This window comes from Ranitomeya imitator, chromosome 5 (assembly GCF_032444005.1).
Source record: "Ranitomeya imitator isolate aRanImi1 chromosome 5, aRanImi1.pri, whole genome shotgun sequence".
NCBI lineage: Eukaryota > Metazoa > Chordata > Amphibia > Anura > Dendrobatidae > Ranitomeya > Ranitomeya imitator.
The window spans coordinates 406,188,286-406,424,820 of NC_091286.1; the positions used below are offsets into that span (position 1 = coordinate 406,188,286).

General features: G+C 44.7%; 2 protein-coding genes, 1 long non-coding RNA gene and 1 pseudogene across 3 annotated transcripts in view; 2 read left to right on the forward strand and 2 right to left on the reverse strand.

Annotated features, from left to right (window-relative positions):
- Positions 1–5,315, forward strand: part of RNPEPL1 (arginyl aminopeptidase like 1) — a 68,110-nt gene extending 62,795 nt beyond the window's left edge. Inside the window, exons 10-11 of the mRNA XM_069726985.1 lie at positions 922–1,064; positions 4,101–5,315. Of these exons, the coding sequence (XP_069583086.1) occupies positions 922–1,064; positions 4,101–4,343 (386 nt within the window). The 3' untranslated portion in view covers positions 4,344–5,315. The remainder of the gene's footprint in view (positions 1–921; positions 1,065–4,100) is intronic.
- A 19,174-nt stretch (positions 5,316–24,489) lies between these two features.
- Positions 24,490–64,431, forward strand: CAPN10 (calpain 10). Its single transcript, XM_069726987.1, has 12 exons — positions 24,490–24,742; positions 24,814–24,945; positions 38,219–38,415; positions 39,836–40,026; positions 43,561–43,702; positions 46,559–46,725; positions 48,343–48,605; positions 59,177–59,379; positions 59,653–59,902; positions 60,351–60,538; positions 60,659–60,704; positions 64,103–64,431. Exons 1-12 carry the CDS (start codon positions 24,617–24,619, stop codon positions 64,127–64,129), a joined length of 1,932 nt encoding a protein of 643 aa, XP_069583088.1. The 5' UTR covers positions 24,490–24,616; the 3' UTR covers positions 64,130–64,431.
- A 19,925-nt stretch (positions 64,432–84,356) lies between these two features.
- On the reverse strand, positions 84,357–236,251 carry LOC138638021 (cytochrome P450 2J2-like; annotated as a pseudogene).
- LOC138680775 (uncharacterized) lies at positions 191,046–192,811 on the reverse strand. Its single transcript, XR_011321767.1, has 4 exons — positions 192,725–192,811; positions 192,168–192,360; positions 191,843–192,003; positions 191,046–191,722 (listed from the first exon to the last, which is right to left on the reverse strand). It is a non-coding gene; the product is annotated as an uncharacterized lncRNA (long non-coding RNA).
- Positions 236,252–236,535: the final 284 nt, after the last annotated feature.

Consider the following 236,535-nt stretch of genomic DNA (forward strand, 5'->3'; position numbering starts at 1 on the left):
ACTGTAACTGACAGTCCTTTTAGTGGACTATAACCTGCAAACGTCTGATAACTTATGCTATATACGGCAATACGGTATTGCTGCATGTAGTAAAAATCACTATTTCCTTTGAAGACCGGCTGTAGGGTGGGTTTCAAGAGAGCTCTTTAATGTCGAGCACTATGGTTTTCAAAATACCCCCAGCTGTCAAAGCAACCCATCGGCAACCCACAGGCATATAGAATGGCACATCTCCCTGCCGGCGCTTTGTTAATGCCGCTTTGCACGACCTGCAATTTATATAGGCAGGTCCTGGCTGTAACACAAAACCTTTACTTGCCGAGTATGGGGTGAGCTCACCCCGTGAGCATTCTCCATACAACTGCTTCCGACTTGCGCCGTACGTGTAGAGAGGAATTTGTGAAGGGTTTAATGGTTTTTTATGATCCCAGATTCTGTGGCTAGGCTTTACAGGAGGACCACCAATACGGCGATTGGGCCTTCAGCAGTATAAGACTTCCACCTGTTCGGAGCAGGCACCAGGTGCTGAGCCTGCTCTATTTGACCTCACCCACTCCTTGTCAAATATATGTATTGGAAAGGGAATGGTTTAATTCTGATTTGACATTCTAGATACTAGTTACAGTGCAGCTTTCTCTCCGCAGACCAGTTTGAAAATGGAAGTTGATGTTTTATTGGTTACTATAGGAAATAGTCAAATTTATTTTTATCTTCATTAGGTAAATCTGCCTTAAAGTGTCAAGTATAAGTGGTATAAATGAGTCCAGCTTAAAGGCATTTGTTGTTTACAACCTTCACCAATTTGATAACTTTGAAGTGATACTTCCACAAACACCTTCCTCTGTCACTTTGTAATGTTGAGTTTTTTTGTTACACTTTTTGGTTTCTTGCTTAATGTGTTTTGTTGAATTCTTTCTCCAGAAGTTATGCTTCAGCTGTCACTTTGCTATTCTGCTGATATAGCTACCATGAACACAGAAATACGCATCCGATGGCTGCAAATTGTGGTGCGGAACAACTTCCAACCAGACTTGCCTAGAGTGCGCCACTTCCTTCTATGCCAAGTTAGTAACATCATCTTCTTTCATAAAGTGAAAAACTGATACCGCTCCGTTTTTTCTGGTACAATTAACACTTTTAGTTCAAAGGCCTTTAGATGCCTGAATCTCCTCGGCTCCATTTTAACGTTTCTATTTTTTTTTTTTCATTGTTCATGGTTCGATCACCAGTTTTTTACAATACAAACTCTATACATTATTAACCAGATATCTTATTAAACCTGACAAGGCTGGTGCATTTACTCTGAAAATCCATGTCAGAATGGCTGTGTAATAATTTTTGAAAGATTATATTGAATTTTGAGATCACGTAGATTCTGGAGATCTCAACCAGTCTATTCTTGAGCTAAACGCATAGTTCGCCTTCCTGACCGAATTGACCCTTCTGCTGTAACCTTACTGCTTTTTATGAGCTGCAGCTTGTCAATGAGGCTGGAAAAAGAATCTAGCATATGAATACACTGAATTGGAGCTTTCTCACTCTTTAGCTGTACACATAATATGTAAAACTCAACATCAATATAACACATTTTCAAGCATTATGGTAACTGGTACACCTCAATAAATGGCTAGTAAGTTTACAACTACTAACACTGTTGGATCATAACATATAAGGGGCTGGGATATACTGTATGTTAAAGGAGCATAGTTTTATTAATAAAACTTCACTTTTAATAAATATACTCTAAAATTCCACCTCCTATACGGTGCACTGTCACCTTGTAGGGTAGTCTTCATAAATAGCAGTGCAGTCAATATTACTGCTATGTGGCCATAAGGTTATCATCCAGGAGGTTGGTCTACAATATAATAGTAAGTCATGTTCTAGTTCTTGGGCAACGTATTCTGTGCTGTATAAACATACAACTATTTACTGTGCATGTGTACAGGTGTATTTATTGTGGTGTTCTGTCATATTTTTTGTGTGAAATCTTTCTTGAGAATCTGCCTACTGTTAGGTTCCACGATGAACCTGGCAGATGGTGGAGAAGATGCAGTGGAACCCATGAAATGCAATATATAAAACTATTTGATTCTCCTGGAGGCATGCACAACACTTTAGTTCAGAAGAAAATTACTGTTGACTGATGGTCTTTAAGTGGTATTGTAGTATTGTAGAGAAATAGGCCAGTGCCAGGAACTGTTGGCGACAGCTTTTCTCAGGTGAGAACTAATTATTGGGCCTACTAAAGTCTAACAAGCCAAATAGGTCTTTACTTCTGCATCTGAAATCGGGAATACCATCATGCACATTAGATGGCCAATTCTACTGAAATCAATGAGATGGACAGACTGACCTTAAAAATGCACTTTTTCAACAAAATGAAACAAGCAGGGCGGCACAGTCTCTAGTACGGAGATTATGACCAGACTGCTACCTCAAACTAGGTGCTTGGCAGTGGTTACAACAGCCATGACATTTCTGACCTGGGTGCTCCTCAAAGACAGGAAAAAAGCCAACTGTGTAATCCAAGTGTGAAAAAGAAGATGAGGGCACTCACCGGTCTTCTTGAAATGCAAAAACTTTTATTAACAACACATCCAGATAAAATTCATGGCCGGGAATGACGGAGCCGAAGCTCTTGTGAGCAGGGGAGAACGGAGACGACGGCCGTTTCGCGCTGTGCTTGCGCTTCTATGGGTCTGTGTATGTGTTGTTAATAAGTTTTTGCATTTCAAGAAGACCGGTGAGTGCCCTCATCTTCTTTTTTACACTTGGATTAAAAATGCATTTGACCAGGCTATTCTATGAATGTGGCCCTGGTTTGTACTGTGTAATGACTGTGCCTGACCATGCAGAAACATGGTCTGATCATACCACATCTCCTGGGCAGGGGAGGAAGCAAATGACTATACTGACATTACAAGGATAGAAGGTGCTGATTACTGTAAGGAAAAACAATTCCTTGCCTGTTTAAAACTTGTCTTACCTCCCAAAAAGAATCAGCTGTGATCCCATACTGTAATGTAAGGTCTCCTGTATATGTGTTGAGTAGGCATGGCTGGCCATGCTATCCCCATATTTGGCATAGCTGGCTGCTACTGGTGAATAAATCACAAAAGCTGCAATATTTTGGAGCCACTTCCAAGTTGCGGAAAAATACGGTACAACTCATTAAGATTTTTTTTCTGAATTATGCACTTTAATGAATCTAGGCCCCAGTGTACCTACATCTTAAGATGTTGTGGGTTTTTTTTTTTTTTAAAGATCTGTAGTAGGTGCTGAAATGACATGCTGATAATGCAAATCCAGATTTTGATGCCCCACCAATTGCTTAAAAAACTCTTTAGATGTACGCTGCCCAGCAGTCAGAAGTGATCCTCCACTGTGTAAGTGTGCCCACAGAACTGTGTACAGTCTGATAGATTTGCCAATAAGCCCAAATACCCCTCTATGCTTGCACTCATGCAGGATCTTATGGATTCTGCCATTTGAGCGTGCATGTTTAACAAGCGACTGGTGGAGTTTCTGGACCCAGATCACCATTGATCTACTGGGATTTTACGAGCCTACCACATATTAAAAAGCATCTTAAAGTGTAGATAATTTACTCACACGGCATCTGCATCCTCTGGTACAAAATCTGTAGTGTGGATATGCTGCGTCTGTAAATCCTGGCCTTTCTAGTCCATCTAATGGGCTGTCTCAAATCGACCAGCCTCCTTCTCAATTGACTGGCAGAATGTTTAGCTAGCCAGAATGAATATAGATACATGGAGGCGTATGTAATCTTACTGGCTAAGTACATATATAATTAGTGGCATTCATGATGCTAACTTTCATAGAAAGGATATTCTGACCCATAATCCAGGCGCCTCTTGCGGAATTCTTGGTAGTAGCCTTCTTTCTGATGTAAGATTAATTTTAGATATTTTGTAGCTTGTGAATTCAATCATTATTTACATTTTAGTTTGTTATTTGACTTAGGACACATCCTTTCATATTTATGTATTTCTTGATGATCTTGTAATCGTTCTATTAAGCCTTATTTCGCACTGTTAAGTATCTAGTGCTATTTGTTTTTTTTCTTCTTTTTTTAGACATCTAGGATGTATACCATCCCTCTTTATGAAGACCTCACTGCTGGACCACTAAAATCCTGTGCCCTAGAGATCTTCTATCAGACACATGGACGTTTACATCCGAACCTCCGCAAAACGATCCAGCAGATCTTGGCTCAGGGAGGTTCTGTGGTGCAGTCAGACACTGCCTTATCTGTCCTGTCTACTGAGCTCTGTACACAAGGCTCCTCTTCTCTCAGGGATGTGAATGTGACAGCCTGACAGCGCTCACTTTGCAACAATGTATTCATTAAGCAGCTTCTCATTCATTCGTTCTGGCTGTGCCTTGCTCAGACCCAACCGAGGAGGAAGCGCTGATATTCTTTGCACTGGGGTGGTTGAAGCAAAATGCTGTACCACCCAAGAATGCTCAGGTGGGGAAACCACTCAGCCCAATGACAGAATGTTCTACAATAAGCCTTCAGTGGGCAACGAGGTGCCAAGTGGTAGTTATACAGTACTGTGCAAAACTTTTAGACAGGTGTAGAAAAAATGCTGTAAACTACGAATGCTTTAAAAAAATAGAAGTGTTAGTCATTTACTTTTAGCATAGAAGTGTTAGTCATTTACTTTTAGCAATTAACAAAATGCAAAGTGAATAAACAAAGGGGAAATCTAAATCAAATCAGTATTTTGTGTGACTACCCTTTAGGCCAAATCCGTATTGCATTTATTCCTCTTGTTGGGTTTTTAGTGTCTTGCTCCACCTCCAACTTCCATGAAACCCATTTTTTATTATGCTTGCTCCACATTTATCTTGCCATTTACCCTTTTTTTAAAATCTATTTCTTATGTGTTTGCTTGAGTTGTTTTTGTTTGCCACTGTTGGCGGAGTTTAGGATTTCCATATCTTTTCACAAAACTTGTTGCAAACATATTCCATTACCCTCCTCCCTTGTAGTGACAGAAAAGAAAAGATACAAATGATGAATGCGGGGCCTTGGTCTTCAAATACATATCAATTCTTCTAGGTACATTTCCATACAGTTTTTGAAGAAACTTGCCAGGGAGGTTATTCTAGACATCTTGGAGAACCACAGATTTTCTGTGAATGTAGCCTTGTGTAAGTCCTTCTGTCTCTTCACATAATCCCATATAGACTTGATGATGCTAATATCAGAGCTCTGAGGGGGGGCATATAATTACTTCTAGATGCATGTAGAAGAGCCGCGGAGACACCATCACGTGTTTCTCAACGCAAGCAATAAATAGCCAGGTCTTTCACCGGGAAGGAACAACCACGGGAAGGGCTATTTTGGCATAGGTGGTTTTCCTTTTTGGATTCTGCCCTTCCCGTGGTTGTTCCTTCCCGGTGAAAGACCTGGCTATTTATTGCTGGCGTTGAGAAACACGTGATGGTGTCTCCGCGGCTTTTCTACATGCATTTGCATATTTCCCATAAGGGATGGGAGCAGTGTTCTGGATCACTGCGTTGAGAAACACGTGATGGTGTCTCCGCGGTGTTGGATGTTTTGATCTCCCCGAGGTCATTCATCCTTATGTTTATAATTACTTCTAGGACTTCTTGTTCTTCTTTATGGCTAATATAGTTATTAATGACATTGGCTATATGCTTGAGGTCTTTGTCTTGCTGTAGAATAAATTTGTAACCAGTCAGATGCCTCCCTGATGGTATTTCATGATGGATAAGTATCTGCCTGTATTTTGTCTCATCAGTACAGCCATCTAAACATGTTTTTATGCATAGTTGAGATACTTTGCCTTGTTTTCCATGACGAAGGTATAGCTTTTTAGCTACAATTCTTCCATGAACACTACTATTCCAAAAACTAGACTGGTGTAGCTATGTCTCAACTGCTGCATTAGGTTTCCTTGGCTAACCACTGAGTTTATGGTCCAGCACGTTGCCAATTTCTTATTTCTTCAAAAGCGCTTCAGCAGCATATTTTGAAACCTCAGTCCATATTGATGTCTTCGCCTGGGAGAGGCCTTGTTGGTGCAGTACAGCTACCTTTTGTCTTGTTGCTCTGCTCAGTCTTACCATTGTGTTTTATCTGTGAAATGAGCCAGAGTCTGGCTCTTCCTTATCCAATTTTAAGCCTAATCCTACTCCTAAGGGTACCGTCACACAGTGGCATTTTGATCGCTACGACGGCACGATCCGTGACGCTCCAGCATCGTAACAATATCGCTCCAGCGTCGTAGACTGCTGTCACACTTTGCAATGTACGACGCTGGAGCGATAATTTCATGACGTATGTGCGATGTAGAAGCCGTTGGTTACTATGCGCACATCGTATACAATATCGTGCACACCTTTGTTACACCATGCGATCATGCCGCCACAGCGGGACACTAGACGACGAAAGAAAGTTTCAAACGATCTGCTACGACGTACGATTCTCAGCGGGATCCCTGATCGCAGGAGCGTGTCAGACACTGCGAGATCGCTGGAACGTCACGGATATATCGCTGGAACGTCACAAATCGTGCCGTCGTAGCGATCAAAATGCCACTGTGTGACGGTACCCTAATGCCTGTGTGTTGTCCAACTTATAAATATGATGAACATTATCACCCGGTCTAATTGGTTACTGGCACACCTCTAATCCTACATAATCCTTAGTTTTGTTCATGTGTACCTAGAAGAGTTGATGCTATTTTGAAGGTAAAGTGTGATCACACCCAATATTAATTTGATTTAGATGTCTCTTTTGGTCATTTGCTTTTTTTTGCTAACTGATAGAAATAAACTATTAACACTTCTAATTTGTAAGGCATTTGTATTTTGCAGCATATTTCCCACAGATGCTGAAAACTTTTGTACAGTACTGTAAATATTTTTTCTTTCAGTTGATCCCTGAAGTTGGTTGCTTGGAGTTTTGTTCACTTGACATCTATGCATTTTACATTTGAGGCTAGGGCTTCACTACAGACTTTCCTGGAAAAAAACCCAAGTGAAACTCTGAAAATATAGCAAAGAGGTTGTTCTGCAAACAAGCCTCATCTTTATCCAATGGCCTGAGTCGTTTTTGACCATGTAGCCTATAGACTTTGGGTAACAGTTTTTTTTCTGAATGTGACCTAGGTAGCCCATCCTTCATTTCGAGCTTTTTTTTTTTTTTATTCATATCTTACTTTTGAAGATGCTTGATCACAACCTAAAGTGTTTTTCCTCCCATTTTTCCCTTAACATTTTTTTTCTTTCTACAGTATGCTCCTGGGTCTTCAAATACAATTTGTAGTCCGTCAAAAATGGTTAATTTTATTAAAAAAAAGTTGTACTCACGTTAGGTTGATGGGAAATGCAGCAAGAATTTTTATTTTCTACTTTCTAATCCTGGTCCGATTTTTACGTTGTCGTATTTTATCAAATTTTAATTTTGGTAAATATTCTTGGTGCATAATAACCATTTTACATTTGTTTTTAAGTGTGATATTGGTATATTTTTACTCCCTTAAGGCTACGATACCAACATGAGCTTTTGCTGAGTTTTTGATGCTGAGTTTTAACACGGCAAAAATGCGTTTTAAATGGGATTTATGGAAATCTCCTGCTCACTGTTTTTATATTACGCAGCGTAAACTGCAGTGTGTTTCATATCTTCAACATGTCAATTTCTTTTGCAGGTACGCAGAGTTTTTTCTGTGTGGAATTTCCCCATAGACTTGCATCAGATGCAGTTTGTCAAAGCCAAATACCAGGAAGTATAAAAAACAAAGCGGCTTTATTTGAAAGCATAACACTCCAAAAAGAGGGAAAAAAAGTAGCATAAAAAAACAATAAGAAACCATGTTACAAAAAAAAACACAAATGCATGTAAATAGATGCAAAAATTCTACAGTGTCAAAAATTCTGCAAAATCTCATTGTAGGAACGTAGCCTATTGATTGTGCAGTACCGGTGTGAAAGCTGACATGCTCATATCTTTAAGGGTGAGCTCACACTGGCATATAAATCGGACCAGTTCAATCCGATAAAAGAAATCAGATTGCACTCAGACCAATGCTATGCATTGAGGCAGTGCAGATATGTGAATTTTTTTTCTCATCTGTATTAGGCAAGAGAATAAAATTGCAACATGCCACGATTTCACTGCAAATTCAGACAGTACAAGAAAAAAAAAAGCCATACTGTATAGCATCTGATTTGTACGGATACATTACAAGAAACTGTAAGGGTATGTGCATACGTTGCGGATTCCATTGTGGATTTTTCCGCAGGTGAAATGACCTGTGTTCTACCAGCGGATTCACTGTGGGTTTTCTGCAGATTTTGTGCGGATTTCACCTTCGTTTTTACACCTGTGGATTCATATAATGGAATAGGTGTAAAACGCTGCGGATTCCGCAGAAAGAATTGACATGCTGCGGAAAATAAACCGCAGCGTTTCTGCGCAGAATTTTCCGTAGCATGTGCACAGCGGATTTGGTTTTCCATAGGTTTACATGGTATTGTACACAGCATGGAAAACTGCTGCGGATCTGCAGGGCCAAATCCGCAACGTGTGCACATACCCTAAATGGTCCTGTAAAATATTAATAGCTGCTGAGTAAAAAAACTGATTGTATATGGACAGCACACAGATGACAAGTGTAAGAAAATCGTCCCACTCTCCTGGACGAGAATGGGACCAATTATTTGTACACAAGTGTGAGCGAACCCTAATGGTCAAGCATATGTCGAAAGTATGTCTATAAACAATTTTTTGTGTTAGGACACCAAGCCCAATGTATGTCTGGTATACTAAATGTGTGGTATTGGAGTTGCCAATGTTAAGATTTCTGGCTCTGTGTTATGTACATAACCGCTTGCAAAAGGCCAGTGTTTATCATTCTATGTTCACCCAGTATAATAAGGTGCGAGTTTTTTTCCCCCCAATTAGGCAAAAGTGGAAATAGATTTTGGGTTTGGCACAAAGGCATAAAAAACTTCATCAGAGATTTACTGTGTAAACAAGCACTCATTGATATATAGACATCTAAGCTATAAAACTGACTCCAACCATCCACATGTACCAGCAAATCAATGTTTCTTGTTTTACTAATCAACCATATCATGCTCTTTTGTATTACTGTTAGCAGATTTTCCTATGGGGAGAAACAAAATAAAAAAAACAAACCTGCTCTTTTACTGGTATTTCTGAATGTCCTTTTTAACTTTGGCTTAGAAACAATGATCCAAAATACAGATGTATTAATTTGGCCTTGGGAGGATGAACATTTTGAGATGCATTATATACGGTACATTATTGCTGTTTACAATGGAAAAGTGCTTTAAGACTTTTTAAAGTGGTATTTTGGTTTCAGCATATGTTGACTATTTTGAAAAGCATATTACATTTTTAATTGAATTCCGCTACATTTTCAAGATCTATGCTTGCTTTTGAATGGCACACAACTAAGGCAAATTTTTATTTTTTTTGTATTGAACTCCTTAACGACTTATGACATAAGTATCAAATATTAGTAGAAAAGCCGCACCCTATAATGGCAATGTCTCTATGGACAGCAGAGTGCACGTCCTCACCAGGGGATCCATCCCAGTAAATAAATTCAGAAGCGCATGAAGAGAAGGACAGCACCACAGCAATTGTGAAAAAACAGCTCCCGTATTTATTCTGCCATCTGCAACGTTTCGGTCCGTGGACCTTTTTCAAGCATAGTGAAAAGACAATACAACCACCATTATATACCCTTAGGCCAAACCCATTAATTAACAAGCAACCAATGGTGTGGCTCCATACACCTGGAAAAAATACATCATAGTGCAACATACATATACAAATATAAAAACAGTCCCACATTGCCAGCCCCCTGTATATACTAAACGCTAACATAGTCCAACTACCTCTGATCGCTCGCCGCTATTGTATCACACTCATAAATCCCCAATAAGTCCCCAAAGTCCACAATGTAAACAAATATCACTCGCACCAATCCGGGTACTGCATCCACGATCGTCATGGCATTGTGGCCGTGTTCAGAACAGGAGCAGTCCAATCAGCTCCTAAATCTTAAATCATGTGATCGACATATGCCCAGCATGCAGTGCTCCTCACCGCACTAGTTCATAGGCTGCTGGACCACATGTCAGTGGTAAACAAACAACGCCCACTCTTGTCCAATGGTGCACATTGTATTGCGCATGTCCGTGACGTCATCCCTGTCCATAGCTCATATGCGCATGTCGCAGTCCCGGACTCCAGCACAATCAGCACACTGAGTCCATATAGTCGGCAACTGCGCATGACAGAGGAATTCTCCATAGATCTCTTCATGACAGATGGCTCCAGTGAGCGGTCCCATAGCGCTATAATGACGGAATCCAGCATAGTCAGCACACTGAATCTATTTAATCGGCAACTGCACCTGACACAGTAATGCTCCATAGACTTCTTCATGATAGATGGCTCCAGTGAGCGGTCACATAGCGCTACAATCAGCGCGCAAAAGTACATCCAGGCTCATAGCTAGGTATAGTATTTTTTCCACTCCAGGTCCATAGTATACAACGGTATACAATATAACATTTCTCCACTGGACACCTTATATATTTATCCCCAATACCGACTATTCCTATATTACGTGATCCGTCATTTTAAATATTTACATCTTTTCATATGGGCCTGTAATGAGAGACAACATATACAGAAAAAAACAACCATCATGATAACCTAAACTCAGTACGTATCAAACTCCTTGCAAGGACATACAGTTAAGTCCATATATATTTGGACAGAGACAACATTTTTCTAATTTTGGTTATAGACATTACCACCAAAATGAATTTTAAACAAAACAATTCAGATGCATTTGAAGTTCAGACTTTCAGCTTGCATTTGAGGGTACAAAAATCACATCCAAGCAGAAAAAGGGGACAAAAATCACAATTTATAAAAAACGGATTAAGGTAGATATCAGGAGAACAGCCACATTCTATTCAGATCAAATTGATCAAGAGGCTACATTTGTATATATAGGACAGATCTAAAAGGCAACTGTTAATGAGACCACCCCTAACAAAAATAAACAGTATATAATAGAATTAAAAACAATAATACACCGATAAGGCACCACAAAGGCCCAAAAGGACCTTACAGGAGACAACTTTGTTGATAATCAATATTTAAGCCTTTTGGAGAAAGAGTATCAAGCTCATAGATCCATTTCAATTCTTTTCTCTTCAGAAGGGTTAGCGGTTAGTATATACAGGGGGCTGGCAATGTGGGACTGTTTTTATATGTGTATATGTATGTTGCACTATGATGTATTTTTTCCAGGTGTATGGAGCCACACCATTGGTTGCTTGTTAATTAATGGGTTTGGCCTAAGGGTATATAATGGTGGTTGTATTGTCTTTTCACTATGCTTGAAAAAGGTCCACGGACCGAAACGTTGCAGATGGCAGAATAAATACGGGAGCTGTTTTTTCACAATTGCTGTGGTGCTGTCCTTCTCTTCATGCGCTTATGACATACGTAGTCTCCCTGCCTTTGATATGGGCTCACAGGCCAAGCCCGCGTCTTTCCCAGCAGGTGAGAGCTATGTTACACAGCAGCCTTCATGACCATCTAACAGGTTAACCTGTCAAATGCCACTGTCAATCTGTGACAGCAACATGTGACGTGTTGCCGGCAGGGGGACACTCCTTTCTGTCCCCTCTCGGGCGCACTCGCAATCGCGGGACACTAATGTCCAGCTAAGACAGCTGTGTGTCATGAGGGTACGCCTGTGAAAACCAGCCTGTAGCTGGCTCTCATACGAGACCATGATTTTTGCTATATACAGCAATGCAATTGTATATAGCACAAGCGATCAGCTGAGGGGATTAACAAATACAGTTGAAATAAAATTTGAAAAAAAAAAACTATTGAAAAACAAATATTCAAATCACCCTCCCTTTACCCCCGATTGCAAATTAAGGAATAAAAAATACACATATTTGGTATCGCTGCGTTCGTAAAAGTCCAATCTATCAAAATATAAAATAATCCGATTTGTAAACTGCATAACGAAAAAAGTGAAAAGCCAGAATTGCAACTTTTTGGCCACTGCAACAGAAAAAAAATTAATAACAGGTGATCAAAATATTTTAAATACCACAAACTTATATCAATAAAAGCATTGAATCTGCTGTCACACAACCCTATATCCACAAATGGTAAAATGTTACGTGACTTTGAAAATGGTGACAAAAGCAAAAATGTATTCATTTTACAAATTTTTAAATTAGTTTACAGTGGTTGATACCTTTTTAATGGCTAACTAAAGAGATGGTAACAAATTGCAAGCTTTCGAGACTATTCAGGTCTCTTCAACAGGCGCAGACTAAAAGAAATTATGGAGAATCACATATTAATGCACAACACATCACAGAAAAAAACCCCAAAAACATGGATAAGACAGGTGACATGAAGCAGAATTACCATGAGTGATAAACAGTTATGTCCATAAATATTGGACCACTTCTTAGATAAGGAATGTTTTATTGTTCTCTGATTGGGGTCTGGTTCTGTTGTGATGACCCCACATGGTCCAAGGGGAAAATTCCTTAGTTGATGTAAAAAGACATAAATCCATGTGACACATTCATTCCTGCACTAAGACTGTCAAAAGCTCCATGTCCTCTCCAACAGCTGCAGGAACCTTTCCTTGCAATCAGAAAAAAATGTAAAACCTGTCCATTTATAATGACCACGGACGAGAGAAAGATCTCCAATTCACATCAGGACTACAAGATACCAGGTACTTTCAGCTGCGTCACTTCTAATGTGGTGTACCTAATTATTTGTACTAAATGTCCAACTGGCGGTCTGTATGTGGGGGAGACAGGGCAAAAGCTTAGAACCCCCTCCATTAGTTTGGTAGGTTGAGAGTGGCTGCCTCATCGGTTATGCTGCACCTGTGTAGTCTCCATCTTAACCACATGGGTCCACTGCATCCTGATAGTGCATTTGTTTAGAGGCCTAGGCAGGTAAGAATGTGAAGAAGTCACTGGACATTGGACTGAATACCATATATGGAAGTGAAGTTGAAAATGAAGTTGGAATGAACCAATCAGAGTGACACTAACTATTCAGAAGTTGTGCGACCTCCCCATTTCCTGTTTCTAGTATCTTCCTTTGTTCAGAAAAATAAAGTGCAGTTGTGTGTAAGCCTTTGCTGAGAGAGGAAGTGTATATCTGTCTCTGTGTATACATTCTTAGCTTCTAAGCTAGCACTCTGCTTATATTTGGTCAGGTATAAGCAATCATATAGATCTCACTTTAAGGGATCACCCTCACATTTTTGGCGCCCAAAGTGGGGCTTACTGAGGATGTACGCTCCCCAGACATGGACACCCGGAATGGATCGAGGAAGAACGTCCTGAGTGGTTCGACTAGGAGACTGATCACCTCCATAAAAACACAGTAAGTCTGCTGATTCATTTATGAATCTGTAGTACTTGCCAGTGTTTCTCGAACCATCCTGGGTAGTTCAGTACTCGTGTTTGCCGAGTGTTTGTGTTGCTCTGACACGGTGGGTGTGGGATACGTACACCTGGTGGCCCTAAAAGAACCCACGGCTACTGGCTGTGAGGAACACAAATCGTGATTGATTGCTTGTAACTTGTTGCATGTTCTCTTGAATGTACCAGCACTGATCTGGGCTGAGTCTCCGCCTGTGTGTAGCGAGCAGGGGGAGAGGAGGTTGTCTATGGTACGGTGAGTGCAAAGTTGCTCCTAGAGTCTCGGGTGCGGAGCATGGCGTGATAGAATCACGGGTGGTCGAACCACGTAGTGCAAAAAATGGTAGAAACCTCTTTGAACCCTAGCATTGTGCACAAGGTCTGAGATAGAAACCCCAGTTATTGAGGACGGTCAGTTTTGTGTTTGTCCGTCCGTCTGGTTATGTGTGTCTGAGAGTGTTGTCCCTCTTCCGGGATTAGCCGTCCTGTCTGTGACCGCACGTGAGGAATGGCGAGATTAGTGTTGGTGCTGTGAGCGCAAATTCTGTGTGGTACCAGACAACTCGATGCGGTTCCGAAGGGAGACAGCGGTTTAACCACGTAAAAAGACAGCAGACACATCTCATCCTCTGCGGTTCATAGATTTGGGCTGGGGCTTCTGATGACTGGATAACACTCAGTCTTTTTGTCTAAAGCAAGCAGAATATGGAGAGGTTTTTGCAGTTCTGCAAGAGAGGGAGGTAATGTGATTATGGCAGATAAGACTGCTGTATGATAGTGTTTGCCAGAGAGGGGAAGAAGTATATACAGAATATGAGACTTTGATGAAAGTATGTGTGTTCCCAGAGAAAGGCAGATTAGTCGTTAGAATGACAGGGAGTTATCAAAGAAAAGGAAGTTGGAAGATGAGGAATTGCTGCAAGTAACTTTAGCATGGTGCAGAACAACAGAAAATCTGTCTAAGGAAAGTTGGGTGACTGACTTAATGAGGGTTTTCTGGAAATATATTGAAGTAAAAAAGAGGATCTTTTAAATGATGCTGGCTTGTTAGATCAGGCTGAGATATGGAAAAACCTGTGCAATTAGAGGTGATGTGCAGGAAGAAAAACATGGTGATAAGTTTTAGTATATGAAAGTATGAAACAAAGATGGTGCTGAACACCATTCTGCTCCCAGTTTGTCTCCACCCCTTACATTGTCCCTAGAGGATAGACCTGTTGTGTATGTAGGAACTAGAATTTAGTTTGGGTGGAGACCTGTCCTGTATGTGGTGCCCCCTGTTGGCACATAGGAATTATTAAACTTTCGATTTCTAAGCTGGGGTTGTATCCTTTGTTATGCCCCTTCTACCATTCATGTGCATAGTGTGCCTCTTGTCCAGTTCCCCAAATGCTATGCCCCCATAAGTCTTGTCCATGTCCTCAATGAGTATTATGCCTGCACTGGATGGCACCAGCACCCCCTTCAGGCCCTGCCCTCTAGTTCCTTTTCTGACAAAATCCAAATGGATGCAACAGTTACTAATATGTCTGTCTTTCTCTGTCCCCCATGACGACACCACGGAGAGAGGGTATCCGCCCACCAAGGACCGGAAACCTACAGATAAAAAGGCGGTACCTCTCCCGCATCAGGTTGGTTTCCTGTCCTTGATGGGGAACCTGCAGCAGTCAGTTTCTCATCAAACACAACCCTCTCACTAGAATGGTGGACGAAGGAGAGCAATCTGGGCGGGGGATTCCATGGGTAGTCCCAATATCAAAAGTGGTAACCATGGACGCAAGTCCCAAGGGTTGGGGGGCTCACCTAAAAGATTTAGTGGCTCAGGGGACCTAGTCAGACGAATTGAAACCAGTATCTTCCAATATGAAAGAGCTACTAGCAGTGAAATTCGCGCCTAACGAATTCCTGAACCCCCTTTGCTCTCATCATGTAAGAATATTTTCTGACAACAGAGTTGTAGTGGCTTACCTGAATCACCAGGGAGGTACCAACTCTCAACCATTAATGGAAGTAACACAAGCAATCTTACAGATAGCCGAGAACAATCTAGCATCCTTGTCGGCCCTTCACATAAAAGGGGTGGACATCTTCAGAGCAGACTACTTTAGTCGGTCTCGTCTGAGACAAGGGGAATGGGAGTTGAACCAATCCATATCCAACCAGATCACGGAGAAATGGGGGACTCCTGTTTATAGATCTTTTCGCAAACAATCTGAATCAGAAAGTGGCTACCTTTTGTTCCATAAACTCAACAGGGAACCCTGTAGCGTTGGACACTTTTCTAATTCCTTGGAATTACAAACTAACATATGCGTTTCCCTCAATCGCATTAATACCGGCAGTTCTGAGGAAGATAAGGGAAGACAGAGCCCGAGTAATATTAATAGCCCCTTTTTGGCCGAAAAGAACTTGGTTTTCTTGGGTCAGGAGGATGCCCATATCCAATCCTTGGGTACTCCCAGATCTGCCCAATCTCCTATTCCAGGGACCAGTATCACATCCGCAAGTGGGAAGGCTACATATGACCGCTTGGAATTTGAAAGGGGGTTGCTAATAGAGAAAGGGTTTTCACAAGGTTTAGTATCAACCCTCCTGAAAAGTAGAAAATTAACAACCGCCAAACAATATGGTAAAATCTGGAAGAAATTCCTTTCCTCCTCAGGCTCTAAAGTATCTGAAGGAATCCCACTTAAAGCCGTATTAGAATTCCTACAGAATGGGTTAGAAAAAGGTCTAGCTAAAAGCACCCTTAAAAGTTCATGCACTAGGGGCACTGTTTAACTACAACCTAGCAAGGAATCACTGGGTTTCCAAGTTTATTAAGGTGGTGGAAAGATCTAGGCCTCTACCCTTACGGAGGGCCCCCAGTGGGACTTAAGTTTAGTTCTCACAGCATTAACTAAACCCCCCTTTGAACCCTTAGAGGAGGCTCCCTTAAAGATCCTGTCCTTCAAAACCTCCCTCTTGGTAGCTCTTACCTCATCCCGAAGGGTTAGCGACATACAAGCCTTGTCAGCTGGCCCACCCTTTACCCAAATCTTAGATGACAGGGTGGTCCTGAAAACAGACCCGGCTTATCTACCAAAAGTAGCTTCCCGGTTTCATAGATCTCAAGAGATTTCCCTTCCCTCCTTCTGCCCAAACCCTAAAAATGAGGGGGAAAAGACCTTACACACATTAGATGTTAGAAAGTGTCTCATTCATTACCTGGAAGCTACTAGGGAGTGTAGGGAGGATAGATCTCTTTCTTTATCGCCTCTCATTGGGGGACACAGGAACCATGGGTGTATGCTGCTGACACTATGCACAAAAAAAAGTTAGCTCCTCCTCTGCAGGATACACCCCACCGACTGGCATTATGCACTTCAGTTTAGCTTAGTGTCAGTAAGAGGTGGACACGGGTCTTTCATTAGACCCTGATCTACCTCAGTGTGCATCGTTTTTCTTTCAGGTTTTCTTCCGGAGGGATACAGGGTGAACGGTCACACCTGTAATCCCACAAAACGGACTATGAGTACGGCGTGTACTGCATTGGGTATTCTAGACTATGCATGTCCACGTAGTATACTGCACAGCCCACGTAGTATATTGCCCAGTGATGTAGTATATTGCCCAGCCACATAGTATATAGCCCAGCCACGTAGTATATTGCCCAGCGACGTAGTATACCGCACAGACACGTAGTATACTGCCCAGTCACGTAGTATATTGCCCAGCCACGTATGTAACAGGTTAAAAAAGACAAATTAAAAAATAAACATATACTCACCTTCTGAAGGCTCCTTGTAGTCCTGGCGCCTGTGTGCGGTGCACGCGGCAGCTTCCGGTCCCAGAGTTGGTATGAGCGCAGGACCTGTGATGACGTCACGGTCACATGACCGTGATGTCATGGCAGGTCCTTCTCGCATAGCATCCTTGGCACCGGAACCTGTCGCTTGCACTGCCGAGGACAGGGCGACACGTTGGAGGGTGAGAATAACTTTTTTTTTTTATTATTATTTGTAACATTAGATCTTTTTAGTATTGATGCTCCATAGGCAGCATGAATAGTAAAACGTTGGTCACACAGGGTTAATAGCTGCGTTCCATTAACGCTGGCATTAACCCTGTGTGAGGGCTGACTGGAGGGGAGTATGGAGCGGGCACTGACTGCGGGGAGGAAGGAGCGGCCATTTTGCCGGCGGACTGTGCCCGTCGCTGATTGGTTGGGCAATGGTCGTGGGCGTTTTGGCACGACCAGTCAGTGACTTGGATTGCCATGACAGACAGAGGCGGCAACCAATGAATATCCGTGACAGAGACAGAAGGACAGACAGACGAAAGTGACCCTTAGACAATTATATAGTAGACTAGATGGTGGCCCGATTCTAACGCATCGGGTATTCTAGAATATGCATGGCCACATAGTATATTGGCCAGCCACGTAGTATATTGCCCAGCCACGTAGTATATTGCACATTGACGTAGTATATTGCACAGCGACGTAGTATACAGCACCGAGCCACGTAGTATATTGCCCAGCTACGTAGTATATTGCCCAGCGACGCAGTATATTGCACAGCGACGTAGTATACAGCACCGAGCCACGTAGTATATTGCCCAGCCACGTAGTATATTGCCCAGCCACGTAATATATTGCCCAGCCACGTAGTATATTGCCCAGCCACATATGTCACAGGTTAAAAAATAAACATACTCCCCTTCGGATCCGAGGGCCCCTTGTAGTTGTAACATACTCACCTTCGGATCTGGCGCAGGCGATGAGCGCGCGGCTGCCGCCATCTTCCGTTTCCAGGATGCATTGCAAAATTACCCAGATGACTTAGCGGCTCGCAAGGCCGCTAAGTCTTCTGGGTAATTTCGCAATGCATCGCCGGGAACGGAAGATGGCGGCCGGCTCTGCGGACAACGGAGGGTGAGTATAGCAGGTTTTTTTAAATTATTTTTAACTATTTTTTACTATTGATGCCACATAGGAAGCGTCAATAGTAAAAAGTTGAGGACACACAGGGTTAATAGCGGCGGGAACTGAGTGCGTTACCCGCGGCATAACGCGGTCTGTTACCGTCAGCATTAACCCTGTGTTAGCGGTGGCTGGCGGGGAGTATGCGGGCGCTGGGGAGTAAGAAGCGGCCATTTTCTTCCGGACTGTGCCCGTCGCTGATTGGTCGTGGCTTTTTTTCCGCGACCAATCAGCGACTTGGATTTCCTTGACAGACAGAGGCCGTGACCAATGAATATCCGTGACAGACAGACAGAAAGACGGAAGTGACCCTTAGACAATTATATAGTAGATAGTTTTGGAGTGTCAAAGGGGCACACAGAGGGCATTATTACTAGGGGACAAAATGTGGGCACTGTTTTCTAGGGCACTTGCACCCAGCATTACTATAGTCTAGAGCAGGGGTGTCAAACTGCATTCCTTGAGGGCCGCAAACCATGCGTGTTTTCAAGATTTCCTTAGCTTTGCACAAGGTGCTGCAATCATTATGTGTGTAGGTGATTAAATTATCACCTGTGCAGTACAAGAAAAACATGACCTGTTTGCGGCCTTGAGGAATGCAGTTTGACACCTCTGGTCTAGAGGGTTGTTTTAGAATTTAGAAGGCATAGAGAACCACACAGCAGGTGCAGTAATGGGGACACATACAGCAGCAGCGGCTCAGTATTTGGGGTATCGGGGCAGATACGACAGCAGCGGCTCAGTATTGGGGTATCAGGTGCAGTAATAGGGACACATACGGCAGCAGCGACTCAGTATTGGGGTATCAGGTGCAGTAATAGGGACATATACGGCAGCAGAGGCTCAGTATTGGGATATCAGGTGCAGTAATAGGGACATATACGGCAGCAGCGGCTCAGTATTGGGGTATCAGGTGCAGTAATAGGGACACATACGGTAGCAGCAGCTCAGTATTGGGGTATCAGGTGCAGTAATAGGGACACATACGGCAGCAGTGGCTCAGTATTGGGGTATCAGCAGGATGAGGTGTTTGTGCAGGTTGGGAATAGATGGTGATGGGGCTGGAATGAGAAGTAAAATGTGTCTTTGTTGTATTCTCTGCAGCCGAGTCGTGGCTGGAAGAAGTTGTCATGTCGGTCTGGGCCAGATAGAAAAGACGGGAAAGTGAACGATTCCATCAGAAAGAACGTCAGCTGTACATTATCTGTAACTGTGCTGTGATCTCTTATATGTTCTGTAGGGCTGGTATCTACCACTGACCATATGGTGGTAATATCCATGTTGGTCTTGATATAGAGACTAGATGGTGGCCCGATTCTAACGCATCGGGTATTCTAGAATATGCATGTCCACGTAGTAATTGCCCAGCCACGTAGTATATTGGCCAGCTACGTAGTGTAATACCTTAACCCCTTTCTGCCATTAGTCGTACTATTCCGTCCATGTGGGGTGGGCTTTACTTCCCAAGGACGGAATAGTACGTCATAGGCGATCGGCCGCGCTCACGGGGGGAGCGCGGCCGGGTGTCAGCTGCTTATCGCAGCTGACATCCGGCACTATGTGCCAGGAGCGGTCACGGACCGCCCCCGGCACATTAACCCCCGGCACACCGCGATCAAACATGATCGCGATGTGCCGGCGGTGCAGGGAAGCACCGCGCAGGGAGGGGGCTCCCTGCGGGCTTCCCTGAGACCCCCGCAGCAACGCGATGTGATCGCGTTGCTCCGAGGGTCTCTTACCTCCCTCCCTGCAGCAAGTCCCGGATCCAAGATGGCCGCGGATCCGGGTCCTGCAGGGAGGGAGGTGGCTTACCAAGTGCCTGCTCAGAGCAGGCACTTGGTAACGCTGCAGCGCTGTTTGACATATCGGTGATCTATCAGAGTGCTGTGCAAACTGGCAGATCACCGATCTGTATTGTCCCCCCCCTGGGACAAAGTAAAAAAGTTAAAAAATTTTTTTTACAAGTGTGTAAAAAAAAAAAAAAAAATCCTAAATAATGAAAAAAAAATATATATATATTATTCCCATAAATACATTTCTTTATCTAAATAAAAAAAAAAACAATAAAAGTACACATATTTAGTATTGCCGCGTCCGTAACGACCCGACCTATAAAACTGGCCCACTAGTTAACCCCTTCAGTAAACACCGTAAGAAAAAAAAAAGAGGCAAAAAACGCTTTATTATCATACCGCCGAACAAAAAGTGGAATAACACGCGATCAAAAAGACAGATATAAATAACCATGGTACCGCTGAAAACGTCATCTTGTCCCGCAAAAAACGAGCTGCCATACAGCATCATCAGCAAAAAAATAAAAAAGTTATAGTCCTCAGAATAAAGCGATGCAAAAATAATTATTTTTTTCTATAAAATAGTTTTTATCGTATAAAAGCGCCAAAACATAAAAAAAATGATATAAATGAGGTGTCTCTGTAATCGTACTGACCCGAAGAATAAAACTGCTTTATCAATTTTACCAAACGCGGAACGGTATAAACGCCTCCCCCAAAAGAAATTCATGAATAGCTGGTTTTTGCTAATTCTGCCTCACAAAAATCGGAATAAAAAGCGATCAAAAAATGTCACGTGCCCGAAAATGTTACCAATAAAAACGTCAACTCGTCCCGCAAAAAACAAGACCTCACATGACTCTGTGGACTCAAATATGGAAAAATTATAGCTCTCAAAATATGGTAACGCAAAAAATATTTTTTGCAATAAAAAGCGTCTTTCAGTGAGTGACGGCTGCCAATCATAAAAATCCGCTAAAAAACCCGCTATAAAAGTAAATCAAACCCCCCTTCATTACCCCCTTAGTTAGGGAAAAATAAAAAATTTAAAAAATGTATTTATTTCCATTTTCCCATTAGGGTTAGGGCTAGGGTTAGGACTAGGGCTAGGGTTATGGTTAGGGCTAGGGTTAAGGCTACAGTTAGGGTTAAGGCTACAGTTAGGGTTAAGGCTACATTTAGGGTTAAGGCTACAGTTAGGGTTGGGGCTAAAGTTAGGGTTAGGGTTTGGATTACATTTACGGTTGGGATTAGGGTTAGGGGTGTGTCTGGGTTAGAGGTGTGGTTAGGGTTACCGTTGGGATTAGGGTTAGGGGTGTGTTTGGATTAGGGTTTCAGTTATAATTGGGGGTTTCCACTGTTTAGGCACATCAGGGGCTCTCCAAACGCGACATGGCGTCCGATCTCAATTCCAGCCAATTCTGCGTTGAAAAAGTAAAACCGTGCTCCTTCCAGCTTTTAGAATGGTGTCACACTTGGGTATTTTCTATCATATATACCCCTCAAAATGACTTCAAATGAGATGTGGTCCCTAAAATAAAATGGTGTTGTAAAAATGAGAAATTGCTGGTCAACTTTTAACCCTTATAACTCCCTAACAAAAAAAAATGTTGGTTCCAAAATTATGCTGATGTAAAGTAGACATGTGGGAAATGTTACTTATTAAGTATTTTGTGTGACATATCTGTGATTTAATTGCATAAAAATTCAAAGTTGGAAAATTTTCAAAATTTTCGCCATGTTTCCGTTTTTTTCACAAATAAACGCAGGTAATATCAAAGAAATTTTACCACTATCATGAAGTACAATATGTCACGAGAAATCAATGTCAGAATCACCGGGATCCGTTGAAGCGTTCCAGAGTTATAACCTCATAAAGGGACAGTGGTCAGAATTGTAAAAATTGGCCCGGTCATTGACGTGCAAACCACCCTTGGGGGTAAAGGGGTTAATGACAGCCAATACGTCTTTTAACTGACCTGAGCTATAACAGAATAGCATCCTCATATGGTAGACGATCCAGCAGCTGTCGGCTGTCCACTATAGCTGACAACTTGCTGCATCAGCCACATTCAGTGTTTGCACAGTCCAAATCTGTTTAACCCCTTAGCTGCTGCAGTCAATAGTGACTGCATCATATAAATGGTTAAGAGTGTGGGGGCTCCCTCTTTATCCCAATTGGTGCCCTCAGATCATGATTTTGTGGTCCTGGTGTTTGCTATGGCAATTCATGACCAAATAGCGGCCTTAGAGTCTGACGGCTGTTGTAACCTGTTCAGAAGTTAGAGGCATTTAGGTGGTAAAATACACATTTTCATTTCTGTCATGCCACTTTGCATTAATTCCTGAAAATCACCTGAAGGGTTAATAAACTACCTGACTGCAGTTTTCAATATGTCATGGGGTGCTGTTTTTAAAATGGTATAACTTTTTGGGGTTTCCCAATTTATGGGACCCCTAAAGGCACTTCAAATATGGGTAGGTCCCTAAAAAAATACATTTTGTAAATTTCCCTGAAAAAAATGAAAAATTACTGTTACATTTTTAAACCTCATAAAATACAATCAAAATAAAACAACATTTTATAAATGGTGGTGATATAAAGCCGACATGTGGGAAATGTTATTCATTAATGTTTTGCTGTGTTATGACTATCTGGATTTAAGGGATAATCATTCAAAGTTTGAAAATTGCTAATTTTTAAAAAATTTTCTCAAATTTCTGATGTTATTTTTAAATAAACACAAAACATATCGACCTAAATTAACCATTATCATAAAGTATAATGTGTCACAAAAAACAATCTCAAAATCACTGGGATTTGTTAAAGCTTTCAAGAGTTATTAACAGAAAGTGACACTGGTCAGATTTAAAAAATTTGGCTCCGTCATTAAGGGGATATTGCCCAGCCACGTATGTCACAGGTTAAAAAATAAACATACTCGCCTTCGGATCCGAGGGCCCCTTGTAGTTGTAACATAGTCACCTTCGGATCTGGCGCAGGCGATGAGCGCGCAGCTGCCGCCATCTTCCGTTCCCGGCGATGCATTGCGAAATTACCCAGATGACTTAGCGGTCTTGCGAGGCTGCTAAGTCTTCTGGGTAATTTCGCAATGCAACGCCGGGAAAGGAAGATGGCGGCCGGCTCTGCGTACAACGGAGGCTGAGTATAGCAGTTTTTTTTTGTTTGTTTTTTTAATTATTTTTAACATTAGATTTTTTACTATTGATGCCGCATAGGCAGCATCAATAGTAAAAAGTTGAGGACACACAGGGTTAATAGCGGCGGTAACGGAGTGCGTTACCCACGACATAACGCGGTCTGTTATTTATTGTTATAGCGCCATTTATTCCATGGCGCTTTCCATGTGAGGAGGGGTATACATAATAAAAACAAGTACAATAATCTTAAACAATACAAGTCATTGACTGGTACAGGAGGAGAGAGGACCCTGCCCGCGAGGGCTCACAATCTACAAGGGATGGGTGAGAATACAGTAGGCGAGGGTAGAGCTGGTCATGCAGCGGTTAAGTCAACCGCCGGCATTAACCCTGTGTTAGCGGTGGCTGGAGGGGAGTATGCGGGTGCCGGGCAGTGACTGTGGGGAGTAAAGAGCGGCCATTTTCTTCCGGACTGTGCCCGTCGCCGATCGGTCGTGGCTTTTTTCCCGCGACCAATCAGCGACTTGGATTTCCTTGACAGAGGCTGCGACCAATGACTATCCGTGACAGACAGACAGAAGGACAAAAAGACGGAAATGACCCTTAGACAATTATATAGCAGATTATCTTCAGTAACAGTGCGGTCATCTGCTGAGGTTCTCCAATATTAGGATGTGTCACCCAGTTGTAATCAAGGTTACCTGGTTAGGGGTCCACTCAGAAGCTTCGTCCCCCCCTGAGCCAAAACCCTAGCTAGTAGCTACACCTCTGGGGCCAAAATATAACCTGCAATAGTGACGGCATTTTTTTTTAAGGGGGCCACTCATACACCGGTGCCCCTGCAACAAAACTGCTTCAAGGGGTGGTCCAGGCTTAGGCCAAGAGTCTGCACGCGCTGTGTGACTGCCGGCCGGGTGTGTGCCTAATAACTGGCCCAGGAAGCATTCAGCTGCAGGCAGGGAATGATGCTGGCGGACGGCTGAGGCCCGAGCCCGGTAGGAACCAGCGTATAGAAGGCGCTGACGGCCGCTCCGGGCGGGGCTTGTGTATCAGCAGGAGGGGCTGCTGGAGGAGGCCGGCAGAAGGGTCGCCAGGTCTGTGTGGCCGGGGAGCAGCCCGGGCCCCGGCCGGCCTCCTGTAGGTGACATTCTCCTCGGCAGACAGCATGGCTCCTCCCGCCGCCGGGCTGTACGTGGACCCCGAGTTTCCTGCTGGCGTCTCCTCCCTGGTGGGCCGCGGTGACACCCCGCTGCCCGCATTATGTGAGCGCATTACATGGCTGCGGCCTCAGGTGAGACGCGGACATGTTCTGCTCCGTGCACTGCGGCCCGACCATTCCCTCATCCTCTCATGTCTTCCTAGGAGATCTGTGAGACCCCCCATCTCTTCCCGGAGGACAGGAGAGACGCCCTGGGAAAGCAAGGCATTCTGGGAGACTGCTGGTTTATTTGTGCCACCTCTGCTCTGCAAAAGTCTCCAGCCCTCCTGCATCAGGTATTGGGTGGGCACATGTCTGCGCCCCTCTTCTCATCCACATGCCCCCCTTCAAGCACCACGCCAGTGTTTTTATTTTTTATTTCAGTGGTGTCACTAATGTAAGTTCCCTGTCCCCAGTATAATACTCCCCAGCCGCCATCTTCTGTTATCGGTGTTGCTCCAGTCGGCCTCCAGCAGTTGTGACCTGCTGCATCGCTCCAATGTTTGCTGAGGGGTCCGGAAGACACAGCTCAATGTAAGTCTGAAAGGGAGGCAAGAACGAGGGTCTCATATACTATAATGAGAGCTTGTGACCGTTACCTCCAACTTCCGGTCAGTCAGAAGTTGTGGTCACAAGATAGTGGAACGGGAACGGAGTGGCGCAAGGAACAGCTAAAGACGGCGGCTGGTGAGTATAAGGCTAGGTTCATATTGCGTTAGAGCAATCCATATAGCGCCTAGCGCTAGCGGATTGCGCTAACGCAATGTTTTTTGGGGTCGCGTTAAACGTCCCCACTCTCGCAGATCTGCAAGAGCGGGGAATGGACCTCGTCCGCGGCACGCCACAAAACACCGGCACATCGCTAGCACGTGCCGAAAATGGCGCGCGCTAGTGATGCGCGTCACCATTGCTGTTAATGGGCGCGCTAACGGACGCGTTGCACGGCGTTAATGTTGCCGTGCAACGCTGTCCGTTAGCACGGTCACATTAACCCAATATGAACCAAGCCTTAGACTGGGCTCAGGGACCTTACACTAGTGGTACCACCCCAGTGTGGTAATAAAAAACACCAGAGTGGTGCTTTAAGGGGAACTTGTCATAAGATTCACCGGCGACATGAATCGGAGCCTGGCTGCGCAATTGCAGCCAGGTACATCATACTCGGAAATACTGCGGCCCACGGATGTTTCCCCTCTTTGCTTCAGTTGATTGACAGGAGTCTCCCAGTTATGTACACGGGGAAACCCAGAGGCAGACATATCATTGGTGCACTGTGTGCAGCCGCACAGGGGCCAAGAGGTAAGGGGCCCACTTTCACCTTCCAGTCAGCTAGCAGGTCTGGTCACAGACACAAATGGAGGGCCCATGTAGTGTTCTTGCACAAAGACCCTCTTCTGTTTCTGCTACTGGAGAGACCTGTCAGTCAATTGCAGTATTTCAAAGCATGACACACCTAGCAGTGATTCTGCATCCAGCCTTCCATTCATGCTGCCCATGTTTCGGTACACCGCTAAGACTGGGATTCGCGTCTCTCAATAGAGTACTAAGAACTGGTTGAGAATCTAGTCAGCATGTGACTGCAGCTACGGAAATTACATACTGGTGGTCTCATGACGAACAATGGAACCAGCAAGCGGAGACGGATCCTAGTGATGTTTACGTTGCTTACCATTAGGAACCGGAAAGCTTCAAGGCTTGATAAAATTTTCTTTTGGGGTGAACAACACCTTTAATTTGCTCTCACTGTCAGGCAGGAGGAAATCATGTCATCCTTAGCCTTTCTCTGTGCTTGGGATAAGTGCAGTGAGATGGCCTGCTCTGAACAACAACAAAACTTGACATAGTGCAGAACCTCCCCCTCCCCCCAATCTAGTCATTTTTTTTGTCACTCAAATCGGGATGTTTTGGGCCAAGAGAGAAGGCAAACGAAGGCCACATCTGTATGTGAGACTATGTATAGGTGCTGCAGGTCCAGTTCTGAGCAGTGTACAAGCCTATTCTTTTCATACTTGGGACTAAAATCTACAGTTAATCTATGTGACTGCAGACCGTTGAGTCATGACAGCATGTGGTGTGCACACTGTCATGATCCTCTGACGTTCCCAATGGAAGAGGGCTGTCATGTGATCGCATTTATGTGATTTGCATACTTGTGGTTACGTGTCAGCTATATGTGTACAGCTTAGAGGTGAATTGAGAGAAGCTGGGTAAGAATAGTCTCTACATGACCACGAGTATGCAAAAAGTCCTATGCCGTTAGATGACGTCGAGCACACCATCCACTGTCACAATCCAGCGGTATGCAATCACATGGCGTGACTGCTGACTTTTGTTCCATGTCTGGACAACTCATTAAGCATAGATCAGTGCCATAACTGAATTTATTCAGGAAGCCAATCTGCTATGAACCCTTAACCTGAGGAATTCAGCCACAATTTTCTTTACTGTTTTTCCCACTACTGTTCTTGTCCTAGTATTATTTGTTACCTCCAATAAAAGAATTTTTAGCAACAGACAGCGCCTTTTTTGGTTCATTTTTCTTTCCATCTGTTTGGAAGCCCCCTTAATATATAGATCAGTGTAGTGAATGAGATGCCTAGATGCAGCTCAGGGGTGATAACGGCCCTAATTGAAGATATCTGTGTATGAAGACTTATTTTCAAGGCAATGCTCCATGGCCTAAAAATACCAAGCTAGAAGCCCAATGTGTAGAGCTCATTTCCAGAGTTCTGTTATAGGTGGTTCTCCGGTTTGGCCGCCTTGAGTTAATTTTTCCTTTTTTTTTTTTTTTTTTGCCCATGAAGCATTGCCCTGAAAATAAGTCTCCATACAGAGACGTGTCCCTTCTGCTTATCATTAAAAATTGTTCTTTTAGTATAAATTTGGGCTGTTTACGTCATTATACCCATTTTTTTCAAGTATAGGGGGGGCTAAACTTTCCAATCCAAATGGAGCTCTATGTTGGTGTGTTTTTTTTTTTTTTTAACTATAGGAGTATCTGGGCGTATTTACAGTACAGACCAAAAGTTTGGACACACCTCATTTAACCCCTTTACCCCCAAGGGTGGTTTGCACGTTATGGACCGGGCCAATTTTTACAATTCTGACCACTGTCCCTTTATGAGGTTATAACTCTGGAACGCTTCAACGGATCCCAGTGATTCTGACATTGTTTCCTCGAGACATATTGTACTTCATGATAGTGGTAAAATTTCTTTGATATTACCTGCGTTTATTTGTGAAAAAAACGGAAATTTGGCGAAAATTTTGAAAATTTCGCAATTTTCCAACTTTGAATTTTTATGCAATTAAATCACAGAGATATGTCACACAAAATACTCAATAAGTAACATTTCCCACATGTCTACTTTACATCAGCACAATTTTGGAACCAAAATTTTTTTTTTGTTAGGGAGTTATAAGGGTTAAAAGTTGACCAGCAATTTCTCATTTTTACAACACCATTTTTTTTTTTAGGGACCCCATCTCATTTGAAGTCATTTTGAGGGGTCTATATGATAGAAAATACCCAAATGTGACACCATTCTAAAAACTGCACCCCTCAAGGTGCTCAAAACCACATTCAAGAAGTTTGTAACCCTTCAGGTGTTTCACAGGAATTTTTGGAATGTTTAAATAAAAATGAACATTTAACTTTTTTTCACAAAAAATTTACTTCAGCTCCAATTTGTTTTATTTTACCAAGGGTAACAGGAGAAAATGGACCCCAAACGTTGTTGTACAATTTGTCCTGAGTACGCCGATACCCGACATGTGGGGGTAGACCACTGTTTGGGCGCATGACAGAGCTCGGAAGCGAAGGAGCGCCATTTGACTTTTCAATGCAAAATTGACTGGAATTGAGATGGGACGCCATGTTGTGTTTGGAGAGCCACTGATGTGCCTATACATTGAAACCCCCCACAAGTGACACCATTTTGGAAAGTAGACCCCCTAAGGAACTTATCTAGAGGTGTAGTGAGCACTTTGACCCACCAAGTGCTTCACAGAAGTTTATAATGCAGAGCCGTAAAAATAAAACAAATGTTTTCCCACAAAAAATTTTTAGCCCCCAGTTTTGTATTTTCCCGAGGGTAACAGGAGAAATTGGACCCTAAATATTGTTGTCCAATTTGTCCTGAGTACGCTGATACCCGATATGTGGGGGGGAACCACCGTTTGAGCGCATGGCAAAGCTCGGAAGGGAAGGAGCATAATTTGGAATGCAGACTTAGATGGATTGTTCTGCAGGCATCACATTGGGTTTGCAGAGCCCCATATGTACCTAAACAGTAGAAACCCCCCACAAGTGACCCCATATTGGAAACTAGACCCCCCAAGGAACTTATCTAGATGTGTTGTGAGAACTTTGAACCCCCAAGTGTTTCACTACAGTTTATATTGCAGAGCCATGAAAATAAAAAATCCTTTTTTCCCCACACAAATTATTTTTTAGCCCCCAGTTTTGTATTTTCCCAAGGGTAACAGGAGAAATTGGACCCCAAAAGTTGTTGTCCAATGTGTCCTGTGTACGCTGATACCCCATATGTTGGGGTAAACCCCTGTTTGGGCACACGGGAGAGCTCGGAAGGGAAGGAGCACTGTTTTACTTTTTCAACGCAGAATTGGCTGGAATTGAGATCGGACGCCATGTCGCGTTTGGAGAGCCCCTGATGTGCCTAAACAGTGGAAACCCCCCAATTATAACTGAAACCCTAATCCAAACACACCGCTAACCCTAATCCCAACGGTAACCCTAACCACACCTCTAACCCAGACACACCCCTAACCCTAATCCCAACCCTATTCCCAACCGTAAATGTAATCCAAACCCTAACTTTAGCCCCAACCCTAACTGTAGCCTTAACCCTAGCCCCAACCCTAGCCCTAACCCTAATGGGAGAATGGAAATAAATACATTTTTTAATTTTTCCCTAACTAAGGGGGTGATTGAGGGGGGGTTGATTTACTTTTAAAGCGGGTTTTTTAGCGGATTTTTATGATTGGCAGCGTTTATACCGTTCCGCGTTTGGTAAAATGGATAAAGCAGTTTTATTCTTCGGGTCAGTACGATTATAGTGATACCTCATTTATATCTTTTTTTATGTTTTGGCGCTTTTATACGATAAAAACTATTATAGAAAAAATAATTCTTTTTGCATCGCTTTATTCTGAGGACTATAACTTTTTTTATTTTTTTGCTGATGATGCTGTATGGCGGCTCGTTTTTTGCGGGACAGGTTGACGCTTTCAGCGGTACCATGGTTATTTATATCTTGTCTTTTTGATCGCGTGTTATTCCACTTTTTGTTCGGCGGTATGATAATAAAGCGTTGTTTTCTCCATCGTCTCATTGGGGGACACAGGACTGTGGGTGTATGCTATAGCCGCCAGGAGGCTGACACTAAGTAGACAAAAAAAAGTTAGCTCCTCCTCCATAGTATACACCTTGACACTGGCCCTGACAGCTCCAGTTTATGCTTAGTGTCCGTAGGAGGCACATCTCTGGGTTTTCCCAGATACATTCTACCTTGAGGATAAGATAGGGGCGACGGACCTTTTTGAAGGGGTCCGATCTCCCCAAACCAACAACGGGCGAGTACGTGTGAGTGTCGCCTCCACGTATCCTTTCCCGCGACGTGGGATTGCCGGACTAAAAACCTGACCACCCTGAGGTAACGAAACCCTAGGTTGTACAGGCATTCATGCATTGTCCGTGCAGCCTCCACTTCAATCACCAATGCATTGGACTGCGGTGCTTAAAGGAGGCAGACGGTCCCTCTCCTCACCTTCTGAAGGGTGAAGGAGTTAGGGTGCCTGCACCGTCTTTTCCCATATGTATGTATATATATATTTATATGTGGATTTACGTGTATGCCTCTTTTCCAACCTGGTGTGTTGTCAGAGGCTGCGGGGGGGGGGCTCCTGCTTCATTGCGCGGTCTCAGGTGGTAAAACGCCATGCTGCACTCAGTGCGGTGCCGGTTCCAGATTCTCTCTCCATAGCTAAAGCACGGGCGGAAGTCCCGCCCCTAGCAACTTTCTTCCGGCGGCCCGCTGCATCATGGTCGCTGTAGTTTCCTGCAGGGTCGTGGGCGGAAGTTCTGCCCCCTTCGGCGGTAAGTGCTACTTCCCTCAGCCTGACAGCAGTTTTTTGTTCTAAGACCCAGTAGCTCATAAGGCGTTTCATAGCAGCAACAGCAGCAATAGTCATCATGTCTAGAAGGACTAAGTCTCACACAGTCCTGTATACCTCATGCATTACTTGCCGGGCTTCTTTTCCGCATGCGCAAACTAGCCATTTCTGTGAAGCTTGTGATTCCGAACGCGCTCAGGAGCCCCCGCCTGCTACCCCACCTGCTATTCTGCCGGGTATGCCTGTATCTGAGACTGCGGCGTCTCCCCCTGAGTGGGTCGTATCCTTAACGCAATCTATGGCGTCTCTTAACAAAGGCGGTTGAGTCCCTTCAAGCCCCTGTCAGGGACGTTCATCCATCTGTTTCGGAAAGATCCTCCGATTCTCAGGACCCTCCGGCCTGCAGGGGCCGTACTCCCTCTAGGCAGACGCGGGGGAAGCGTACCCATACAGCGTCTCCCGGTCCGTCTGGTGCATCTGCATCTGTGAATTCCGTCTCTCGGTCTCCCTCACCTGTGGGAGTGAGTGAACATGGTTCGGGCTTTGACTCTGAAGGGTCTTTTGATTTAGAAGCTCCTGATTATCAGGAATCAGTTGACAGTCTCATTGAGGCCGTTAACCAGTCTTTGGGAGTAGAGGATGTAGCCACCTTACCTTCAGGTCATAAGGTGTCTTTTAAAAGATTCAAGCAATCTCATAAGGTGTTTTCTTCTCATCCTGAGTTTGAGGATTTAGTTCAACGTCACATGGAGCGACCGGATAAACGTTTCTTAGGCCAGAAGGCCCTGGGTACCAGGTATCCTTTCGCACCCGAGATTTGTAAAAAATGGGCAGAATCTCCTTCTGTGGATCCTCCCGTGTCCCGTTTGGCCTCTAACACACTGCTGTCTCTTCCTAATGGGTCTGCTATTAAAGATCCAACTGATCGGCTCTTAGAGAGTCTAGCTCGGTCGGTGTTTGAGGCTTCAGGGTCAGCCCTCGCGCCGTCTTTTGCGGCGACATGGGTTGCCAAAGCTATGATAGCTTGGTCAGAGTCCGTCACTAAGGCTCTTCAGGATAGGGAGTTTCCTGTAGAAGTGATAGAGATGTCTAATCAGATATCCTTGGCTGGGAATTATCTGATTAATGCATCTTTGGATGCGGCAAATTGTTCAGCATTGGCAGCTGCAAATGCTATCGCTATCAGAAGGGCTCTATGGCTGAGAAATTGGCGGGCGGACTCTACTTCAAAAAAGTCCCTTTCATCCCTTCCTCATCAAGGTGGCCGATTATTTGGCGCAAAGTTGGATCAACTTATATCTGATACCACAGGGGGAAAGAGTAATTTCCTTCCACAACAAAGGGTTAAGCAACCTTTTCGTCGCCAATTTCAAGCAAGGTTTAAATCCTTTCGTAACACTCGGTGGTCTGCAGCACCAAGCTCAGGTCCTCCAAGTCGGTCTAATCAAGACAGGGAGCACCAAGTCTCATATAGAGCCAATCCATTGGCAAGAATGCGATATCAACCATCAAGATCTAGGGGATCTAGATATCCTCGGTCTTCGGCTAAATGACTGGAGGCAGCCTCATGTCGTCTTCAACAGAGTAGGCGGTCGCCTACTTCTGTTCCATCAGTCCTGGCTGTCAGTCGTTTCCGACAGATGGGTGAGAGAACTGGTGGTTTCAGGGTACAAAATAGTTTCTCTCTCTCCCTCCACGCCAGTTTTTTCCGTCCAGTCTTCCCAGTTCAAAATCCCGTTTAAGGGCTTTATTCAAAGCAGTCGAGTCTCTTCAGTCCAACGGGGTCATTGTTCCCGTTCCAGGGGTAGAAAGGTTCCAAGGATTCTATTCCAATCTGTTTACGGTCCCCAAAAAGGACGGGACTGTAAGACCCATTCTGGACCTAAAGTGTTTGAACAAGTTCGTCAGCACTCGTCACTTCCGTATGGAGTCGCTCCGCTCGGTTATTGCGGCTATGGAAAAGGGAGAATTCCTAGCTTCCATAGATATCCAAGATGCCTATCTGCATGTCCCCATATTTCTTCCGCATCAAAGATTTCTACGGTTTTCCATAGGCGAACGTCACTTCCAATTCACAGCATTACCTTTCGGTCTCGCCTCTGCTCCCAGGGTGTTCACAAAGGTGATGTCAACAGTTGTGTCCACCCTGCACTCCCGGGGCATAGTCATTTTGCCATACTTGGACGATCTCTTGGTCAAGGGGCCAACTTTTCAAGCATGCAAAGAGAACGTCAGCATCACTTTGGACACTCTATCCCAACTAGGGTGGCTGGTCAATCTAAAAAAGTCATCTCTAGTCCCATCTCGAAAGATTTCTTTTTTAGGAATGATCTTCGATACTTCTCGGGGTCTGACTATCCTACCCCAGAACAAGGTACTCTGCCTTCGGCAGGAAGTGAAAATACTACAGCAGCCGAGTTTTCACTCAATCCGGTTTTGCATGAGGGTCTTGGGCAGGATGGTGGCGGCCATGGAAGCAGTACTATTCGCCCAATTTCATCTTCGCCCTCTCCAGCAGTCAATTTTGTCAGCCTGGAACAGGAGTCATGCTTCTCTCAACCTCCGGTGCCGTCTGTCTCCCCGGGTCAGGCAATCTCTCATATGGTGGATGAGGAGCTCCTCTCTGCGGCAGGGAAAAGCCTTTTCTCCAGTCCATTGGCTGGTAGTTTCTACAGACGCCAGTCTTCTCGGTTGGGGAGCAGTGTTTCTCCAACACAGCACAAGGTTTTTGGTCCCCAGGGGAGTCAACTCTTCCAATCAATCTGTTGGAGATAAGGGCAATTTGGCTGGCTCTGCAGCACTTTCACCATCTTCTGGCGGGTCACCCGGTCCGGATCCAATCGGACAATGCCACGGCTGTGGCTTACGTAAATCATCAGGGGGGCACCCGCAGCAGGTCAGCCATGCGCGAGGTAGGGCAAATCCTCCGCTGGGCCGAGAACAACCACTCCGTGATCTCGGCAGTTTACATCCCGGGCAAGGAGAACTGGGCAGCGGACTTTCTGAGCCGTGAGGGTCTTGCGCCCGGGGAATGGTCTCTTCACCCCGACGTTTTTCGGCAGATTTGCCAACGCTGGGGTATCCCGGACGTGGATCTAATGGCATCCGGGTGGAATGCCAAGGTCCCCAGGTTCGTAGCTCGTTATCGAGATCCAAGAGCTCTCGCCGTAGACGCACTGGTCCTTCCTTGGAACCAGTTTCATCTTCCATATCTGTTTCCTCCTCTGGCACTCCTCCCAAGGGTAGTCAGGAAGATCAAGATAGAGGGAGTTCCGGCAATTCTAGTCGCCCCAGATTGGCCTCGGAGGTCATGGTACGCGGACCTCGTTCAGCTGATTGCCGGGGTTCCTTGGCAGCTACCAATGCGGCCAGATCTTCTGTCGCAGGGGCCGATATTCCACCAGAACTTAGGGGCCCTGCGTTTGACGGCTTGGCCGTTGAATCTTGGATTCTGACCCAGGCCGGTTTTTCTCAAAAGGTAGCTTCCACTATGATTAATGCTCGAAAGATGATTTCTGCGCGCATTTACCACCACACCTGGAAAGTTTTTCTCTCGTGGTGCAGGAAGAAGGGTCTTCCTCCTTTACGGTTCTCCGTTCCTAATATTTTAGCTTTTCTCCAAGCTGGTTTAGACTCAGGTCTCGCTCCAAGTACCCTTAGGAGGCAAATATCAGCCTTATCGGTTCTTTTCCAGCGCAGGATTGCTACCATTTCACAGGTCAAGACTTTTTTGCAGGGAGTCTCTCACATGGTCCCCCCTTACAGAGCCCCGCTCTTCAGGAAGCCCCATTTGAGCCCCTCCAAGAAGTTTCTTTAACGTATCTTTCTTGGAAGTTTTTGTTTTTGGTAGCCATAACCTCCATTAGGCGGGTGTCGGAATTGGCGGCCTTGTCCTGCCAGTCGCCGTTTCTGCAATTTCATCAGGATAAGGTAGTATTAAGACCAGTTCCCTCTTTTCTGCCAAAGGTAGTTTCCTCGTTTCACATCAATGAGGACATAGTCTTGCCTTCTTTTTGTCCTGCACCTTCACACCGTGTGGAAAAAGCTCTCCATACTCTGGACCTGGTGAGAGCGCTGAGAAGATATGTTTCTCGGACCGCTTCTTTTCGACAGACGGATGTCCTGTTCGTTCTTCCTGTGGGTCACAGAAAGGGATTCGCAGCCTCTAGGTCGACCTTAGCCAGATGGATACGAGCCACCATTCAGGAGGCCTACCGCATCAAGGGTGCAGCCATCCCGGCTGGGATCAGGGCACACTCTACTCGAGCGGTAGGGGCTTCCTGGGCACTTCGGCACCAAGCTTCAGCAGGACAGGTTTGCAAAGCGGCAACTTGGTCCAGCCTGCACACTTTCTCTAAGTATTATAATATCCACACTCAGGCCTCTGCTGATGCAAGTTTGGGAAGAAAAATTCTTCAGGCTGCGGTATCGCACCTATAGGCGGTAAGTGCCTAAGGGTTTGTTCCAGTGAGTCTTTTTTCCCACCCTGGGACTGCTTTGGGACATCCCACAGTCCTGTGTCCCCCAATGAGACGATGGAGAAACAGGGATTTTTGTGTTACTCACCGTAAAATCCTTTTCTCCGAGTCATTCATTGGGGGACACAGCTCCCTCCCTATTTCTTCTTGTTATTTTTCTACGGGGTTGTTCAGACTGTAGTATTATTCTAGACATGTTGTCTTTGCTCTAATGCTGTTTTGTTTTCTCTATCTCCTACTGCTTGTGTACCAAACTGGAGCTGTCAGGGCCAGTGTCAAGGTGTATACTATGGAGGAGGAGCTAACTTTTTTTTTGTCTACTTAGTGTCAGCCTCCTGGCGGCAATAGCATACACCCACAGTCCTGTGTCCCCCAATGAATGACTCGGAGAAAAGGATTTTACGGTGAGTAACACAAAAATCCCTGTTTTTGCCTCTTTTTTTTTTTTTTTTTTCTTACGGTGTTTACTGAAGGGGTTAACTAGTGATATAGTTTTATAGGTGGGGTCGTTACGGACGCGGCGATACTAAATATGTGTACTTTTATTGTTTGTTTGTTTTTTTAGATAAAGAAATCAATTTATGGGAATAATATATATATATTTTTTAATTATTTAGGAATTCATTTTTTTTACACGTGTGGAAATTTTTTTTTACATTTTTTTACTTTGTCCCAGGTGGGGACATCACAGATCGGTGATCTGAGAGTGTGCACAGCACTCTGTCAGATCACCGATCTGACTTGCAGCACTGCAGGCTTCACAGTGCCTGCTCTGAGCAGGCTCTGTGAAGCCACCTCTCTCCCTGCCGGACCCGGATGCCGCGGCCATCTTGGATCCGGGCCTGGAGCAGGGAGGGAGGTGAGGAGACCCTCGCAGCAACGCGATCACATCGCGTTGCTGCGGGGGTCTCAGGGAAGCCCGCAGGGAGCCCCCTCCCTGCGTGATACTTCCCTGTACCGCCGGCACACCGCGATCATGTTTGATCGCGGTGTGCCGGGGGCGGTCCGTGACCGCTCCTGGCACATAGTGCCGGATGTCAGCTGCGATAGGCAGCTGACACCCGGCCGCGATCGGCTGCGCTCCCCCCGTGAGCGCGATCGATCGCGCTGGACGTACTGTTCCGTCCTTGGGAAGTAGGGCCCACCCCACATGGACGGAATAGTACGTCCATTGGCAGAAAGGGGTTAAAGATTTTTCTGTATTTTCATGACTATGAAAATTGTACATTCACGCTGAAGGCATCAAAACTATGAATTAACACATGTGAAATTATATACTTAACACAAAAGTGTGAAACAACTGAAATTGTCTTATATTCTAGGTTCTTCAATGTAGCCACCTTTTGCTTTGATGACTGCCTTGCACACTCTTGGCTTTCTCTTGATGAGCTTCAAGAGGTAGTCACCGGGAATGGTTTTCACTTCAAAGTTGTGCCCTGTCAGGTTTAATAAGTGGGATGCTTGCCTTATAAATGGGGTTGGGACCATCAGTTGTGTTGTGCAGAAGTCTGGTGGATACACAGCTGATAGTCCTACTGAATAGACTGTTAGAATTTGCATTATGGCAAGAAAAAAGCAACTAAGTTAAAAAAAAGAGTGGCCATCATTACTTTAAGAAAGGAAGGTCAGTCAGTCTGAAAAATTGGGAAAACTTTGAAAGTGTCCCCAAGTGCAGTGGCAAAAACCATCAAGTGCTACAAAGAAACTGGCTCACATGAGGACCGCCCCAGGAAAGGAAGACCAAGAGTCACCTCTGCTTCTGAGGATAAGTTTATCCGTGTCACCAGCCTCAGAAATCGCAGGTTAACAGCAGCTTAGATTAGAGACTAGGTCAATGCCACACAGAGTTCTAGCAGCAGACACATCTCTACAACAACTGTTAAGAGGAGACTTTGTGCAGCAGGCCTTCATGGTAAAATGGCTGCTAGGAAACCACTGCTAAGGACAGGCAACAAGTAGAAGAGACTTGTTTGGGCTAAAAAAAACACAAGGAATGGACTTTAGACCAGTGGAAATCTGTGCTTTGGTCTGTTGAGTCCACATTTGAGATCTTTGGTTCCTACCACCGTGTCTTTGTGCGACACAGAAAAGGTGAACGGATGGACTCTACATGCCTTGCTCCCACCGTGAAGCATGGAGGAGGAGGTGTGATGGTGTGGGGGTGCTTTGCTGGTGATACTGTTGGGGATTTATTCAAAATTGAAGACATACTGAACCAGCATGGCTACCACAGCATCTTGCAGCGGCATGCTATTCCACCCTGTTTGCTTTTAGCTGGACCATCATTTATTTTTCAACAGGACAATGACCCAAACACACCTCCAGGCTGTGTAAGGGCTATTTGACCAAGAAGGAGAGTGATGGGGTGCTACGCCAGATGACCTGGCTTCCACGGTCACCAGACCTGAACCCAATCGAGATGGTTTGGGGTGAGCTGGACCCCAGAGTGAAGGCAAAAGGGCCAGCAAGTGCTAAGCATCTCTGGGAACTCCTTCAAGATTGTTGGAAGACCAATCCTGGTGACTACCTCTTGAAGCTCATCAAGAGAATACCAAGAGTGTGCAAAGCAGTCAAAGCAAAAGGTGGCTACTTTGAAGAAGTATATAATTCCACATGTGTTAATTCATAGTTTTGATGCCTTCAGTGTGAATGTACAATTTTCATAGTCATGAAAATACAGAAAAATCTTTAAATGAGGTGTGTCCAAACTTTTGGTCTGTACTGTGCATCAGACCAAGATGTTCATGGTATAAGATTGGATTTTCCATTATTAACCCCCACCCCCCCTCAAAAGAAAGCAAAACTCATAATAGTCCAGACATGATATATGGTATAATTGTCAGGTATGCTGCAGTATTTCTATAAGGCTGCATTTGCACTCATGTTTTGACATCATTCCTTAATAGTGTGGCTGTCTTCTCTGTTTTATGACAATATATATTTTTTTTATTCTTAGCTTTTTCCTGCTGACCAGTGCACTTGGGGGGATGAAGGGTATACTGGACAGTTCACCTGCCAGTTTTGGAGGTTCGGACGTTGGGTGCAAGTGACCATTGATGATCGATTGCCATGCCTGGGGCGCAAACTCTGCTTCTCCCACTGTCAAGATGAAGAAGCCTTTTGGCTTCCACTCTTAGAAAAGGCATACGCCAAGTATGTATATATGGAGAAAAATCACTTGTTTGATATTGGTATACAATTCTCTATATTCCCCATGTATGAGAATTGACAGAAGATTGAAGAGACTAGTCAGCTCATGACCACAGGTATGCAAATTGTATTCATGTGGTCACATAGCCAATTATTCTCCCCGGAAATCTAGAGGAATCATGACTGCACATTGCATGTTTTCATAATTTGTCAGTCTCCAGGCTTACATAGTGCTTGCATACTTTTTCTTCATAGAGCAGAGAACCCCTTTAATGTTTAAGTATATTTTTGCAGAGATTAAGTAGTTTCAAGAGCTCTAAAAATTGTTCTCATTTGATTCTTTTAAATTACTTTTTGCCTTTTTTTTAATTTGGGGCCTCATTTGTTTTGCTAATTATTGAAGGAAATAAGGAAAAAAAGAAAATACATGTCGGCTTTGTACATTTTTTTTAACAATGTAAAAATGACCACAAAAATACATTTAGTTAGTTATTTTTATATATCAGCTATATGTTTTTTTTCACTGGGAGTGAGGCTAGAAACAGCTGTTTAGACTAGAATTGCCTTCTCATTTTTTCTTTTTTAATTAATATTTTGGTGCCTTCTCATTTTTTTTAATTAACTTGTTGCACATCATACATGAAATCTAACCTCATGGCTTAGAATTCATATACAATGTACATAGTTTTCTTGTAAATTAAAGTAAAATTGTTGTACAGTAGTAGCTAACCAATTGGGGCCACTGCAAAAAGATAGAAAATCACAAAAATGGGACTCAAATACCACTTCCCACAAACTTTGTGGCTTCTTGATTCCAGTTTTCTATTGTAGAAAGGATGAGTCTTTCCTTCATATTTTTATTTTAGTTTTTGGATCTACTCTTGGCTTTAACAAACCGCAGTAAAATTTCATGTGTATCAATCTTTTACTATGTGAAGTTTGTACATTTTCCTTAAAGGGGTTGTTCCCTATAAGGACAACCCCTCCTTGATCTAAATGTTTGGCCCCTATAAAATAAAAAAAAGCTTACTCTCACCTCCTGTGCTGGCGCCGATCCCTGGGGCTCCTATGCAGTTTTTGTGACACTGGGTCCCAATCAGCAACACGAAGTGGAAGTCCAGGCTGCAGCTGATCTCAGATTTCCTTTTCATGTTCAATTCGGCAGAAAGCGGAGACAGTGACGCCGGCGCTGATTGGTCGCCGGACTCACGTGTCACAACAACGGCACAAGATCCCCGGGGAGAGCGAGTGCCGACACCACGGGAACAACGCTAGCACGGGAGGGAAGTATAAGTATAAGCTTTTTTATTTTATTGGGGCCAAGTGTATGAGAAGGAGTTGTCAAAGTAGTGGACAACGTCTTTGTTTCCATTCTTGAGTTCATACGCGTGCAATATTTTGTTGCATATTTGACTGTCTATAGGTTACATGGTTGCTATGAGGCGCTCTGGGCTGGTCAGGTTGTCGATGCTTTGGTAGATTTAACAGGAGGTTTGGTGGAAAGATGGTCGTTTGAAGTTGCTGACAAGAGTTTCAGAGAAGAAATCCTCAGTAGGATGTTGGAATTGAAGGAGAGATGTGCAATGAGTTGCTCTGTGCTTCACAGCAGAGAAGGTAAGAGTTACTGTATATTTTATGTTCCCAGTTAACCCCAGCAACATAAGTGTACATTGTGGCAAATGGGTTTCTAAAAAAAAAAAAAAAGTGGCTTGTCACAAATTTTTCTTGTTGAACTGGACACACAATGCAATAGTGGCTGCAGAGCAGAATAAAACATTTCAGGTTTTTGTTTTCCCACTTCTCCATTGTGGAGATATTATCAAAGTATTTGATACTTAAAGGGAACCTGTCAGCAGGATTGTGCAGAGTAACCTGCAGACAGTGTCAGGTCAGCGTAGTTATACTGATTACAATGATACCTTGGTTGATGAAATCCGTCTTGTGGTTCGTGTTTATTTTTTATTTTCAGTTTTGAGATAATGATATGCTTGTGCTCCCTTTAATCCCCCGATATACACTTCATAGTAATGTCATCTGAACCCACCAATATCAATGGGTTTGGTCCACAGTCTAATTTGTATGAGGGCCCTATACAATTGTCAGTGGGGGGTTAAAGATCCAGTATATCCGATTTAGGGCTCCCGATCCTTTTGAACTCCCAGAAATATGTTGTAGCAGACCTTTCTCTCAGAGAACACAGGAGCAGTAGTCAGAGCAAGCGTTCCTGTGTATGGGAAAACTTGTCGAAAGATCGATGCGTTGGCAGACAGATGTACACATCTAATGTGTATGACTTTAGTCTGAGCTGGATCACATTTGTAGCATAGCCTTACTCAAAATCAAATCAGATGTTAACCCCTTCAAGTTGCGGCTCTTTTTCATTTTTGCGTTTTCGTTTTTCACTTCCCTCCTTCCCAGAGCCATAACTTTTTTATTTTTCCGTCAATATGGTCATGTGAGGGCTAATTTTTTGCGGGACGAGTTGTACTTTTGAACGACACCATTGGTTTTACCATGTCTTTTACTAGAAAACGGGAAAAAAATTCCAAGTGCGGTGAAATTGCAAAAAAAGTGCAATCCCACACTTGTTTTTTGTTTGGCTTTTTTGCTAGGTTCATTAAATGCTAAAACTAACCTGCCATTATGATTCTCCAGGTCATTACGAGTTCATAGACACCTAACATGTCTAGGTTATTTTTTATGCAAGTGGTGAGAAAAAATTCAAAACTTTGCTTAAAAAAAAAAAAAAAAAAGTGCCATTTTCCGATACCCGAAGCGTCTCCATTTTTCTTGATCTGGGGTCGGGTGAGGGTTTATTTTTTGCGTGCCGTGCTGACATTTTTAATGCTACCATTTCGGTGCAGATACGTTCTTTTGATCGCCCGTTATTGCATTTTAATGCAATGTCGCGGCGACCAAAAAAACGTAATTCTGGCGTTTTAGATTTTTTTCTCGCTATGCTGTTTAGCGGTCAGGTTAATGCTTTTTTTTATTGATCGGGCGATTCTGAACGCGGCGATACCAAATACGTGTAGGTTTTTTTTTTTGTTTGTTTTTTTGTTTTATTTAGGATGGGGCGAAAGGGGGGTGATTTAAACTTTTATATTTTTTTTCATATTTTTAAAAACATTTTTTTTTTACTTGTGCCATGCTTCAACAGCCTCCATGGGGGGCTAGAAGCTGGCATAGCCTGATCGGCTCTGCTATGTAGCTGAAATGCAGGTGTGCTGTGAGCGCCGACCACAGGGGGGCGCTCACAGCAGGCCTGCGTCAGTAACCATAGAGGTCTCAAGGACGTCTATGGTTACCATCCTGATGCATCGCCGACCCCCGATCATGTGACGGGGTCGGCGATTACATCATTTCTGGCCGGAAGCGCGGGTTAAATGCCGCTGTCTGCGTTTGACAGCGGCATTTAACAGGTTGATAGCGGCGGGTGACTAGCGATTTCACCCACCGCTATTGCGCGCACATGTCAGCTGTACAAAAGAGCTGACATGTCGCGACTTTGATGTGGGCTCACCGCCGGAGCCCACATCAAAGGGGGTGACACGGCATGTGCAGTAATAGTACGGTGCGTGTCGTGAAAGGGTTAAATATTTCGGGTGTGCCTTTTAGCACAGAATGGCATGACAGTACAAAAGCTTAATTCAGCTACAGTGGGAAAAATAAGTATTTAATACACTGCTGATTTTGCAAGTTTTCCCACCCACAAAGAATGGAGAGGTCTGTAATTTTTATCATAGGTACTCTTCAACTGTGAGAGACAGAATCTAAAAATAAAAACCGCAGTCACATTGTATGAGTTTTACATTATTTAATTGCATTTTATTGCATGCGATAAGTGTTTGATACAATCCAAAAACAGAACTTGATATTCAGTACAGAGACCTTTGTTTGCAATTACAGAGGTCAGTTTACAAACACTGCAGCAGGGATGTCGACCCACTCCTCCCTACAGATCTTTAGATCTTTCAGGTTTCGTGGCTGTCGCTGGGCAACATTGAGTTTCAACTCCCTCCAAAAATGTTCTATTGGGTTCAGGTCTGGAGACTGGCTCGGTCACTCCAGTACCTTGAAATGCTTCTTATGGAGCCACTTCTTAGTTGCCCTGGCTGTGTGTTTCGGGTCATTGTCATGCTGGAAGACCCAGCCACAGCCCTTCTTCAATGCTTTTACTGAGAGAAGGAGGTTTCTTGCCAATAGCTTGCGATACATGACCCCTTCCATCCTCCCTTCAATACTGTACAGTTGTCCTGTCCCCTTTGCAGAAACGCAATCCCCAAAGTATGACGTTTCGCTCACCATGCTTCACGATTGGGATGGTGTTCTTGGGGTTGTACTTATTTCTCTTCTTCCTTCAAACACGGGAAGTGGAGTTCATATCAAAAAATTCTATCTTGGTCTGATTTGACCACATAACCTTCTACCATGTCTCCCCTGGATCATCCAGATGGTCATCCAGACAACAATGTGATTTTCTGGATCGTTTTTGTTAGATTCTGTCTCTCACAGTTGAAGTGTACCTATGATCAAAGTTACGGACATCTCAACTCTTAGTAAGTGGGAAAACCTGCAAAATCGGCAGTGTATCAAATGTTTGTTTTCACTTTGTTTTTATACATTTATTTTTTATATTCTTAATGGTTATCCTTTTTTGAGATGCCAGAGATATATGGGCTATAAAATAACTGTTTATTGCTGGTTTTAACACCTGGATATTTTCATTACCCAAATGAAGGCTTACATCTTTGAAATTAGTAGAGGTGGTATCTGAGGTGTTAATAACTATCTCCTCCTAGACTGTTGGGTAACAGTTTTGTACACTGCCTTTATTCATCCAGCTCTCACCAAATAGATGGAATGAGAACATAAGAATAAGGCCAATTAAAGACAAGTGCTTAGGCAATACCACGACAAATCACTGCTTCAAAGAACACAGACAGAAAACCCTGTTAGACCGCCACTGCCTTCCCCATATTGTCAGCCCGAGTAGTATTGACAGCAAAGTGTGGATGCAGTGTGCTGCTTGTATTTTGTCTGTGAGGTTTCGTTGCTGTTGGTTTCTGTTTTATTGCCAAGCATTCTGTGTGCAAAACAGTACAGTAAAATAACTTCAGTTTTTCATCTAATCTTATGTATATGTAGGATCTGGAGGTTTAGGCCAGTTTCATGCCTTCACAATCACAGATATACAACATGGACTTACAAAGGAAGGACAGTCTTTGCTCTTGTTCCGTGTACACAATCCCTGGGGCAGAAGCTGCTGGAAAGGATCCTGGGGCAACAGGTTAGTGTTAAAAATTGAAAGTAAAGACCACACTTGTAGTAACAACTTTGCTGTTGTGAACACTGAAGATTATTTTTGTTTAGATACCTAGCATTTACTTCAGCTTCACCTGGAAGAGATTCAACAGGACTATAATCCTGTAGAATGTAAGCCCGCAAGGGCAGGGTCCTCGCCCCTCTGTATCAGTCTGTAATTGTTAGTCTGTTTACTGTAAGTGATATCTGTAACTTGTGTGTAACCCCTTCTCATGTACAGCACCATGGAATCAATGGTGCTATATAAATAAATAATAATAATAATATACATTAGCAATATTTTTTACATTTAGAATGACGATAACATTGGAAATATTTTTTTGTGTATAGTCAAGACCTGGCACTGCTTAAGGGGGTTGCTCGGTACAAATCAATAAATCTGCAGTCACTTTGTGTGCCGGCAGACTTGTGCATCTCCGAGCGCACACAATGTGCGTAGGGGAAATTTGCCGGTTTCTCACCCTGGACTGGAGGGGATATATGAGTTATACATACTCCCGGCCAGGGCCCATCTACATTTGTATTGAGCGAGGCCTCCCTCCATACTAGTGTATTGAGAGCGAGGATGCAGCCACTGGCCGGCAGTATGTTTAATTTGTACATGCCCTCTAGTCCCGGGGAAGAAGCTGGTGAATGCCCACATTCATAAGACTGCAGTCACACAAAAAAAAATGTAATTCTGGTGTTTTTAATTTTTTTCTCGTTACACCGTTTAGCGAGTAAATTTTTTTTTTATATTGATTGGGCGATTCTGAACGCTGCGATACCAAATATGTGTATGTGTTTTTTTTTTTTTTGTTTGTTTTTTTTTTGTTTGTTTTTTTTTTGAATGGGGCGAAAGGAGGGTGATTTGAACAATTATATATGTTTTTTTTTTTAAACATTTTTTAACTTTTGGCTGCTTCAGTAGTCTTCATGGGGAACCAGAAGCTGCCATAATTCGATCGGCTCTGCTACAGACAGGCGATGATCAGATTCTCTGTATGTAGCAGAATTACTCATCTGCTGAGTGCCGACCAGCAGACGGCGCTCATTGTAATCCGGCAGTGACAACAATAGAGGTTAGCTGGAGACCTCTGGTTGCCATGCCAACCCGCAATCACGTGACGGGGGTCGCCAATGGGCGGATTTCCGGCACGTTAAATGCCGCTGTCAGACTTTGACAGCCACATTCAATGGGTTAATAGCAGCGGGTGGTTCATGATTCCACCCACGGCGGTTACGGGCACCTGTCAGCTGTTCAAAACAGCTGACATGTGCCGAAAAGAGGTGGGCTTAGTGCCGGTGCCCACATCAAAGGGAGGGAGTCCCACATCTGCGTACATTTACGCCCAATGTTGAAAAGGGATTAAGACATAAAAGAGAGATTAAGAAAGAGGGGCACATACTGTGGCCTGGCAATTGGGATGGGATGGTTGTTTATCTCTGAGGTTGTTGAGTTTAGGAAAGGTGATTCGAGGTCCATTCTCGGAATGTAAAACACACAGCTGAATTTGTCTTAAGACCTCATTCAGAAATCTGTATATCAGTCTGAAACTGCAATGTAAGGACTTACAGCTGGTCACCTGACCCAAACTTGACAGTCTCTCATTTCTATGAGGTTGCTGAGTTTGGATCAGGAGTGCAGTGTCAGTCCAGGAATCACAGTCCATGCTGGGACCGTGATATACAAATGTCTAATTTAAGCCGTAGAGCACATTCACATTACGGGAACTCATTTTTGTCTTTATACTACTGAATGTTGGCCTCTGCACTGTGAGGGGAAAAAAAGGGACCATGGTGTATCAGAGGCCAGTTTTCGGGCGTGACTATTGCATAGAAATGGCTAACCATACCTGTGCCTGCCCAGTATGTGGACAAGTTTTACAACGGCCATCTGAACGTAGTATAAGAGAGTAGTAGATACTCGCCCTCTGACTCGCATTAACCTAACTGGAAGAACTCTGTAACAGCCAGTGATGACCCTTTATTAACTTATCTCTTTTTGGTCTCAATATGGTTTCTATGAATTCTTTGCTCAGAGTGTGGCTCACTCGCAAGAGTCTCTCAAAGTGGACTATGGCTCAAGGTTAAAAAAAAAATAGTTGAGGGCCACTGATCTTCAGCCCATGGATCTTAACAGCTCATTTACTTATTAATAAAAATGTCAATTTGTGTTGGCTAAGGCATTTTATGAAACTTTCTATGATCTGGATGTCCATATACATGGCTTTGGAGGGTTGATCCTACTCACAGATTCCCTTCAGCTTCGGTATCCTGGTATTTACTGCTCGAGTCTACGGTTCTCTGCCATTAGCAGGTAGTTACAGTAGTATCCAGTTATGGAGAAGAAATGCATACAGTGGCACTCGCATGTCTTACAGCAATGTCTGTACTCTATGAACACATTACATTATGCAAAGAATTGTCCGATGGTGGTGCCTCATCAAAGCATGTTCAGACATGAAATGGGCATGAGCCAGTCCTGTGCATGCTGGTACCCGTTTATGGAATAATAAAAAAGCTGCTGGATGTAAGTGTCGCTGTATTAATTTCTATTTTTCAAAGAAAAAAAACACAGCTGAGGGCCACTTGTACACATTTTCCACTGTGGATTTAGCCTCAACAAAATCTGTGTGTTGATATAGATTTGCCCTAGTTTTACCACCTGCATTAGAGGGTGAAATCGTTGGTAATGATGTGCAGCATGTATTAGCAGGCTGCAGTTTTAAATCCACCCCACCCTCTGCTTACTTTCTATTGCACATATTTTCTGTAGTATATGGATGAGTTTTGGTAAAATCTCCTTAGTTAATATAGAGTTTCTGTTTTTTTTTCTCAGGGGTGATAAATGGGCTTTGATGGACAAGACAGAAAGTTCCCGATTTTTATCTCAAATTCAAGATGGAGAATTCTGGGTTGAAAAAGAAGAATTTTTCAGAGAATTTAGTGAGGTCACAGTGTCATTTCCTGTCATTGAGAAAGATAATATTCAAAGTATCTGGACTGGTGAGTGCAGGTAAATTGTGCATATTTTACCTTGAGATTATGAGCACATGTGTAGATCAGGCATGGCACTGACTGGGCGAATATTCCAGGTAATATCACACATGCTCTTCTCACAATTGTCAGAGCTCTGTTCTTCTACGTCAGTATGCATTACACTCCAAAGCTCCCTCTAGTGGTGACTGAACAAGTTGTAATGTCATTTATTTAGTCTTCACAGGAAATAGAAAGCTGTTAATACAAAGATCTAACTGAGCTTTGTCCTTATAGAAATGCAGTATGAAAGTTGATACTGAATTTTTGCCCTATTTTAAATAAAAATTGTATATGTACGAAGAGGAATGGTCACATTATTTAAGGTGGATGAACATATTTGTTAGCCAGCAACTGTAATGCATTGCACATACCTCATTTGTAAGTAGAAGATGCAATCAACCAGATACTGCTTTTTGAACAAACGTTTTAAAAAGGGTCATCCTTTATTTTTAGACTTATATTTCCTACTTTCGAGATAGGTTATCCGTATGCAATCGATGCGGGTCTGACGCCCCTCACCTTCACCATTCATCTGTTATCTTCTCCAACAGATGACTGTGTGCAGAGTGTAAGGCTACTGTCACACTTCCGTCGGTACGGGGCCGTCGCAAACCGTCGGCCCGCCGTACAGACAGACGTTGTGTTAAATTTAGCACAACGTGGACAGAGTATGCAGTTTTACAACGAATCTGCTGCCTATTGTGATGAGCAGGGAGGAGGGGGCGGAGTTTCGGCCACGCATGCACGGTCGAAAATGGCGGACACGTCGCACAGAAAAAGTTACATTGAACTTTTTTTGTGCGTCGCGTCCGCCAAAACACGGCGGATCCGTCGCACGATGGATGTGACGTGTGCCCATCCGTCGCTAATACAAGTCTATGGGCAAAAAACGCATCCTGCAAGCACATTTGCAGGATCCTTTTTTTTGCCCATAATGATGGATTGCGATGGAGGAAAAAAGACGGACGTGTGAAAGTAGCCTAACATCACCGCTCCACACGTATAATGGCTGTTGCCGTGTAGTGTACATCACATCCTGTTCATTAAGAGCTGATTTACAGTACTGTCATGGGAGATACCCGCTGTTTGGTGTAGGAAAGCTGGGTGTCAGATCTACAGCAGATCCACAGTTTATTCAACATTATGTCCACACTTAGCACTCTCAATCCACTTATCGATGGTCCTTGCTTTACATCCCCATAACAATAAGATCTGTCGGGTGGCCCACCTAATCTTTGCTTCAAGTAGCTTCAATATCACCCTGCATATATTTTTTTTTTTTTTATCTCTAGCTTGTAATTAAGACACGTTTATCTAGGCGCATGCTTAAATTTATTTTTTAATTATGTTTTTATTGTTTACTGTATGATGCTATTCAACAAGTACATGTAGTAGACGGAGATCGGCCTTTTTTCTGTTGGTTAAATTGTATACTGTTTATTCAACATTCCAGATGTAATATAAAATGTTCTTAACGTATTTTCACTCTTCACTACTAGTGTTTTCATATTTATCAATTATTACGTCATGCAAATATTTTATATTGTTGTTTGTTTTGTTTTGTTTTTTTTATTCTGTACATAGGCTCCCTGCTTTCTTACACACAACAGATTTATGGGTCTTGGATTAAGGGCCAGAATGCAGGTGGATCACGCAACAACACCAGCTTTCCTGATAACCCAAAGTTTTGGCTACGTTTAAAGGAGAAAAGCGAGATGTATTTAATCCTTATGCAAAGGCCAAGCTCTGAACTAGGAGCCTCCAGCAATATACGCTGCAACAGACACTTACAATGTGAGGCTTCAAAAAGAACCTTCCCAATTGCTGTGGGATTGCACATTTGGAAGGTAAATTTGGGTTTTCCACGCTTTGTGAACACTGGTAAATTTTTCTGGACGATGGAACAGTTATGATTCATGTAACCTAATTATTATTGGTAGCACTAATAATTATTTCAGTGCAAAATTGTCACTTATGTCTACTTTCAACCTTAAAAACTATGAATAAAAAATATTCATTCATCCAATTTCAACCTATAACCTAGCATGCTGATCCAGGGAAAGGCAAAAACCCAGTGAGGCAGATGTTAATTAGCTAATATTAGGGGAAAAATCCCTTCTTGATTCCACAAGTGGCAATCAGACTCATTACCTAGAGCAACGTCCTATCACACAATCTAGTACCCCTAACCAGTAACATTACATGTTCACCGAACGCCCCCTTCAGAGCTGCTGGCTTCACTGATTGGCTGCTGTGCTGTTGACGTGACATCTGCGCCATAACCAATGCTAGACAACCTATGCATAGACTCGCCATGTGAGTACAGCACTTTTTTTTTTTTTTTATCGATCCTGTGATTTCCATAATTCCAAATTTTTTCCTTCTGGGTGTTGCAGCTTCAGTGTTGATGAGTGCAGCAATTAAAGTAATTTTAGGTAAATTGTTCAAGCCGTTCATATAGGAAACTTTCTCTTTGGAACACTTTCCTGATCATTCAATGCACTTCTCGTATCTGTTCAAGATAGTGCTGTTGTGGTTTTGTCTTGTGTTTTTTTTTTTTTTTTTTTTTGGGGGGGGAGGGGGTACCTTTTTTCTATTAGGTTTTTATGATTATCACATCAAATATAAAACGCATAACATTTTTTCCCATCCCACACACCCTTCCAAAAAGTCTCCTCATGAGGGTGTGTACCCACGGTCAGAAATACTAGCTTTTTGGACACGGCGTATTTTCGTTGTGTTCTTCATTACAAGCTCTGTGATGGTATTTATAGAAATCGCATGCCCACTGTACTTCTATTTAACACTGCGTAAACTCACCCACGGCGCGGGTTTACAAGCTGCAACATGTTCATTTCTATAGCGGAGACACAGGTGTTTTTTTTTTTTTTAACTCTTCGACTGTAGTTTTCAGAAATATACAGACATCATTAGTCATTAACAAAAATTCTGTCCCATACTAAACTAATTTGGGGCCAAGCCAGAAATATAACCAATTGGACTCTAAGGCTGCAAATTTCTTTTCTTTCATTTCAAATGGATGAATTTTCTTTATCGCCTCTCATTGGGGGGCACAGGAACCATGGGTGTATGCTGCTGCCACTAGGAGGCTGACACTATGCAAATAAAAAAGTTAGCTCCTCCTCTGCAGTGTACACCCCACCGACTGGCATTATACTCTTCAGTTTAGCTTAGTGTCAGTAGGAGGTGAACACGGGTCTTTCATTAGACCCTTAATTACCTCAATGTGCATCGTTTCTTTTCAGGTTTTCCGGAAGGGATACAGGTCACACCTGTATTCCCACAAGCGGACTATGAGTATGGCGTGTACTGCCACCCCGTATCCTCATAGATCCCTCTCCAGGACCAAGAGCCTAGTACACAAGCGTGCTCAGAAGTCCGGTCCTGGCCCCGTCCCTCGCCCACCAGAGCCTGTCGGTTGGAGGAGACGAGGACGTCCATCACCAGCTCCTATGGACGTCTGATACCTTCCCAAGGTTAGTAGCAGACGACGTGGGATTTTACTAGGTGAGTATTCCTAAAGGGGTTCCCAGGATTCAGCGCGGGGTCATCGCTGCATTTGCAGCACTTTCCCCGTTCCCTGCGCGGTGGTTCTGTCTGGCGCCACGGCTTTTTTCTGCCAGCCGCGCTACCTTTCCTCCTGCAGCCAGCACCTTGCCCCACCGCATTCCTCCGGCGGTCGCCGTTCTTCCTTCAGGTCCCGGCTTCCCCCGGGGCCTGCTTGCGGCACACTCCTGCCTGCAGCCTTTCCCCCGGAAATTTAGGCCCCGGCTTTTCCGGGGCCTACTCCGGCGACACTTCACTGGCGGCAGCGCTCTCTCTCTTTCATGCGGCGGCTGCCGCGCCGCTCTAGCCGAGCAGCGTCTGCGCCGCGGGGTTTTTCCCGGCGGTCACCGGCTTCTAATTTAGGCCCCGGCTTTTCCCGGGGCCTACTTCCCATGCTGTGCTCCGCCCACTCCCTTTTTCATCGGGCGGGCTTTCTCCCGCCCGACAATCTGTGCCCTGTTTTCCCCACCCACCAGCGCCATCTCGGCTGGCTCCGCCCCTTCCTCCACGCCGCTGCTGGACACTCTGGGCAGGAGTTTTTTTCTGCATCGGGCCGCGCACCTTCGCCGGAGAACTCCGCAGAGCGCTCTTTTCTGGGGGCACAGCACACCATCTGCGCCGGAGATCCACAGCATCTTCCTCCAGGCCTGCAGCAACCTGGTATCCGTGTTTTTCGTCTGCCGTGAGTAGCTCTGCACTGCAGACTGACACCCCCCTCTGCCCCACTGTCCCCCAACCCGCTGGCATTTTCTTCAGGGACCTCTTCAAAATGTCTAACTCTAAAGGGGGCTGCTCTCGTCCTCCTACTTCTTCCTCTTCTGCCTTAGTCAAGTACTTTGCATGTTCGTCCTGTAACAGCAAACTTCCCTCAGGTCAGTCCTCTCCGCTCTGTCAGGCCTGCAGCAACCCGATTGTTCCCACCGCCCAGGATCTCCCGGCCGATCCGCCTGAGAGTGATACCCCCATCCCAGGCTGGGCTTCCTCTCTCTCACAATCGGTGGCCGATCTAACTCGGGTGTCTCAAACTTTGGTGTCCGTGCTGGATCGGTTACCCCTGCAGACCCCCGCAGTAGCCAGCGGGTCGCAGGAAGCTCCGTCCGAGCCCTCCATTGCTAGCCGCAAAAGGTCCAGACAGGAACGCCGGTCTGAGTCCTCTTCTCGCTCCACCTCCCCACTCTGTCCTCCTCTGCGGTCAGCGTCCTCCCGATCCTCCTCCCCTGAGTCAGGCGAGGCGTTCTCTGATGCGCCCTCGGAGGATATTTCGGAGCTGGATTCGAACCAAATCGCTAACATGAGGGATATGGTTCAGAATCTCATTGGAACGATAAATCTAACCTGTGGCATCAAGGAGTCCTCTATGGCAGGGGTCCCCAACTCCAGTCCTCAAGGCCCACGAACATGTCATGTTTTCAGGATTTCCTTAGTCTTGCCCAGGTAATAATTGCATCACCTGTGCAATGCAAAGGAAATCCTGAAAAAATGACCTGTTGGTGGGCCTTGAGGACTGGAGTTGGGGACCCCTGCTCTATGGAACCCGCAGATCAGGTGGTTTCGTTTAGACGGGCTAAACCACCTTCCAAGTTTTTTGCTCCTCACCCGGAATTCGAGGAGATTATGACCAGAGAAAGAGAGAACCCGAACAGACACTTTCAGAGAGGAAAGCGACTTGGCGTTTTATATCCCTTTTCTCCGGAGGTCACCGCTAATTGGACGGCTTCTCCTTCGGTGGATCCTCCGGTTTCCAGACTATCCACCAACACGGTCCTCCCACTGTCCGGCGGAGCATCTCTGAAGAATTCTAACGATAGGCATAGAATCTTTCGCGAAGTCAGCCTTTGAAGCGGCCTCAGCTTGTCTTTGCCCGTCCTTTGCTTCCACTTGGGTTTCAAAATCCATATCCAAATGGGCCAAACAGCTCCGTCAGGGCATTCTGAACAGGGTTCCTTCCGGACAGCTGGCGGAACTTGCCAACCAGTTTTCTCAGGCGGGTGAATATCTGGTCTCCGCCTCCCTGGACGCCGCGTCTTGTGCGGCTCAGGCGTCCAGCAAAGCGGTTGCCATCTGCCGGACCGTTTGGCTTAAGGCCTGGCAGGCGGATTTGGCCTCTAAAAAGTCCCTTACCAGCCTGCCTTTTCAGGGGTCTCGTCTTTTTGGTTCTAAGCTGGACCAAATCATTAAGGACGCTACAGGGGACACAAGCTCCCTTCTTCACCAGGCCAAGCCTCGTCGCCCCCCTCCAAGACGTCAATTTCGGTCTTTTCGTCGCTTCGCGGCATCAAACTCCTTATCACCAGCAGCAACAGAGGCCACAGGCACGTCAAGAGAAGAAGACGGTATACTTTAGGCCCACTCCTTCCTGGCGTCCTCGCTACTCCCAGGGTAGTTCCTCCAGGTCCAGGACTGGAAGAACCACCTCGGCCTGACTCTCGGCTAGTCGACAATCCACCTCCCCGGCTGGGCGGCCGTCTCCTCTTCTTCAGGGACGTCTGGATCTCCTCAGTAGAGGACGCATGGGTCAGGGAAGTTGTATCCTCGGGATACAAGATAGAGTTCGTTTCATGACCCCGGGATCGTTTTTTCGAATCCCGACCTCCAAGAGATCCCGCTCTAGTTCCGGGTTTACCAAGGTCTTTCTTCCCGAAGACGAGATCCATCCTTCGTCGGGACATACGCGTGCTCCAGGGCCCTCGGTCTCCCTCCTTCCGATTGGCCATGAAGGTTTTGGGGAGGATGGTAGCAACATTGGAAGCGATTCCCTTCGCCCAATTTCACTCGCGACCTCTTTAGCAAGCCATCCTGTCTCAGTGGAACAGGTCTGTCTTCTCCCTGGATCGCTCGATCCAACTCTCATGGTTCCTGTGTCCCCCAATGGAGGCTCCAAGAAACAGATTTTACGGTAAGCAACCAAAAATCCTGTTTTTCCATGCAGACCAACCAATTCAATTATGAGAACATATACACAATAAGACGTATTTAGAACAAAATAAATTTTATTATACAGAAAAAAAGGACAATACACCAAGATAAAAATAGCCACTGGTGTTTGGAAAACATCAGACTAGATCTGAGTGGCACCACATTGGGAAGAGGGCAAAATTACACAAATGAGTAAATGGCAGAAAGTAACGATGTTATACTAGGTAAAAACACCCATATATCCAAACAAGACAGTCTGAAATAATACATAGAACAAAAAACTTTTTTTCACCATAGCTACATCTATATATTAGAAACAAGATCACAGTATAAAGAGACTAATGATGATAAGACCGCCACATACTGCCAATAAATATCAAGGATACTACATAATAATGACAGATACCTTACCAATACCCAGATAATGGTGCCACTTCCCCTACGCGCGTTTCGGCGGCGTGCCTTCGTTAGGGGGAGTCTGATTATTGATTTTTTTGTGCGTTAGTGAGGTTTCTCTTTTGTTATTATCAACCAATTCAATTAGTCTATTTATTCTCTTCTTGAAGTGCAACTATTGTTGGACTATAAGTTTCCTGGCCATATACGATACAGGAAAGATATTTATCTTTATATCGTGTTAGCCAGTAGATATCTACTGGCCATATACAACATTCTGGCAATTGCCAATTTTATGGAATCAGAAGTTGGAACATAATCATCAACATGTCCCAAAATACAAACATAAGGGGTCAATTCTATGGAGCCTTCATATATGGCACTTGTCATATCTAAGATTGTTCTCCAGAATCTGAATTACGTGGTACAGGACCATGCCATATGTATTAATGAGGTTAATAGGGACTATTTTTTTTCTTATGAGGCTAAGAACTACCTGCCTGGCGCCAGCTCAGAGCTATCACAAACAACTCCTGCCAGTGATTCTGCTGCTTCACTGCAACAGAACAGCTCTTCCTCTTCCGGTTTGCTCTGTTGATGATGGTTGACTGCCGATGTCATGCTGAATGACAGCTGGGTTCCCAGCTCATATTGTGACTAATCTAAGCCAGCAGAGATTGGCGCCAGGCACAACAAGATTTTGGCTAATAGTCCTAGATAATCGCTTTCAAGGGACTCAGTCAGCATAAAAAGACTGTTCAAACCAAGTACAGGTGCATAGTGCATTATGTGTGGCCAAGCATTTAACTACACCATTCCACCTGCTTGTTTTTCCTATATATTCATCTCCCACTTCTTTGACTGACTTCTGTAGTTTGATAGCGCCAAGCAGGTGGGAAGGTGCACTTAAATGTTTGGCCGTTTTATGATGCACCAAGCCCCTGTGCTTGGTTTGAACAGTCATTGTGTGCTGATAGTCCTTTTAAGACTGCTTTGTGTGTCTTGCACCTGTTACACCTTCATGTAGAAAAAGAGATGTCCTATATAACCTATGCGGCAAATATATATGTGAGAGCCTATGTTACTAACTCAATGACAATTGTGGAACCTGGCTCCCCATCTCCTGCCATTAATTACTCTCTCTCTGGTATTCTAGAATATGTGTGTATGTATGTATGTATGTATGTATGTATGTATGTATGTATGTGTATATATATATATATATATATATATATATATATACAGTGGGGCAAAAAAGTATTTAGTCAGTCAGCAATAGTGCAAGTTCCACCACTTAAAAAGATGAGAGGCGTCTGTAATTTACATCATAGGTAGACCTCAACTATGGGAGACAAACTGAGAAAAAAAAATCCAGAAAATCACATTGTCTGTTTTTTTAACAATTTATTTGCATATTATGGTGGAAAATAAGTATTTGGTCAGAAACAAACAATCAAGATTTCTGGCTCTCACAGACCTGTAACTTCTTCTTTAATAGTCTCCTCTTTCCTCCACTCATTACCTGTAGTAATGGCACCTGTTTAAACTTGTTATCAGTATAAAAAGACACCTGTGCACACCCTCAAACAGTCTGACTCCAAACTCCACTATGGTGAAGACCAAAGAGCTGTCAACGGACACCAGAAACAAAATTGCAGCCCTGCATAAGGCTGGGAAGACTGAATCTGCAATAGCCAACCAGCTTGGAGTGAAGAAATCAACAGTGGGAGCAATAATTAGAAAATGGAAGACATACAAGACCACTGATAATCTCCCTCGATCTGGGGCTTCACGCAAAATCCCACCCCGTGGTGTCAGAATGATCACAAGAACGGTGAGCAAAAATCCCAGAACCACGCGGGGGGACCTAGTGAATGAACTGCAGAGAGCTGGGACCAATGTAACAAGGCCTACCATAAGTAACACACTACGCCACCATGGACTCAGATCCTGCAGTGCCAGACGTGTCCCACTGCTTAAGCCAGTACATGTCCGGGCCCGTCTGAAGTTTGCTAGAGAGCATTTGGATGATCCAGAGGAGTTTTAGGAGAATGTCCTATGGTCTGATGAAACCAAACTGGAACTGTTTGGTAGAAACACAACTTGTCGTGTTTGGAGGAAAAAGAATACTGAGTTGCATCCATCAAACACCATACCTACTGTAAAGCATGGTGGTGGAAACATCATGCTTTGGGGCTGTTTCTCTGCAAAGGGGCCAGGACGACTGATCCGGGTACATAAAAGAATGAATGGGGCCATGTATCGTGAGATTTTGAGTGCAAACCTCCTTCCATCAGCAAGGGCACTGAAGATGAAACGTGGCTGGGTCTTTCAACATGACAATGATCCAAAGCACACCGCCAGGGCAACGAAGGAGTGGCTTCGTAAGAAGCATTTCAAGGTCCTGGAGTGGCCTAGCCAGTCTCCAGATCTCAACCCTATAGAAAAACTTTGGAGGGAGTTGAAAGTCCGTGTTGCCAAGCGAAAAGCCAAAAACATCACTGCTCTAGAGGAGATCTGCATGGAGGAATGGGCCAACATACCAACAACAGTGTGTGGCAACCTTGTCAAGACTTACAGAAAACGTTTGACCTCTGTCATTGCCAACAAAGGATATATTACAAAGTATTGAGATGAAATTTCGTTTCTGACCAAATACTTATTTTCCACCATAATATGCAAATAAATTGTTAAAAAAACAGACAGTGATTTTCTGGATTTTTTTTTCTGTTTGTCTCCCATAGTTGAGGTCTACCCATGATGTAAATTACAGACGCCTCTCATCTTTTTAAGTGGTGGAACTTGCACTATTGCTGACTGACTAAATACTTTTTTGCCCCACTGTATATATATATATATATATATATATATATATATATATTATAGCAGCCACATAGCATATAGCAGAGGCCACGTAACACAGACAGCCACATAGTATATAGCACAGCCATGTTGTATATAGGAGCCACGTAGTATATAACACTGCCCACGTAGTATATAACACAGGCAACCGTGTAGTATATAACGCTGCCCACATAGTATAGAACACTACCCGCGTAGTATATAACACTGCCCACGAAGTATATAACACTGCCCACGAAGTATATAACACTGCGCACGTAGTATATAACACTGCTCACGTAGTATATAACACTGCGCTTTTGTGTCTTCAAGTTCTTTGGTGGTGTGAACAGGTTTCTACAGACTTGTTCACTGTGCAAGTAGCCCATGTGTTTTTGGTTCTAACACTGCGCGCGTAGTATATAACACTGCGCGCGTAGTATATAACACTGCGCGCGTAGTATATAACACTGCGCGCGTAGTATATAACACTGCGCGCGTAGTATATAACACTGCGCGCGTAGTATATAACACTGCGCGCGTAGTATATAACACTGCGCGCGTAGTATATAACACTGCGCGCGTAGTATATAACACTGCGCGCGTAGTATATAACACTGCGCGCGTAGTATATAACACTGCGCGCGTAGTATATAACACTGCGCGCGTAGTATATAACACTGCGCGCGTAGTATATAACACTGCGCGCGTAGTATATAACACTGCGCGCGTAGTATATAACACTGCGCGCGTAGTATATAACACTGCGCGCGTAGTATATAACACTGCGCGCGTAGTATATAACACTGCGCGCGTAGTATATAACACTGCGCGCGTAGTATATAACACTGCGCGCGTAGTATATAACACTGCGCGCGTAGTATATAACACTGCGCGCGTAGTATATAACACTGCGCGCGTAGTATATAACACTGCGCGCGTAGTATATAACACTGCGCGCGTAGTATATAACACTGCGCGCGTAGTATATAACACTGCGCGCGTAGTATATAACACTGCGCGCGTAGTATATAACACTGCGCGCGTAGTATATAACACTGCGCGCGTAGTATATAACACTGCGCGCGTAGTATATAACACTGCGCGCGTAGTATATAACACTGCGCGCGTAGTATATAACACTGCGCGCGTAGTATATAACACTGCGCGCGTAGTATATAACACTGCGCGCGTAGTATATAACACTGCGCGCGTAGTATATAACACTGCGCGCGTAGTATATAACACTGCGCGCGTAGTATATAACACTGCGCGCGTAGTATAGTCTCGCGAGACTGCAATGCAAGGCCCGGAGCGTCGCGATAAGCGGGAAAGGTGCCGGAAGGTGAGTATTTAATAATTTATTTTTTTTTAACATTAGATCTTTTTACTATTGATGCTTTATAGGCAGCATCAATAGTAAAAAGTTGGTCACACAGGGTTAATAGCAGCGTTAGCGGACTGCTTTACACCGCGGTGTAACGCAGCCATTAACTCTGTGTGAGCGCTGACTGGAGGGGAGTATGGAGGGGGCACTGACAGAGAATAGGAAGGGGCAATTTTGTGGCCGAACTGTGCCCGTCGAACTGTGCCCGTCGCTGATTGTTCGCGGCCTGATGGCCGCGACCAATCAGCAACGTGGGATTTCCGTGACAGAAAGACAGACAGACGAAAGTGCCCCTTAGACGATTATATATATGGATATATATATATAGTTTTCACATATATATATGTGAGTTTTCTCGCAACCATAGACTCATTGGCGATTCTCGGACGATATACGGTGCAAATCGCAGCATGCTGCAATTTCTCTCCTACGTATAATTCGGCAAAAATAAACAACGGATGATGGGAGCTGCCCCATAGATTAACATTGGTTCGATTGCTATGCGATTTTTTTTTTTTTTTTTTTTTTTTATTGCATAGCACTCGTCAGTATTACGGTCTAGTGTGACTCCGGCCTTAAGGGAATCACAGGATCCACAGTCAGAGGAGCCGCCACGTCCAAGGGGAGCAACACAGACTTGTCACAGTTAATAGATAGTCCGGAAGAGCCCCAAATTTAGTGATGCTATGCATAGCCACCCTCAAAGACTCCTGTGCATCTTCCAGAAATAATAATACATCGTCCGTGTACAGGGCTCTCTTCTCTTCAGGACTTCCATATCTATATCCCTTTTTACCCTTATCTCTCCGTGCCGTCGCCAGAGGCTCTTTAGCAATCGCAAACAGCAGAGGAGACAAAGGGCACCCCTGTCTTGTTCCTCTACACAAGGGAAAAGAAGGCCATTCACCCGTACCCTAGCTCTTGGAGACGCGTATAACAGCTGGACCCAACTTATGAATTTTCTGCCAAAACACATAGCCCTCAGGACCGCCCACAAATACCTCCACTCCACACTATCAAACGCATTAGCGGCGTCCAGAGACACCACAACCCTCCAGCCCACATTATCTGCCTTTGCCTGCGTATTAAGAAGCTATCGCCTGAGGTCCACTCTCCCGGGATCCCATCCACCCCCGGGGCTTTATCTTTAGGCATAGAGGCCAATACGACATCAAACACAGCTGTTGTCTGAAAGCTGTAATTGGAGAAACACTGCTTTTTATTAATTTTTTTTTTTTTTTTTACAGGTCTGATCTTGCGTAACAACACTTTATAATAAGCTCTGCTTTTTACTTTTGTCATTGTCTATAGGTGGAAAAACGTCGCTTTAACCTTCAGAAGACCATTTTGACACCCCCTTTGGCTGGCACCTCCTCACACACTTATGATAGACAGCTGCATCTGCGGTGCGAGTTTTCTCCAGGATATCATCTGCTTATCCCCAGCACATTTCTCAGGGACACAGAAGGGGACTTCTTACTGCGTGTGCTTTCCAATGGACCCATCACACTCAGGTTACAGTGAGCTGCCCTTATAGCTCAGTATTACTCATGACATTGAGGTTTAATGGAAATGGAATTCAGATTATAAACATATTCTATTTTTGTCAGATGTTGTCCTTATACTTGTTAAAATTCTTAGTAAAAACAGATTGAACTTAAAACATTTAGGGCTTGTAAATTATATGGAAAACTTTCTCCTTGTATCTGTAGTACACTTCTTGATTTAGCAACTAATAGACTTTTTATAATATTTTAGTGTAACAATTTGTCATTTTTTACATTCAGTGAAATGACCTCCAATCAGCCGGTGGAGAGGGCAAGTAAAGATGCGATACCTGGAGTATGGGAAACACTGGAGCTTAAAGGAGAGTGGAAGAAGAGAAATAGCGCAGGAGGCAGCAGGAACTTTCCTTCTTACCATCGCAACCCAGCTATTTCTTTTTGTGTGCCTATTAATGCCCAACTGGTAAAGGTGGCCCTTCGCCAGCACAATCAGGAAAATCTGTGCCATGCCATTGGTTTCCATGTGTACTTGGTTAGTGTCATACTTTTAGTTTGTTACTGTCATATTACACATACAACTGTGAACAAAACTATTAAAGTCAGATTGTCTGATGTCATCTAAAAGAAATGGTGCTGACGCCCTTATTTAATTTTATTTTTTTAAACCGTTAAAAACCTCATGATTATATTATGCAGCTAGCTCTACACAACATTGTTTACATACTGTAAATTGGGGCTCAGTATATAGATCACTGATTCTCTACTTTCAGAGAAAATGAAAGCATTTCTCCATGGACATACACTCTTCTGTAAAATAGAGCATGTTTACTTCTCACACTATTGTTTTTTTATTAAAATATAGTTCTTTAGAGACCGAAAGTTGGGGATCACACACTACAGTATATATAGATTGGGTTCCAGTAACGCTTCTGTACTAATAAGTATTTTAAATGTATCTGAACTTTTTCATGTGTCTTTAGGCTCCAGTTGATGGTGGCCTCTCTCCATTTTTACAAGAACCATGTGCCGCCTGTATTCCACATAGTCACTCTTTAGAAGTGTCACAAATCTGTGATTTGGCCCCTGGACAATATTTTGTTGTGCCTTCAACTTATCTCCCAGACCAGGAAGGCAAATTCTCAATCTTTATCTCTACAAAGACCAAGAGGTGAGTACAATGTCCAGGACACCTCTTGCTTGTAAATTCCTTGTCCTATACAACACATGTTTTATATTTAAAGATTTCTTTAACTTTGTTTTTCTGTATTAACCTTTTGTATTTGTGCAGGAAACCTATCCAGAGTGAGGAGACACTAGGGCAGATCCTAAAAGAGGTTAGAAAATAAGTGCACCTTTTTAGCTCTGTTTTTTGGCAGGCATAAACTTCATTCCTTTTATAGAGTACCTATCAGCAAAAATCAAATGTTATTATGTATGTGTTTACTTGTTTTATATGGATACTGACTTTCAAAGCAGTATCGATCTAATAATCTTTGATTTATACACCTAATTTTGAATGGAATCACACTGCCATCTTGTGACTGACATAACTTATTGATTACTCTGCACCACACATGCTTCTAATGCACGTGTGTGGGCAGAAGAAACTGGAAGCACACTCCTGCTTAAAGGAACAGTGTTCTCATTTGACGTGTGTTCGCTGCCTTGATGCCCTAATTCAATGTCCACCACTGTCACACTGGCCTCTGCTTTGATTAGCATGTTCTCATACCAATTACAACACTGGTATAGCAGTCATTGACACTTGAAGTGGTGCTCAAAGGCAGAGAAAGAAAGTACTTACTCCTGGAGACTCGTCTCCTGAAGTGATGTCCTTGGCAGCTGCGCGTACAATATCAGTCCCTCTGCGGTCTTTCTGCACTAAGCAGACGTCTGGAATGGTGACCTGAAAAAAAATGAAGAAGTCTTCTCTTCGATGTTGTCATAAGAAGCGTTGGCTCGAGTTTGCAAAAAAGTATGAAAAGTAGATAATAGAAGATTGGAAATGGGTAATTTGAAGCATTGGGACAAAAGTCAATAGACTGGGCTCTGATAGGTGAAATTGGTTCTGGAGGAAACAAAGGAAAAGGAGGCGAATGGATCAAGAAATTGAAAAAACTGTCAATTTTGGTGGAGGAGGCCCGATATGGAGTTGTTTCACAGCCAAAGGTATTGGATACTTGACCAGGATATATGGTGGTCTCAATGCTGCGCTATATGTGAGTATCCTACAAAATGAGTTACTTCGTACACTTGAGTGCTATGAGTATGAAAAGGACGACGACCCAAAGCATACTTTGAGATTTGCGAATTAAAGGTTGAATGACCAAAAAGTAGAGGTGCTGGATTGGCCCCACAGTACCAGACATACACATATATATATATATATATATATATATAATCTAGGCGAGTCAACCACTAAGCACCAACTTTGGGATCAGATTTTGGTTAAGACTTGTTTGAATCTGAATGAGAGCATACCCAGATGGATTGTCAGTTTTGAAAGCCAAGATGGATTTACAAAATATTAACAAAGTAATAAAAATGCTAATTTTTAGGAGCAAAACAATAGCACTGCAGTGACATGAAAAGAACCTGCATAACTAATCATATGCTAAATAGTTGCAAGTCCAAATTTATTTGAGACAGCCAGGATTGTCGATTAAAATGATGGTAATCTGACATTAAAAGTAGTAGTAGATGGTGAGATGTGGAGCTTGAAAGTCGAAAGTTCTAAGCAGTTACCCGTGTGTTTGTGTGTGCGTATACATACATACACATATATATACAGTCATGGCCAAAAGTATTGACACACCTGCAATTCTGTCAGATAATACTCATTTTCTTCCTGAAAATGATTGCAAACACAAATTATTTGGTATTATCTTCATTTAATTTGTCTTAAATGAAAAAACACAAAAATAATTGCCCTAAAGCCAAATTGGATATAATTCCACACCAAACATAAAAAAGGGGGTGGACAAAAGTATTGGCACTGTTCGAAAAATCATGTGATGCTTCTCTAATTTGTGTAATTAACAGCACCTGTAACTTACCTGTTGCACCTAACAGGTGTTGGCAATAACTAAATCGCACTTGCAGCCAGTTGACATGGATTAAAGTTGACTCAACCTCTGTCCTGTGTCCTTGTGTGTACCACATTGAGCATGGAGAAAAGAAAGAAGGCCAAAGAACTGTCTGAGGACTTGAGAAACCAAATTGTGAGGAAGCATGAGCAATCTCAAGGCTACAAGTCCATCTCCAAAGACCTGAATGTTCCTGTGTCTACCGTGCGCAGTGTCATCAAGAAGTTTAAAGCCCATGGCACTGTGATGTGGACGGAAAAGAAAAATTGAGAAGAGATTTCAACGCAAGATTGTGCGGATGTTGGATAAAGAACCTCGACTAACATCCAAATAAGTCCGAGGGTACAACAGTGTCAACCCGTACTATCCGTCGGCATCTGAATGAAAAGGGACTGTATGGTAGGAGACCCAGGAAGACCCCACTTCTTACCCCGAGACATAAAAAAGCCAGGCTGGAGTTTGCCAAAACTCACCTTAAAAAGCCTAAAACGTTTTGGAAGAATGTTCTCTGGTCAGATAAGACAAAAGCAGAGCTTTTTGGGCAAAGACATCAACATAGAGTTTACAGAAGAAAATAAAAAGGCATTCAAAGAAAAGAACACTGTCCCCACAGTCAAACATGGCGGAGGATCCCTGATGTTTTGGGGTTGCTTTGCTGCCTCTGGCACTGGACTGCTTGACCGTGTGCATGGCATTATGAAATCTGAAGACTATCAACAAATTTTGCAGCATAATGTAGAGCCCAGTGTGAGAAAGCTGGGTCTCCCTCAGAGGTCATGGGTCTTCCAGCAGGACAATGACCCAAAACACACTTCAGAAAGCACTAGAAAATGGTTTGAGAGAAAGCACTGGAGACTTCTATGGTGGCCAGCAATGAGTCCAGACCTGAATTCCATAGAACACCTGTGGAGAGATCTAAAAATGGCAGTTTGGAGAAGGCACCCTTCAAATATCAGGGACCTGGAGCAGTTTGCCAAAGAAGAATGGTCTAAAATTCCAGCAGAGCATTGTAAGAATCTCATTGATGGTTACCGAAAGCGGTTGGTCGCAGTTATTTTGGCTAAAGGTTGTGCAACCAAGTATTAGGCTGAGGGTGCTAATACTTTTGTCTGGCCCATTTTTGGAGTTTTGTGTGAAATGATCAATGTTTTACTTTTTGCTTCATTCTCTTTTGTGTTTTTTCATTTAAGACAAATTAAATGAAGATAATAATACCAAAGAATCTGTGATTGCAATAATTTTCAGGAAGAAAATGAGTATTGATCACTCACATGACCTGAAAGGTCCTTGAATTACATGTGTAAAAAGTTCTTTAGCTTTTTAGCTCTCCTGCAGCCTCCATTCAGGTTTCGATAAGCTTCCTGCCCTGATGGGCGCCAATCACGTAGATCAGTGTCAGACAATAGGAGAGATGACAGTGCTCTTTGTAATAGAGACGAACACGTTTCTTGTTAAAAAGTGCCTCTTAAAGTCTGAAAAATACGGTGTATAAACCATAGGAAAAACATCTATCACTCATCTCTGATCTGTTTGTCTGGTTCTCCACCAAGTATATAGCAATTGTATAGCAATAAAACCCCAAAATTACAATTTGTTGTTGCTTGTATATATATTTATTACTTTCTTTTTCTTTCTTTGATTTCTAGGTTTCTGTTATATCACTGATGAAGTAAAAGTTGAAAAATCCATTTGAGGATGTGTTTCTTTTTTTTTTTTTGGTAAAAAAAAAAATTCAATCTGTTTTTAAAAGACCTACCTGTCAACATTTTTGTAAACTGACAAAACAGGGTATTAAACTGATCATATGATTTGGTACTAACCCAAAATCTGAGGTGATACTGCCACTAATAATGTACAACATAAGCTGCTATTAAAAATGGTATTTTTTTTGCCTGTTCCTATGTTGTATACTTTGAGTACTGTAAATCTGAAATGTGTACTGTGACCGTACAGTAAAATAAACTATATTTTTCTATGTGGCCTGCTATGATTTTTCACTCGCTTTAATTGATATAATTTAGTGAAGGGTAGTGTTTATATCCCCCCCAAAAAATGTTTGCAGTCTTGTAAACTGTTTGAGGAATAAGGATGTCCCTTTTTCCTGTCCCTATGGGGCATGAGGAGGCCATCTTGTGGTGTTCTTTGGCTGTCAACAGGAACTGTCTTACATACCTTTAGGCTGCGCAGCTCTGACCTTCACCTCTGGTAGTTGCTCCTTTCTCCTCTGGAAACAGAACCTAACTGCTCTTCCTGTGCCTCCAGGTAAAGTAGAGAGGTTGTGATCTGGGGATCCTCCCTCAGCTCAGCCCCTCCCCTCTCTGGATCCGGCGTGCGAATACCGAAAGTGACATCACTGGTCCTTCACCGTCACTTCCAGTTGCGTTCCATGGTGGATGTGTATTTTTTTGATGGTAATAAATAATACATTTTAAAAAAGTTGCACTCTGTAGTGCTACGTTGCAGTCTTTAGTATTACAGAGTGCAACTTCTTTTGTTTATTGTATATGGAGATAGTTCCTCCTAGTATACACCTGTTCACATTAGCTTGGAAGTCCCATTAAGTCTTTAGCACTCCACCCTCCAGCATGTGGTGGTTTTTAATTGCAACAGGATTCTACCTGTTATGGACCTGGTGGTTAGGAGCACCCGGAACAACCTGATGGTTAAACTCACACAGGACAAGCTCTGGGAAGTGGGAGCTCTGCTGACCGCAACCCCTAATCCTATCACACAACTAGAAATAGCCGTGGAGCGTACCTAACACTGCCTAGATGCCTCTTCACAGTCTAAGAGCTAACTAGCCCTAAAGAAGAAAATAAAGCCTACCTTGCCTCAGAGAAATTCCCCAAAGGAAAAGGCAGCCCCCACATATATTGACTGTGAGTTAAGATGAAAGTCACAAACACAGAAATGAAACAGGTTTCAGCAAAGGGAGGCCAGACTTACTAAACAGACTGAGGATAGGAAAGGTATCTTTGCGGTCAGCACAAAAAACTACAAAAAGACCACGCAGAGTGTGCAAAAAGACCTCCGCACCGACTCACGGTGCGGAGGTGCCACTCTGCATCCCAGAGCTTCCAGCTAGCAAGGCAAAATCATGATAGTAAGCTGGACAAGGAAACAATGAACAAATAATTAACTAGCAGGGACTTAGCTTCTGCTGGAGTAGACAGGTCACCAGAAAGATCCAAGAGCAACTGAACCAGTACAAGAACATTGACAGCTGGCATGGAGTAACAATCTGAGTGGAGTTAAAAAGAGCAGCCAGCCAAAGAATAAACTACGTCACCTGTGGAAGGAACCTCAGAAGCAGCAGCTCCACTCACAGCCACCAGAGAGAGTCCATCGACAGAACTCGCCGAAGTACCATTCATGACCACAGGAGGGAGTTCGATCACAGAATTCACAACAGTACCCCCCCCCCCCCCTTGAGGAGGGATCACCGAACCCTCACCAGAGCCCCCAGGCCGATCAGGACGAGCCAAATGAAAGGCATGAACTAGATCAGCAGCATGAACATCAGAGGCAAAAACCCAGGAATTATCTTCCTGACCATAACCCTTCCACTTGACCAGGTACTGGAGTTTCCGTCTCGAAATAAGAGAATCCAAAATCTTCTCCACCACATACTCCAACTCCCCCTCGACCAACACCGGGGCAGGAGGATCAACGGAGGGAACCATAGGCGCCACGTATCTCCGCAATAACGACCTATGGAACACATTATGGATGGCAAAAGAAGCTGGAAGGGCCAAACGAAATGACACAGGATTGAGAACTTCCGAAATCTTATACGGACCAATGAAACGAGGCTTAAACTTAGGAGAGGAAACCTTCCTAGGAACATAACGAGACGACAACCAAACCAAATCCCCAACACGAAGTCGGGGACCAACACAGCGCCGGTGGTTAGCGAAACGTTGAGCCTTCTCCTTAGACAATGTCAAATTGTCCACCACATGAGTCCAAATCTGCTGCAACTTGTCCACCACAGTATCCACACCAGGACAGTCCGAAGGCTCAACCTGCCCTGAAGAGAAACGAGGATGGAAACCAGAATTACTGAAAAAAGGCGAAACCAAAGTAGCCGAGCTGGCCCGATTATTAAGGGCGAACTCAGCCAAAGGCAAGAAGGACACCCAATCATCCTGATCAGCAGAAACAAAGCACCTCAGATATGTTTCCAAAGTCTGATTAGTTCGTTCGGTTTGGCCATTAGTCTGAGGATGGAAAGCCGAAGAAAACGACAAATCAATGCCCATCTTAGCACAAAAGGACCGCCAAAACCTCGAAACAAACTTGGAACCTCTGTCCGAGACGATGTTCTCCGGAATGCCATGCAAACGAACCACATGCTGGAAAAACAATGGCACCAAATCAGAGGAGGAAGGCAATTTAGACAAGGGTACCCAATGGACCATCTTAGAGAAGCGATCACAAACCACCCAAATGACCGACATCCTTTGAGAGACAGGGAGATCTGAAATAAAATCCATGGAAATATGCGTCCAGGGCCTCTTCGGGACCGGCAAGGGCAAAAGCAACCCACTGGCACGAGAACAGCAGGGCTTAGCCCGAGCACAAGTCCCACAGGACTGCACAAAAGAACGCACATCCCGTGACAAAGAAGGCCACCAAAAGGATCTAGCCACCAAATCTCTGGTACCAAAGATTCCAGGATGACCAGCCAACACCGAACAATGAACCTCAGAGATAACTCTACTAGTCCATCTATCAGGGACAGTTTCTCCGCTGGACAACGGTCAGGTCTATCAGCCTGAAACTTCTGCAGCACCCGCCGCAAATCACGGGAGATGGCAGACAAAATTACCCCCTCTTTGAGAATACCCGCCGGCTCAGGAACACCCGGAGAGTCAGGCACAAAACTCCTTGACAGGGCATCCGCCTTCACATTCTTAGAGCCCGGAAGGTATGAAGCCACAAAATCAAAACGGGAGAAAAATAACGACCATCAAGCCTGTCTAGGATTCAACCGTTTGGCAGACTCGAGATAAGTCAAATTCTTGTGATCCGTCAAGACCACCATGCGATGCTTGGCTCCTTCCAGCCAATGTCGCCACTCCTCGAATGCCCACTTCATGGCCAACAACTCTCGATTGCCAACATCATAATTGCGCTCAGCAGGCGAGAATTTTCTAGAAAAGAAGGCACATGGTTTCATCACCGAGCCATCAGAACTTCTTTGCGACAAAACAGCCCCTGCTCCAATCTCAGAAGCATCAACCTCGACCTGAAACGGGAGCGAAACATCTGGCTGGCACAACACAGGGGCAGAAGAAAAACGACGCTTCAACTCTTGAAAAGCCTCTACAGCCGCAGAGGACCAATTGAACACATCAGCACCTTTCTTGGTCAAATCAGTCAACGGTTTAGCAACACTAGAAAAATTAGCGATGAAGCGACGGTAAAAATTAGCAAACCCAGGAACTTCTGCAGGCTCTTCACAGATGTTGGCTGAGTCCAATCATAAATGGCCTGAACTTTAACAGGGTCCATCTCGATAGTAGAAGGGGAAAAAATGAAACCCAAAAATGAAACCTTCTGAACTCCAAAGAGACATTTTGACCCCTTCACAAACAAGGAATTCGCAAGAAGGACCTGGAACACCATTCTGACCTGCTTCACATGAGACTCCCAATCATCCAAAAAGACCAAAATATCATCCAAATATACAATCATGAATCTATCCAGGTACTCTCGGAAGATGTCATGCATAAAGGACTGAAACAGATGGAGCATTAGAAAGCCCGAATGGCATAACCAGGTATTCAAAATGGCCCTCGGGCGTATTAAATGCTGTTTTCCATTCATCGCCCTGTTTAATTCGCACAAGATTATACGCCCCTCGAAGATCTATCTTGGTGAACCAACTAGCCCCATTAATCGGAGCAAACAAATCAGACAGCAGCGGCAAAGGGTACTGAAATTTGACTGATCTTAAGAAGGCGGTAATCAATACAAGGTCTCAAAGAACCATCCTTCTTGGCCACAAAAAAGAACCCTGCTCCCAACGGTGATGGCGACGGGCGAATATGACCTTTCTCCAAGGATTCCTTTATATAACTCCGCATAGCGGCGTGCTCTGGCACAGATAAATTAAACAGTCGACCCTTAGGAAACTTACTACCAGGAATCAAATTAATAGCACAATCGCAATCCCTATGAGGAGGTAGGGCACTGGATTTGGGCTCATCAAACACATCCCGGTAATCTGACAAAAACTCAGGGACTTCAGAAGGAGTGGAAGTCGAAATTGACAGCAATGGAACATCGCCATGTACCCCCTGACAACCCCAGCCGGACACAGACATAGATTTCCAATCCAATACTGGATTATGGACCTGTAGCCATGGCAACCCCAAAACGACCACATCATGCAGATTATGCAACACCAAAAAGCGAATATCCTCCTGATGTGCAGGAGCCATGCACATGGTCAATTGAGTCCAGTACTGAGGCTTATTCTTGGCCAAAGGCGTAGCATCAATTCCTCTCAATGGAATAGGATACTGCAAGGGCTCCAAGAAAAAACCACAGCGCCTGGCAAACTCCAAGTCCATCAAATTCAGGGCAGCGCCTGAATCCACAAATGCCATAACAGAATAGCACGACAAATAGCAAATCAGAGTAACGGACAAAAGAAATTTAGACTGTACCGTACCAATGGTTTCAGATCTAGCGAACCGCTTAGTGCGCTTAGGACAATCGGAGATAGCATGAGTGGAATCACCACAGTAAAAACACAGCCCATTCCGACGTCTGTGTTCTTGCCGTTCAGCTCTGGTCAAAGTCCTATCACATTGCATAGGCTCAGGCCTATGCTCAGAGAATACCGCCAAATGATGCACAGCTTTGCGCTCACGCAAGCGCCGATCGATCTGAATGGCCAAGGACATAGACTCATTCAGACCAGCAGGTGTGGGAAATCCCACCATGACATCCTTAAGGGCTTCAGAAAGACCCTTTCTGAAAATTGCCGCCAGGGCACACTCATTCCACTAAGTAAGCACAGACCACTTTCTAAACTTCTGACAATACACCTCCGCTTCATCCTGACCCTGACACAAAGCCAGCAAGATTTTCTCTACCTGATCCACTGAATTTGGTTCATCATAAAGCAATCCAAGCGCCAGAAAAAACGCATCTACATCACGCAATGCAGGATCTCCTGGCGCAAGGGAAAATGCCCAGTCCTGAGGGTCACCACGCAACAAAGAAATAATGATTTTTACTTGTTGAACAGGGTCACCAGAGGAGCGGGGTTTCAAAGCTAGAAACAGTTTACAATTATTTTTGAAATTCAGGAACTTAGATCTATCCCCAGAAAACAAATCAGGAATTGGAATTCTAGGCTCTAACATTGGATTCTGAACCACAAAATCTTGAATGTTTCGTACCCTTGCAGTGAGATGATCCACACACGAGGACAGACCTTGGATGTCCATATCTACACCTGTGTCCTGAACCAGAGGTTAAGGGGAAAAGAAAGACAAAACACACTGCAGAGAAAAAAAAAAAGGTCTCAGAACTTCTCTTATCCCTCTATTGAGATGCATTAATACTTTGGGCCAGCTGTACTGTTATGGACCTGGTGGTTAGGAGCACCCGGAACGACCTGATGGTTAAACTCACACAGGACAAGCTCTGGGAAGTGGGAGCTCTGCTGACCGCAACCCCTAATCCTATCACACAACTAGAAATAGCCGTGGAGCGTACCTAACACTGCCTAGACGCCTCTTCACAGCCTAAGAGCTAACTAGCCCTAAAGAAGAAAATAAAGCCTACCTTGCCTCAGAAATTCCCCAAAGGAAAAGGCAGCCCCCACATATATTGACTGTGAGTTAAGATGAAAGTCACAAACACAGAAATGAAACAGGTTTCAGCAAAGGGAGGCCAGACTTACTAAACAGACTGAGGATAGGAAAGGTATCTTTGCGGTCAGCACAAAAAACTACAAAAAGACCACGCAGAGTGTGCAAAAAGACCTCCGCACCGACTCACGGTGCGGAGGTGCCACTCTGCATCCCAGAGCTTCCAGCTAGCAAGGCAAAATCATGATAGCAAGCTGGACAAGGAAACAATGAACAAATAATTAACTAGCAGGGACTAAGCTTCTGCTGGAGTAGACAGGTCACCAGAAAGATCCAAGAGCAACTGAACCAGTACAAGAACATTGACAGCTGGCATGGAGTAACGATCTGAGTGGAGTTAAAAAGAGCAGCCAGCCAAAGAATAAACTACGTCACCTGTGGAAGGAACCTCAGAAGCAGCAGCTTCACTCACAGCCACCAGAGGGAGTCCATCGACAGAACTCGCCGAAGTACCATTCATGACCACAGGAGGGATGTTATGCTGTGCTATCAGGCAACACAGTGTGCAGTAATCAGCGCACATACAGTGATATGGCAATAACCCAAAAAACAATAGAACAAGCTCTGAGACGTGGAATCTCTGCAGACTGCAATACCTGAACCTATCCTCACACAACTAAAAGCAGCAGTGGATTGCGCCTAACACTACCTATGCAACTCGGCACTGCCTGAGGAGCTGACTAGCCTGAAGATAGAAATACAAGCCTGACTTGCCTCAGAGGAATACCCCAAAGGAATAGGCAGCCCCCCACATATAATGACTGTTAGCAAGATGAAAAGACAAAACGTAGGAATGAAATAGATTCAGCAAAGTGAGGCCCGATATTCTAGACAGAGCGAGGATAGCAAAAAGAACTATGCAGTCTACAAAAAACCCTAAAGCAGAACCACGCAAAGGGGAGCAAAAAGACCCACCGTGCCGAACTAACGGCACGGCGGTGCACCCTTTGCGTCTCAGAGCTTCCAGCAAAAGAGAATAGCACAGCTGGACAGAAAAAAACGGAAACAAAAACAAAGTAGCACTTATCTAGCAGAGCAGCAGGCCACAGGAAAGATGCAGTAGCTCAGATCCAACACTGGAACATTGACAAGGAGCAAGGAAGACAGACTCAGGTGGAGTTAAATAGCAAGGCAGCCAACGAGCTCACCAAAACACCTGAGGGAGGAAGCCCAGAGGCTGCAATACCACTTGTGACCACAGGAGTGAATTCAGCCACAGAATTCACAACAGTACCCCCCCCCTTGAGGAGGGGTCACTGAACCCTCACCAGAACCCCCAGGCCGACCAGGACGAGCCACATGAAAGGCACGAACAAGATCTGGGGCATGGACATCAGAGGCAAAAACCCAGGAATTATCCTCCTGAGCATAACCCTTCCATTTGACCAGATACTGGAGTTTCCGTCTAGAGACACGAGAATCCAAAATTTTCTCCACAATATACTCCAATTCCCCCTCCACCAAAACAGGGGCAGGAGGCTCCACAGATGGAACCATAGGTGCCACGTATCTTCTCAACAACGACCTATGGAATACATTATGTATGGAAAAGGAGTCTGGGAGGGTCAGACGAAAAGACACCGGATTGAGAATCTCAGAAATCCTATACGGACCAATAAAACGAGGTTTAAATTTAGGAGAGGAAACCTTCATAGGAATATGACGAGAAGATAACCAAACCAGATCCCCAACACGAAGTCGGGGACCCACACGGCGTCTACGATTAGCGAAAAGCTGAGCCTTCTCCTGGGACAAGGTCAAATTGTCCACTACCTGAGTCCAGATCTGCTGCAACCTGTCCACCACAGAATCCACACCAGGACAGTCCGAAGACTCAACCTGTCCTGAAGAGAAACGAGGATGGAACCCAGAATTGCAGAAAAATGGAGAGACCAAGGTAGCCGAGCTGGCCCGATTATTAAGGGCGAACTCAGCCAACGGCAAAAATGACACCCAATCATCCTGGTCAGCAGAAACAAAACATCTCAGATATGTTTCCAAGGTCTGATTGGTTTGTTCGGTCTGGCCATTAGTCTGAGGATGGAAGGCCGAGGAAAAAGATAGGTCAATGCCCATCCTACCACAAAAGGCTCGCCAGAACCTCGAGACAAACTGGGAACCTCTGTCAGAAACAATATTCTCAGGAATGCCATGCAAACGAACCACATGCTGGAAGAACAAAGGCACCAAATCAGATGAGGAAGGCAATTTAACCAAGGGCACCAGATGGACCATTTTAGAAAAGCGATCACAGACCACCCAAATGACCGACATCTTTTGAGAAACGGGAAGGTCAGAAATGAAATCCATCGAAATATGTGTCCAAGACCTCTTCGGGACCGGCAAGGGCAAAAGCAACCCACTGGCACGTGAACAGCAGGGCTTAGCCCTAGCACAAATCCCACAGGACTGCACAAAAGCACGCACATCCCGTGACAGAGATGGCCACCAGAAGGATCTAGCCACTAACTCTCTGGTACCAAAGATTCCTGGATGACCAGCCAGCACCGAACAATGAAGTTCAGAGATAACTTTACTAGTCCACCTATCAGGGACGAACAGTTTCTCGGCCGGACAACGATCAGGTTTATTAGCCTGAAATTTCTGCAACACTCTCTGCAAATCAGGAGAGATGGCAGACACAATGACTCCTTCCTTGAGGATACTCGCCGGCTCAGATAACCCCGGAGAGTCGGGCACAAAACTCCTAGACAGAGCATCCGCCTTCACATTTTTAGAGCCCGGAAGGTACGAAATCACAAAATCAAAACGAGCAAAAAATAACGACCAACGGGCCTGTCTAGGATTCAAGCGCTTGGCAGACTCGAGATAAGTAAGATTCTTATGATCAGTCAATACCACCACGCGATGCTTAGCTCCCTCAAGCCAATGACGCCACTCCTCGAATGCCCACTTCATGGCCAGCAACTCTCGGTTGCCCACATCATAATTACGCTCAGCAGCAGAAAATTTCCTGGAAAAGAAAGCACATGGTTTCAACACTGAGCAACCAGAACCTCTCTGTGACAAAACCGCCCCTGCTCCAATCTCAAGCATCAACCTCGACCTGGAACGGAAGAGAAACATCTGGTTGACACAACATAGGGGCACAGCAAAAACGACGCTTCAACTCCTGAAAAGCTTCCACGGCAGCAGAAGACCAATTAACCAAATCAGCACCCTTCTTGGTCAAATCGGTCAATGGTCTGGCAATGCTAGAAAAATTACAGATGAAGCGACGATAAAAATTAGCAAAGCCCAGGAATTTCTGCAGACTTTTCAGAGATGTCGGCTGAGTCCAATCCTGGATGGCCTGGACCTTAACCGGATCCATCTCGATAGTAGAAGGGGAAAAGATGAACCCCAAAAATGAAACTTTCTGCACACCGAAGAGACACTTTGATCCCTTCACGAACAAGGAATTAGCACGCAGTACCTGGAAAACCATTCTGACTTGCTTCACATGAGACTCCCAATCATCAGAGAAGATCAAAATGTCATGCAAGTAAACAATCAGGAATTTATCCAGATACTCACGGAAAATGTCATGCATAAAAGACTGAAAAACAGATGGAGCATTGGCAAGTCCGAACGGCATCACCAGATACTCAAAATGACCCTCGGGCGTATTAAATGCCGTTTTCCATTCATCTCCCTGCCTGATTCTCACCAGATTATACGCACCACGAAGATCAATCTTAGTAAACCAACTAGCCCCCTTAATCCGAGCAAACAAGTCAGATATCAATGGCAAGGGATACTGAAATTTAACAGTGATCTTATTAAGAAGGCGGTAATCAATACACGGTCTTAGCGAACCATCCTTTTTGGCTACAAAAAAGAACCCTGCTCCCAATGGTGATGACGGTGGGCGAATATGTCCCTTCTCCAGGGATTCTTTCACATAACTGCGCATAGCGGTGTGTTCAGGCACGGACAAATTAAATAAACGACCCTTAGGGAATTTACTACCAGGAATCAAATTGATAGCACAATCACAATTCCTATGCGGAGGTAGGGCATCAGACTTGGGCTCTTCAAATACATCCTGAAAGTCAGACAAGAACTCTGGGATGTCAGAAGGAATGGATGACGAAATAGACAAAAATGGAACATCACCATGTACTCCCTGACAACCCCAGCTGGTTACCGACATAGAGTTCCAATCTAATACTGGATTATGGGTTTGTAGCCATGGCAACCCCAACACGACCACATCATGCAGATTATGCAGTACCAGAAAGCGAATAACTTCCTGATGTGCAGGAGCCATGCACATGGTCAGCTGGGCCCAGTACTGAGGCTTATTCTTGGCCAAAGGTGTAGCATCAATTCCTCTCAACGGAATAGGACACCGCAAAGGCTCCAAGAAAAATCCACAACGTTTAGCATAATCCAAATCCATCAGATTCAGGGCAGCGCCTGAATCCACAAACGCCATGACAGAATACGATGACAAAGAGCATATCAAGGTAATGGACAGAAGGAATTTGGACTGTACAGTACCAATGACGGCAGAGCTATCGAACCGCCTAGTGCGCTTAGGACAATTAGAAATAGCATGAGTGGAATCACCACAGTAGAAACACAGCCTGTTCAGACGTCTGTGTTCTTGCCGTTCAACTTTAGTCATAGTCCTGTCGCACTGCATAGGCTCAGGTTTACTCTCAGACAATACCGCCAGATGGTGCACAGATTTACGCTCGCGCAAGCGACGACCGATCTGAATGGCCAAGGACATAGACTCATTCAAACCAGCAGGCATAGGAAATCCCACCATGACATCCTTAAGAGCTTCAGAGAGACCCTTTCTGAACCAAGCCGCCAGTGCAGATTCATTCCACAGAGTGAGTACTGACCACTTCCTAAATTTCTGACAATATACTTCTACATCATCCTGACCCTGGCATAAAGCCAGCAAATTTTTCTCAGCCTGATCCACTGAATTAGGCTCATCGTAAAGCAATCCAAGCGCCTGGAAAAACGCATCAACATTACTCAATGCAGGGTCTCCTGGCGCAAGAGAAAACGCCCAGTCCTGTGGGTCGCCGCGCAAAAAAGAAATAATAATCAAAACCTGTTGAATAGGATTACCAGAAGAATGAGGTTTCAAGGCCAGAAATAGCTTACAATTATTTTTGAAGCTCAGGAACTTAGTTCTGTCACCAAAAAACAAATCAGGAATAGGAATTCTTGGTTCTAGCATAGATTTCTGATCAATTGTATCTTGAATCTTTTGTACATTTATAACGAGATTATCCATTGAGGAGCACAGAGCCTGAATATCCATGTCCACAGCTGTGTCCTGAAGCACTCTAATGTCTAGAGGGAAAAAAAAAACAAAAAAAAACTGAAGACAGAGCTGAGGAAAAAAAAATGATGTCAGGACTTCTTTTTTCCCTCTATTGAGAATCATTGGTTTGGGCTCCTTGTACTGTTATGCTGTGCTATCAGGCAACACAGTGTGCAGTAATCAGCGCACATACAGTGATTTGGCAATAACCCAAAAAACAATAGAACAAGCTCTGAGACGTGGAATCTCTGCAGACTGCAATACCTGAACCTATCCTCACACAACTAAAAGCAGCAGTGGATTGCGCCTAACACTACCTATGCAACTCGGCACTGCCTGAGGAGCTGACTAGCCTGAAGATAGAAATACAAGCCTGACTTGCCTCAGAGGAATACCCCAAAGGAATAGGCAGCCCCCCACATATAATGACTGTTAGCAAGATGAAAAGACAAAACGTAGGAATGAAATAGATTCAGCAAAGTGAGGCCCGATATTCTAGACAGAGCGAGGATAGCAAAGAGAACTATGCAGTCTACAAAAAACCCTAAAGCAGAACCACGCAAAGGGGAGCAAAAAGACCCACCGTGCCGAACTAACGGCACGGCGGTGCACCCTTTGCGTCTCAGAGCTTCCAGCAAAAGAGAATAGCACAGCTGGACAGAAAAAAACGGAAACAAAAACAAAGTAACACTTATCTAGCAGAGCAGCAGGCCACAGGAATGATGCAGTAGCTCAGATCCAACACTGGAACATTGACAAGGAGCAAGGAAGACAGACTCAGGTGGAGTTAAATAGCAAGGCAGCCAACGAGCTCACCAAAACACCTGAGGGAGGAAGCCCAGAGGCTGCAATACCACTTGTGACCACAGGAGTGAATTCAGCCACAGAATTCACAACAGAGGGAGTTCGATCACAGAATTCACAACATCTACCTACCCATAAATTCAGGTTTTAAAGAGAAGTATTCACATCTATCCAGAAATTCAGACTTCAGTCTTGGAGAAGTTTTCACACTAGACACGTAGGTTCAGCAGTTCTAAGACCGCCTTGTCGTTGGTTGCTGGGCATGCATGAATTGGCCAAATTATGTGCTAAGCATTTTTTTTCCTAGTATCCAGAAGCAGTAATACTAGTCATATTTCATATTCTTTAGAAATACCCTGGTTTAGGGAAAGAGGGGAAAAAAAAAAAAAAAGGAGACAAGTGCGGCGCTTCCTCTGAGCGTAATACGTTTTTACCAACAAGTTAAAAACATTTCTTTTATTTGTAGTTATGCTCACCTTCTATCGGTAAGAAATGCACGTTGAGATTCTCAAGGAATCAATTCTTTAGGCAACTCTTCTTCGTATGTTGTATAATCCAATAAGGTGTGCAGCTCACTTTGGAGAACTATGTGTTGATCCTGCTTCAGATCCACATAGGTGGCAATTTCAAAGAGAAAAAAAACAAAACAAAACAAAAAAAAAAAAACTCCAAGTAAATGTGGCGCTAAGCACCTACGGATTTTTTTAATTCATCCACTTCAAGTGAAAAATGTTAAAAAATTCATTTATTTTCTCAAAATAAAATATATTTGTAAATTTTTTTAAAAAACAGTACAACGCGTTTCGGCTGCTATTTTTACAGTGCAGCCTTCATCAGGTAGTAAAAAAACAAAAAGAACAAACAATACAATAAGCACTATAAAATGCTTATTGTATTGTTTGTTCTTTTTGTTTTTTTACTACCTGATGAAGGCTGCACTGTAAAAATAGCAGCCGAAACGCGTTGTACTGTTTTTTTAAAAAATTTACAAATATATTTTATTTTGAGAAAATAAATGAATTTTTTAACATTTTTCACTTGAAGTGGATGAATTAAAAAAATCCGTAGGTGCTTAGCGCCACATTTACTTGGAGTTTTTTTTTTTGTTTTGTTTTTTTTCTCTTTGAAATTTCATATTTCATATTGACATGCTTTAGCTCTACAGAGTGCAACTTTTTTTGTTTATTATATATGGAGATGGCAGCTCCTAGTATGCACCTGTTCACACTAGCTTGGAAGTGCCAGTCAGTCTTTTGTCATTTGATTTTTTTGGGGGGTATAGTAGCCCTATTATCTTCTGCAAGGGTTTTTTTTCCTTCCTTGGGCCTATAGAGCCATGGGGAGGAGAATCATCCAATCGGATGCTGCGCTGCAGTCCCGTCACCTTGTCATAAGGAGCCTAGAGACCCTTATTCCACTCTGTGTGGGGTGTCTGGGCCTAGAGGCCCTTATTCAAATCCACTCTGCATTTCCTTCCATCCTATGCCTGCCTGCCCCTGCAGCATATGTGTATGATACATAACTAGGTAGGGTCTGTTCACTCTTACTCTTGTTAGTTATAAGTGGACAGGGAAGGAAGTGCAGGCCCCAGATTCACTTGCACTGAAGTCAATGGGAGAGCGGAGCTGCTATGGCACTTCTGCTCCTCTGACAGATTCTGACAGAATCTCACCTTTCTGCGGTGCCTTCTGGGCTTCCAGGACCTTCTATCTCAGCCAGCAGCACCCTGCTTTTGGTGGGCACCCACTGAGATGATAATGTATTAGATCTGACCTGCAGTCCCATGTAACTCCACAGATAATACAGTGATACTTTTGTGAGTACTGATAGCAGTGATGGCTCCTTTGGATCATACTGCTTCTGTTTCTGCATGTGCTGCTGTTCTGGGCTGGTGGGAGGACTAAGGCAGAATCAGTGAGAGATGAGAGCAGACTAGATCTATCTATTGCTGAGAATGACAGACTGCTACAAACCACAGATCTTCAGCATGTTTGCAGTTTTAGAACAAGTTGATCTCACATCATGGGAACATCCTCACTTTTCACTTCAAATATCATAGATCTGAAACTTTGTGATGCTGCAATTGGCAATTTCTCCTACGCCTCATTGGGAGACACAGGACCATGGGTGTTATGCTACTGCCACTAGGAGGACACTAAGTAATACAGAAATAGCTCCTCCCCTTCAGTATACACCCTCCTGGCTCCAACTGAACCAGTTCTTGCTTAGTGTCTGTAGGAGGCACTTGGGTCTGTTTCAGACCCCACCGTTTTTATTTAAATTTTTACTTTTTATTCTATTTTTTCCTTAACGTTGCGAATGGGGGCGACGGTTCCTTTCTAGGTTCCAATCTCCCCCAAATCATCAACAGGCAAGTACGTGGCGTGTCCCTCCCGTATCCTTTCCTGCAACGTTGGATGCCAGCCCTGAGCTCACCTTGCGGGCAACTGTTCCTTCGCGTTCCGATCTCCCCCCTCTATAGCAGGCGACCACATGGAGTAACCCTCCATTTACCTCTCCTGGAGCCAGGTGCATAGCCGGACATGAATATGTATGGCGTCCGTGCAGCCCCCCTCTGCATCACCACTGATATAGCGGATGATGCATAGCGGCAGAAGCCCTCCACCCCCTCCCTGACTATGGCGGCGGTGGATTGAGCACCGGCCCACCGCATCTACCGTGAGTACACTGCGGGGGCCGAGGTGCTTGGGGGGGTCCTAGTCTCTGGGGTATGGGAGGTCTACACCTTAAAGCCCGGGTCTGTGGGTGGTCTGCAGTGCGGCAATTCATTCAGGGAGTGTGGCTTAAGAATGGCGCTAATAGCGGTCGTGGTGCTGCAGGCCCACCGGCAGTTACCGCTGCCCACTCTTCCTAGCGCTTCTCGTTCGCTGAGACACTCGCTTCCTGATCTCGGCGGCCATCTTGGTACACCCACAGGGCTGATGCTGCAGCGCTGCTCCAGCCTTTTCAATCACAGCCTTCAGGACTAGCATCACACTGCGGACCTCCCCTGGGGACTCAAGACACAGGACAATGGGTAAGCTCTAGAAACATAGCTTAACCCTTCCCCTGTTAGTAAGCGCTCTCCTCAAGGCTATGCTATGCCTCAATCAAAGCCTCAAAAAGTCTAAGAAAACCCACACTATGTTTTGTTTTTTTTTGCGGCATGTACCGCTCGTAAGGTGTCACTATCCCGCGGTCCAATACTGCATTATGCACAGCTTGTGAACCGGTGACTTCTCAGGAACCAACTGTTACTGATACCGAACCCAGTGAGCCTAGTCCCCCTGAGTGGGCTACCTCCCTTACTCGGTCTATGGCATCCCTGGCAAAAGCGTTAGAATTGTTCCGAGACCCCTCCTCTAACCAGGCCACTATTTCGGACGACGCTTCCGATGATCAGAACCCCTTGTACTCCAGGGGTCGTACCTTGCCAAGGAGCTCTCGCTCTTCCAGGAACAGGACTCATGCCATATCCTCAGACCATCACCGGGATTCGGGTTCTGAGAGCTCCATTCCTCGCTCCCCTTCCATTGGGGCTAGTAGAGAACCTGTTTCAGAGGAGGATTCTGATAGGTCCCTAGATCAGGAATTTCATCACGATCAGGAGACTCTCGACTCTCTCATTGAGTCAGTGAATAAGGCTTTGAAGCTTGAGGAGGAACCTTTATCTAAAACGGATCATGCCGTGTTCTTTAAGAGGACCAAGCGAGCTCACAGAGTGTTCACCACTCTCCCGAATTTAAGGAAACCGTTGATTCTCGCAAGATCCGTCCAGATAAACGATTCATGGGGCAGAAACCCATGGAGTCAAAATATTCCTTTGCCCAGGATCCAAGAAAAGATTGGTCGCAGTCTCCCCCGATTGTGCCTGGCTACTAAATCTGTTTTATCCTCCTCGGAGGGTGCCTCTATTAAAAGACCCAAACGATCATCAGATCGACACTATAGCGCGTTCAGCCTTTGAAGCCTCAGTAGCCGCACTCTTCCAATCTTTTGCCTCTACGTGGGTGGCTAAGGCTATAACCCACTGGGCTGAGGTCTTGTCTTCAGCGGTGCTAGATACCAATCTTTCCCCCGGGATAGCGGGCCTTGCTACTCAGCCAGAGTTGGAGATTTCGTAGTAACCGCGTCCCTGGATGCCGCTAACTGCGCTTCTCAAGCAGCAGCAAATGCCATCACCATCCGGAGGTCCTTATGGCTCAGGGACTGGCGTGTGGATTCTGCTTCCAAAAAGTCATCGACTTCTCTACCATATCAGAGCGGTTGCCTTTTTTGGCGAAAAGCTTGACCAATTGATTTCTGACGCCACTGGAGGGGAGAGTAAATTTCTTTCACAACCACAGGCTCGGTCCTGATTTTTTTTTTTGTTACAACTCCAACTGCTCCTCTACTCCCACATCTCTCGGTTCCGGCTGGGTACAACGTGCAGACAGAGGTTTCCAGGCCTCTGATACCCCTTTCCCTTGATGGAAGGGCAGGCCTAGGCAGTCGGGATCCAGAGGCTCCAGAATGGGCAGATCTTCCACACAATGACTCCCTGTGGTACCCTCAAAGTAGGTGGCTGCCTGCTTTCCTTCAGTGCCGCGTGGCTCTCGGTCGTTCACGACGAGTAGATCCGCAACTTCGTGTTCTCTGGATACAAGATGGACTTCTTATCTCGTCCTCCTAGGGTAAAATCTTCAGAGTTCTTCCAAGCTATATGCTCTCTGAGTAAAGAAGGACTTATTATTCCGGTCCCTCAAAGCGAACAGTTTCAAGGTTTTTATTCAAACCTCTTCATGGTTCCAAAGAAGGACGCTACAGTACGGCCCATACTGGACCTAAAACTGCTGAACACATTCATCCGTGTGCGACAGTTCTGTCATTGCCTCCATGGGAATAGGCGAGTTCCTGACGTCTATAGACATCTAGGACGCGTACTTCCACATTTCTATTTTACCTTCCAACGTTGCTTCGCAGTTCAGGAACAACAGCTTTGCCCTTCGGCCTCGCCATTGCTCCCAGGGTACTCACAAAGGTAAATGCAGCTGCAGTGGCCATACACCACTCCCGAGGAGTGGTGGTGCTACCGTATTTTGACTATATCCTCATCAAAGGCCCCTCTTTCCGCACCTGCAAGGAGGCTGTGAACCTCACAATAGATCATCTTTCTAGCCTGGGTTGGAAGATAAACTTCAAAATAATCTTCCCCAGTAACGGCTCAGCGAATTTCCTCACTAGGAATGATATTGGACTCGTCCCAGGGGTCTGTGCTTCTTCCCCCGGAAAAGATCTCAGCCTTACAGCGGGAAGCTCGGAAGCTCTCCCAATCGCATACTCACTCTCTGAGTTTCAGTACGAGAGTCCTCGGCAGGATGGTAGCAGCCTTGGAGGTGGCTCCATTTGCCCAAATACACCTCCGTCCCTTACAGCATGCCCTCCTGGCCGTTTGGGACAGGAGCCCGTTCTTCCTCAACCGTCGGTTCTTCTTTCCCCAGCAAGTCAGACAGTTTCTCAGGTGGCGGACATTAAAGTCCTCCCTGAATCAAGCGAAGTCTTTTCTTCCAGTACATTGGCTAGTTGTGACAAGAGATGCCAGTCTTGTAGGCTGGGGAGCGGTGTTCTTATGTCACACTACTCAGGACCGCCGGTCACTTCAGGAATCACGCCTTCTGACCAACATCTTAGAAATTCGGGCAATCAGGTTAGCTCTTCTCCAATTCTATCCCTTCCTGGCCAGTCGTCCCATCAGGATGCAGTCAGACAATGCCACTGCTGGGGCATACATCAACCGACAAGGGGGAACATATAGCATGGCAGCCATGAACGACATTCTCTGTTGGGCCAAGGAAAACCGCTCAATGATTTCTGCGGTTCACATCCCGGGAGTGGACAATTGGGAGGCAGATTTCCTCAGTCGTCAAGGGCTCGACTCCGGGGAGTGGTCTCTCCATCCGGAGATTTTCCACCAGATCTGCTGTTGTTAGGGCTCCCCAGACGTGGATCTGATGGCCTCACGGCTAAATTCCAAGGTTCCCGACGTCATAGCTCGGTCCCACGATCCAGCAGCAATCAGGACAGATGCATTCGTACTCCCGTGGCGTCATTTTCGGCTTCCGTACATATTTCCCCCACTCCCCTTACTGCAGAGAGTCATCAGGAAGATCAGTGCGGAGGGAGTACCGGTAATCTTGATTGCCCAGATTGGCACGCCGGGCGTGGTACGCGGAACTAGTTCAACTAGTCGCTGATGTTCCCTGGCAATTACCGAATCGTGCAGACCTCCTTTCACAGGGCCCCATTTACCACCAGAACGCCGAGGCCCTGTGTTTAACGGCATGGCCGTTGAGTCCTGGGTTCCAACCCAAGTAGGTTTCTCTCCGGAAGTCATCTCTACCATGATCAGCGCCAGAAAGCCTACGTCTATGCACATTTATCATCACACTTAGAAAACCTTCTTTCCTGGTGCAACGACCGGAGACGGTCTCGTCCTGCATTTTCCATTCCTTCCATCCTCAAATTTTTTACAAACGGGTTTGGACTTAGGTCTCGCCCTTAGTTCTCTCAAGGGGCAGTTTTCAGCCCTATCCGTTCTGTTCCAACACAGGATTGCTAACAGATTACAAGTGAAGACGTTCATTCAGGGAGTCTCCCATAGGGTGCCGCCCTATAAGATGCCGTTGGAACCATGGGACCTTAATCTGGTCCTCGGAGTCTTGCAAGAAGCTCTTTCCGAACCTCTACAGGAGGTTTCCCTGTCTTTTCTTTCAAGGAAGGTTGCCTTCCTGGTTGCAGTGACATCCATTAGATGGGTCTCAGAGCTGGCGGCTCTGTCTTGTCAAGTTTCCGTTCCTGAATTTTCATCTGGATAAGGTGGTTTTGAGAACATCCCCGTCCTTTTTTGCTAAAGGTTGTCTCATACTTTCATCTCAGTCGGGAGATTGTCTTGCCGTCTCTCTGTCCGGCACCAGTACATTGCATCGAGAAGGCCCTCCACAGTCCATACACTGGATTTAGTGAGATCTCTCAAGAGATACGTCTCGCAGACGGCGTTCTTCCGCAGGTCAGATTACCTGTTTGTGCTCCAGGAAGGGTCAAGGAAGGGGTTTCTCGCTCCCTAGGCGACAATAGCAAAACGGATTTGTTCAGCTATTCAGGAGTCCTACCGAGTCAGAGGTAATTCTGTCCCAGCAGGGATTAAGGCTCATTCCACTCTCCACTCGGTCAGTGGGTGCATCTTGGGCCATCCGGCACCAAGCTTCAGCAGCACAAGTTTGCAGAGCTGCGACCTGGTCCAGTCTGCATACGTTTACAAAATATTGCCATATTTATTCTCAGGCCTCGGCAGATGTGACCGTTGGCAGATGAATTTTGCAGGCGGCTGTGCCGCATCTGTAACCTGTGGGTACAAGGAGCAATTACAGTTGATTGTTCCCCACCCAGGGACTGCTTTAGGAAGTCCCATGGTCCTGTGTACCCCCAATGAGGCGTAGGAGAAATAGGGATTTTTGTGTACTCACCGTAAAATCCTTTTCTCTGAGCCAATCAATGGGGGACACAGCACCAACCCTGTTAGCCTAACGGCTTTGGTTTTCTGTGTTGCCTTGGTTTTGATATAGTTCATCCTGGCTAAATATTAAGCTCCTACTACTTTGTTACCGAACTGGTTCAGTTGGAGCCAGCAGGAGGGTGTATACTGCAGGGGAGGAGCTAATCTTTCTGTATTACTTAGTGTCATCCTAGTGGCAGCAGCATAACACCCATGGTCCTGTGTCCCCCAATGATTGGCTCGGAGAAAAGGATTTTACGGTGAGTACACAAAAATCCCTATTTTCCATGTGGGCAAATTTCTGTGTGGGCAATTTTCTGTGTGGGCAATTTTCCTGTGGGCATTTTTCAGGGAACCCTCCCCTTCAGCACTTTACCACTGACTTCATCACAACATATTAACCTTTATTGAATAACAGAAAAATGACTTTAAAAAAACAAACAAAAAATATAATGGGGAATAATAGTGACATGGAAAAGACAATGACAACACATTATAGTAAATTCATTTACATAGGTGAATATATGATTTTGTTTTCATGACAGTGTAAGGAGGAAAAGTAAAAGAAGAAACTGATGAATACTTCCTAATTACCAATGTAAGAATTCATTGTAAATAATTCTTCCATTAGGCTTATGAGATCGCATGAATAAAAACTGACTAGCTGAATCCTTCTAAGTTTTATGTAGAAACAGGAGGTAAATTTTCCCTGCATGAGTCATAAGTCACTACAAAAGTCCCTGGCAGGAAGAGAGGTTGGTCAGGAGTTGAAGAGGGGGATGATAAATGCAGGGACAATAGTCTTCATGTTTCTACATAGAGCAGAGAAAAGAGAAGAATTTACTGGGTAGAAAGGCTAAATGAGCAATTGTAAGTACATAGTGTTATATAATATTATAATTGCAATTTAAGAGGATAAAACTTTTGATGGGAGGAGGACTGCTTCTTTAAACATGAATATGCAGTTTCCTTATAAAGTGGCCCACTCTCCATGTCTCACACTACCCAGATATTTTACTTGTGGATCCAGGGCTCATCGAGTTTGAGCCATTTTGATGGCAAGCAATATGAGAAAGATGGCTTTAATGTTATGGTTAATTGTGTCCTAAGTAGAGTAAATATATGCCAATCTGTGATATGAGAATATGAACAATGTGTGAAGAAAAAAAAAATCATAGGAATGTAATCTAACGGGGGGTAGCACAGATTTCATATGGATGAGGTTTAAATGTAGTTCCGAAAATTCCATTCAGGTCAACTTCAGTCACTCCTTGAGGAAGATGAAAGCTTAACTTTTTCAGGAGACTGGTGAAGAATATAAAGAGCTCAGTTCGAGCCATTTGTTCTCCCATACAAATACGATGACCTGTCAAGAGATGGAATGGATATAATTTATGAAAAACAAAAATCAACCTTAATCAGGTAATTTTTTTAATATGAAAATAAAGGCTACATTTAGGAGCACTGCATTGAGGCTTTGTAAAATTAAAACCTGTACATATGTTTAACATGAACTTATGAGCCTTTAGGCTGAAGTGAACATGTTACATTTTGGTAATAAAAGTGTAAAAATTAGACTCTCCTCGGCCAGACAAAAACTTCTATCTATAATAGACCAAAAATCCAAATGCCTCAGAGAAAGACCCAAGAGCCGCTTCTACCAGCTCGGCAATAAAAGTGGTAAACTCTTGGCCAGAGCACTTAATCAACGTAATCCCAATACCTACATTCCTTTTATTAAAAACAAAGAGGGGAAGAAAGTGTTTAATACCAGAGATATTCTTTACAACTTCAGCGAATACTACAAATCTCTATATAACATAGCGGGTCACTATAAAGAGGCTCCACTACATTCTCTCCGTAATAAAATCAAATCTTATTTACAGGAACATAAATTACCCACTCTGCCTGAAGGTGATCTACTTGATCTTGAAAAGGAATTCTCAGTGGAAGAGGTATCTGAGACCATCGGCGCCTTGAAACAGGGCAAGAGCCCGGGCCCTGATGGGTACTCAGCAGGCTTTTACAAGTCATTCAACACACTGCTTAGTCCAATACTTCTGAAGGCTTGTAATTTTGTCTCTCTTGGGGGATCGTTCCCTACACAGGCACTCATCGCTCACATAACAGTTCTCCCTAAGCCGGGCAAGGACCCTTCTACGTGCGATAATTACCGCCCGATCTCTTTAATAAACCTAGATATTAAAATATATGCAAAAATGTTAGCCAATAGACTATGTCCCCTTTTACCAAAACTAATAAACCAGGACCAAGTGGGCTTCGTTCCAGGGCGAGAGGCGAGGGACAACACAATCCGAACTATCTCTCTAATTGACAGAGCGGGCAGAGAGGGGGACCCCCTGTGTATCATGTCAATAGATGCTGAAAAGGCCTTTGACCAGGTTCATTGGGAATTTATTTCCCAGACTCTAGAGGAAATTGGCCTAAAAGAAAACATGCTGCGTAGGATCTCCGCCCTGTATTCTTCTCCTAGTGCTCAGGTCAAGGTAAACGGCTCACTATCGGAAATGTTCCCGATCAGAAATGGTACAAGGCAGGGGTGCCCTCTCTCTCCCCTCTTATATATCCTAACAATGGAGCATTTAGCCGTGGCCCTAAGAAATAACCCATCAATTAATGGTATAAAATTACGCTCTGAAGAACATAAGCTAGCACTTTTTGCAGATGACATCCTGCTATATATTACGTCCCCCTCTACGAGCCTACCAAACATTATTTCGGAGCTACATAAATTTGGCCACCTAAGTAACTTCAAAATGAATTCCCATAAATCCGAAATCCTAAACATCACTCCAACTTCCCTTGGTGGATCAATTAAGGAGGGCTTTCCCATTTAAATGGAGCTTTGATTCCCTTACTTATTTAGGTATCAAAATTACAAACAAAACGTCTAAACTGTTTGAAACCAACCTTGCGCCAATCCTACAGAAAACTAACTCAGATTTGGAGAAGTGGCACATGCTACAATTGTCCTGGCTGGGTAGGATCAATGCAGTGAAGATGGACCTCCTGCCTCGCCTCTTATATTTTTTTCAAACAATTCCCCTATACCTACCAGCTTCCTTCTTTTCCCGCCTCAAACAAATAATTACTCGTTTTATTTGGTCTCATAATCGAGCACGTATTTCATATACAACATTGAGTAGATCTAAATCGACAGGTGGACTGGGTCTCCCGGACCTCGCGATTTATAGTTATGCATCAATGGGAACTTGTATCCTAGACCTTTATCACAGTAAAAGCAACAAAAAGTGGGTCAACTTAGAAAATGATCTTAATGGACGCGACTCCCAAATTGTACTTTGGAAAGGAGGCAAGGGGCTAGGGCCGGACATCTACATACCCTTCCTTACGAGAAACTTGTTGCTTCTTATCAAAAATCGAAATAAAGACTTTCAGATCACAACCCTCCCGGGCCCCTTAATTCCAATTTACGATAATTCTGCTTTTCCGGCAGGGCTGAATAGAGAGACATTTCTAAATAAGAGGAAAGATTCAAAACCCATCATCCACGACTATTTAAATGAAACGGGGATGAGGCCCCTCAGGGAACTATTCCCAGAGGAGGAATCATGCTCTGTTGACTGGTTCTTCTATGAACAACTTAAAAGTTATATCCACTCAATTTCTAAACAAGCCAACATCAACAGGCCGCTAACTCCCTTTGAGAAGCTTTGCATATCAGCAAATCCCCCAGATCATACTGTCTCGCTGCTTTATAAAATCTTCCAAGAGGGGAGGGCTCCGCTGCAGGGTTGGCCATTGTTTTTCTCAAAATGGGAGGGCGATCTGGGAAGACCCTTGTCATCTGAAGATAGGGAAAAAAATTCTTCTCTTCTCTTCCAGATCGTCATTATGCGCAGTATCACAGGAGAGGAGCTATAAGATTCTAGCAAGATGGTACAGATGCCCCTCCATGGTGCATGCGGTGTTCCCCACGACTCCTGACGTCTGTTGGAGATGTTTAAAGGAAATAGGCACATACATGCATATCTGGTGGGACTGCCCCCCCATAAGGGATTTGTGGCTGGCCGTCTTTAAACTTCATAATAAACTGTCTATCACACAGATCCAGCCTTCAGCAGGTCTAGCTTTGCTGTCTCTATGCGACTTGTCAATATCTAGGTTCAAGAAGGGCATCCTCAGACACTTTCTTACCGCAGTCAGAAATCTGATCCCTCGGTATTGGAAACAAGAAAAATTTCCTTCCCGTACAGATTTTGTGGCAGAACTTAATAACATCTATAGAATGGAGCAGTTGATAAATCAGTCACCAGGTAACGCAGAGAAAACTTACAACATATGGGCCCCTTGAATCGCTTTTAGGGAAACTCCTGAACTAGATCTCTGGGTTTCCAGAACCCGACACACTATATAGCCTATTTTCGTGTGCTTCCGGGCCGTTCCTCGGCATGCGTCCTGTCCGCTGGGATGCGGGGGCAGCCACACTCCTTCCCTGAACTCCCCACACCCTCATCCATCCTCCTTTTCTTCTTCCCACCCTCTTTTCTTTCCCCTTCCTTACTTTCTATGTTTGTCCTCCTCATAACTAGTTTGATTATACATATTGTATTTTGAATATTCACAAAGAAATCTAACAATTGGTACCAATTATCCCGGCTGTTTTTTTTTTATTGTTATCAGCTCATGATTTCGGGATAGCCAGGAGCATTGTTAATCAGAAAAGTTAAATCATAAGACATAAATGGTGTAACTATGCTCCTCTTGTTCGACTTAAAATTACTGCCTATCATTGCACAGATTTACCAGTTTGTAACGTTTGCCTTTGTTCTTTATTGCTGTGACCAATAAAAATGATTTATACAAAAAGTGTAAAAATACTTCAAGAGGTGGTTTGAAACGAATATTTTAACATTAAATGTCTGAAATGTCTATTTAATGTCATAATGTAATTTAATTTCTAATATAGCTTAATTAATAATTGCCTATTGTTCCCTCACTACCCTATCTCTTTCATTTTTTTACCTAGACTAATGAGCAAAAGGGTAACAATGTTTTGAACTTTTGATTTTCAGGCTCCATATCTCACCATCCACTACTGCTTCAAACATGAGACCTACCATCATTTTATAGACAATCATCTTGGCTATCTCATACATAAATTTGACTTGCAACTATTTAGCATATGATTAGTTCAAAACATTGTTACCCTTTTGCTCTTCAGTGTACTTTCTGTTTGATATTTTGTTTGAGAACCCAAGTTGCATGCTGGGGTACTGAAACGAGACATCGGTAGGTTTAGGCTGCGGTACAACCAAAGCAATTCCTCTATAAATTAATCAACTATGATCCTCTTCACAACCAATAACTTATAACCAAGAGAGCAAATGAAGTAGCAATACGATCAAAATTATAAAACATATAAATAATTTTATTATAGATATTCCCAGAAAAATTCCAACAATTTAATAAATAGAAATATTTTTTTTTTTTACAACATACTATCACATATAATATGTAACGGGGGTGCACATTCCCTGATACACATGGACAATCATAATTCGTAACAAAATCAATAGAGATCTATGACCTATACATCCTGATACCAATATCTATTATAATGGTCATCTGCATATACTTGCTGGTCGTATAGTTAGATACTACTAGATACCAGCATGCATGTTCGCAGATTATATATCACTAATACGCATGCTGGTATCTAATAGTATCTAACTACTAGATGGTGGCCCGATTCTAACGCACCGGGTATTCTAGAATATGCATGTTCACGTAGTATATTGCCCAGCCCACGTAGTATATTGCCCAGCCACGTAGTATATTGCCCAGCCACGTAGTATATTGCCCAGCCCACGTAGTATATTGCCCAGCCCACGTAGTATATTGCCCAGCCACGTAATATATTGCCCAGCCACGTAGTATATTGCCCAGCCACGTAATGTATTGGCCAGCCACGTAGTATATTGCCCAGTGACGTAGTATATTGCCCAGTGACGTAATATATTGCCCAGCCATGTAGTATATTGCCCAGCGACGTAGTGTATTGCCCAGCCACGTAGTATATTGCCCAGTGACGTAGTATATTGCCCAGTGACGTAATATATTACCCAGCCATGTAGTATATTGCCCAGTGACGTAATGTATTGGCCAGCCACGTAGTATATTGCCCAGTGACGTAGTATATTGCCCAGTGACGTAATATATTACCCAGCCACGTAGTATATTGCCCAGTGACATAGTATACAGCACAGAGCCACGTAGTATATTGCCCAGTCACGTAGTATATTGCCCAGCCACGTAGTATATTGCCCAGTGACGTAGTATATTGCCTAGTGACGTAGTATATTGCGCAGCCACGTAGTATAGTGCCCAGCCACGTAGTATATTGCCTAGTGACGTAGTATATTGCCCAGCCACGTAGTATATTGCCCAGTGACGTAGTATATTGCCCAGTGACGTAATATATTGCCCAGCCATGTAGTATATTGCCCAGCGACGTAGTATATTGCCCAGCCACGTAGTATATTGCCCAGTGACGTAATATATTACCCAGCCATGTAGTATATTGCCCAGTGACGTAATGTATTGGCCAGCCACGTAGTATATTGCCCAGTGACGTAGTATATTGCCCAGTGACGTAATATATTACCCAGCCATGTAGTATATTGCCCAGTGACGTAATATATTGGCCAGCCACGTAGTATATTGCCCAGTGACATAGTATACAGCACAGAGCCACGTAGTATATTGCCCAGTCACGTAGTATATTGCCCAGCCACGTAGTATATTGCCCAGTGACGTAGTATATTGCCTAGTGACGTAGTATATTGCGCAGCCACGTAGTATAGTGCCCAGCCACGTAGTATATTGCCTAGTGACGTAGTATATTGCCCAGCCACGTAGTATATTGCCCAGTGACGTAGTATATTGCCCAGTGACGTAATATATTGCCCAGCCATGTAGTATATTGCCCAGCGACGTAGTGTATTGCCCAGCCACGTAGTATATTGCCCAGTGACGTAGTATATTGCCCAGTGACGTAGTATATTACCCAGCCATGTAGTATATTGCCCAGTGACGTAATGTATTGGCCAGCCACGTAGTATATTGCCCAGTGACGTAGTATATTGCCCAGTGACGTAATATATTACCCAGCCATGTAGTATATTGCCCAGTGACGTAATATATTGGCCAGCCACGTAGTATATTGCCCAGTGACATAGTATACAGCACAGAGCCACGTAGTATATTGCCCAGTCACGTAGTATATTGCCCAGCCACGTAGTATATTGCCCAGTGACGTATATTGCCTAGTGACGTAGTATATTGCGCAGCCACGTAGTATATTGCCTAGTGACGTAGTATATTGCCCAGCCACGTAGTATATTGCCCAGCGACGTAGTATATTGCCCAGTGACGTACTATATTGGCCAGCCACGTAGTATATTGCCTAGTGACGTAGTATATTGCCCAACGACGTATATTGCCCAGTTACGTAGTATATTGCGCAGCCACGTAGTATATTGCCCAGTGACGTAGTATAATGCCCAGTGATGTAGTATACAGCACAGAACCATGTAGTATATTGCCCAGTGATGTAGTATATTGCCCAGTGACGTAGTATACACACAGAGCCACGTAGTATATTGCACAGCGAAGTAATATACAGCACAGAGCCACGTAGTATATTGGCCAGTCACGTAGTATATTGCCCAGCTACGTAGTATATTGCCCAGCCAGGTTTGTCACAGGTGGAAAAATAAAAAATAAACATATACTCACCTTTCCGAGGGAGCCCTTGTAGTCCACGGCAGGTTCCAGTCCCAGGGTTGGTATTAGCGCAGGACCTGTGATGACATCGTGGTCACATGACCGTGACGTCATGGCAGGTCTTTGTAGCGCAGGCGCGCAGGGCCTGTGATGACGTCGCGGTCACATGACCGTGACGTCATGGCAGGTCCTTCTGCCACCGGAACCTGCAACGGAAGATGGCGGCCGGCGCAAGCTGCAACGGAGGGTGAGTATAGCAGGTATTTTTTAATTTTTTTTATTATTTTTAACATTACCTTTTTTACTGGAGAAGTAACTGAGTTAAAAAGAGAAAAAAGATTGACCGGCACTGGGGTTCATTAAGCCGCAATAGGAAGTCTGCATAAATGATCTATTTCAGCAGGACGAGTAAGGTCTCCTTTATGTTAGTTGTGGGTGGTGCTATGCGTACATCAGTATTTGTCCGTGACCATAGAATGAGAGGAAAAAAGACGCAGCACTCACCCGTGAACTTCTTCAACAAATGTCCTTTATTCCGCGATACAAGCCATACGGAGTATTAGACGGCATTCGCAGGGATCTGTGAGGGAGCGGGAGTGAGAAGAGACCAGACTACGGCCGTTTCGCGCTACGGCGCTTCTACGGGTCCATACTAAAACAGGTGATGTCATTTCCTTATAAGGGTTTCGACCCACCTGATGCTATGGATTACATAGTGTGCAAGTTAAAAACAACAAAGTCTCGTAACGCAGAGTGACAAAATACACGCTTTTTATATGAATACAGCCATGTCAAGTTTATCGTTAAGACCCCCTGGTCCCTGTGCGTTGGTTTTTAGGATCCATTTCGCCTCGTGCTGCAGGAGTTGGCGGTCATGGTTACCGCCGTATTGTGAAAATTTAACTATTTCTAAACCTGCAAACCGCAATTGACTAGGATCACTATTATGTGCTTCTATCATTTGTTCTACAAAACGCACACGTCCCTTTCCTGTCCGAATTGAGTTGTAATGCTCTCGAATTCGGACTATGAGTGGTCTAATTGTCTTACCAATATAAAAGCGTTGACAAGGGCAAAAAATAACATATACCAAGAATTTACTCTTACAGGTTATGAAATCCTTCACAAAATGTTCAATCATGCCTATTCGCAGAGGATTATCTGTTTTATGTAAATGGCACAGACTACAGTTGCCGCATTTGTGGTTACCTTGCGGTGTGGTTTTCGTTAACCAATTATTTATTGGTAGTGACAATTTGTTTTTTTACAACAAGATCTCCTATATTAACTGATCTTTTATATGAAAATAAAAGAGATGTGTCTGGAAGATTTCTAAAATCGACATCTTTCTGCAGCACATGCCAATTTTTTCGTATCGCTGCTTGTACCTCTTTGTCTAATGGGCTATGTTTAAATGTGAACGTGAATCTACGGTTTTTATTAGAATCTCCGTTCACATTTTTTATTATTTATTTTTTATTTTTTTGCCCTTTTCCAGCAGCTGAAATTGAGACAGTTTGGCTGCTCTATACTCTGCTTGTTGTAACACATTTATTGGATATCCTCTCTTTGATAGACGTTTTTTTAATTCATCTACCTGAATCTTATAATTTTCATCGTTGTTATTGATTTTTCGTATTCTAACCATTTGACTGTATGGGATACTGTGCTTTGTATGATTTGGGTGGGCACTTTCGAAATGTAAGATGTTATTTGTGGCTGTGCTTTTTCTGTGGACCTTCGTTGTAAAAGTAGAAATTATAAATGAAACTTTAATATCTAGAAATTCTAGTTCTCTATTATTGAATACTGAGGTGAATTTCATATTTTCTTCATTGTTGTTATTTTGAAATGCCACGAATTCGTTAAATTTGGATTCTTCACCGTCCCATACTATGAAAATATCATCGGCGAATCTTAAATAGAGTCGTATGTGCCGAAGGTATGGGTTCTGGGGTCCGGTGACATGCTTCTCCTCAAAAGCTGCCAGAAACAGATTCGCGAAGACGCATGCCACCGGAGTACCCATCGAGGAAAGATGTCGATTTTAGAAATCTTCCAGACACATCTCTTTTATTTTCATATAAAAGATCAGTTAATATAGGAGATCTTGTTGTAAAAAACAAATTGTCACTACCAATAAATAATTGGTTAACGAAAACCACAAAGCAAGGTAACCACAAATGCGGCAACTGTAGTCTGTGCTATTTACATAAAACAGATAATCCTCTGCGAATAGGCATGATTGAACATTTTGTGAAGGATTTCATAACCTGTAAGAGTAAATTCTTGGTATATGTTATTTTTTGCCCTTGTCAACGCTATTATATTGGTAAGACAATTAGACCACTCATAGTCCGAATTCGAGAGCATTACAACTCAATTCGGACAGGAAAGGGACGAGTGCGTTTTGTAGAACATATGATAGAAGCACATAATAGTGATCCTAGTCAATTGCGGTTTGCAGGTTTAGAAATAGTTAAATTTTCACAATACGGCGGTAACCATGACCGCCAACTCCTGCAGCACGAGGCGAAATGGATCCTAAAAACCAACGCACAGGGACCAGGGGGTCTTAACGATAAACTTGACATGGCTGTATTCATATAAAAAGCGTGTATTTTGTCACTCTGTGTTACGAGACTTTGTTGTTTTTTAACTTGCACACTATGTAATCAATAGCATCAGGTGGGTCTAAACCCTTATAAGGAAATGACATCACCTGTTTTAGTATGGACCCGTAGAAGCGCCGTAGCGCGAAACGGCCGTAGTCCGGTCTCTTCTCACTCCCGCTCCCTCACAGATCCCTGCGAATGCCGTCTAATACTCCGTATGGCTTGTATCGCGGAATAAAGGACATTTGTTGAAGAAGTTCACGGGTGAGTGCTGCGTCTTTTTTCCTCTCATTCTATGGTTACCTTTTTTACTATTGATGCCGCATAGGCAGCGTCAATAGTAAAAAGTTGGGGACACACATTGTTAATAGCTTCGGTAACTGAGTGCATTACCCGCGGCATAACGCGGTCCGTTACCGCCGGCATTAACCCTGTGTTAGTAGTGACCGGAGGGGAGTATGCGGGCGACAGGCAATGACTGCGGGGAGTAAGGAACGGCCATTTTCTTCCGGACTGCCCGTCGCTGATTGGTCGCGGCAGCCATGACAGGCAGCTGGCGAGACCAATCAGCGAATGAATAACTGTGACAGAAGGACAGACAGACAGACGGAAGTGACCCTTAGACAATTATATAGTAGATACGACCAGCAAATATATGCAGATGACCATTATAATAGATATTGGTATCAGGATGTATAGGTCATAGATCTCTATTGACTTTGTTACCTATTATGATTGTCCATGAGTATCAGGGAATGTGCACCCGTTACATATTATATTTGATAGTATGTTGTAAAAAAAAAATTAAAAAATCTTTCTATTTATTAAATTGTTGGAATTTTTCTGGGAATATCTATAATAAAATTATTTATAGGTTTTATAATTTTGATCGTGCTGCTACTTCATTTGCCCCCACCCGAAACTGAATTGGCATCAATGATGTCCATTTCAGGGGCTGGGCTAATCCTTGCTCTACTGAGGATTCGTCATTTGTCATTTCTGATGGTTGCTCAGTAGGATCTTGTCAGTGTCAACATTCTTTCTAATGCACAGTGACAGGGGCCTCTCTTGCCGGTTTTGTTGAGAAGTAATGAACCGGCAAGGGAATACACTGCACATTATAAGGGGAAAACCCTCACTAGAGCCGGCATGGGAGCACGCTGTCACTGTGCATTAAGAAGAATATTAAACAGTAACGAGATCCTACTGAGCATATGTCGACATTGACAACCGACGAATGCTCAGTAGATGCCACTTCATTTCAGGATGGAGGAAGAGGCTGTAGCAGTTTGAGTATCCTAGCATGCATTGGGGGTTTTCCAACAAAGAGTAATCCAACAGGAAATAGGTTAAATAAAAATCAATTAGCATAGTGAGGGAACAATAAGGAATTTTTAATTAAGCTATATTAAAAAAAGAGATAACATTATTACACAAGACAGACAGACATTTCGGATTAAAATAGATGTTAGCTTTGGACCACCCCTTTAACTCTTGAGCTTGTGACCAGGGAACCTGGAGTAGGCAAGAGTGCAGAAAACGGTGAGGTCAACCTGATTAAACCAGCATTAAAGAGGTTGTCCATTATTTTAATATTCATGATCTGTCCCAAGGACCTTAGGATAGGTCATCAATGTCTGATGGGTGGGGGGTGACACGCTATTAATTTGAATGGGAAGGATGTCCAGTTCTCAGACACGGCCACTACCTGTAGAGGGAGGAGCTCTTTAACTGAGCACTTCCGGCTGCTGCCAGCATTAAGAACGGCTGATCAGCCAGGGTGCCTAAGGATAGGCCATCAATGTTAAAGTAGTGGACAAGCTCTTTAACTAGCAGTTACAAAATAAATCAGAGGAATTCGGCATCTTATCATCATGAACAGAAATATCTACCATATTTTTTAAGAAATGTTCCATATATATATATTTTTTTTAATATTAGACAGCGTTAAGTTACCTGCAGAAAATGGTAGGAATGCTTTATTGCCCTTAAAATTTTCTTCTTCATCCAAAAAGTTTGATGGATTGAATGTATCTGGGAATTTCCACTGCTTGGGGTCCATGTTTACAGAGGCAAGGTTAGCTACAACTATGGTGCCCTAAAAGAATGGGAATCATTGTACATGTTAAAGATGTAAATGCATATTGTAAAACATTTGTACAAAACAATCACTAAAGCATCAGTAAAGTTCTTGAGCATCCTCTTCTGTAGGCTGCTAAAAAAAAAAAATACTAATTTTTATAGATTTTAGCGTCAAATATTTTCTCATATATATTGCATCACCAACCTTTGCATCACTACATAATTAGCTAGATGTTCTATTCAAAAAACTGGGAAAGTTGGCTAATAGCTCCTATGGGTGCCATCATTAAGTTTTATTCATTTTAATAAGAATTCACATCTGATTTGAGAAAATGTTAAGAAAAGAAAACCTAGCGATTGTTTATTGTAATAAAATATACTGTGTTTTTAAAAGGTGCATCAGCGTGAAACATAGTCCATGTACATTAGTGGATAGGTCCGAGGGCTGTCTGTGTGAGGTCTCTTTTATACACGAAGAGCACTCAGGCTAAAAATATGGTACATTAATTCTACGTCCACTTTTTATTGTGTTTAGAGAATTTAACATTTGCATACATGGTTCCAATAAAGAACACGTCACTATATAATTGAACTCAAAGCTTCAAAGAGTTTTTGCCACTTTTGGAAACCCCTCCCCAGAACAGTTTATAAAAAAAAAAACAATGAAAATACCCTGTGTATTACTACCTCTCCCTGGATCCAACGTTGAGTCTCCACTGTTTCTCCCAGGGTCTGTTTTTGCTGGCAACACTGCTGTCACTGATTGGCTGCAGGCAATATTAGACACTGAGAGCAATGGTGGAGACTCAGAGTTGGACCCGTGGAAGGTGAGTAATGCCCTGTACTTTACTGCTCCAAATGCTGCAGCTTCCAATTCTTCACCTCACCTTCCCTGAGTCCATCAATGAGTATATGCCACTGCACTCAATTTCAATTATTGGCTGCAGACAATAACAGACACCAGGAGAAGCTACAGAAACTCAACTCTGTTAAACTGCACTTGGAGAGACAGGTTTCCGAAAATGGAAAATCACTTTCGGGTGTGTGCACACGTTGCGGATTGGCCTCTGGAATTTTCTGTGCGGATTCTGCATCTCTTGGCAGAAAATGCAGATAAAATCTGCACGTTTTTGATGCATTTTTGGTGCAGATTATCATGCTTTTTTTTACGTGCGGATTTGTATGCGTTTTTGAAAGCTAAATAAAGATCTATTATTGAACAAAACAAAAAAAGAATTGTGATGTAATTTCTTATCCAACCTCTTCATTTACAAACTCCATTGAAGAATAATGTTTACATACACAGAGGATAGATAGATGATAGATAGATCTATAGACCTGTCGATCTATAGATTTATCTGTCTATCTATAGCTCTATCTGTCTATCTATAGATCTATCTATAGATAGATAGATAATACTAAGCCCGATGTTTAGTAATAAACATAATAAAATGGTACATAAAGAGTTAAATAAAGATACACACACTCAAAATCTGCGTTGGCTGGGGTCACACTTGCAAGAAACTCGCATGAATCTCGCACTTCAATACCCGACACTGCCGCCGGCACTCGGACCGGAGCATTGAGCTGCATAGAAATACATGTAGCCACACACGCCGGTCCCAAGTGCCGGCGGCAGAGCCGGGTATTGAGGTGCGAGACTCATGCGAGTTTCTCACAAGAGTGACCCCAGCCTTAAACGCAATACCTGTATAATTTGAAAAAATGGAAAAAAAATTGTGTGGGCTCCCTCACAATTTTCAAGTCCAGAGTGGGAAAGCCAGCGACAGGGGTCGATGTTTATAGCCTAGGAAGGGGTTATTACCCAGGGATCTTCCCTGGCTATGAATATCAGCTCACAGCTGTCTGCATGGCCTTTACTGGCTATTAAAATAGGGCCCCCCCAAAAAAAATGATGTGGGGTCTCCCTATAATTAAGAGCCAGAAAGGCTATGCAGACATCTGTGGGCTGATATTCATAGCCTAGGAAGGGGCCATGGATATTGCCCCCCCCCGCTACAAACAACACCAGTACACAGCGACGCCAGAAATGGTGCATCTCTAAGATGCGCCATTTCCGGAACTTAGCCTCTCTTTTCCCACTGCCCGGTAGCGGTGGCATATGGGGTAATAAGGGGTTAAGGTCACCTTTGTATTGTAAGGTGACATCAAGCCCGGTTAGTAATGGAGAGGCGTCAATAAGACACCTATCCATTACTAATCCTATAGTAGTGAAAGAGTTAAAAGAAGATACAGCCTGAAAAAAGTATTTTAATATTCTTAATTTCTCCATACTTACAACCATGCGTAATTCCCCGAAGCCATCGATCACCTGCAAAAAATAATAAACCAACCGTATACTCCCTGCCCGATGTAGTCCAATTAATAATGAGTGTCCCACGACAATCTCCCCTATAGAACAGTGACATCAGGAGATGTCACTGCTCTATTGGGCCTCCAGTGACACACTGACAGGAGATAATGGCTCCTGCAGTGCATCACTGAAGAGGTTACCTTAGTTCATTCTCTCACTTTATGGCAATGCTGTGTTGGAATTGTCTCACACAGCATTGCCGGTGAGAGAATGAACTTAAGTGACCTCTCTCCAGGCAGCGGCGGAGGGATACATTGTGGAGGATTACCTCCACTGTCAGTTCATCGCGGGGCCTACAAGGGAGATTGTCATGGGACACTCGTTATTAACTGGATTATGGCGGAAAGGTAAGTATAGGTTGGTTTATTATGTTATTTTTATTACAGGAGAATCGAGGACTTCTGGGACTAGGTGTTTGGTAAGTATGTTCTCTGTTATGGGTTGTATGTTATGTGTATGTACTATATGTTGTATGTTTTTGTTTTTTACTACTGAACATAGCCATTGTCTGATGGGACTACTTTAACCATCATCAGCAGTGCTGTCATAGTGAGTATTCACAGCCGGATGGGAGCAGTAGTCCTATAAGACAATGGCTGCTTACACAGACACGTGCGTACACACAGGGGCACACACACACAGACCCGCGCACACACATACACGCACATAGCTCCACTCACATTCCATCCACACATTCCCTCCTCCCGATCTGCAGCGTTTGATCCGCAGCAAAACTGCAGATCTTTTTTACATCTGCGGGTTTGCTGTGGATGTGCCTGACTCAATGGAAGTCAATGGGTGCAGAAACGCTGCAGATCCGCCAAAATAGACATTCTCCGGGAAAAAAAAAGCTGCGATTCCGCGCATTTTTTTTCCGCAGCATGTGCACAAACCCATAGACTAACATTGACTGTGCACTACACTGCGGATTCAATTCAATTCCGCATGTCCAAAAACGCCATGGAAACGTATCAAAATCTGCAACATGTACACATAGCCCAAAGCTTCATTTACTTTTCACCTGCTTACTGTCGTGTTCTTTTATCTAAACTATTTATTGTCCTTAGATAATTTTCCATTTGCATACAAACATATTTAGAATTACGCCTGGACGGTCACGTTCAACCATTCAGTATATGGTCAATATTTTACTTCAGTACCTGTAAGCCAAAACCAGGAGTGGGTGATTAATACAGAAGTGGTGACGTGTTTCTATTATACTTTTCCTATGATTGTTCGTCTCCTGGTTTCGGTTTACAAATACTGAGGTAAAATACTGACCAAATTCTGATGTGTGACCACAGCCTGACACTCAGACCTCAAAATATTGGTGTAAATTCACATGAACATATTTCTAGTCCGAGTGTGGTCTCTGTAAAAAAAAATTTCGCTGAAACTGCCGAAAATTTCCTAAAATAATTTAACACCACGTCTTCTCTCATTCCTGCTTTCTTGGCCTTTTTTCAGAGAATATGAATGATAACACCAAAACTTTTTCTCCATTCATGGTTAGTGGTTGGGTGAAGCCATTTATTGTCAAACTACTGTGTTTTTTCTTTTTAAATCATAATGACAACCCAAAACATCCAAATGACCCTGTCAAAGCTCACATACACTAGTGATTTTGGCCTGATAACATGCATAGAAGTTGACACAAATGGGCTTGAATGGCTACTAAAGGTAACATCCTCATCTGTGACCTGTTTGCGTGTAATCCGTGTGTGTGCATAAAAGCTGAGTGAGTTTCTGGGATCGAGACAGACTCTTGCATCTTTCATCCAGCCACTGATGTTTCTGGATTGTGAGTCATGGGGAAAGCAAAATAATTGTCAATGCATCTATGGGAAAAGGTAGTTGAACTGTATAAAACAGGAAAGGGATACCATAAGATATCCAAGGAATTGAAAATGCCAGTCAGCAGCATTCAAAGTGTGATTAACAAATAGAAAATCAGAGGCTCTAAAAACAAAACCATGGTCAGGTAGACCAACAAAAAATGTTGTTCACAACTGCCATGAAAATTGTTTGGGATGCAAAGAAAAACCCACAAATAACATCAGCTGAAATACAGGGCTCTCTGAAAACTAGCGATGTGGCTGTTTCAAGATGCTCAATAAGGAGGCACTTGAAGAGAAAGGGGCTGCATGGTCAAGTCTCCAGAAGTAAGCCATTACTACAATATGCAAAAGTGCACAGAGAGAAGCCTCAACTTCTGGAACAAGGTAATTTGGAGTGATTAGACCAAAATTGAACTTTTTAGCCAAAACAATAAATGTTACATTTGGAGAGAGGTCAACAAGGCCTATGAAGAAAGGAACACCATTTCTACTGTAAAACACGGAGGTGGATCATTGATGTTTTGGGGATGTGTGAGCTAGAAAGGCACAGGCAACTTGGACAAAGTTGAAGAAAAGATGAATGCAGCATGTTATCAGCAAATACTGGAGGCAAATCTGCGTGTGGATATACTTGGACATTCCAACATGACGATGATCCAAAACACAAGGCTATGTTGACCTGTCATTGGCTATAGCAGAACAAAGTGAAGGTTCTGGAGTTGCCATCTCAGTCTCCTGACCTCAATATCAATGAGCCACTCTGGGGAGATCTCAAGCACGCAGTTCATGCTAGATAGCCCAGGAATTTACAGGAACTGGAGGCTTTTTGCCGAGAAGAGTGGGAAGCTTTACCATATCGGAAAATAAAGAACCTCATCCACAACAAACTTCAAGCTGTTATTGATGTTGGAGGGGGCAATAATGGTATTAAGAAATGGGGTATATGAACTTTTTATCAAGGTCATGTTAGGTGTCGAGTTCCCACCTCTGGCCAGGAGGAATCTCAAACCATCTCCGCTGCGGTCTCCCATTCTCCAGCCACAGTGGAGCCTGCTCAGCGGAGACGTCGGTCCCAGCTTCTGGCTCAGGCTGATACTGTGCGACTGGTTCCTGCTGCCCTTCCAGGCTCTACCTTTGTAGCCAGCACTGATCAGCAGCGAGCAGGTTTTTCTGGGACTAACTCCTGCTTTTTCCATACTGAGCATGCCCACGGGACGACCTCCCATTGGAGGTCAGGGGTCACATGCTCAGGTCTTGTTGCGGCTCCTATTAGACCATCTGGAAGGTCTTGTAGCACTGCTGCTATAAAAGGTTTGCATGGCCGAGCTAGTGTATACTACTATACTTGAAAACGTGTGTGTTGATGTGTGAAAGTTGCTCATTAATCTTCCCCTCCCTTGTGTTTGACTGCTCACGTAAGGAGGATCATTGCTATCTAGCGCCCGACAGAGCAATCAGTACTTAACACATGATACAGCGTCTATTGCTGTGACCGCCAGTGCGGTGCCATGCGCTATTAGAGCGCTTTCCTGACCCAAGTCTGGGTGGCTAGAGGCGTCCGCCAGAGTGGCACTGCACGCACTCTTGTGCATTTATTAGTTAAGTTATACTCTGACACCCACTAGCGGTGTCGAGCGCAAGTGGTCTAGACGAACTCTAATCCTGAGTCTTGGGATTGAGTTCTGTGACTCCTTGCTTGTGCTCTATGTGCGGTACCGCGGCCCTGTGATGCAACAGGGTTCACTTCTTTCACACAGGGTGAAGCCAACCCCGTGTGTGTATCCTCATTGTACCACCACATAGTCCGCCATTACTCAGCAGCAGGTTCCATCTCTGCACGGTGGACCCCGGGCTGCGAACGCACCTTATACCATCTCTCTAACTATTTGGTGCGTTCCGCTAGCCCTAACATTACACTAGCGCCAGGGTCTGGCTAGTAATGGCGGACGAACAGCAACTGCAGCGGTACATCCAGCAGCTGGAGGGCAGGTTGGCGGCTCTCAAGCGCACAACCTCAGCTGTGGATGTTACCGCAGTAGCTGTTCAGGCTGCTAGGGTAGCTGCAGCAACTTTGTCCACTGCCACCCCTGTTCCGACCCTATCTCGCCTCCTGCTTCCAGACAAATCTTGTAGGGGTTTCGTGAGCCAGTGCTCTATACACCTCGAGCTCCTGGCTGCACGTTTCCCCACAGAGCGGGCAAAGGTGGGATTCATTATGTCTCTCTTGTCGGATAGGGTGTTGGAGTGGGCTACGCCGCTGTGGGAGCGTGGTGATCATGTGGTGCAGAGTGCTCAGCTGTTCCTGAGCACTCTGAAACAGGTCTTTTTAGGACCTCGAGTAATCCATGATACGGTGCTCTAACTGTTGGCATTGACTCAGGGCTCGTCCTTGGTCAGCCATTTTGCCATCCATTTCTGCACCTTAGCATCTGAGCTGGAGTGGTCGGATAAAGCCCTCATCCCTGTATTTTGTAGGGGTTTGGCTGACCATGTGAAGGACTCTTTGACCACTAGGGAGATTCCTGCTACACTGGAGGAGCTAATTGCTGTATCCACTCGTATTGACCTCTGTTTTAACGAGCGGAGGTTAGAGCGAGACCAGTGTAGGCAGAGGTTTCGGCTGGCTCCCACCTTGGAATCTCCGGTCCAGGTGCCCGAGTCACATGAGGCCATGGAGGTGTCACGAGCGGGATCTAAGTCAGGACATCTTGCCTCCCGATGTCCCCAGCGGTCAGGGAAACGTCAGCATCTAGTGGTAGTAGGTGGAGGTACACTAGACATGGTGACTTTTGCCTCCAAATTGTCCTTTAAGGGGACAATTACCATAGGCTCATCCACTCATTCAGTAGAGCTTTGCGTGGATTCCGGGGCGGAGGGCAATTTTATGCCTTCTGCCTTCGCCCAATGACGAATACCCTTGGTGATGCTCGCTCAACCAGTGACCGTACGAGTGGTGAATGGGTCGACACTGCCCTCACAGATAACACACCAAACCATCCCATTTACTCTATCCACGTCTCCATCTCATCAGGAGATTATATCTCTGCTCGTCATTCCAGAGGGAATTGATGAGGTCTTGTTAGGTATACCTTGGCTACGGTACCACTCCCCTCATATAGAGTGATCCACAGGCAGAATTTTGGGATGGAGTGAATCCTGTGAGGGTAGATGTCAGAGGGAGTGCGTTCAGGTTGCTACTACTGAGGTACCCGCAGATCTTTCCTCTCTCCCCAAGCACTATTGGCCCTATGTGGACGTGTTCTCCAAAAGGGCTGCGGAGACCCTTCCACCTCACCGTCCCTATGACTGTCCAATTGACCTCTTGCCTGGTACAGCGCCTCCCCGGGGTCGAGTCTACCCGTTATCTCTTCCGGAGACGGAGGCAGTGTCCCAGTATATCCAAGAGAATCTGGCAAGAGGATTCATTAGGAAGTCAGTGTCACCTGCAGGGGCTGGGTTCTTCTTCGTGCAGAAGAATGGAGAACTACGTCCATGCATAGACTACAGGGGTCTTAACGCCATCACCGTTAAGAATAAGTACTTTGATGGGCTACGGGGAGCAAGGTTATTTACTAAACTAGATCTGTGGGGTGCTTACAACCTGATTCGCATCCGTGAGGGGGACGAATGGAAGATGGCCTTTAACACCAGGGATGGGTACTATGAATACCTGGTGATGCCCTTCGGGCTCTGTAATGCCCCAGCCGTTTTCCAAGACTTTGTGAATGACTTCTTCTGGGAAATGCTCACCACCTTGGCCGTCGTCTATCTGGATGATATTCTCATCTACTCTCCAGATATTGACTCCCACAGAGAGATGTTTGCAAAGTTTTCGACCTCTTACGGGCAAACTCCCTCTACGCCAAGTTGGAGAAGTGTGTGTTTGAGCTGGAGTCCTTGCCTTTCCTTGGCTATATCATCTCTGCCCAGGGATTGGCTATGGATCCTGCCAAGCTACAGGCTGTGATGGACTGGCAGGAACCCCATTCTCTTAAAGCTGTGCAGCGCTTTATGGGGTTCATTAATTACTATCGCCAGTTCATTCCCCACTTCTCAACTTTGGTAGCTCCCTTGGTAGCCCTCCCCAAGAAGGGAGCAAATCCCAAATTGTGGTCTCCAAGGCCTTTCTCTCTGTTAAGTCACACTTCGCTAGCGCTCCCATTCTACATCACCCCGATGTTGATAAGCCGCTTCCAAAAGGATGCTCAAGGTCGGAAGCATCCTTGCTTCTTCTTTTCCTAGACCTTCACACCAGCGGAGAGGAATTATTCCATCGAGGACAGGGAGTTGCTAGCCATGAAGTTGGCTTTCTCAGAGTGGAGACACCTGGAGGGGGCCCGCTTTCCCTTCCAAGTTTTCACAGACCACAAAAATTTGGTGTACCTACAGACAGCCCAGTGGCTAAATTTTCGCCAGGCCAGATGGTCCCTGTTCTTCTCCCGGTTCCATTTCACTCTCCATTTTCTCTCCAGGGAGAAGAACATTCGTGCCGACGCTCTCTCTCGCTCCGTTGTGTCATCTGAGGAGGAGGAAGAGGAGCCTTGGCTTATTGTCCCTTCTGAGAGCCTGAGAACCATGGCTCCGGTTTCGCTAGAGTCTGTATCCCGGGCAAGACCTTTGTACCATCTCATTTGCGACCGGATGTTCTCTCTTGGGCTCACTTGTCCAGGGAGGGTGGTCACTTTTTGGGACCAAAAGGACATCTGAGCATCTGGCGAGAACGTACTGGTGGCCGCATATGGCCCGTGAAGTCGGAGACTATATTTGGGCATGTGTCTCCTGCACCAAGAATAAGTCTCCTCGACAATGGCCAGCTGGGTTACTTTATCCCCTGCCGGTGGCAGACAGGCCCTGGGAGATTGTCGGGATGGACTTTGTGGTGGGCTTACCCAAGTCCCGTGGCTGCACCATCATTTGAGTAATCACTGACCATTTTTCTAAAATGGTGCACTTGGTGCCGCTTCCACGGCTACCTTCTGCACGGGCCTTGGCAGCGTTGTTAATAAAACACATTTTCCACCTACACTGTATGCCGGACAAAATTGTCAGTGACCGGGGTCCCCAGTTTGCGTCTCGGTTCTGGAGAGAGCTTTGTCGTCTACTCAGCATCGAGTTGAATCTCTCTTCAGCATACCATCCTTAGACGAATGGGTTAGCAGAGAGGGCCAACCAGACCTTGGTCACATATCTGCGACATTTTGTTTCAGACAGGCAGGATGACTGGGCATCCTTGCTACCGTGGGCGCTGAACAACGCCATAACCGACTCCACTGCGCAGACCCCATTCCTCCTTAACTACGGTCAGCATCCGTGGGTTCCTGTGCCTATGCCCGTGTCTTCCACCGACTCCAGGGTGGCAGACTGGGCTGTGGAGGCACGGGACATTTGGGACCACACTCAGGATGCCATCCGGGCCTCCAAGGAGAGAATGAGGTTCTCTGCCGATGCACAGTCCACTTAGTTGAGTCCACTAAGTTTGCACCTCGCTACTTGGGTCCCTTCTAGGTCCTGGAAGAGGTTAACCCTGTGGTCTACCGTCTGCCCCTTCCTAGGTATCACTGACACCTTTCATGTGTCCCTCTTAAAGCCCGTACACATGTCCTGGTTTTCCGAGTCATCTGCCAGGACATCGGTTTAGTCTATGGACGATTATGAGGTGAAAGGTATCTTAGGGTGTAAGGTGGTACGTGGTAAAAAATTTTATTTGGTGGATTGGAAGGGTTATGGACCAGAGGACAGGTCCTGGGAGCCTGCTGAGCACATTTGAGCTCCGCAGCTCATTGCTGCCTTCGAGTGTAGCGAGGTCCAAGGAGGGGGCCTTAGGAGGGGCGTAATGTTAGATTTCAAGTTCCCGCCTCTGCACAGGGGTAATCTCGAACCATCTCTGCTGCGGTCTCCCATTCTTTTCCAGTCACAGTAGAGCCTGCTCAGCGGAGACGTCGGTCCCAGCGTCTGGCTCAGGCTGATACTGTGCGACTGGTTACTGCTGCCCTTCCAGGCTCTGCTTTTGTAGCCAGCGCTGATCAGCAGTGAGCAGGTCTTTCTGGGACTAAGTCCTGCTTTTCCCAAACTGAGCATGCCCACGGGACGACCTCCCATTGGAGGTGGGGGGTCATATGCTCAGGTCCTGTTGCGGCTCCTATTGGACCATCTGGAAGGTCTTGTAACACTGGTAGCACAGGTCATTTGGATGTTTTGGGTTGTCATTATGATTTTAAAAAAGAGAAAACAGAGTACTGTATTTTTCGGACTATAAAATGGGGAGTGCGTCTTATAGTGCAAACACATGCTTACCAGAGGGATGTGGCAGTGGTGTAGCATGGTTAGTGGTTTCGTGAAGCCATTTATTGGCAAACTACCGTATTTTTCAGACTATAAGACGCACCCCAACCATGAGTGGAGAAAACGTTTTGGTGTTATCATTCATATTCTCTGAAAAAAGCCAAAAAAAGCAAAGTTTCTGCCAGGTTATGTAAACTTTTGAGCACAACTGTGCATAAAACATACACATAATCTACATGTGACCACATAAATTCCATATAACTTCAACATACCCATTGACACTTACCTCTCAGCTGCCACTAAACTTCTATCTCTCATTTCCTCCTTCGGCCTCACTCAATGGTCTTCTGCAGCCACTCACAAAGATGGTCACACATTGGACCTCATCTTCACCCACCTCTGCTCCCTATCTAACCTCTCTAACTCACCTCTTCCTCTTTCTGACCACAATCTACTCACATTCTCTTCCCTCTCCACTCCTTGTCTACAATCCCCTCCCCACAAACTTGCACACCCTCGCAGAAATCTTAAACACCTTGATCTACATTCACTCTCTGAATCCCTCCTCCCTCTGACAGACATAAGTTCCCTACACAATGTGGAAGACGCTGCCGCTCTATATAACACCACAATAGCTGCAGCTTTGGAATCTCTTGCCCCTCTCACACATACCAAAGCTTGCAAAATCAACAGACAGCCCTGGCACACCAGCCTGACCAAAGAACTGAGGCAAGCTTCCAGGGCTGGAGAGCGGAGATGGAAAAGATCCCACTCCAACGAGCACTTTATCGCATTCAAACAGTCCCTCACTACTTTCAAGACCACACTTGCCACAGCTAAACAAACCTACTTCTCATCTCTCATAGCCTCCCTGTCTCACAACCCTAAACAGTTATTCAACACCTTCAACTCTCTCCTCCGTCCCCCAGCACCTCCTCCCTCCCCACTCAGCTGAAGACTTTGCCTCATTTTTCAAGCAGAAGATTGAGAACATAAGAGACAGTTTAGTCGACAACCCCCAGAGCCCTTCCTCCCAAATACCCAGCCCTCCACCTTGAAAACCAACTTCTCCACCATTACAGAATATCGACTGTCCACTCTACTCTCAAGATCGCATCTCACCATCTAGCACTTGACCCGATCCCTTCCCACTTCATCCCAAACCTCGCCAGTCTTCATCCCAACTCTAACCCATCTCTTTAACCTATCACTAACAACTGATGTTTTCCCCTCAAGCTTTAAACATGCCTCAATCACACCTATCCTCAAAAAGCCCTCTCGTGACCCATCCTCTGTATCTAGCTATTGCCCTATATCACTTCTCCCCTATGCCTCAAAACTACTGGTACAACAAGTCCATCTTGAACTGTCCTCCCATCCATCTTCCTGCTCCCTTTTCGACCGTTTACAATCAGGCTTCCGGTCACACCACTCCACTGAAACTGCCCTAACTAAGGTCACCAATGACCTATTAACCGCCAAGAGCAAGCGACACTTCTCTATCCTCCTTCTCCTGGACCTGTCCTCTGCCTTTGACACAGTGGACCATTCCATATTACTACAGACCCTCTCATCCCTTGGCATCACAGACTTGGCCCTATCCTGGATCTCGTCATACCTAACTGACCGAACATTCAGTGTCTCCCATTCACACACACCACCTCCTCACCTCGCCCCCTATCTGTCGGAGAACCGCAAGGTTCAGTTCTAGGGCCCCTGCTCTTCTCCATTTACACTTTTGGCCTGGGACAGCTCATAGAATCTCACGGTTTTCAGTATCATCTCTATGCTGATGACACACAGATCTACATCTCTGGACCAGATATCACCACCCTACTAACCAGAATCCCTCAATGTCTATTCACTATTTCATCCTTCTTCTCCGCTAGATTTCTAAAACTTTAACATGGACAAAACAGAATTCATTGTCTTTCCCCCATCTCACGCGACCCCCCCCCCAACGAACCTATCCATTACAGTAAACGGTTGCCCACTGTCCCCAGGCCCACAAGCTCGCTGTCTTAAGGTAATCCTTGACACTGATCTCTCCTTCAAACCACATATCCAAGCCCTTTCCACTTCCTGCCGCCTTCAACTCAAAAATATTTCACGGATCCGTGCATTCCTAAACCAAGAATCTGCAAAAACCCTAGTTCATGCCCTCATCATCTCCCGCCTCGACTACTGTAACCTCCTGCTCTGTGGCCTCCCCTCTAACACTCTCGCACCCCTCCAATCTATTCTAAACTCTGCTGCCCGACTAATCCACCTGTCCCCCCGCTATTCCCCGGCCTCTCCCCTCTGTCAATCCCTTCACTGGCTCCCCATTACCCAGAGACTTCAGTACAAAACCCCAACCATGACATACAAAGCCATCCACAACCTGTCTCCTCCATACATCTGTGACCTCGTCTCCCGGTACTTTCCTGCACACAACCTCCGATCCTCACAAGATCTCCTTCTCTACTCCCCTCTTATCTCCTCTTCCCACAATCGCATACAAGATTTCTCTCGCGCATCACCCCTACTCTGGAACCCTCTACCACAACATATCAGACTCTCACCTACCATCGAAACCTTCAAAAAGAACCTGAAGACCTACCTCTTCCGGCAAGCCTACAACCTGCAGTAACCACCGATCGACCAAACCACTGCACGACTAGCTCTATACTCACCTACTGTATCCTCACCCATCCCTTGCAGATTGTGAGCCCTCGCGAGCAGGGTCCTCTCTCCTCCTGTACCAGTTGTGACTTGTATTGTTCAAGATTATTGTACTTGTTTTTATTATGTATACCCCTCCTCACATGTAAAGCGCCATGGAATAAATGGCGCTATAATAATAAATAATAATAACATAATCACATGTACAGTATATTGTTCCTACAGTTATTTTCCCTTCCCACCAGCGCCAAACATAGCCTAGGAAAAACATACAAATAATTATCCCTCCAATAAGTCTTTAATTTATTTGTTTTTTGTAACAGTTGTTACAATTTTCAATAGTTACCTTTCTGATTGAATATTCATTGAGTTTAATATCTTGTGTACATTGCCTGGGCAGGCCTAAAGGAGCCACATTAGAGAATCTCTGTACTTCATGAATTACGGCATTGGTGTATGGCATTTTCATGCGGTCTTCATATTGAAGATTTTCAATGCTTTCTAGAAATGCATCAATTTCTGTCTGGACTTTCACTGTAAAATAAAATCAGAATGATGCAGCAAAAATAAACCATGGCACACATATAGGCTATGTGCACACGTATTCTGGTCCACTGCTGATTTTTCCGCAGCAGATTTCATAAATCCGCAGTGCAAAACTGCTGCGGATTTACCGCGGTTTTTCTGCGGTTTTACAACTGCGGTTTTCCATAGGGGCAGCTGTAAAACCGCTGTGGAATCCGCAGAAAGAAGTGACATGCTGCGGAATGTAAACCACTGCGTTTCAGCGCGTTTTTTTCCGCAGCATGTGCACAACGTTTTGGTTTCCCATAGGTTTACATTGAAATGTAAACTCATGGGAAACTGCTGCGGACCTGCAGCTGCGGAAACGCTGCGGATCCGCAGCGTTTTCCGCAGCGTGTGCACATACCCTTATGGTCACTATTCTCTAAAGTGCAGTAATTTTTATTTCAGGCAAATGACCAATATTTGAAGGGACTTTTCTTTTTTTTCCATTTATGGAAGGAGTATTGATCAAATCCATCGAGTCTGCATAAATGCAAGCTAGACCCACTGCTCTTACAGTGGGTGGGCCTCTCTCTATCCATGCTTAAGCAGAAGTATGGATAGGGAAAGCCAGAATAAATAAATACAGACCAGGAGGGGAGAAGCTAGGCTAGATGGCGCCTTTGTCAGCTGACAAATAGACGGCACATGACTGGTTGAGACTAATTTAAACACATCAGCCAGCAACTATGGGGAGCAGGAATAAAACAAGGTATTTAAAGGGGATTTATAGCAATATAGGAAGCCATTTTAAAAGGTTGAAAAAGCTGAGAAATGTTAATAATAAGAGGATATAATAATAACTGTCACATCTTCACCTGGACCTGCAACATCTGTTTCTGTAATCAGGCGCTGCCTTTTTCATTCTGTGGGCAGCACTGGTGATCGAGGAAACAAAGATCAGAAGCTCTGGACGCACAGGCTCTGCCCACCTACTGAAGTCAGTGTGACTGAGGCCTATAGTGCTGCCAGTCTTGCAGTAAGGGTATATATGCTGTGCAGCTGGATCAATCACCCCTTGCTGTGGCCAATGGGACAGCTTCACACCCTACTAAAATTCCCAGCATACTGCTTGAAGTTGACAGCTATAGTTAATTCTAGCCCTGGTTTTCTTCTCTTGTCCAGCTCCTGTTTAGTGTATTTCTCTATGGACCTTGGCCCGTTTTCTAATGAATCTTCTGCCTCATAACTTTGTTCTCCATCTATCCTTCCTATTTTCATGCAGCAACTTGACCATTCCTGACATCCCAATCCATTGGCTAGTGACTACTCAGAGTACTCAACTCAGGGCAACTGTGTAAAGGTACCTTCACACATAACGATATTGTTAACGATATCGTTGCTTTTTGTGACGTAGCAACGATATCGTTAATAAAATCGTTATGTGTGACAGCGACCAACGATCAGGCCCCTGCTGGGAGATCGTTGGTCGCTGAAGAAAGTCCAGAACTTTATTTCGTCGCTGGACTCCTGCTGACATCGCTGGATCGGCGTGTGTGACACCGATCCAACGATGTCTTCACTGGTAACCAGGGTAAACATCGGGTATCTAAGCGCAGGGCCGCGCTTAGTAACCCGATGTTTACCCTGGTTACCATTCTAAAAGTAAAAAAAAACAAACACTACATACTTACCTACAGCCGTCTGTCCTCCAGCGCTGTGCTCTGCACTCCTCCTGTACTGGCTGTGAGCGTCGGTCAGCCGGAAAGCAGAGCGGTGACGTCACCGCTCTGCTTTCCGGCCGCTGTGCTCACACAGACAGTACAGGAGGAGAGCAGAGCACAGCGCTGGAGGACAGACGGCTGTAGGTAAGTATGTACTGTTTGTTTTTTTTTACTTTTAGAATGGTAACCAGGGTAAACATCGGGTTACTAAGCGCGGCCCTGCGCTTAGTTACCCGATGTTTACCCTGGTTACCGGCATCGTTGGTCGCTGGAGAGCGGTCTGTGTGACAGCTCTCCAGCGACCAAACAGCGACGCTGCAGCGATCCGGATCGTTGTCGGTATCGCTGCAGCGTCGCTTAATGTGAAGGGGCCTTAAGCCCACATCTCTTTACAGGGATTAAAAGGTGAAGGCCAGTGCTCCCTTGGTATCTGATAGTCTGAGTAGCCAGCCCAAAGCCTGTCCATGTGTATGTGACAGAGACTGTTGTGTACCTGCCTGTGAAGACAACAATTGTAAAGTGGGTACTGTAACACTATAACCTGCAATGAAACCACATGTTAAAGTAGGAAAGTAATGAAAGCTGTTAGATGCAATTTAGGTGAAAGGTTAGATCGTCCCAGCAACAGAGTACAGGAGCAGATACAGTTTAATGTTTGCGACCAGCCCAGTATGGGAGGAATAAAGGTCAGAAATACAAAATAAATCACACTGGCGCTCACTAGTTTATAGGGTAATGCAGCAGCTGGTATCTAGACAGATTTCGTGCCAACTCCATCACTAAATCCAAAGAATTATTTAAAGTGAAAGATACCGCTCTTAAAGATGTATATTCCAGATATGCTGGCTTGCTTAATGGGTGAGCTCTACATTCAGGGTACACCAATGGACCAACCTGATCCTTGTTGAGACCCCAGGTGTGTGTACCTTTAAATAGATGTCACTGATAAATTTAAAAAATGACTAATTAGTCCATGCAATATGCAGTGAATGTGCACCTTGAAACATACCCTTGTCACCAAGACAGGCCAAGCATGTGTGCCAGTTACAATGCAGTAATGGTATATATGTAACGTGTAATTGGTTCGATAGTTAGGGGTATATACCCATGCAATCTAGTACAACTAGTGCAGCTATGTGCTTACCACGCTCCAGATTTCTGCAGTTCCCAGTCATGGGATTCAGTCCAGATTATGTGCGTGGAACGTAAGCTGTCAGAGTGTGACAATGCGGCGTGTCACACCGGATTAACACGAAGTAGCCATGCAGAGCCAGAGGCACCCTGGCCAGTGGCATCTCTGGTTACTCGGCAGAAGAAAAAAATGGCCGGCAGTGCCTGCAGTGTGTGACGTCACCCATTAAGCAATCCAGCATAACTGGAATATACATCTTTGAGCCTGGTATCTTTCATTTTAAGCAATTCTTTAAAGGGAACCTGTCACCCCTAAAGGAAGTGGAGGCAGCGCCCAGTGAGCGGAGTATTGAGTGACGGCTGGAAGGTGTTTGTGTCCGGGGGAAAAGACATGCCCCCTGGTCAAACTACAGGTATGAGGGGCAAATTATAAAAACGAATAGTCCAGCGTTGGCAGGGACCCCAACTAAAAGAGCCACCTTGACAGAATGCAGAATTAGTGCTTCACAAGGTGGCTCTTTTAGTTAAAAACGCCTGGGGGGTGACAAGTTCCCTTTAAGAATAAAGGTCAAGCAAATAACGGGAAGCATTTCCTGGTTTTAGTCAGACAATCAGACAGTGTTACCATGTTAACTTCATGTCAAATTCAGGTTAAAGTGTCAGTGGGCTGGAGGCATGTGGAGCACATAATGTTCTGTCAGCATGAGGTCATACCGAATTTCCTGTGGACATTCATTCATTCAAGTGTGCCTTATTCCGTTCCATACAGAGGAAGTCGGACCAGGAAATGTGTGAGGGAAATGTAGCGTATTTCTGTAGTGCTGTGGGCCAGATGGGAAATCCCTGTGGCTGACAGGAGGATCAAGCGTATGACTTGTCCTCGCTGAATGTAAGCAGAGGCATGAAATATGCCATATTAATGAAAATGGAACTGGAGGGTGGTGTGCCGAAAACTGTGTGTTAGAGACTATTGTATTTGAACTGTCCAGTAAAGTTGAATCTGTTATTACGAATCGGGTGTTGCCTAATGTGTGTTGCAGCTGATCCTGGGCTAAAGGACTTGGATACAGCAAAGGCCTCTGGTCTGAAAGTGAGTGCACTGCTTTGTACACCGCAACACACTGATGGACTCTCTTAAATCCTATGTGGATACAGGGAGAGTCCCTCGGGGTTTGAGAGTATGGAAAGAAGTGTCCCATTTTTCAAGTGATCCCGTCTTTAAAACAGAATGGGAGAACATTATGCTTAAGTGTTCGCAGGACCTGCTACAGTTGGTATTAAAATTAAATATGCAAAACTATGAACAAGTAAATATAGAAATACAACAAACACAACAAGAATTAAAAAGCAGGTTGACAGAGAACCAATGGACACAATTAAATAAGAAATTAGACACTAAGATGATTCCCATACAAGCTGAGATTAAACAACGCAAGCGGGATAAGTTTATCCGCGACAAAAATGATTTCGAGACAGGAAGAATTTTCACTTGGAACAAACATTCAAAAGGAGATAATATGGAGTTAGACCGCCCTTTTCGGAGAAATTATAGAAACAAAAGACTGAACCAACACAGGCGCAAAGACTATTTAACCACAGAATCCGATTCGAGTATAAGCGAAGGAGCAGCGGCCTCAGTAGGCTCATTAGAAGATTTAAATATGTATACACCAACTTATAAAAAACAGAGATCCCTAAAAAATAACCTTTATTAATATAATTAAAAAGACTATATTTATCCACAATCAATAAAAAAGTATTAAATGTACCTAGTGGACCCTAGACCGAGCTACAATGCACCCTGCCTAACAGTGCTATGATGGAAGAAACATATACCACAGGTGCTGTATAATAAAGATACCTTAACCCAAATACGGGTATACTGGATGCAATAATATGTCCAAACAAGATAATACACAGCACTTAGATGAGGTCCATTTTCTGTTACACTTCAATGGTGCAAATGTTTGATGTAAAATAACCAGTAGTGCATGTCCATAAAATATGGCACAATTACAATGACAAAAAAATGGACCAAAAGACAAAAAAAGAGGAAAATACCTCTAAAACACACAGCACCTGTGGTATATGTTTCTTCCATCATAGCATCTTTCTACACTAGTATTATAAGGTGCTAGTATATATATATATTTTTGTGATATACATTTATTCTTTGTTTTGAATATTTTTTCTATTTTTGTTTTTTCTCCATTACGGGCATCAGTGGTGTTTGTGGGACATATCTCTTTGTCTATCCCGAACCTTAGGGACTGTTAGGGACCCTAGGGCTAGCCGTCGTTGAGTGGGGGCGCCTACCGCAGTAAATTAGGGTGCCAACCTCCACTGTTAGGTAGGGTATTAGTATAGATTTCAGTAGGGCTAATTAGTCTTTCTCTAACTATAGGTCCTTATAGGGCTTGTAAGGGCTAGCCGCCGAGGAGTGGGGGCGCCTACCGCGGTAAAGTAGGGTGCCAACCTCCACTGTTAGGCAGGGTGCATTGTAGCTCGGTCTAGGGTCCACTAGGTACATTTAATACTTTTTTACTTTTTTATTGATTGTGGATAAATATAGTCTTTTTAATTATATTAATAAAGGTTATTTTTTAGGGATCTCTGTTTTTTCTAAGTTGGTGTATATGTTTTTCTGGGATTCCGCATTATTGTGATTTGGTTTTTTAAGATTTAAATATGACAGTTAACGCTCAGCCTAGAATCCCTTTAGGAGAAAAACGCGGCGAGGAGGAAGGAAGTACAATAGACAATCAACGCCGCAAGAGGAAAAGCGTGTCTTGGAGGCAGAGACGTTAGAAATATTCACGGACCAACAAGTGCTCAATCTCACAGATCATGTATTGGGTCCGGGTCATATTTCGTTGTTAAATAAGGGATTGTCGTACTGTTTGCCCGATGAATTTAATTTGACGGACTTTAAGATTGATCTTTTTAAGGCGGTAAGGAAGATGCACCTGCATAAAATTTTCAAGTCTGTTCAGGGAGCACCTGTAGTGAAGGAGGGCGAAAAACCCGTCACTATAGGTCCTCTCGGTTTTTTAGCAGGTGGCACCACAGAGTCATTAGCAGACGTAAGAGGCGATGCAGGATTACTGTTAAGTATCACTGATGAGGGGGTCGTTGAAAACTATAAGGGAATAGAATCAGTAGAGCCATTTATGGGGGGAGTGCCGTCGCGTTTTATGCCCATAGTCTCACCAGGGAATTTAATAGATCTTTTTTGAAACCCAGGTAATTAAAGATATGGAGGCATTGATCTATCGAAAAGCTCCAGCTAACCTGTCAGCTATGGAGAAAAAAGCGTTAACAGAAATTGCCCATTGGTCGGATACAATAGTAAGACAGGCAGACAAGGGAGGGAGGACGGTGCTAATCCCCAGGGATAAATACATAAGTGAAGCCATGAGACAATTAGCAGATGAAGACACATACAAAAAATTACCCAAAGACCCCACACATAAGATCAAAGAAGAATTACGGTCCTTTTTACAGCAGTCAGTGGAGGCTAATGTTATTTCCCAAAACAGGGCGGAGAAATTGCTGCCGGAGTTCCCAGTCAGGCCACATTGGTATCATGTCCCCAAAATACACAAGTCAGTGACCGATCCACCCGGGCGCCCTATAGTGTCCGGGGTAGGATCGGTCACTGAACCGTTGTATTGTTATGTAGATTGGTTATTACGTCCACTGTTAATAAGTATTCCATCATATACTAAAGACACGGATGCGGTTTTGAAAAGTATTAAAAACTTTCAGTGGCAACCAGGTTTTGCACTTGCATCAATCGATGTAGTCAGTTTATATACGAGAGTACCACAAGAAGGAGGGGTGGAAGCTGTGAGGAGGATACTGAATACCACAGAATGTAGCGATAAATTTTGCGATTTCGTTTGCGCAGGACTAAAATTTATTTTGACGCATAATGCGTTCACATTTTTGAATCAATGGTATATTCAGGCAGTTGGCACTGCTATGGGGACTCCGGCAGCATGTACATTCGCGAATCTGTTTTTGGGATTATTTGAAGAGCAATTGAAGAGCGTTTTTCTTAAGCATATCAAATTCTACTGCAGGTATGTGGACGATATGTTCCTTGTGTGGGATGGTTCGGAGGACGACTTTCATCTTTTTGTGAAGCACTTAAATGATAATGAGGCCAACATGGCGTTTACATCTGTTTTTGGGGGACATAAACTCGATTTTTTGGACGTAACAGTTGAAGTAAAGGAGAATGTTTTAAGTACGTCTCTATATCGTAAACCACTTGCGTCAAATTCAGTGCTCCATTTTGACAGTTACCACCCACCCCATACAAGACAATCGCTACCCTATAGCCAACTTTTACGGGTAAAAAAAGTGAACAGTACAGCAGAGGGATTTGAATCCCAGGCAGGAGCTTTGTGTGAACGTCTAAAAAGAAGAGGGTATCCCTCGGCAGTATTACAGACTGCTATGACAAGAGTCCAAAATGAGAATAGGGCAGAAAAAGAGAAAGGTGTGAATAACAAGAGGTTCACTTTTTGTTTTCAGTACGGCCCCATGGATCAACAAATACGGTCTGTAATTAGAAAGAAATTGCACCTTTTAGAAGGTGATAGGGATCTGGTAGAGGTTGTGAATAGAGGTCCGCTAATTTCTAGCAAACGCAGTACGAGACTAAAAGACATACTAGTCCATAACCGGGTAACAGTGGATAATAATAATTGGTTGGAAAAGAGCGCACCAAAAGGGAACCACCGATGCGGTCACTGTTCCTATTGCCGGTATCATGTCACAGGACAAGATTTAGCTATTGGGTCAGTAAGGCATACTGTCAAAGAATTTATATCCTGCAAAACGAAGTACGTTGTGTACGTGGTTATTTGCGAGTGTGGGAGATTTTATATAGGTAAGACAATTCGATGCTTGTATATACGGTTCCGTGAACATCTTAGATCTATCATCACCAAGAAAGGAGTACCAAGATTAATTGACCATGAGATCCATGGAGGAAATTCCTCCGTTCTGAGCTTCGCAGGAATCGAAAAAGTAACTCTACCAAGTCGAGGGGGAGATTTGCATAATATGCTGCTAAGAAGGGAAGCCAGATGGATCATGGATACACGGGCGTTGGGCCCTTTAGGGTTAAATGATCGTTTGGATATGTCCATTTTTTTGTGAGCAGGCATAGAGAAAATTAAATCATACGTGAGGGCGGTCAATAAATCAATAATAAATTAATAATACATTAAAAATAATAAAAATAATAATAAACATGTCCCACAATTCCTCCATATATTAACACATCGGTTACTATTGGTTGCTCCTTTCTTGGTGGTTTAAAGTGCATGAGATCATCGTTACCATTTCTCTGATGTTTTTTACAGTTCCTAAGGTGCGGTTCTTTTGTTAAAACCGATAGCTTGTGTGTTCGTTCGTAGTGAGAATCAGTTCAAGGGACTGAGAGACAAAGTACATCGGAGTGTGTCAAAATAGTCGCATGTAACATTATCCTTATAATTGTTCATTAGTCCAGAGCATTTTTGTAGAGGTGATTAGTGCATGCTAAGCTGATATTGGTTTTAATTGTTTTTAAGAGTATTTTGTAAGCGAGTGAAGCGCCAGGTGGGGCAGGGAGGGTTTGATGGCGGGGGAAGGATCTTACCTCCGTGCACCTACTTCCTCTGCCTCCCTGGACGCTCACTCACTGACCCGTGGAAGCGCCAGGAGGGCGCGAAACGGCCGTCGTCAGGCTTGCCGCACTGCATGTTTTGTACCCCCGGCTGATGGCTTTTAATTAATAAAAGTTACCTCTCGTCATGGAATGGTGAGTGCCGCCTCTCCTTCTTTCTTTCTTCGATTGGACACTGATGGACTGGGATGCTGATTCTAGGGTGCCAGAGTGTGGAAAAGCAGCAGCTTGCTCACGGCTACCGCCGGCCGGCTATGTGAGCTTTTGGAACGTGCTCAAACCCCACATGCAGATATAAATTTTTGTACATCTGAACCCAGTGAGGGCCACCAAAAAACCCTTGCCATCGCCTCTAACGTGGCCGCGATCCCAGGATGGGCACTCAACCTAGACTCATGAAATTCCTGAAGGAGCTTGGCCCGAAATTGGTCCAGGAAAAATAAGTTATCTCTTGGCTTGGAAGCTGGGGCCAAAGACTGAGCCCCCAAAATCTCTCATTTCTACTCAGATGAGATCCCTGCTACCACCACTCCGAGTCGAAGAATGGAGGACGCGGGAGACACGGGCTCAAAACTTCGGGACAAGGCATCGACTTTAATGTTCTTAGAACCAGGACGAAACGTAATAGAGAACTGAAACCAAAAAAAAGTAACCAACGAGCTTGTCTAGTGGTCAATCTTTTCGCTGACTCAATATATGCCAAATTTTTATGATCCGTGATCACAGTAATCGGGTGAGCTGCCCCTTCCAAAAAATGCCTCCATTCTTCGAATGCCAACTTGACCGCAAGAAGTTCTGTATTGCCCACATCATCATTTCGACGAGAACTTCTTGGAGAAGAAGGCACAGGGTTTGAGGTCAGTTAAAGTGGCAGGACCCTGGGACAACACTGCCAACACCCCCACCTCAGAAGCATCCACCTCCACAATAAAAATTTGGACGAATCTGGTTGTACCAAAATCGGAGCGGACATGAAACATTTTTTTAATGCCAAAAAAACTCCTTGGCAGCCTCTGACCAATCTTTTACATCCACCCCCTTGCGGGTAAGATCAGTAAGGGGTTTAACCACCTGCAAAAACCCTTAATACATTTATGATAATAGTTGGCAAATCCCAGGAAGTGATGGAGCCCCTAGAGGTCTCGGGGTTGAACCTAATCAGCGATCGCCTGCACCTTACTGGGATCCATATGAACCCCCTCAAAGGACACAATCAGACACAAAAATGACAGTTCTTGTACAAAAAAAACAGACATTTCTCTAATTTAGCAAATAACTTATTAGTCTTTGAAGAATAGTACATAGATGCTGCAAATGAATCTGACGGTCCAGGAAAAACACCAAAATATCATCCAATTAAATAATGACAAAACATCCTATAAGGTCAGCAAGTACCACATTAAAGAAATTATGAAAAATAGCTGGAGCATTTGCAAGTCCAAACGGCATGACCAGGTTTTCAAAGAGTCCCTCAGATGTGAGGAAGGCCGTTTTCCACTCGTTCCCCTCCCGAACCCTTATCAGATTATAGACTCCCTGGAGATCAAGTTTGGAGAACCATTTAGCCCCAGACAACTGATTACATAAATCTGGGATAAGGGAAAGCGAGTATGTGTTTTTCACGGTTATTTTATTAAGTTCTCGAAAGTTGAGGCAGGGATGAAGACCGCCATCTTTTTTTTTAACGAAAAAGAATGTGGCAGCCACTGGAGAGATGGAAGGATGTATATGCCCCTTGCATGGCATCATCCAGGGAATCAGGTGGAGGATGAAGCACCAGTGCATCCTTTGGATGTTCGGACAGGCCTCTACAGAATAAGCTTCGGAGGGTGACATCATCCCACGAAACCTCTGCAGCCCAAAGTCTGAATTCCAAGCAGAACCACTCGGCCGAGTGCTTCCCCGATAAACACTCATCACCATATCCACCGCCAGACGCACTCTATCAGGCTCATCATAACGCCCACCCTCTGACTTTCATCTCCAGAGGAGCAGGGTCTTAAAGAGAATAGCCGGCAGCCCTCTTTATAGACTCTAAATTCTTTTTTGTTATCGAAAAATGTATCCGGTAACTTAACCGGGGGTTTGGAAGGGAAGAGAGCGACTTCTCTAACCCCTGCCTCCTTAATTCCCGAGGACAAAGCCCCCTGAACTGTGTCGGTCACCTGCTGTTGGGACTAGGCCAGGGTTTTGCTGCTCTAAGTTTAGTTTCTGCAGCATCTGGGACAGGTGCTTCACCTGCTCAGACAGGGTGCGCATCGGGTCCATATGGCACCCTAACCACAGAAGGCAATGGTGCAGTCAGTTATAATATCAGGGACCCCGTGACTGACCTGTCCAGGTCCAGACATGAGTCCCGTACAACAGAATGGGGACGAGTAAGCAGTACCAGGATACACAGAACGGCATGGTCGCCATCGTGCAGGACCTGCGGCACGTGATCGCAAGAGGAGGGGTCAGGGAGGTGCCAGCCGCCTGAGCTTACGGAGCAATCAGCGGAGCTCCAAGGGTACAGCCGGGAGGTGACCGGTTGGGGAGCCGACAAGTGTATAGTAACCGGGTACAAAAGGGTGTCGGGAAACTGAGCAGGTAATACCAGAGCCGAGCGAACAATCGAAAGGGAGTCAGAAATCAAGCCGGGTCAGAGAATCAGATATTCCACAGACAGAACCTAATAGACAGGCAAGTGCGACGTGGGGGACAGGCCGGGACAAAATGGGAAGAAGACTCACAAGGCAGACACAAGGCACAAACACACAAGTGTACAGGGGTCACTTAACCTGCTCAAATCCTACCATAGGATCATGACAGAACCTGTCAGCAGGATTGTGCACAGTAACCCACGCACAGTGTCAGGCGCCGTTATACTGATTAAAATGATACCTTGGTCGGTGAAATCTATCTTGTGGTTGTTGTTTAATCTTTATTGTCAGTTTGAAAGTTTATGATAAGCTCGTTATCCGTGGCCGGCCTGTGGGGGGGAGGGGGGTTCAGTTGAGGGGTCTTTATGGTGCTCTGTTTAGGTATTTATAATGCAGACTGCTAACAGGTCACTGATTCCTCAGTGACCTGCCCCCTAGTTTGCATAATGAATATCTGTACATACTGAAGAAAAAAAAACATTCTTGTGCAGTAGCACTTATCGGTGTATACAACCCCTGGCAAAAATTATGGAATCACCGGACTTGGGGAATGTTCATTCAGTTGTTTAATTTTGTAGAAAAAAAGCAGATCTCAGACATAGCACAAAACTACAGTCATTTCAAATGACAACTTTCTGGCTTTAATAAACACCAAAAGAAATCAAGAACAAAAAATGTTGTAGTCAGTAATGGTTACTTTTTTATAACAAGCAGAGGGAAAAAAATATGGAATCACTCAATTCTGAGGAAAAAATTATGGAATCATGAAAAACAAACAAAAAAATACTCCAAAACATCACTAGTATTTTGTTGCACACCCTCTCGCTTTTATAACAGCTTGCTGAGCTGAGGCATGGACTTAATGAGTGTCAAACAGTACTCTTCATTAATATGGCTCCAACTTTCTCTGATTGTTGTTGCCAGATCATCTTTGCAGGTTGGAGCCTTGTCATGGACCATTTTCTTCAACTTACACCAATGATTTTCAATTGGATTGAGGTCCGGACTATTTGCAGGCCATGACATTGACCTTATGTGTCTGTTTTCAAGGAATGTTTTGCACAGTTTTTTCTCTATGGCAGGATGCATTATCATCTTGAAAAATGATTTCATTATCCCCAAACATCCTTTCAGTTGATGGGATAAGAAAAGTGTCCAAAATATCAACATAAACTTGTGCATTTATTGAAGATTTAATGACAGCCATCTCCCCAGTGCCTTTACCTGACATGCAGCCCCATGTCATCAATGACTGTGGAAATTTTCATGTTCTCATCAGGCAGCCATCTTTATAAATTTCATTGGCACGGCACCAAACAAAAGTTCCAGCATCATCACCTTGCCCAATGCAGATTCGCGATTCATCACTGAATATGATTTTCATCCAGTCATCCACAGTCCACGATTACTTTTCCTTAGCCCATTGCAGCCTTGTTTTTTTCTGTTTAGGTGTTAATGATGGCTTTCGTTTAGCTTTTCTGTATGTAATCCCATTTCCTTTAGGCGGTTTCTTACAGTTCGGTCACAGACGTTGACTCCAGTTTCCTCTCATTCGTTCCTCATTTGTCTTGTGCATTTCCTATTTTGGAGACATATTGCTTTAAGTTTCCGGTCTTGACGCTTTGATGTCTTCCTTGGTCTACCAGTAGGTTTGCCTTTAATAACCTTCCCATGTTGTTTGTATTTGGTCCAGATTTTAAACACAGCTGACTGGGAACAACCAACATCTTTTGCAACATTGCGTGATGATTTACCCGCTTTTAAGAGTTTGATAATCTTCTCCTTTCCTCAAAATCTCCTATTCAATTGACATCTCTCGTGTTGGAGCCATGATTCATGTCAGTCCACTTGGTGCAACAGCTCTCCAAGGTGTGATCACTCCTTTTTAGATGCATGGTAACGAGCAGATCTAATTTGATGCAGGTGTTAGTTTTGGAAATGAAAATCTAGAGGGTGATTCCATAATTTTTTCCTCAGAATTGAGTGATTCCATAATTTTTTCCCTCTGCCTGTTATAAAAAGTAACCATTACTGACTACAACATTTTTTGTTCTTGATTTCTTTTAGTGTTTATTAAAGCAAGAAAGTTGTCATTTGAAATGACTTTAGTTTTGTGCCATGTCTGTGATATGCTTTTTTTCTACAAAATTAAACAACTGAACGAACATCCTCCAAGGCCGGTGATTCCATGATTTTTGCCAGGGGTTGTATATGTGATCTACACCCTTCTCTGGGTTCCTTGCCCTACCAGTTGAGGGCTTTGTCCCAATGCCCCTATGGACTTTGTTTTATGTGGGCTTTGTCCACATTCTATGGACTGGAGGGGAACAATGGACTGTACCTTCCATAGACTGTGTCCTGATCATAAGGACCAACTTGGGGGAGGGAGGGGAACAGACTACCTGATGTTCCAGTCAAGGACCTTGAAGACTGCCCTTGGACAGGAAGGGCTGCTGCTGTTTTGGCCTGTGGGACTCTGTCATAAATGGACAGGGACATATGGTTCCGGGGTCTCAACCTAGTGGGACTGAGGTCATGCTGACCCAAAGAAACAAGTCATGCTGACTTCTGAGAAGCAAAGAATGACTGTTTACTTTTCTTTGGTTTTAAGCACTGGTATCTTGCAGGTTTACCGAGTGGTCGAGGATGACCATCATTAAAGAAGGGGGAAATGTAATATATAAATATACATATTTTAGTGGTTATGCAAGGAGATGGACCTGATGCCGTGTTCCCCCTGAATACATCAATGCTACTATGATGTAGAATGAGTGAAAAATGTTTTGTTTCTGATATGTTTCCTTGTTATAACAATTGCAATTCCCCTGTGGGCTGCAGTAATAACTAATGGTACAAGATGTCACTGTCTAGAATGCAGGTGAAGTTTGCCTAGTAACATGACAGGCATAAAGTTAGTTGAGGGTGAACAGCCCGCCCAGTTTGGGAGGGGGGACTGAATGTTAGTGGCAAATACAGGAAGTGACAGTATCAGTCAGTATGTGGGCAGCAGTGAGTAAAGTAGCAGGCCTAAGAGGCTGCTAGGGACAGCGTGAGCCTAAAACTCGAGGCAGTGGATGGCCAAAAGTACCCTTCCATGTGATTGTGTCTACATGGCCTGTGGAAACCTCGAGACGGACATCAGGGGCCTGCGAAACACTCAGCTTGTGAAGCCACAGGGAAAGATTGACTCAGACTACATGGGACAGAAGATATTGCAATCCGGAAATACTGCTAGAGGTGAGGAAGATTCCCTAGGGCTAGGAAAGCCAGTGAAAGGGACTTGACATCTATACCGAGAACCACAGCTGAAGTTGTAGTCGGTACATTTGGGAAAGATGACAACCCATTGGGCCTCATCCTCTACATCTGCCTGTAAGAACTGTACATACTGCCACTCACAAAGTAAACATTTGGTTTTTAAAAAACCTCTTGTCCCCTGGATTTATTGCTGCCCTAGTTCCAGAAGGATTCCTGGAGTCAGAAGAAGCCTGCAAGCCAGAAGTAAATGGGAAGCACCACATACACTCTAATCTCTACTTACACTCTACTTACACTAATCTCTCGATATCTTCCCTCACGTGATCTCCGGTCCTCCCAAGACCTCCTTCTCTCCTCCACACTTATTCGCTCCTCATCCAATCGCCTCCAAGACTTCTCCCGAATATCCCCCATCCTCTGGAACTCTCTGCCCCAACACGTCCGACTATCAACCACAGTCGGATCCTTCAGACGGAACCTGAAAACTCATCTCTTCAGGAAAACCTACAGCCTGCACTGACACCGCTGCTGCCTCATCACTATCGAAGCTACCGCCTCACCAACACCGGAGCTACCGCCTCACCAACACCGGAGCTCCTGCAACCCTCAACCTACTGTCTCCTTCCCCATAATCCTGTAGAATGTAAGCCCGCAAGGGCAGGGTCCTCGCCCCTCTGTATCAGTCCGTCATTGTTAGTTTATTTACTGTATGTGATATTTGTAACTTGTATGTAACCCCTTCTCATGTACAGCACCATGGAATCAATGGTGCTATATAAATAAATAATAATAATACACAGCAACACACTAGCAGGGCCTGTTTTAGACAAAGTGGGATCTTGGAGAAAAGTTTAAAGTGGGGCCCCAAATTCTAACATATTGCACCATCAAACAGAAACATTTCTGTTGTATTTACAAGCGCTGAGTTCAGGCCGCTAAACGAGAATATTGAAGTTGTTCGATGCTTGTTTCTCGGCCTCTTTAGGGTATTTGCCCACATTCAGTAATTGGCAGCGCTTTGGACTCAGCACATGTCCGCTGCGTCTAAAGCTCTTCTAGGTGAATCCGCATGTGTTCATTGAACCGTGCTGATTCATTGCGTCCAATACTTTGTACGGGTGAAATTTACCTTGCGGAGACAAATAAAGATAAATTGACATGCTGCAGTCTGGAAAGACGCACCTCATGTCTCTCAGAGGGTGATCATGGGGGTCTGTGCACGCATGGTGGGCATGGGATTTTTTGAAATCCCATCCACTATGCTTTGACATCTGGATGCTGCAAAAGTATGCAGCGTCCAACCCGCATCATTTACTAACCGTGTGCACCAACCCTTACTTCGGCTGAGGAAGAATGATTGGTACAGATAGTCCTTGATACAGTATAATGCAGTTCTCATATAGTACATATAGTAAAATGAACTCCCAATGGTCCTTCGTAGAGTATAATGCAGCCCCCTCAGAGTATACTGCAGCCCCCCTCATAGAGTATACTGCAGCCCCCTCAGAGTATAATGCAGCTCCACTCTCACAGTATAATGCAGACCCCACTCCGACAAACACACACAGTATAGTGCAGCCCCTTCACACACAGTGTAATGCAGCCCCCACACACAGTAAAATGCAGCCCCCAGAGTATAATGCAGCCCCACACACACAGTATAATGCAGGCCTCACGCAGTATAATTCAGCCCCTCCCACAAACACACAGTGTAATGCAGTAATACAGCCCCCCACACACAGTATAATGCAGCCCCCAGAGTATAAAGCAGCCCCTTCAGAGTATAATGCAGCTCCACTCACACAGTATAATGCAGACCCCACTCCGACAAACACAGTGTAGTGCAGCCCCTTCACACACAGTGTAATGCAGCCCCCACACACAGTAAAATGCAGTCCCCAGAGTATAATGCAGACCCACATACACAGTATAGTGCAGGCCTCACGCAGTATAATTCAGCCCCCCCACAAACACACAGTGTAATTCAGTAATACAGCCCCCCACAAACAGTATAATGCAGCCCCCCAGAGTATAAAGCAGCCCCTTCAGAGTATAATGCAGCCCTACACACAGTATGGTGCAGCCCCCCCACAGACACACACACAATATAGGGCAGCCCCGCCACACACAGTATAATGAAACCCCCACACACACAGTATAGTGCAATCCCCCACACACAGTATAGTGCAGCCCCCGCACACAGTGCAGCCCCAACACAAAGTACAATGCAGCCCTCCCACATACATAGTATAGTGCAGCCCCCCACATACACAGTATAATGTAGCCCCACCACACACAGTATAGTGCAGTCCCCCCACACACAGTATAGTGCAACCCCTACACACAGTGCAGCCCCCACACAAAATATAATGCAGCCCCACACATACATAGCATAGTGCAGCCCCACACACAGTTTACTGCAGTCCCCACACACACACTATCGTGCAGCAGACACACACACATACATTATAATGCAGACACATACACAAACATGCACACACTATAATGTAGACACACACACTATAATGCAGACACACATACATACACAATACTTACCTCTCCTCCTTGTTCCCCTGCTGCTCTGACTTGAACTTCTGCAGAGCGTCTCAGCTTCTCATCAGCTCCACTGCTGAAACACAGGCAAAGAGGGAGGGGTGGGAGAGGGAGTGTCACATGACACTCCTCCATCACTGCTTTCAACTTTATCGGCATCTATGATGCCAACAAGTTTAATGCATGATGCGGGGAGAGGGCGGCACTGGGCCCCTCTTACTCAAAGCGGCCACTAGCTGGGGGCCCCTGGAGAACTGGGGGCCCTAGGCGGCTGCCTGGTCTGCATGCACCTAACGCGACTGGGACACACCTTGTCTGTAGGATGCCAGTGCGAGTGGGGACCGAAGCTCGCCCACGACTACCTAGCTTGGGCATCAGGTAAAAAAAACCTTCACAGCAATTATGCTGTTTGAGCATATTAAAGCCACTAGTTCTGAAAACTTTAATAGCTCCTAAAATATCTGGACATCCTGGTTGAATCACCACTTCAACCCCACCCTACATCAATCTATTGTGATGTCGCCCTGACTACAAGCTGGTCCCGTCTCTGTTATCCTATCTGCTATATGGCTCTTAAAGATGAACTTTAACTACATTTTTCACGATGAACTAGGCACAAAATGTAATAGTGGCTGCAGAGTGGAATAAAAAAGTTGTTTTTTTTTTGTTTTGCTTGTTTCATTTTTGTGAAAATATTAGCAATCAAAGAATTTAATGAGTCAAGTTGTCTGAGTCCATGTGAGTGTTATAAGAGTTTTCACTCTGGGTGTATACTTCTTCTCTCTGTAAGATGCTGACCAATCATAAGCAGGCAGCAACATTGAAAGGAAAGATCTCACCCCCACCCAGCTTAGGTCAGATTTCTCAGTGTGTATAACAGAAGCCCTGATCTCTTGGCCTAACCACCTGTATGATTAGAATGCACAGATGACAAATAACTTTCAGATTAAAACCCAGTGAAGACTTGGTTAACTGCCACTTAAGGCCCCTTCACATTCCGGATCGCTGCAGCGTCGCTGTTTGGTAGCTGGAGAGCTGTCACACAGACAGCTCTCCAGCGACCAACGATCCCGAAGTCCCCGGGTAACCAGGGTAAACATCGGGTTACTAAACGCAGGGCCGCGCTTAGTAACCCGATGTTTACCCTGGTTACCAGCGTAAAAGTAAAAAAAAAAAACAGTACATACTTACCTACCGCTGTCTGTCCCCGGCGCTCTGCTTCTCTGCACTCCTCCTGTACTGGCTGTGAGCACAGCGGCCGGAAAGCAGAGCGGTGACGTCACCGCTCTGCTTTCCGGCTGACCGACGCTCACAGCCAGTACAGGAGGAGTGCAGAGCACAACGCCGGGGACAGACAGCGGTAGGTAAGTATGTAGTGTTTTTTTTTTTTTTACTTTTACACTGGTAACCAGGGTAAACATCGGGTTACTAAGCGCGGCCCTGCGCTTAGTTACCCGATGTTTACCCTGGTTACCAGTGAAGACATCGCTGGATCGGTGTCACACACGCCGATCCAGCGATGTCCAAGGGAGATCCAGCGACGAAATAAAGTTCTGGACTTTGTTCAGCGACCAACGATCTCCCAGCAGGGGCCTGATCGTTGGTCGCTGTCACACATAACGATTCCCTTAACGATATCATTGCTACGTCACAAAAAGCAACGATATCGTTAACGATATCGTTATGTGTGAAGGTACCTTTAGACTGTGTAGGAAAAAAGTTACCTTGTACATCTTGATAAATCGCCATATACAGTAATCCCCACTTTAGCGTTGATGTAACAGTTTCAGAACCAGCCAGGAACAAATCTAACAATACATTAATCAGATTATCCTCACTGATTGTGGAAGATGGGTCATCCTTCACCTACGAGATAGGACATAGATCACAAGTCTTACTTATAATATTTATTCATAGTGCATTTGTATCATACTTAGTATTTAATATTTTATCTATAATAGATACCATGACCCATTTTTAAGGGTGAACTATTGGTAGACTTTTATCATACTCTCTTTTTTAAATAGTATAATATTTATCAGATACACCTTATACAGAAATGCTAATTATTACTTCTGCCCTCCCAAAGCCTTACTAAATCTGTGTATTTTAAACAATATATTAAACAGTTTGTTTCCTTTTATCTCCAGGAGTGCACTGCTCGCCAGCCCCCTGACTTCCTTCTTGATGCTGGTTGGTGGTATGGTCCTGAAGACTGACAATTCCAACTGGGCACTTTCCCTTGCAGCAAATAGAAGAAAAAAAATCACGGATTGTTTTCCACATAAGATTAAGGCTATGGTCACACTATCCGTATTTGGTCATTATTTCACATCAGTATATGTAAGCCAAAACAAGAAGTGGGTTAAAAATGCAGAATTGGTGCACGTGTTTCTATTATTCTTGTATGATAGGGGCGGTGTATAGAGAGAACAGTAGGAGGCCTAAGAAAGATCCATGAGGAACCTCATTAGCAAGGGGAAGATTAGAGGAGTAAAATATACAGGAGGCAAAATATACATTGAAGGTTGAGAACCAAAATAGCAGTTTCTTTGACCACTATAGAGAGGAGGAGCTGATGATCCATGGTGTCGAATGCTGCAGAGAGATCCATGATAATCAGGGAAGTGGGAATTGGCCATTAAATTTAGCTGTTAGATCATTAGAGATTTTAATAAGGGCAGTTTTAGTACAGTGTAAAGAGCAGAAATCAGATTGTAAAGGGTCAAAAAGAGGGTTATCTGAGAGATGGCAGATGAAATGAGAGTAGACCAACCGGGCCGCGGTTACCTGTACCGAGCTGGGTCCGGAACTGTTGAGACTGCCTCCCTTGTTGCCTGGGGGAAAGAATGAGGAGCCGGACCGATCTCATGACCCGGGTAGGAAGGGCAGCTTAAAAAGTAAAACACACAGCAGCGTGCAGCCAGGTGAGCAGCGTGCTCAGTCCTCTGAGTACCGGCGCCGCGACGGGCTGCGTTGTTTGGTCCCCGCCGCCTCCAGCGGGACCGCTGCAGAGAGAAGTGCCATGCGCTCAGTAACTGCCAGAGACAGAATTGCCGTGCGCTCAGTGACTGAGTACAGCGCACGAGCAGAGGAGAGAATTCCAAGTACCGGATAGACTTTTCTGCTATTGTTTTACAGTTGCTACCCCTATTATCCTACTCCCTAGTTTACAGGGAGTAATTCACTGTTAGGGGACTGGTCCGAGTGGGTTAAAGGCATGATAAGGAATGCATCCCATGACCCCCGCTATGCAGGGGGATATTGCTGTGATGGCTCTAGACTGGGAAGCCAGATGTTCTGTCATGTTCCGGCCCCCACGCGAGCGGGACACTTTCACCAGAGTGTTACAGATCTTGGAGGAGATGGATGGGGACCCCACGGATATCAGTGAATTGCGGATGCGCTTGTTTGGCCGTGTCCAAAGGGAGGGGGTATGTGACTCAGTACATGAACGCACTGCAGGAGATCCACGCCACAATCGCTAAGCAGGATGATGTGGATGTGGGGCCCCCTGATGTAATTTTAAGGGACTAACTACAGTAGTGGAAGGCCTCAGAAATGCACTTCGCAAACAAGCCCTGCGGGAGCGCTTGCGAGTCAATCCGCGTATGTCTTTTCTAGAAGTTGGGGCAGAAGCGAGTGTGCGCGAGCAAGAGCAGGGGGTGGCAGCCTCGGCAGGGAAGGTTCGGAGCGGTGAGGTATCCGCTCCGCCCGTAGCTGAACCAGGCTGGGTGAGAGCAATCTAGAAGAAAATTCAGGACATGCAGGAAGAGTAGTCCGACTTAAGAAAGAAACCCTAGTGATCCTGAGCCCCTCCAGTGACAGAACCCATCCTGAGCCCCATCAGGAAATGGGACAATCTCGCACAGAGAGACAGCCGATTTGTTTTAGGTGCAGAGACACTGGACATATTGCTCGAGGATGTGCACAGCGAGCGAGACCACTTGCTCGTTAAATTAGTGGGCTCCGTGGTTGGGGGATGCTGCTCGAATCCTGAGCAGCCAAGAGGGAGAGAAGGAAGTCTCGCAAGTTTAGTTTACCTGTGCCCCCTTGTATGGGCTGAAATGGATGGCTGGGCCATTCGTTGCTTAGTTGATACCAGTTCCCAAGTGACTACTATGCCAGAAACTAATTTCAGATGTCACTTTTCCGGGGCGATGCAGCCTGAATGGGGCCCAGTTATCAAGTTGACAACGGCCAACCAATTCCCCTTCCTAGTCACAGGGGTGGTCTGGATGCAAATTACCGTGTGTGGCAAAGATGTGGCCGAAAAGGAATAGTGTTGACCACCGGAGACCCTGGTAATGGCCCTACCATGATGCTAGGGATGAATGTGCTGAAGGAATTCGGGACCATCCTAGTCAATGAGCCTCCAGATGTTTTTCTCAATCGATGGAGCCCCCGCACCCCTGAAAGAAAGGTGTTCCAGCAACTGATATGGGTAGGCCAGGCTCAAGAAACGTTGAGAGAAGGAAAAGTCCTGGGGAAGGTAGTCGTTCCAGCTGCTGCCAAGCTCGTTTTACCGCCTGGCCAGACTGTGCTCACACTGCCCGTGCAAGCCTGTAAACCCCTCAAATTAGTGGAAGTCCAGATCATGCCCTACTAGATCAACTGTCTTCAGGACTCCTCATTGCTCAGGCATTAAACACTGTCCACGACGGTAATGTAGTGGCGCGATGCGTTAACCTAGGGGAGGATGATCTCATGCTCTCACCCAGGAGAGAAGTGGCCCAAGTACTGGGTATGCCGGGAGAACTGACACCACCAGAGGCTGATCAGTTAGCGGTGAAACCAGGAGATTCCTGGACTGTAGCCTTCACCATGTCCTCAGAGTCTTCATCCAGTATCCTGAGAGAAGGACACCGAATCCTGGAACAGATGTGGGCTGAACTGACGGAGCTCTCGTCGCAACAGGTGGAACAAGTGGTAGCTATGCTGGTGCGGTACCAAGATGTCTTTGCCCGTCATTACGATGATTTCGGGTGCACCACAGCCATAACTCACGTGATCCCCACAGGAAATGCCACACCAGTTCAGGAACGCTATCGACAGATCCAGCCGCAAATGTACCAGGAGGTGAAAGAAATGTTGGCACACATGCTCCAGAGTGGGGTCATATGGGAGAATCAGAGCCTGTGGGCAGCCCCTATCATTCTAGTTCAGAAAAATTATGGAACCCTGTGTTTTTGTGTTGACTATTGGTGACTAAATACCTGTACAGTTCTGGATTCTTACCCCCTACCGAGAATTGAGGAGTCGTTGTCTGCCCTAGGAAAAGCTACGTACTTCATTAGATCGATCTGGCCAATGGATATTGGCAAGTGCCTATGGCTGAGCAAGACCGGCTGACGACAGCCTTCATACTGCCTTTGGGGTTGTTTGAATTCAACCAGATGCCCTTTGGTCTTACCAACGCACCTGGATCCTTTCAGCGGCTGATGGAACAATGTTTGGGAGACCTGAACTTTGAAGCTACCCTCATTTATCTGGATGACATCATTGTCTATGCAGCCACTTTTAAGGAACATCTTCGATGGCTGGAGCAGGTGTTGAATTGGCTACAGAAGCATGGCCTGAAAGTGAACCCTCAGAAGTGACACCTTTTCCGCAAGAAAATTGAATACCTCGGACATGTTGTATCTGCTGAGGGAGTAAAACCTGCATGTGAGAAGATAGTGGCAGTACAGGATTGGCCCACCCCAAAAACAGTGAAGGACATGCGGGCCTTTCTGGGGCTTACGGGGTACTATTGACGGTTTGTGAAAGACTTCACTTGCATCGTCAATCTTCTGCTGGAATTATTGAAAGGAGTGCCATCTGGAGTGAAGAATCGGACCATCCAGTGGGGGAATAGCCAGGAAGAAGTCTTTCGAGCCTTGAAGATGGCCCTGACTGAACCACCCATACTGGCCTATGCAGACTTCTCTCAACCTTTAATCCTCCAGGGATTCTCTCAACCTTTAATCCTCCAGGGATTAGGGGCTGCATTGTTCCAGGTACAGGACAGAAAGGAATGAGTGATTGCCTACGCAATCCGATCTCTCCACGACAACTATAGTTCCTTTAAGCTGGAGTTACTGGCGTTAGTGTGGGCGATGACCGAGAAATTAGCCAAGGGCCTGTCAGGATCCGAAGTCTTGGTATGCACTGACAACAATTCTCTAGCCCACCTAGAAAATGTGAAACTGTGGGCCTTGGAGCAAAGATGGGTGGCCCGTATGTCAAAATACTGATAGATACAAAATCGCATACAGAAAAGGAGCTGAGAATAGGCATGCTGACGCCCTGTCCAGAGTGACTTACGAGCGACCTGGCCGGGACCAAGATGAAGAGTTAGAGGCGGAAGAGATTCCTGGGTTCCAGAACCTCACCAGGACGTTGGCAACGACGGTCAAAGAGGCATCGGGGAAACACCTGTTGCATTGACCTCAAGATGATTGAGTGCAACTGCAGCAGGAAGCCAGGGAACTCGCTCAGTTGAGACAATGGGTGGCCCTAAAACAACTCCCCGGCTAGAGTGAGCGAGATGCCCTGTCCTCGCGGATGCTGCAGATTCCCCGACAATGGGAGAGGCTTCAACTGGAAGACGGTTTGCTGTATAAGAAGGGGAAGTTGGTCTGAGAATTGGGCGTCACCTGGCAAGTAGTGCTCCCTGAAAAAGTGATCAATGAGGTGGCCATGGAAGCTCATGTAAGGATAGGCTCACTTCGGTCCAGAGAAGACGTTTCAGTGGTTGCAGAAGCTGGTCTATCATCCCCAGTTAAAGACTGCAGTGGAAGAGGCCTGTCGACAATGTTGAGGCTGTGAATTGGCTAAACCTCCAGAACAGAGAGCTCCTATGCAGACCATTGTGACCTCCGATCCCTTGGAACTGCTAATGATTGACTACTTGACCATGGGTCCTGCTCATCTCGGAAATGAACATTGTCTTGTGATGACCGATCATTTTACTAAGTTCACTGTGGTGACTCCGACCTGGAGACAGCTGCACAGGCCATCTGTCAAGATTTCATCTGGGCATAAGGATGACCAAAAAGGAACCATTCTGATCAAGGCACCTGCTTTCGGGGTCGAGTGATGGAGGAGCTCCACCGCCTGTATCAGTTTGAAAATTCCAGGATGACACCTTACCATCCGCAGGGGAATGGAGCCTGTGAACATTTAAACCGGACGTTCATTCAAACAGAAAAGCCCGTTGGCCCGAGTATGTAGCTGAGTTGGTCTGGTGTACAACAACCGAGTGCACAGTACAACCGGATACACGCCATACACCCTGCTGTTCGGTTGAAAAGGACGAGAGATTATCGAGCCCGAGTTAGACCCAGAGGAGGACTACCATGGATAGCGGTTGTCCACCTGGGTCCTTGAACATCGACATCACTTACAGACTCTGCATTGACTAGTACAGAGCAGGTTTCAGGAATTTGAGCACCATGAGACGACGCCTCTGCAAGGGATAACTCTCAAGGCTGGGGACTGAGTATTGGTCCAAGACAAACGACCTCAAGGCAAGTTAGAGCATCGATGGGAACAAACGCCATACAGGGTGAAATGCCGAATTAAAACTGATGGACCCATCTATGAAGTTCAGCCTGAAGGGGGTCCGATCTGAGTAGTGCACCGAAGCATGCTATGTCCGTGCCTGTCACGAGATCCTGAAAGCGAAAAAAAAACACCAAGTGTTCCCTAAGTGTCCATTCCAGTCACCTTTGATTGTGATGAAGGAGAAGAACCTGCCTTACCCTCTGACCTGGACCGTCCATTACCCACTGACATAGGGGAAGTGCGAGAACCTGAAACTCTTGATATGGCTGCTGCACCGAACTCTGATGCATCCCCGTCCTCAATTGTCCAACCTGACTCGACTACCCAACCTGACTTACGCCGCACAGAATGAATGACAGCTGGAATACCTCCCAACCGTTATGAACAAGACCAATTTATTTGGCAGCGGATCATTCGAGAGATGGAGGCGTGTCAAAGCCTGCTGCAAGAACTCTCGCCCGTGGAATGGCGAGCTAAAGGAGAGGGGGAGTGTAGGGAGGAAGAAGTACCAATCCAGGTCCTGAACTGTTAAGGCTACCTCTTCCTTGTTGCCTGGGGGAAGGAATGAGGACCTGGATCGACCTCATGACCTGGGTAGGAGGGGCAGCTTAAAAAGCAATGCGGTTGCAGCCGTGGGCAGTTTGGCGCGAAGCAGCAGCAGCGCTGCAACGGGCTGCGTTGTTTGGTCCCCGCCTCCAGCTGAACCGCTGCAGAAAGAAGTGCTGTGCGCTCAGTAGCTGCCAGATATAGAAGTGCCGTGCGCTCAGTGACTGAGTACCGCGCACATGCAGAGGAGAGAAGGCCGAGTACTGGACAGACTTTTGCAGCCTAACTTGCCACTTGCTTCCCGCCCAATTATGTTTGACTCTGAGAGTGCCACAGCCTTGTTTGTTTCGACCGCATGTGCTTATGGACTAGGGGCTCAGCGGAAGGTACCAGAGACCAACCACTGCCGCCAGAAGACAGACCATCACTTAAAGGACCTCATCTGAGGACATCGCTCGGCCGCTGCGATCCCCCCTGCGGGATCATCTGCTGCAGAGGACCATACAGGAAGGACACGATAAGTTCTTTCACTGGACTGCTATTGTTTTACATTTGCTACCCCTATTATCCTTCCTTTAACCATGAACCTCTCTGAGATTCGTGAATATCTTGTTTTATTAAATTGTTACATCTTGTTAACCCTTGCTCTGCCTCCTGTTTGTCACTGCATCCCGCAACCTGCTTACAAGGTTTTAGACTGGTCTATAGTTGGCAGGTCTGGTCAAGCAATTTTTTTTTAGTAATGGAATTATCACAGTGTGCATGAATAAAGAGGGAAAGAGAAAAGTTAAATATTTTAATTAGGTTGGCAGTGTCAATTGGGGAGATGGACTGGAGGAGATGTGAGGGAATAGGTTCAGTGGTGCAGGTTGTAGGGCAAGAAAAAGTGAGGAGCCTGGTAACTTCTTTCATAACAGGCTCAAAGGTGTAAAGTGAGCACTTGAGATGCGGGAGGGAAGAGGATAGAGGATCTGAGGGGATTGTGTGAAAATGTCCTGACAGATATGGTTGATTTTTTGTAGGAATTAGGTGGCCAGATTGTCAGTGCTGAGATTGGTGACGGGGTCCTGTACTTTAGGGCTCAGGGGCGATGGGAAAGTTTCAAAGAGTTGTTTTGGATTGTCGGCTTGTGATGTAATGAGTGTGGTGAAAAGAGCCTAGTTTGTCTAGATGGAGAGCAGAGTTATAAGTTTTGAGCATGAATTTATTGTGGATGAAGTCTTCTGCTGGAAATAATTTTCTTAACTGATGCTCAGCAGTGGAGAAAATCACTGTGGATTGCTAATTAGTGATGAGCCAGTATACTCGTTGCTCGAGTGATCTCCGAGTATTTGTTATTGCTCGGAGATATAGTTTTCATCGCCTCAGTTGCATGATTTACAGCTGCCAGATACGCTGAATACATGTGAGGAATGCCTGTTTGTTAGGGAATTCCCACATGTATTCAGCGTATCTGGCAGCCGTAAATCATGCAACTGAGGAGATGAAAACTATATCTCCGAGCAATAACAAATACTCTGAGATCACCCAAGCGTGCTTGGGAAAACCCGAGCAACGAGTATACTTGCTCATCACTATTGCTAATAACTATGCACACAACGGTAAATTGAGGTCTACATAGCGGACACAAAGTTAGGTAATGTCATTACTTCCTGTGTTTACATACCCTACAAAAATAGAGTACATATTTCATTAATATACTACCAAAATATTATTATTTATTTGTAGAGCACAATTGATTCCATGGTGCTATACAGGAGAGAGGTGGTTGCATGCAAAATACACATATAAAGTACAGTGAATATAAACTAACAATGACAGACTGGTACAGAGAGGAGATGACCCTGCCCTTGAATGCTTGCAGTCTTCAAAATATATGCATGTCCTCTATTTACCTGTAACAGGTAAGAAGGACAGGGGGATAAAAATAATGAATCTGTGGTATCTTTTTTAAGCCCCTGTTATACAAATTGCTCAATATGTTTTGTTGTGTTTGGGCTGCTAGGAGCATGGTTCTGCATTGAAATATACAATACGAGAAAAACACAAATAGAAAAAGACACATCAGATGATATCATGGCCCTTACCAATGCTTCTTGGAAAAAAGTCAGAGATAGATGAAAGCTTAGCATCAATTTATGTAGTAGTTCATATTGCATTCACAGTCTTATGTATTAAAAGTTAAAAATTGGCACTCATTTGTATGCACTGTTTGACTAGAATAAAGGATTTTCATGGATTGCCATCGCCAAGTTTTCAGTGTGACAAACCTTGTATAAAGTGACAGTTTATTTTACAAACCCTTAAGATCTCTTCCTTGTAATAATCCACAACATTTTGAGGTTCAGGTGAAGAGTTCTGTTCATGTTGTCTTATTTCTTGCAACATATATTGTTTCAAGTGCATGTGTTTGTACATGGCCTGTTGAGGACCTGGGAGAAGATGCATGAGCCATGGGAAAGCATCATACAGCTGAACAGCAACAGAAAAAGACACATTTTTCAATTTAGATGCATGAAAATACTTTAATTGCTAACACAAAAATATACAGACAGTACATGGATACCATCAGAACTGCATGCTTAAACCCATATCTCCAGGGCACCAAACTGAATCACATATATAAACCACAAAATAAACTACAGTATAAAGTGCCAAATTTAAAAATAAAATTTATTGAAACATGTTTAAAACCATGATAGTATCCCAGGTGACTGCATTCCAAGCAGGGAAGACCACTGTGCAAGATATAGACCAAACAGTGCTTCTACTATTTAATATACTCAAACCCACTTATTGATCAAATGCATAGTGCAGGGGTATCTCATTTCCTGTGAAAGTAGGCATTAATAGAGTAATAAATAGCAGCACTTTACATGAGTTAGGAATCTTTGTGTTGGGTCTCCGCCTCCCCAACGCTCGTTTCGCTTCTTCGTCAAGAGGCGTGTGTTGGGGGAGGGGTGGAACTGGTTAAATAGTATGATTAACCAATTAGAGGTAGCGTCTCTGGAGGTGTATGCTGGTCACATGCCTGTTGTGCCATGTGCATAGGTGATAGGTGAAGAAAGTATTTCAGGTGTAATGTGCACATGCTTCACTGACGTCACCCGGCATTTGAGACACATGGACTTGCGGCCGTGGTACGCAAGCTGACATGGTCCGTCTGTGAGACGGTGCATGCGCCTGAGCTCCCGAGTGACCACTTGCCCAGGCATCAGAGTGTGAGAGAGCGCTGCATGCGTCACGCCGGATACCATCAGAGTTGCATCTAATTTCTGTCTGTTCTTCGTTGACTGGGGCTAGGAAAAACTTTCTGCATGATATTGTGAAAAACACAGCAAAAATTATTCAATTTACTGTGATTTTTCCAACATTTTTGCACAACACACAAGAGCACAAAAATGTGCTAATTTTTTCACTAAGTAACTAGGATAAGTCGCTTAAAGTGTAACTGCAGAATTCACTCCTCAAATCTATCACTAAAGGTACCGTCACACTAAGTGACGCTGCAGCGATACCGACAACGATCCGGATCGCTGCAGCGTCGCTGTTTGGTCGCTGGAGAGCTGTCACACAGACAGCTCTCCAGCGACCAACGATGCCGGTAACCAGGGTAAACATCGGGTTACTAAGCGCAGGACCGCGCTTAGTAACCTGATGTTTACCCTGGTTACCATCCTAAAGGTAAAAAAAACAAACGCTTCATACTTACCTTCCGCTGTCTGTCCCCGGCGCTGTGCTTCTCTGTACTGGCTGTGAGCACAGCGGCCGGAAAGCAGAGCGGTGACGTCACCGCTCTGCTTTCTGGCCGGTGTGCTCACAGTGAGTGCAGGAAAGCACAGCGCCGGGGACAGACAGTGGAAGGTAAGTATGAAGCGTTTGTTTTTTTTATTTTTGGGATGGTAACCAGGGTAAACATCGGGTTACTAAGCGCGGCCCTGCGCTTAGTAACCCGATGTTTACCCTGGTTACCAGCTAAGACATCGCTGAATCGGCGTCACACACGCCGATTCAGCGATGTCAGCAGGAAGTCCAGCGACGAAATAAAGTGCTGGACTTTCTGCAGCGACCAACGACAGCAGAGCAGGATTCTGATCGCTGCTGTGTGTCAAACTGAACGATATCGCTAGCCAGGACGCTGCAACGTCACAGATCGCTAGCGATATCGCTTAGTGTGACGGTACCTTAAGACATCGCATAACAGCTGCTGCCTGAAGAAGTCTGTAGAGAATTTGTGGGTTGAAGCTCCTAGGGACTACAGCATGTAGAGCAGACAATTGGTAAAAATGTGACACAAGAATATCATATAATCTGCACCCAACATCTTATTCTGAAAAGTCATTTTTTTACAATTTTCCCAATAGTCTTCAGACTTCCCATACAGAAGTGTGACCTACTTACCTGACCCCAGTGAGTGAGTACCAAAAAAATTACCAACCACGTTAGTAGAATCGATAATATGATGGAATAATTTATCTTTCAGTGAGTAGGTATGACCAAAGTTCACAGCAGACATCACATTACTAACAGCATTCATAATACAGCTGTTAGGGTCAGTGGCACTTCCTGAAATATCAATTTAAAAAAAAGTTGAATGATATAAAATGGCATAAATGAAAACACAAGGTAATAAGAAAATAAAAAGATATTAATGGAAAGTATGCAATTTCATGCCCAGATTTTAGCTCATAGAATGATTGCTATGAGCATCATTTAACCCCTTAATGATCGCCAATACGTCCTTTAACTGACCTAAGATATAAGAGAATATCATCCCCATACAGATGACAATCCAGCAGCTGTCGGCTGCACACTACAGCTGACAACCTGCTGTATCAGTCTCGATCAGTATCGGTACCTTCTAAATCTGTTTAACCCCTTAGATGCTGCGGTCAATAGTGACTGCAACATATAAATGATTAACAGAGTGTCAGGGGCTTCCTCTTTAACCCCTTTCTGACCTCGGACTGGATAGTACGTCCGAGGTCAGATCCCCTGCTTTGATGTAGGCTCCGGCGGTGAGCCCACATCAGAGCCGCGACATGTCAGCTGTTTTGAACAGCTGACATGTGCGCGCAATTGCGGCAAGTGGAATCGCGATCCACCCATCGCTATTAACAAGTTAAATGTCGCTGTCAAACGCTGACAGCGGCATTTAAATACCGCTTCCAGCCGCGCGGCCGGAAATGCGCATTACACCGACCCCCGTCACATGATCGGGGGTCAGCGATGCGTCAGGATAGTAACCATAGAGGTCTTTGAGACCTCTATGGTTACTGATGCGGGCTTGCTGTGAGCGCCACCCTGTGGTCGGCCCTCATAGCAAGCCTGTAATTAAGCTACATAGGAGCGATCTGATGATCGCTGCTATGTTGCAGAGCCGATCAGGCTATGCCAGCTTCTAGCCTCCCATGGAGGCTATTGAAGCATGGCAAAAGTAAAAAAAAGTTTAAAAAATATGAAATAAATACAAAAAATATAAAAGTTTTAATCACGCCCCTTTTGCCCCATTCAAAATAAAAGAATAAAAATAAAATATACACATATTTGGTATCGCCGCGTTCAGAATCACCCGATCTATCAATAAAAAAAGGATTAACCTAATCGCTAAATGGCGTAGTGAGAAAAAAATTTGAAACGCCAAATTTACTTTTTTTTGCTCGCTGCGACATTGCATTAAAATACAATAACGGGCAATCAAAAGAACATATCTGCACCAAAATGGTATCACTAAAAACGGCAGCTCAGCACACAAAAAATAAGCCCTCACCCGACCCCAGATAACGAAAAATGCAGACGCTATGGGTATCGGAAAATGGCGCAATTGTTTTTTTTGTTTTTTTTTTAGCAAAGTTTGGAATTTTTTTTCACCACTTAGATAAAAAATAACCTAGACATGTTTGGTGTCTATGAACTCGTAATGACTTGGAGAATCATAATGGCAGGTTAGTTTTAGCATCTAGTGAACCTAGCAAAAAAGCCAAGCAAAAAACACGCATGGGAATGCACTTTTTTTGCAATTTCACCACACTTGGAATTTTTTACCCATTTTCTAGTACACATCATGGTAATACCAATGATGTCGTTCAAAAGTACAACTGATCCCACAAAAAATAAGCCCTCATTATGGCCATATTGACGGACAAATAAAAAAGTTATGGCTCTGGGAAGGAGGGGAGTGAAAAACGAACACGGAAAAATGGAAAATCCCAAGGTCATGAAGGGGTTAACCCCATCAGCACCCTGAGATCATGATTGTGTGGCCTTTATGTTTGTCATGGCAATTCATGGGCAAATAACAGCCCTAGAGTCTGGCAGCTACAGTGACCTGTTCAGAAGTTAGCGACATTTAGGAGGTAAAAATATTCCTGTCATGTCACTTTACATTCATTCCTGAACAGCACCTGAAGGGTCAATAAACTACTTTTTTTACTTCTTCAATTTTAAACCTCCTAAAAGGCTAACAAAATAAAATATAATTTTACAAATGGTGCTGATGTAAAGCCGACATGTCAGAAATGTTATCTATTAATGTTTTTTCTGTGTTAAAGTGAACCTGTCACCCCGTTTTTTTTAAATTGAGATAAAAATACTGTTAAATAGGGTCTGCGCTGTGCGTTACAATAGTGTATGTAGTGTACCCTGATTCCCCACCTATGCTGCGAAATACATTACCAAAGTCGCCGTTTTCGCCTGTCAATCAGGCTGGTCAGGTCAGGTGGGCGTGGGGACATCGCTGTTTCTTCCCCAGCTTTCCATTGGTGGCGTAGTGGTGTGCGCATGTCCAAGTTCCGAATCCACTGCGCGCAGGTGCAGAAAAAGCGCGCGATCTGCACTATTACCCTTGTCATCGGTGGGGGCGGCCATCTTCCTGAGGCCGTGCGTGCGCAGATGGAGTGCTCTGCTGCACGGGGCTTCCGGAAAATGGCCGCGGGATGCCGCGCGTGCGCAGAAGAGATCGCGGCGGCCATTTTCCTGAAGCCGAGATGCAAACTCGGCTTTGGGAAAATGGCCGCCGCGATCTCCATCTGCGCATGCGTGGCATCCCGCGGCCATTTTCCTGAAGCCCCGTGCAGCAGAGCACTCCATCTGCGCATGTGCGGCCTCAGGAAGATGGCCGCCCCCACCGATGACAAGGGTAATAGCGCAGATTGCGCGCTTTTTCTTCACCTACGCCCAGTGGATTCGGAACTTGCACATGCGCACACCACTACGCCACCAACGGAAAGCTGGGGAAGAAACAGCGATGTCACCACGCCCACCTGACCTGACCAGCCTGATTGACAGGCAAAAACGGCGACTTTGGTAATGTATTTCGCAGCATAGGTGGGGAATCAGGGTACACTACATACACTATTGTAACGCACAGCACAGGCCCTATTTAACAGTATTTTTATCTCAATCTGAAAAAACGGGGGTGACAGGTTCCCTTTAAGACTATTTGGATTAAAGGATAATTTTTTGTCAAATTTCTGATATTTTTTATAAATAAACACAAAACATATCGACCTAAATTTACCATTATCATAAATTACAGCAAGCCACGAAAAAAACATCTCAAAATCATTGGGATTTGTTGAAGCATTCCGAAGTTATTACCACATAAAGGGACACTGGTCAGATTTAAAAAATTTGTCCGGTCACTAAGGGGTTAAGTGTTATGTACAAGAAGTCACGAATGGGCACTACATTATACCAGCCTCTTAAATACAGCAGACTTCCACATACAGCAGAGACCTCCCACCGATACTACTCAGTGGTCATCAGGGCAGCATGTATCAGCTGTCAGGTTCCCTTTTACCTAAACCGCTAAAAACATTGCACTTGTTTACTGTTGGTAGAAAATATAACAATATACAGTATACACATCAAGTAAAGATAATTCAACTTTATCATATAATTACAGGTGCTTCTCACAAAATTAGAATATCATCACAAAGTTAATTTACTTCAGTTCTTCAATACAAAAAATGAAACTCATATATTATATAGAGTCATTACAAACCGAGTGATCTATTTCAAGTGTTTATTTCTGTTAATGTTGATTATTATGGCTTACAGCCAATGAAAACCCAAAAGTCATTATCTCAGTAAAATAGAATACTTTATAACACCAGCTTGAAAAATGATTTTAAAATCCAAAATGTTGGCCTACTGAAATGTATATTCAGTAAATTGTTATGACCTGGTGGTTAGGAGCACCCGGAATGACCTGATAGTTAAAACTCACACAGGACAAGCTCTGGGATGTGGGAGCTCTGCTGACCGCAATCCCTAATCCTATCACACACACTAGAAATAGCCGTGGAGCACTCCTGACGCTCCCTAGGCGCCTCGTCACAGCCTAAGAGCTAACTAGCCCTAGAGATAGAAAATAAAGCCTACCTTGCCTCAGAGAAATTCCCCAAAGGAAAAGGCAGCCCCCCACATATAATGACTGTGAGTAAAGATGAAAGTCACAAACGCAGAAATGAAACAGGTTTCAGCAAAGGGAGGCCAGACTTACTAAATAGACAGAGGATAGGAAAGGTAGCTTTGCGATCAGCACAAAAAACTACAAAAGACCACGCAGAGTGTGCAAAAAGACCTCCGCACCGACTAACGGTGCGGAGATGCCACTCTGCATCCCAGAGCTTCCAGCTAGCAAGACAAAATCATGATATCCAGCTGGACAAGAAAACAATGAACGAATTAGATACTATCAGGAACTTAGCTTCTGCTGGAGTAGACAGGTCACCAGAAAGATCCAACAGCGAACTGAACCAATGCAGAAACATTGACAGCTGGCATGGAGTAACGATCTAAGTGGAGTTAAATAGAGCAGCCAACCAAAGGATAAACCACGTCACCTGTGTAAGGAACCTCAGAAGCAGCAGCTCCACTCACAGCCACCAGAGGGAGCCCACGGACAGAACTCACAAAGTACCATTCACGACCACAGGAGGGAGCTCGACAACAGAATTCACAACAGTACCCCCCCTTGAGGAGGGGTCACCAAACCCACACCAGAGCCCCCAGGCCAATCAGGACGAGCCAAATGAAAGGCATGAACCAAATCGGCAGCATGAACATTAGAGGCAAAAACCCAGGAATTATCTTCCTGACCATAACCCTTCCACTTGACCAGGTACTGGAGTTTCCGTCTTGAAACACGAGAATCCAAAATCTTCTCCACCACATACTCCAACTCCCCCTCAACCAACACCGGGGCAGGAGGATCAACAGAGGGAACCATAGGCGCCATGTATCTCCGCAACAACGACCTATGGAAAACATTATGGATGGCAAAAGAAGCTGGAAGGTCCAAACGAAATGACACAGGATTAAAAACTTCAGAAATCTTATATGGCCCAATGAAACGAGGCTTAAACTTAGAAGAAACCTTCATAGGAACATGACGAGATGACAACCAAACCAAATCCCCAACCCGAAGTCGAGGACCAACACAGCGCCGGCGGTTAGCGAAATGTTGAGCCTTCTCCTGGGACAATGTCAAATTGTCCACCACATGAGTCCAAATCTGCTGCAACCTGTCCACCACAGTATCCACACCAGGACAGTCCGAAGGCTCAACCTGCCCTGAAGAGAAACGAGGATGGAAACCAGAATTGCAGAAAAAAGGAGAAACCAAAGTAGCCGAGCTGGCCCGATTATTAAGGGCGAACTCAGCCAAAGGCAAGAAGGACACCCAATCATCCTGATCAGCAGAAACAAAGCATCTCAGATATGTTTCCAAAGTCTGATTAGTTCGTTCGGTTTGGCCATTAGTCTGAGGATGGAAAGCCGAAGAAAAAGACAAATCAATGCCCATCTTAGCACAAAAGGACTGCCAAAACCTTGAAACAAACTGGGAACCTCTGTCCGAGACGATGTTCTCCGGAATGCCATGCAAACGAACCACATGCTGGAAAAACAATGGCACCAAATCAGAGGAGGAAGGCAATTTAGACAAGGGTACCAAATGGACCATCTTAGAGAAGCGATCACAAACCACCCAAATGACCGACATCCTTTGAGAAACAGGGAGATCAGAAATAAAATCGATGGAAATATGCGTCCAGGGCCTCTTCGGGACCGGCAAGGGCAAAAGCAACCCACTGGCACGAGAACAGCAGGGCTTAGCCCGAGCACAAGTCCCACAGGACTGCACAAAAGAACGCACATCCCGTGACAAAGAAGGCTACCAAAAGGATCTAGCCACCAAATCTCTGGTACCAAAGATTCCAGGATGACCAGCCAACACCGAACAATGAACCTCAGAGATAACTCTACTAGTCCATCTATCAGGGACAGTTTCTCCGTTGGACAACGGTCAGGTCTATCAGCCTGAAACTTCTGCAGCATGCGCCGCAAATCAGGGGAGATGGCAGACAAAATTACCCCTCTTTAAGAATACCCGCCGGCTCCGGAACACCCGGAGAGTCAGGCACAAAACTCCTTGACAGGGCATCAGCCTTCACATTCTTAGATCCCGGAAGGTATGAAACCACAAAATCAAAACGGGAGAAAAAGAGCGACCATCGAGCCTGTCTAGGATTCAACCGTTTGGCAGACTCGAGATAAGTCAAATTCTTGTGATCCGTCAAGACCATCACGCGATGTTTAGCTCCTTCAAGCCAATGTCGCCACTCCTCGAATGCCCACTTCATGGCCAACAACTCTCGATTGCCCTTATCATAATTGCGCTCAGCAGGCGAGAATTTTCTAGAAAAGAAGGCACATGGTTTCATCACCGAGCCATCAGAACTTCTTTGCGACAAAACAGCCCCTGCTCCAATCTCAGAAGCATCAACCTCGAACTGAAACGGGAGCGAAACATCTGGCTGGCACAGCACAGGGGCAGAAGAAAAACGACGCTTCAACTCCTGAAAAGCCTCTACAGCCGCAGAGGACCAATTGACCACATCAGCACCTTTCTTGGTCAAATCAGTCAACGGTTTAGTAATACTAGAAAAATTAGCGATGAAGCGACGGTAAAAATTAGCAAAGCCCAGGAACTTCTGTAGGCTCTTCACAGATGTCGGCTGAGTCCAATCATAAATGGCCTGAACTTTAACAGGGTCCATCTCGATAGGAGAAGGGGAAAAAATGAAACCCAAAAATTAAACCTTCTGAACTCCAAAGAGAAACTTTGACCCCTTCACAAACAAGGAATTCGCACGAAGGACCTGGAACACCATTCTGACCTGCTTCACATGAGACTCCCAATCATCCGAAAAGACCAAAATGTCATCCAAATATACAATCATGAATCCATCCAGGTACTCTCGGAAGATGTCATGCATAAAGGACTGAAACACAGATGGAGCATTAGAAAGCCCGAATGGCATAACCAGGTACTCAAAATGGCTCTCGGGCGTATTAAATGCTGTTTTCCATTCATCGCCCTGTTTAATTCGCACAAGATTATACGCCCCTCGAAGATCTATCTTGGTGAACCAACTAGCCCCCTTAATCCGAGCAAACAAATCAGACATCAGCGGCAAAGGATACTGAAATTTGACTGTGATCCTATTAAGAAGGCGGTAATCAATACAAGGTCTTAAAGAGCCATCCTTCTTGGCCACAAAAAAGAACCCTGCTCCCAATTGTGACGACGACGGGCGAATATGACCCTTCTCCAAGGATTCCTTTATATAACTCCGCATAGCAGCGTGCTCTGGCACAGATAAATTAAACAGTCAGCCCTTAGGAAACTTACTACCGGGAATCAAATTAATAGCACAATCGCAATCCCTATGACGAGGTAGGGCACCGGATTTGGGCTCCTCAAATACATCCCGGTAATCTGATAAAAACTCAGGGACTTCAGAAGGAGTGGAAGGCGAAATTGACAACAATGGAACATCACCATGTACCCCTTGACAACCCCAGCCGGACACAGACATAGATTTCCAATCCAATACTGGATTATGGACCTGTAGCCATGGCAACCCCAAAACGACCACATCATGCAGATTATGCAACACCAAAAAGCGAATATCCTCCTGATGTGCAGGAGCCATGCACATGGTCAATTGCGTCCAGTATTGAGGTTTATTCTTGGCCCAAGGCGTAGCATCAATTCCTCTCAATGGAATAGGATACTGCAAGGGCTCCAAGGAAAAACCACAGCGCCTGGCAAACTCCAAGTCCATCAAATTCAGGGCAGCGCCTGAATCCACAAATGCCATAACAGAATAGGACGACAGAGAGCAAATCAGAGTAACGGACAAAAGAAATTTAGACTGTACCGTACCAATGGTGGCAGACCTAGCGAACCGCTTAGTGCACTTCGGACAATCGGAGATAGCATGAGTGGATTCACCACAGTAAAAACACAGTCCATTCCGACGTCTGTGTTCTTGCCGTTCAGCTCTGGTCAAAGTCCTATCACACTGCATAGGCTCAGGCCTATTCTCAGAGAATACCGCCAAATGGTGCACAGCTTTGCGCTCACGCAAGCGCCGATCGATCTGAATAGCCAAGGACATAGACTCATTCAGACCAGAAGGTGTGGGAAATCCCACCATGACATCCTTAAGGGCTTCAGAAAGACCCTTTCTGAAAATTGCCGCCAGGGCACATTCATTCCACTGAGTAAGCACAGACCCCTTTCTAAACTTCTGACAGTACACCTCCACTTCATCCTGACCCTGACACAATGCCAGCAAGATTTTCTCTGCCTGATCCACTGAATTTGGTTCATCATAAAGCAATCCAAGCGCCAGAAAAAACGCATCAACATCACGCAATGCAGGATCTCCTGGCGCAAGGGAAAATGCCCAGTCTTGAGGGTCACCACGCAACAAAGAAATAATGATTTTTACTTTTTGAGCGGGGTCACCAGAGGAGCGGGGTTTCAAAGCTAGAAACAGTTTACAATTATTTTTGAAATTCAGAAACTTAGATCTATTCCCAGAAAATAAATCAGGAGTAGGAATTCTAGGCTCTAACATCGGATTCTGAACCACAAAATCTTGAATGTTTTGTACCCTTGCAGTGAGATGATCCACACAAGAGGACAGACCTCGAATGTCCATATCTACACCTGTGTCCTGAACCACCCAAAGGTTTAGGGGAAAAGAAAGACAAAACACAGTGCAAAGAAAAAAAAAATGGTCTCAGAACTTCTCTTATCCCTCTATTGAGATGCATTAATACTTTGGGGCCAGCTGTACTGTTATGACCTGGTGGTTAGGAGCACCCGGAATGACCTGATAGTTAAAACTCACACAGGACAAGCTCTGGGATGTGGGAGCTCTGCTGACTGCAATCCCTAATCCTATCACACACACTAGAAATAGCCGTGGAGCGTTCCTGACGCTCCCTAGGCGCCTCGTCACAGCCTAAGAGCTAGCTAGCCCTAGAGATAGAAAATAAAGCCTACCTTGCCTCAGAGAAATTCCCCAAAGGAAAAGGCAGCCCCCCACATATAATGACTGAGTAAAGATGAAAGTCACAAACGCAGAAATGAAATAGGTTTCAGCAAAGGGAGGCCAGACTTACTAAATAGACAGAGGATAGGAAAGGTAGCTTTGCGATCAGCACAAAAAACTACAAAAGACCACGCAGAGTGTGCAAAAAGACCTCCGCACCGACTAACGGTGCGGAGATGCCACTCTGCATCCCAGAGCTTCCAGCTAGCAAGACAAAATCATGATATCCAGCTGGACAAAAAAGCAATGAACGAATTAGATACTATCAGGAACTCAGCTTCTGCTGGAGTAGACAGGTCACCAGAAAGATCCAAGAGCGAACTGAACCAATGCAGAAACATTGACAGCTGGCATGGAGTAACGATCTAAGTGGAGTTAAATAGAGCAGCCAACCAAAGGATAAACCATGTCACCTGTGTAAGGAACCTCAGAAGCAGCAGCTCCACTCACAGCCACCAGAGGGAGCCCACGGACAGAACTCAACGAAGTACCATTCACGACCACAGGAGGGAGCTCGACAACATAATTCACAACAGTAAATGCACTCAATACTTGGTCGGGCCTCCTTTTGCATCAATTGCTGCCTCAATGCGGTGTGGCATGGAGGCGATCAGTTCTGAGGTGTTATGGAAGCCCAGGTTGCTTTGATAGCAGCCTTCAGCTCATCTGCATTGTTGGGATTGGTGTCTCTCATCTTCCTCTTGACAATACCCCATAAATTCTCTATGGGGTTAAGGTCAGGTGAGTTTGCTGGCCAATCAAGCACAGTGATATTGTTGTTTTTAAACCAGATATTGGTACTTTTGGCAGTGTGGACAGGTGCCAAGTCCTGCTGAAGAATAAAATTTTCATCTCCAAAAAGCTTGTCGGCAGAGTGAAGCATGAAGTCCTCTAAAATTTCCTGGTAGACGGCTGCGCTGACTTTGGTCTTGATAAAACACAATGGACCTACACCAGCAGATGACATGGCTCCCCAAACCATCACTGATTGTGGAAACTTCACACTAGACCTCAACCTGCTTGGATTGTGGCCTCTCCACTCTTCCACCAGATTCTGGGATCTTGATTTCCAAATGAAATGCAAAATTTACTTTCATCTGAAACAACACCTTGAGCCACTGAGCAACAGTCCAGTTCTTTTTCTCCTTGGCCCAGGTAAGATGTTTCTGGAGTTTTCTATTGGTCATGAGAGGCTTGACACAAGGAATGCAACACTTGTAGCTCATGTCCTGGATACGTCTGTGTGTGGTGGCTCTTGAAGCAATGACTCCAGCAGCAGTCCATTCCTTGTGAATCATCCCCAAATTTTTGAATGACCTTTTCTTAACAATCCTATCAAGGCTGCGGTAATCCAGATTGCTTGTGCACTTTTCTCTACCACACTTTTTCCTTCCACTCAACTTTCCATTAATGTGCTTAGATACAGCACTCTATGAACAGCCAGCTTCTTAAGCAATGATCTTTTGTGGCTTACCCTCCTTGTTGAGTGTGGTAATGACTACCTTCTGGACATCTATCAAGTCAGCAGTCTTCCCCATGATTGTGGAGCCTACTGAATCAGATTAAGAGTCCTTTTTAAATGCTTAGGAAGCCTTTGCATATGTTTTTTGTTAATTATTCTAATTTACTGAGATAACGACTTTTGGGTTTTCATTGGCTATAAGCAATAATCATCAACATTAGCAGAAATAAACACTTGAAATACATCACTCTGTTTGTAATAACTCTATATAATATATGAGTTTCACTTTCTGCATAGAAGAACTGAAATAAATTAACTTTTTGATGATATTCTAATTTTGTGAGAAGCACATGTAGATAGGTTCCGATTATATATTGCTCGTACTTTAGCTTTAGGATATAAAAAGTATGACTAAGTGCATGCAAGCATATACCTATACAGTTGTAAACATCTATAATTCACTTCCAATGTAAAAAAGTATACATCACACAATCTACTTTCAATAATAATAAAAAGGTATACGCTCATCTCTGACCAAGGAATTTTTACTTACATTGTTCTGCTTTTAGCTGTTTATCTATTTTGTCTTTTTATCCCACATTTGCTATGTTTTGTAAATACCGTAAGTACTCTCCAAATCTCCTTTTCCTTTGAATGGGTGGGACACATCGGGTTTTCAACTTCATGACCAGGCTAAATTTTACAATTCTGACCAGTGTCATTTTATGTGGCAACAACAATTCAACGTATCCCACTGATTCTGACAATGTTTTTTCATTACATATTGTACTTCATGACAGTGGTAAAAATTATTTGATATGACTTGTGTTTATTTGCGAAGAATGGAAATTTTGCAAACATTTTTAATTTTCATGCCCTTAAATCAGAGCATTATGTCACACAAAATGGTTAATAAATAACATTTCCCACATATCTACATTACATCAGCATCATTTTTGAAACATATTTTTTGTTAGGAAGTTATAAGGGTTAAAAGTTGACCAGCGATTTCTAATTTTTTCAACAAACCATTTTTGGAATGTGGAAGGAAAAAATGAACATTTAACTTTTTTTCACAAAAATTTAACTTTTTACTTTAGATCCAAATTTTACCCCATGTGTGGTGAAAAATTACTGTTTGATCGCATGGATTTTGATGGAATGGTCTGCAGGTGTCATGTTGCATTTGGAGAGCCTCTGATGTGCCTAAACAGTGGAAACTCCCATAAGTGACACCATTTGTAAACTAGACCAGAGGTCCCCAACTCCAGTCCTCAAGGCCCACCAACAGGTCATGTTTTCAGGATTTCCTTAGTCTTGCCCAGGTAATAATTGCATCACCTGTGCAATGCAAAGGAAATCCTGAAAACATGACCTGTTGGTGGGCCTTGAGGACTGGAGTTGGGGACCTCTGAACTAGACCCCTCAGGGAATTTATCTACATGTATGATGAGCACCTTCAACCCACAGGTGCTTCACAGAGTTTTACAACGTTGATCTGTGGAAATGAAAAAATATATATATATTTCACCTCAAAAATGTTGTTTTAGCCCCAATTTGTTTCATTTTAACAAAACAAGCAGGAGAAATTTGACACCAAAACTTGTGGTGCAATTTCTCCTGAGTATGTCGATGCCCCATATGTGGTCGAAAACTACTTTTGAGGCACAGTGCAAAGTTCAGAAGGGAAGAAGTGCCATATTGGAGTTAAGATTTTGCTGGAATGATTTGAGGGAGCCGTGTCACATTGGCAGAGTCATTAAGGTGCCAGAACAGCAGAACCCCGATAAAAGACCCCTTTTTACAAACTATACCTCTCAATGAATTCATCTAGGGGTGCAGTGATTATATTGACACCACAGGTGGGTCACAGCATTTTATACCATTGGGCTATGAAGAAAAAAATAATTACATTTTTACCACCAAAGTTTTTTGGCCCCAGATTTTACATTTTCACACTGGGAAATGGGGTAAAAATTGCACCAAAATGTGTCTTACAATTTATGCTGAATGTAGAAATGCCCCATATGTAGCTGTTCAGTAGTGCCTAGCCATACGGAGGGATAGAGTGCTACTTTCCGCCTGCAAATCAGATTTTACTAGAATAGTTTGTGGACTCCATATAGAGCGCCCCTAAGTGCTAGAAGTGCAGAATTCCCCTTCAAGTGACCCCATTTTGGAAATTATATCCCTTTGGGAATTCATATACAGGTGTAGTGATGATTTTGACTCAATGTTTTTTTTTCCAGAAGCAAGCAGTAGTGGATGTTGCTGAGTGAGAATTATAAGCTGCTGCTGTAGTGACCAGTACATTGTAGTGACCAGTACATTATGACCAGCTAATGCTTCTGGAGACATGCACTCAAAAATTAGGCAGGCTTTCATCGCTACAGAAATGCCAAACATGTGGAAGCTAAAAGTGATTTAGGCACACTCTGGGGCTAAGAAGGGAGGGGGTCATTTGGATTTGGGAGCGCAGAATTTGCTGGATTTGTTTTGGGGGGTCTAGGATTAATTTTGCTTTTCCAGAGCCTTTGTACTACCAGTAACATGGAAGCCCATATATTTCCATTGACTGATGACAGACCTGGGAGGGGGCTTGCTTTTTTGTGGATTGATTAGAAGCTTTTGTTAGGAACTTTTTACATAATGCTTAGGATCACATTTATCCAGCGCTCTTTGCTGAGCACTTATATCGAGGTTTCCATCTAAATCTCCGAGTGACATGATTCAGATGAAACCCCTAAGGCTGGGATCACACATACGCGAGATACGGCCGAGTCTCGCAGGTGAAAACCCAGCTCTGGCACCGGCACTCCGGAACGGAGCGTGCAGCTCCATGTATTGCGGTGCGGCTGCACGCTCCGCTCCGGAGTGCGGGCGCCAGAGCTGGATTTTCACCTGCGAGACTCAGCCGTATCTCGCGTATGTGTGATCCCGGCCTAAGGGATCCCTTCACTATAATGAGGCAGCAGAGTTGCTCTGGACTCTGTTGAGTGTTGTCCTTCTTTTCAGTAGTGCACCAAACTGTGGCTGACGACACTTTTATGCACGCCTAAAAAGATGGACACCACCAGATCATGTGTGGCCAGACGGCATCTGTCTGAATCACGTATTTCAGAGATGTACACGGAAACTCCAGTGTAAGTACTCAAGCATAGAGCGCAGGATAATTGTGAGCCAAGCCTTACTGCAATCTTTGGGAAGCAGAATGAACAAACAACAGTAGGTGAAGAATTTGTTTTATTTAGTTTTTTACGCCATTCCTCATGCGGTATAACTAATTGAATGATTTTATTCTTCGGGTCAGTGGGATTACAGTGATACCAGATTCATGTTTTATTCATATTTGGCTGCTTTCACAAACTAAAAGACACTTTTTTTAAAGTAAGTTTTTGCATTGCCATATTTTGACAGCTATAATTTATTCATATTTCTGCCAACAGTCATCTGAGGGCTTGTTTTTTTGCAGAACGAGTTGATGTTTTTATTGGTAACATTTTTGGGCACATTACATTTTTTGATCACTTTCTATTCCAATTTTTGGGAGTCAGAATGAACAAACATCAGCATTTCAGGAAAGGTTTATTGGAGTTTTTTCTATGCCATTCCACGTGTGGTAAAATTGATAAGGCAGCTATATCTTATGGGTCAGTACAATTTCAGTACATCTATATTTATTTTGTGTTTTGGCGCTTTTACACAATAAAAACTGTTTTATTGAAAAAATTGTTATTTTTGCATCACTTTATTCTGAGAGCTATGACTTTATTTTTCCACTGATTTAACTGTATGGTGGCTTGTTTTTTTACTGGACAAGATGATGTTTTTATTGATGCCATTTTTAGTGACATTCGTCTTTTTGATCACGTTTTATTCCACTTTTTGTCCAGTGGTATGATGATTAAGCATTGTTTTTTGGCTTGATTTTTTTTACGGTGTTCACTAAAGCGGTTAACTGGTGGGTCAGTTTTATAGGTCGGGTTGTGCTGGACGCGGCGATACCAAATAACAAAATATATGTACTTTTTTATAAAATATTTATTTACGGGTACAATATATATTTAATTTTTTTATTATTTTGTGATTTTTTTTAAAAAAATATGTATTTTTACTCTTTTGTTTTTAAACTTTTTTTTTTACTAAGTCCCTCTATTGGACTTTCACTTTCTGTACTCTGATTACAGTTCGAATGCATTGCAATGCACTTGCATTGCACTGCAGCATTAGAACTGTCAGCACTGCAGACACAAGTTAGTTAGATCATATGTAAGCGGGTTGCAGGATGCAGTGACGGACAGGAGGCAGATCAAGGATTAACAGGTTTTAATAACAAGGTCTTACTCCATGCAGGGAGATAAAACATGAGGTAAAATGTAGGCAGAATAGGGAAAACGTGAGGTAAAATGTAGACAGAATAAGGAAAGGGTGAGGTAAAATGTAGGCAGAATAGGGAATACAGGGGTACAATGAATATAGGAGAGTCCAAGAATAAGAATGACGGCTCTGGTAATAACAGTTCCTGTGACGAAGTTGTGTCAGAAGCTCCGCAGACTAACTCCTACTGAGAACTCAATGGCACTGACAACGGCTGGTGCGGTGTCTTTACTAAAATGGGGTTCAGCAAACAACAATACCACTATCCCGTCTTCTGGTGACAGTGGTCGGTCTCTAGTACCTTCCACTGCCCCTAGTCCATATATTGTAGTGGCTACTTAATGGTGAAGGCCACAGTCCTGTACGAGCCCAGCACTGCTCAGTTAACATACGCTGGTGAAGTCAGGTCAGAAGTCTCTGGGCCGACATTCACTAGTGCAGTCGGATGTAAATAATGGTCATGCTCCCGGTCTCTTTCAGGTGGCATGCGGTCGGTACTCAGTCTGTGTGGCTCTGATATTCCCTGGACGGAACACTCCTCTCTCTGACTGCTGCAGCACCCAACTTGGTTCTGCTCTGCGGGCACAGCTCTGCTCCGCACAGCTCTGCTCTGCAGGCAAAGGAGGCTCCTTCAATACCACCCATTGCTACGCCGATACTTTCTGATGAGGGAAGCAGAGCGCGCTACTCATTGTTCTGCGTGCTGCTCCCTGCGCTGCCTTCTTCACTTCTCTGAGCCGGCGAATGACTGACTTGCTTTCTCTTTTACTTCACGCTGCTGCGCACGCTTTTTCGGCTCTCCCCACCCCCTCCTCTCAGCAGGAAGCTCTGTCTCTCTCCTTCTTCCCTCCTGCAGAAGGGGAAGGTCCACCTGTCTAAAGCTTCCCCCTGGAAACAGAGGATGCAGCCCTTTCAGTTCCGGACCCGGCATGCAGGTACCCGCGGTCCGGTCTATCTCCTTACACATACACGGCGCATGATCTAACTAACCTACTAGTGACTGGTGACCCACATGTCATTATGATGACATCGAGTCACCATGGCAATGATCGGGCCCCTGCGATGATTTCTCGGGGGTGCCGATTGGAGTGCAGAGGGGGCTCCCTCCCTCTGCATGCCTGCTAAATGCTCCAATCCCTAGTGATCACAGTATTTAGGGGGTTAAAGTGCCGTGCGTTGTGCAGCCACTGCTCCTGCACTGACTGCCGGGTGTCAGCTGTCAGAATCAGCTGACACCCGGCGCACGCAAAATCGCCATGACGTATCCATACATCCAAGGTTGGTAAGTACCTAGTGACCTGGACGTATTGATACGTCCACGATCGGGAAGGGGTTAAAGTGAATTTACATTGCACAATCACTTTAAACGAGTGTTCCTAGGAATGCTTGTTCACGATAATCGTTTGGTCTTAACAGGCTTCAGATCACTCACTGAAGAAGGAAAGCGCTCGTTGATTGAGTGATGTCTTTTGACTTGCAGTACTGAGAACAATGGCAGCCTATGCACAAAAAATAATTTAATACAGTGTACATCTAATTGGAACATCTTTATGAGCAGCGTAACGCAGTGACGAATAATTAAAATGTAATGTGGATTTCTTCAACATCCGCCTTTGGCAACTCATGAGGGACACGTGTTTCTTACTGAAGCCCTTCAAAGAGGCTACAAAGTTTGTCAGTAGGGAAAACTGTGGAATGAATGGTGTCATCCGATCAGCCTCATATTTATCCTGGAAAAACACTCACCGGAATGCAAAAGGGAATGGAGGAAGGACAGCAATTTGCCGATGGCCCATGTTCAGCCAGGCATTTACTCCATGTCCATTATATAATCTTTACTGTTCTGCGGCCCTACACTACCAGACATCTCCTTGCTTGTTCCGTCATATTTATACATCATGCATTATCTGCAGTTGTCACTGCATAGGCACACATCTCCTGACACTGTCTTATAATACTCTACTGTTGCTGCAGGGGCTGTGCCACTTCTGGGGCTGTGCTGCTGTGGCACCCCAGGAGTCCGGTTGCCACAATGGCATTGCCTCCCTAACGGGGTGATGTCAGGTGTGAACCAAGGAGGGATCCCTCGGCCACGTATACATAGCATGCAACACAGTTCCTGCTCAGGGCGAGCAGGAGGAGCCTGTACCCAACTTCAGGGGAGGTGCTCTCTCTGGTCAGGAGGAGGAAGTTAGTTCAAGGTTTCAGTCAGTCATTGCTGGGGACTGGAAGAGTAAGGAGCTCATCCCCAAACTAGAGTTGCAGTCTGAGTCAGAGAGGAAGAGAGAAGTATAGGAAAGCTTGGGAAAAGGAGCTGTGACCACGCTTATCCCAGAGCTCAGCGCTAGAACTGGACAACGGAGTCCGTGGCTGCAGTCCATGGCTGCAGGGTACCACGGTCCCAGCAGCTAAATCCGGAGGGCAGGGGATTGCAGGTCCCCTGGCCCCATCACACACCTGAAAGCACAGCAGCAGGTTAGAGCCCGGAGATGCCACGAGGAGCAACACCTGTGAAAGACTCAAGCTGCCTGCCATCCGGGTAACTTTTTCTGTCAGAGAGTCAGAGGAACAGTGGACTGAGCATAGCTTTAGGCAGCAAGGACCTCAGAGAGAGAAGCGCAGAAAGGAGGCCTCCAACCCACCTGACACAGTGGATCCTAAGTTGCATCGGGCTGCCTGGACCTCCATTGTCATCTGTAACCAATGCTCTGGTCTGCACGTCTATACATCCAGTAAAGGTAAAGGAAACTGTAACCCCGCTGTGTCCTCAGATTTGTTTGCTACAACATCTGCCCTGCACTAAAACCACCATCATCATCTCATCACTTACACATACAATTGCCCTGAAGTCTAGCTCTACCTGTGGAGAGATGTACCAAATCTGCTGCATCACCAACAGCCCCAGAGGACTCTGAAGCAGTGTCGGCTAACACCTTTATTGCTGAATACCACAAGTGGCATCACAAACTATTTCATTTATCCACTTTACTTTTCCCTTTTCATTTTTATTGGATGGCCAGGGCCACAGACCGGGTCACTGCTGCCACAACACTTCCCCTTTAAGAACACTGCCCTGCCCGGTACCAAGTGGGGGCACTCCACTGCATATGTCAATGCCGCCGCACAGCCACACATCTCCTAGATGCACACTGTTCTGTAGTGCTCTCCTGCATTGATGATGGTGCTGTGTGGCTTCTGGGGGGCTGTGCTGCTACCTTGCAGCTCATGCTACTGCCACAAACATCTAAGACCTTTTTGAAACCAATGGCAGTTCCTGCTGTGACCACGTCCTAAGGTAGGCTGGTCTACAGTTCAATAGTTCTGATGGTAAAGGAGCCTTATGGAGATTCAACCTTTTTTATCGAGATGAAGGAAGAGCCTTCTTGTCTTGTGAGGGAGTTTTACATGAAACTGTTTTTAATCATATTTTTAATGGAACATTTATGTACTTGCACCAGTTAAGCATGATCCTCCATATTCACATTGGATAAATAGTTATTTTCATTACTGCCGATGTGGAGATCTGAATATGATTTATTTTTTTTGTTTGGATTTTATTATATAACATATGGAGCCATCTCACCATTCCATACCTCCCACACAACACACTACATATGTCATATTGGGTTTCTAAGGGGGAAACCTAAAAGTGGACCCTCAGTGACCCCGAGGATGAGCGGACCAGATGGATCTACCCCCTATACAGGGAGTGATAGGAGCAAGTCCAAGGGGGATGTAACCACAACTGCCGGAGCCAAAGGGATGACTAGGGTAAATTGAGGAAAAGAGGACACGGGTCTCAAAAGGGAAAGAAAGGAAGATGGAACCAGGAAGGTCTGGGACAGACAATGGCCAAGAGCTGCAAGAGAGAGAAAAATCAAATAGTTAGGGTGGAAACATTAAGGCTAGGAGAAAACTAAAGATCCAAGAAATACAAGAGCAGAGGACTGCAGAAGACACTGAGCTGAAAAGTTGACAGGGCACAGACAGAACGGACAAGCACAGTAGGGGACACGACAAACAGGGAATAGAAAGACCCAAACAGGCAGAGACACAGGAGTGGAGAACTCGGCAGAGCCAGAAGAACAAACAGAGACACGGGACCTGGGGACGAGAGAGGGCGCCAACAAGAATGCAGGCACCGCAACTACGATATACAGGCGCCTTACCGCAGTAGACGCCGGGCAGAAATACCCAATGGGCGCTGCATGATGGGGCGGAGCCACCGGGTCATGACCTCCCAGGAAACCTAGCGGCGGAAGAAGCGCAACTGCGCATGTGCGAACCGCCGAAGTGCCGTGAGACAACGGCGAGGGGCCATGTCGGGGACGTGCCGGGAGCCAGAAGACAGGTAAGTATCCGAAGACGGACTAGAGGACGTGACATGTCGATAAGGGTTGACAAGTGTCTGCATAAACTAGAAAAATATCCAATGAATTACCTTTCTGAGAAAAGAATACTTCCACCAGGTGACAAGCTTCTACTTTGATTCTCCACTCCAGAACCTTCTTACCCAAGCCAAGGTTGCGCAGAATTTTTAAGCCAATGCGCCTCTGTAGTTTCCAGTTGTGTCCGTTGGAGAAAATAATTCCTATAAGTCAATAGTCACTTTTTTTATTGTTTTATGTGCTGGTACATTATCCAATAAAACTCTTATGCTTATGGAAGCATGGAAAACATAACATAGGTTTTATTAGAAAATTACATGGCGGTCTATACTTGTGTATTTTGTTTTAAAGGGAATCTGTCACCCCAAAATTTGCATATAAGCTAAGGCCACCGGCATCAGGGGCTTATCTACAGCATTCTGTAATGCTGTAGATAAGCCCCCGATGTCACCTGAAAGAGGAGAAAAAGAGGTTATATTATACTCACCCAGGGGCGGTCCCGGCGTGGTCCAGTCCGATGGGCATAGTGGTCTGGGTCCAGCGCCTCCCATCTTCATACGATGATATCCTCTTCTTTGCTTCCTGCTGCGGCTCCTGCGCAGGCGTACTTTATCTGCCCTGCTGAGGGCAGCGTAAAGTACTGCCGTGCGCAGGCGCCGGGAAAGGTCAGAGAGGCCCGGCGCCTGCGCACTGCAGTACTTTACGCAGTGTTATTGAATCATCGATAGTAAGCTACTAGTGTGGGGGAGATCTTTTAAAGTGAGCTCTAAATGATTGCCTGTTCCTGACCTAAATATGAGCCAAGTGCAAGCATTAAAGAGAGATACCAGACACAGAGTTGGATATAGGCTCCTTACTCGACGAAGGCTAGCACACAACTGAATTTTTATTCATGGAACAAAGAACCATGCTACAGACAGGAAATGGGTGTTGCATAACTTCTGAAAAGTAATGGTGTCAGTCTATGATAGGTCCATTTCAACTTCACTACCGTATAAGGTATTCCATCCAATGTCCAGTGTTCAGTGACTTCATCACATTCCAAAAATTCCTTCCAGGGTGCTGCTCCAGGAAATAGATGACATCTTGCTACACCATATCTGAACTAGCTTATATAAGGTTTAATAATTGATTTAATTAGCCATTCTCTCCTTCACACTAGTTCCAAGAAGGCCTGGAGCTCTGTAACAATCCCATTGATGGGCCACTGGTACTGTCCTCTGAAATCCATAGGCTGTACTCCTTCCATTGTCAACAACATCCTCTAAATACTCAATACTTTCTGGGATTCCGCTTCAACCTGTGTTACACTAAGTGAGTTAGCATTAAATCCATTCATCATGTCTAAGAATAAACTGCTGACTGACTCCAATAGCAACCAGCAGAACTGTGATTGTACCTCTGGGCTATATGATATAAATATAGATGGAAGTTATTCAACATAGTTTTAAGCATAGTTTATGTAGTATCTAATGTATCTAAAATTATATTATATTCATAATGTGCACCATGGACCACATGAGATAAAGGTGTCAAAAGAAAATTATTAATTTTAAACATTAACTTTGGGGTTAGAGTATTTAAAGTGAATCTATCTGCAGGGTTTCATCCCTCTAACTTTTTATATTTGCATATAGCTCTTGTTTGTGCCTCAATTGCTGAGAAATCAGTGTTTGAATTGATATGCAAATAAATATGGTAGATCTGAATCCTCTGTTACTCCAACTCTATTTCCTCCTCCTGCTTGATTAAAGGCTTCTTTTCTGTGTGATTTTTGGCAAAGGAGCAGTCAATTACGAAGGAGAAAGCAGTGTTGGGTAGTAGAGCTGAAATGACAGAGTCTTCAGATCTACAGCCTCATTTGCATATGATTTAATTGAAACATTGATTTTACAGTAATAGAGGAATGGACTGGCCATGTAAAGGTATTGCTGGATTTATCTTTGAAAGATCTACACGAGCATATACAGTGATGGTCGAAAGTCTTGGCACCCTTGAAGTTGTTTCAGAAAATGAAGTATTTCTCTCAGAAAGTTATTTCAATTACACATGTTTTGTTATACACCTTTTTCTTTCCTTTGTATGTATTGGAGCAACATAAAACTTTCCAAAATTGTGGGTAAACAACTTTTGTTTCAAGCATATGATGCTAGTTCAAACTCACCTGTGGCAAATAACAGGTTTGGACAATATGAAAATCACACCTGAAACCAGACGAAAAGGGTAGAAGTTGACTCAGTCTTTCCATTGTTTGCGTGAGGCACACTAAGCATGGAGAACAGAAAGAAGAGAAGAGAACAGTCTGAGAACTTGAGAACCAAAATTGTTGAAAATATCAATAATCTCAAGGTTACAAATTCATCTCCAGAGATCTTGATGTTCGTTTGTCCACGGTTAGCAACATAACCAAGGCATTTAAAACCTATGGCACTATAGCTAATCGCCCTGGACGTGGATGGCAGAAAAAAATGTATGCAGTGCAGGATAGTATGGATGGTGGATAAGCAGCCCCTATCAAGTTTCAAATAAATTCAAGCTATCTTTCAGGATTAGGCAGCATCAGTGTCAGTGCAAACTATCCATCAACATTTGAATGAAATGAAACGCTATGGCAATAGACTCACATGTGCTGACACACATACATAAAAAAAGATATATTGCAGTTTGCCAAATTCCTTCTGGGAAAGTGTCTTGCAGAAAGATGAGACCAAGATAAAGGACATCATTCTGTTTACCAAAAACGGAATGAGGACTACTAAGAAACTAAAACAGAACCTACACTCAAATAAGGTGGAGGTTCAAAGATGTTTTGGGTTTATTTTGCTGCCTCTGTGTGCCTTGATTGTGTGCAAAGCATCATGAAATCTGAAGATTACCAAAGGATGTTGAGTCGCAATATAGCACCCAGTGTCAGAAAACTGGGTGTGTGTCTTAGGTTATGGGAAACAGATGGAAACAAAGCACTAGAGAGTTCTGAAGTGGCCAGCAATGAGTTCGGATATAAATCCTAGTAAACACTTGTAGAAATCTTAAAATTGTTGTTGGGAGAAGGCACCCTTCAAATACGAGAGTCCTGGAGCAGTTTGCAAATGAAGAGTGGCCCAAAATTCCAGTTGAGAGGTGTAAGAAGCTTGTTGATGGTAATAGGAAGCAATTGCAGTTATTTATTCCAAAGTTGATTGTTGAACCAAATATTAAGTTGAGGGTGCTAGCAGTTTTGTCCAGCCCATTTTTGGAGTTTTGCGCGAAATTGTGTCCAAATTGCCTTTTTTCTCATTTTTTTGGTGTTCCAAATACACACACATGAAATAAATGTGTATAACAAAATGTATGTAATATTTTTCTGGGATAAATACTTAATTTTATGTAACAATTTCAAGGGTGATGACACTTTCGGCCATGACTGTAAATAGTTTGGGCTGAAATCCTACTGACAGATTTCCTTTAAAGTAATTTTTATTGTTATGTATTTCATCTATTTAGTTACATGTAAAACAAGGCGAGCCACAAAAACAGACTTGCTTACATTGGTAGATTGTACAACATAATGCATATGGGGCTCTCATTCATCAAAAACTGTCTTAAAATAAGACTGTCTTTGTTGCCGTAGCAATAGCCATTTTATCAGAACAGTATGAGAAATATGAGGCCCATCATACCTGTCATGACTGTCAAGTAGAATTCTTTATGGAGGGCAGGAGTGTTGTGTGTGTCCAATATGGCGTATTCAATGCAACAACAATTGTGATAGTAGAGGCCTGAGTACCCACAGGCTCATTTACAAAACCACATGGTTCTGTTCTACTGGATAATTTCCTGGAAGTTCCCATTCCAACAAAAAGCAGTGTTCATTGCTTGGTGATGAAGGGGTGTAAAGTATCTGTGGCAGATGCCCTAAAATGGACATGTTTATAGATATTCAGGAGACGATTATGAGAAGTTTGAGGATCAAGAGGTTATAGAGAACCTGTCAAGTCCAGAAATGCTATTTACCTGCTGATATGTGTTAATCTGCAGGTAAATAGTATTAAAATCATGTAGTGTATTGTAAGTTTCTTATATCCACCTTGCATGATGCAGGGGGGAAAAGGCATAGGCAAATCAATATACTATTTAAAACCACAGTTTATTTGACATAAATATTAAATAAAACAAGACAAGGAAATTTCACAAATATTGCTGAGGGTAAACCAGATAAACAAGGACAATAGGGAATGGGATATCAATTATTTCCTGAAGCACTTCTATATTAAATATTGCTCATTTAATTAATACTCCATCAAAGTGCATAGTGCCAAATAAATTATTATCATAAGAGCAAATTGATGTAAACATTAATAGCAAATGTGAAGTAAAGTGCCCAGTGCAAAAGGTGCCTTAATGAACATTGCTGCCCATATCCCCTGTATAATTTCACTTACATAAGTGTTAGTCCCAACCTGGATACCTCTTAGTCACCCCAACAGCACCGTTTCACCATATATTGGCTTCCTCAAATAGGGGCATGTATGTTGTGTTGCGCCCATCTATTTATCCCCCTATGTACAGCTGATATCAATGTCAGTGTTACCGGCTTATTACTGCGCATGACTTCCCTTAGTGTAAATAGTGACTTCCTGTTCTCCACGCTTGGAACGCAAGTGTGAAACGCTGTACGTCACTATAATGAGCGAAGCAGGAAATCACAGGGTCGCCTTGCTCTGCGCATGCGTCAACCGGATGCTTAGATTTATCAATGAAAACAATAATGCTGAGAGGGGAAATGTGAGTAGTAGGTATATAATGTTTGCTAATCAATTTGAAACGTATAATACAATGTCTTGCAGATAGTTATCAATAAAAATAAAGTATGATATTAAGTGCTAGCTAAAAAATATGTGTGGTGACATTATTTAATATATGTTTAAAGGGGAAGTGTGCCCAACTATGTTCAAGTGATATAATCGATTGAAAGAATATATGAAAATATAAAAATAAATAAATACCATTACATCAATATAAATATACAGACTTTACAAACAATAAATTAAGTTATCAACTGTATAAATATAATAATACAAATAAATTACTTCAAAATAGAAAATTTTTAATATCAATTCATAAATTAATAAATTACTTAACTAGTGATAAATTCTATAATAGTGATTAAATACACACAAGATACTCTGATGAAGGTCCAATGTGAGACCGAAAACATTCAGTTATTTATTCTGTTTTGTCTGGATGCAAAATAAATGAAATTTCCTCATCTTTCATCAATTTGAGTGCCATGTTTATTTTTGCTCTTATCTTTTTTAGGTGAGTCAGCTGTAAATCCAGTCTGACACAGTGCTGTTATGACCTGGTGGTCAGGACAATAATGGACCTGGTGGTTAAGAGCACACGGAATGACCTGATAGTTACTGATAATAAGGACGAGCTCTGGGACGTGGGAACTCTGCTGACCGCAATCCCTAAACCTATCAAACACACTAGAAATAGCCGTGGATTGCGCCTAACGCTCCCTATGCAACTCGGCACAGCCTAAGAAACTAGCTAGCCCTGAAGATAGAAGAATAAAGCCTACCTTGCCTCAGAGAAATTCCCCAAAGTAAAAGGCAGCCCCCCACATATAATGACTGTGAGTAAAGATGAAAATACAAACACAGAGATGAAATAGATTTAGCAAAGTGAGGCCCGATTTACTGAACAGACCGAGGATAGGAAAGGTTACTTTGCGGTCAGCACAAAAACCTACAAAAAGACCACGCAGAGGGCGCAAAAAGACCCTCCGCACCGACTCACGGTGCGGAGGCGCTCCCTCTGCGTCCCAGAGCTTCCAGCAAGCAAAACAACAAATTAAATAGCAAGCTGGACAGAAAAATAGCAAACCAAAGAAATACAAGCTGGAACTTAGCTTCTGATGGGAAGACAGGTCACAAGAACGATCCAGGAGTGAACTAGACCAATACTAGAACATTGACAGGTGGCATGGAGCAAAGATCTAAGTGGAGTTAAATAGAGCAGCAGCTAACGAATTAACCTCGTCACCTGTGAAACTCAGAAACACCCACCAGAGGAAGTCCATGGACAGAACCAGCCGAAGTACTATTCATGACCACAGGAGGGAGCCCGACAACAGAATTCACAATTGTACCCCCCCTTTGAGGAGGGGTCACCGAACCCTCACCAGAGCCCCCAGGCCGACCAGGATGAGCCAAATGAAAGGCATGAACCAGATCGGCAGCATGAACATCAGAGGCAAAAACCCAGGAATTATCTTCCTGACCATAACCCTTCCACTTGACCAGGTACTGGAGTTTCCGTCTCGAAACACGAGAATCCAAAATCTTCTCCAGCACATACTCCAACTCCCCCTCAACTAACACCGGGGCAGGAGGATCAACGGATGGAACCACAGGCGCCACGTATCTCCGCAATAACGACCTATGGAACACGTTATGGATGGCAAAAGAAGCAGGAAGGGCCAAACGAAATGACACAGGATTGATAACCTCAGAAATCTTATACGGACCAATGAAACGAGGCTTAAACTTAGGAGAGGAAACCTTCATAGGAACATAATGAGACGACAACCAAACCAAATCCCCAATACGAAGTCGGGGACCCACACAGCGCCGGCGGTTAGCGAAACGTTGAGCCTTCTCCTGGGACAATGTCAAATTGTCCACCACATGAGTCCAAATCTGCTGCAACCTATCCACCACAGTATCTACACCAGGACAGTCTGAAGACTCAACCTGCCCTGAAGAGAAACGAGGATGGAAACCAGAATTGCAGAAAAACGGCGAAACCAAAGTAGCCGAGCTGGCCCGATTATTAAGGGCGAACTCAGCCAACGGCAAAAAGGACACCCAATCATCCTGATCAGCAGAAACAAAGCATCTCAGATATGTTTCCAAAGTTTGATTAGTTCGTTCGGTTTGGCCATTTGTCTGAGGATGGAAAGCCGAGGAAAAAGACAAATCAATGCCCATCCTAGCACAAAAGGATCGACCAAAACCTTGAAACAAACTGGGAACCTCTGTCAGAAACGATGTTCTCCGGGATACCATGTAAACGAACCACATGCTGGAAAAATAATGGCACCAAATCAGAGGAGGAAGGCAATTTAGACAAAGGTACCAAATGGACCATCTTAGAAAAGCGATCACAAACCACCCAAATGACCGACATCTTTTGAGAGACGGGGAGATCCGAAATAAAATCCATAGAAATATGCGTCCAGGGCCTCTTCGGGACTGGCAAGGGCAAAAGCAACCCACTGGCACGAGAACAGCAGGGCTTAGCCCGAGCACAAGTCCCACAGGACTGCACAAAAGAGCGCACATCCAGCGACAAAGACGGCCACCAAATCTCTGGTACCAAAGATTCCAGGATGCCCAGCCAACACTGAACAATGAATCTCAGAGATAACTCTACTAGTCCATCTATCAGGGACAAACAGTTTCTCCGCTGGGCAACGGTCAGGTTTATCAGCCTGAAATTTTTGCAGCACCCGCCGCAAATCAGGGGAGATGGCAGACAAAATTACCCCCTCTTTGAGAATACCCGCCAGCTCAGGAACACCCGGAGAGTCAGGCACAAAACTCCTTGACAGGGCATCAGCCTTCACATTCTTAGAGCCCGGAAGGTACGAAACCACAAAATCAAAACGGGAGAAAAATAACGACCATCGAGCCTGTCTCGGATTCAACCGTTTGGCAGACTCAAGATAAGTCAAATTCTTGTGATCTGTCAAGACCACCACGCGATGCTTGGCTCCTTCCAGCCAATGACGCCACTCCTCGAATGCCCACTTCATGGCCAACAATTCACGATTACCAACATCATAGTTACGCTCAGCAGGTGAAAACTTTCTAGAAAAGAAAGCACATGGCTTCATCACCGAGCCATCAGAACTTTTGCGACAAAACAGCCCCTGCTCCAATCTCAGAAGCATCAACCTCAACCTGAAACGGAAGCGAAACATCTGGCTGGCACAACACAGGGGCAGAAGAAAAACGACGCTTCAACTCCTGAAAAGCCTCTACAGCCGCAGAAGACCAATTGACCACATCAGCACCCTTCTTGGTCAAATCAGTCAACGGTTTAGCAATAGTAGAAAAATTAGCGATGAAGCGCCGATAAAAATTAGCAAAGCCCAGGAACTTTTGCAGGCTCTTCACAGATGTCGGCTGAGTCCAATCGTAAATGGCCTGGACTTTAACAGGGTCCATCTCGATAGTAGAAGGGGAAAAAATGAACCCTTCTGAACTCCAAAGAGAAACTTTGACCCCTTCACAAACAAGGAATTCGCACGAAGAACCTGGAACACCATTCTGACCTGCTTCACATGAGACTCCCAATCATCCGAAAAGACCAAAATATCATCCAAATACACAATCAGGAATTTATCCAGGTACTCTCGGAAGATGTCATGCATAAAGGACTGAAATACTGATGGAGCATTGGAAAGCCCGAATGGCATAACCAGGTACTCAAAATGGCCCTCGGGCGTATTAAATGCTGTTTTCCATTCATCGCCTTGTTTAATACGCACAAGATTATACGCCCCTCGAAGATCTATCTTGGTGAACCAACTAGCCCCTTTAACACTAGAAGTCCCGGGAATTTCAAGATCCCCCTGAAATCCTGAGAGAGGGTCAAATGACCCTCAGTCCATAGTGACACCTTAATTAGCATCCTTTCATTTGTAAATGTGCTCTTGCCTGAGGAATCTGCAGGGGGGATTATCTAAGATAAGAGTGTGTAAATAGAATAATGCAAGCTATTCCTGAGTGTGCGGGTTGCTGCTCACAAGAAAAACCTATTTTGGTTTCTCCCTGAGTGTGGGGGAGAAACCTATTTTGTTCACAGGAAAGAAAATGGAGAGAAGGTACACCATTGAAGAGACATTGGAACTGATTCTGAGCAACACAAACCCTTCAGACTCAGATGGAGAAGACATAGTCCTTCAACCGGCACATGTGGGGTCTGTGCTGACACATGCCGTAGGCACGGACATACGGGACACATGTTCCCCTATGGCCCCATTCCGCACGAACTGTGTCTCTGTGTGGAGCACATGCGTGTCCGTCTGCTCCACACAGAGACATGTCCGTTGTTTTGCGGAAGCACGGACCGCTTTTTGCCGAAAACATCCATGCACACAGATGTCATCCGTGTGACTTCCGTGTGCACGGACAACGGAGGAAAGTGAAAAGCCTAAAAATAAAGAATTTCATATTCACCTCAGTCCAGCGCTGACAGTTCCTCTCACTTCCGGTGCCGCTCATTAGGCTATGAATATTCACTTCACTGAGCCCAAGAGTGAACCGGAAGTGAGAGGAGAAGAGGTGCTGGAGGGAGGTGAGTATGTGGTGACAGCAGACAGCGCTATCTGTGGATTCACGGATAGCACACGGACATCACCCACGGTGCACGGGGGCCAAAAGGGATCCTGTTCTGCTTGTTTCAAAAGCGGACAGAACAGGATGCCAAAAAAGGCAGTGTGAGTTACCTATTTTATTTCCTGACTATCTTTTTTATTTTGAACCAAAACAAAATGCTTATTTGAAATTACAGTGCCTACAAGTAGTATTCAACCCCCTGCAGATTTAGCAGGTTTACACATTTGGAATTAACTTGGCATTGTGACATTTGGACTGTAGATCAGCCTGGAAGTGTGAAATGCACTGCAGCAAAAAAGAATGTTATTTCTTTGTTTATTTTTTTTTTTAAATTGTGAAAAGTCTTTTCAGAGGGTCATTTATTATTCAACCCCTCAACCCACCAGAATTCTGTTTGGTTCCCCTAAAGTATTAAGAAGTAGTTCAGGCACAAAGAACAATGAGCTTCACATGTTTGGATTAATTATCTCTTTTTCCAGCCTTTTCTGACTATTTAAGACCCTCCCCAAACTTGTGAACAGCACTCATACATGGTCAACATGGGAAAGACAAAGGAGCATTCCAAGGCCATCAGAGATAAGATTGTGGAGGGTCACAAGGCTGGCAAGGGGTACAAAACCCTTTCCAAGGAGTTGGGCCTACCTGGACAGCCTTTGAAAGTTTCCTCCCGTGCCGAGGCCAGGCTTGTCCGAAGAGTCAAGGCTAACCCAAGGACAACAAGGAAGGAGCTCCGGGAAGATCTCATGGCAGTGGGGACATTGGTTTCAGTCAATACCATAAGTAACGTACTCCACCGCAATGGTCTCCGTTCCAGATGAGCCCGTAAGGTACCTTTGCTTTCAAAGCGTCATGTCAAGGCTCGTCTACAGTTTGCTCATGATCACTTGGAGGACTCTGAGACTGACTGGTTCAAGGTTCTCTGGTCTGATGAGACCAAGATCGAGATCTTTGGTGCCAACCACACACGTGATGTTTGGAGACTGGATGGCACTGCATACGACCCCAAGAATACCATCCCTACAGTCAAGCATGGTGGTGGCAGCATCATGCTGTGGGGCTGTTTCTCAGCCAAGGGGCCTGGCCATCTGGTCCGCATCCATGGGAAGATGGATAGCACGGCCTACCTGGAGATTTTGGCCAAGAACCTCCGCTCCTCCATCAAGGATCTTAAGATGGGTCATCATTTCATCTTCCAACAAGACAACGACCCAAAGCACACAGTCAAGAAAACCAAGGCCTGGTTCAAGAGGCAAAAAATCAAGGTGTTGCAGTGGCCTAGTCAGTCTCCTGACCTTAACCCAATTGAAAACTTGTGGAAGGAGCTCAAGATTAAAGTCCACATGAGACACCCAAAGAACCTAGATAACTTGGAGCAGATCTGCATGAAGGAGTGGGCCAAGATAACTCCAGAGACCTGTGCCGGGCTGATCAGGTCTTATAAAAGACGATTATTAGCTGTAATTGCAAACAAAGGTTATTCCACAAAATATTAAACCTAGGGGTTGAATAATAATTGACCCACACTTTTATGTTTAAAATTTATAAAAATTTAACTGAGCAACAAAACTTTTTGGTTTGTAAGATTTATGCATCTGTTAATAAATCCTGCTCTTGTTTGAAGTTTGAAGGCTCTAACTTATTTGCATCTTATTAAACCTGCTAAACCTGCAGGGGGTTGAATACTACTTGTAGGCACTGTATTTATCTTGCAGATGAGGAGACTCCTCCTCTACCAAAAAAGAGAGCTCGGTTGGCGAGTGAGCCGACAGAGACCGCAAAAGATGGCACAGTGTGGCATGAAGTACAAGTGGGGAAACATCTCCATTTGACCCCAATAGAACCGTACCCTACAGATGGAGAGCCAAGTGCTAAGGCCAGACGAAGTGTCCAGAGTCGCCTTCCGAGCTTCCTCTGTTTTATCAGTCTTGACATGCTTCGTAGCATTGAAGAATGGACTACTAAACATGCACGTCACACGGAGCAGGTGGATTGGTTCATGGGTCTCCCCGAACTAATGGCATTTATTTCAGTCATTATCTTGCGGGGGGTGACCAAGATTCCATCACTACGTGACAGCTGGTCAGCAAACTTGGGAAACCCAAGGATCATTGCCACTATGACCCGAAACCGCAGAACTGTAACCACGGACAATTTCTTTACATCATTGTCACTTGCGCAACGACTGCTTAGCCGGGAAACCACTATCCTCGGCACAGTCAACAAGAGTCGCCGGGAAATTCCTCAATCCGCTAGACAGATGGACCGCACTGAATTCACCACTCAGGTGTTTTCAACCACTGGTGCCACACTGACAGTGTATGCACCCAAACGAAAGAAGGCAGTCTACATTCTCAGCAGCATGCACAGCGTGGTTGAGACTGAGGATACCAACAAAAGGAAGCCAAGCACGGTCACACAATACAACCACACAAAGTGCGGTGTGGATGTAATGGACCAAATGGTGCGGGAGTACAGCATGCGTGCAGGAACACAGAGATGGCCAGTCGCCGTGTTCTACAACATGATTGACATGGCAGCACTCTATTCTCATGTACTTTATCAGGCATGCACTGGGATGCGGGAGAGACGGGTGGACTTCCTGGTTGAGCTTACAAAAGAGTTAGGTGGCCGTCATGTGACTGAAAAGAAGGCACGCAAGGAGAAACTCCTTTGGCAACTTCCTTCCACACCCAGCCCTGGCAAAAGGGTGAAGTGTCAGCAGGGCCGGCGTCAGCACCCGGCGTACCTGGGCAAGTGCCGGGGCCCTGGCGAGACAGGGGGGCCCATTCAGGGCTGGCATTAGGGGCAGGCAGCTGCCTAGGGCCCCCACTCCCCCAGGGGCCCTCAGCTAGTGGCACATCACGCAGCCGCTATGGAGCCTCTGTGAGGCAGGGGGGTCTGCCTGTCACCAGCGCCAACTCCCCCGTCACCGCATTGAACTATACCGGCGTCTGCCGGTAAAGTTCAAAGCAAATGATGGAGGAGAGAGCGTCACTTGACGCTCCCTCTCCCATCATTCCCCACTCTGCCTCTGACACTGCCGCTGCGGGTGCGCGATGACATCATCGCGCACTCGCTGTGTGTCAGGCAGTGCAGCGGCACCAGCCAAGACCGGAGCAGGAAGCAGCGCGTGCACGTTGAGAGGTGAGGAGTGTTTGTTTTTTTTGTATTTATAACAGTGAGTACTGGACTATGGGGCCATTCTTGGGGGAGGGGGGCTGTGCTGTATACTACATGTCTGTGCTTTATACTACATGGCTGTGTTATATACTACGTGGGCTTTGCTATCTACTATATGGGCTGTTATATGCTATGTGGGCTGTGCTATATATTACATGCCTGTGTTATATACTACATGGCTGTGTTACATACTATGTGGGCTGTGCTATATACTATATGGGCTGTTATATGCTACGTGGGCTGTGTTATATACTACATGGCTGTGTTATATGCTATCATGAATCGTGGTATGTGTTAAAGGGGGGGCCCACTGAGACTCTTTCGCCCGGGGCCCTCAAAAACCTGGAGCCGGCCCTGAGTGTCAGGTAAACCATCGATGCACGAACAATTGTGCAACTGAGAGATGTGTTGATTGATACAAATACACGTGTGGCAAATGTAACAGGGACATACCCAGGCAGTGGCAGGTATGTTCCGACATGTTCAGACAGACTGCTGAGTGAGTGCTGAAATGCTAGTCACACAAGTACATGCCACTCACACACACACAGCCCCCCACTGCAGCCTATGGAAAATATGTGTGGAATTGTTTTATTCCTTGTATTTTTTTAACATTTTTATAACAAAAATAAAAAGCATCCTTTGATGCGTGCTCCTTTACTCCCCTACCCCCATGTATTTGTCTTTACCCTTTCCCCCCTCCCCTCTTCCCACTCCTCCACCAACATCCCTCCCTGTTGTATAATTTGATTATATTGTTTTCTTGTTCACTGTTTTATCACATTTGTTTGGCCATGCCGCTTATACACTGCTCATCTTGAAAATGTGACTATTTGTTTGATGTTGGTGTGAAATAACCCTTTAGTGAAAAAAAAATCTTATTGGTTTTTAAAAAAAAATTAAAAGCATCAAAACAAATAACAGTTGTTCTTTTGTATATTTTTCACACTAAAATTTCAGTCCTCTTGTGGGAATTTTTTTCGCGCCAAATTTGCACAAGAATGAACATGCTGCGATTTTTTTTCGTTAGTGTGATTGAGGCCTAAAGGTACAGTTACACGTTACGATCTCGTTGATGATATCGTTTGAAAACGTCACATGATGTTCATGCAATGTCGTTTTCACATCGTTGCGTGTAACGTGAAGATATCGGACGAACACATCGTTGGATCGCTGATCGCAGATTTGAGGTCAGGATCTCAAATCTGACGATCCTCGTCCAATTATGTGTCAGAAGATGTGCAGCATCGTTCAGTGTAACGCTGAGATGAACGATTTTGGTGTAAATTCTCCTATTCCTGCCATTGTGAAAAATCGTTCTGCAAACGTTTGCAATGAGGCTAACGCGGAGCCAAAATTTACATCGTTAACAAGATAGTTGCATGTGACGCCTCTTGGACGATGTGAAACTGATTGCACGAACGATGTGATCACGTGACATTTCTAACTATATCGTCGACAAGATCGTAACATGTAACGGTACCTTTGACCGCTGTGGATCCGCAGCAGTTTCCCCTGAGTTTACAGTACAATGTAAACTTATGGGAAACAAAAAACGCTGTGCACATGCTGCGGAAAAATCCGCGCGGAAACGCTGCGGATTACATTCCGCAGCATGTCACTTCTTTCCTCCGGATTTTCAACTGCTCCAATAGGAAACTGCAGATGAAAATCCGCAGAAGAAACCGCAGTAAAAAACGCGATAAATCCGCAGTAAAACCGCAACGGGTTTTCACTGCGGATTTTGGAATTCCGCTGTGGAAAAATCCGCAGTGGAATCCGCAAAGTGTGCACATAGCCTTAGACACAAATGCTTCTGGTCATTACTCACAGCTGTACCTTGCTCTAAAATTTCTAATTCTCTATTTAAAATATATAAAAAATGATTAATTGTTTCAGCGCTTTTTTGCACAAATAATACTAAACTAAATACAATATGTATAGTCTTTATATTATCAAATACAATAAACTGAACAGAACTAACTTGAAACTTGAAACTACATGGGTAAACTGGATGGAAAACAGCAAACAACCTCCTGTGGTGCAACAGTAATGACCTTAATTATAGAACAAAAGACAGTGAATAGAGATAAGATAAGCTATAGATAAAATCCTTTAGGTCATTTGACCCTTCTCTGGGTTTCAAAGGTAAAAATGTCAAATGACCCGTCTCTGGGACTTCTAGTGTTAATACGAGCAAACAAATCAGACAGCAACGGCAAAGGATACTGAAATTTGACTGTAATTTTATTAAGAAGGCGGTAATCAATACAAGGTCTCAAAGAACCATCCTTCTTGGCCACAAAAAAGAACCCTGCTCCTAATGGTGATGACGACGGGCGAATATGGCCTTTCTCCAAGGATTCCTTTATATAACTCCGCATAGCGGCGTGTTCTGGCACAGATAAATTGAACAATCGGCCCTTAGGAAACTTACTACCAGGAATCAAATTAATTGCACAATCTCAATCCCTATGAGGAGGTAGGGCACTGGCTTTGGGCTCATCAAATACATCCCGATAATCCGACAAAAACTCTGGAACTTCAGAAGGAGTGGAAGACGAAATAGACAAAAATGGAACATCACCATGTACCCCCTGGCAACCCCAGCTGGACACAGACATAGATTTCCAGTCCAATACTGGATTATGAACCTGTAGCCATGGCAACCCCAAAACGACCACATCATGCAGATTATGCAACACCAGAAAGCGGATATCCTCCTGATGTGCAGGAGCCATGCACATGGTCAATTGGGTCCAATACTGAGGCTTATTCTTGGCCAAAGGCGTAGCATCAATTCCTCTCAATGGAATAGGATACTGCAAGGGCTCCAAGAAAAAACCACAGCGCCTAGCATACTCCAAGTCCATCAAATTCAGGGCAGCGCCTGAATCCACAAATGCCATAACAGAATAGGATGACAAAGAGCAAATCAGAGTAACAGACAATAGAAATTACGACTGTACCGTACCAATGGTGGCAGACCTAGCGAAACGCTTAGTGCGCTTAGGACAATCGGAGATAGCATGAGTGGAATCACCACAGTAAAAACATAGCCCATTCCGACGTCTGTGTTCTTGCCGTTCAGCTCTGGTCAAAGTCCTATCACATTGCATAGGCTCAGGCCCATGCTCAGATAGTACCGCCAAATGGTGCACAGCTTTACGCTCACGCAAGCGTCGATCGATCTGAATGGCCAAGGACATAGACTCATTCAGACCAGCAGGCATGGGAAACCCCACCATGACATCCTTAAGGGCTTCAGAGAGACCCTTTCTGAAGATTGCTGCCAGGGCACATTCATTCCACTGAGTGAGCACAGACCACTTTCTAAACTTCTGACAATATATCTCCGCTTCATCCTGACCCTGACACAGAGCCAGCAAGATTTTCTCTGCCTGATCCACTGAATTAGGTTCGTCATAAAGCAATCCAAGCGCCAGGAAAAACGCATCAACATCACGCAATGCCGGATCTCCTGGCGCAAGGGAAAATGCCCAGTCTTGAGGGTCACCACGTAACAAAGAAATAATGATCTTTACTTGTTGAACAGGGTCACCTGAGGAGCGAGGTTTCAAGGCAAGAAACAATTTACAATTATTTTTGAAATTCAAGAACTTCGATCTATCACCAAAAAACAAATCAGGAATTGGAATCCTAGGCTCTGACATCGGATTCTGAACCACAAAATCTTGAATGTTTTGTATCCTTGTAGTGAGATTATCCATCCAAGAGGACAGACCTTGAATGTCCATGTTTACACCAGTGTCCTGAACCACCCAGAGGTAAAGGGGAAAATAGAGACAAAACACACTGCAAAGAAAAAAAAATGGTCTCAGAACTTCTCTTATCCCTCTATTGAGATGCATTAGTACTTTGGGCCACCTGTACTGTTATGACCTGGTGGTCAGGACAATAATGGACCTGGTGGTTAAGAGCACACGGAATGACCTGATAGTTACTGATAATAAGGACGAGCTCTGGGACGTGGGAACTCTGCTGACCGCAATCCCTAAACCTATCAAACACACTAGAAATAGCCGTGGATTGCGCCTAACGCTCCCTATGCAACTCGGCACAGCCTAAGAAACTAGCTAGCCCTGAAGATAGAAAAATAAAGCCTACCTTGCCTCAGAGAAATTCCCCAAAGGAAAAGGCAGCCCCCCACATATAATGACTGTGAGTAAAGATGAAAATACAAACACAGAGATGAAATAGATTTAGCAAAGTGAGGCCCGACTTACTTAACAGACCGAGGATAGGAAAGGTTACTTTGCGGTCAGCACAAAAACCTACAAAAAGACCACGCAGAGGGCGCAAAAAGACCCTCCAAACCGACTCACGGTGCGGAGGCGCTCCCTCTGCGTCCCAGAGCTTCCAGCAAGCAAGACAACAAATTAAATAGCAAGCTGGACAGAAAAATAGCAAACCAAAGAAATACAAGCTGGAACTTAGCTTCTGATGGGAAGACAGATCACAAGAACGATCCAGGAGTGAACTAGACCAATACTGGAACATTGACAGGTGGCATGGAGCAAAGATCTAAGTGGAGTTAAATAGAGCAGCAGCTAACGAATTAACCTCGTCACCTGTGAAACTCAGAAACACCCACCAGAGGAAGTCCATGGACAGAACCAGCCGAAGTACCATTCATGACCACAGGAGGGAGCCCGACAACAGAATTCACAACACAGTGCCCAGAAAATGCTCAAAGGAATGATTACCGTATATACTCGAGTATAAGCCGAGATTTTCAGCCCAAATTTTTGGGCTGAAAGTGCCCCCCTCGGCTTATACTCGAGTCACGGTAGCGGTGGGGTCGGCAGGTGAGGGGCTGAGGGCGCTGGGGTATACTTACCTAGTCCCAGCGATCCTCGCGCTGTCCCTGCCGTCCCACGGGCTTCGGCGCTGCAGTTTCTTCCTCTCTTCAGCGGTCACGTGGGACCGCTCATTACAGAAATGAATAAGCGGCTCCACCTCCCATAGGGGCGGAGCCGCTTATTCATTTCTCTAATCAGCGGTGCCGGTGACCGCTGATAGAGAAAGAAGCTGCGGCACCGAAGACAGGAGGGGACAGCGCGAGGATCGCCAGGACTAGGTGAGTATAGCATATTCACCTGTCCTCGTTCCAGCCGCCGGGCGCCGATCCATCTTCCCGGCCGGCGCCTCCATCTTCCCGGCGTCTCTGCTCTCTGACTGTTCAGGCAGAGGGCGCGATGACGCAAACAGTCTGCGCGGCGCCCTCTGCCTGATCAGTCAGAGCAGAGACGCCGGGAAGATGGAGGCGCCGGAACGAGACGCCGGGAGCTGCAATCAAGGGAGGTGAGTATGTGTTTTTTTTTCTTTATTGCGGCAGCGGCGGCACAAATTTATGTGGAACATCTATGGGGCACAATGAACGGTGCAGAGCACCGTATATGGCACAGCACAGCTATGGGGCACAGTGAACGGTGCAGAGCACCGGATATGGCACAGCACAGCTATGGGGCACAGTGAACGGTGCAGAGCACCGGATATGGCACAGCACAGCTATGGGGCACAGTGAACGGTGCAGAGCACCGTATATGGCACAGCACAGCTATGGGGCACAGTGAACGGTGCAGAGCACCGGATATGGCACAGCACAGCTATGGGGCACAGTGAACGGTGCAGAGCACCGTATATGGCACAGCACAGCTATGGGGCACAGTGAACGGTGCAGAGCACCGGATATGGCACAGCACAGCTATGGGGCACAGTGAATGGTGCAGAGCACCGTATATGGCACAGCACAGCTATGGGGCACAGTGAACGGTGCAGAGCACCGTATATGTCACAGCTATGGGGCACAGTGAACGGTGCAGAGCACCGTATATGGCACATCTATGGGGCACAATGAACGGTGCAGAGCACCGTATATGGCACAGCACAGCTATGGGGCACAGTGAACGGTGCAGAGCACCGTATATGTCACAGCTATGGGGCACAGTGAACGGTGCAGAGCACCGTATATGGCACATCTATGGGGCACAATGAACGGTGCAGAGCACCGTATATGGCACAGCTAGGGGGCACAATGAACGGTGCAGAGCACTATATGGTTCACACCTATGGGGAAATATGAACGGTGCAGAGCACTATATGGCACAGCTATGGGGAAATAATGATCTATTTTTATTTTTGAAATTCACCGGTAAATGCTGCATTTCCACCCTAGGCTTATACTCGAGTCAATAAGTTTTCCCAGTTTTTTGTGGCAAAATTAGGGGGGTCGGCTTATACTCGGGTCGGCTTATACTCGAGTATATACGGTATATGAATTTCTATGTAAATTTGACTTAATCTGTTCAATCTTTTGAGCATATTTTAACATCTTCAGGTTTTCAAAGATGCCAAGCAGTTAAAAGAAAAGGGCTGACATTCTTCAGGTGTTTTCTGAAGATGCTTTGAACCTTTTGAACCTCATAATACAAGTCAATGGGAAGATGCCTGGACATCTTTTTGATACTATTATTGGTTTCATCATTGTTGGATGTAGAAAAAATTAAAACAAAAACTGAAAAAACCACTAAAAAGAGACCAGAAAAATACTGAAAAACTCTCAAAAACTCTTCTGCAGTCAAAAAAAGCATTCTGGAAACATCCCCAAAAAGCCCCCCAAAGATGCCAGTGTTTCCTGAAGCGTATTTCTCTTGAAAAAACTTGAAAGTGTGTCCTGCTTAAAAAAGATTTTATATCCACATACCCTTTTTGAACATGACCGGTTCTTGTTAAAGAAGACCTTTCAGCATGTTAAACTGGCCACATCCTATTTTTCCATTTCTCCTCTCCGTTGCAAAGATATTAGCTTATAAAGTTTAGGTTATAATTTGTGATAAATCCAAAGGGGGTGTGTACTTCTTCTTTTATATGAGCTTGACCAATCATAAGCAAGCAGCAACATACTGGGGAAGAAAATAACACGCCCACACACTAGTGTAAAACGGGCATTCTCCTCTCTGAGGCATATAATGAGAAGCAGTCCTATATTTCACTGATCTCACTCCACAACTGTGTGTGATTACAAAGTGCCAGGAGCGGAGCAGAGCTGAGTGTGATTACATACACTTATTCAGCTTTCATCTCATCACAGTCAGCCTGGGGGAAGGAACAGTACAACAAAGTTGACAGTACTGTGAAAGGAGAGCTGTTGAGGTGTTTGTAACAAGACAAAGCTCAGCTCTGCTGTACTGCATCCCCCCTCAATCACAGCTGTTAAATGAAAGTTGAAAGGTGTTAGTAATCTCTGCTCTTTTCCAGACCCTTTCTAATCATCCATGACTTTGTAGTCTAGACCATTGAGGAAAACAGACTGTTGGCCATTAAATGTCTCACACTGAGAAATTTTGTTTTCAGCTATGGCGATTGGCGTGTTCTTTTTTACCCTTGCATCATGCTTCCTGCTTATGTTTGGCAAATGTCATTCCAGTTGGAAACATACACTTCTTAATCTCTGGCCATGGCTTCTTGGATTTATCAAAAATCATAATCTAAACTTTACAAGCTAAAATCGCTGCAATGAAGAGGAGAAGTTAAAAAATGAAAATGGCATTTTATTCAGCTCTTCGGCCACTATTTTATTTTGTGACAATTATGTGGGAATTCACAGAAGAATGTAAAGGGATTAAAGACTTGTGAACGCCACTTCCACTCCAAGTCTTAAGGTACCGTCACACATAACGATTTCATTAACGATATCGTTGCTTTTTGTGACGTAGCAACGATATCGTTACCAAAATCGTTATGCGTGACAGCGACCAACGATCAGGCCCCTGCTGGGAGATCGTTGGTCGCTGGGGAATGATCAGAACTTTATTTTGGTCGCTGATCTCCCGCTGACATCGCTGAATCGGCGTTGTGACGCTGATTCAGCGATGTCTTCACTGGTAACCAGGGTAAATATCGGGTTACTAAGCGCAGGGCCGCGCTTAGTAACCCGATGTTTACCATGGTTAGCATTGTAAATGTAAAAAAAAAAACACTACATACTTACATTCCGGTGTCTGGTCACGTCCCTCGCCTTCAGCTTCCCACACTGACTGTGAGCGCCGGCCGTAAAGCACAGCACAGCAGTAACGTCACCGCTCTGCTTTATGGCCGGCCGGCGCGCCGCTCACAGTCAGTGCGGGAAGCTGAAGGCGAGGGACGTGACCAGACACCGGAATGTAAGTATGTAGGGTTTTTTTTTTACATTTACAATGGTAACCAGGGTAAACATCAGGTTACTAAGCGTGGCCCTACGCTTAGTAACCCGATGTTTACCCTGGTTACCCGGGGACTTCGGGATCGTTGGTCGCTGGAGAGCTGTCTGTGTGACAGCTCTCCAGCGACCAAACAGCGACACTGCAGCGATCGGCATCGTTGTCTATAATGCTGCAGCGTCGCTTAATGTGACGGTACCTTTAGACATAATGATGTGTGACTTTTACCTGAAGAGTTGGGTTTTATTAAAATAATCCCCAGATTGTGCTGAAAATAAAGCAACACTTTGAAGTTAATATTCAGAATATGGAACTTGTGGTGCTTCAAAAGTTGTTCCTGATCATGATAATGAAGCGGAAACTAGATTTAGCATCTCCTGTAAGTGGTAAGCACATCAATTTTCCATTATATAGTGCAAACCTACACAAAGTGCCACAGCTGTATTATATAAATATATTACCATTGTATATGTATAATTACTTATTAGTTACCTTTTTCCTCAGCATAGAGCTGAAAGTATGGTGTTGTAGGTCGATTAGACACTTGTTCTGAGTTGTCAATCAGGCATTGCTTTACAGTTTCATATCCAGTCACCACAATCAAAGGATTTTGACCAACCCAAATGGTCATGATATTTCCATAGATCTCTGATAACTGGGAATAAATGAAAAATGACTGCATTTTAGAAAAAAATCCGAACATATGATAATTCTTCCAGATGCATTTACAAGCAAAATTTTTTCATGTAAATTGCCATATAAAAGTGTGTATAAAAAGCCACACAAAAATGATTGTAAAAATGGATTAAAGGAGAAAAAGAAAAAACACAGCAAAAGCATTCTGTATAAAGAAAGCCTTTCAGGGAATCTGTTAGGCTAGGTTCACATTTGCGGTTGTGTCCGCAGCATTTTGGATGCAACCGCAATGCAAAACGCATACAAACGCTGCGTTTTTTTTATCCGCATCAACTTACGCATTACGGATAAAAACAAAACTTTTGCACACGTTTACATGCGTTTTTGCATGCATTCGCGTTTTTATGTGCATGCATTTGAAAGGAAATATTATTTAAAGAAGAATTTCCTTGAAACAAGCCATGCCAAATGGCGTGGCTCATGGGATTTCTCTATATAAACTTTTGTACAGATTAAATCCTCACAGTTTGCTCCGGTATCCTGTGTCAAGATGGATCTTCGCATGGAGATTTTCTATCGTAATCTGGATTTGGTTGTCAACTTGTTTCTTTCCTTTGCATTTGCTTGTGAGCAAGAACGGAAAAGAGAAAAACAGAGAAGATGGCGTCGACGCTATTGGCAGCACCCGATTCTTGAACTATGACAGAGCCATGGAGCCTACCACTCCTTATTCAGTGAGCTCCATGAAAACCCACAGAAATATTTTGAGTACACAAGGATGTTTCAAGACAGCTTTATGGAATTGCTGGACTGTGTACAAGGAGCCATCAGGAGGCAGGACACCCAGCTCCGTAGAGCAATTCCTGCTGAGGAACGTCTGCTGAGGAATGTCTGCTGGTGACACTAAGGTACGTAATAAACATTAACGAGTGTCATAATTATTATTGTTCTGCAATGTACTTAATATTTTCTCCTTTTTTTGTTTAGCTGTCCTAAATATTATTGTTCTAAAAGCCATGTTCTATCTCTTTCTTTCTTTCTTTCTTTCTCTTTTTTGCAAAACCCCCAGTCATAAAAATTATTGTTCTGATTTATATTTTTCTTTCTCTTTTCAGCTGATTCCTGGCTACTGGAGAGAGCCTATCAACGCTCCATTTCCAGTTCCGGATAGGAATTTCCACACTCTCTGGGATTGTTGCAAACACCTGCCGGGTTTTGTGGGATGTTCTATATGTGGAATTTATCCCCCTACCCACCACGGAAATGTGGCAGCAAACTGCAGACCAATTTTGTGATTTCCCCAACTGTTTGGGAGCAGTGGACGGAAAACATATCAGGATTACCAAACCGGCTGGAACTGGATCAGAGTACTTTCATTCTAAAACATATTTTTCCATAGTGCTCATGGCGATTGCAGTTGCAAACAGTAGGTTTGTCGCCGTGGACATTGGATCTTTTGGCCGTGGTAATGACTCCCAGACATTTAAAAACTCGGACATGGGCCAAAGGTTGTATGGGAATCATTTTAATTTCCCCCTGCCACAGCCTCTTCCCAATACTCAAGGCCCGCAAATGCCATTTGTTGTGGTTGGGGATGAGGCCTTTCAGATGTGTGGAAACCTCCTGAAACCATACTCCAGTCGGGACTTGAACCACACAAAAAGGAACTTTTGAGTGTGCCTTTGGTATCCTTGTCTAAAAATGGCGCATTTTAGGGACAGCCATAAATCTAAAAATTGAGACAGTCGATGAGGTTGTCAAGGCGTGTGTGGTGCTGCACAACTATATAATGGCTAAGGAGCAACCCAACATTGAACTTGATGAACCTGTTTCTAACCCATTGCCAGATTACCATCATCCCCCTTTCAGGACAACCGTTGAAGTTGCCCTAATGAGGGATACATTTCCGTCCTACTTTGTTTCTGAGAGTGGACATCTGTCCTGGCAAGATGACATGGTTTAGTGTTCTTGTAATGTTGTGCAATGTTATGTACCTGTAATTATGAAAATTTACTTTAATGTTTGCTGACAATAAAACACATATAGTTAAACATCTGTTCCAAGTGTCCTCTATATTAGAATAATAATTTTTAGAGGTTAATAAGGTGATCACCGGTTCACAACTACAGTTTTTATATAGTTTACTCGCTGTATCATGCAGATTGCATGAGACAGGTATTGGATTATAACCAAATTGGGTTATGTAACCCATGCTTTACACTACACCTCTTCTCTCTGAGGTCAGTGCTATGGTAGGTGACATTGGATTAGCTCCATAGTCTCTTCAGTCTGCTTTGCTCTATTTCTATGTATTACTGCAGACTGAAGAGATGATGGAGCTAATCCACCTGATATCTTTTCTCACCTGCCCGTGTGTCAGAACTATTGCACTCAGGATGCAGAAAACACTTCATCCTGAGTGCCCTAGTGCTGACACCTGGGCAGGTGAGCATTGTAGACCCCTGAACTTTTTTGCTGTATTAATATATATTTTTTGAGGATTTTCATTCCTCTTTGTGTTTTTGCCACCTCATAGCTCCATTACTTCCAACAGGTGGCGCTATAGAGTTTAAGTCCTCTTTTTCTCAGAAGAGGCAATTTGCATATTGCATATTGCACATACAAGAAGCAAAGCTGCAGTGTCAAGCAAATAAAAAAGAGGAGCTGTAGATTGTGTGTCAGGGAGATAAGAGGTGGCAAAAACACAGTGTGTGTATACGGCGACGTGTGTTATGTGTACATAACATTGTAATGTTGTGCAATGTTATGTACCTGTAATTATGAAACTTTACTTTAATGTTTGCTGACAATAAAACACCTATAGTTAAACATCTGTTCCAAGTGTCCTCTATATTAGAATAATAATTTTTAGAGGTTAATAAGGTGATCACCGATTCACAACTACAGTTTTTATATAGTTCACTCGCTGTATCATGCAGATTGCATGAGACAGGTATTGGATTATAACCAAATTGGGTTATGTAACCCATGCGCTAATGACCTCAGGTTAGCATCCTCAATAATCAGAACCTCCCACTCCGGTCTCCAAGACTTTACACGTGCTGCGCCGATTCTTTGGAATGTACTACCTAGATTAATACGATTAATCCCCACAGTTTTAAGCGTGCCCTAAAAACTCATTTGTTCAGATTGGCCTACCGCCTCAATGCATTAACCTAACTATCCCTGTGTGGCTCATTAAAAAAAAAACAACATAATTGGGTTCCTCGCATCATGTTCTCATACACTTTATGCAGTTAATAGCCCTCTGTGTCTATACTGCTACATACTTAGGCAGTTAACTGGTTCATGTGCAGCGCCCCAGACTCCTGGTTTGTTGCAGTAATGTTATTCTTCCACCAGGGGAGTGATGTTACGTCTGAAGGCAATGAAGGAGATCTTCTTTTCAGGTATCACAGCCACACACACACTTCACACACCAGTCCACCAGGGGGAGCTAAGGGTTCTATCTATTAGGCCACTCCTCACATTAGGGTAAAACTGGGGGGTTGGTGAGGAAGTTAGTGAGTATCAGAACGAGAAGTCTGAGGAGAGTTCCTGGCTGGGGACCGACGAGGAAAGGTCTCCCGGCCGAGCTGGCTAGGGTGATCTCTAATCAGATCCAGACTGAAGTCTGAGGAGGAAGAAGGGCACGGAGCTGCGCCTGCAACCCATGCGGCAGTATCCTAAGAAAGGACAAGAATGGAATTGTGCTGTAGTGAGTGAGAAAAGAAGTCATAGCAACAGGAGTGAAACATCAGTGGGAGACCAGCGAGAAGCAGGCTGCCTCCTTCTGAAGCGTAGATCCGGTGGCCAGAATACCGAGGGAGTAAAAAGCTCTATGCCGTTACTTCAGAGACTGGCAGGACAGTTAATTCCAAGTTGTCTGTCCGACCTTTATACCTAAGAAGACACGGTGGCAACTTGTGGGGGTTGGGGCATCTCTAGGGTCCCTATAAACAAGCCTCAGGCCATCAGTCATACGGGTTTTGTCCTATCCGTATCATCTGGGGGACAGAGAGGAGTAACAACAGTGAGGACCTTATGGTAGCTTATGCAAGTAGGGACCTACTGAGTTACTGTGCACTAGGGGAAGGCTATTGAATTCCTCCTTGATAAGGGGACTCTGGATTTGCCTTCAGACCGGCCAGACTCTGCCTACCCTGTGGTCCCTACCCTGGACTGTGGATGCTGAAGCCTTCAGTAAAGGTAAAGAGACTGCACCCGTGTCCTCGTTATTCACTGCGCCTTGCATCATCCACCATCTACACTCTGGGAAGCCCTGGGAACATACTTCACCTGTGGGAAGGTATACCATCTAGCTGCCATAACATCATCCCAGTGGACCCCTAAGCAGCGTCGGTCACCCTGACCGAATACCACAGGTGGCGTCATGAATACTATCCCTTTAAAGACCTTCTCCCCTTTTCACCAATGGACCTCCCGAGGGCCACGGACCGGGTCAGCCACCGTGACATCCCTACTGAGAACAGAAGAGGGCCTGGTACCGAGTACTCCACGGCCCCCGGGGGCGCTCCACATGCAGCTTTACATGAACACCTGAGCCTTACACTATGGCTGGTCCGACTAACTAAAGCAATTGTTACCATCCACCTCTCGTGTCTCCCCTTTTCCTCATAGTTTGTAAGCTTGCGAGCAGGGCCCTCATTCCTCTTGGTATCTATTTTGAACTGTGATTTCTGTTATGCTGTAATGTCCATTGTCTGTACAAGTCCCCTCTATAATTTGGAAAGCGCTGCGGAATATGTTGGCGCTATATAAATAAAATTATTATTATTATTATTATTATTTACAAAAAAATATTAGTTTTTATCAACTGAGGGGGAAATTTTATGGACCTGGGGGGTGTGGAGCTGGGAGGATTGGCTATCGGTGGACGATGAAGCGGTTCCAGGGGAAGGGGTAACTAAACTTGTGGGGTCTGGGAGGTCAAGGATGGAAGTAGACACATTAGGAGTGGAAGCATGGGACGAGAGAGACACATTGGAAGGGAGAGAAAAACTGGACAACACAGACACATTGGGAGGTGAGGGTGGAGGTAGCATAACAGTTCTGCTGGCTTTAGTTCGTTTAAATTTATTTTTTGCTTCTTCTTGGGAGGGTGGGAGTGGTGGGGTCAGCAGGGCATGCAGAATGTTGACCCATCCTGGTAGTGGCGGCAGACAGCCGTGTTCTATCCAGAGGCGCCGCTACCATGTGGCAAGTTGAGTACTTTGCCTCAAGCGGCACTGCCTTCAATGGAGAGAGAGGGCGGCAGATTCTGCCGCTATAGTAACTGAATTTGCATCCTGAATCCTTCCTTCCAGCCCTCCTCGCCTCACGCGACCGGTCACGTGATCATGACATCACAGGTCCTGAAGCTGCTCCTCTCCTGCATCTACTTGGGCTGCTCAAAGAAGGCTGTTTTGGTTTCTGTGCACACAGGACCTGTGAGGAGGTCACAGGAGGGAAGGAGTCAAGGATCACATGATCAGTGGCCTCGGTGTATGCATGCAGGACTCTGCTGTGCTAGTTGTCTTGGTGCGGGATGAGGAAGTTTATGTGTGGGGTCAGCAGGGGTTAACAGTGTGAATGTAGCGGAGCCGTGTGTGTGCGAGTGTATGGAGCGAAGCCGCATGTGTGCGAGGTGTGCGGAGCAGTGCCGGGTGTGTACGAGGCATACGGAGTGGAGCCGCGTGTGTACGATGTATGTGGAGCGGAGCCGCATGTGTACGAGGTGTATGGAGCGGAGCCACATGTGTACGAGGTGTATGGAGCAAAGTCACGTGTGTATGAGGTGTATGGAGTGGAGCCGCGTGTGTACGAGGTGTATGGAGCGGAGCCGCATGTGTACGGGGTGTATGGAGCGGAGCCGCTTGTGTACGGGGTGTACGGAGCAGAGCCGTGTGTGTACAGGGTGTACGGAGCGGAGATGCGTGTGTATGGGGTGTACGGAGCTGAGCCGTGTATGTGTACGGAGCGGAGCAGAGCCGCATGTGTACGGGGTGTATGGAGTGGAGCCGCATATGTACGGGGTGTACAGAGCGGAGCCGTGTGTGTACAGGGTGTACGGAGCGGAGCTGCATGTGTATAGGGTGTACGGAGCTGAGCTGTGTATGTGTACGGAGCGGAGCAGAGCCGTGTGTCTACCGGGTGTATGGCACGGAGCCACATAAGTACGTGGTGTATGGAGGGGAGCCGTGTGTGTACAAGGTGTATGGAGTGGAGCCATGTGTGTGCTTGGTGTACGGAGCGGAGCCGTGTGTACGGGGTGTAGAGCGGAGACAGATCTGTACGGGGTGTGCGAAATAGAGCCCTGTGTGTACGAAGTGTACAGAGCTGAGCCATGTGTGTACAGAGCAGAGCCTTGTGTGTACGGTGTGGAGCCGCTTAAGTTCATGGTGTATGGAGCAGAGCCGCATGTGTACAAGGTTTACGGAGTGGAGCCATGTGTGTACGAGGTGTATGTAGCGTGGCCACGTGTGTACAAGGTGTACGGAGCAGAGCCGCATGTGCACTGAGTGGAGCCGTGTGTGTGTGCGAGGTGTATGGAGCGGAGCCGCATGTGTACGAGGTGTATAGAGTGAAGTCACGTGTGTATAAGGTGTATGGAGCGGAGCCGCGTGTGTACGAGGTGTATGGAGCGGAGCCGCGTGTGTACAAGGTGTATGGAGCGGAGCCACATGTGTACGAGGTGTATGGAGCGGAGCCGCGTGTGTACAAGGTGTATGGAGCGGAGCCACATGTGTACGAGGTGTATGGAGCGGAGCCGCGTGTGTACGAGGTGTATGGAGTGGAGCCACATGTGTACGAGGAGTATGGAGCAGAGCCGCGTGTGTACGGGGTGTATGGAGCGGAGCCACATGTGTACGGGGTGTACAGAGCGGAGCCGTGTGTGTATGGGGTGTATGGAGCGGAGCTGCGTGTGTACAGGGTGTACGGAGCTGAGCCGTGTATGTGTACGGAGCGGAGCAGAGCTGTGTGTCTACGGGTGTATGCACGGAGCCGCATAAGTACATGGTGTATGGAGGGGAGCCGTGTGTGTACAAGGTGTATGGAGTGGAGCCATGTGTGTGCTTGGTGTACGGAGCGGAGCCGTGTGTACGGGGTGTAGAGCGGAGACGGATCTGTACGGGATATGCGAAATGGAGCCCTGTGTGTACGAAGTGTACAGAGCTGAGCCATGTGTGTACAGAGCAGAGCCTTGTGTGTACGGTGCGGAGGCGCTTAAGTCCATGGTGTATGGAGCAGAGCCGCATGTGTACAAGGTTTACGGAGTGGAGCCATTTGTGTACGAGGTGTATGTAGCGTGGCCGTGTGTGTTCAAGGTGTACGGAGTAGAGCCGCATGTGCACTGAGTGGAGCCCTGTGTGTGCGCAAGGTGTACGGAGCGGAGCTGTGTGTGTACAAGCCATACAAAGCGGAAACGTGTGTGAATGAGGTGTACGAAGTTGGTGAATGGTGAGGAGCAAATTTCATACCTCCCAACCGTCCTGGATCCAGCGGGACAGTCCCGATTTTGAGAGTCTGCCCCGCTGTCCAGGCCGGGAGCATACTTTTCCCGTGGACACAGGAGTACACGGCGGAGCCCCGAGGAGCACTTTAAAACTCGCACGTGATGTTCCACCGGCAGTGACGTGCTGGAAGCTGACAGGAAATTAGGTAATTTCGGGAGGAGATTGTGACGGAACCATGCAGGCACTTCAGGGAATGATTCAGATCCATCACAGTGTCCTCCGACAGCAGGATCGCCTTGGAATCGGGGATGCCGGCCATGTAAGCGCATCATGATATGTCCTGCATCGGGAGGGCTCAGGTGGGCATTACAATGGGAACCAAGCTGCTGTTGTATCTTTATAGAATCTTTCTTTCTCTGTTTCTTTCTCTCTCTCTCTGTTCTTTCTTTCCCTCTCTAATCTTTCTTTCTTTCTCTCTCTGTTCTTTCTTTCTCTCTCTGTTCTTTCTTTCTCTGTTCTTTCTTTCTTTCTATGTGTTCTTTTTTTCTTTCTCTGTTCTTTCTCTCCTTTCTTCATTTTTTCGCTCTCTGTTCTTTCTATCTCTCTGTTGTTTCTTCCCCTCTCTCGCTCTCTCTATTTTCTTTCTTTCTTTCCCCTCTTTCTTTCTCGCTCTGTTCTTTCTTTCCCCTCTTTCTCTATGTTCTTTCTTTCGCTCTCTATTCTTTTTCTTTCCCCTCTTTCTATCTCTCTGTTCTTCCTTTCTCTCTCTTTTCTTTATTTCTCTTTCTGCTCTTTCTTTCTTCCCCCTTTCTTTCTCTCTCTGTGCTTTCTTCTCCCTCTTTTTTTCTCTCTCTGTTCTTTCTTTCCCCTCTTTCTTTCTTTCTTTCTTTCTTTCCCCTCTTTCTCTCTCTGTTCTTTCTTTCGCTCTGTGTTGTTTTTCTTTCCCCTCTTTCTTTCTCTGTTCTTCCTTTCTCTCTCTTTCTGTTCTTTCTTTCCCCTCTTACTTTCTCTCTCTGTTCTCTTTCTTTCTTTCTGAGAGGCCAGTGGTACCTTTTTAACAACCCTCCCCCCCTTTTCTGTTCGTTGGTTATAGGGCACTTCCTTCACTGTGGTACCCCTTTGTTTTTGTTTGACTAATTTGGCTTTTTACAATTTTACCTAATAAAGGATAAGTTTTAATATGCACCTTTCAACACAGATAATCTATTTTGTGGATTGTTCAATTCTTGATTTATATGCTAATTAATGGATATTATTACTGCAGTTATGCATTTGTTTTATTTTTTTGAGGATACTGTTTTAAATAGGGGAGGCGGTCCTGTTAATGTGCAGAGCAACACTGTCGCTTTTTTTTTCTTCATCTGGTGTAGTTTAGACTTTGGGATAAAATTAAGTAATGTGTTCTGGAAGTGGTGCTCAAGAGAACTTTGTTATTTCCTGCAGAGATGAGCCCTGGCTGGAAGATGTGATGGCGGTCTGTGCTGGATGAAGATTAAAAGCGAAGATGAAGGACTTCACCTAGAGATGTCACTGGTGAGTTAGTGTATTACATGTACACGCACACTATACACTGCATACTATATACAGCGGTCCAGTGTATAATGTCACCGGTGATCACTGTATTACCTATACATTATATACAGAGCTCCTGTGTATAATGTCACCAGTGATCACTGTATTACCTGCACACTGACACTATATACGGAACTCCTGTGTACGTCACTGGTGATCACTGTATTACCTGTACACTATACACTATATACAGAGCTCCTGTGTATAATGTCACTGGTGATCACTATATTACCTGTACACTGACACTATATACAGACCTCCTGTGTACGTCACTGGTTATCACTGTATTACCTGTACACTATACACTATATACAGAGCTCCTGTGTATAATGTCACTGGTGATCACTGTATTACCCGTACACAGACACTGCATACTAAGTACAGATCTCCTGTGTATAATAGCACTTAAGGTGATATTAGTCATGTGTTTTTTTTGTTAATGATCAGTATTGTAGTATTCAGTCACTATGTGGTGGTAATATGTTGTCCAGCTATGGTGTGGCGTTATTTGTTCCTTGTATGTGGTGGTAATATGTGGTCTGGGCATGGTGTGGTGGTATTTGTTCCTTGTATGTGGTATTATTCTGTCACTGAGGTGGTAATATGGTGTCTGGACATGGTGTGGTATTATTTGTTCCTTTGTATGCGGTATTATAGGTCACTATGTGGTGGTAATATATGGTTTGGTCATGGTGCAATGATATTTGTCCCCTATATGTGATATTATTGATCATTTTAAAAATTGAAAAATAAAAATATACCTAAATTGTATTGGATATTTTAACAAATGTTTAATACGTCAGAGTAGAGTAGAGCTGGGCCAAAAGAGTCTACCTTGTCGTGGTGGAGGCTTAAAAAATCTTTCCTATTTCCTAAATATATACTGATTTTATGATGGGGGGGCACCATTTTGCAGTTCACCTCAGGCAGCAGAGAGGCTAGGTTCACCCCTGGCTGTATCTCGACCCATCGTAGTGATGGCGGTGGACAGTCGTGCTGTATCTGGACCCGGCCTGGTGGTGGAGGTGGACGGTCGTGTAGGAGCAGGACTTGGCATGGTGGTGGAGTGGCTTTCAGTAGCACCCGGCATGCTGAAGGTGGTATAGTGGTGTGCAGCAGGATTGGGCATGGTGGTGGCCGTACAGTGGTATGCAGCAGAACTCGGCATAGAGGTTAAAGGTACCGTCACATTAAGTGACGCTCCAGCGATCTAGACAACGATCCCGATCGCTGCAGCGTCACTGTGTGGTCGCTGGAGAGCTACCACACAGACAGCTCTCCAGCGACTAATGATGCCGGTCCCCTGGTAACCAGGGTAAACATCGGGTTACTAAGCGCAGGGCCGCGCTTAGTAACCCGATGTTTACCCTGGTTACCAGCGTAAACGTAAAAAAAACAAACAGTACATACTCACATTCCGGCGTCTGTCCTCTCCGGCGCTGTGCTTTCCTGCACTGTCAGCGCCGGCCAGCCGTAAAGCACAGCGGTGATGTCACCGCTGTGCTTTCCAGCCGCTGCGCTTACACAGTGCAGAAAAGCACAGAGCCGGGGGACAGACACCGGAATGTAAGTATGTAGTGTTTTGGTTTTTTTACATTTACGCTGGTAACCAGGGTAAACATCGGGTTACTAAGCGCGGCCCTGCGCTTAGTAACCCGATGTTTACCCTGGTTACCAGTGAAGACATCGCTGAATCGGCGTCACACACGCCGATTCAGCGATGTCTGCGGGAGGTCCAGCGACGAAATAAAGTTCTGGACTTTCTGCGCCGACCAACGATGGCACAGCAGGATCCTGACCGCTGCTGCCTGTCAAACTGAACGATATTGCTAGCCAGGACGCTGCAACGTCACGGATCGCTAGCGATATCGTTCAGTGTGACGGTACCTTAAGTGTGTGATTGGTGGCTCAGGTGGAAATACCACCTGTGGCTGCTGGAAGTACCGAGTCTGAACGTAAGCAGCATTGCAGGCCTGCATCACGTTGAGCTGGAGTTCAGGCGTAAGGTGTTCTGACATGCCCTGTTCTATCTTGTTAAAAAAAATGGTGTGCTGGTCTCTGGAGGTCGGCTTCCAGATGGTTAAGGCGTTGGTGGACATCCTGGAAAAGTGTGTTAATATGGGTCAGACCACTTTCCAGTCTATCTCCCCGCACCTTAAGGCCATTCTGGAACACCGAGGTCAAGTGAAGAAACTCGGGCATGAGTGACCTGTCTGAGGCCTTTTGCCACTGGCGGGAAGAGCCCCCCAAAAGAGAGGCAGAGGACTGGGGCAGGGGAACACCTGAAGGACCAGCTGCCTGTTCTCCAGCCTGTGACGCCAACCCTCTTGCTGCTTCACTGGTGGATAGCTGGGACTGGTCAGTGGCAGTTCGATGAGGGACCTCTGCAGAGGAAGATCCAGGTTCGAAAGTGCTGCTACAGGTTCTGTGAAAAGAAAAGAAAACCATTACTACCAAAAAATAACAATTGTAAAAGCACTAACTCCTGTGGAATAGAAAAATTCAGATTAGGAATACAACACAATGGAATACAACACAAAATTACTTATGCTATCTGAGCAAGGACAGGCCTCAGGAAAGCCAGCCCCCCGTGGTCTTTATATTTCCCAAGCATTGCTGCAGCACCACTGCGAACTTGGATCTTCTGTCTCAGGTCCTTGTTGAAGCGATCCTTCATTGAATGCCAACGGGTTTTGAGTTTGATCACTGTGAATATGGAAAAAAGTAAATTGTTAAACAATGCACTTTAGGCTGGGATCCCACAACCGTGTGTGATGCGACAAACTTGCAGGAGTTTATCGCATCACACACGGTTGTATGATCCCGGCCTTCAGGTTCACTGCCACATCAGACCACACTGCAATACTTACAAAAAGTCTTTCTGATCCGTGATGTGGCGTTGTCCCAGTCATCCATCAGCGCTTAGGCCATCTCATTCCACAGCCACCGAATCACCACAGTGTCCGAGTGCTGCTGCTCCCGGGTGTCCCACAACGCAACTCGCTCCTGCTCCAAGGTGATGAGGAGGTCGTTGTCAATGTATTCATCCTCCCGGTGTGGGACCTAGAAATGAAAAAATTTTTTTTTAGAAAGATAAAACACTAGGGCAGAGACACACTGCTGTATTTCTCGTGCGAGAATCGCATTGTAAAACTCGTACTGGCTGTCGGCTCTCCTGACCTGAACTTGACAGCTGAATAGTAATCCATCATGCTGTCATGCTTGAGTCAGGAGAGGTGATGGCCAGTCCGTGCAGTGCGATGCGATTATCGCAGGAGGAATACAGCAGTGAGTCTTTGCCCTTAAAACAAAAACAGTAAAAAAAAAAAAGTCAAGCGTCCCAAAAACAGTCAAGAATAAATTAAAAAAGGCAAGAGTACCGACAACAGTCAAGAATACATAAAAAAAAAAAGTCAAGAATACTTACACGCCGTCTTGCCACCGAAGCTTGGGTACGGTGTTCATTTTAGGACATGGTCACAAATCAAAGTCAAACATCAGAAAAACTCTGTCTGATACCTGATTCTGATACCTGACTCTGATACCTGACTCTGATACCTGACTCTGATACCTGACTCTGATACCTGACTCTGATACCTGACTCTGATACCTGACTCTGATACCTGACTCTGATACCTGACTCTGATACCTGACTCTGATACCTGAAATTAGTAAAATTAGTAAAATTAGCTAAAATTAGTACCTGGGATCACTTGAGCTTGTGGTGCAATGGTAAGGCTGACGGCTGTAGTCTCTAGACGCCGGATCCGTTTTTTTTCCACCGGATCCATTTTTCTTCTGCCGGATCCATTTTTTTTTACGCCGTCTCTGTTTTTCTTTTGCTGAATCCATTTTTTTTTACGTCGGATCTGTTTTTTTCTGCCGGATCCATTTTTTTTACGCCGGATCCGGTTTTTTTTTACGCCGGATCAGTTTTTTCTGCCGGATCCGTTTTTTTCGCCATATCCGTTTTTTTCTGCCGGATCCGTTTATTTTACGCCGGATCCGTTTTTTTTTTTTTTTACGCCGGATCCATTTTTCTTCACCGGATCCGTTTTTTTCCGGCAGATCCATTTTTCTTCTGTGGAAAAAAAAATGGATCTGGCGTAAAAAAACGGAATTGGCTTAAAAAACGGATCTGGCGTAAAAAAAACGGATCCGGCAGAAAAAAAATGGATATGGCGGGAAAAAAAACGGATCCGGCGAAAAAAAAACGGATCCAGCGTTAAAAAATGGTTCCGGCGTAAAAAACGGATATGGCGAAAAAAAATGGATCTGGCAGAAAAAAACGGATATGGCGAAAAAAAACCCGGAATCAGCGTAAAAAAAACCGGATCTGGCGTAAAAAAACGGATCCGGCAGAAAAAAACGGATATGGCGAAAAAAACGGATCCGGCGTAAAAAAAACGGATACGGTGAAAAAAAATGGATCCGGCAGAAAAAAACGGATATGGCGAAAAAAAAACGGAATCGGCGTAAAAAAAAATGGATCTGGCGTAAAAAAACAGATCCGGCAGAAAAAAAACGGATATGGTGAAAAAAGCCGGATCCGGCAGAAAAAAAACGGATCCGGCGAAAAAAAACGGATCCGGCGTAAAAAACCCCGGATCCGGCGTAAAATAAATGGATCCGGCAGAAAAAAACGGATATGGCGAAAAAAACGGATCCGGCAGAAAAAAACGGATCCAGCATAAAAAAAACCGGATCCGGCGTAAAATAAATGGATCCGGCAGAAAAAAACGGATCTGGCAGAAAAAAACGGATCCGGCGTAAAAAAATGGATTCGGCAGAAGAAAAACTGAGACGGCGTAAAAAAATGGATTCGGCAGAAGAAAAACGGAGACGGCGTAAAAAAATGGATCCGGCAGAAGAAAAACGGAGACGGTGTAAAAAAATGGATCCGGCAGAAGAAAATCGGATCCGGAGGAAAAAAAACGGATCCGGCGTCTAGAGACTACAGCCGTCGGCCTTACCATTGCACCACAAGCTCAAGTGATCCCAGGTACTAATTTTAGCTAATTTTACAAATTTTACTAATCTCAGGTATCAGACTCAGGTATCAGACTCAGGTATCAGACTCAGGTATCAGACTCAGGTATCAGACTCAGGTATCAGACTCAGGTATCAGACTCAGGTATCAGACTCAGGTATCAGACTCAGGTATCAGACTCAGGTATCAGACTCCGGTATCAGACTCCGGTATCAGACTCCGGTATCAGACTCCGGTATCAGACTCCGGTATCAGACTCCGGTATCAGACTCCGGTATCAGACTCCGGTATCAGACTCCGGTATCAGACTCCGGTATCAGACTCAGGTATCAGACAGAGTATTTCTGATGTTTGACTTTGATTTGTGACCATGTCCTAAAATGAACACCGTACTTGGGCCAGAGTCTGCTGCTCCTGTTCACCTGCACTGGAAGGGTTCTGTAAAAATAAAAAGAAATATTTTGCCACATGTGCAAAATTGTGACAGTGAATACTTATCAATCAGCATAAAATGTACTCACTCCAGTCTCCTGTCCACTGGGTGAGCTCTGATCTTCAGAGGAGGACACATGAGGAATGCTGCAAGAATGATAGAAATGATTACAGACTGCAGGGAGAAAAACAGACAGGCAGACATATAGCTTGTATACTTACATTTTGATAGAAGCTTCCACACTTGAGGCTGCAATGCTTTTCTCCCTTCAGGAGTCTTTGAGAGTAATAGACTTCCACTGCCCACACTTACTTTTATAACCTTTGCTTGGGGTGTGGCTTCAAACAAGTTCCTAGACATATTTACTCAGAAGAACGCATGCATACGCAAACGCAAGCGAACGCAAGCACTTGCGTATGCCTGCGTTCCCATAGTCTGTATTGTGTTAATTTGACGCATTCCTTCCGCAAACATCCGCATGTGTATAGCGGCTGAAATTTGCCGCCACAAAAATTCTAACTTGATGCGTCAGCTGCACACTGCCAAAAAAACGTATGCGTAAGCAAACGCATGCACCTGCATCTACAATGTTAAATGTAGGAAATCGAGACGCATGCGGATGTATGCGTCCGAAACGCTGTGGACACAACCGCAAATGTGAAACCAGCCTTAGTAGAGTTTTGCTATGTAATGCACATGTCCAATAATAATCTGTTAAAATGGATCCAGCAGCAATCTGTTGACAAAAAAAGTTTTGCAGACACTAAACAGCTGAACAGCGGGTTTCGAACCCCGACCGATCAGACACTGATGACCTATCCAAAGGTTAGGTCATCAATGCTAAAGAAGTGGACAACCTATATAATTTCCTGCTTATAAAAAAAGTGATTTTATCTAAACAATACTAAGCAGCCCAGAAAGTGATATATCACTGCAATCAGGGCTTCTATCTTTATATTGTGCTGCTTTCAGATTAGGTGGCAAAAACCTTGTAACAAATTCCCTTTAGACGGGCTTAAAATTGATTTTAAGAGATACCACTGTATACCGGTAATTTAATTTGTCTTTATTAGTTTTATTTAACTTGTTGCAAAACAGAAAATGCAACAAGCTACAACAAGATATGCAATCAATTAAGTAGCTACAGATACAAAACAGAAGCCAATATTACAACCTGGGAGAACATATAAATGGAACAGACAAGCAAAAAGGACATTCTGGCTACATAAGATCTGATTTCAGAGACCCAAACCATGATCCTGAGGAGTCCGCCGGTTATATTGTATATTAAATTAATTTATTAAAATGTCCCATTAATACCCCATTACTGTGCTGCTGCTTAGAACATAATAGTTTCACATTCTCTAAGGTATATGCACACGTTGCAGATTTGCCTGTGGACTTTTCTGTGCAGATTCTTCCCTCTCCTGCCAGAAACCGTAGGTGCGGATTTGATGCCTTTTTTATGCGTTTTTGATGTTTTTTCATGCGGATGTGTATGCGTTTTTGAAAGCTAAATAAAGATCGATTATTGAAAAAAAAAAGAATTGTGATGTCATTTCTTGTCCAACCTCTTCATTTACATACTCGATTGAAGAATAATGTTTACACACACAGAAAGATAGATCGATAATAGATAGAAGTCCAAAAAATCAGAGGCAGCACACCATTATGGATAAAGTTTTGAAGGTGCTCAAATTTTAATAGCCCATCATGGCGACGTTTCAGCTCATAAAGAGCCTTTCTCTTTATGAGCTGAAACGTCGCCATAATGGGCTATTAAAATTTGAACACCTTCAAAACTTTATCCATAATGTTGTGCTGCCTCTGATTTTTTGGACTTCTAGAATAAGGTTTGCAACATGCCCGAGGGGCTTTGCACCCTAAATTTGTTTTTCTGTGCTTCTTATTTTTTGTAATTAGATAATAGATAGATAGATAGATAATAGATAGCTAGATAACAGATAGATAGATTACAGATAGATAGATTACAGATAGATAAATAGATCTATAGATAGATAATATCAAGCCCGATGTTTAGTAATAAACATAATAAATTGTACATAAAGAGTTAAATAAAGACACACAAACACACACACATACACAAAATCTGCGTTGGCTGGGGTCACACTAGCGAGAAACTCGCTACCAGCACTGCTGCCTGCACTGGGACCAGAGCATTCAGCTGCATAGAAATACATGCAGCTGCACACTCCGGTCCCGAGTGCTGCCGGCAGTGCCGAGTATTGAGGTGCGAGACTCGTGCGAGTTTCTGACAATTGTGACCCGGCCTTAAATGCAATATCAGTTTAATTTAAAAAAATGGGAAAAAAATTGGCATGGTCTCCCGCGCAATTTTCAAGTCCAGAGTGGGAAAGCCAGTGACTGGGGGCCGATGCTTATACCCTGGGAAGGGGTTAATACCCATGGAGCTTCACAGGCTATGAATATTTTCCCGCAGCTGTATATTTAGCCTTTACTGGCTATTAAAATCGGGGGGATGCCCCCCAAAAAAATGACATGGGGTCCCCCTATTACTTATAGCCAGAAAGGCTATGCAAACAGCTGCGGGCTGATATTCATAGCCTAGAGAGGGATCATGGATATTGCCCCCCCCGGCTACAAATACCAGCTCCCAGCCACCCCAGAAATGGTGCATCTGTAAGATACGCCAATTCCGGCACTTAGCCTCTCTCTTCCCACTGTCCTGTAGTGGTGGCATATGGTGTAATAAGGGGTTAGTGTCACCTTTGATTGTAAGGTGATATTAAGCCTGGTTAGTACTAGAGAGGCGTCAATAAGACACCTATCCATTACTAATCCTATAGTAGTGAAAGAGTTAAAAAAAGACAGCCAGAAAAAAGTATTTTAATATTCTTAAATTCACCATACTTACAACCACCATCGATCACCTGCAAAAAATAAAAAATAATAAACCAAACGCATACTCCCTGTCCGACGCAATCCAATTAATAATGAGTGTCCCACGACAGAACAGTGACATCGCTCCTGCAGTGTTATCACTGAGGGTTCACGGAGTTCATTGCTCTCATTTTACAGCACTGCTGCGTGAGAATTTTCCCACGCAGCTGTGCCGCAAGTGACAGCGGCGGAGGGATACAGTGCGGAAGGATACCTTCCATCATTGTATCATCGGATCCCCTGGAGAGCAGTCGCATCTGCCGATATGACAGCTCTCCACAGAAGATCGTCATGGGACACTCGTTATTACATGGATTACTGCGGATCAGGGAGTATATTGTTGGTTTATTATTTTTATATTTCTTACAGATGATCGATGGCTTTGGGGATTAGCTGTGTGGCGAGTATGTACTGTGTGTTGTATGTACTGTATGTCTATATTTGTGTATGTGTTTGGGGTTTTCTTGTTTGTTTTTTTACACTTGAACACAGTAGCCAGATGATGGGACTATACTGTTCCATCATCCGGCTAGCTGTCTCTGTAGCAGGCATAGCTGGATGGGACTAAAAGTCCCATCAGAAGATGCCTTCCTACACACAGCCCCGCACACACACACACAGCTGCGCGCACACCCACACACACAAACACACACAGCCCCACAGACTCCCGCACAGCCCCGCAGACCCCTGCAAACAGACCCCCGTACAGCCTGGCACAGACCCGCAGACACACACAGATACACACAAACACCCGCACACAGACACGCACATCTTCTCCGCACACACAGTCTCCACCCACACACAGTATCCACCCACACTCCATCCACACACTCTTCCCCCTTCCAATCTGCAGTGTTTCTCGCAGGCACATCCGCAGCAAATCTGCAGATCTTTTTTATATCTGCGGGTTTGCTGCGGATTGACCTGACACAATGGAAGTCAATGGGTGCAAAAACGCTGCAGATCTGCAAAAAGAATTGACATGGTCCTTTTTTGAATCTGCTGCATTTTTTCCATGCAGATTTTTCCGCACCATTAGCGCAGCATTTTTTTCCCCATGATTTACATTGTACTGTAAATCAATTGCCGATCTGCAGCGTTTCTGCAAGGAAAAAAACGCTGCGGATTCGCAGCAAATCTGCAACTTGTGCACATACCACAAGACTGGTGTTTTGTATCAAAGTTAGAGTGAGTGGAAAAAAACAGAATGGAAAGATTTGTAAATCATCCAGGTGCTCCACCTTTTGGATTGCAAATACTAATGCAATATAATAGTATCCTTAGGCTTTGTAACACCTGCATAGACTTGATTTGGATTTGGTATTAACCACTTAGCCTGGTTTCACCTTCATGACCGCACCCAATTTCTATGATTTTTTTAAATCACTTTTTAGTCTGTGTTTTATTAGTATTATTATTATTATAGTGCCATTTATTCCATAATGAAAAACAAGTGCAATAATCTTAATCAATACAATATTATGTGTTAGTATTCCCAAAAAAAGCAATATTTTTGCCATATTTTTAATTTATTTGTGTTATGGTGTATCCTAACATGTTAAAGGGGACCTGTCACCCCTCCCCCCCCCTCCCCAGGCGTTTTGAACTAAAAGAGCCATCTTGTGCAGCACTAATGCTGCATTCTGTCAAGGTGGCTCTTTTAGTTCTGGTCCCTGCCAAAGCTGCAATAATCGCTTTTATAATGTGCCCCCTCATACCTCGAATTAGACCTGGGGGCAGGTCTTTCCCCCCCAACACAGACGCACCACAGCCGTCACTCAGGGCCTCTGCGCGCCGGGCGCCGCCTCCTCTTCCTACATTAGCGTTCCCGGCCTCCTCTTCCTACATTAGCGTTCCCGGCACCTGCGCTGTTATTTTTTTTTCCGGGCATGCGCAGTTGCACCGGGGATGCTAATGAAGGAAGAGGAGGCCGCGTCCGGCGCGCAGAGGCTCCTTGTTTCATTTACGAAGGAGGGACTTTTAGAGTCACAGAGCCTATTTTTACAGGTGCATCAGGCGGCATTAATCTTCTTAAAGGGCCATTATGAAACAGTGGGTCTCCTAAGCTGTTGTAGCCTATGCTGTGAGTGGATGGGCTGCCAAAAATTACGACGCACCGCAATTTTCCTGTCATAAGATGTCCAGGGGGGGACTCCTGAAAAAGTGTTGCATTGAATTCAAGGCCTGCCCTGTGTGATGCTCCCCAGGACACACATGGAGGCGTAATTGGGATAGTAAGACAGTGTCCGGCATTGTGGTGAATGGTCGATATGTGTGTCACAGAGGAAGGAACTCTGCGTTGTCAGCCTGAAGCAATGTTGTGTTCTGGGACCTGTAGTCCCACAAGTAGTTGTGTAATTCTTAAGGGAGGCTAGCAAGGCTAGTTATGAGAGATAGGTGGGTCAAACTAGCCACACACACACTCCCACCTAGGGGGAGTGGTTAAAGGTATATAATGTGACCAGGGTGTGGATCACATGGCTCCGGTGTGGTTCCTGTATGCTCTCTGAGTAAGATCCTGTAAGCCTATGTGTTGGGAGTGCCGTCTCCCTGAAGAGCACGTAGTGGGGCTTTGGACCTGGTGGCCTGGGGTGTTGGATTAATGTCCTGTATAGCACCTAGACAGGCCACATGCCTCTGTGTTGGACGGTCCCAGTGGGGATGGACATCCTGAAAAGCACAGTGTGATCGTGGTCGTAGGCAGTCTGTGTTGGTAGCTCCTGTGAGTGGAGTCTTCCTGGAGCACCTGAAAGACCGTGGACCTGGATGATCTGTTTGGGGAAGCTATTGTTCTTCGGTGGGTCTGGACTGACAGCATGAGGAGCGGAGCTCCTGGAAGGTAACCCCAAACAAGGGGATTGTAATGTACTGTAGTTATGTCAGAGAAGTGTATCTGCTATATGAACTGTGTGGTAATCCACGGCAACTTGTCAGGAGAGGAGCAGCATGTTTAGTTGCCGCAGACTAATGAATGTTATGATCTGGTGGCCTTGGAGCAGCATGAGACGTACTCTGGAGAAGGTGGAACCTATACTGACCGCAAACCCTGAACTTAACAGCGAAACTAGAAGTAGCCGTGGGGGGTACCTAACACTCCCTAGACCCCTCGACACAGCCTAAGAACTAACTACCCCTAAAGACAGAAACAGGAAACCTATCTTGCCTCAGAGAAAATCCCCAAAGGAAAGACAGCCCCCCACAAATATTGACTGTGAGAGGAGAGGGAAATAACATACGCAGAAATGAAATCAGGATTTAGCATAGGAGGCCATACTAGCTAAAAAGAAAGAATAGAACAGAGTACTATGCGGTCAGTATTAAAACACTAGAAAATATCCACCACAGAAAATACAAAACACCACATCTGACTAAACACATGGAGGGTATATCTGCATCTCCAGAGAAATAGCTAGGCTGCAAAAAATCCTTCACAGACTAAGCTGGACAAGACAAAAACATGAAAATGCACAGAACTATAAGGTCCACAGCAGGTGGACAGCAAAAACAAAGCCAGGACTTATCTTTGAAGAAAAGCACAGCAAACAGGAGAGACCAGAAGAGATGTGAATCCTCCAAAAACAATGGACAACTGGCACTGACTAAAGGATCAAGCAAGGCTATATAGCCCAGCCCAAATTGCAAAAAATAGATACACCTGATAAATGCTGCGATCCAACTACCGAAGCACTACCACTCATAACCACCGGAGGGAGCCCAAGAGCAGAATTCACAACAAATGAAGTAACAAACTATGTATAAGCCAATGGTGTGTGTTGTGAATTCTGCTCTTGGGTTCCCTCCAGTGGTTGTAGGTCGGAATGCAGTTGTCTCTGAGTCACAGTCCTGGCCAGGTGTATCTGCTGATTGCTGTTCTGACTGGGATATTTAAGTGTGCAGGATTCATTAGCCCTTTCCAGTTGTCAATGTTCCTTGTGAAGTGTTGGATCACTTTCTGGCTTCTCCTGCTAGGTGCCAAATTCAGCAAAGATAAGTGTTTGGTTTTTTGTGTCTGTGGCACACTGCTGTGTGCTTGTTTTTGTTTGTATTCCTGCTCTGATTGTAGGATTCGCTGGAGTTGCAGATATACGCTCCTTCATCTTTAGTTAGATGTAGGAAGTTTTTGTATATTCTGCTGTGGATATTTTTGAAGGGTTTTAATACTGACCGCGCAGAACTCTGTTCTATCCTGTCCTATTTAGCCATAGTGGCCTCCTGTGCTAAATCCTGTTTTTCTGCCTGTGTATGTTTTTTCCTCTCCGACTCACCGCCAATATTTGTGGGGGGCTGTCTATCCTTTGGGGATCTGCTCTGAGGCAAGATAGTATTCCTATTTCCATCTTTAGGGGTATTTAGTCCTCCCGCTGTGACGAGGTGTCTAGGATTGTTAGGTACACTCCACGGCTACTTCTAGTTGCGATGTTAAGTTCAGGATTGCGGTCAGTATAGTGACCACCTTCTCCAGTGAAAGTTCTCATGCTGTTCCAAGGTCACCGGATCATAACAATACAACTGGCCCACAATGAGTTAATGCATCTCAGAAGAAGGGAAGAAAGGTCTTGAGCCATTTTTTTTTCTCCAGTCTGTTTTGTGTTCTCTTCCCTCTTAATATCTGGGTGGCTGAGGAGCCTGGTGCAGGCATGAATGTTCAGGAATTAGCTTCTCGTGTAGACCAGCTTGCTGCTAGGGTGCAGGGTATTTCTGATTATATTGTTCAGACTCCTGCTTTAGAACCGAAGATTCCTACTCCTGATTTGTTTTCTGGTGACAAGTCCAAATTTTTGTGTTTTAAAAACAACTGTAAACTGTTTTTTGCTCTGAGACCTCGATCCTCTGGTGATTCCATTCAGCAGGTAAAAATCGTAATCTCCCTGCTGCGTGGCGACCCGCAGGATTGGACGTTTTCCCTGGAATCTGGGAATCCGGCTTTGCTTAATATTGACTCCTTTTTTCAGGCTTTGGGATTATTATATGATTAACCTAATTCTATGGATCAAGCTGAGAAGACCTTGTTGGCCCTGTCTCAGGGTCAAGAGGCGGCAGAATTGTATTGTCAGAAATTCAGAAAATGGTCTGTGTTGACTAAATGGAATAATGATGCTTTGGCAGCAATTTTCAGAAGGGGGCTTTCTGAATCCGTTAAAGATGTTATGGTGGGGTTTCCCACACCTTCCAGTCTGAGTGATTCTATGTCTCTGGCCATTCAGATTGACCGGCGCTTGCGGGAGCACAGAACTGTGCGCGCTGTGGCGTTGTCCTCAGAGCAAATTCCTGAGCCTATGCAGTGTGATAGAATTCTGTCTAGAATGGAACGACAAGGTTTCAGACGTCAAAATAGGTTGTGTTATTATTGTGGCGACGCTTCTCATGTTATTTCTGTCTGCCCTAAGGGGACAAAGAGGATCGCCAGTTCAATTACCATCAGTACTGTACAACCTAAATTTTTGTTATCTGTGTCCTTGATCTGCTCATTATCATCATTTTCTGTCATGGCGTTTGTGGATTCAGGCGCCGCCTTGAATTTAATGGACTTTGAGTTTGCCAAGCATTGTGGTTTTCCCTTGCAGCCTTTTGCAGAACCTTATTCCTTTAAGGGGCATTGATGCTACACCCTTGGCTAAAAATAAGCCCCAGTTTTGGACACAGGTGACCATGCGCATGGCGCCAGCCCATCAGGAAGATTGTCGATTTCTGGTGTTGCATAACTTGCATGATGCTATCGTGCTGGGTTTTCCGTGGTTACAGGTACATAATCCTGTGTTGGATTGGAAGTCCATGTCTGTGACTAGTTGGGGTTGTCAGAGGGTTCATAATGATGTTCCTTTGATGTCAATCTCTTCTTCTTCCTCTTCTGAAATTCCAGAGTTTTTGTCTGATTTTCAGGATGTATTCGATGAGCCCAAGTCCAGTTTCCTTCCACCGCACAGGGACTGCGATTGTGCCATTGACTTGATTCCAGGCTGTAAGTTTCCTAAGGGTCGACTTTTCAACCTGTCTGTGCCTGAACATACCGCCATGCGGAGCTATATTAAGGAGTCTTTGGAGAAAGGGCATATTTGACCATCTTCTTCACCGTTGGGAGCGGGGTTCTTTTTTTTTGCTAAAAAAAATGGTTCCTTGAGACCCTGTATAGATTATCACCTCTTGAATAAGATCACGGTCAAGTTTCAATACCCTTTACCTTTGCTTTCCGATTTGTTTGCTAGGATTAAGGGAGCTAATTGGTTTACGAGGATTGACCTTCGAGGGGCATATAATCTTGTTCGTATTAAGCAGGGTGATGAATGGAAAACTGCGATTAACACGCCCGAATGCCATTTTGAATACCTTGTGATGCCATTCGGACTCTCTAATGCTCCATCTGTTTTTCAGTCCTTCATGCATGATATCTTCTGGACTTATCTTGATAAATTCTTGATTGTATATTTGGACGATATTTTGATTTTTTCCGATTCTGCTCTTGGGTTCCCTCCAGTGGTTGTAGGTGGGAATGCAGTTGTCTCTGAGTCACAGTCCTGGCCAGGTGTATCTGCTAATTGCTGTTCTGACTGGGATATTTAAGTGTGCAGGATTCATTAGCCCTTGCCAGTTGTCAATGTTCCTTGTGAAGTGTTGGATCACTTTCTGGCTTCTCCTGCTAGCTGGCAAATTCAGCAAAGATAAGTGTTTGGTTTTTTGTGTCTGTGGCACACTGCTGTGTGCTTGTTTTTGTTTGTATTCCTGCTCTGATTGTAGGATTCGCTGGAGTTGCAGATATACGCTCCTACATCTTTAGTTAGATGTAGGAAGTTTTTGTATATTCTGCTGTGGATATTTTTGAAGGGTTTTAATACTGACCGCACAGAACTCTGTCCTATCCTGTCCTATTTAGCTAGAGTGGCCTCCTGTGCTAAATCCTGTTTTTCTGCCTGTGTATGTTTTTTCCTCTCCGACTCACCGCCAATATTTGTGGGGGGCTGTCTATCCTTTGGGGATCTGTTCTGAGGCAAGATAGTATTCCTATTTCCATCTTTAGGGGTATTTAGTCCTCCAGCTGTGACGAGGTGTCTAGGATTGTTAGGTACACTCCACGGCTACTTCTAGTTGCGGTGTTAAGTTCAGGATTGCGGTCAGTATAGTGACCACCTTCTCCAGTGAAAGTTCTCATGCTGCTCCAAGGTCACCGGATCATAACAGATGTGTAACCTGGCTTACGGTGTGGTTTATGAGTTTTAAATAAGCCGTATGGACTGTTTTTGTGTTTAAAAATCGTGCCCGTGTGCTTGAATCCCGTGCCAAGCAAGTGTCCCCCAACACATGCGGTGAGCACAATCTTACACCTTCTACCAATTTATATTCACCCCAATAAGCCTTTGAACTCACATACTGGCAGGAAGGCGAGCCCTGCTGAATCGTCATATGCACCCAGTTAGGCCTTGGAACCCACATACTGGCTGGGCCCAGGAAAATCCACTTCACAATATGCATTTTGTACTCCCGTACTCCTTGGGTTTACACATTGGAAGTAAGGCCAGCCCTGCTGCATAGTCAGTCATATGCACCCCATTAGGCCTTGGAACCCACATACTGGCTGGGCCCAAGAAAATCCACTTCACAATATGCATTTTGTTCTCCCGTACTCCTTGGTTTTACACACTGACGGCAAGGCAAGCCCTGCTGCATAGTCAGTCATATGCACCTCTTTAGGCCTTGGAACCCACATACTGGATGTGCCCACGAAAATCCACTTCACAATATGCATTTTGTACTCCCGTACTCCTTGGTTTTACACATTGGCGGCAAGGCCAGCCCTGCTGCATAGTCAGTCATATGCACCTGCAGCGCCCCAGAGTCCTGGTCGTTGCAGTAATGTCGTTCTTCCCCCAGGGGGGGAGTGATGTTACGTCTGATGGCACCAAAGGAGTTCACCTTGCCAGGTATCATAGCCACACACACACTTCACACTCCAGTCCACCAGGGGGAGCTAAGGGTTCTATCTACTAGGCCACTCCTCACACAGGGTAAAACTGGTGGCTTGGTTAGGAAGTTAGTCAGTTCAGCAGAGGAGAGGAGAGTTCATGGCTGGGGACCGACGAAGAAAGGTCTCCCGGTCGAGCTGGCTTGAGTGATCCCTGGTCAGATCCAGACTGAAGTCTGATGAGGAAGGAAAGAAGGATACGGAGCTACGCCTGCAGCCCATGCGGAGTACAAATATGCATTTTGTACTCCCGGAGTACTGGTAGCATAGCTATATGGGGTACCTTGCCATACTAAGTCTGCACTAGGCACTTTATTTGTACTTTGACTTGCACTCAGTATCTCCCTGCACTTGTTCAGTATCTGAGAGCTTCCGGTTTGTGATTACTGTTACCATCTTCTCGGTTATTTAATACAATCATAATAATAATTTTTTATACGCATTTTGCACTGTTCTAATCTATGATGTATGCTACTTATATGTAGATATATATACACCCGTGGTAGGAGTACAATTGATTTTCCTTCTCTTCAGTTTAGTATTACGTCCGTGTGTGGCACTAGTGTCTCCTTTCTGTTTTTTCATTGCATCCATTTATTCTAGTTTCTATGTGTATTATTTATGTACTTTTAATATAGTTCTCTCAATAAAATTATTATTTTTTTAGCTCGAGTGTCCATTTTTGGGGGGTTTCTATGATATTTGTGATGGCGGAGCATTTACCTCCGGTGCCCTCTCTATAGGTTTACTGCCTCCATCTGAAGCACAGATCCGGTGGCCGGAACACCGAGGGAGTAATAGACTCTACCCTTTACTTCAGAGACCGGCAGGGCAGTGAATTCCAAGTTGGCTTTCCGACCTAAACACCTAAGCAGACACGGTGGCAATTGTGGAGGATGGGCGTCACTAGGGTCCCTATAAAATAGCCTCAGGCCACCGCCGTCATACGGGTTTGTCCTATCCATCTGGGGGACAGAGAGAGAGAAGTAACAACAGTGAGGACCTTATGGTAGCTTATGCAAGTAGGGACCTACTACGTTACGGTGCGCAAGGGGAAGGCTACTGATTTCCACCTGGATAAGGGGACACTGGAATTGCCATCAGACCGGCCGGACCCTGCCTACCCTGTCATTCGGCACTCTGGACTGTGGATGCTGAAGCCTTCAGTAAAGGTAAAGAGACTTCACCCATTGTGTCCTCATTATTCGCTGCGCCTTACATCATCCTTCACCATAATTATCTACACTTCTGGGAAGTTCTGGGAAATACTTCACCTGTGGGAAGGTATACCATCTAGCTGCCATAACATCACCCCAGCGGACCCCTGAGCAGCGTCGGTCACTCTGACCAAATACCACAGGTGGCGTCACGAACACTACTGTTATCTACGAACTCTGCCTTTTATTGGGCGCCCCTCATAGGGCCACGGTCCGGGTCGGGCCACCGTGACATCCTCACTGAGGGAACTGAAGGACCCGGTACCGAGTACCCCATTGCCCTTACGTGGGGGCGATCCACACCCCATTAGGCCTTAGAACCCACATACTGGATGTGCCCAGGAAAATCCACTTCACAATATGCATTTTGTACTCCCGTACGCCTTGGTTTTACACATTGGCGGCAAGGCCAGCCCTGCTGTATAGTCAGTCATATGCACCCCATTAGGCCTTGGAACCCACATACTGGATGTGCCCATGAAAATCCACTTCACAATATGCATTTTGTCCTCCCGAACTCCTTGGTTTTACACATTGGTGGCAAGGCCAGCCCTTCTGCATAGTCAGTCATATGCACCCCATCAGGCCTTGGAACCCACATACGTGATGTGTTCATGAAAATCCACTTCACAATATGCATTTTGTTCTCCCGTACTCCTTGGTTTTACACATTGGTGGCAAGGCCAGCCCTGCTGCATAGTCAGTCATATGCACCCCATCAGGCCTTGGAACCCACATACTGGCTGGGCCCAGGAAAATCCACTTCACAATATACATTTTGTGCTCCATATTCCTTTGTTTTATACATTGGCGGGAAGGTCAGGCCTGCTTCATAGTCAGTCATGTGCACCCTATTAGGCCTTGGAACCCACATACTGGATGTGCCAATGAAATCCACTTCACAATATGCATTTTGTACTCCCGTACTCCTTGGTTTTACACATTGGCGGCAAGGCCAGCCCTGCTGCATAGTCAGTCATATGCACCCATTAGGCCTTGGAACCCACATGCTGGCTGGGCCCAGAAAAATCCACTTCAAAATATGCATTTTGTGCTCCTTACTCCTTTGTTTTACACATTGGCTGCAAGGCCAGCCCTGCTGCATAGTCAGTCATATGCATCCCATTAGGCCTTGGAACCCACATACTGGCTGGGCCCAGGAAAATCCACTTCACAATATGCATTTTGTGCTCCATACTCCTTTGATTTATACATTGGCGGTAAGGTCAGCCCTGCTGTATAGTCAGTAATATGCACCCCATTAGGCCTTGGAACCCACATACTGGATGTGCCCATGAAAATCCACTTCACAATATGCATTTTGTACTCCCGAACTCCTTGGTTTTACACATTGGTGGCAAGGCCAGCCTTTCTGCATAGTCAGTCATATGCACCCCATCAGGCCTTGGAACCCACATACGTGATGTGTTCATGAAAAATCCACTTCACAATATGCATTTTGTTCTCCCGTACTCCTTGGTTTTACACATTGGTGGCAAGGCCAGCCCTGCTGCATAGTCAGTCATATGCACCCCATCAGGCCTTGGAACCCACATACTGGCTGTGCCCAGGAAAATCCACTTCACAATATGCATTTTGTGCTCCATACTCCTTTGTTTTATACATTGGCGGCAAGGCCAGCCCTGCCGCATAGTCAGTCATATGCACCCCATTAAGCCTTGGAACCTACATACTGGATGTGCCCATGAAAATTCACTTGCACTTGAGGGCAGGTGCCTAGGGCGGCACAATGCGGAGGGGGCTGCACCTGAGCAAGGATTTTTTTTTTTATAAAGTCCGGGCCGGGTTCACCTTAAACCCAGCACCCCCAGCCCCGCCCCCCCCCCCGCCCCGCCCGCTCGCTTGCCTCCCTGAAGACATCATACAGTATGAAACATACTGTATGAGTCATACTCACCTACTCCAGCGATGCCTGGTCTCAGCGACGGCAGCTAGTGCTGTGTGAGCGGTCACGTGGTACCGCTCATTAAGGTGATGAATATGGACGCATATTCATGACCTTAATGAGCGGTACCACGTGACCGCTCACGCAGGCAGAAGTTGCTGTGCCGGCCGTTGGGACAGAGGTGGAGGATTCCATTCTGCGCGGGCGATGTGGAAAAAGTGAGTATGACTGTATGACAGCCAGGGAGGATGGGGGGAGGATGAAGGAGGACGGGGAGCCGAGCCATACAAGATGGGAGCGGCGGGGAGCCGATGAGCTATGCATGGAGGGGGCCAGGGGGGAGAGATGAGCCCTGCAAGTTGGGAGCGGTGGGGAGCTGATGAGCTATGCATGGAGGGGGCCAGGGGGGAGAGATGAGCCCTGCAAGATGGGAGAGGCGGGGAGCAGATGAACCATGCATGGAGGGGGCCAGGGAGGAGAGATGAGCCCTGCAAGATGGGAGCGGCGGGGAGCAGATGAGCCATGCATGGAGGGGGCCAGGGGGGAGAGATGAACCCTGTAGGATGGGAGTGGCGGGGAGCAGATGAGCCATGCATGGAGGGGGCCATGGGGAGGAGATGAGCCCTGCAAGATAGGAGTTGATGAGCCATGCATACAGGGGGGGGGGGAGATGAGCCAGAGCCACCCATGCATACAGGGAGGGGGAGATGAGCCATGCATACAGGTGGGGAGATGATGACTGAGCCACCCATGCATACAGGGAGGGGGAGATGAGCCACCCATGCATACAGGAGGGGGGAGATGAGCCATGCATACAGGAGGGGGGAGTTGGGAGAGATGAGCCATGCATGATGGGAGCGGGGAGCTGATGAGCCATGCATACAGGGAGGAGGGGGAGATGAGCCATGCATACAAGGGGGGGGGGGAGATGAGCCAGAGCCACCCATGCATACAGGGAGGGGGAGATGAGCCATGCATACAGGTGGGGAGCAGATGACTGAGCCACCCATGCATACAGGGAGGGGGAGATGAGCCACCCATGCATACAGGAGGGGGGAGATGAGCCATGCATACAGGAGGGGGGAGTTGGGAGAGATGAGCCATGCATGATGGGAGCGGGGAGCCGATGAGCCATGCATACAGGGAGGAGGGGGAGATAAGCCATGCATACAGGGAGGAGGGGGAGATGAGCCATGCATACAGGATGGGGGGGAGATGAGCTATGCAAACAGGGAGGGGGGGAAAGATGAGCCATGCATGATGGGAGCGGGGAGCCGATGAGCCATGTATACAGGGAGAAGGGGAAGATGAGCCATGCATACAGAATGGGAGGGGGGAGATGAGCCATGCATACAGGGAGGGGGGGAGAGATGAGCCATGCATGATGGGAGCAGGGAGCCGACGAGCCATGTGGAGCGCCCCCAGACACAGGGCCACGAGTTCTCGGCACCGGGCCTCTCTGGTTCGGTTCTGAGGCTGTCACAGTGGCTAGACCCGGTCCGGGACCCTGCTAAGGGACGTCCAATAAAGGTGGTACAGTCTATCAGGGATTCGTGACGCCACCTGTGGTGTTCGGTCAGGGTTATCGACGCTGCTGTGGGGCCCGCTGGGGTGATGGAATGGCAGCTGGATGGTATACCTTCCCACAGGTGAAGTATGTCCCCAGGGCTTCCCAGTAAGGTGGATGGTGATGGTGTGAGGTGCAGTCAATAACGAGGACACAGGGTTGCAGTCTCTTTACCTCTTTACTGAAGACTTCAGGATCGTCAATCCAGAGCACGCTTAACAGGGCTATCTGAGACCGGCTGGTCCGATGGGCACTTCCAGAGTTCCCTTTGTAGGTGGAAATCAGTGCCTACCACTAGCGCCTGTGTGTTGTAGTGCTACCCTGCTGAGCATTCGGAATAGTCCTCACAACTTCTGTTCTCGTTCGTTCTTTCTAATTCTCTCTTGCTTGTTCCAGATGTTACTAGTTTCTCGTCCCCCAGTATGTTATAGCTAGGACGCACCCGTATGACGGGAAGGCTCGGAGCTCTTCCGGGACCCTAGAGACGCCCCTCTCCACGCGTTGCCCCCTATGTCTTCGTAGGAAATTTAAGGTAGACAGCCAACCTATAATTAACTGTCCTGCAGAGTTCGAAGTAAGGCCTAGAGTCAGTTACTTCCTTGGTGTTCCGGCCACGCGCCTCAGTAGGATGTTGCCTCGGTCTCACAGCATGACTCCTACTGGTTCTCCTTTGTGCATGATCTCGTTTCTCACTGTTCCACAATATCCTCCACTTCGTGTCTCTTTCTTAGGATACCGCCGCGGGGTGTGCAGGCGCGGTTCCGTTCTGCTCTGTTCGCTAGGCACCTGCCAGGTTCCCACGCCTGACAGGGACCCCCCTGTGTCTTCTCCCTGCAACACCCCCTGCCAAGGGATGTTGCCTGAATCCAACCCAGTCAGCTTCTGACTAACTTCCTATCCAACCCCTAGTTTTACCAGTGTGAAGAGTGGCCCAATAAATAAAGCCTTTTTCTCCCCCTAGTGGCCGGAGTGTGAAGTGTAATGTGTGCTGGTGATACCTGGTCAGTAGAATTCCTTCAGTGCCATCAGACGTACCATCACTCCCCTTAGTGGCAGAGTGTCATACTGCAACGACCAGATCTCTGGGGCGCTGCACATGCATACGGGGGGAAGGGGAGGTGAGCCATGCATACAGGATGGGAGGGGGGTGGGCCATTACATAGTATGCATGGAGCATCATATGTGGCCGTTATACAGTATGGAGCATCATGTGTGGCCATTATACAGTATGGAGCACTGAGTCGCCATTATACAGTATTGAGCATCATGTGTGGCTATTATACAGTATTGAGCATCATGTGTGGGTGGCTATTATACAGTCTGGAGCATCATGTGGAGCCATTATACAGTATTGAGCATCATGTGTGGCCATTATACACTATGGAGCATCATGTGTGGCACTGGCCATTATACAGTATGGAGCACTGTGTGGCCATTATACAGTATGGAGCATCATGTGTGGCCATTATACAGTATTTAGCATCATGTGTGGTCAATATACAGTATTGAGCATCATGTGTGGCTATTATACAGTATTGAGCATCATGTGTGGCTATTATACAGTATTGAGCATCATGTGTGGCCATTATACAGTATGGAGCATCATGTGCGGCCATTATACAGTATGGAGCATCATGAGTGGTCATTATACAGTATTGAGCATCATGTGTAGCCATTATACAGTATGGAGCATCATGTGTGGCTATTATACAGTTTTGAGCATCATGTGTGGTCATTATACAGTATGGAGCATCATGTGTGGTCATTATACAGTATGGAGCATCAAGTGGGGTCATTATTCAGTATAGAGCACTGTGTGGCCATTATACAGTATGGAGCATCATGTGTTGCCTTTATACAGTATGGAGCACTGTGTGGCCATTATACAGTATGGAGCATCATGTGTGGTCATTATACAGTATGGAGCATCGTGTGGTCATTATACAGTATGGAGCATCATGTGTGGTCATTATACAGTATGGAGCATCATGTGTTGCCTTTATACAGTATGGAGCACTGTGTGGCCATTATACAGTATGGAGCATCATGTGTTGCCTTTATACAGTATGGAGCACTGTGTGGCCATTATGTAAGAGGGTGAACTGTAGTCCCACTGAGAGGGCACTAGGACCCTGTGGTTTTTGCCTGTTGCAGCAGAAGACAGACCGTGCAAAACTCCCAGAGACAATGTGTGCTGGGGGGTGGGGTCCAGTGTCTCGTGTGTAAAGTGAAACTAGGAAGTGAGAGCTGAGAGAGAAAAGGCGGGAAGCAAAGGAGTAGCTGCTGTGAGATCTTAAAAAAAGAGACTGTGTGTGGATTTACTGCAAGTGTTTTTGGAGGAAAAGAAGCTTTTGAGAGACTTTTTGTTGCTAACGTTCCCCTGGAGAAGAGCTAACCTTTTGTTTAACTCTGTGAGAGACTTGTGTTGCTAACGTTTCCTGGAGAAGAGCTAACCCTTTATCTAAGAAAAGACTGAGACTTTACTAAGAACCCAGTACGAATTTGGAAGTCTGTGGATTCCCTGTGCATTGAGTGGAGAAACAAGTCTGGACAGACGGCTGATACAGAGACGGACGGATTGTCGTGGAAGCATTCCTAGGAGCTACAGAAGCAGAGACAACATCGTGAGACCACTAACTAAGTCCCCGGCGTTTGGGCTCAGCATCGGCCGACAAGACAAGAGGAGCTTGCTGTAACTTATTGGCGCTGAAGATATGGACTGGCTACAGCCTGTGCGGATTCCTGCCTGAGAGGAAATCCATCTCAGGATACGGTACCATAGTTATAGATACCCGGGTATCTCTGCTCAGAGTGTTAAGTTGTTACTTTAGAGGTGTATCTTATATTAGAGTTGTGTAAGTTATACTCAATGTGCCATTCCAGGGGCTCCCTTAATAACACTACATTCAATTTACAATTGTTCCTGTTTTTAGTTGCCTGTTAGGTAAATTTCTTACTAGTCTGTTGTAGTATGCAGTTCTCAGGAGACCTTGGAGTGGCACAGTGATTTCAGCTGCTGCTGAGCTAGTGTATCTTTGGGGTGTATCTGCCTTAATATTCTCCATATTACCTTGATTATTTTGCCTTTGAGTAAATACCGTTGGAGATTTCTGCCTTGGTCTTGGTTTGTGACTCACTGGATCATATTCGGACCTCTGGTCATTACATTTTTGGCGTAGTCGGCAGGATCCAGTGTTTGTCATGGACGAGGGCGAGGGTGGAAATGACCCCGCTGTATCCGCATCCTCCTCGGGGGTTGGGGTTCCCCTGGCAGCCGCGGCAACCCCGGGAGGGTATGTGCCTGTAGGGGCTTTACTTCAGCACATGCCGAAATACGATGGGCGCAATATGACGTTGCAAGATTGGGCTGAGAGAATCCGGAGTATTCTGCGCATGTGTAATTTGACCCCCGCGTTACGCGCTGAGCTGGCATTAAATGCACTGGAGGGTGATATTAGGCGTATGGTGATGGTGCGCCCAGAATCAGAGAGGGATACATTAGAAAAGATTTTGGAACTGTTAGAGGGGAGTTTGGGGGGCCGAGCGCGTGTGGCCCAGCTTCGGTCCCTATTCTTTAATCGTCCCCAGAGAGAGTGTGAGTCCCTGATGCAGTACTCTAATATTTTGCAAGAGATGTTGAATGAGATGCAGCGACTAGACCCGGGGGCCATGGGGGCGTTCTGGGAGGTAGACCGCTTGCTCCGGGACCAATTCATCACCGGTTTAGCCAATAGACTTCTCCGGGACAAACTGTTGGAAATGGCCCGGGTTGCACCAGAGTTATCTTTCTGGCAGATTTACCTAGCTGCAGTGGAAAGGGAAGAGAAATCAGCCTATGTTCCCGAGGGGTCAGTGAACAGTGCCCAGCTGGAGGAAGGTGGGTCATCAGGGTCGGGGGGAGAGGGGCTGGTAAGCGTGGTACAAGCTTTGCGTGCTGAGGTGAAGGAGTTGAAGCTGAAATTGTCTCAACTGACAGTTGATCCCGCCTCTACCCCCTCACGGGAACCTCCTGCCCCACCCCCTGGAACGGTGACCCCGCAAATGGCCAGGTCGTCCTATCAGAATGAGTCAAGCCCTCGCCCACGAGGAACAATCACCTGCTGGAAGTGTGGCCGCCAGGGACACATCTCGCGTTACTGCCGGGCGCTTACAGCCCCAGAAACCACGTCGCCGGCTTTAAACTTCCGGCCGCTGCCATGAGAGGGCAAGCAGCAGCGGCCCCACCCACACAAAGCCCTCGACGGAATGAACAAGATTTGTTTGCATGTAGTCCAGTGATAGAAGCAGAGTTTGAAGGGCGGAAGATGAGGTGCTTGGTTGACACGGGATCCGAATGTACTATAATGCCTCTAGAAGTATATGAGAGATACTTCAGTCGACTAGTGATTCCAGAGGATGGCCGAGTGATACGACTGACCGCCGCAAATAATGGTCAATTGTCAGTCAAAGGGATCGTGTGGATGCAACTAAAAATGTTTGGTCAAGAGCTGGGGCAGAAAGGGGTAGTACTGGTGGATCACCCCCCTAGAAGAGGGATGGAAGTGACGCTCGGAATGAACGTGCTGCGAGATTTGAATCACCAGATGTATGCCAGTGAAGGACCCCGATACTGGGCCCGTGCAACAAGACACCGACCCACACAGAGAATTCTACACCGTCTAGTGCTGAGTTGCGACTTGCTGAAAAGTGCGGTCCCAGGTGGCCGGGTGGGCCGGGTCCGAGTGACTTCGAGGGCCCCGATCCTGCTGGGACCCAGACAAGAGGAACTCTTAATGCTGCCTGTGGGAGCTGCACAGAGATTGAATGGGCTTGAAGTGCTACTTGAGCCCGCCCGAGAGGGTTCCTCATTTGCCAAGGTACATGTGGCCCGGTCTTTGGCGATTGTGAAGAATGGAAGAGTACCGGTCCGATGCATCAATGTTTTAGATGAAGCTGTTGCAATTCCCGCTGGGACCATACTGGCTGAACTGTTCGTGCCGGCAGAGAAGGTGCCGGAAAATGCAGGGTTCGAATTGCGACCAGACCAACAGTCATCCTGGACATTCGCGGTCGAGGTAGGCCGGACTGAACCTCCTACGGAGGAATGGAATGTTCATGTGATCATGGAGCAGATGGGAGTGGATCGGGAGAAGCTGACCCCCGTGCAGTTGGAGCAGTTGGAGAGAGTTTTGTGGGAACATCAAGAGACCTTTTCCCGACATGGAGAGGACTTCGGGTGTACCCAGACGATTGAGCATGAGATTCCAACGGGGGATACTCCACCCATTAGAGAAAGATATCGTCAAATTCCTCCGGCGCTCTATCAAGAGGTGAAGAGCATGGTGGCCAGTATGCTGGACAACCAAGTGATCCGAGAGAGCCGGAGTCCCTGGGCGGCCCCTGTAGTCTTGGTCCGCAAGAAGGATGGGACACTCCGATTTTGTGTGGACTATCGGAAATTGAATGCCCACACCGTACGGGACGCATATCCTTTACCCCGTATTGAAGAATCCCTGTCGGCCCTGGGTCGGGCCAAGTATTTCTCAACGTTGGATTTGGCAAGCGGGTACTGGCAGGTCCCAATGGCTGAAAAAGATCGGGCCAAGACGGCGTTTGTCTTGCCAATGGGGCTCTTTGAGTTCAACCGGATGCCCTTTGGCCTCGCTACCGCCCCGGGAACCTTCCAACGCCTGATGGAACATTGCTTGGGTGATCTAAATTTTGAATCAGTCCTGATATATCTAGACGACATTGTGGTATTCGGAACCTCATTTGAAGATCATCTGGAGAAGCTGCGTCAAGTTCTCCGGCGGCTCAAGAGCTACGGCCTGAAAATAAAGCCAAAAAAATGTCAACCGTTACGAAACCAGATTGAATATTTGGGGCATCTGGTGACCCCGGATGGGGTACTACCTTTAGCCAGTAAGATTAAGGCGGTACAAGAGTGGCCACCTCCTTGTGACCTGCGAGAAGTGCGGGCCTTCCTGGGCCTAGCAGGATACTATCGGCGGTTTGTGCCTAAATTCTCACAAGTGGTGAGTCCCTTGAATGAACTTTTGAGAGGGACAGCGCTGGGTCCTCGAAATCGCCCCATTCCATGGGGGCCCCTACAGAAAAAGGCATTTGATGGAGTGAAAACCGCCCTAACGAGTGCCCCATTGCTGGCCTACGCCCGGTTTGACACCCCTTTTTTGTTGTATACCGATGGTAGTCTTCATGGGTTGGGGGCAGTACTAGCACAGGTGCAGGACGGCCGAGAACGAGTGATTTCTTATGGCAGCAGATCTTTAAGAGACTCCGAGCGAAATCCGGCTAACTACAGCTCATTCCGGCTGGAATTGCTGGCCCTGGTGTGGGCAATGACAGAACGCTTCGCCGAGTATCTAACAGGAGCTGAGGTGCTAGTCATGACAGATAACAACCCGCTAGCTCACTTAGAGAATGCAAAACTGGGGGCGTTGGAGCAGCGGTGGGTCACCAGACTGGCCAAGTTCAATTACCGCATTAAATTTCGCTCTGGTCGAGAGAACGGCAATGCAGATGCATTGTCAAGAATGCCCCTTGGGTCATCCGGGGAAGATGTTGACGAACAACTTGAGGATACTGAAACTCCAGCTTTGGGGCAAATACCTATCTTCCAAAGTGTGGTACACTCAAGTGGGGTGGCCACCGGGATGCCCTGTGTCCTGGGTAAAACACCCTCAGATTGGACAAGAGTCCAGGATGAGTGTCCGGACGTTGCACTTGTGCGCCGTTGGGTACAAAACAAGGCCTGGCCCAGTGCAGAGGACAAGGCTCAGTTGTCCATGGAAGGAATGAAACTCCTTCGACAATGGGATAAATTGTGTGTGGAACAAGGTCTTTTGTATCGTAAGGTGTACCTGCCATCGGAGCTGCAGCATCAGTATTAACTGATAATTCCTGTGGGGATGGGGCCAGTGGTCGCTCGTGAGGCGCATGAGAAGGGGGCCCATTTTGGAAGTGAAAAGACACTTCAGTGGTTGCAGCGAGTCCTCTACTGCCCTGAGCTGGGAGGGATGGTGGCCGACGCGTGTCGGGAGTGCCGAATTTGTGGGCTCAACAAAAGCCCTGAGCAGCGGGCTCCCACACAGTCTATTAAGACTTCAGCTCCACTGGAACTACTCATGATTGACTACGTGTTGATAGGGTACTCTACGTCAGGGTACTCCTATTGCCTGGTGATGACAGATCACTTTATCAAGTATGCTGTAGCGGTGCCGACAAGAGATCAGACGGCCAAGTCGGCGGCTGAGGCAGTGTGCCGACATTTCTTCCAAGTGTTCGGGTGTCCGCAGAGAATACATTCAGATCAAGGGGCCTGCTTTCAGGGGACGCTGATGAAAGAGTTGCACCAGCTCTATGGTATCGAGCAGTCGAGAACAACGCCTTACCACCCTCAGGGTAACGGGGCGTGTGAGCGTTTTAATCGGACCCTGTTGCAAATGTTGAGGTCCTTAGAGAGTCAGCAACAGACATGCTGGCCTGAGTATCTCCCCGAATTGATGTGGGCTTACAATAACAGGGTGCACAGTACTACTGGTTACTCACCACACATGTTGATGTTTGGTAGACCTGGCCGAGACATTGAGGATTTGAACATGCCAGATCCCTCCTCCGCCCCCCTTCGGACTGCATCCGAGTGGGTACGAGAGCATCGGCGGCGGTTGAGGGTGGTGCATCAGGTGGTGGGCGACCGCCTTCGCCAGGTGGTCCATAAGGACACGCGACCTGTACAAACAGAGCTGTTCTCTCCGGGAGACAGAGTGTTGGTGAGGACAAAACGACGGTCAGGAAAGCTGAGTGACCGATGGGAGGCGATACCGTATCTGATAAAAAAACAGGTGAACCCTGAGATTCCAATGTACGAGGTCGAACCGGTGGGGACAGGGGGGCCAACCCGTAATTTGCATCGTAACATGTTACAGCGGTGCTGGTTTGAAGATTCGGCGCCTACCCCCCTAGAGCCAGAGGCCATGTTTCAAGGGGCGGAAGCTCTGAATGATCTTGAGTTTGATGGTGTGCTTACTCCTGCGCCTGCTTATTTGCCCCCTGTGACCGATCTGGCCTCGGGTGATGAGAATGTTGGGGATATGGAGGATGTTGTTGAGGAGAGTGCATCAGGTCAACTGCTTGGTCCTGACGCTGTATCACAGGACATCGAGCCGCAGGAGGAGACAACTCCACTTACGCCCACTAACACGACCACGGAAGAGACTCTAGCTCCCTCTAAGGTTGCACCTGTTGATGTAGGACTCAGGAGAACTACACGATCTACGGCAGGAATACCGCCTCAGCAATATGCTCAAGATGAATTTGAGTGGGGAGGTATGTCGAGGACGCCAACCTCTAGTGGGGTGGCATGTAAGAGGGTGAACTGTAGTCCCACTGAGAGGGCACTAGGACCCTGTGGTTTTTGCCTGTTGCAGCAGAAGACAGACCGTGCAAAACTCCCAGAGACAATGTGTGCTGGGGGGTGGGGTCCAGTGTCTCATGTGTAAAGTGAAACTAGGAAGTGAGAGCTGAGAGAGAAAAGGCGGGAAGCAAAGGAGTAGCTGCTGTGAGATCTTAAAAAAAGAGACTGTGTGGATTTACTGCAAGTGTTTTTGGAGGAAAAGAAGCTTTTGAGAGACTTTTTGTTGCTAACGTTCCCCTGGAGAAGAGCTAACCTTTTGTTTAACTCTGTGAGAGACTTGTGTTGCTAACGTTTCCTGGAGAAGAGCTAACCCTTTATCTAAGAAAAGACTGAGACTTTACTAAGAACCCAGTACGAATTTGGAAGTCTGTGGATTCCCTGTGCATTGAGTGGAGAAACAAGTCTGGACAGACGGCTGATACAGAGACGGACGGATTGTCGTGGAAGCATTCCTAGGAGCTACAGAAGCAGAGACAACATCGTGAGACCACTAACTAAGTCCCCGGCGTTTGGGCTCGGCATCGGCCGACAAGACAAGAGGAGCTTGCTGTAACTTATTGGCGCTGAAGATATGGACTGGCTACAGCCTGTGCGGATTCCTGCCTGAGAGGAAATCTATCTCAGGATACGGTACCATAGTTATAGATACCCGGGTATCTCTGCTCAGAGTGTTAAGTTGTTACTTTAGAGGTGTATCTTATATTAGAGTTGTGTAAGTTACACTCAATGTGCCATTCCAGGGGCTCCCTTAATAACACTACATTCAATTTACAATTGTTCCTGTTTTTAGTTGCCTGTTAGGTAAATTTCTTACTAGTCTGTTGTAGTATACAGTTCTCAGGAGACCTTGGAGTGGCACAGTGATTTCAGCTGCTGCTGAGCTAGTGTATCTTTGGGGTGTATCTGCCTTAATATTCTCCATATTACCTTGATTATTTTGCCTTTGAGTAAATACCGTTGGAGATTTCTGCCTTGGTCTTGGTTTGTGACTCACTGGATCATATTCGGACCTCTGGTCATTACAATTATACAGTATGGAGCATCATATGTGGCTATTATACAGTATCAGTAATAGAATGATAAAGTCCATATAGTAATCCTACAGTGTCTGCTGGACATGGTATGGGGAGAGTTTATAGTTCAGTTAGTACATAGACACCATACTTGTTGTTAATCAGTTAATGCTCTCTTGTCCACCACACTGCAGTGTCAAAAGAGAAAGACGGCGATACAGGCAGCAACATCGCATCAGAGAGCTCTTGACCTCAAAACAGAAGATCCTCAGATCCTGGTATTGTGACATAATATTAAGAAGAATATTTATTCATTGATATTATGCTATTAACTCCACAGCACTTTACATGTATCATCAACACTGTCCCCATTTGGTCTCACAATGTAAACATCCTATTAGTAGGTCTTTTGAGTGTCGTAGAAAACCCACACAAACACGGGGAGAACATAGAAACTCTGCAGATGTCATCCTTATTGGGATTTGAACCCCAGACCCCAGTGCTACAAAGCTGTTGTGGTGACTACTGAGCCACTATATACAGTGCAAAGCACTAACTTAAGCCACCATATACAGCGCTAACCACTAAGGCACCGTGCTGCCATAATAGCTATACAAGAATTTTTGCTGGCAGCATTGTGTATTAGCTCTTTCTTTGCACATCATATGCACTAAACATCTATTTGTTTATTTGATGATTTAATATTGATATCCTATCCTTATAATAGGCCATCAATATTGACACCAGCAGTGATCAGTTGACGGAATCTTGGCATCTCGGCTTCAGGAAAATGGCCGCCGCAATCTCCATCTGCGCACGCGCGGCATCCCACGGCCATTTTCCTGAAGCCCCGGGCAGCAGAGGACTCCATATACGCACGCGCGGCCTCAGGAAGATGGCCGCCCCCACAGATCACCAGGGAAATAACGCCGATCGCGCGTTTTTTCTTCTCCTGCCCAGTGGATTTGGAAGATGGGCATGCGCAAACCACTACGCCACCAATGGAAAGATATGCAAGATCTGGGGGAAGAAACAGCTATGTCGCCACACCCATCTGACCTGACCAGCCTGATTGACAGGCGAAAACGGCGACTTTGGTAAGTTATTTCGGCAGCATAGGTGGGGAATCAGGGTACACAAAATACACTATAGTAACGCACAGCTCAGGCCCTATTTAACAGTATTTTTATCTCGTACTGAAAAAACGGGGTGACAGGTTCCCTTTAATTCTAAAACTCTGGGAAAACCGTCAATGAAAAAGACCTGGGAGTATGGGTGGATGACAAACTCACATTTAGTGGCCAATGTCAGACAGCTGCTACAAAGGCAAATAAAATAATGGGATGCATTAAAAGAGGCATAGATGCTCATGAGGAGAACATAATTTTACCTCTATACAAGTCACTAGTTCAACCACACTTAGAATACTGTGCACAGTTCTGGTCTCCGGTGTATAAGAAAGACCTAGCTGAACTAGAGCGGGTGCAGAGAAGAGCGACCAAGGTTATTAGAGGACTGGGGGGTCTGCAATACCAAGATAGGTTATTACACTTGGGGCTATTTAGTTTGGAAAAACGAAGGCTAAGGGGTGATCTTATTTTAATGTATAAATATATGAGGGGACAGTACAAAGACCTTTCTGATAATCTTTTGAATCATAGACCTGAGACAGGGACAAGGGGGCATCCTCTACGTCTGGAGGAAAGAAGGTTTAGGCATAATAACAGAAGCGGATTCTTTACTGTAAGAGCAGTGAGACTATGGAACTCTCTGCCTTATGATGTTGTAATGAGTGATTCAGTACTTAAATTTAAGAGGTGATTGAATACCTTTATTAAAAAGCATAATGTTGCAGGGTATATATACTAGATTCCTTGATAGGGCGTTGATCCAGGGAACTAGTCTGATTGCCGTATGTGGAGTCGGGAAGGAATTTTCTTCCCCCAAAGTGGAGCTTACGGTTTGCCACATGTTTTTTTTTTGCCTTCCTCTGCATCAACATGTTAGGGCAGATGTGTCAAACTGCATTCCTCGAGGGCCGCCAACAGGTCATGTTTTCAGGATTTCCTTGTATTGCACAGGTGATAATTTAATCACCTGCACAGAATGATTCCAGCACCTTGTGGAATGCTAAGGAAATCCTGAAAACATGACCTGTTGGCGGCCCTCGAGGAATGCAGTTTGACACCTCTGTGTTAGGGCATGTTAGGTTAGGCTATGGGTTGAACTAGATGGACTTAAAGTCTTCCTTCAACCTTAATAACTATGTTACTATGTTACATATATCCTACACTATGTGCACAGGCATCTGATCTTATTTACAGGATAATGTGTGATGATATAAGATCTGATGTCTATATACATAGTGTAATATATAGCATGACATATAATCCTGTGTATCACATCCGATGTCTGTACATATAGTATAGCATATATCAGGGATATAATATGCTGTGTGAACAGACATTGGATGTTGTATGCAATCAAATAAATAAAGGGCTACAAGAGCCACAGCCAGCTCACCGATCACCGCAGGTGCATGGAACTCCATTTATGACCAGGACGAGTAGTAGCAGAAGGTAGAAAAAAAATGTGACGTTTCAGCTTCTTAAAATTAGTGATTCTTTATCCATTTAAAAGTTTCTTCATCTTAATAATTCCTTGCACAAACAGGAATGTATACTGGTGAAAAAGAAGCGTTAATGTGATGCGTTTTGATCTGATATGATCTTAGTCATTGCATAGCTGTGTGTTGGCCAAGATTGTTCTTTTCTAATGTTCACTGGCCACTCACAAGAGCTATAATGGTCACCTGACTCTCCGAAGTTAGTTTCACGACTCTGCATTATAAACTTCTGTGAAGCACTTGGGCACTCAAAGTTCTCACCACACATCTAGATAAGTTCCTTGGGGGGGAGAGGGTCTAGTTTCCAAAATGGGGTCACTTGTGGGGGGTTTCTACTGTTTAGGTACACCAGGGGCTCTGCAAACGCAACATAACGCCCGTAGACCATTCTATCAAAGTCTGCATTGCAAAACGGCGCTCCTTCCCTTCCGAGCTCTGCCGTGCGCCCAAACAGTCGTTTACCCCCACATATGGAGTACCAGCATACTCAGGACAAATTGGACAACAACTTTTGGCATCCAATTTCTCTTGTTACCCTTGTGAAAATAAAAACTTGGGGGCTAAAAAATTTTTTTTTGTGGAAAAAAAATATTTTTTATTTTCACGACTCTGTATTATATTATAAACTTCTGTGAATCACTTGTGCATTCAAAGTTCTCACCACACATTTAGATAAGTTCCTTGGGGGGGTCTAGTTTCCAAAATGGGGTAACTTGTGGGGGGTTTCCACTGTTTAGGCACATCAGGGGCTTTCCAAACGCGACATGGCGTCTGATCTCAATTCCAGCCAATTCTACATTGAAAAAGTAAAACGGCACTCCTTCTCTTCCAAGCTCTGCGGTGAGCCCAAACAGTGGTTTACCCCCACATTTGGGGTATCGACATACTCAGGAGAAATTGCATAACAACCTTTGTGGTCTAATTTCTCCTATTACCCTTGTGAAAATAAAATTTGGGGGCAAAATGATCATTTTTGTAGAAAAAATGCAATTTTTTATTTTCACGGCTCTACGTTATAAACTTCTGTGAAGCACCTGGGGGTTAAAGCGCTCACCACACATCTAGATAAGTTCCTTAAGGGGTCTAGTTTCCAAAATGGTGTCACTTGTGGGGGGTTTCCACTGATTAGGCACATCAGAGGCTCTCCAAACGCAACATGGCGTCCGATCTCAATTCCAGCCAATTCTGCATTGAAAAAGTAAAATGGCACTCCTTCTCTTCCAAGCTCTGCGGTGCGCCCAAACAGAGGTTTACCCCCACATATGGGGTATCGATGTACTCAGGAGAAATTAGACCACAAAAGTTGTTTAGCAATTTCTCCGGTTACCCTTGTGAAAATAAGAATTTGTGGGCGAAAAGATCATTTTTGTGTAAACAAATGTGATTTTTTATTTTCACGGCTCTACGTTATAAACTTCTGTGAAGCACTTGGGGGTTCAAAGTGCTCACCACACATCTAGATAAGTTCCTTAAGGGGTCTAATTTCCAAAATGGTGTCACTTGTGGGGGGTTTCCACTGTTTAGGCACATCAGGGGCTCTCTAACAGTGACATGGCATCCAATCTCAATTCCAGCCAATCCTGCATTGAAAAAGTCAAATGGCGCTCCTTCATTTTCACGCTCTGCGGTGCGCCCAAACAGTGGTTTACCCCCACATATGGGACATCAGCGTATTCAAGAGAAATTGCACAACAAAATTTAGGGTTAAATTTCTGTTTTTACACTTTTGAAAATAAATAAAATGGTTCTGAAGTAAAATGTTTGCAAAAAAAAGTTAAATGTTCATTTTTTAATTCCACATTGTTTCAGTTCCTGTGAAGCACGTAAAGAGTTAATAAACTTCTTGAATGTGGTTTTGAGCACCTTGAGGGGTGCAGTTTTTAGAATGGTGTCAAACTTGGTTATTTTCTATCATATAGACCCCTCAAAATGACTCCAAATGTGATGTGGTCCCTAAAAAAAAATGGTGTTGTAAAAATGAGAAATTGCCGGTCAACTTTTAACCCTTATAACTCCCTAACAAAAAAAAATGTTGTTTCCAAAATTGTGCTGATGTAAAGTAGACATGTGGGAAATGTTATTTATTAACTATTTTGTGTCACATATCTATTTTAAAAAATTTCGCCATAATTCCGTTTTTTTCATAAATAATCGCAAGTAATATCGAAGAAATGTTACCACTAACATGAAGTACAATATGTCACGAAAAAACAATCTCTGAATCGGCGAGATCTGTTAAAGTGTTCCAGAGTTATAACCTCATAAAGTGACAGTGGTCAGAATTGTAAAAATTGGCTCAGTCATTAAGTACCAAATTGGCTCTGTCACTAAGGGGTTAACCAAATGCAATGTAGTGAATTTGTCATCGCAGGAATTAACAAAAGATCAAAAGATTAGCTAAGTGTATTATCATTGGGGCTTAATTTTGTGCCTGACACTCAATTCAATCTTTTCATGACCATCATGGACATAAATAAATTTATCTGAAATTTGACCATAAAAAACACTTTGCATCAGATGAGGAAGAAGCAATAGTAAGGTTTGATAGACATGGAGACAATGAATATGGAAATTTGGACTTTAACCCCTTAACGACCGCCAATACGTCTTTTAACTGACCTGAGATATAAGAGAATAGCCTCCCCATACAGGTGACAATCCAGCTGCTGTCGGCTGTCCACTATAACTGACAACTTGCTGCATCAGCCACGATCAGTGTTTGCACCGTCCAACTCTGTTTAACCCCTTATATGCTGCTGTCAATAGTGACTACATCATTATAAATGGTTAACAGAGTGTGGGGGCTTCCTATTTAATCAAATTGGTGGCCTCAGATCTTAATTTTGTGGTCCTGATGTTTGCCATGGCAATTCATGACCAAATAGCGGCCTTAGAGTCTGATTGCTGTAGTAATCTGTTCAGAAGTTACAGACATTTAGGTGGTAAAAATACACATTTTCATTCCTATCATGCCACTTTGCATTAATTCCTGTAAAGCACTTGAAGAGTTAATAAACTACCTGACTGCAGTTTTCAATATGTCTGGGGGTGCTGTTTTTAAAATGGTATCACGTTTGGGGGTTTCCCAAAATATGAGACCCTTAAAGTCACTTCAAACATGGATAAGTCCCTAAAAAAATAAATTTTGTAAATTTCCTTGAAAAAAATGAAAAATTGCTGCTACATTTTTAATCCTCGTAAAATGCAAACAAAATAAAATAACATTTTACAAATGGTGCTGATGTAAAGCTGACATGTGGGAAATGTTATTTATTAATGGTTTGCTGTGGTATGGCCATCTGGATTAAAGGGATAATCTTTCAAAGTTTGAAAATTGCTAATTTTTTACATTTTTCTCAAATATTTTATATTTTTTATAAATAAACACAAAACATATTGACCTAAATTTACCATTATCATAAAGTATAATGTGTCACGAAAAAACAATCTCAAAATCACTGGGATTTGTTGAAGCATTGCAGAGTTATTACCACATAAAGTGACACTGGACAGATTTCAAAAATTTGGCTCTGTCACTAAGGGGTTAAGGAACAATTGGCGCTTATTTGTCTGCAAAGTTTATCCTCAGAGGAGACGAAGGAAAACGCACACGTCGATCAGTCTGAAACTTTTAATGCAAAAAATCCTTATTTTTACCCCATACAATCTAGGGCAGAGTGTATGGACAAATTTCAGGAGATGATAGAGAAAGATTTGAAATCATTGAAGGACAATCAACAAGAAGGAATAAATAATAATAAAAACAATAATCTTTCGTACAAGCAAAGGAAAGCCCTTCAAGAATTAAAGGGAATGAAAAATATTATTATTAAAAAGAGTGACAAGGGGGGCATGATAATTATCCTGAACACAAATGATTATAGAGACAAAATTTTGGATCTGCTAAAAGATGAAGAAACTTATGAAAATCTAAGTAGCAATCCCTCAAGAAAATATAATAAAGAAATTAATATCATTATAAATGAGGGTTTAAGCTTGGGAGTCCTTAATAAAAAACAGGCTGACTATCTGTATATCCGGCATCCACAATTGCCGATACTCTATGGACTACCCAAAGTACATAAGGGAGATGGACTGCCGGTAATGAGACCGATTGTATCGGGCATGGGATCGATGAATGAGCATCTATGTGAGTGGGTGGACTCAATTCTGCAGCCCCTGGTAGTTAAATTACCCGGATATATCAAAGACTCGAGAGAAGTTTTAAAAACTTTCTCCAGTAAAATTTGGCAAAAGGACTTCTCGTGGTTATGCTGCGATGTGATATCGTTATATACGTGCATACCACATGATTTAGCTATGAAAGCTTTACAACACCATCTGGAGAATTATAGCCAATACACACAGGATCTTATTGACTTTGTATTACAAGTAACTTTCTTTCTGTTGAAACATAATATTTTCTCTTTTGACAATGTGTTGTACAAACAAAAGACAGGTTTTCCTATGGGAGCTAAATACTCCCCATCTTTAGCTAATTTAACCATGGCTTATTGGGAACGCAAATATATTTATTCTGCTGGCAATCCGTTTGCAGATTGTTTGGTCTGGTATGGCAGATACATGGACAACACCCTAATTATTTGGGGGGTGATGTGTCTGCCATACCGGATTTCATCAATTATATTAATACTAATGAGTATGGCATCAGATTTACCCATAAACAGGATAATCATCAAATATCATTTTTGTATTTGGAGCTAATTGGGGTAGTGGATCAGACTATAGTGAGTAAAACGCATATTAAACCCTTAAGTGGGAATACTGTCCTACATGCAAAAAGTAGTCAGCCCAAGCACACGATGAAATCTATACCGGTAGGGGAATATACAAGGTTAAAGAGAAATTGCAGTAGGGAGGCAGAAAGAAATGAAGAATTTGAGGATTTAAATAAGAAATTTAAAAAAATTGGGCTTTAAAAAGGGCACAAAAAATAGTGGATAATAAATTAAGAGAGAACCTTTTGGTGCCAGATAAAATAAATAAATGGGAAAAAGAAAAGAGAAAGAAAAAACCATACATATGTTTTCAATTTAGTTCCCAGATTAAAGATATAAAAAACATAGTTCAAAAGAGATTGCCCATATTATATGAGGATGATGCGCTCTTAAAGATATTAAAAGATGGTATCAATGTGATGGCTAGAAGAGCGCCAACCATTGGGAGTATGATATCCCCAGGTTTATTTGTATCCAAGCCCATATCAAAAACATGGCTGGAATGTAAGGGATTTTTTAAATGTGGCGTTTCTGCTTACAGCACTTGTTTATCTGCCAAGAATAGTAAAACCTTTACAAATGCGGATGAATCAAAAACTTATTATATCAAAGCGTTTATTAATTGCCATACCAAGTGTAGTGTATAAGATTGATTGTACAGTATATAGAAAAAGTCCACCACCAGCACTCGGATAGAGGATGCACGCTCAGGAGTCCAAGTGCTCCTTTTCCTCTTCATATGATTGTACAGTATGTCATGTATCATATATAGGATGCACAACAAGAAAATTAAAAACTAGAGTATCGGTACATTTAAGAGACATAGGCATTAGTAATGCAACTAGTCGCAATGTCTCGGCGGTAGCCAAACACTTTTCTACACATCATGAAGGTGATATCTCCTCAATGTCAATTCAAGGCATAAAGCAGGTAAAAACTCCTCAGCGGGAGGAGATATAAAAAGACGCCTACCTACCAGAGAAGCATTCTGGATTTATAATTTACAAACCAGATATCCATGTGGCCTCAATAGGAAGAACGAAATAATGTATCATTATTGCTAATGCATCATTATTGTTAAAGTTCTCTTGTTTTTGTTCTTATTTTTTAATGGTGTTGTTAAAATATTTTATGTGTTTTTTTAACAATTAGATTATATGTCGCCTGAGTAGTCTTGGGGAGAAATCCCGATCAGGGCCTTTCGGGAGAGTCAGGTGACCATTATAGCTCTTGTGAGTGGCCAGTGAACATTAGAAAAGAACAATCTTGGCCAACACACAGCTATGCAATGACTAAGATCGTATCAGATCGAAACGCGTCGCATTAACTCTTCTTTTTCACCAGTATGCATTCCTGTTTGTGCAAGGAATTATTAAGATGAAGAAACTTTTAAATGGATAAAGAATCACTAATTTTAAGGAGCTGGAACGTCACTTTTTTTTCTACATTCTGCTACTACTCATTGGATGTTGTATGCAGGGAAATATGTGACTGGTGTAATATCAGATGTCTGTAGCCACAGTATACAGTAGTGTAGCTACTGGGGGGCAGAGTGGATGGTTACACTGTGCCCCAAGCTCAGGGGTTCCCACTCAGACCTACACTGCTCTTAATCAGCACGTATAATGTGCATATACAGTTAAGCCCTGTGGTAGATCTCTCTGCACCACCGCACTCTGTTCTGTAGGCCACAGATCGCTTTATGCCTCAGGTCTACAGAGCAACGCATGCTGTCAGAGTCCTGGCGCATTGCCATCATTGCACTGCGCTGGGACTCTGACGTTTGGTGCGGGAATCAGCGCTATGCAGCGCGTTGCCTTGCCGCTAGACTTGTAAAGATCCTGGGTTAGATGAGTATATGATTTTTTTAAAAATTTAAACTTGTGGTGTGATGTGGAGGCATCATAAACAATGGGGGAACCTTATACATAGTGTGAGAAACCCCGAAACTGTGTGGGGCCCTCATACATTTTAGGGACTATTTCAGCAACCACTATATAACTTGTGGACTAATGCAGGGACCATTATACAGCTGGGGCTAATGCACGGGCCATTATCCAGTTTGCAAACTAATGTCGGAGGGCATTATATAGTTTGGGGACTAATTCGGGGGCCATTATACAGTTTGGGAGCTAATGTGTGGGGGTCATTATACAGATTGGGGCTAATGTGGCGGGCATTGTACAGTTTTGGGGCTAATGCTGGGACAATTATACAATTTGGGAACTAATGTGGGGGAGCATTATACTGTATAGTTTGGGAGCTAATGTGGGGACCATTATACAGTTTGGGGACTAATGTGGGGGCCATTATACAATCAGAGGAGCTGTGGAACCATCGTACTGTGTATTGGGGAGCTGCGGAACCATCATACTGTGTATAGTGAAGTTGTGGGCCCATCATACTGTGTATAGTGGAGCTCTGGGACCACCATACTGTGCATAGTGGAGCTGTGCAACCAATGTACTGTGTATAGTGGTGCTGTGAAACCACCGTACTGTGTATTGTGGAGCTGTGGAACCACCGTACTGTTTATAGTGGAGCTGTGGAACCACCGTACTGTGTATAGTGGTGCTGTGAAACCACCGTACTGTGTATTGTGGAGCTGTGGAACCACCGTACTGTTTATAGTGGAGCTGTGGAACCACCGTACTGTGTATAGTGGAGCTGTGGAACCACCGTACTGTGTATAGTGGAGCTGTGGAACCACCGTACTGTGTATAATGGAGCTGTGGAACCACCGTACTGTGTATAGTGGAGCTGTGGAACCACCGTACTGTGTATAGTGGAGCTGTGGAACCACCTTACTGTGTATAGTGGAGCTGTGGAACTACCGTACTGTGTATAATGGAGCTGTGGAACCGCCGTACTGTGTATTGGGGAGCGGTGGAACCACCATACTGTGTATAGTGAAGTTGTGGGCCCATCATACTGTGTATAGTGGAGCTCTGGGCTGGGACCACCGTACTGTGTATAGTGAAGCTCTGGGACCACCATACTGTGCATAGTGGAGCTGTGGAACCACTGTACTGTGTGTAGTGGAGCTGTGGAACCACCGTACTGTGTATAGTGGAGCTGTGGAACCACCGTACTGTGTATAGTGGAGCTGTGGAACCACCGTACTGTGTATAGTGGAGCTGTGGAACCACCGTACTGTGTATAGTGGAGCTGTGGAACCACCGTACTGTGTATAGTGGAGCTGTGGAACCACTGTACTGTGTAGAGGGCAGTGGTGGGAACATCACATTGTGTATAGAGGAACTGTGGGTGTATTAAACTGTATAGTAACATAGTAACATAGTTAGTAAGGCCGAAAAAAGACATTTGTCCATCCAGTTCAGCCTATATTCCATCATAATAAATCCCCAGATCTACATCCTTTTACAGAACCTAATAATTGTATGATACAATATTGTTCTGCTCCAGGAAGACATCCAGGCCTCTCTTGAACCCCTCGACTGAGTTCGCCATCACCACCTCCTCAGGCAAGCAATTCCAGATTCTCACTGCCCTAACAGTAAAGAATCCTCTTCTATGTTGGTGGAAAAACCTTCTCTCCTCCAGACGCAAAGAATGCCCCCTTGTGCCCGTCACCTTCCTTGGTATAAACAGATCCTCAGCGAGATATTTGTATTGTCCCCTTATATACTTATACATGGTTATTAGATCGCCCCTCAGTCGTCTTTTTTCTAGACTAAATAATCCTAATTTCGCTAATCTATCTGGGTATTGTAGTTCTCCCATCCCCTTTATTAATTTTGTTGCCCTCCTTTGTACTCTCTCTAGTTCCATTATATCCTTCCTGAGCACCGGTGCCCAAAACTGGACACAGTACTCCATGTGCGGTCTAACTAGGGATTTGTACAGAGGCAGTATAATGCTCTCATCATGTGTATCCAGACCTCTTTTAATGCACCCCATGATCCTGTTTGCCTTGGCAGCTGCTGCCTGGCACTGGCTGCTCCAGGTAAGTTTATCATTAACTAGGATCCCCAAGTCCTTCTCCCTGTCAGATTTACCCAGTGGTTTCCCGTTCAGTGTGTAATGGTGATATTGATTCCCTCTTCCCATGTGTATAACCTTACATTTATCATTGTTAAACCTCATCTGCCACCTTTATATATATGGGAGCAGTATGTATGGGAGCAGTATGCCCATCAGTAGTATATAGAGTAGTTGTACATTGGGGACTCAGGGAATATTAGTAGATGTTAAGTGGGTACTTAGAAAGCTAATTTGTTATAGGGGCACTCACAGTACAATGGCCATCAAACGTGCACATGGGACATTATTACTTTCTAGGTGAAAAATGTGGACACTGTTTTCTAGTGCATATATATTTTCTAGGGGGTAATTTTACCATCTAGAAGGCACGAAGTTGAATGCATGTTTGCATGCATGTTTGTATGCCTTTGAGAAAGGACCGTTTTTAACGGGTCTGAATTGCTTCAGGCACTAGGGGTACCCCCCCTGTATGTACTGTTTTTACTGATGAAGATGTCTGAATAAAGAAAATTATTTTTTAAGAAAAGGACTCCTGTGCCGGAAAAATTCTTTGTTTCTACATGTGCTTACACGTGGTAGTCAGCCTCTGAATTCCAAGCAAGGATGGTCTCTAGCATATTCTGGTGAGCAATGACATATACAAGTACCTTCATTAGTGTCCTATGATGAAGCTGAAATTTGATTGTAAAAAGATTTCCAATGAGAGGTAGCGGAGTTGGTCCAGGGGGCAGAAAAGCAGCAGATTGACGAAGTTTCATGAACTCAATACTGAAGAGACCCAACAGTAGAACCAGAAGTATCCAAATAACATCCATCCTCTTGGGGTTTACAAATTGATATCTAAAATATGTTGGAAAATATTTAAAGGTAACATAAAATTAATGCATTACTGTTTAAAACTGCAATGTTTTAAAATTAGCATTCCGATTCTAATCCTAAGTGCTACCACTATGGGACTAGGTATAGGATTGGCGATAACTTCCCAATAGTTGGCTGTCTGACCTCTGGAATCCCCACCGATCCTGACTGTGAATAGAGTGGATGTGTGCATGATCAACCAATGCTCCATTCACATGCCACAGATTCAGTGGGGGTTCCAGTGGCCAGACACCCAGCAATAGGCAAATTAACCCTTACTTATGAGTTTGAAACTTTAGATAACCCCTTTTAAACGGGTCATTGAGGGGTAATATTTATATGCCCATAGGTTTCCAGACCTAGAAAACAATAAAAACACCAATGCGGAGGTATTGGGGGGGATACACTGAGACTCCTGTACATGCATCACATAGAATACACTAAGACGGCTGTATATACCGTAATTCGCATAGGATATACTGAGACCTCGCTGTATATATTCTGCACTTCATAGGATACACTGAAACCTTGCTATATATATACAGGTCCTTCTCAAAAAATTAGCATATAGTGTTAAATTTCATTATTTACCATAATGTAATGATTACAATTAAACTTTCATATATTATAGATTCATTATCCACCAACTGAAATTTGTCAGGTCTTTTATTGTTTTAATACTGATGATTTTGGCATACAACTCCTGATAACCCAAAAAACCTGTCTCAATAAATTAGCATATCAAGAAAAGGTTCTCTAAACGACCTATTACCCTAATCTTCTGAATCAACTAATTAACTCTAAACACATGCAAAAGATACCTGAGGCTTTTATAAACTCCCTGCCTGGTTCATTACTCAAAACCCCCATCATGGGTAAAGGCCCCGTCACACACAGCGAGATCGCTAGCGAGATCGCTGCTGAGTCACAAGTTTTGTGACGCAACAGCGATCTCAGTAGCGATCTCGCTATGTGTGACACGTAGCAGCGATCAGGCCCCTGCTGTGAGATCGCTGGTCGTGTCGGAATGGCCTGGGCCATTTTTTGATCGTTGAGGTCCCGCTGGGTAGCACACATCGCTGTGTTTGACACCTTACCAACGACCTCGCTGACAGGACGTCCCATTGAATCATCATGAAATAGCATCGTTCTACAGGTCGCTACAGGTCGCTACAGTTCGCCGCATCGCTGCTGCGTCGTTGGGGAGATCGCACTGTGTGACATCTCACCAGCGACCACATAGCGACGCTTGAGCGATCCCTGACAGGTCGTATCGTTGTCGGAATCGCTCAAGCGTCGCTATGTGTGACAGGGCCTTAAGACTAGCGACCTGACAGATGTCAAGAAGGCCATCATTGACACCCTCAAGCAAGAGGGTAAGACCCAGAAAGAAATTTCTCAACAAATAGGCTGTTCCCAGAGTGCTGTATCAAGGCACCTCAATGGTAAGTCTGTTGGAAGGAAACAATGTGGCAGAAAACCCTGTACAACGAGAAGAAGAGACCGGACCCTGAGGAAGATTGTGGAGAAGGACCGATTCCAGACCTTGGGGAACCTGAGGAAGCAGTGGACCGAGTCTGGTGTGGAAACATCCAGAGCCACCGTGCACAGGCGTGTGCAGGAAATGGGCTACAGGTGCCGCATTCCCCAGGTAAAGCCACTTTTGAACCATAAACAGCGGCAGAGGCGCCTGACCTGGGCTACAGAGAAGCAGCACTGGACTGTTGCTAAGTGGTCCCAAGTACTTTTTTCTGATGAAAGCAAATTTTGCATGTCATTCGGAAATCAAGGTGCCAGAGTCTGGAGGAAGACTGGGGAGAAGGAAATGCCAAAATGCCTGAAGTCCAGTGTCAAGTACCCACAGTCAGTGATGGTGTGGGGTGCCATGTCAGCTGCTGGTGTTGGTCCACTGTGTTTCATCAAGGGCAGGGTCAATGCAGCTAGCTATCAGGAGATTTTGGAGCACTTCATGCTTCCATCGGCTGAAATGCTTTATGGAGATGAAGATTTCATTTTTCAGCACGACCTGGCACCTGCTCACAGTGCCAAAACCACTGGCAAATGGTTTACTGACCATGGTATTACTGTGCTCAATTGGCCTGCCAACTCTCCTGACCTGAACCCCATAGAGAATCTGTGGGATATTGTGAAGAGAAAGTTGAGAGACGCAAGACCCAACACTCTGGATGAGCTTAAGGCCGCTATTGAAGCATCCTGGGCCTCCATAACATCTCAGCAGTGTCCATGCCACGCCATATTGAAGCAGTCATTTCTGCCAAAGGATTCCCGACCAAGTATTGAGTGCATAACTGAACATTATTATTTGTTGGTTTTTTTGTTTGTTATTAAAAAACACTTTTATTTGATTGGATGGGTGAAATATGCTAATTTATTGAGACAGGTTTTTTGGGTTATCAGGAGTTGTATGCCAAAATCATCAGTATTAAAACAATAAAAGACCTGACAAATTTCAGTTGGTGGATAATGAATCTATAATATATGAAAGTTTAATTGTAATCATTACATTATGGTAAATAATGAAATTTAACACTATATGCTAATTTTTTGAGAAGGACCTGTACTGTACCTCATAGGATACACCAAAACACTGCAGTATATACACACATAGAATTGTGTGGAAAGAAAAAAATGGAAAAATCTGCGCTGCCGGTGGATGGTAACAAATCCAGGTACACACTAAAAGATAATGTGCATTTTTTTAAAATTTTGGCTACACATTTCAAAGTACCATACGCCTTCTTCAGGACATAAAACAATATGACAAATGACAGGTTACAGCCATATAAATATACTGGTGACATTTTAAAAAAAATGTGGGGCCAAAAGAAAGTGACATGATGTGTCAAAGATCACCTTGGACACGTTGATATTACAAACAAAGATTAAAGAAGAAATAACGGTAGTAAAAGGTTAAAAAATGTATCACTACACATTACTCAGAAAATGCATTAAAATTAGAAAAATAAAGATATAAATGTGTGACTGTGTATTGTGGTTGTTTTTTTCATTTAAAATAATTATGTGGTGTAGAAATATCAGTGGACATACAGGGCTACAACTCACGAAGTCATGTTTAAACAGGATTAGTGTGAGTGACATGTTGAAGTGCCGCAGAGGAGATTGAGTGATAGATACAGATGAAGAGCCTGATGGAGCGGGTTTATTCACTATAATTTTATTTCTAGTCCTTCTGGTACACTGATATTTCTACACCACATTATAATTATTTTAAAATGAAATAAACAACCACAATACACAGACATATATTCATATCTTTATTTTTCCAATTTTAATGCTTTTTATTTTAGGAGTAATATGCAGTGATACATTTTTTAACCTTTTATTAACATTATTTATTCTTTAATCTTTTTTGCAATATCGAAATGCCCAAGATGAATGTAGACACACTTTTTTGTTTTAATCTCCCCAACATATATGGCTGTAACCTGCCATTTGGTATATGGTTTTTCTGTCCTGAAGAAGCATGGTAATTTGAAATGCATAGACTAAATTAAAAAAATCACACATTGTCTTAGTGTTTATCTGGATTTATTACCATCCAACAGCAACGCAATTTCTTCCACTTTTTCATTTCCACACAATTTTTCTTGGTCCCTGGACCTGCTGCTACTGGGATTATATGCTCATTCATTATATCACCCGAATGCAGTGCGATTCCCGCTGACAGAGATGGAGTCATTAGCATAGTGTCATGGAGAAATGTCATTATTGCATCAGATGCTCTCGCATTGGCTGTGATTCGCTGGTGGGACCCTGGCCTTGCGTAGCATATACACACATCACATTAGATACACTGAGACTACTGTATACATCATATAAAATTCACTGAAATTGGTGTCCACATCATATAGGAAACAGACTCTGCTGTATATACATCACATACAATACACTGAGAGTGCTGTATATACATAACTAGGATAAACTGAAATTGCTTTATATACATCACATGTGATACACTGAGACTGCTGTATACACAAAACATAGTATACACTGAGTCTGCTGTATATACATCATATAGGATTCACTGAGACTGCTGGTAAAAAATCACACAAACTACACTGATACTCACCCAGATCCTGGAGATGGAAGAAAGTTACCAGCTGCAGTTTGGTCAGTGCCCACAGGAGCTGATTCAGCTCAGATAGACTATGATTGCAGAACTGTAATAGCAGGAGCAGAGATGACAAATTCTGATTCAGCGTGAAGTGCTTTGTAGAGCCAAGTAGAGCACAAGTCTTGTGAAGCAGTCCACACCAGGACCCAGATGTGCATAGCTGCAGCAATGTCAAGTGTCATTTACGTGAATCAACTGTGCCAGCGATTGATATCAGAAATATGCAAATAATAGCAAGTGTAAACAAGTCTTCATCTGGCTTAATTATTCAACCTTAGTGCCTAGAGCAGTGTGGCTGTGAATTATTATTATTATTTATTTATATAGCACCATTAATTCCATGGTGCTGTACATGAGAAAGGGGTTACATACATAGTTATAGATATCATTGTGATCATATGATTGTATGCATCTGGTCCACTCTTAATTCTCTGACCAA

Coding starts and splice junctions, on each gene's coding strand:
- CAPN10 (XM_069726987.1), top strand. CDS start 24,617: ATGGCTCCTCCCGCCGCCGGGCTGTACGTGGACCCCGAGTTTCCTGCT. Junction 43,703..46,558: donor AAAGGATCCTGGGGCAACAG/GTTAGTGTTAAA, acceptor TTTTTTTCTCAG/GGGTGATAAATGGGCTTTGA. Junction 59,903..60,350: donor TTGGTTTCCATGTGTACTTG/GTTAGTGTCATA, acceptor ATGTGTCTTTAG/GCTCCAGTTGATGGTGGCCT.